Consider the following 288,358-nt stretch of genomic DNA (forward strand, 5'->3'; position numbering starts at 1 on the left):
TGACCATGTGAAGGGGGGTTTTGTTTTCCTAATATTTCACGTATTTCAACGGAAAGCTGACAGAGCATAAATATTTGATAATATGCAATTACTAGTCCTTTACATGTTTGATAAAAGATATTTACCTAAGCATGTAGAGTTGTCTAGTAAATAACTATAGAAAAACTTTAATAACGTCTGTAGTTCCTGTCAATTTCGAATTTTCACGTCTTTTCACTGAAAAATATGAAGTGACAAAATTTTGATAAATTTCGCATAACATGAATATTCATTGACTGTAGTATCCTTGCCATAGAATGGGCAGATATAGATGTATCATGATAAATGTATCACCTGATATCAAGACAAAGAGGACATGTCAGTTCAGAACAGTATACTGTTTGCATCTTGATAGTTACATTCTGTGTGCCTAATAAGTGTTACGTATCTGGGATTAATAGAATCCTACACCCCCAAGGACCTGGCATTGGATTTCTCACACGAGTTGGGGATGCGGCTCTTGTGAGACGAAATATCCCCAACTCGTGTGAGAAATCTGATCCCAGGTCCTTGGTGTGTGAGATTCTTTTTCTCACTTGACCACAAAATGCGTTAAATATCACATTGGACACGTACAATATTATCAAAAATCGTGACAAGTCTGTCGTCTGCCACTGTACTTTGATGCTTACTTTGTAGTATCGGCCCGTGTGTTACTCGTCGTGTCATTGGATGACATTTTGCGCGTGGAACGAAATCGACACATCCAATCAGAGCTCGTGTAATATTTACTGCAGAATGTTGGACGATTTCTGAGAGTGTGGGATCGATATTCCCACAACGTCGATCCCGCACTTCCAGCGGCCAGGAATGTAAGAATCCACACCGACAAAATTCATTGCAGCAGTATTTTTGTAAACCAGTGACAGATCATTCTTCATTTAGAAATATAGACTCATTTCCTGAACGAGAATCAATCTTTCTGAATGCAGAGAGATTTGGATGCTAACCCTGCATGTGAATGTCTTTGCAACTAATAAATGTAATAATACCGGTAATTGATACGTCCTGCCCTCTGTAAGAAGTAATCGTCTGTCCTTTTCAGCTTCGATAAACTCTTACTATATTATGATATTGCACCAGACGTTTGGTGACGTTAACAACAATCTCAATCGGTAACTTACAACTAGATGTAATCTCAACTTTTGAATGGAGAAACGCTGACTTTCACTTTTGGTAGCCAAGGTTGTTGACACATTATTGTCAAGATTCAACGAATTACTGTGATAATTGACCGAATTCCCTTAAACGGAACAAGAGGTATTTTTCAGTGTAAAAGATCACGAAAGTCCGAGACTTTTCAGAATATAACGTATCCCAATGATAAAAACTCGAGCTCAGTCAACTATTCGATTACTGGTCTGATAAAGTGACATGGGTAGCAGGGTTCTGTTGAAGAAAGTTTCAGAAAGGTGCAACCTGCAATTTTCGATAAAGCCGACTGCCTCTTGATTGAGATTATTTCGAAATGAAGAACAAGCCTTTTAATAGACAAACACGATTTCGGTCTCCAACACATTGCAAGCTGTGTATTATCGCCACGTCAAATCAAGTTGTAAGATAATGATGCACTTGGTTCGTTTACGACGGTATCTAGACTCACTTGACTACAATGTTGACCAAAAGAACATGACTTAAACAGAGCATTCTATTCTTGTTGTCGGTATAAACATTCAAGCAAAGTCAAACAAATATGTGACAAAGGATTTAATAACAGTCGGTAATGCAGATTTAAAGTGTTTTATATGACAACTTTGATTTGCGATTGTAAAAGTATCTCTCTTTTGTATTGGGCTGGCACTTGTTTTCAAGTTAATGATGAAAGACCGTGTTCAACAGTGCTATTCGTTGTGAAAAGTGTTTTCACTTCGTTATATATTCTGCGTTTTACTGTTTTGATGTAAAAATGTACACAATAGGATCTTGAGTACATTAAATTGTGAAGACAACAGGAGCCCAGTTTGAAACAGGCGTTTGTCTTGGCCATGACTTGACCCAATTAACGTAATACCCGTAATTAGTCCATGAGACGAAAAAGTGTGTTTAACAATATATTTCTTTCACGAAGCGAAAATACATGCGAATAGATTTCCAATATCTTCAGTCGTAGTCTTCTAACAAAGGGATCTCATCCTCTTTCTTTGACCCCCCAAAAGTTGACATAAACGTCTTCTTTATTGAAGATAAGCTGAATCGTCTTTTTCGACGGGGATGGCCGCTTGTGTTAGAGACGGTGTGTATCTGATTTTCGTCATTTGAAATTGCTTGAATTGCATCGTCTTTGCTCATCGTGTTGGAACATGCTCTATCATCGATGACTTCGGCAGCTTTGCGAAGCGAAGTCGGCTTGTTATCTTCAAAGGCGCTACCGTTGACATCTTGTATACACTGACCGATTGGAGCTGAGGTACCGACAGTTGGTGAATCGAAGAGCCTTTTGGCATTTCCGTCGAGACGTGGCGTTGGTGTTCCGATTCCTGTTGTCACTAAGTTTCCGGTTCCTGCCCTTCTCCGTCGTCTCGATGTTTGCGGAGGCAATTTGATCTTTGCTGCCGCCTCAATGAGGGCCTGAGTATCGTACTGTTCACATGAATTACACAAACCTTCATTTTTCCGCGATTTTACTGAACCATCATAAGTGTCGCCAGCATTGGAGGACAGGCCGAGTAAATCCATTGTTTCATCAAACGAAGGAGCAGACACCTTCCCATCATTTCGATCATGCTGCAAATTTAAAGAAATGTGGTCATGTAAACATAGATAGCTAAATCGGAAACAACTGTGATTATTGCAACTGAGATAAGCAAGTAAACTAATTGTCCTCACTTTTGTGTCATGGTGATCTATATCAACTTTACCTTTAAAGTCAAGGTAGAGTCCGTCTCTGCCATGAAGTCGGTAGCCGGGACAAATGCCGTAGCGCCCTCACTTGATAACGAGGAAGTTGTTAAACAAAGTTGAACGTCATCACAATTCCTCTGAAAAAATTATCAAAGTGATAAAGTTAATGATAAGTTTTACTTTGGGAAAAATTATTCAGGGTATGAATACTATTCATCACATTCACACAATTTAAGATTTTCAAACAATAAAAAAATCCAAGGTTTAGAAATTTTAGGAAAGAAATACAATAGGTTATCTTTTCTAGGACATGTTGCTATAAGTGGTATATAATAGCGAAGGCAATTTTTCCCATCAGGCTTATTTGCTTAGGCAAATTTATGCAAATGATTTTCAGATTAAACGGCAAACAAACAGACAACTACAGCCCCAACTGTATACTCTTATCATCTAAAATATGCAAATATCTGAAATTACTGGTCCTGTTGGAACACTGCTCTTTCAATGCAAACAAATTTTCGATATTAAACAAAAAAAAAAATAAATAACAAATAAATCCTAACACTAAAGTTGTTTTTTCTTACCACAAATGATTGACAAGTAATAGCACTAGGAAAGACAAAGTATAAGAGAGTTCAGCACTGCAAATTATAGATCAGTACCTTAAATAACGTCCTAACGTAAACATTTTATATATCTGAAAAGCACTGATCTCATATGACGTCATTTTTCTCTATATATATATATATATATATATATATATATATATATATATATATATATATATATATATATGCAAAAATAAATACTTGTCCGCATTTTCCGTATTAGCGATAAAAATAACACCTGCCAGTCTTACAATTGACACGTATTTATTGCTCAGACTACACAGCTAAAATTTATAACAACAGCCACGCACGAATCAATAAAATTTGTCGGACTTTCAAGCAGTATAGTATCCAATGTCGCGCGCGTTCGACTATATTTAGTAACAAACCTGAAACCGCAAACAGCGCTATTAGTTGTCAAAATTTCAAGTATTCGTCGTGATCTACCAGGCCCGGTCGCTTTTCGCATAAAAACTATATTCAGTACTGAAGTACTGAATGTATCTTTAAACGGAAGATCCGATACATATCTCGCTTTTATTGTCTTTAGTATGTCCGGCTTTCTATCCCTTACCTTTGTGTCCTGGCGAACCATACCAATTTTGGGTTCCAAAGTTACACCGGACTTTGCTATAACATCGATACCGACGATATGTGACGCAGCGCCATGACTCTCTGTCGTCAACGGTGGCAAGGACGTTGTCAAGCAAGCTTCTACTTCAATCTGTGGCGCAAATACCTGAATACCATCGGCATTGTCTCTCTGAAAACGATAACATCATACCATACCGTTATTGATACGTCTATTATCTGAAAACGTGTGGCGATACGCTCAGGCACCAAAACCAAAACATTTTTTTCCTGTATTACTGCACATATTTGCTTGTCTTCCCCGTTGACACGATAAATCCCACCTTGTGAATTCGTTTTATGCTGTTAAAGATGCACTCTAGTTCTACAAAACGTATTGCAATGCTAAGTAGAATAATGCAAATGATTTTTTACTTATATGCTGGCTTTCTTTCAAGCACCTGTGTTTTTTTTGCGAAACATTTTCAGTTGCAAAGGTACGATAGATCCGTTATTTCTATTTCGTCAGATGTTGGGATAGTTGAAAAAGCACAACCACAGTCTGTCGTTGACGACAATTAAATTTTAGTAAAAATTTGTGCTAGAGAGTTTGCTTTGAAACGGTTGAGTCTATTAAAGATATATGTAAGTAAATAATTTGTACCTGTATATCAACACAATCCTAAAGGGAAATAAAACGATTGGGACTAATTTGGAATAATTGGATCTTAATATTTTTCAAGTTTCTCAAAAATATTAGGTGCCCTATAGCTGAATGTCTCAATATTACAAATTACTCATAAAACAAGTGTGTAATGTACAAAGAAAAGCAGATAAGTTTACATTTTCAGATTTTAAAGACTTTACTTCAGCATCCAGTTATCCCAAATTAGTTCCAATCGTGTTACACCCGTGGCCACTTTAGTGTTGATCAAGCCTGTCTGGTACAAGCAGAAATTCTGTCTGCAGAAGGGTGATAAAACGGTTACTTTACCCTGTATCAGTGGTGATAATGATCCTACTATCGGTACCCCGTGGACACGCCGATTAGCCTGAAATTACGGAGTGATTATAAAATACGCTGTATACAAATGATGTTGACCACAGCATTTGCCCTATCAGTACTCAGTATCTGCTAAAATTCATGTGTTTCAGAGAACATCACACATTTTGTACCAATTTCAATATTGCAGTGAATGAATACCAACGATACTACAGTGTGTATCGCAAGTGTCGTGTGCAGACTCTATTCAGACGCGGGAATTGAGAAAATGCCAATTTGAAAATGTTAGCGATTAAATTACAGACATCGCCCGTCTTGACTGCAAAACTTTCGAAATAAACATTCACTTGCACTAAGCCATGTTTCTTTCCTACAAACCGTGAATAAACGTACTCCAAAGAAAAGTAAGAGTAAAGTACAGTCGGGGTTGCATTTTACATGTACATGTATTCACATTGTGTGTAACCATATGAACGACACTTTTCTCATCCCGGTTGAAGGGAACTTGTCCTGATACATGTACATCTCTTCCAAACTTTTCTGGCTCCCTCCACGCTTATCTTAAAACGCTTGCTTGTTTCTTTGTAAGCTCCTCGTGGTACCTCGCTAGGTGCCGGATTGCCACCACAATCTCTTATATTTTGAACAATCAAGCTTGCTACGTCCTCACCGAAGGATTTGCCCCTATGATATTCGCGACCGTTGTCATTGATGTTCATTGTCGGAGTGCAGACTTACAGCGTGTCTACAGTGCAGTGTTGTGATCGATTTTAATTGGGCAGGCGAGACATTTTAGTAGAACGTTATCTCAATCCTAACAGTGGGGTGCCGATAGTGAACCTCACATTTATTACACCGACCACCACTTTGTTTCGTTTATACAAACAGAATTTCTGCCTGCACCAGACAGGCTTAATCAACACTTAAGTGGCCACGGGTGTAAGTGCTTTAGCTCTCATTTCCATGAACCTATCATGAAAGGATAAAGTGATGCTTTCATGAAATATTATAGTAAACTTTACATTTGGAAGATGTATTCCATTTTAATTATTAACACTTTCCGTAAACCATCATTTAGTTTCTCCGATTCGAATAATAATTCCTGTGTGCTTTACCTTACGATTAATAACATTTTTAAACGATAAGTAAGTTTAAGGTATTTTCTCGTACGTGTTGCTCATTTGATAAAATGTTGTTTTCGAATTGAGAATAAAGGCAAGTGCCTGAATCAGATTCATCTGCTAAAGTAAGTGTATGCTGAGCTCTAGAATTCAGATACACCGGTAAATGAGAGGAGGGTAAACCTCTAGTCTCTAAAGCATACCATATGTAGGATACAAGCTTTGCTTTATAACCAACTTAAATATTGAAATTCTTTTTACCGCCATTCTTCGTGAATCAAATTTGAGGGGAGGGGCGTTCCATAGCAAAATTTAAAGAAATTTAAATGATGTAGCAATTTAATGAAAATCGGCAAAAAACTACAAACGGAACACAATAATCAGTTGACAACAGAGCGGAAGGTGCTTGACAAGTTTTAAGTCAAACTTCGTCTTAGTTATGTCAATATCAGCATCAGCATTCCTCTGGACAAAAGATATGATGTTTTTAGTCCTAAAAATATGACATCAAATCAATTCAAGCAATTCTTATCAATCAAGGCAAGTAAATCAACAGGTCAAGGAAACAATAAAAAACATGACAAAATCAATAGTGTAATCTCGAAACACTGGTTTAGTGGTGGTACCAGGTGTCTGGAGTGGGTAAACGTACCCTGCTAGCATGCTATACTCGCCGTCAAAATTGAACTACAGTGACAAAGTAATTGTACAGTAATTCAGCTAGCAGTGCCTTCATAAAGCTTATCTGCTAAGACAAATTTATGCATGTTGTTACATTCAAAGGAAAACAAAAGTCAGCGACACCTCTGCATTTCCCTTATCGTCTAAAACAAGCCATACCCGGAGCATCAAATATGTGTCCCCAAGGAACGTAAGCTTTGCCACTGACTGTAATCAAGAGAGTTCCTTATCAACCGTAGTGCGATTAAAAGATACTTGAACGAAAAATGGCAGTAATCCTATCAATGATCATGGATAAAATTAATAAGCGAAGACAAACTAATATGAGTACAGGACTGAAATCTGGAGAATTCATGCCAATACGTTCCGTTCTCACGACTTTGTCGTTTACAACAGTTACTACAAAGTTTCGCCGAGCTTGGTGGCTTTTTTAACAGATATTGGGTATGTTTTGTACTCGCCTTTGTATCTTTAAAACCCGTGTCACCTTTGGAAGCCAAGGATGAGTTTGTTTTTGACGGTAGGTCAGTAACTGGGACAGGTGATGCAGGGCCACTACAATCCTCCGTCCCCGTCGACAAGAAGGTTGTCGGACGAGCTTGAACGTGGACCATCGCTGACAGAACTTCATCAGCATTACCCTGAAAAAATATTTTTATGGAAATCATAAATCGTATCTGAATAAGTGTGACTGTGCACACAGGCACTTGAAGCAAACGAGAATATCTCTGTGTTACTGGAAAGCTTCGTGGTTTGCCCGAGGACGTGATAATCCAAACTTTGTTAATTATATCAGCTTATGAAGTTGATATTTCAAAACATATTAAAATTAAAGGTAGATTTTGATTCTGTACTTGCTAAACCAAGTTTTCTGTCTCACACCTTTGTATCTCGGGGATGTATATCACCAGTAGCAGCCAATGTACAGTCCTCCTTTGCCCAAAAGTCAGTAGCCAAGGGCGACGCAGCGCCACCATAATCAGTAGTCAAGGACTTGGCTGCTCGACAGGGTTGTACACCGGGTTTGGCCGCACTCACCTGATTATCGTCGTTACCTTTCCTCTGAACATAAAAACACGATTTATCACAGTGATAAATAGGTATGTCGGAAAAACAATGTAACAATACACGCAGGCACTAGGAACAAAATATAATGTTGCTGTACTACTGCAGATTTTGCTGTTTCCTTCTTTAACATAATTATGACGACCTTTTGTGAATTATCTTAAATGTTATAGCAGATGCGTACTCTTACATTCAAAAACTAGCTATATCATTTGAAATGAAAAATGTGTCCTCCAGAAACAAGAGTTTTATTATGGGACTAAGAAAACAGTATGCAATTGTACAATAAAAAAGATATGAACGAAACTGTCAAAGCAACGAGAATCGATAAAAAGTACGAAACGTTTGCAGACCTATATAGAAGGCAGCATCGAAAACATAGAGTTTAAAACCCTACAGCCATCCTCCAGATAAAAGTAAATTATATATTTACATTTGACACAATGGTTGAATATTCAAATTTGGTCACAATAGACCATGGTGGTGACTTTTAAACAGTTAATGGCGTATCTGTGCTTTCTATATTAGGATTTCTATCTCTCCACCTTCCGACTTGGTGAACCATATTACTTTTGGAAGCCAAGGTACAGTTTGTTTTTGTTGGGAAGTCAGAAACCGAGTCACGTGTCTCAGGGCCATTACATTCCATCACCGACAAGCAAGTTGCTGGACTAAGCTTAACGTCCTTCTTCGCCGGAAAAGCTTCATCATCAAAACCCTGAAAATAACACCATAAATGACAATCACAAACACATGACTCTAAAAAAATGTGGCTCTACACGTTTGCAAATAAGACGCAAACAAGATTTTCTCTGTATTACTGTCGATTTCAAGGTTTTGCACTACGACTTGATATCTATCCAATATGTTTGACTAATCTAAGCTTGTGCTAACTATTTTATGTTTTCCATCTCTCACCTTTCCGAATTGTTGAACCACATCTCCTTTGAAAGCCAAGGTACGGTTTTATTTGCCGGAAAGCCAGTACCCGGGACAGATGACGCAGGGCTACTACAGTCCTCCGTCAACAACAAGCAAGTTGCTGGACGAGGCTTCACGTCGACAAACGCTGAACGAACTTTATCAGCGAACCCCTAAAAATAAAAACAGCTATTTATGACAATCATAAACACGTGTATCTTAAAAAGTGAGTCTGTACACCTAGGCACCAGAAGAAAACCAGATTTTGCACTTGGGTTCAGTAACAATCTGAAGTTTTTGACTAATAAAGGGTTAAGGAAAGTCAATACATGAAAAGGTATTGAAATCAGAGGTAGATTTTGATTCTTTACTGGGTAGATAAAACTTTATGTTCCGCACCTTTGGATCTTGGCGAAATACATCAATAATGTTAGTCCAGGCACAGTCCTTCCTTGCCGTATTGTCAATGGCCAAGACGGGCGATGAGGCGCAACTACAATCACTAGTCACGGGTTGAACATCAGGGTTGGCCGAACGTACCTGAATATTGTCGTTGCCTTCCCTCTGAACATAATATCATTTATCAGAAAGAAAATGGGTAACGCTCAAAATACATCGGACACTTACAACCTTTTCTCTCTCTCTCTCTCTCTCTCTCTGTCTCTGTCTCTGTCTCTGTCTGTCTGTCTGTCTCTCTCTCTCTCTCTCTCTCTCTCTCTCTCTCTCTCTCTCTCTCTCTCTCTATATATATATATAAACAATACGACGCATTAAACATTTGCAAATCTATAAAAAAGTTTCGAAAAATTAAAGCTTCATACTCAACAGCAAAACCTCCCGACAAAAGTTGTAATTTGCAATAGCTGTTCAATTGTTCAACATTCAATTTTTTTAACGATCGACCTTGGTCCGTGGCTTTTCCCACGGGTGTTTGGCATCTGTGCCATCTATATTAGGTTTACCATCTCTAACCTTTAACACTTGGCAATCCTTATCTATTCCGGAAGCCAGGGTAGAGTTAATCTTTGCCGTAAAATCAGTCGCCACAACTGGTGACGCATTGCCAGAATAATCAGTTGTCGACAAAGATGAAGATGCCGGGCAAGGTGGTTCGCCAGGCTTTGCAGAAAGTACGCGATTATCCGTATCGGCATTCCTCTAAAAGTAAGAACATATATTTTTGACCGTGAGAAATTTACATATATCTGCTCAAAAAATTGCGTATAAAAGCAGACCAAAGTGAAACAACATATTGTTTCTGTATTACCGTTACTTTATCGTTTGCACCTTTAACGCGATAACTATCCTAATGTTTCTAATATGCTATCATTGAGCATATATCCCTCATTGAGAGTGTTTTAACCTATAATATCATTTTGTGGTATGGTAATTTGACTGTCAGAAACAGAAGTAAGCTTTCTCGTATTGTGAGGATGGCAGAAAAAATTATTGGCTGTCGTCCAAATTCCCTTGTAAACCTTTACCAGCTGACAGTGAAAAGCAAAGCGCTGAACATTGTCAATGATTCTGATCATCACCCTCTTCATGGTTACTTCCAGAAGCTCCCGTCAAGGAGACGTTTTCGGGTTCCTCGTGCAAAGAAAAACCTCTTCAAAAAGTCATTTCTTCCATCAGCAGTTTCAATTTTAAACTCAAACTCGATGTAGTTGTTTTAAACCTCCAGTTGGTCCTTTGTTGTTTCCGTCTGTGTTTCAATTTTTGAATCTATGTCGCTACCATGTGTGTGTTTTTAAGCATTTCAATGTTTAATAGCGTCCCTTTTTATAGAATGCTCTTGCTAGTTGTACTATTTTAATTTGTATATGATGAACCTGAAGGCAAATTTCTACATTTATTGTGGATAATAAAGTAATTGAATTGAATTGAATTAAATTAAATTACGTTGTTGGAGGTGTACACGACAAAATACTGGATATTGAAAGTTACTTAACGATAATGCCTGTGTTTAAGGCACACTTGCCTTTCTCTTCAGCACCTTTGTTCGTTGACGGAACCATTTCAACTTTTGAAGGTATGATAGAGTCTAATTTGAAAGTTACGGCAGGTGTCGGGAGAGTTGATGAAACTTAAGATATTATACATGTTCTTAGAATACTGAATATTGAGGTTCAGAAGATTTCGGCAAAGCAAAATCTGTAAGTGGCTCATTAGAGAAGGTAATGTCTCAATACATATACAAACTTTTGTCAATTTTTAAGGCAAGTGCCCTCATTAGACTTTGCTACTGAGGCAAATCTATGCACAATGGTTTTAACATTCAAAGGCAACCATAAGTCTGTTAAACCTCTGCAAACTAATACTAAGTATGGGATCCAGCAGCTGCATTAGTAGGAGATTCATGCCGTGTATTCCGTTCCCACAATTGTATTGTTTACAACAGTTACTACAGAAAAATGTATCGGTCGCGTGTGACCAGTGCTGTCGTCTTTTTCAACACGTATGAAGTACTTGTACTGCGTACATTCGCCTTTGTATTACTTACCATTTTGTCTTTGAACACCGTATCACCTTTGCAAGCCAATGTGCGGTCCATCGCCATGACGTCATTATCCAGGACTGCGCCACCACAATCCATCGTCAACGGCAAAGAGGTTACTAGGCGAGGTTGAACGTCGACCTTCACTGTAAGAATATTATCAGCATTCCCCTGAAAATGATAACATACATTTATGGAAATCATAAATGCCCCTATATGAAGAAAGTATATGCTCCATATACCTAAGCACTAAAGGCAAACCATATTGTCCTTGTATCTCTGGACATTTCATAGTTTCAAGGACTTGTGACTAAAGTGAATACTTCAAAACACACTGAAATTATGAAAGGTACATTTTGACTCTGTACTTGGTACCCTATCTTTTCTGTCTCGTACCTTTGTATCTCGGTGAATAATATCGCCAGTGGAGGACCAGGTACAGTTCTTCTTTGCCAAGACCGGCAACACAGCGCCACCACAACCAATCGTCGAGGATGAGGAAGTTGCTTGATGGGACTGTACATCAGGCTTGGTCGAATTTACCTGAATACCATCACTATCATTCCTCTGAACCTAATAACATTTATTAATGACAGTGATAAATGGGTATATGAGAAAAAGATGATCAAAAGATATCGTTGAAGTATTTCAGCAGATTTTTTTGTTTTGCCCGCTGACTTTATGACTAATTATGCAGATATTCTTTACGTTATGACAGATGTATACTAATCTCTTATCTTCAAAATCTAGCAGTATCACAAGGATTAAAAACCTGTCCTCAAGTAACACGAGGCTTGTTATACAACTGACTTGAGTAGTATGTGGTGGGGAGGAAGAGTTGCATTTTGCCTATACAGTAGACTAAGTACAAATTTAATTATAGAGCAGTACAAATCTAGAAGTTTGAGGAAGTGAGATTACCCCATTTTATGAATCGGCTTTTAGATTTCTCGAGGGCGCATTAACAGCTTTAACCTATTTGAGGTGTATACTACAAAATATTGGTATTAAAGGTGGATTAACAATTTTTCTGTACAAAGTACACTCAGTTTTCTGTCTCGATCCTTTGTATGTTTGTTGGCGAACCATTCCAACTTTGGTTAGTAGGGTAGAGTCCGATTTTGAAATTATGACAAATGTCGGGGGAGTTAATGAATCGATATCCGATGATACTCAGCCTCGGAAATCACTGCCAACATTAAGTGAATATATTATGTAGTTATGCAAAAACATGGATAGATATATCGGAAACAATAGTAACTATTTTAATAGAAACGACACATACAGATTCCACTGTATCCATGATACAATCGGCTACTACAATGAACTTCAACCCCAAAAGCAAAATAAAACCCAAACAAAACAAAACAAAACAAAAACAAAACTTGACCCAGCATTTTACGTAAAGATAGCATGATAGGAAAAAGGTGATTCATTAATCAAACTGAATATTCATCTTTACAACAGTACTGGAAATATTATTTACCATATATATTCACACATAAATATCCAATCGATGAACCTTATGTGCGATTTCCCAAACAATCCTTAAATATTAAGGTTGACCAGATTTTGAAGGGAAATCAACGTATATTCTGTATATTGTATTGTAACTGTTTCTAATTAAAGATATTGTCATTCAAATTTTAAAAAAGCAAGATTCCTCTATCCGCTGATAGAAGGACAGTGTATAAAGTCCATTGAAAAAAGTGCCTTAATTAGACTTATCTGCCTGGGCATATTTACGCACACAAATTCTGCATTCAATGGCAAAGCATTGCACTGGATATATTTTCATCTGAAATCTTCCTAATCCGTTGGATTAAAAATTTGTTCTACACGAGTAAAAGCCTTGATATACAAACTGACTATACATGCAATCATGTTTCGGTTCGAAGGCGATGTTTAAATTAATATGAAATAGGTAATAAAAAAATTAAAATGAAATGGCATTCTCATACCAAAGATAATTGATAACTGAGAGTACTAATCAGAGGCGGGAAAGAGCACAGTATGAAATTCTAATGGGAGCATGATTTCCTCTTTTCCATCCTTAAGACACAAAGTAAATAATTCATAAATGTAAAACAGTTGTTGAAAATTGACATGATCCCTATCTACTGAGGTTGCCGGCTTTTTCAACGAGGGTTGACTCTATACTATATTTGCCTTTCTATCACTCACCTTGGAATCTTGTCGAACCAAATCAACCAAAGTAGAGTTGGTCTTCGCCGTGCAGTCATTAGCCAGGTCAGTGATGCAGCGCCACGACAATCAGTCCTCACAGACGAGGAAATTGACGGACAGGATTGTACATCAACCTGCGCTGAAGGCACCTTAGAGTCATTATCAGAATTCTTCTGAAAATAATAAGATGTATAATAACACTTTTAATAACAATAATGATTCTTTACTCAATTTTGGCACACTTTTTTCTACCGTCAACGAAAATGATAAATCTAGTTTAGGATAAAAAATTCGCCGTTCGACAAAAAATGTCTCTACTAGGAGATAATGCTCCGTTCTGACAAAAATTCTCCGTTCCGACAAAAAATTATCTGTTCTCACAAAATTTCCCCCACTGGGAGACAATTCTCCGTTCTGACAAAATATTCCCCATTGTGACAAAAATGTCATATAATAGGGACGAAAGAAAATTTTTCTGGTATATTTATGCACACAAATTCTACATTCAGTAGCAAAAAACACTGAAGATCTTTATTTATCTGAAATATGACCAATCCGTGGGATATATAAAGTTGTTGCTATGCAAACTGATGGATAATCATTTTTCAGTTTTAGGGCGATGTTCAATATGAAATAGTGCACAAGAAGAAAACAGACTGAATGAATGAAATGGCATTCTCATACCAAAGACAATTGATAACTATTAGTACGGAGCAAAGACGGAAAAGATTACATTACGAAACTCTACGAGCATGATTTCCTCTGTTCCATCCTTGGGAGAAAAAGTAAATAATGTTGATAATTGACATTGTCAATAAGGTTGCTTTCTTTTTCAATGAGGGTTGATTCTGTGCAACATTCGCCTTTTCATCGCTCACCTTGGTATCTTGTCGAACCAAATCAATTTTCTGAAACAAGGTAGAATCGATCTTTTCCGTGCAGTCATTAGCTGGGTCAAGTGATGCAGCGCCACAACAATCAGCTCTCACAGATGAGGAAATTGCCGGACAAGGTTGTACATGATCAAACTGCGCTGAACTCACCTTAGATCCGTCATCACAATTCTTCAGAAAATAATAAGATGTACCAATGAAAGTTTTAGTAATAAGAATGGTAATGATTCTTTACTCGGTACATTCTGTTACTATACTTTGCGTTCGTTTGTTTGTTGGCGAACCATTTCTACTTTCGAAGGTACGCTTGAGTCTCATTTGAATTTAGGCCATTCCTTGTGAGAAAATGTAAATAATGTTGAAAATTGACATTGTCACTATCTACTAAGGTTGCTGGCTTATTTAACGAGGGTTGGTTCTGTTATACATCCGTATGTCTATCACTCACCTTGGAATCTTGTCGAACCAAATCAACTTTTGAAACCAAGGTAGAGTCGGTCTTTTCCGTGCAGTCATTAGCCGGGTCAGGTGACGCAGCGCCACAGCAATCAGTTCTCATCGAAGAGGGTCTTGCCGGACAAGGTTGTACATCAACATGAGCTGAATGCACCTGAGATACATCATCAGAATTCTTCTGAAAATAAGAAGATGTATTAATGACACTTATAATCCACTCAGTTTACTGTTCAGTGCGTTTGTTTGTGGGTGAACCATTTCAACTTTCGAAAGTACGCTGATTTGAGTTCCATTATGACAGGACAGTCTGCGCAAGAAAATGTAAATAGTGTTGAAAATTGATATTGTCGCTATCTCCTAAAGTTGCTGACTTATGTAATGAGGGTTGATTCTGTGCTACTTTCAGATTTCTATCACTCACCTTGGTATCTTGGCGAACCAAATCAACCAAGGTAGAGTTAGTCTTTGCCGTGCAGTTATTAACCAGGACAGGTGAAGCAGCACCACAACAATCAGTCGTCACAGACGTTGACGTTGCTGGACAAGGTTGTACAACACCCTGCGCTGAACACACCTGAGAGTCGTCATTAGAATTCTTCTGAAAATAATAAGATGTATCTATGACAGTTATAATGATTCTGTACTTGTTTGCTGTAATGTGCTTTTGTGTACGGGCAATCCGTTTCAGCTTTCGAAGGTACGCTAGAGTCTGATTCCAGAAATCAGGCCAGTCGCCTCAGTGGCAAGTTGATGGCGCACCATCACAATCGGTTTCCTGAAAGTTGAATACAATTTTTGCCGAAGATCACCATTTATAAAACGGTTGTTTTGTGAATTTGAATTACAAATGTACTTAAGCAAAAAAGATGCTTCAATATTTGCGAAACAATAGTGGCTATTGTTAATGAAATAAGCCAGTAAAGAGTTTATCCCTGTATCCGCACAATCAGCTCATAAAATATGATGGAAATAAAAAAGTTTAAGCTTTATTTGATTGAACTCATCAGAGTAGGGTAAATTCTAATGATAAACTTTACTGTTAGAGGATATCATGTATCACAGTATGAATAATTTAATTCTAAGCAAATCTCGTTCATTGTATTTACACATGAATATCCAAACGATGAACATTAAGATATAAGATATTTTAAGGAATCGTAAATTAGGGTTTCAGAGGCTTTAAAAAGGAAACAGTGCAATGGCATTTGTTCGTATCGATTATTGATAAATATCGGTCCTACGGAGAGCTAGCATTATAGATCTAGATTATTGTGCTTAAAAGCAAAGCTTGGTAACCCAACATCTCATCATTTCGGCAATAAATTAATATTTTGTGTATCTGTGAGTTTTGTCAAATCTTTACAAGAATTGGACGCGTTTTCTTCTGATGTTGGTTGTTTTGTCAACATGGATTTGATTATGTACTACATAAATTATCCTTTTCTTCACCTTTGCATCTTGGTGAACAGTATTTTCTTTTGAAGTCGAGGAAGAGTCTGTCGTTTCCATGGAATCAAGAGTCGGGCTAGGTGACGCAGTACCACCACGATCAGTCGTCGACGATGAAGAAGGAGTCGGGCAAGGTTGAACTTCAACCTGGGCCGGTAGAACCTGCACACCATCGCCATTCCTCTGAAAATGATAAAATGTGTGTATGACAATACTAGGTATAGCTGTACAAAAATTTTGCAATACACGCTGGGATCATGAAACAGATCAGATTACCATTTCAGGTATTTGTCTTTCGCAGCCTTGAACTGAAGCGATAAAGTCGTCATTTTACGAATTCAATTATGATAGGTGTACACAATTAAACGTTTTGGCAGAAACCACACGGCCAAAAAAAGTCTAGTATTATTGTACGCTTGCGTCTGTAACCTATGTTACCTATGAGTTTTAACGTACCGTAAGTTTTGTTATTAGACCGAACGCGAAAGAAATGAAACTGTAACAGTAACAGTACATGTACATCCACCATTGCAATAGCAATGTATCAAGCGCTTCAACAACCAAGAAATGAAGTAAAAACTGTTTCAACACAGCGTAAAATAAAGAAATGGATGAGATGCAGGCAAAACGCAAAACAGTAAATGGTCATTGTTTTATGTTGGTGTTAACAAACTAAAGCATTACAGTATGTTGTATGAATTGTACGACAATAATGAAACAGAAACATCATTTAAAGTGTTTCGTTGAAGAAGTGTTGAAAACGTAAAAGTGCAAAACCCACAAATGATGATATAACACTAGTGATGTTTCCACCGTTCAAAAATGACAGTAAAACATTCAGACTATTTCCTTAATCATCTGAATCTCGACTACTTCTAATCTCAGTTCATTAACACAATAAATTTATTTATTTAAAATGACCACATCTCTTTCCTTCCTTCCAAAGCCAGGAACGCCAACATGAAATGTTCGAAACAAGTAATTCACCTTTAACTTCGTTCACCTTACCTGAGATTCATCGACGCCGGCTTGTGAAGGGTTATTCTCTCCTGACTCATGGTGTTGTTCGCTCTCTTCCCGAACTCTCTGTCTAACACTTAAGTAAGAAAGTTAAAATTTGTAATCACTTCTGAATCAATTGATAGCTTAAATCAAATTTTATAAATTTCTCGGGCACTTAAAAGTTTTGAGACGTTCACGTTCATGCAGTCGTCATGTTTTTTGTGATGATACTCACCGACTCTTATTTTCACTTGGAGGCTCTCGAAATGAATGCCGCTTTCTCCTCTTCACGCGTATTCTTCCCCACGTCAAATGGTACAGTATTATTGTCAGAGACAATAACCCTAACATTTTGAACGTGAGATAAAGTACTACATTTGAGGCTTTGAGAAAAACATGGTATGCATACCGTGAGATCTATCCATCACTAAGCATAGAATACTGTGTTCGCAGTAACAATCGATCGTGGCCTCGTACCCTGCAAATTTTCCCTCGCTGAAAAGTTCTATTTTTTCCCTATACATATACGAACGAACGAACGCGCCAAGTGTAGCGTCCACTTTTGTCACCATTGCGAACGAGGTTAAAAAGAATATTTTAGAGAAGATCAGAGATGGCGCGCATCTCGGGGAAAGTTTGTCCGTTCCAACAACCAAACACAGTATACACAAGGTCACTGCTCAACCTCAGCTATGTCAATTTGTGCTGCGAAGATTTATTAAAAATTCCTCCCCTCGACACTTACGAGAAGCAAGTTTTCAAAATACTGTTAATTACAAAATAGAGCGGAGATATAACATCGCACACAATTTATTACATGCTGATATACTGATTACTTTACCTTACATAATAATTTGACATAAAATGAAATCTAATAATCCAAATGATATAAGGTAAAAAAGCACTAGGTTCTATAGCCATGATTTTTACAATGTAGTAAAAGGCCATCTGGACTCAGATTAAATTGAGTCTGAGTACACAGTGTACGGAATGGGTAAGGGCACCCTGCTACTTCCGTCAAGAATAGTCCAAAACTGGCAAAATCAATAGTAATCCTGTGTAACTGCTAAATCGCTGTATAAAGTAAAAGTTAGAAGTGCTGCCACTCATCATCTATGTAACAGATGTGTTATGTTCTGAAACTTGAAGTCTCCTTATCGATCACAGAACTTCTTTTGCAATCGTACAAGACATAGTCTACTTGTCTGAGAACTTCACCTCACTTGTTTTATTGACAATGAAGCTTTAAATTTTGTGTCAAAGGGCTTCACGTTTTGGCCCTCATCGAATATGTAATAGTTTTAAGGGTTCACTGGGCTGCCTTTACTTTGCATTAACATTTTCGTCACCGCCAAAACTAACAACTAAATTAAAATCCGATAGGGTAATGGAAAAATAGAAACTTTGGTAGAAAAATAGTTTGAGTGTAAATCGCGATCCGGAGAAACAGAGTCTAATGCTGGATGCGACAAATTGTATTCTGGACTATACGGTCACTAAAGCGCCGTCAAAGTACTTTGTATACCGTCAGCGCAACTGAGGAACGCTTTTTCAGTGAGATATGAGAAATACAATGTCGTATATGATTTCATTGCTCATCAATCGATCCTTCTATAGCGTTTACGTTATTCACATGATTTTTTTCACGTTTCTTCCTCATGTGAAATGATTGTGAAATTTCCGTTATTTCCTAAAAGGACCACGCAAAGAACTATTTTGTGAGCTTGGCTTTTAATGTGGAATTGCACGGAATTTCTCTAAACATTCTGAAAGTCTTCTCTTCTCATCACAAACTAGGATGAGCAATCAGTAACAGTCGATTCCTCTTCACTGCTGATGATAATGACATTGAATTTGAAAAATCACCTTGGTATTGTCAAATGTTTTATTGCAGGCACCAAACAGTCAGTACTCAGTTAAACACAGGGTAAGATGCTTGATATACGATCAGTGTAATGAAACACCACATTAGTGGTAAACGTAACGTATATACAACGTAACGTACATGGCAATACGTTGATATTTATGATGCAGATTAAACAAGAGTATACGTAAAGCATGTTGTTGGAGACAATTTAAACCTCACATGTGCGTTTTATTTGCATACTAAGGTGTAGCTGACAAATGTACAGAATCAGTAGTATATTGTTGTATATCAAGCATTTTACCTGGTGGAAGTTTTTCAAAGTTTGAATATTGGTTTTGCCAACAAGCTAAAGTCATTTGTGAAGTCTTAGATTAGATGTGACCCCCCTCTCTCTCTCTCTCTCTCTCTCTCTCTCTTGCAAAGAACATCTAAACATATGTTGAAATGAGATTAGCACTTGAGTTACATTGAAATAAAAGGAAAAACTCAATGTTACCGGATTAGTTTTGTGAATGGAGGGAGTTGAAACGCATATAATTTTCACATCGAGAAAACGTAAATGATATCATTTTCCACTGAATTTGACCTTACCTAATCTATATACAGTTCTCTAATGACCATAAACAATATTTTCGTCATGTCCAAAAAATGTCAAACTTTTGCAACGTTTCCATGGAAATGTTACCATGAAAATCTGAATGATCACACATTATATCATTTGCGCTCACAGTTTATATTGAAATTTCCGATTTTGACAACAAATACTTTGTCCAATCATACTTCCAAGCACTTAAATTTCACACATGGTAGCTGAAATGTTGCACTTTATATATATCTTGAATGAAAATTATTTGCGTAGCCACACACCTTTATTTAAATCTCCATCAAACTCGAATAATTTTACTCTAGGAGTCACCTGATCTTCACTTATACGTACTTGTATAACATCGTCTAAGAATTGAAATTGCGCTTTCTGTGAAAACATCGGGATTGTACAACTTGCCCTTTCATCGCCGGTTTTGTTTGTTTGTTTGTTTTTGTAGTTGCTGCTTTTAGTTTTTTTCACAAATAACCCCAGTAGAAACGTATATCAATGACATTCAACGAATTTCTAAACCCAATGCCAGCACAGCCAAGTTACAGTGGACGCGCGCGTTGCGTCGTAGTTCCATTGCGCTCGTGCTCTATGACGTGTGGCTGTGTATAGTGACGCGATCGCCTTCAACAGGTTCCAGCTTGACTTCCTGACTTTAATTTCCTCGCACTTACACGTTTCAGAGCGAAACAGCCATGAATTCATGAAAAACTTTGACAAGACGAGGTCAACCATCGCAAATAAAGGACTAGTAATGCTAAGCTCCGATGATTATTTTCATTTTTTCTGATTTTAAAGTAAATCATAATTTCTTGTTCTACTACCGAAAGCATGTTGATATACAGTATTCGGGTACAGTTTTCAACTCTGTCTGTACATGTATAATTGCGTTGTTATTGTTTCCAATTTAATTCTGACCGGGACTTGCATTCAAATGTGAACATTAACAATGCATTTTACACATATAGACGCATCGGTGAAAGCGAAGTAATGGCTGTTTCAATATTCTTTTAGGATTAGAGTAAGAACTTGTAATTGACATATAAAATGAAAATAATGGAAAAAATCATCAAAAGTTAGCATTACTGGCCCTTTAAATTCATCATTATTATCTTCAAAACTAAGTCAATAATATTTTGTCCGCAGATCAATCTCGTCAACGTCCTTTCCATTACGAAATCACAGAATGTAACACACAATTACTGAAATATGTTTTGTCCCACATAAAATATGAACACTTTCTACAGATCCATGCAAACAAAATGCTGTTGTTGTGATGGTAAACATTCAGAGAGCAGGTATTCTAGAAAATGTGATATACAAGAAGAGATACACGGGGTTTAATCTTTTTCGTTTGCAAACAGCAAGCACTGAAGCAGCGAAAAAATGGACGATGGATTTTGGTTGGGAGGCCGATTACCGAGCTTTAGTGGCGAGCCTGGCCAGTGCGATCCTAACGGTGAATTCACGTTCTTTTCACCCTTTGTGGTTATACCACTGTGACTGTGACGACTGCGCTGACTACAGAACTAACAAAATTTGGCTGATGCCGTGTAAAGATCGATCACTCAATCTCTCCATATAGGAATTCCAAGGGCACTTCAACACCTTTGAATTCCTGATTAGGTACTCAGACGGAACCCTATTCAAGGAAGAATTTTGCAAAATTGGCCAAAAATCAGATCTTGTTATTCATACAATTTATTTGAGGTAACAAGTTAGCTACATTCAATTTGTTGACCAACGGTTGCTCACCTTTTTGTACACTGTGTGTAATTATTTGGAAGTCACTGGAGGTTTAGCAATGGACTTTTCTCAAGTTACGGCTCCAATCGCTGATTGACGGTCACTCCTGTGATCAGACTTACTTAAGGTCAGCGATATTTAATAACCTTTTACTCATTCAGTGTCATTTAAATCTTAGTAGATAGTGAGCCTCCAAGTCACAGTGCGAAACAGATTTTACGGGCGCCAGCGAAGGTGACTGAAGGGCTATGACTCTCAACTCTGAACTGCTTACATGCATGGATGAAAAACGTCAACGGTTTACGGTGCAGGTTGAACAGTGATTACATGCAAGGTCTGGTCACTTGTCGATGAAATATCGGACACGCTTGTTGCCTGTAACTCTCACAAGAGCACCCGGACAGAAATGTTACGATATATGCATCGCAGTGGCAACTGAGCTCGGCGACTATTTTGAATCATCAAATCTACGACTGAAATATACGATTGTAAGGTACAGTACTTTTTTTAATATGCATCAGTCACTGCATTGAAACTGCAAATTTTGGAACTCGTCAAGTCTCGGCTCACCTTAGTCAAGTGCGAAAACGCCGAAATTGTCGATATCGGTGACTGTAAGGTTAAGGGCGCTGTTCAACACTGTATAATTTTCAGCGCGGCGATTGAGCTACTTAGCTCATAAGACTCTCGCAAGTTGCACCCGTTTAGCTTTCGCAGCATGTAATGTAATGTCAATCATTCAATCGCAACGCAAAGAACAAAGATTCGCAAGACTTTGCTTTGTTTTTCACGACCAAGACTCCAGTTTCTACTTCGCAATACCACTTCACACAATCTCTTTGTATTGAAAAAAGAGGCCCAAGACTTGCAACTTTCGCACAACTTGCGCCCAGCCGGAATGACTAATAGACAACACAAGATTTTGTGAAAGCGTAACTGTAGGTTATTACGAAAATATCGCAAAAGGATGCACTCGGACATGGGTACAGAGTACCGCCCTGTGCTTCGCGTCGGGTGGTGCACTGCGTAAATGTCCCCCTGCATTCTTTGCAGTATTTTCTTAAACGGGAAGTTATAGGACCTCAGTCATAAATTACTGTCGCAAATGTGACCCATTGTGTACAGTATACGGTGTTCTGTTGACAAAAATGTTTTAATTCGGACTGCAATTCGGTTGTAATTGGTAACATCAGACATAACACATACACGACGCATGTAAACAAGTTTAGCATAGGCACTTCGACATGAATTTTGAAGAACGGCGGGAAACTTTATTTCGAATCGCAAACGGGACAGAACAGAACACAGTTATTTAATGTGAGATAATTGAGAAGTACCTTTCCTAAGCTGTTTCAATGAATCAAATAATTCTTTATGTAAGTTAAAAATTAAATTTTGATCTCTTCGTCGAATTGTTAGGATGTTTAAAAACAGGAAATAAACATATTGACAGATATCTTTCTACTGAAATGTGGAATACAATTTCAAGTGAGACATTTATAGAATAAGCATAGAGAAATGACTAAGTAGTAAGAGCATCTTTTCACCGCTGTATTTCTGTAAAATTTGATTTGCATGTGTTATGGTTTACTGTTAACCTTGATGGAAACCATCAAAAAAATTTCAAGGTTCGATACTTTCAACTGCTATGAAGACATCGCGCCTGCTGACCCCTTTGGCGGTACATCGTCTGCAGTCTTCCTTCATGGCAGTACTCCTGATTCCAGTATATCATTGCCTAAATGTATGCTTTGAATTGATTGTCACCTTTATGATGATGATTCATGCACTATGTGCAGCGAGTGGAATTTCCAGCAATTCTCTCTTATTTGTATTGACATCATTGTGCAAAAACTTCTTCCGTTCTGTTTGCGTCTTCGCAACTTCACTCTGAAAGTGTCATTATACAAATATTATTTTAGTAAATATTTAACATCGCTAGAAGGCAACAGAGTCAGGGAAAATAGCAAATGAAAATTATGATTTGTGCATGCAAAAAACACTTCAGTGTTGTCATTTGGAAAACCCAGCAATCAGCAACTGGCGTATGTAGTCGAAAAAGTTTCTCTGCTGACATGCAGACTTCTTTTCTTATTTCTGTTAAATATCAAATCCTGTTCCGGCACAATACTGGTGAAATTTGGACCCCTGTTTTTCTGCCAATAGTTCAAATGATTATTCAATAATAAAAGAACATTCTCAAGCAGAAATTGATATTGTTCAAAATACTAAAATTTATAAAGATACGGCTGGAGTCATAACAATACGTTGTCCGACTAAGAAAAACCCACACATGCTCTGCATGGTTTTCAATCAAACCGAATCACGGTAGATTCGCACGAACAGTTCTGTATGACCCTGTGTGTAATCGCCCGTGGCCCTATTATCTCACTGTATGTCAAAACCATATTTGTACCTTGCGCCTTTTTATTAACGAAAGGTTTCCATGCTAAAGCTGCACGACTCACATTACTTCGATGTTTTGATAAAAAGATTAGGAACTTTGTCTTTAAAATTGCCTACACAAATTTCAGGAGCATTTGAGCAAACGGTGAAGTTATTGCTGTAAGCTTACTCACTAAACTTGTTCTGTATGTGACACACTAACAAATTATGACGTAACTATCAGGAATATGAATAAGAAAACATTTATAATAATAATAATAATAATAATAACAAGGCAGTATTGCTGAAGGCAATGAGTACTTGGGCCGTGATAGGGTAATTTTGAGGACAATATATACTACTATTCAAATATGGTCTTGAATTTCCTCCTGTCAATGAGGCATTTGATTAACTGGTTATTAAACGAAGCAATGGCATGACAACGGCAAAATATGTCTAGCAACTTTTGTGGAGTTTGAGGCAGGGGTTCTTTATCGGGAATTGCTTAAACTCCTTAAATATTCAAATTACAGCAAATTTCTTTTGTTCTCGATGGTAGATGTCTAATATTTAGATGGGCATATTTAGATTTCTACCCTATAGTTATCCCTATATACCAAAAATCGGACATCCAGCTCTATTGGCTTGCCCAGAATTAGATATGCGCATAATTAATGAGGTACAATATGTGGTGTCATAAGGTGTCCCATCATACCATTTATGAAGGGTGTAGCACTTGTGGTTACTGAGTTGTGGACAAATATATATATTTGAGGTCAAAGGTCATCGAGGTCACGTGACATTTTGTCAAAATAATTGTATTGCTAAGTTATTCCTATATACCAAAATCAGACCTCTAGCTCTATTGGCGCGCTCAAAATTATATATGCGCATAATTAATGAGGTACAATATGTGGTGTCATAAGGTGTCTTATCATACCAAATATGAAGGATGTAGCACTTGTGGTTACTGAGTTGTGGACAAATATATATATTTGAGGTCAAAGGTCATTGAGGTCACGTCACATTTTGTCATAATAATTGTATTGCTACGTTATTCCTATATACCAAAAATCAGACCTCTAGCTCTATTGGCTCGCTCAAAATAAGATATGCACATAATTAATGAGGTACAATATATGGTGTCATAAGGTGTCCTTTCATACCAAATATGAAGGGTGTAGCACTTGTGGTTACTGAGTTGTGGACAAATATGTATATTTGAGGTCAAAGGTCATTGAGGTCAAGTGAAGTTTTGTCAAACAAATTATATTGTTAACTTATCCCTATATACCAGAAATCAGACCTCTTGCTCTATTGGCTCGCTCATAATTAGATATGCACATAATTAATGGGGTACAATATGTGGCGTCATAAGGTGTCCCATCATACCAAATATGAAAGGTTTAGCACTTGTGGTTACTGAGTTATGGACAATAATGTATATTGAGTCAAAGTTAACCAAGGTCACATGATATTTTGTCAAAATGTCTGAGATATCTGCGTGAACCGATGGACTCACTGATGGACTCACGGACGGATATGAGCCAATCTATAAGCCCCCTGGACTTTATCCGTGGGGACAAAAAAACTGTCACTGCATCCTTTAGGCAATATGAATACGATGAGAAACTAAATTTTTATTTTTCTTGGCATCATACATGCGAGTCTATGGAGAACTGCCTTATACATGGGAGTCTATGGAGGTGTAAACTAAAAAGTCCTCTAACACGGCCAAATTTGATAGCATTGTGAAACAAATCGACGTGCATCTGTATGGGGTTGGGTACTAGGCGTGAACGGACGGACGGACGGACGGACATGACCAAACCTATAAGTCCCCTTGGACTTCGTCCGTGGTGATTAAAAACAACCCAACAGTTATTACAGCTACACCGGCGGTAGGTTCATATCCAGAGCCCCGTACGGTCTGCCGCCGTCGCTTGAAAACAATCTCATGCACCCGCCATATGGGCAGCTGGCCGGATGCATGACTTCCCGGAGAAGGCGAGCTGTCACGTTCAAGCTCAGGATTATTTGTCGATCAAATTTCAGTAAATTTACCTTACCTAGATGAAATTTTGTCTATAGGCTGAAATTTCGCCGAAGTTTGACAAAATTACATCGATTTTTTCAGGTTCATATGCGACATTTTTGAGTTTGAGTGCAGACAGAAATAAGTTTTGAGGCAACATGGCTGCGACCCCATGTTGACCCCTAGCCCTGCGTACGATGCTATGTGCTACAGCTAACACACAGCATCGTACGCAGGGCCAGCGAGAGAGTTGCCGACATCGACGGTTATTTACGAGAAGTGAATAAAGACTGTCATTTTTGGAAGCGATCGAGTAGCTGAGGTAGGCTGGGATACGACTTGGGCCCAAGAACGCTGAATTTCGGCAGTAATTTGGCTTTTTACGTCAAGTCCCAAAATGGATTTGAAGTCACCGACCCAACGTACGGGTCTTTGCAGGGCTGTGGTGAGCGGGGCGGTAGCTGTAGCGGAACACACAGCATCGTACGCAGGGCTAGTTGACCCCCAAGTGAAAATGTGTTCGCGATCAATCTTCCTATATTTTTTTTCAGAATTTTCAACAAAATCATTGCTTCTTACATCTTTTGTAAAATATAAAATACTAAAATAAAACTGCGATGTGCCATGTCTCCAGATTTCTAAAATATCGTTCGTTGACCGTTCGACGCAAACTTGTGACGCAGTTGAAATTCAATACTGACCGCCAAATAATCTAGTAATGAGACGATATCAGTCTAGACATCCTCCAAATTATCCAACCATTCGCATTGGAGTTCAGCTCGCTTAGAGTATCATAACATTTTTCGGCCTTCTTTTAGATCGACCCTAATATCACCCATTTAGGAAATAAATACACAAGCTACCTCGACAAAACTTCGTGCACCATCCAAGACCAAACGCACTACAAATCTGTCTTGACGTCATCATCTCCTTACATGGTAATCGGCATACAGTATTTTTTAGCAAAGGGGACACAGAATACGTCGGAGTATTCAGTTTCAAAACGTATTACATTGTGTGATGTTGTCAAAAAAAGTCATGTTACTGCAGTGGTATAAATTACAAAACACAAAAGTTCAAATCAGTTTATTTTGGACTGGCTTTACCCAACATTTCATATTGTTTCTTATGCCAGATTTGACCACGTGCTTACTGGCGACCCCTTTTCATGCAAATTTTGTGTCAAATGATGTGTTCCCCTGGAAAAACAAACGTACGATTTCTAAATGAAGGAGGCGAAATTTGCCCTCAAGACTCGAAACCACCCCTTTATGGGGCGTACCTAGCTATTTTTAACGAGCTTCTCGAATCTGCAGCTCTATTTCGAAATGATGGTCTGGTTTTCTCAGCTCAAGGATAAGTGTTCTCCATCGCTGTGGGCATTACTATTCTCAACCGGGGGTACAGTTTCCAGTCGTAATGTTTTTCATTGTGTCCGGGATATAAAACCTTTGCTTTTCAAACTTTCTCTTTGATTAACACTAATCCGCATCTTGTCAGTGATTAAACATGTTTCAAGTTTAAATGTTAAATTCTGGTCTCGAGCCCTCCTGTTCGACCAAACCGAAATTACCCCTCCCACTTTGGCTCGTCCAGTGGGTGTAGCAAGGGTCGTGCCATCGCCTAGTAAACGGAGGTGCATTAATTGTTGCATTTCGATGCACATTTTGATTATATTCAGAAGATTTTGTGGCAAAAACTCAGATAGAGAAGCATTATATTCACATCTCACTTATTCAAGACTGGCTGAGAGCAGCACTTCCATTCAGTTAACATCATTACGCCATTTATTATGCCAAGAAAGATGAAGCCAATACGTTTTGCCCTCCCTGGTCTCAGCCAGAAATGGTTATACCTTACAGTTTTTTCCCACGGAATGAAACAAATGTACTTGGGCTGAGGCCCAAGTACAATAATAATAATAATAATAATAATAATAATAATAATAATAATGGTTTATATGCCTCAAAATGGTGACCTTTAGGTCAAATTATGAGGTACAATTCTAAAATTTATAAAAATACAGAGTTATACTCTTGCAAAAAATAAACGCATCATCAACAACAACAAACAACAATTGATAAAACGCATTCAATTACGTAAAAATTAACACTATAAACAACTGGGCTGGAATCTTTATGCTTGGTTTTTGATCGAAAACTTCTAATGCTACAGTTTCTCGTTGGATATCTATGATTATGTTAGGTTGAACAAGGTGATTTAATTTGTGGTCTGGCTTTAGAATACTCTCACCAAATTTCTTACAAATATCTTGTCTTCTTTCTTCTAATGATTTTAGTTGAAGCATATTTTGTGCTTCCCTATATGAAGCAATGGGTAAATAATTTTGAAGGCCCTCTTCTGAAGTTTTTCTAACTGTTGTTTTTGTTTTTCCGTTAACCCTCCCTGCCAGACCACACAAGCATATTCTAATGTTGACCTTACAAGTGAGACATAAATACTTTTCAGATCTTGCACAGATGCACCGAATCTACTTAATACACGTAAGATATGCAACCTTTGTGAGGCCTTGCTAAGCAATTCGCTGACATGTCTATCCCACTTCAACTTATTATTTATAGTCAACCCTAGAATTTAAAATTGTCAACTTCACCCAGCTCAATATTAGAAATTGTTAGGGCTGAGGTTTGGTGAACTGTTTTGCGAAACAAATTATGATTTCTTTTCATTTTTTTTTATTTAATTTCATATTATTTTTGTCTGCCCATGCACTTACATCATCTAAAACTGATTGCATAGAAGAATGAATAGGTGTTCTTGAATGAAAACTCTCAGACAATGTAGTATCATCCATGAAAATATAGTGAGAGCATTGGATACTCTCTTGGATGTCATTAATCATTATTGTAAAAAGTAGGGGTCCTAATTTTGTACCCTGGGGAACACCCGCCCGAATACCTTGCCAGCTAGACAAACAGTCACCAACCTTAACCCGTTGGTTACGATTGTACAAGAAGTGTGCTACCCATTTAACTAAGTTGGTATTTATGCCAAGTTTCAGTAGTTTTGACATCAAGATATTATGATCTATTTTGTCAAATGCTTTACTAAAGTCTAAAAAGCACACTCTAACCAAATTTCCCTGCCCTTCTAATTGTTCTATCCAATTTTGCAACATATCTACAAGCGCAAAGATGATGATGATGATCTTTTTACCGATGCATATTGTTTTTCATCAATTTTACCTTTTATTTCGTATTTTATCCACTTCCAATGATGCATTCAAATACCTTTGCGATACTGTTGTTAGTGAAATTGGCCTAAAGTCATCAAGCGATGTTGGGTTACTGGTCTTTGGAAGGGGGATTATGATTGCTTCCTTCAGTTGTGATGGTACTAAATTGTCCTGCAACGATGCATTGAAAATGTAACCAAGGGTAGGGCTAACTCCTCAGCAAATTCAGACAGAATTCTATTTGATATGAGATCAGCCCCCCCCCGCCTTATTCATTGGTAGCAACTTCAACAATTTTACAACCCCCTCATAAGTTATAGTTGGAAGAGCATCATTTACCGAAGGCCCTGTACAAATTTGTCATATCAAGTGGGATATAATCCTTAGTAATATTTACAAAGTGTGAATTAATTGCATCAGCCAAATCAGTGCCATTTAATTTCTTTCCATTAACTTCAATTTCAGTGTACCACCCAGATTTAGTACGCCCACATATTCTGTTGATCTCTTTCCACCACTGTCTGCTGTCTCCTTTCTTACAGCTTTCTATCTTTCTTGAGTAATACTGTATCTTATTTTGACGTATTGCTTGCTTTACTTTGTTCCTCCAAAACCTGTAGAGAACTAGTTTATTAGTATTGTACGCTTTCTGGCGGTTTATAATCATACGTTTAATTTGTAAGGTAATGAAGGGTTTATCCGTTGCATGAATTTTTGTTGTTTTAAGAGGAAAGTACTGATTTATAGCAGAAGTAACAGATGAGAGAAATGGTGGTCACTTTATCCTGACTTGACACACTTTAGTAGACTGCGTGCCAGTCCTGACTAAATAGCCATCTCGCAAACTCACGTTTGCTAGAATCTTTAAATGGCCTGTAACTGACCTTTTTAGCAGGAAGTTTAAAATTCTCTCCAGAATTCATAATTATCATTGAATGATCAGAGGAACAAAGTGGCCCAATACTGGTTGGAGAATTGTAAAATGAATGCATATTAGTTAATATAAGATCTAATGTAGCATTACCCCTGGTAGGAATATCAACAGCTGGTTTCAATTGACAACTATTTAATATGGGTTGAATGTTCATTCGATTAAAATCGCCAAGTATGATGATACCTGACTCTGGTGACTTCGATCTTATCATGTCAATAATTTCCTGCACATGGCTCGTCACTGGTTTATCGTCATTACCAGGTGGGTGGTATATGCAACCAATCAGAAGCTGTGAAACACTCCGCGGTAACCAATAGGGACGCGCGACACACCAAATGGATTCTATGTTGCCAGTGTCAAAGTTTAACGACCTTGGGTGGAGCAGGTTGCTTACGTACAAACACACACCACCTCCTCGTTGTTCAACACGGTCACGACGAAAAAGAGTGTAGATTGGTATTGAGACAGTTTCATCAGTGATCTCTGAAGTAACACATGTCTCGGTTATTGCAGCGATTTGGATATTTTCATAGTATAAATTATATTACTCCATCATCACATTAAAGTTGTCAAATTTATGAAAACCCCCATAATATTCCAACATTTTCTAGTTATGCAGGCCATCTCCTCTACAATAATGCACCCAAATATTCCACAAATTAAATTTTCAAGTTATTACTTTTAACTCAGACTTCTTTGTGATCTCCACCAGCGTTGTCTTCGGACGGACAGATTGACTTCTACTATTGAAAAGCTCTCATGCGTTTGGCAGGTGGAGGCCAAAAATTCGAGAAGTTGGAGTGAAGAGTTTGTAGGTGCTTGCTAATGCATGGAAGATACTTACTTCCTTTGTAACAACGCCTATCTCAGGTAGAAGAAGTTACAAAAGCAAGGAATTTTATCTCCTGCAAACGTTCATACAGCGCCACCTGTGGCAGGGTTCAAGAGGTCATCGAGTAGGCTTGTAGTATCCACTTTTGCCCTGAGACGGTCCTCCAGGGAAGACTGCAATTTCAGCAGCTGGACCTCATCCGAACTTTAACAACGCCCTCCTCCTCCCCTTTCCACCGCATTTTACCATTTATGGATTTGTGTTTGGGCCCCACAAGATTGGGGCAAGATTAAATGAGTTATCTATGTAGGTGAATACTTTGTTAGACTGTTAATTGGTCACCCATTTTGTGGCCCACTTTATGTATTTCCCAGTTATAAGCATGTTAATCATTGTAAGGAAATTTGTTTGTGTGTGTCAGTTTATTGGTCACCAATTTTGTGGCCTAATTGATGTATCTCACCTTTACAACTTTAATTTTATCACATGTGTAAGTAGGTTAGTTATTGTAAGGTCACACGTTTTGTACTATGTGTGTCATCAATTAGTGGCCTGTTCGATGTATTTTACAGTTACAGTTTCTCATTAAATGGTCACCCATTTGGTGGCCCATTTCACCCACAAAGACTTGAGTTGGGTATTCCTTAATTTTGCCGGTGTTGTAGCTGCCCGGAGCACAGCATCGCTACCAGTGATAGGGGTCTTGTCCAGCATTGCCAGCGTTGCAGGGGATAAATATATTTAACACCGACCAGGCAAACAAAAATAATAGTTTGAGTAAGTTTAGTGCGAAGGTTCTTTGTATTCGAGTTGAATTTCTCACACCAGAGAGTTAAATTCATATCCATAGTTTCACAAGAATTCGTCACATGTCTGACGCACCATAAATGACACTCCTACAGCTATGTAACCGATAATCATGCAGAACGACCTTGCACCACACGATATTGACTTGTTGACGACATATATTCACGAGCTATAGCGAGTGCGTATATGGAGTGAGCTGGTCAAAATCTCGTGGTATACCGTCGCTGGGTGTGCTTTATAATGTCTAAGTATCAATTTTAATATAATAATACTTCGCTCATTTCATCGTATATTCCGGTGACACTTTAATTGCCAAACTGCCTTACACCGCAGTCCCTTCAAATCGAGCATATGACTTTTCAATTTGAGCATATATACACCGTATATGTGTTATTAATTTCATTGCGTAAAAGAGTGACAAACACAAAATGCATGAGTAACTTTGAAGCCGAGTTTAACCTACAAATCTTTGTGAACATAAAACGTACCGTAAACTTTGAGTCTTGTCTTCCCTTCACCGTACAAACCTTCTACGTAGTAATCAATATCACATTTGTAGTCACCCGTGTCTGCAACTTCGAGTCTAGTGATGTTCAAATCGGCTTTTGATCCAGCAATATTCACACGATCTCGATAACGGCCGTATCCCATCCCGTCCTTTAGATCAGTCTCTAAAAATACCAACTCTTCTTTGCCAGTCTGGTCAGATATCATTGTCCACGCTTTGACCACTCTTCTATTGTTCAGTTCTGGAACATCATGGTCACATTTGAGTATTGTAGATGATAGGACATGACCCGAGTGTAGTGGCTGTGTTATAACAGTTAAACCGTCCACATGTATGTGTAGAACTGAAACAAAAGAGCGAGCTAACATAAAATATACAGTAAAAAATACAATTCATTATTTTCACTACGAGACGAGCTTGTGCAAATTTTTCACTGTCGATGGCTGTAGTACCATACTATAATCTTGGCACTGGAACTATTTGTCCGGAAAAAACGTTATAGACGAATTGACATGTGTATATGAACAGCTTTCATCGTGACGTGCTTGATCTTAAGAAACGAATATGATGCATTATAGGAAAAACGTATTTTCTGTGTGATTATCTCAGAAATTTTGCGACCTAACAACAGCAATAGGAATCTCAAAGTTATACACAGGTGTGCGATATGTATGTTATATCATATAATGTATTATCAATTTTTGAAAATGCTTGGACGTTGTTACCCAATATCATCTTTTCGTGAATCGTATCAACATGAGTGCTAATAGAACACATGATATCATATCAAAGCATAGCATATAAGGCAAATGGTGGGCATCAATGAATTACCTTGCAATCAAATCGTTTACTTCTACACCTCAATAACGAAACTTGTAAAATCCGTAAGAAATGTATAAGCAATTAAAGATACAAAAATTGTGTAGTAAGTATGACGTGAGAAGTAGGCGAGCAAAGCAATTAGACAATAAAATTTTTCCGAACCAGGAACACGACCGAGCCTACCATTGTACCACCAATAAGCTTAATGTTCTCATTAAGAATCCATGGTTTGTTGAAGATTAAACTGACCGAATTCGAATCTCTAATATGAAACTGACGACAGGTTTTACTCATACCAGACAACGATTCAAATAATGGTTATTTCTTGACGGTCCCAGCATAAAATTTATCATCGATCCATTACCAAAATAAATTGTCAAAGTGCCGCCAGAAATGCACTGAAGACATGATGCTATACCTTGAATTCGTGTAGTAAGCACTACATAGTTATTGTAGTGAAGTAATTTTTGTTACAGCAATGATAAAAAGCGCATTGTGATTTCTTTTGGATTGAAGTTGTTGAGTCGGAGTTACCTCGCGGCCCCTGCTTATTTGAAATGCCAAACATTTGACACAGTGTTCCTGATACATCTCACCTGATATCAACAGCCCAGTGCACCAAATCCAGTGCAACGCCATATGGTAAATGCCTATTTGGACGTTTGAGTACAACGATCACCTGACTAATCTGTCTTTGGGGAAGCTAGGTGGTCATTGAAAACAACCATTGTTTATAAGGTATTTAGCTATCATAATAACCAACACATTCCATGCCAGGCCGGGCAGTAACTAACCTACCGTATCGGTCGGTACCAGGGTAATGCACAATACTGGTAAAACCACCCACGCCCGGAAGCGTACAACCCACTGGTAATATTTGAGGAAAGCGAACAAAGGTTTCATTTTCGCTTCTTGCTTCAACACATAGTCATCACGCTATGTCAGTGCCTAGCTATAGATCCCTCCACGGCAACGGCATAGACGTATTCCCCAAAATTGCTTGGCATTTTATATATGTACATTTAATGAAGTAAAGTCAACTCCATTCCTGAAGCGAAATATAGCCAACAAGAGAATAATTCTGAGAATTGAATAAATTAAAAGACATACCACAGTTGCTTGTGGTTACTATTCAGGCCATTCTCCGGCAATTCTTCGCATTCAGGATGCCAGATCGCCGATGAGATTATTCAAGTACAAAGGATTATGGGAGTGAAAATACACATCTCAATGGTTGAATGGCAACGTTATGCGAGAATTGTTCGACTGTGAATTTTCGTCTGAATGTGGTATGTATCGGTCAAATGCAGTTACTGGAGTAAAGATTTGAACTTTTGACCGTATTTTCGACCGTCTAATGTTACTCAAGTTTGTGAAGGCAGATGTTTTATTGTTTTGGTTTTGGACTTCTCGCCGATTTAACATATCATACCTTCCATTCTTTACATTAATGGCAAAGTTTGGCCTTCGGTTTCACATGTCGATTCCCGGGCCTTCCATCTACTATCCAAGCAACACTGCACGCACCTGTGCCCGAATTTCCTCCTGCTGTTTTCAAGTGTAGTGTTAATTTAGCTCCGCTACACTTCGCTACACTTGTTCTCATTTGCATACAACTTCCCACCTCCCTTCTTGAATTAGATGTGCTGTTTATGCCTCAGAAGCATTAGATATGGAAGAATTTACTGATATGAACAGGATGTGCATTACCAAAGAGTGGGACAGGGGACAGAACCTATTACCCTCTCAGACGTCCGAAAACGGCAGACTACTTTTTATATTAGCACGATTGGAACTAATTTTGCAGAATATGATCTTTTTTAAATTTATCAAAATTACTAGGTGCTCTATAGCTCAGTTTAGGAAAAAACAACAACAAAACACGAAAAATAGACAAGCTTAAATTTGTTGATTAAACCAATATTACTACAATATCCTGTTCTCCCAAATTAGTTCCAATCATTCACAGGCGATATAATATAGAAATAACGGGCGACGCGCTGACCATTAACGTTTATTTATGGGCAAGGAAGAGAGGAAAACCAAAAATTAACGGGCGAGGCTTACCGAGCACATTAATTTTGACTTTCCTCGAGCCCGCGTCCATAAACATACGTTAATGGTCAGCGCGGAGTCTGTTATTTCCATTATATTATCAACGAACCCCAAAAACCGTCAAAATTTACGAAAATTTCCCACGGTAACGACAACGGGGCCCCAGAACGTGTCAGTGAGTACTCGCACTCAGTGAAAAGTGTGCATATCCGGAGATTTTTTCAAAAAAGGTGTGTAAACCTGGCCCACAAGTGTTCCATTTTATTTTGTGATTGATTATGATCTTTGTGTAATTACAATTTACGTTTTAGCTGAAAAGTTGCCATGTTTGCGAAAGTGATAAATTTGTCATACCCCAACCAGTGCGTGCTTTTTCAAAGTAGATATTTTGTCGATATTTTATTGTTTGTATTATATACAATTAGTCCTATATTGAATCGAAATGTATCTGGAAGTTTCACAGTCTGTACACATATATAAAATTGATTTAAGACTAGAATTAAATTCAACGCTGGACGATTGAAGTTGTCACTACTGATACATATTTTGACTCTTTGTTGACAGTAACATTTTAGCAAAATATAAATTTCCCAACTGCCCTTCTTCCAGATGTACAGTGTACTCTGTTTCAGTCAAGTATGCTTCCAACAATTTCGCTATCTAAGGTAACACGCTCCTTGAAAGTGCAAGTATACCTAAACTCTTGCCTATGCTTTCCCCAATTAAACCAAGTTCAACGATTCTCTTACCAAGTCAAGATTAAATATCAGAACTTATCGTGTACTTTTGCCACCAGAGAAACAAATTCCCTATCATTTACCAATATTAAAATTCAAAATGGCCGCCATTAGTGTGTTCACTCTGTGAGTGTAGTTAAAACTTGCAATTTTCTAACATCTAAGACGTCGACAATAACTTTTTTCTTACTCCAATAGCTTTGATTAACCCCAAGAACTGGTAAATCAGTAAAGAGTTGTAAAATTGAGAGTTAGAATATCTGTCGTTGTGGCATATTCTATCGAAAGACGTGTTCGGTTGCCAATTACATTGATCGTGATAAAATCATTATTGTTACTGTGTATATCACTGGCTCTGATGCGTCAGCATCACAGTGTTTCATACAGTTTCGCAACGATGAGTATGTTAAGGTAGAATGCGCGTTGGCGTCAGAGAGTAAGACTTCCAAACTTTCACAATTCTTTTCTGATATAGCGATTGTGAGGACTCATTTTAAAGATCGTTGTGTAAGAAAAAAATCTACTGTCTAAACCTTGGGTAATTTGTTTCGTAGTACAACAATTTGCATAGTGATCCCCGATTAGGGACTGGTCAGTTTCTTCGGCCTGGGGGGGGGGGGCGGTGGATTATTTTTTGCCGACGTCAAAAAGTGGCTGACCCCCCATTCCAAATTTGAAAACAGGGTGACCCCCCTATTCCAAATTTCTAAAACAGGGTGACCCCCCGGGCGCGACAAGGGTAAACAAAAGATGGACATAATTATATATATATATATATATATATATATATATATATATATATATATATATATATATATATATATATATATATATTATATTTTACATTTTACATATATTTATATTTTAAATGGTCATTCTATGTTTTAATGAAATTGTTGACATGTCAGTTGTAAGATAGGAATTTCAAAGTGTCAATCTTAAAGTTTAAATACAGTACATTTTGAATGAGCTGTATTTTGAATGAGCTGTGAATGTATTTCACACTTTCTATGCTTAACCAGATGTCCTGAACAGTTGTACAGAAATGGATGTCAATCATTAAAATCAAAGAGGAAAAAGCAGTGAATCAAAAACTTCGATGGGTGTTAAGACTTGCCAACCATCCAATTAAATCTACTGAGGAGCCATAGAGAGCTTTTTTAGCCAAATCTGATGTGTACAGTGTCTGAGAGGACCTTTTCTTGTGTAACATTGAAACCATAAAAGCACAGCTAATAATGACGAAAACTGCTTTTTTTTACTGTTATTTTGTTCATAAAAAAGCATCTTTCTACAGAAAACCTATGAAACAAGGAAAATAATTGCATCAATGAGAAGGAAAGATATCTTGTCATTTTTCTATCTCTAAAATAAGTCACTGTATCAAATATATATTCTGAAATATTTGTGCATGTTGCTTTCTCATACTGAATTCTCATAGAGAGAACAGAAAAGTATCAGGAATTTGTCATCCTTTTCATATGAAATGCAGATTTCATAATGGTACACTTTCACTTAGCAACATCAAGATATCTCTGAAAGTATGGCGCCCGAAGGGCGCGCCAAAAATATGAAACATCCTGATATCTCTGATATATATGCCTTGTATATTAAAGTCATGCACCTGAAGGGCATGCTGAAAGATGTATGATATATAAAGTAATGAGCTTGAAGAGCACGCTGAAAAATATTGAACATACAGATATCTCTGATGTATGTATGCTTGATATGTTAAAGTTGGGCATGCTGAAAAATATGACTGATTATTAAAGTTACGCGCCCGAAGGGCGCGCCGAAAAATACAACTGAATGATGAATTTGTGGCTGACACTAGCATTTTAGGCAATGATGAGCCTGTGTCAAAATTCAAAAAACACACTGACCCCCCCTATTGGGCATTTCAAAAACATGGTGACCCCCCCTATCACCAAAGTCAAAAACAGGGTTACTCCCCATGGATCCACCGCTCCCGGCAGAAGAAACTGACCAGTCCCTTATTTTAGCTCACGTGTTCACACACATGAGCTAATGTCATAGCGATGTGTGTCTGTCTGTATATCCGTGTGTGTGTGTGTCTCTCTCTGTCTGCCTGTTGACACGATAACTCAAAAACGTCTTATGAGATTCAAGTCAGATTTGGTAGACAGGTACCATATGCTACTTGCAAGAATTGATTAGATTTTGGTTAGTGTGGCTTGCATATTAATGGAGTTATGCAATATCATTTTGGTATGGAGACAGTAATGACAGTGTCGACATATGTCAAGAAATACTGCACAAAATTTCATGGAACTTTTCACAGATGACAATCTCAGGACATTATGATGATACTGTGAGTGTCATGTCAATTATCTACTCATTTGCATATTTAATGAACTTTGTAATGAGGTGTATAACTCTTAAATTACGGCACCAAATTTGCTAAAACATGCTACAGATATCGATCTGATAAATATCCACTTGTGCTATGAAACATTGAGCATTGTCAACTTAATTAAGGGTTCATTTGCATATAAAATGAAGTTTGTAATTAGCGATATTACTCCAAAATTACAACACTAAATTTGATAAAACGTGCTACATGTTGATCAGATAGATATCTAATTGACCCATGAAGCATTGAGCAGTGTCATGTTAATAATCAGCTCATTTGCATACATCAATAAAATTTTGTAATTAGTGTTTTAATTCTCAGAGCATGTCCCAAAGTTGATGAAGCCTGCTACATATAACGATATAACAGATATCTGATTGCTCTGTGAAGCGTACTACAGTTAATGAACCTGTTGTAAAACACATGAGCACATTCAGTTCACATCTAGTGTGTAGATTTTTTAGGTCCAGTACCATAACTCAGACTATCTCATCTCTGATGACATTTGCTTCATGTTGCTATATCTATTTTGTATCATCAAATTTTTTTGTCGTTCCGTACCTAACATAGAAATATTCCTTATCAAACATGGAAAAAGTCTTGAACATTTGGCAAGTTCTGTAGTATTTATCTCACGTGTTCATACACGTGAGCGATGTCATAGCGATGTCTGTCTGTCTGTCTGTCTGTCCGTGTGTGTAGGTGTGTGTGTGTTTTGTCTGTGTGCCAGTCTGTCAGTCTGTTTAGACAATAACTCAAAAGCGCCTGAACAGATTCAAGTCAGATTTGGTACACAGGTACCATATGCTAATTGCAAGAACTGTTTCAGATTTTGGTTAGTGTGGCTTGCGTATTAATAAAGTTATGACATATCATTTTCTTTCATACAATGGTTTCCCTATGAAGACAGTAATGACAGTGTCGACCTATATCAGAATACTGCACAAAATTTAATGAAACTTTTCACATACGACAATCTCAGAACATCATGATGATACTGTGTGTCATGTCAATTATCTGCTCATTTGCATATTTAATAAACTTTTGTAATTAGAGACATAACTCTGGCATTCCTGCTCAAAATTTGATGATACATGCACCAAATATTGATCTCATGTATATCTAATTGTACTGAGAAGCATTGGGCAGTGTCAATTTAATTAAGGGTTCATTTGCATATTTAATGAACTTTGTAATTAGCAATATTACGCCACAATTACAGCATTAAATTTGATGAAACGTGCTACATATGTTGATCTGATAGATATCTAATTGTCCAATGAAGAATTGGGCAGTGTCAAGTTAATAAACAGCTTACTTGCATATTAAATAAAACATTTTAATTAGTGAATTAGCTCTGACTGTGCAAAAGTTGACGAAACCTGCTACATATAATGATCTGGCAGATATCTGATTGTTCTGTGAAGCATACTACTATTAATAAACCTGTTGTAAAACACGTGAGCACATTCAGTTCATATTTGGTTTAGCTTATATCCCATGCATGGATAATTGTCTATTCCGTTTTCCACCTGTCTGATTTCCCAAGCTTGCATCATATCACCATGATCCCCTATATCCATTCATGTTTCTTGGTCCGTGCATTCTCAGTTTGTCTGACTTCGCCCAAGCTCATATAATGTCACACATCCCCTGGGTTTTAAGTAACGCATATTTCACTGTTTGTTTGGTTTCCTTCGGTCTGACCCCCACGCTCATACCAGGTCACATCCCCGTAGCATGATAAGTATTATTTTTATTATTATTATTATTATTAGGCTACCCATTTGAAGCTGCGAGGCTTGTGCCCCTATATTGATTTCATAGTCAACATTTATGAGTGATCATGTTGAGTTCTAAGCAAAGCTTTAACTTTCCTTGCTCCGCTTGTCAAAATAAATTGACCGTCTACTCTGCTGGTGTGATGAAGATTTTGTAGTGTTAATAAATTCAGCATTGAAAATACCAAATAACAAGCAAAGTGTGCAAAAAATACAAATAAGCTAAAACAAAAATTTAAAAAAAATTATTATTTTCCTGATATCACACCAAATGTGTTTCAGACAAGCTATACAAACTGTCAATTACAATTACCAGTGAATTCATCACATCATTCTCTTTCTCTATGGGTCTCTCTTTTGATAACAATTGGGTTCATTCAAATCAGAAACCGTCATCTGTACAGCATTCTCTCTTTATAGATATAATTGTGTAAATCTGTTGAGTAATGCTTATAATTTACGATGCAATAAACTGTCAAAGTTCTAAATCCTCAATTTGAGATAAAATCAGTCATGAAGTGCCATGTACTAACTGATGAGAAAGATGAAATTCCTGAAATATGTTTCAATAGAATAGTCTTGCAATAAAATGATGCAAAACTACAATAACTATGAAATAAATATGACATTGAAACATACACAAAAGTTATCCACAAAATGCCATTACCAGTGCACAGTATAAATGTTCATATTATACTTGGGTGGAATGTATGACCCTTGACTCAACAAAACCATATTTTGTATTCAACCTACATTTGGTGGTCAAAGTTGACAGCTGTGAGGAAAGAAAACAAAGAAATATAGCGGAAAATTAGACAGGCATTTACACTTTTATTTTCAAAGTCTATGATGATATCTTACAGTTATTTTCAATCATTACATTAGTGTAAGGAACTGCTGTCAGTTACCTTCTTCAAGGGTCTCAGCACCAATGGTGTTTTACTTTAATCTTTAAGTTGCTATAAACTACCATCCATTATTTTTCACAAGCAATCACATAGTTTCTTTCATTTCCTCAAAATTTCACAAGAACAAAGTAATCCTACTTTGAATAGATTTATACAGTACTACAATTTCTCAATAATGTGTATGGAAGGGAAAGATTTTAGCTTTTGGGAGGAAATAAAACACTCAATCAGTGAAACAATAATTGAGTCAAAAATTATTGAAATAATTTCTATGTCAATGAAAACACATGAATTATTGATGTAATGTTTGTGATATGGATAATGCATGATGAGTAAGAATTTTTCACTGAGTAAAAGTTTAATTTATTTCATCTGGCAAAGAAAGAATGTGGTGAAGTGCAAATCACAGAAAGTAGCTACGGCTAATAGACATGTCAACCTCATATATGACGTCTTTTAGTACTTCAAATAAGATTAAGCAATAATGTACCCCCTCCCAGCACACAATGGACAAAAGCAAACTTTGAACAACATAATGTATGGGGCCGAGCTGAGTACATTCTGGAGTGCAATGTTTACTTGAGATCATTTGAGTGTTTTAGAAAACTGTTCACAGACACTTTCGCCTTTAACTTTATTGATTTCTTTAACCCGTTCATGTACTTTTTCTATCATACTGTTGGTATTGTACTTTTTGTATTGTACTGATGGTCACATAAACTTATGTTCAGACTTAAGCGACAGTTTCAGATGCTTAGAGGAAGGTCTCTGTATTATATCATCCACTATACATCCATTGTCAATCCACTTAAAAGTTTGGTAAGACTGGTTGAAACACCTTGTATGCCATCATGTACATCATCTGCAAGAGAAATACTTTATGCATCAGATAAACGACCAGTACATGGAAATTAGAGTGAAAAAGCATTTGCCATTTCCACTAGCAACAAGGGGGTTGAAAGTTTGGTAATTTAGTTCACTAGAACTTTCCATCAAGTCCAGCTGGGCAGCCAAAGTCAGGGATTCCCGAAGCCATAGGGTTAGTTTTCTATCATACTATGTATAATCATTCTGCTTATTGCTATGTGGCAAGAAAGTAGCAAAAGTAGTATCGCTGAATTGCATCATGGGATATCAGCTTGCTTGAGAAAACCCAATATCAAGGAGTTACAAGTTTAGCAGCAGTAATGACTCATGACATGACTGTGAAGGGAGTGTCATCTTGATATTTTCAATGACAGCAGCTGATCAATTAGAGGGAATTGCTGTAAGTTTTGATAAGTTTTTATTTCACTGTTTTTTATTTAATGTCAACCAGAGTTTCATAATCTACTCCCCAGGGCATGTTGATATACACTGTATTCAGTTTTGTCAACTTAGCCTGTACTGTACATATGTAGACTGTATTGTTATTGTTTAATAGTGAATTCTGGTCTGGACAAGAATTCAAACATAAACAATAACAGTGCATTTTATGTTGTGTTGACAAACTCAATGGTACCATTGTTGTTTCAATGTACTTTTAAGAGTTTTACAAGAGCTTGCAATTGATATACATGAATATATATTGATATATATCATGAAACCGAAAATCATCAAAAGTTAGATTTACTGGACATTCAATTGATTAGCATGAAATTACAAGTTCATCCTGTTTAAGCAGGAACTTGAAGCACATATTGAGTTGAAATTTTGAGAAAATCAAAGAATGTTGTTCACTCCAGTATGTTAAGGTTAGTTTTTGCTTTTTTCAATAAAGAAACACACACTGTGATTTGAATTGAAAACTCATATTTTATAAATTGGTCTGTCCATATTACTGTACCGGTAGTTTTATCAAGACTTTTCAATGGATTAATTTGCAAAAAAATTCAATTTACCTGGTTGTTGGCACACCAATTGACTGTATCAATTCATTTAGTTTTTTCTAGATTGGAAAGAGTGATAGCATATACACAATTCAGTAGTCTCAAACATTTCTACACAAATGCCAAAATAATAGTATGATAACACAAAAGAGAATTTCTCACCACCACAGATGCCCTAGCTTGTCTCTGCATTCCTTCAACACCATTCTGAAGAGGCCTTCCTTTGTTAATCCATGCCACACAATCCAGCAACCTTAATTCATCAGGAAACTTGCCACCAAGTTGCTATAAAGTGGTCTACCAATCAAGTACAACTGTGTGAGAAAATGTCCTGATTAGATGTTTGATTTACAACATTAATTCCATTCATGAGTCTGATATTTTGATGGTTAAATTACATAGAGTAATGTTGCATCATTCGGTATAAAATTTCACTGCCATTAAATTTATGGATAAATCTCAGTGCAATGCCACTACCACTACTGATGTTCAAATTTTACACTTTTTACAGAAGAAACTTGTGATTTGGTAGATCGGTTTGATAACACTGGCTGCTACAAATATAAGCAAAACTATTAGAGATCTATCTTTACTGAAGAAAACAAATGAGACATGCCAATATTGGTTATGAGTGTCAGCAGTCTCAAGTGTTTGTAAGTGACAGACTTCCACACATATATAGTTGTACAGTCTGACTGATTCCAATTGTTGTATTCCTATGCTATGTGCAGTGTATATGGGAACTGAGGCAAAACTTGGAATACATGCATAGATAATATTGTTATTATAAATTGACTAAATCTACAACATCTCCACCTCTGACATCAAAACAAATCAAATATCATTGCAATCTGACCATTTTCAAATTCTTAGCATATTTCAAATGTTTTACATCTTGTTATGTTCATTTTTTTTTTAACAATTCAACCAAAATTCAACCAATGAAGCGATTATACAGTTTTTGCAATGGGCAGTTAAACATATCCTGGTACATACAGACATATATGTACTAACATACATACATACATGTACATACATGTAAACATTACTGTTACATATAAATATAATATGGCTAATAATATACATTATACAAGGTCCACGAAGACTCAACAAGCGACCTAGCGGCCGATATAGCTCCGCTGTGTTTATGTAGTAAATAACTATTTTTGACACATGTTGATGAAGAAGGTGGAAATCTTTGATAGCTCAATGCAGTGGCCAGTAAAAGTAGCTAAAATAGCTGCAAGAAAAAACAATCGAAGATTTCATCATACTTTGAATATATCACATGGGATCATCCCTAAGAACATGTCAACCAAAGCTATCTCATGAGTAATTTTTTGGAGAATAAAATTTTCTGACCAAAAATGGCAACAATTGCCCCCAAAAATAAAATTTGCAGATTTCATCATAATTTCAAAAGATCAAATTTAGTTATCTATAGAAACTGTATACCAAATTCCAAAGCTGTTAGAGCAGTTATGTTATGCTATGTTACATCAATTTATTAAAGTGTCATGTGTGGTCTTAAACAGCTTGGTTGCCTCACCCAGCCCCAAGGGCTTACAAGACACGAAAAACAGTATATTTTGAGAAACACATTTTTTGACCAAAAATGGAAAAAATAGTGACAATGTCACTGGTCGCTCCCATATAGTTATCAAAACAAGCTAAAATCAAGCTAAAGGATTTTTTATCACAAATAGAAACAATTCCCCAATAAAATAAAATTATACAAATTTCACCAGAATTTGATCAAATCTTACTGACGTCACCCGTAAAAACCTCTACACTAAGTTTCAACTCAATCGGACGTGTGGTTTCAGAGTTAAAAAAAATTTTTGATCAAAAATGAAAAAAATAGCCAAAAATGCAAATATGCAAATTTCACCACGATTTGCCCAGATTTGGGAAAGGTCACTCCTATGCACTTCCATACCAAGTTTCAAATCAATCAGACTTGTGGTTTCAGAGAAGAAGATTTTTTGACCAAAAATGGGAGAAAATTACAAAAAAATTCATGAAAAATAGCAAGTCCAAGATACTGACCCAAGATGTGCACAATCATTTCAGGTCAGCCCAAAGTACTTTCATGCTAATTTTTCATCTAATCTGCTCAGTGGCTATTGAGATTTTCAATAAAATGTAAACTTGTAAACATATATACATATGGCTATGGGAGCTAACAAACGACCCAATGGTCGACAGAGCTCTGCTGTGTTATGAAGAGAGCAACGTTTTGTGACATATGTATTGATGAAGAAGGTTGAGATCTTTGATAGCTCATTTCAGGATGGCCTGACCTAAAATGGCAAAATTAGCTGCAAAAATACAAAATTGATGATTTCATCATAATTATGTATAAAAATGTATACCAAATATCAAAGCTATCACATGAGTAACTTTTGAGAAACAAATATTTTGACCAAAAACAGCAAAAACTGACCCAAAAGTAGAAAAATTGAAGATTTCATCAAATTTCACTATATCACACTAAGAGAACCCCCAGGAACCTGTATACCAAATATCAAAGGCATCAGACAAGTAGTTTTTGAGAAATACATTTTTTGACCAAAAATGGCAAAAATGCACCAAAAATACAAAATTGCAGATTTCATCATATATTCTGTATATCATATTTAGTTCATCTGTAGGAACCTGTATACCAAATATCACAGCTGTCAGACAAGCGGTTTTGATGAAATAAATTTTTGACCAAAAATGACAAAAAAATTCCTTAAAAATACAGATTTGCTTATTTCATCACAATTTGAACAAATCCAAGTTGGGCTATCCCTAGGGACCTGTATACCAAATATCAAAGCTGTCAGACGAGCGCTTTCGATGAAATAAATTTTTGACCAAAAATGACAAAAAAATTCCTTAAAATACAGATTTGCTTATTTCATTACAATTTGAACAAATCCAAGTTGGGCTATCCCTAGGGACCTGTATACCAAATATCAAAGCTGTCAGACAAGTGGTTTTGAAGAAATAAATTTTTGACCAAAAATGACAAAAAAATTCCTTAAAAATACAGATTTGCATATTCATCACAATTTGAACAAATCCAAATTGGGTTATCCTAGGGACCTGTATACCAAATATCAAAGCTGTCTGACCAGCGCTTATGAAGTAGAAGATTTTTTACCAAAAACGCCTTTTTTGGCACTAATTTGCATATTTTTGGCAATGACAACTTCATTTGAACAAAATCTCATCTACAGCCCATCATCCATGTACACACCAAATATCAAGATGAAATGTACAGCGGTTTTGGAGTTTTTGATGTTGACGGACAGACATACAGACATACAGACATACAGACATACAGACATACATACATACAGACATTTCCCTAGCCTATAAGAATAGCTTCCATTGCCATATATACATATGGCTATGGGAGCTAAAAATTGACCCAAAAATACAAAATTGCAGATTTCATCATAATTTCAATAAATATTATTTATTTCATCTATAGAAACCTGCATACCAAATTTCAAAGCTATCAGATGAGTACTTTTGGAAATACACATTTTTTGACCAAATATGGCAAAAATTGCCCCAAAAATACAAAATTACAGATTTCATCAGAAATTCCATATATATTACTTAGCTCATCTGTAGAAACCTGTATACCAAATTGCAAAGCTATCAGACCAGTACTTTATGAGAAACACATTTTTTGACCAAAAATGGCAAAAATTGCCCCAAAATTACAAAATTGCAGATTTCATCATAATTTCCACAAATATCATTGAGGTGATCTGTAGGAACCTGTATACCAAATTGCAAAGCTATCAGATGACTAGTTTTGGAAATACACATTTTTTGACCAAAAGTGGCAAAAATTGCCCCAAAAATACAAAATTGCAGATTTCATCATAATTTCAATAAATATCATTTAGTTTATCTGTAGGAACCTGTATACCAAGTTTCAAAGCTATCAGATGAGTACTTTTGGAAATACACATTTTTTGACCAAAAATGGCAAAAATTGCCCCAAAAATACAGATTTCATCAGAAATTCCATATATATTACTTAGTTCCTCTATAGAAACCTGTATACCAAATTTCAAAACTATCAGACCAGTACTTTTTGAGAAATACATTTTTTGACCAAAAATGGCAAAAATTGCCTTAAAAATGCAAATTTGCATATTTCTGCACAATTTGAACAAATCTGAAATAGATCATCCCTAGGGACATATGTACCAAATATCAAAGCTATCTGACTGGTAGTTTTGAAGAAGAAGATTTTTAAAGATTTTTTTACCAAAAATGACAAAAATTGCCTTAAAAATACAAATATGCAAATTTCACCACGATTTGAACAAATCTAACTGAGGTTACCCTAAGTAAACTGCATATCAAATTTCAAAGCAATCGGACAAGCGGTTCCAGAGAAGAAGATTTTTTACCAAAAACACCAAAAAATGCCCAAAAATACAAATATGCAAATTTCACCACGATTTGAACAAACTTAAGTGAGGTCACCCCAAGTGAGCTGCATATAAAATTTCAAAGCAATTGGACTTGCGGTTTCAGAGGAGAAGGCAATTGTTGACGGACGACGACGGACGACGGACGATGACGGAAAATCAACCTATTTGATAAGCTCCGCGTCGCTGACAGCAGAGCTAAAAAGTCCAACTGATTGCTAGCTTTCAAAATTGCATGTATAGCAAATGGAGCTAAAAAAGCAAAACATTATTTAATATATATAACTTCTTTCACGTGTTTGAAAGCTTTCATGCTTTTTTCATAATTTGAATGTTCAATTTGGCAAAAATTATAAACAGCATATACCAAAATTTGATAGTTAAAAGGTTATTATATTGTTATTACATATGAAACCAAAAGTATCAGAATGGATTACTTCAATACTACATTAACCACTGTGGTGCAATTGAGTCTAAACTATTTTTGTTCAAATTTTAAAGCCTGATGTTTTATAATAATCTTACAGTACTTTGGTATTGACACCGTCCCTCCGCCAATGTGGGTGGAGACTGCGCTATTAGTATCATTTATTATCAACAGTTACATGTACTTATGCATGGCCCTCACCTCACCAGCCTGCCTCCATTGTAGTCAGAATGACCCCAAACATTCCTACAGTCATATGTGTCAACATTTACATAAGGTGAATTATGTGATCCAGAATTAGGTCACATTGATGTCCTTATGTTAGAGTTAATAGAGAATTTGCAGAGGTTCAGAACTGTATGCATCTATGGGTCATGTGACGCTATGAAGAGTGTTAGCACCATCATTCTAAGGGGTCCCTCTTTATAAACAGGTCTGTACCTGTAAGGTGATTAATTGACACATACATCTATGCAGAATGGCTGCTGCTCCTGCACAAAAAGTTTTGGAAGAAATTGGCGAAGATTTCCTGTGTTGTACAATTTGTCTGGAACAGTTCAAGTCTCCTAAAATTCTATCATGTCTGCATACGTTCTGCGAGGAATGTCTAGCCACATTGGTAGAGAAAGCTGGATCTCTAAACTGTCCAGAATGTAGACAGCAATATCAGCTCCCTGTTGGAGGCGTGCCGGCAATAAAGGGCAACTTCTTTATGAGCAACCTGATAGAGATATTCAAGCATCGACTGGGGTCTATGCAGGAAGCCGAGATCAAGTGTAAAGGTTGCCAACAGAATACAGCCACTCACAGGTGTGTGGAATGCAAACATTATATTTGTGACAACTGTGTTAAGGTACACAGAAACCTACCATTCACACAGACACACCAGCTAATGAGCATTGAAGAATATGAAAAAGCCAAGTCAGACAGTCCAGTGGCCATACAAGCAGTGGAATATTGCAGTGTTCATCCAAAGAATGAAGTTGAATTCTACTGTGACACCTGTCAGGCATCTGTTTGTTCAAACTGCACCATTGTTACACACCACATGCCAGAACATGTACACAGAGACTTGAAAGATGCAGCGGATGAATATCTTACAGAATTGAAAGCCATGGTTGACAAACTAAAAGTGAAAGAACAGGAAGCTGAAAAGAACAAAACCCTGGCCAAAAAGATTCACAGTGATCTTACAGAGCAGTGTAGCAGAGAAGAAAGGAAGGTGAGAAAGAAAGCAGAAGAAATCATCAAGAAAATAAAGATAGAAGAGCAGAGACTAATAAATGAGCTAAAAAACAATTACACCATGAAAATGAAAATAGCAGAAGTTGATATTGATGAGATTGAATTAAAACTTTGTAACATAAAGAGCGCATGCAGCTATGTAGATGCACTGATGCATCATGGGAATGCGGCTCAACTTCTCTCCACAAAGGATGATGTTGACACTCGCATCAAGCAACTGACTACCATGGAAACTGTAGCAAAGGCTGAACATGAAAACATCACATTCACACCACATGATGAATTCTGTGAGCATGACATTCTTGGAACACTGAAATCTGATGTGTGTATTTCACAGTGTACAGTTGAAAACATTCCAAAACAACTCCTGAAATCATCCTGAATATCGGATATATCGCTGGAAAAAAATTTGACTCCTCAGAGCCGAGCTAAACTTCAGCTAAATTAGAAAGTTTAGAACGCTCTCTTAGATAGACTCTAAGGAGTCGAATTTTTTTCCACCGATATATCTGATAAATACGATATTTAGCCCGATCTAAATAGCGTTCTAAACTTTCTAATTTAGCTGGAGTTTAGCTCGGCCATGAAGAGTCCAAAATTTCTTCCAGCGATATATCCGATAATTACGATATTTAGCCCGATCTAAAAAGCGTTCTAAACTTTCTAATTTAGCTGGAGTTTAGCTCTGCTCTGAGGAGTCCAAAATTCATTCCATTGATATATCCGATAATTACGATAATTATCCCGATCTAAATAGCGTTCTAAACTTTCTAATTTAGCTGGAGTTTAGCTCGGCTCTGAGAAGTACAAATTTTTTTCCAGCGATATATCATATAATTACGATACTAGTATTTAGCTCGATCTAAACTTTGTAATTTTGCTGGAGTTTAGGAGTCCAGCGATACATCCGATATTTAATGAAGATAGGAAAATGCATTTTGGTAAAATGAGGGTCTTTGATTTATTCCTCCATTTTGACTGACAGGTGTAATAACCTTCTTTGCCACAATCTTGGCTCACAGAGAAACAAAGTCTGTTGATAAGAACAATTAACACGTTTTAATCTGACGATTGTCAACTTATTAGATCACTTGGCACGGCCATACAAATATGCTCGACCACACTAAACCTGGAATTCCCTGGGATCAAGTTTGTTCTAGTCTGTAAGCGCACAATGGAATGTCATTGCCTTTTGTTTTTCATTGAAATTGTAATCTACTAATTAGATTTCCTTGCAAAACAATCTGACGCCAACCTAGGAGAAATGCATGAATTCAGTACTTGTTGACGTGACAAAGCATTACATCACTGGGTAAACTTTAACATACTGGGTATTTTTATCTCGGTTCAACAAGTTCTTGGTATTGTAGCCGCTGCCCGTCACTTCCTGAACCATAGACGCCAATATGCCTGAACGAACGCCAAAGAGGTGGGAACTGATCAGCGAATATGTCAGCGAGCGTGGTACAGGGGACAATTCATACAGAGAGTTCAAATCGGAAACACAACCAACAACCGCTATTTTTACCGCATAACACATCAACTATCGAGCAGCGTACAAGTTAATTTGGTTGCCCTCCTAGTATTTTATATAATTTTCTGGGTTCCACAACATGTCGTCTTCGTACTTTATCATTCTCTGAAACGCACGTTACCAATACTACATCTAAGAACAAATCGGAACAGAGAATTACCTGTGTTCTGGGGCTGTCTTCAGAAATTGGTCCCATTTTTAAATTTAGGTCTAAGTCAAGAATTTTGTTTGTCCTCCTAGTATTTTATATAATTTTCTTGGTTCTACAATATGTCGTCTTCGAACTAATCCATCTTCAAGTTTGAAACACTAGTTACCAATATTTCACATAACAGAAAAAGTTGGAAAAGAGAATAAGCGGTGTAATTATTCGGATACATTGCTGAAATTACTTTTTGATCCTCAGAGTCGATCTAAACTCCAGCTAAATTAGAAAGTTTAGAACACTTTCTAGATCGGGATAAATATCGTAATTATCGGATATATCGCTGGAAAAAAATTGGACTCTTCAGGGCCGAGCTAAACTCCAGCTAAATTAGAAAGTTTAGAACGCTTTTTAGATCGGGCTAAATATCGTAATTATCGGATATATCGCTGGAAAAAAATTTGGACTCTTCAGGGCCGAGCTAAACTCCAGCTAAATTAGAAAGTTTAGAACGCTTTATAGATCGGGCTAAATATCGTAATTATCGGATATATCGCTGGAAAAAATTGGACTCTTCAGGGTCGAGCTAAGCTCCAGCTAAATTAGAAAGTTTAGAACGCATTTTAGATCGGCCTAAATATCGTACTTATCGGATATATCGCTGGAAAAAAATTGGACTCTTCAGGGCCGTGCTAAACTCCAGCTAAATTGGAAAGTTTAGAACGCTTTGTAGATCGGGCTAAATATCGTACTTATCGGATATATCGCTGGAAAAAAATTAGACTCTCCAGGGCCGAGCTAAACTCCAGCTAAATTAGAAAGTTTAGAACGCTTTTTAGATCGGGCTAAATATCGTAATTATCGGATATATCGCTGGAAAAAAAATTTGGACTCTTCAGGGCCGAGCTAAACTCTAGCTAAATTAGAAAGTTTAGAACGCTTTTTAGATCGGGCTAAATATCGTAATTATCGGATATATCGCTGGAAAAAAATTTGGACTCTTCAGGGCCGAGCTAAACTCCAGCTAAATTAGAAAGTTTAGAACTCTTTTTAGATCGGGCTAAATATCGTAATTATCGGATATATCGCTGGAAAAAAAATTTGGACTCTTCAGGGCCGAGCTAAACTCCAGCTAAATTAGAAAGTTTAGAACGCTTTTTAGATCGGGCTAAATATCGTAATTATCGGATATATCGCTGGAAAAAAATTTGGACTCTTCAGGGCCGAGCTAAACTCCAGCTAAATTAGAAAGTTTAGAACGCTTTTTAGATCGGGCTAAATATCGTAATTATCGGATATATCGCTGGAAAAAATTTGGACTCTTTAGGGCCGAGCTAAACTCCAGCTAAATTAGAAAGTTTAGAACGCTTTATAGATCGGGCTAAATATCGTAATTATCGGATATATCGCTGGAAAAAATTGGACTCTTCAGGGCCGAGCTAAACTCCAGCTAAATTAGAAAGTTTAGAACGCTTTTTAGATCGGGCTAAATATCGTAATTATCGGATATATCGCTGGAAAAAAATTTGGACTCTTCAGGGCCGAGCTAAACTCCAGCTAAATTAGAAAGTTTAGAACGCTTTTTAGATCGGGCTAAATATCGTAATTATCGGATATATCGCTGGAAAAAAAATTTGGACTCTTCAGGGCCGAGCTAAACTCCAGCTAAATTAGAAAGTTTAGAACACTTTCTAGCTCGGGCTAAATATCGTAATTATCGGATATATCGCTGGAAAAAAATTTGGACTCTTTATGGGCCGAGCTAAACTCCAGCTAAATTAGAAAGTTTAGAACGCTTTTTAGATTGGGCTAAATATCGTAATTATCGGATATATCGCTGGAAAAAAATATTGGACTCTTCAGGGCCGAGCTAAACTCCAGCTAAATTAGAAGTTTAGAACGCATTGTAGATTGGGCTAACTATCGTACTTATCGGATATATCGCTGGAAAAAAATTGGACTCTTCAGGGCCGAGCTAAACTCCAGCTAAATTAGAAAGTTTAGAACGCTTTGTAGATCGGGCTAAATATCGTAATTATCGGATATATCGCTGGAAAAAAATTGGACTCTTCAGGGCCGAGCTAAACTCCAGCTAAATTAGAAAGTTTAGAACGCTTTTTAGATCGGGCTAAATATCGTAATTATCGGATATATCGCTGGAAAAAAAATTTGGACTCTTCAGGGCCAAGCTAAACTCCAGCTAAATTAGAAAGTTTAGAACGCTTTTTAGATCGGGCTAAATATCGTAATTATCGGATATATCGCTGGAAAAAAAATTGGACTCTTCAGGGCCGAGCTAAACTCCAGCTAAATTAGAAAGTTTAGAACTCTTTTTAGATCGGGCTAAATATCGTAATTATCGGATATATCGCTGGAAAAAAAATTTGGACTCTTCAGGGCCGAGCTAAACTCCAGCTAAATTAGAAAGTTTAGAACGCTTTTTAGATCGGGCTAAATATCGTAATTATCGGATATATCGCTGGAAAAAAAATTGGGACTCTTCAGGGCCGAGCTAAACTCCAGCTAAATTAGAAAGTTTAGAACGCTTTTTAGATCGGGCTAAATATCGTAATTATCGGATATATCGCTGGAAAAAATTTGGACTCTTCAGGGCTGAGCTAAACTCCAGCTAAATTAGAAAGTTTAGAACGCTTTTTAGATCGGGCTAAATATCGTAATTATCGGATATATCGCTGGAAAAAAATTTGGACTCTTCAGGGCCGAGCTAAACTCCAGCTAAATTAGAAAGTTTAGAACGCTTTTTAGATTGGGCTAAATATCGTAATTATCGGATATATCGCTGGAAAAAAATTGGACTCTTCAGGGCCGAGCTAAACTCCAGCTAAATTAGAAAGTTTAGAACGCTTTCTAGATCGGGCTAAATATCGTAATTTAGCTGTGTTTAGCTGTGTTTTTATCGTGTTTAGCTTATTTAGCTCCCATTGACAATACACAGGGTTTAGAACAGGAACACGGCAAGAGACACAATTCCGCACCTAACTCTGAAAGGTGACTCTGCAGACCTACTGATCACAACCAGAGATTCCACAGGAAAGCAAATCATCCTTAAACAATCGGTGAGAGTTAATGTGAGTAAACCTGATGCATCATGGGAGAAATTGATGCAACCAATCATAGAGATGGCACACAAGGGGTTACAATAACAACACAACTGGATGGAGAATATCAAGTTACCATGACAATAGGGGATCAATTAATACCAGGCTGTCCTATAATAATACCTGTCATCAAAGGATTGGTGGAGCTGTTGGCAGTGTGGGAAACGCTGAAGGACAGTTCAATGAACCCTGGAGTGTGGCTGTAACAAAGACAGAGACTTTGTCACTGCAGATAGGGCCAATAAAAGGTTGCAGATAACCACTTCAAAGGGAAAGTTTAAGAAAATTTGAAATTCGAAGAGTTTGAGAAGCCTTTTCACACCACGTGATATAGCTATATCAAGTGATAATACATACCGTATTAGTTTAGATGACAACAATAAGCAAGTAGTTATGAGCAATGAGAATGGAAATGTCGTCAAGTGCTTTGGACACAATGAGTTGACAGATGCATATGGCATTGCAATTAGTCCGGTAGATGGCAATATCTATGTCACAGACAAGGGTGATCACAAAAGATGGTGATTATCTAAGGTCATTTGGGACATATGGTAAAGGTCACAGGGGATTAAATAGGACCTGGGGTGTTGTCATAGGAAGTACTGGAATGGTATTTGTAGCAGACCACGGTCACCAACGTATCCATGTATTCAATTCACATGACCAGTATTTGTATTCCTTTGATTGTCGCATTGAGAATGGAAAGATGGGATACCCAATGGGATATCAATTGATAGTGATAAATATGTCTATGTTACCACTGATAACCCTAGCAGTCTTCTGAAGTTTGAGAGTAGTGGCAAGTTTGTTTGTCGTATTGATAGTGAAAGTGATGGGCTGCAGTACCCCACTGGTATAGCACTGACAGATGATGTACCTTGCAGGGTGGTTGTAGCCGACTGTCACAACCACAGCATCAAAGTATTTGTACAGTGATAACATCACAATAAATTATGCTACACTGTGTTTTTTTATTGATGTTGGCAAATAAGAAGCTGAAAACCATCGTGAGGAGATGGTATATTTCACCATTGTCTGCCTGTAACACCGTTAAATGTATTATATGTTATGATGGATAGCAAATATTTGTATTTCCATTCATTAGTATTAGATTGGGGTTTGCTGTTTTATTATTATTAGATTTTCCTTATTCAATGATGTCAAAAAGTACCAAGTCAAACATGGCTTTATCATGGTTCAATGAAAACACTTGGTAAATATATTCGGTATGACTTTCCCTTTTTTCTTACAGTTAATTCTTTCATCATTGTTCTTTACTGTCTTTACTATATTAACTTGTTTTTACAGGGAGTGGAGTTTTAGCATAACAAAAGAAGTTACTGATAAAATGATGCAATATTTTCTTTGTTTTTAATATTTTCATTCAGTATCTTTTAAACTAAAAATGAGAACAGTTTCTTTTTTCTTCTTCTGCCTTGAGTATGTTCAGTGTTTTCACACACAAAGTCAATTTCAAATACAAAGTGAAGTTGTGTACTGTATGCATTGTTGTTTTTGACAAATGAATTTTAGTCCAAACTTAAGTTCTGCTGTCGACAATAATCTACTGGTAGATATTTACACACATACCAGTAAAAGCTGTGTTAACATGTAAACACAATAGAGTTTAAGAGTTGAACAAGAAGCAATTTTATGATCAGCAAAAACAGGAAATATATCAACGTTAGAACTCCTGTTGACATTAATAAAAGTATATTTTGAGAAGATTGCAATCAGTGCTGAATATTTTAAATTCAATGATGAATCTTTTTGACTTTTATTCTCTAAACTAATATAAAATTTGCAAAAAAGTATAAAATATGATAGCTACAGACAAGCAATACATGATCAGTAGATCTTAAATGATTTATGATTTGATATTATGATGTAAAATCATAAATGTTAATATCTACATTGCCATAAATTTAGTCTAATGTAAAGAGATGTTGAATACAGATTATTTTATGTAAGATTGTATACTTTGATATAATAATTGGAATTAAACAGAATAATGTGCCTCCATATGATATGCATCATATTATCCATGTCTCTGTGTGTGTCTGTGTGTGTGTTGCTGTTCACATATTCTGGTGTGGGGAATGAACTTTGTCCACAGTGAAGGACTGAAATTCTGCCACAGAAAAGTTGTACAGGATTACAATACCATGGTACTGAAAGAATTCAAACAGAACGAGACAGACATGGTAATCTGTAGTCACTACATGTGTAAAATATAACCAAGTTGGTAGGCATGCATGTATCGGATATATGCATGCACACCATCTTGGTTACTTTTTTACACATTGACTACAGATTACCATGTCTGTACTGTTTTAATCCTTTCACCACCATGGTACTACACAACTTTAATGTTTGCCATGGGGAAGCTAGAGGAACAGTGATCCGGTGTACATGAAAATGGGGATGTAAGGTGTAAATAAAGTGATTCATGTTGAGGGTTATTTCAATTTGCACTTGCATGGCATTGTATTACAGTATGTACTAATATTTGTATCATATACCAGCTGTATGAAAGTTCATGTTTTACAGATGACCAGGTGGAAGATAAAGCACACTCGTTTCTCAAAAACCAAACAATGACTAAAACTTATGTGATGCTATCTGGTTTTTGTGTATTTCAAATAATAGACTTCACACTAATGTCACAAAGTTACCAGTGTCAGTACAGTTTGGTAAATCATTGCTAAATCACCATCAAAAAATCAAATTCAAAGCCAACTAGAACAAACTTTCTGGTGATTTCACTTTACTTGCCAACAACAATTTCAAAAGCAGAATATTGAATAACTATCAATTAAGAAGGCCATCAGAAAAAGTCACAATTTGACAATGGTTTTGATTATCACATGCAAGTCAAGTTAAAGCAGAAATTATTACAGTACCTTCAGTACATTTTTTCATAAGTGTTGGCAATCATAGCAACTATGTAATGTATCAATGTATCAAATTTTTATTTTTGTGTAAAACTTTATACTGCCTGTACGACATTTTAGTGCAGGTATTTTTCCCTCGGATTCTAATGAGACTGTTCGCGAGGCGAGTTTAGCTCTATTGACATCACAGGAGATGAAAACCCAGAGTTAGCTTGGTTTACAGATGAAAATACCAGGATATACAAGGCAAGGCAATATATAGGTTATTGAAATAACGTTGCCAATTTCTTAGTAAATTCATCTCCAATTAATAAACACAAAAAATAAGGCCAAGAGAAAAATAAAAAGTTTGTTTCTCATCCTCGCATGCCTCAATTCAGATCCACCATGTAAGCCTTTTTTTTCTGCTAATGAGGAAATAAAATAATAAAAAAAACGCAAAAAATATATGACGACAGTGCTGTATAAAACAGAACTGTCAACAAAATAACTGACACTAACATTCCATTCAGAACTGTAAACATACAATGTATGTCACTGTTATATTAAGCTGTCAAAACTGTGCATTGCTTCAAAAGTCAAACCACAGAACTGTTGCAATACAAAATTACTAAAGCAACACTGCTCTACATTTGTTTTAGCGCATTCTCATTGGTTGAAGAATAAAAAAAATTGAGAAGACAAAAACCAGTGTCACCGCATCATTTTTGCAATAATTATGTCTGGGATGAGAAACAAACTTTTTATTTTTCTTGGCCTAAGGCATTGGCTATCCAAACATTGATGCATTATTTGTATCAAATGCTAGCATTCACACTAGATTTGCCGTGGTAACAGATTGTAGATTGGCTCATAAAATGATCGTATTAGGGAACTATTTCCAAATTAGGTATTTACAATTCATTCTTCATCAATCCTAACAACATTAACACAGCAGACTTGGCAAAGTACTGTCAACTAGATGTCACAGTGTTTTCAACATTGTAGTTTATTAAAGGGGCAATTAGAATGACTGTACTTGTCTGATCATTAATTTATGGTGAAAATGGCAGAGAGTACATTTTTTTGTTTACCAAGTTGGGTCCATAGTTACAAATTATCACCGATGAAAGATCACAGAGGACATAATCTTTTGACCTATTCAAGGCAATGCATTCATTTTTTGCACCCGAATAGGCAATAATTTTTATCCACTTTGCAAAACAGAAGTGGGGAGTGTATTAATTGAAAAGCTGTTTATGGTCTTTAATTCTTTGAGTGCCAAAGTAGATTTTTGTCCCCTTTTATAAATATGGTGACCCAGTCAGTTTTTTTTCAGATTTCTCGGATTGTTTTTTTTTAGATTTTTGCCAAAATTTTGATAAAAAACTGTAGCCAATGAAATTTGATGTCCATTTGGTCCGAAATTATCAATAAAATTACAGAAAAAATCATAAAATTGGTAAGATGTTGCACTAAAATTTTGGGGGGAAAAATTACAACACTCAAAGGGTTCATTCAAACTTAGAACTATGGCTTTCAATCAATCAATCTTGACACTGAATTCATTGCCTTGGTTCATGTTCAAACTCACAAGTCTTTGATCTATTGTTTTGACAAGTTCTAACTATCAGTATTTATCAGTGTTCAGGGAGGCTTATTGTGTCAGTGTTCATGTAACATGTGTAACTATGACACATAATATTGATCACTACCTTTACCAAATTTGTAAATGGCTCCTGTGAATTTGAACTTGAATCCATGCAATATATTTAGCATCAAGATAGTACAGAAAGTGTCATTATTGTTGTATTGTTAGTTTATGAAATCCACCAATCTAAAACTGGTCTGGGGATGGAAATTTGTGAGTTGAAACCTTACCTTACTGAGATTGCCAGCAAAAGTTTTCTCTCGCAGTATGGAAGTCTTGATGTAGACAGGCTCCCTGTGACAGGTGGGTTAATATATATTTGTATAACTGTCCAATACCAGACTGATTAAGAATCTTGAACATAACACACTACGGTGGCCCCTACACGCCACGGAACTCTACTACTTTTGAATATAAACTCTAATTTTTCTTGACAATATCTTAATATTTGTGAGAGATTTTATTTCTCCACCGCAAACTTTTAATTTTGTACGGGCAACTTTATCTTAACATTATCTTAACTTTAACTTCTCGAAAGTAGCTTTAGTTTTAACAATAGAGAAAATATGTTTCTCAAAAGTATTTTTTATTTTGTAAAACAAACGTAAAATTTTTTCAAGATAACAGACTCCCTTCACGTCATGGAAATTATTACTTTTGAACATAAACTCATATTTCTTGGCAACATATTTAATATTTGTAAGAAATTTTATTTCTCCACAGCAAACTTTTATTTCTGAACGCAGAAACTTTATTTTTGGGGTAAACTGTTTTTAAAAACTTTTAACAAAAACACTTTAACTTTTAAAAAATAACTTAACTTTGAACAAAATATTTGTTTCTCAAAAGCGTTTTTTTTTCGAAAAGAAGTAAAAATTGTTCACAGCAAGAGTTGAAGATATTTTGCTGAGCGCGAACTGAGTTACTTAAATGACATAACCTTATGTCTTAGAGCAGAAAACTTAAATTCTTAAAGAAAAGTTTTATTTTTCAAGAGTAAAATTAATTTCTTTATGGAAAAAAGATTTTCTCAGAGCAGCAAATTGCAATATAGTGAATAAAACTTTTTTCTCAATGGAGAGAAATTATTTTCTGAAGACAACAAAACTAATTCCTTCAAGATATATTTTCCACATATGAGTGTGGTTTAAGAATTTGGTAAAACTGAACTGAGAGAAGAACAAAAAAGGGATGGAAAAGTCAAACTTACTTTTCTTCAGAGCGAAATTTATTTCTGAGAGGAGAAATATTTCATGTGAGGGCGCAATTACCTATAATGCATAGCAAACTCTTTCTAGCGAGAGTAAACATTTTTGGGAAGAGTAAAACAATTTTTCCGACGAGCAAAACTATTTTAACGGCGGCGGAAGTTAAAGTATCCCACCATGCAACACCCACGTTTGATGACCCAGAGTCTCCGAGTTGGTAGCCGGACAGTATCAGACAGTTCGTGTTCATGTCGGCTACATGACGATCTGCTCTCCGAGACAACCATGACTGACTTCATCGGCGATACGGGCACGCCGCCCGGCCCTACCCTGCCTGCGTACGATGCTGTGTGTTGGGGCCGTTATAACGCCGGGAACTCACAACATCGTACACAGGGCTACGGGCACGCGGGTCAGTTGCTGCGGATCCATAGCCCTACCATTCCCTGTGCTGGTTATGTTATGCAGCACAGGGAGTGGTAGGGCTACGGATCCGCAGCAAGCGGGTCAGTTGCCACTTGTCTGAGTCCCCGAAGAACGGTTTTATGTTTGAGTGATTCGTCCTGACGGCAGACAGTGTGCGACGGGACCGCATTGGGGTTCTTCATTAGCTCTGCATGGCATATATCCTGCGAACAGGTGTGTGTGTTCCCGGCGTTATTATACGTTATTATACGCGGGGAACACACAGACCTGTACGCAGGGCTATGCATGGCAGGGCTGTGTGTTACGGCGTTATACAGTCTCCCACCACATAACACCGGTAACACACAGCACACACAGCCAATGTGTGTGATATTCATCTTTCTAAGAGGAGAAGCCAGATTCGTAATTTATAGAAACTGAAACTGAACCGAGCCCGCCAGATTTGACCACAGTCGCGGACTGGTTTTGACTTTCACGTACGTGTGGTTTGCGGGGTCAAAAACGTGAAAGTCACCAGCCCGTAAAAGGCATATCCCGTCCGAAAACACCACAGCTGTGGACCCACAACTACTGTATTGATATACGCTCGACTGTGGTCAAATCTGGCGGGCCAGGTTCAGTTTCAGTCGAAGACTCTATCAAATACGAATCTGGCTTATAGAAAAGATGACTATCACACACCATAACATTTAACAACACAGCAACTGATGAAGGAATAGCTCAGCATGGCAGGGCTGTGTGTTACCGGCATTATGTGGTGGGAGGGCGTATAACGCCGGTAACACACAGCCCATGCAGAGCTAATGAAGGAATCCAATGCGGTCCATCCCGTCGCACAACGTCTTTGGACGAATCACCACAGGGGGCTGTCTACATGTCTGTCCCCAGGGGTGGGTAGGTGTTTCGTTATATCGTTAATAAGATATATTCTACCAACATTATTGGTGTTTCGGTCTTATCTTAGCACTGCCCTTGACAATCTTGCGTATACGTTTTATCAACATGCTGAGTCTATTATCTGATGAGTTTGAGTGCCTAATTAGCCAAAGTAATCAAGGGTAAATTACTATTCTGTAGACGCTCTCACCAGATTATCACCGGATTAAATATGACAAAGTCAATAACGAACGCACCAGCAAGGTATAACTGAAGCAAGATTGTCAAGGGCAGTGCTAAAGATAGACCGAAACACCAATAATGTTGGTAGAATATATCTTTATTAGCCATATAACGAAAACACCTACCCACCCCTGGGGACGGACATGTAGACAGCCCCCTGTGGAATCACTCAAACACAAAACCGTTCTTCAGGGACTCAGACAAGTGGCCAACTGTTGCAACACAGGGTGTTGTCTAAATGTCCGTCCCCAGGGTGCGGTAGGTGTTTCGTTGTATCGCTAATAAAGATATATTCTACCAACCTTTGGTGTTTTGGTCTTAAACTTAGCACTGCCCTTGACAATCTTGCGTTAACGTTTTATCAACATGCTGTATCTATTATCTGATTTGAGTGCCTAATTGGCCAAAGTAAGCAAGGGTGAATTACTAAGCTGTGGACGCTGTCACCAGATTATCACCGGATTAATTTGACAAAGTCAACAACGAACGCGCCAGTAAGTCTTCAGTTATACCTTACTGGCGCGTTCGTTGTTGACTTTGTCAAATTTAATCCGGTGATAATCTGGTGACAGCGTCCACAGCTTAGTAATTCACCCTTGCTTACTTTGGCCATTAGGCACTCAAACTCATCAGATAATAGATACAGCATGTTGATAAAACGTTAACGCAAGATTGTCAAGGGCAGTGCTAAGTTAAGACCAAAACACCAAAGGTTGGTAGAATATATCTTTATTAGCAATACAATGAAAACCTACCCACCCCTGGGGACGGACATTTAGACAACACCCTGTGGTTGAACTGACTCGTTTGCGTGCCCGTGCCCATAGCCCTGCGTACGATGCTGTGTGTCCCGGCGTTATATACGGCCCCAACACACAGCATTGTACGCAGGCAGGGTAGGGCCGGGCTAGCTGCACTACAGTACGGCAAACCGTCCGACCCAAATACCCAGGTAAAACCTCGAGGTACTGTACTGCAGCTAGGGCCGGGCTAGCGTGCCTGTATCGCCGATGAAGTCAGCATGGTTGTCTCGGAGACTCTGGGTCATCAAACTTGGGTGTTGCATGGTGGGATACTTTAACTTCCGCCGCCGTAAAAATAAAGTTTTGCTCGTCGGAAAAATGTTTTACTCTTCCCAAAATATGTTTACTCTCTCTAGAAAGAGTTTGCTATGCATTATAGGTAATTGCGCCCTCACATGAAATATTTCTCCTCTCAGAAATAAATTTCGCTCTGAAGAAAAGTAAGTTTGACTTTTTCATCCTTCCCTTTTCGTTCTTTCTCAGTTCAGTTTTACCAAATTCTTAAACCACACTCATATGTAGAAAATATATCTTGAAAGAATTAGTTTTGTTGTCGTCAGAAAATAATTTCTCGCCATTGAGAAAAAAGTTTTATTCTCTGTATTTCAATTTGCTGCTCTGAGAAAATCTTTTTTCCATAAAGAAATTAATTTTACTCTTGGAAAAATAAAACTTTTCTTTAAGAATTTAAGTTTTCTGCTCTAAAGACATAAGGTTATGTCATTTAAGTAACTCAGTTCGCGCTCAGCAAAAATCTTCAACTCTTGCTGTGAACAATTTTTACTTCTTTTCGAATAAAAAACGCTTTTGAGAAACAAATATTTTGTTCAAAGTTAAAGTTATTTTCTAAAGTTAGAGTGTTTTTGTTAAAAGTTTTTAAAACAGTTTACCCCAAAAATAAAGTTTCCGCGTTCAGAAATAAAAGTTTGCTGTGGAGAAATAAAATTTCTTACAAATATTAAATATATTGTCAAGAAATATGAGTTTATGTTCAAAAGTAATAAATTTCCATGACGTGTAGGGGAGTTTGCATCTTGAAAAACTTTTACTTTTATTTTACAAAATAAAAATACTTTTGAGAAACATATTTTGTTTATGGTTAAAACTAAAACTACTTTCGAGAAGTTAAAGTTAAGATAATGTTAAGATAAAGTTGCCCGTACAAAATTAAAAGTTTGCGGTGGAGAAATAAAATCTCTTACAAATATTAAAGATATTGTCAAGAAAAATTAGAGTTTATATTCAAAAGTAATAGAGTTCCGTGGCGTGTAGGGGCCACCGTAACACACAGATATAAGTTATCATACAAATAGATTGTTGGGAAATGATGATTGTAGAACACAAACTCTTTGGTCTCAAAATGAATTTACAAAATAGCTGCACGGCAACTTCTATACGGAAAATGCATATGTTTACATATGAACACATATACAGCCATATTGATGATGCGAATCTCTAACAATAAGAACTGACTGATTTGAAAACTGACATGCTTCCCTAACTTTGTGTTGTCATTTACATGGCTGAATCTATCCTTGGAGGTCACAAAAGGTCATTTGAGGTCACAAAAGGTCATTCATTGTTCATTTTCATCAGAGAGTGCTATTTGCTTTTACACAGAAGGCTGACAGCCTGTCCTTACTATTCAAGTTTCTTTTGAAATCAAAAACTTAGAAATGGCTTTTTAGATATTATGAAATAGTATTGCCATACCTGCATGCAAAACATTGCCATCTTCTGTTCAATTTCTTGATCTACATTGTAACTGTTGAAAATTGATGCATCAAGTGATCCCTTCATTTTCCAGTTGCACACTGCAAGGTGATGACATAGGCCTCATTTTATTCCAATGTTATTGCTGTAAGGCTGAATGAGAATAACAAAGACTGAAAATTATGAATGAAATAGTAATTTGTGAACTTGAACCTGAAATAAATATTTTTCATAGAGTTCAGCACCTAGGAAACAATGCTTTGGAGATGAAAGCATTGGAGATAGCTAGCAACCTCTTGAGGTTAGATTGATTTCTTTTATGTACAGTATGAACTTCAAAACTCCGGAATCTGGTGCAAATGTGACATGTTGACAAACTGGAAATGGAGATTTCTTTGAAAAATGTGAAACTGAAATTGACAAATCTATACACCTATGACTACTCAACTTAGAAATCGGGATGGCTTAAGCAGACAGGAATGTTATTGAAAATGCGCTGCTGGACTTATTTTTGTATTTTTACAATAATAATGATAAAAAATAACAACTTTAAATAATGGACTAAAGTGTATTTCCACATTCTAGAGAGTAAACTGAGAAAACATTAAAGCAGTTACTTATTTTACATCCAACCATACTTGAAGGTGAAAAATATATACCCTATTTTGTAGCTGTATACCTGTATATTACATTACATGATGTGTGACAGCATTACTAAATGTTATGAAGCTCACTTTTTTCTCAGTCAATGTAAAACTGCTAGGAAGGTTGATGATGTTCAATCAACCAATCAGCTACAATGTTCCGAGACGCTGGGAATCCATCTATTCTTCACAACAGTAAAAAATTGCCTTTTGGACCCAGTTCCTTTGCAGCCACCCCTTAAAAGATATCAATGGTTCATTTCTAAAATGAGTATGGCATAATGGATGTTTACATAATCTCTATGGCTACATCAGTTTCAATATGAATAATAGCTCTGTGAACTCACTGTCCTGTGCAGAGCAGGGCAGAGTATGTACAACCAAAGTCAATGCTATTCAATACGACCAATTAATGTCAAGTACTGGTAGTACTTTGACAGTGAAAACAAAATGTTTAGGAAGACATACCGGTATATCATGCTTGTTGATAGATCATTTACAAGATGATGACAACATTGAGTGGCAGATTGAGTGGTTAATCTAATTTGCTGATGAAAAAGTTCTGTAATTGTTCCTTTTACATAAGGCGCTTTTATTTAAAAATACCGCAATTATACGGTGTCGCTCAAATTTGATATATACCAGTATGGGTACCAAAGATCAACAATAAATGTTGTTTCTATCTGTTCAGTGCAGGAAAATTCTACGTTGATGTTATGACAATGATTTCTGCACAGTACAACCAGAAAAGCAACAAGAAATATTTAAACCAGAAAAGCAAGAATGACAAAAGTAATTACAGTGCGTTTCACCTTGGTACCGCAACTCAGCGTATGAGACAGACACAATCCACGTACAAAACACACGATTAGATTGGGTACCACGGACACATTTCAAAGCCAATGACTCGTCGATTTATTACAGTAAACCAGCATGGGGCAGCCGCTGTCTGGACTGAGAGATAAACAGTTGACTAGACTTGATCTACAATGTAACTGTTTCTTTTACAATTTCAGCTAAGAGTGTCACGAGGTGAAGGATTCTCAAAAGAAAACAAACTAAAAAGCCACACTTGTAGATCAAGTGTATTAGTCCAGTCAATTTAGGGTTTAACCTAGGACTAATTGCAACAGAAATTATTTCTTCACCATGCCGTTTAGAAAGGTCTCACTAATGACATATTAAAAGTATAGGAAATCTAAGGGGTGCAAATTGGTTAAATTTGCATATATTCAAATTAGCTATATATCGCCTTTAAAATGACTGATATACTCACATTATAGGCATGTAAACTGAATTCAAGTGACTTTTTTCATTGTAACACAATTAAGTAACGTTCAACAAGTTATTTTCTAAATGGCTTGAACAATAAAGATTATGCAAATTAAGTAATTTGCATATATTCGCAGTTTTTTCCACTATTTCAGACAAAATGAATGTTTACGCTCATATTTAAACAATTTTTTTCACTATGAAATTGTTAAGGTTTTGCAAGAATTACCTAAAACAAATGAGGTTAACCTAATTTGCATGTATAATTTGCATATTTTAGTAATAATTGACACAAACGGTCTTCTGAATACAATAAGCCTACAATAGCTCCATTGACATTTTCTGGTTATTCAGAAATGCGATGAATAAAGAGAAGAGTTTCAGAGCATTTCTGTTTAAATAAAAGGAATCAGATTCTTTCTCTTCTTACGACGATAAGGTTATTCATAAAAAATCATTGGACGTGCTCAAGTTTTTGACATCAATTGTCATTTTCAGTCATTTTTTCCTACAACATGTTCGATTGCAGTAAAATTTTTGAAGGAATATTTTATGCTTTTGGTCACTATCTTCAATGACGATGGAAATATTCAGTTACTAATAAATGGTTCACCACACTTAACAGTTGTGCCTGTGAATCATCTTTCTCATTATTAAACTATCATTAGTATAAATACGAACATCATTTGTATCACCATGATGGTAGTGGTGAGTGATGACAGTTATTATGATGGTCATTATCATATCAAAATTTCTTCCTCTTCCTCTCTGTTTACATCTTCCTCTAGATGGTTCATTTGTTTACAGCCAGAATCCTTTCGTTGACAACAGAAAGTCTAGATTTTGCTTTCTGCCGGGGTTATTCATGCTGCTGCAGTTCATTGTAGAACCCATAAGTATGGTGAAGGGCAACTCAATGAAAAGATGTGAAGCATAGGATGATATAATTGTACTGCGTATCATATCAGATCGTAGATGTGCAAGTATCACTCATGGGGCTGTTATGTAATGGACTTCCCATTTGCAGATTATTAGACTTTTGTATTATTACCGATACGATCGATCACTCAAGGAATTGACAGTCTGGCCAATCTGAGGTGAGACTTCCATAAGGTTCAAAATACAGGATAACCAATTTTATGATAATTTGCTGTCAAAATTTGATATCCTAATTGATAAACTCGTTACGGCAGCTTCTGTGATGCAAATCCCTTCACATTTTGGTTTTCTTGTTTCACGGTCATGAAAATTTGAAATAGCAGCTAGACCATGTAACATTATGAAAAGTATCTAGATTTGCTTTTACCAGTGATTTAGATTATCATGATTCAGTCGACAGATTTTTTCAGTTTTTCCTCAAATGCTATGGCTGTGTACGGTAAGATTAAAGAGGAAATCTCTCTCTTCAGTCCATTATATGACGTTATATTAATTCAAGAAATTTCAAAATTTTGAGAAATGCAGTGTCCTTTGATTATTGTAATGTCTTTCAGCTGATAAAGGAACAGCTTTCCTTATCCATATTTCATGATAATTGGTGATATAGTATAACAATTGTACCTCATATCATCATGATCATTATTAGGGGCCCAAGCCGACCGGCTGGGACCCTATTGTTATTGGTCAGTTCTACTACTTCCTCTTCTTCCTCTTTTAGGGGCCCAAGCCTACCGGCTGGGCCCCTATTGGTTTTATAGGAGTTCAATATTCTTCTTCTGGTTCTTCCGCTCTTTTTTTGTCGACCTAGAACTCAAACATCGCTTACCGCAAACTTCTGAAACTTGCAGGGCTAATAGGTACCTATGAGATCTCGTGCACCTGGGTATACAAATTTCGATTGGTCACGTGACCTGGCGGCCATATTGGATTTTCCAAAAACCTACAAATGGCTTCTCCAGAATACCCAGGGGTCTAGTCGATTTGAAATTTTTTGTATAGCAAGCATGACCTTAGGTCTTTAGAATTTGCAAATAAAATCGCATGCGGTCACGTGACCTTGGCCGCCATATTGGATTTTCAAAAAATACCATTAATCTTTAAAAATCTTCTTCTCCAGAACCAAAACACCGATTCAACTGAAATTTCACATGTAACATCTTCAGTGTAATCTCTTTCATCTCTTTCAAGTTTGCGAAAGTGTTTGGATCGGTCACATGGTTTTGCCGCCATATTGGATTTTGAGAAAATCGTGATTTAATCTTCAAAAATCTTCTTCTCCAGAACCAACACACCAATTCGACTGAAATTTGACATGTAACATCTTAAGTGTGATCTCTTTCAAGTTTGCGAAAGGCGTTTTGATCGGTCACGTGGTCTGGCCGCCATATTGGATTTTTGCGAAAATCGTAATTTAATCTTTAAAAATCTTCTTCTCCAGAACCAACACACCGATTCGACTGAAATTTGACATGTAACACCTTAAGTGTGATCTCTTTCAAGTTTGCGAAAGGCGTTTTGATCGTCACGTGGTTTGGCCGCCATATTGGATTTTGAGAAAATCGTGATTTAATCTCTGAAAATCTTCTTCTCCAGAACCAACGCACCGATTAGACTGAAAATTGACATGTAACATCTTCAGTGTGATCTCCTCAAGTTTGCGAAAGACATTTTGATCAGTCACGTGGTCTGGCCACCATATTGGATTTTTGCGAAAATCGTAATTTAATCTTTAAAAATCGTCTTCTCCAGAACCAACACACCGATTTGACTGAAATTTGACATGTAACATCTTAAGTGTGATCTCTTTCAAGTTTGCGAAAGGCGTTTTGATCGGTCACGTGGTTTGGCCGCCATATTGGATTTTGCAAAAATCGTGATTTAATCTTTAAAAATCTTCTTCTCCAGAACCAACACACCGATTCGACTGAAATTTGACATGTAACATCTTAAGTGTGATCTCATTCAAGTTTGCGAAAGGCGTTTTGATCGGTCAAGTGGTTTGGCCGCCATATTGGATTTTAGGATTATCATGATTTAATCTTTAAAAATTTTCTTCTCCACAACCAACACACCGATTGAGCTGAAATTTTATGTGTAACATCTTAAGTGTGATCTCTTTCAAGTTTGTGAAAGGTGTTTGGATCGGTCACGTGGTTTGGCTGCCATATTGTATTTTTCGAAAATCGTGATTTAATCTTTGAAAATCTTCTTCTCCAGAACCAACACACCGATTCGACTGAAATTTGACAAGTAAACATCTTAAGTGTGATGTGTTACAAGTTCGCGAAATGGGTTTTGATCGGTCACGTGGTTTGGCCGCCATATTGGATTTTCGTAAAATATTAAATTTCAAGTGAAACGTACAGTAACTATTACATGATGTTCAAAATCCTACTTTTTCAAGCTCGAATTTTGCACATAATATCATTAGTGCAAGATTTTTCAACCATGTTAACCGCTTGGGCCCCGCCAACGCTGCTTGCAGCTTTAATTCTTCTTCTTCTGCCGATTCTTTGTCGACCTAGATCTCTAAAACGGCTGAACGAAAACTTCTAAAATTTGCAGGGTAGTAGGTATCAATTAGTACTCGTGCACCTGACCCTTGAAATTTTGATTGGTCACGTGACCTGGTGGCCATATTGGATTTTCCAAAAACCTAAAAATGGCTTCTCCAGAAGACCTAGGGGTCTAGTCGATTGAAATTTTTTGTATAGTAAGCATGACCTAAGGTCTCTAGAATTTGCAAATAAAATCGCATGCGGTCACGTGACCTTGGCCACCATATTGGATTTTCTAAAATAGTCATTTAATCTTTAAAAATCTTCTTCTCCAGAATCGAAACATCGATTAAGCTAAAATTTTACTCATGTCATCCTTACAGTGATCTCTATTAAGTTTGCAAAAGACATTTCGATCGGTCACGTGGTTTGGCCGCCACATTGGATTTTTTGAAATCACAATTTAATCTTTAAAAATCTTCTTCTCCAGAACAAATTCACCAATTGAACTAAAATTTAATATATGTCATCTACAGTGTGATCTCTTTCAAGTTTGCGAAAAGCGTTTCGATTGGTCATGTGGTTTGGCCGCCATATGGATTGTGCAAAAAATCGTAATTTAATCTTTAAAAATCTACTTCTCCAGAACCAAAACACTGATTAAGCTGGAATTTTACTCATGTCATGCTTACAGTGATCACTTTCAAGTTTGTGAAAGGCGTTTTGATCGGTCACGTGGTTTCGCCGTCATATTGGATTTTGCGAAAATCGTAATTTCATCTTTAAAAATCTTCTTCTCTAGAACCAACACACCGAGTAGACTGCAATTTTACATGTATCATCTATTGTAATATCTCTTTCAGGTTTGTGAAAGGCATTCGGATAGGTCACATGGTTTTGCCGCCATATTTGATTTTGCAAAACTCGTAATTTAATCTTTTAAAATATTTTCCTCCAGAACCAATACACAGATCGAACTAAAATTTTACACTCATAATCCCTAGTGGTAGTTCTTTCTAATTTCCGAAAGGCGTTTGGGTCAGTCAGGAGGTTTGTTCGCTGTAGTGGATATAGCGAAAATCGCAATTTAATCCTTAAAAATTTTCTTCTCAAAAACCAACACACAGATTTAACTGAAATGTTACTTCATATCTTTCTTAGTGCGAGCACTTTCAAGTTTCGAAAGGTATTTGGATCGGTTAAGTCGCCCCAATGTTCATAGGCAGCAGTTTAAAACCTCGTCAGTCAGAAGATCGATCAGTGATGTATGTTATATTGTACACTTGAGAGTCAAAGACGGAACAACAGACTGCAATGCCCGCTGTCAAATTCAACTAGCAGTCGCACGAACCCTATCTCGGCCCATTGTGTATAGTAACTTCAGCGCCCAGGTTTTGTACGCCAGGATGACGTTGTCAAGTATACTACCACGGAAGTACTTAGAAGAGCGTGCCACTAACTTTAGGGGTGGCCGACTGCTGTGATTGACTGAAATAGAGCGGGACAAGGTCCTGCCACAATTACTGGGGTCTACACACAGCTGTTTTGTGAGTGTCAAGGATCATAAATGAAGCTATTCGGGTAATTTTGTATGTAGGTGTCTGAATGCACGCTCACTTGTTCATCACGAATAAAAAGTAAGATATATGACATTGCAAGGTGTGGTGATTTTTTTATGTTTCTCTATCTGACATGCATGGAGTGGCCCTTGTGTGGGTTGTGTAACTGAGAGCATGTAGCTGATTAAAAATGTAAACAAGACCACATCAAAATTGCTGATACACATCGATTAAAACAACACCTTGTGTAATGAAGTTCGTGGTGACGTTGAGATCTAATTGAAACTAAAATGTCAATATTATGAAGTAAGGGTATGATAAACATTATAGGCTGTTTGTCATAACATTTTGAAATCGGAAAGTGAGAAGTAAAATACTTGTAGAAAAATGTATTGCGTCACTGTTGCTGAAATAACAGGCTATCGACGTCAATGCCGGCGAACTGCAAAATCGTCACTCACAGCCTGCAGGTAAAATGGTTAATCAGAGCTGGACGCTCTTGCCATTGTTCTAGGTCTAATTAGGTGCGACCATATCAGTTGTTAGTGTAGCTGTTCAGAATGTTTGTTTGCGCAGCTTATTACAGTGGGAACACTCAGTAAATATGCACTTCCTCAATTCCAAGGTTTGAATATTTAAGCATGTGGACTTGAGTGACACCAACGTTCAGAAACAACAATGCTAGAAACTTTTGCTCCAAGTACCACTACTGTCACTATTCAGTTTCAACGATCAACTCCATGAGTAATTTAGAACGTTCTTGTGTATGTTATCCAAACACTCTACATTAGGTGCCATACAATAAATTCTTTGTTTGCCGTTCGCGTGCTGGTAGGGTGATTTCAATGGACGAAATCTGAAAAACAAACATAAATCGCCTGCTTGAAAATAAGGTGCGTTGTGGCCTTCCTTTGTTCGCAATGACGCAGGCAGTGTTTCCGCTGCCTGCTCGCAAAATCGCAAATGCGAGAAAAAAGTAGCGTTTGCCGAGAAGATTTAGGCAAATATTATCCAAACTTGCGGATCGAAAATTGCAGATGACGTCATCACTTTGTCTGTCCACGCGCTGTCCTGCATTCAACTTGAGAAGTAATACTTTATCTCTGTGCATCCCCGACCTTATGCGTCAGAAGATCGTATTTGTAACACATACAGTAATGAATAAAATTGTTACGAAATAGCTAACAAACCAAAAGTACCCATGTTTACCATGACTATTTGACTAAGATGTTACTAAGTTTTGGGTTGGACAACTTCGCACAATGTACCTACAGATTGCTCCGTGCACTGTGCAGCACAGGCGTGCTGTTTACTTGGTAGTTTGTATAAGTATAGTTTATGCTACGTTCCGACGTTCTCTTCCGTAGAACGTCAGAACATAGCATAAACTACACTTATACAAATACCTAGCTCTGCATGACAGGGCTGTGTGTTACCGGCGTTATACGATGTGGTGGGAGGCCGTATAACGCCGGTAACACACAGCCCTGCCATGCAAACAGCACGCCTGTGAGTGTCATCATCAACACTGAAGGATCGTAGTGACGGTGAAACTAAGCAAAAACGGCAAACTTTCGTTTTTGACTTTAGGCAGCTCCACCAATATTGGGGAGAAACCACCCCTAACACAGGTTGTAAGCGCAAGTAAAGCTATGAAATGGAAAGAAAGATTATGATCAGAGTAGGAAAGTCGACTGGAATTTGCAAAGTTAGGAACGGCATGGTTAAAAGCATACGGCTTTTTTTCAACGTAGAGCGAGTAAGGCACTCCTGAACGGCGAAAATGTTGGTGGTGTATTGCTGCCAACAAGAAAATATCTGTACTGACGTTAGGAACTTGTGTGAATTGGCTTCCTTACAGATGAATTCGCAAGAATTTTCAGTGTATTGTGACGTGATATTGTAAACAGATTTTCAGAGAAGGCGCTCGGTCGTCCGCAGAGTACAGTCGACGTACTTCCGCATTCATATTGTGCAAATGTGCAAGTCTTGTCGCTATATTTGAGCATTTAACTTGATTGTCAGTGAAACAAAATGATGTTTCTCCATATCAAATCATTATGTGTTTTATATTTTCGGGTTCTCTTTACGTATTAGACATGAACATTTGGATATATGATCCGTGATTTTCGCGATCCGTGGCATGATTCAATCAAGCTGGCCCGTGAATAGGCACTGACGTTTTTGATGATGACCCCTGACCCAAGTGTCATCGATGCGCTGTGCGCTGCCAGTGTCCGAGCATCGCTTGTTAAATTCATAGAGCTACCAAAGCTCCATGCTAAATTCAAGCGTAAAGCAAATTTATCGAAAGTCTATAATGCACACATTTCTCAAGTCTAAGAGTATTTTACTTTTGAACTGCTATGAGAATGGATATCTAATTCGTTTGAAAAACTGGTATGCAGAAGCAGGTTTCGTGCCGTTGTCTATAGCGATATGTGCAGTACAGCATTGATAGCGATTACAGGTTTGTAACTATTAAATATAGCTGCATCGCATACGCCTAACTTTTGCCTCAGGACTAGTATTATTTGACACTTAAAAGGAGGATTCGTACTCAAGGCTGTTATGATTTGTTCAGCTACCCACTCTTCTTACTGCAAAACTTGTAATCTTATAAAAGAGACTGTAGTTTGAACTTTTACCACGATGTTTAGCATTTGTTTCCTGAGTAACAACTCCATACTTTGTTATTGCCAGTAACTTTTGCATTTTAATATTTGGAATTTTCAGGTTTTGAAGAACACCCTTTTGTTCTACCCAACATTTTGAAATTCATAGTGTACAGGTCATTAAAACAACTAGTACTACGCCAAGAAAATAAAACGTTTCTTTCTTATTCTAGACATATTTCAAAAATTATGTGGTGACGCGGGTTTCTTTTTTCATTCTTCAATCAACAACGCAGGAAAAAAAATGACAACATCATGATGCATGCAGAGACAAATGTACAGCAGTGTTGCTTTATTATTTTTGTACAGCAACAGTTCAGCGGTTTAAGTGCAGCATTTGCACAGTTTTCACAGAGTAATATAAGAGTGAAATATGTATACAGTTCTGATCTGAATGTTAGTGTCAATTATTTGTACGGTTCTGTTTTATACATGCACTATCGTGATGTATTTTTTGCAGGTTTTTTTCATGTATTTCCTCATTAGCAGAAAATAGGACGCAGAGGAAGAAAAAAACTTTATTTTTCTTGTCATCACATCAGTCTGTATGGCTGACAAGTGACCACACAATTAATGGACTTTTATTGTAATACTATTTCCCATTTGTCTATGACACACACTTTTTAAAGTCATGTAAATGGGAAATGGGGAAAATGATCTTTGACACGAAATTTTCATGTATAACAACTAGTTCAAGGATATATCAACACATAGGACACATATTAAATTTACAGAATGAGCTAGGATGGTATACATCAATTTGGCTTAAAATGCTGGTTCGCCTAGACATAAAATGATGTGGTGAGGCAGGAATTTGTTACTGTAATTTTTTTTTATTCTTCAATCAACAACACGGAGTTAAACATGACAACATCATAGGAATGCACGCAGACTGCACAGCAGTGTTGCTTAATATTTGTGTCTAACAACAGTTCTTTGTTTGACTTAAGCACAGCATTTGCACAGTTTTGACAGCGCAATATAAGAGTTACATATGAGTACAGTTCTGAATGGAATATAAGTGTCAATTATTTTTTTAAGCTTCTGTTTTATACATGTACTATCGCCGAGTTTTTTGTGTTTATTTTGTTTTTAATTATTTCCACATGAGCAGAATAAAGACTGACGCGGCGGATCTGAATTGACGGGCACGAGGATGACAGACAAAATTTTTATTTTTCTTGTCATCACATCAGTCTGTATGGCTGACAAGTGACCACACAATCAGTGGAAATTTATTGTAATGCTATTTCCCGTTTGTCTATGACACACTTTTCAAAATCATGTAAATGGGAAATGGGAAAGAAAAATGATCTTTGACAGGAAATTTTCACTTATAACAACTAGTCAAAGGATTTGTCAACACATAGGACACATGGTAAATTTCCAGAATGAGCTATGATGCTCTACATCAATTGTACTTAAAATGCTTGTTCGCTCTCTCTGTCAAGCATACTTTTCACAATCATTTCACATGGGAATTGAGATGCGTGAGCTTATAAACGTATTTTCACATGTGTTAACAACTAGTCTAAAGATTTCTCTACACATGAAACACATGGAAGCTCAAAATTTGCACATTGTATCATCAATGCAAGTACTTTCAACCATGGCAACCGCTTGGGCCCCGCCAACGCTGCTTGCAGCTTTAATAATTTATTTATTATTATTATCATAAATTTCTGTATGTGGCGTGAACAGGCAAGTTGCACATAGTCAAAAGTATATCTGATTTACCAGTGACCACACAACCTGGCCTTTAATTACATTTTACCAACACTTAATCTATATTAGTAATATGGGTAAGGGTGAAAATAAAAGAAAATAGAGCTGAAACACAATTTTCTTCAGCCTCGCTTAGTACAAAGTGTTGGTTATTTGGCCAAGCATTTTGGTATGCATTAAGAAAATCGAAATCTTCCAGTAAGTTCCCAATGTTATTGACATTATGCAAAATTCTCTAGATAATTGAAATGAACTATATGAATCAATCATTGTTTATTTTACAGGGCTTTTCATTCTGTAGGCCCTATTAGTATATAATCATTACAATAAGGCCAAAAAAAAAAATTGTGCTGTTCCGATTACATGGTTTTCAAAAATAGGGTAGGTAGGTAGGGAAATTTTTTTTTCATTTTTTTTTTATTTCTCAATGTGCATTTTGTACGCGTTCAAACAAACTAACAGTGAACAATTTCCTCATGAAACGCACTCAAATTGAATACCAATTTATTAAAATAAAATATTCATCAGTAGAATTGAAATTTGTGGTTTATTAGACTGCCACGGAAATTGATATGGCTAAATTACAATTCTTTGACAGGAAAGTGAACTGTTTATCCACAGGTAAGTCTGACTTGTAAGAACTGACACAACACAATATTTACGGTCATCAATGCAGTGTTTCATCTAGGATACTATACCAGGGGGGATTGGTCCCCCTCTCCTGGAATTTTTCAGGGGATTTTAAAATTTTGGGGGGATTTAACTGAAACATTTGAGGACATCTTATGTAAGTTTTAATGTTGCAGTGATGTCACTTGTGTTATACATACTACAAGCCATAAATCACTTGCTTACACAATCCAAGCTGCTGGCTCCAAACACCATCCTCTATAAGATTTTTTCAAAGTCAACAAATTTGGGTGTCACTGTTGTGAATGTATAGGGCTTCCAAGAGTGGCGGACGGCTCATTAATATTCATAAGTTTTAATATCCCTAAAAATTGTAGCATATTCCCTCATGCTTAAATATTCTGTATGTTTGTTTGTACATATTCTGTAAGTTTGCTTTCATAGGGCTTAATGTACATTCAAACATCAAAATTAACAACAGCCAGCCATTATTGTACCTTCAAGGGATTTTTTCATTTTTTACTGCACTGTCTGCACTACACAAGCCAAGAAAAAAATCTATTGTAGTTATAAAGAATGTTTTGTAGCTTCTGAAAAAATAGCGTCAATGATGACACTGTGCTCCTCAGTGCATTTAGCGGTAGGGATGCAAGGAGAGAGGTTTGGGGAATGTTGCTGAGAAAGATGCAAAGAAAGGGTTGAAATGTGAAACTGTAATAAAACCTATTGGTTTTTTAGCAGTGAGCGTCCAGCTTGGTAAACATTCCATCTTGTACATGAAGGCAAAAAACATAATTTTCACATGTCCACCAAACTTGGAATTTGCATAGATGTACATAGATCATCCAAATTGATTTATCTGCAAGATTTTGTATGTTCCTTGCTACAAAATTCTGACCCTATTGAATTATAACAGGAAAACATGCACGCATGATTGGACAGTGTGGACTGTGTATTGGATGCACTACATCTGCCGTGATGATGGATTGCCAGACGACCACACTGCATCAAAGAACTGTAGTTTAAAACGAAAATATAATTCTAAACAAGTCATTGACAATGACAAAGTAATAGGAGTATTAGTCTTGATGGGGCAGGGAAATGTGGTCATTAAGAAGTATCACTGGATTGATATGTTGAGATCTATGGGCACATAGGTCTATGTCGTTGTTCCCAATTTGAAACACATGAGGCATGTCTAAGTTATTGTTCTAAATTGGGAAAAAAGATCAGACCTGTAGCTGTATTGGCCAGCCAAGAAATACATATGCGCATAATAAATGAGGTACAAGATGTGACATCTTAAGGTCTAATATCCTATCAAAATTGAAGGGTATAGAACTTACTGAGATATGCACCAACGTAAAGTTGGCGTCATCCTCATCCTCATCCTCAGCCTCAGGGGTCACGCGAAAATGAGGATGATGACGCTACAGCGTCAGCTTCACCGGCGTCAGATCCGATTATTCCCGAATGCGTCTGATGGAATGATAAGTGTAAAAACGACTTTAAAAATGTGCTCCAAGTTTCATATCACTGTAAATGTTAATCAAAACACAGTGGGGTATGTATTTCATAATATTTAGTAACCTCTCCTCTTAATATCCGTTTCTCACGATGTAGTTATAACGCAACATTCTTAGCCCTTAATTTCCTTAAAGTTCAAAGGTTGTATGTTTAATACGTTGACTTTTCAGGCCTCAAGTCATAGTTATACCAGTTAATTGTTTTATACGTCCTCTGAATAATAAGGGCTTTTATATTGCCTCTCATGGTGGCGATTTTTACACATTTCGGACCACGTATACTTTTTTGCACCAATTTTTGGAAAAATCTTAACACAAGAGTTGAGAGGATACCAACAAACTTATCAGCGGATCCATGGACTGAAAATTACGAACATTTCCAAAAAACTAGTCTGTATGAGATATTCTAACGATAAAATATTACCTGCGAACCAGCTTTACGATTCAAAAGAAAGTTGAGTAAGAATGGAGGTGTTATTTTCTTAAGTTTTGGGCGAATTTTATCATTTATCCGTCATCGGGTAGCGCAACTTCGGCAATCTTCGGATACGATGCTGAAGCTGACGCTGAGTAGCGTCATATTCAGCGTCAGCTAGAAAGGTCACCTGAGGCTGAGGATGAGGATGACGCCAACTTTACCTTGGTGAGATATGCATATATATATATATATATATGTATAATCAAGGTCAAAGGTCATTGAGGTCACGTGACATTTTGAAAAAAAAAATGTATTGCTAATAAATCCCTAATATGCCAAAAATCAGACCTCTACCTCTATTCGCTTGCCCAGAATTAGATATGTGCATAATAAATGAGGTAAAGCGTGTGTTGTCGTAAGGTCTCCCATCCTACTAAATATAAAGGACATAGCACTTGTGGGACTTATTTATTGACATAAACGTATATTTTAGGTAAATAATCAAGTTCACATGACATTTTGTCAAAAAAATGTCTATCCTATAGGTTTCCGTATATACGAAAAAATCAGACATCCAGCTCTATTGGCTTGCTCAGAATTAGATATGCACATAATTAATGAGGTACAGTATGTGGCGTCATAAGGTCTCCCATCATACCAGATATGAAGGGTGTGGCACTTGTGGTTACTGAGTTATGGACAAATATGTATATTTGAGGTCAAAGGTCATTGAGGTCACGTGACATGTCAAAAAAATTGTATTGCTAAGTTATCCCTATATACCAAAAATCAGACCTCTAGCTCTTTTGGCTCGCTCAAAATTAGATATGTGCATAATTAATGAGGTATAATATATGGCGTCATCCCATCATACCATATATGAAGGATGTAGCACTTGTGGTTACTGAGTTATGGACAAATATGTATATTTGAGGTCAAAGGTCACCAATGTCACATGACATTTTGTCAAAATGTCTGAGATATCTGTGTGAAAGGATGGACGAACGGAGGGACGAACGGACACAATGACACGGACACCATGACCCAATCTATAAGCCCCCTGGACTTCATCCGTGGGGACTAAAAACTGTGTCACTGCATCCTTTTTGCACTAGAATACGATGAGAAACAAAATTTTATTTTTCTTGGCCTTATACATGGGCGTCTACGGAGAACTGACTTATACATGGGAGTCTATGCAGAACTGCCTTTACATGGGAGTCTTTGGAGGACTGCCTTACCTGGGAGTCTATGGAGAACTGCCTTATACATGGGAGTCTATGGAGGTGTAAACTAAAAAGTCCTCCAAGTCTAACACGGCCAAATTTGATCGCATTGTGAAACAAATCGACGTGCATCTGTATGGGGTAGGGTACTATCCTTGTGCAAAGTTTGAAAGAAACTGACCAGGGCATGTCTCAGTCTGATGTCTGCGTGAACGGACGGACGGACGACGTACGCACGCACGCACGCATGCACAGATGGACATGACCCAATCTATAAGTCCCCCCAGACTTCGTCCGTGGGGACTGACAAACTTTCTTCGTGTCATTGATGGCCTTGATTTTCTTTGGATATTGACTGGACACATTTATTAAAGACATCACTTTAGCTTGTCAATGACAGTGAAATGATTTTTTGCAGAAACTTGATCGGTCCAGCCAAGTACACATGCTTACTCATAACAGCCGGACTGCGATGATCACAACATAAAATAATTTTATTAATATGTTGCATTGACTATAAAGTTGCAAATGTTTCCTTGGGTGTTGAAACATGTTAGCATAGTGAACGTGTTACAAATCAACACACCAAACAGCAATGTTCATGTAAGAAAATTAAACCTGCTTGATTTCCATGGACTTTCTGGTCCGCCCATCACACTGTTATGTCTGTTTCCCCTCTAGCTTCCGAAAATTCTTGGTAAATTTACAAATTCAGTCTCAAAAGTTTTAGCCCAGATATATTTTCATTTGATATTTTGATATCATCAAGAAATGTCTGGTGATGTTCACTTCTAGATCATTAAACTGGTGGAATCTACAATAATATTAAAATCATTCAGAATCACATAATTTCTTGTTTAAGTTATAGCAGTTTGAAAGTAGGCCGAATGGGAGTCAATCAAAAGCTGAATGCCATTTAAATTGGAAGGCAGCAAAATGCCATTTAAATTGGAAGGCAGCAAAATTACCTTTCACCTATTGGACCACCCTAGGTAGTTTCTTGTGAACCATAATTGCGTAATTAGGGGGTCTTCATGCCTGACATCACATGATGAGATGACCTAGACTTGACCTTTCAGATAACCTCAGTTTTTCTCCTTTTCCTTTGTATTATGACTCCATTTGTGAAAGTTTCCTTTGAAATAATGGTTTTTACTATCAAACTGAGTAGTTGCAGGCCAAATTTTGATACAGCAAAGTAGGTAACACTTTTGATAGACTCAAGGACGACCCTGCAGGACTCACAGAGGCAAAGCAGGCCTCAGTGTATTCATGGACGTTACGTTCATGATGTATTGTTATGGAAAGCCATAGCTGTCTTATTATGTATGAGAACTATATGTCACCCCAATTAAACGTTACACGATGCAGATATGACATTATGTGATGTGGTTATAGCATTATGTGATGAGGTTATACAATTATGTTGTGAGGTTATAGCCTTGTGTGATGAGGACATGCCGTTATGTGGTGAGGTTATGCCATTATGTGGTGACGTTATAGCCTTATGTGATGAGGTTATAACCTTATGTGATGAGGACATGCATTATGTGATGAGGTTATGCCATTGTGTGATGAGGACATGCCATTGTGTGATGAGGTTATGCCATTGTGTTGATGAGGACATGTCATTGTGTGATGAGGACATGCAAATATGTGGTGAGGTTATGCAATTATGTGATGAGGTTAGCCAATCATGTGATGCAGACAATTCATTCACTGTGCTGTTATTTCATTATGTATGCCAGACAAGCCATTACGCTGTGGTGTTGTATCTTTACGATGCTGACACTGGCCATTACGTTATGGTGACTCTTCATTATGATGTGATGTTACTTCTTTATGATGTGAGGAGGGCGCTATTTACTTGTCATTGAGGGCGCCCAATTTCTAGTACTAAGTACTAAGTAAAATGGTGGACGACGACGTATCACGTTTTCTCACGGTCCCTCCACAAAACGGAGATGGGCCTATACTAAGAACAGCGAATTTGTCAAGTTTCCTCCGCAGATTTCAGGAGGAAAGAATTGATAGTTCAACGATATTGTCCCTGACCGACGGAGAGTTGAGTCGATTAGGAGTCACCGCCATACTTAGGCGATCGTGTGAGCTTAGAGAATTATGTAGATAGGAAGCATCAAGTGAGTATTCTTCCAACGACACAACGCAACTGGCACTGGTACTAGTGCCAGTGTTACTGCAAGAATAAGCCGCATCCGCAGGGAGCGATCATTTCTGTTTTCGTGTCATCATAGTCCAGCGGAACGCAGGCGAAATCGAGGAATTCGTGCAAAGAAATGTAAAAGGACATGGACTGGACAGTTTGTCCACGTTTGTCTACGTCTGTCTTGCTGACCGTGACGCCAATCAATAGCGTCCTATCTTCCGAGATAAAACATACTAACTCGAGCTGGGTTGGGACACAGATTAGCCCTGCGTACAGGTCTGTGTGTTCCCGGCGTTATACGGCCTCCACCACCGTATAACGCCGGGAACACAGAGACCTGTACGCAGGGCTAGGACACAGGTATGTGGAGTTGCCGTCCGGGGTTGCCGTGTAGTATACCCTTTCTATGTGTACTATACGGCAAGTACTCCACGTACCTGTGGGTTGGGACTGAAACGACTAACTTTAGACAGCGAGTGTAAAAGTAGAGACTTGATGGACACCTTGATGTCTGATGCTGGGTTTCCACAACTACGTTGTTGAATATAAATTTTCATCATTTGTGAGGAGAAAGAAAAACTTGTTTTGACTTGTGCAAAGAAAGTACATATTAGGCCGTAGAGATGTTAAAAATACCCGTATATATATATATATATATATATATATATATATATATATATATATATATATATATATAAACAACATGAAGTGTAGGTTGAACTTGATTGGTTGAAAAAAACAACATGTATAGCAAAGTGAACTGTTGACAGTTCAGAATTTCTTATGTCACAGTGCATTTGTATGTTGTATAGCTTGCTTTAGGTAGGGCTTGGGAGTAGGCAGTTGTGAGATTTTTTAAGGCAACACCAGTTTCTTGCTAATAAGGTCAATCATATTCTTGGTTTAAAATTGAAAACAAATTAAGGACAGACAGAATCAAGCTGAAATATAGAACAACAATTGTGTTTGGTGCCTTGTGATGATGTTTTGAATCATTTTGACCCCTTCGAATATTGAGTTGTCAATGTGAATTTGAATCCCATCCAAATGTCAAGATCTGATATGAATATTACTTGTATATGCCTGTTATCAGTAAATGTGTCTAAATTGTCAGCACCAGTACGGTTAGTGATTTGTACATATGGTTGGGACAGTGGCGAGGAAAGTGTCCAAATTTTTGTGCTTGATTGAGGTTTTCACTCAAAGTTGGAACACAAGCTTGCAAGGTCTTGCTATTGATTTTATCAGATAGATATGCAAAATGTTGTATTTAGTAAAGAACCAAATACTCAAAGCACCCATTTTGATTCAGCCAAACTTGTGTTATTTGCTCTCATATCAGATTTGTGAGACAAGCTTTTACAACCCACGTAGTGTATTTTGAAATAAATTAAATTGTTCAGTCTATAAAAACAAAATTGTTACTTTTAAGGTGTTATACATCAATAGTCAGGTACCTAACCACTCAGCTAAAAGCAATTAGCATTTTTTTACTCATTCTTTGATGATTTCATCACTGAAGGTTTGTTTGTTTCAGGAATATCATCAGTAAAATACCAGTAAGAGTAATGAGAGTAATTCCATTGACAACAGCTGATTAATTCCAAAACTTTCACACTTCAAATGTATTTCCACCATACATACGTTCTTAAAATTTGTGGACATAAGTCTACATATACTTTGCACTTTTGAAATGAAATAACAAGTCTGTCTATAATAGGCTGTCATAGTGGTGATTTCTCTAAGAAAGTGTTTTTGTGGGTCAATTGTCAAGAATAGCTTCAAGTGGTTACATAATCGGCTGGCAAATGTGCTGTTTCCGTAAGTTGCTATATTCAGTGGAGTTCCACCTTTTACTAAGTTTAACAAACGTGTTATATTAACATACTGGTTTTCACTGTGATATGTTTATCGTTGACATTATATAAAGTAAATGTTTGTATTGATGTCTGTGAGTTGAATGCTGCTACGGTAAGGCCACTATTAAACACGGAAGTAACTAATAAAATAAAGTCCAGCCAGGTGACATATTGTGACCATACATTTATACACAGACTTTTTAAAATATGTAGGACAAGACCAAATGACTGTCATACATGCAGTAAAGTTTCTATGAATGACCTAACTTTGCAACAGTGCTAGTAAGTAGGCAACATAGGGCATTGAATCCCACTGGGTGGAAATGTAAAATTTAGGCCACTTCACTTTCTTGCTTCTGATCACAAATATTGAATGGAGTATACATTAAATCTTTTTTCTAGAAACTGAAAACAGATACCTTTGAACGAATGCTGTCAAAAAGTGTACTGATATTCTTATAACAAAACTGAGCGGAGTTGTTATCTTATGATTTTTACATGATTAAGGATATGTGACTTGATCATCAACAGAACCTTTACAGCTTCAATAATCATGATAATTCAGTACTCTAAGTAACACAAATTTGTGCTTAAATTTCAAGCATTACAAATGTACAAACACTGATTTGGTGCTAAATTTCTATTTGATGGATTCACGGCAAAGGGAAATATCAACATGTAGGAGATAGTATACAACAACCGTCACGTAGTCTTAAAGCAGAGGTTCACAAAGGTTGAGTTTTAGCTCACATGGTCACACCACCTGAGCTGTTGTTGTAGCGCTTTCTGTCTGTCTGTCTGTGAATATGATATTTCAAGAAAGGCTGAACAGATTTCAACCAAATTTGGTACAGAGGTTCAAATATCAAATGGAAGGAACTGATTATATTTTGATGGGCGTGGCTTGCATATTAATGAAGTTATCACATTTTTAATTTCTGTTGTATGGTTCTCTATGGGAAGCATGGTGACCGTAGGGTCATAAACCAAGATTTACTGCACCAAATATCATGAAACTTACCATATAAGCTATTTTCTCAATAGTGTGAGATAGTCTGATAAGCACCATATCAATTGAATGCGAATTTGCATTTAATGAACTTTTGTAATCAGTGACATAGTTTTAAACTACCGCATCAAACTTTAAGTAACATTGTACAGATATTAATATGAAAGACACCTGATTGAAGAGTGAGACATTAAGCAGTAACATATCAATTAACAGCTAATTTGCACATTTAACAAATTTAAGGGACAAAGTCACTCTTTTTCGACCTATTTTCGATATCAAAAATCCATTTAATACTTTCCAAAATTCATAGATGATCTAAGTAATGATTATGCATGCCTTGAAGGATACCGAAAAAGATCTTCGTGCTCTTTACACTGTCTTTACACCAATGTTCAATGTCTGTGGAGTCTGCGCGAATAGAATCAACTGCCATGTTTGATTTCCAGCATTTTACGAAGCATGCATGCTTGTGCGTGTGCAGCATGGTTGCATCGTCACGATACTCTGCGTATGCTTTGTGTAAGTGGTCACCAAGATGTTCAGATATTGTCAAACAGTACTTTTTGTACAGATGTGATTTCAAAGTGCGAAACACGAAGTTGACCTTCTTGAAATGCAAGTGGAGTGAACGATTTAGCCGAGCACAGTGTAGCGCCCCATTAGGCAAGAACTCACAGGCATGCGCACAAAAAAATTCTTGATTTTATGGTACAGACCGATTTTTCCTTTGGCGATAGTTTCATTCATTGTGTCTACGACCTTGATAGAAGTTGTGCATGGTCACCCATTCATTCAGCATCTTTCAACATGTCAAACAACATAAATAGTGTCTTGTATCGTACAAATTAATGAACAAAAATGGTAGAAAAAGAGCGACTTTGTTCCTTATAGCACTGTAAATCAAGAAGCCCTGCTCCAAACTTCATTAAACCTACTGGAGATATTGTTGTCCACATATTAAACTATCAAGAGACTTCACAGTTTTAATTGCCAACATTTATTTGCATATTTAATGAACTGTTCTAAAGTGATATAGAACTTACATTATTGTACCAGAGACGATAAAAGTGGCACAGAATTTGATCCTACAGAAAAGCTCATATTGTAAGATATTTAGCAGTTCCATGTTAATTAAAAGCTAATTTGCTATATAACAAATTAGCACATTTAGTGTAATATAATGCCATACCCTTCTCACATAATGCTTTAACCGCATCACATAATGATACGTCCTCATCACATAATGCCATAGCCTCATCACATAATGGCATGTCCTCATCACATGATAGCAAACCCTAATCACATAATCATGTGTCCTCATAATATAATGCTGTAACCTCATAACATAATGGCATGTCCTCATCACATAATGGTAAACATCATCACGTAATTCTACAACCTCATCACATAGTGACATATCCTCATCACATAATGACATGTCCTCATCACATAATGGCATAACATCATCTTATAATGGCTTGTCCTCATCACATAATGGCATAACCTCATTACATGATACTATAACATCATCACATAATGACATGTCCTCATGATATAATGCAATAACGTCATCACATAATGGCATAACATCATCACATAATGGCATGTCCTCATCACATAATGCTGTAACCTCATAACATAATGGCATGTCCTCATCACATAATGCTATAACCTCATCACATAATGGTATAACATCATCACATAATGCTTCAACCTCATCACATAATGACATGTCCTCATCACATAATGACATGTCCTCATCACATAATGCTATAACCTCATCACATAATGGTATAACATCATCACATAATGCTTCAACCTCATCACATAATGACATGTCCTCATCACATAATGACATGTCCTCATCACATAACGGCATAACCTCATCACATAATGGCATTACATCATCTCATAATGGCTTGTCCTCATCACATAATGGCATAATCTCATCACATAATACTATAACCTCATCACATAATGGTATGTCCTCATCACATAATGCTATAACCTCATCACATAATGACATGTCCTCATCACATAATGGCATAGCATCATCTCATAATGGCATGTCAGCATCACATAATGATATCATAAATTATAAGACAGCTATGGCTTTCCATATATTGTAGTATCGAACAGCAACAGTGTTTGTTTTACGTACCAGGGGATTTGTAACTTTGTAGAAAGGAGAGTAAGTGTTTCAATACATTGCAACTTTGTAGGAATAGAAGGAGGGTAAACTGTTTCAACATCTCACAACATTTTATTGTTAGGTGTAGTTCACACACAGCATCGTACGCAGGGCTAGCGAGAGAGTTGCCGACATCGACGGTTATTTACGAGAAGTGAATAAAAGACTGGCATTTTGGAAGCGATCGAGTAGCTGAGGTAGGCTGGGATACGACTTGGGCCCAAGAATGCTGAATTTCGGCAGTAATTTGGCTTTTTACGTCAAGTCCCAAAATGGATTTGAAGTCACCGACCCTACGTACGGGTGGTGAGTGGGGCGATTAGCTGTAGCGGAACACACAGCATCGTACGCAGGGCTACAACATGTGATCATGGAGGTAGTAGGAGACTGAGGTTTCTTGCACGGTCGCGCCAATGAAATGGGAAGCTGAAATTTTCGCTCGTAATTTTGCAAACGAAATCATAGATCCACTCAAAACTTCGTATTTTTTTTACATATTTGAAACCCATGAGGAACGTAATTCATTCTCCCCTGCAAAGTAAAAAGGAGATCGAAACGACATGCATGTCAGACAAAGACCAAACGCACGCAAGATGTCCATCGACATCCACCAATCTCGTAATTTACACCGACAGAACAAAAACAATTTGATCGAGCATGGACGTTCTAACGTAAATGCATCATTGTCTATCGCATTTTCATGTAAGCCAATACACTCACACGTACGCTCTAGGTTCAATATAATGTCAATCCATGGCCAACACAATACTATTTTCGCTGATAGTGAGTGTGCAGCGTGAATGGTATGCTGAGTCGTTAGATAACACTGATCACGTGGTGTGACAAAATAGTTTTACGGAAGTTGTTGATGGAAGTGACGTCAACTTTGCTTCTCCCAACTCTATAAGCTTCCTCAGTTACGTAACTTCGTCGCTAAAAATAATGTGCTTGTTTTGTCACGTTTTTACTGTGCGTATATCATCCCTCACTACTGTATTGCCCTTTGCAAACCAGTGAGCTGTGTTTTTGTAGTGACCTAGCTGGTCATGTAGTTTTGTGCGCAGACTCAGTAGAGCTAAAACAAACAACTTAGAGGGTCAGATCCCTTGTTTTGATTTGAATGCGGAGTTGAGTTTTTCTCGATGTCAGATTTGCTCCAGTTGTTTTTTTCAGTCATTTTAGAATGGGGAAAATAACAAACAGAAAGGTTGGTTGTCACCGACAGTTAATTTTAGGGTTTATTTGTTCTGAAAATGAGTCAGTGTCTGTTCACTGAATTCAAAAACCGGGCCCATGTGCCCATTGACACCACAGCTTGCTTCAATGCTTGTTCAGTCTGCACTGAGCACGTTTCTGTACCAGTAAAGTCCAATATTAAGTCCAATGTTTCGTGTCAATTTTGCTATCAGAATTATTTTCAATGTTATGGACATTCATATAATGCACAAAACCTTCAGTTTGTCTCCTTTTCTCGATCGTGCAGAGATGATGTGACACAGAAACCTTATCGGGCTAGGGCAACGAACTTTTGTGAACGTAACTCTCAACTTGCTGATAGGCTTTCATATGCAAAATCAGCGTACGGAAATTTACGCGTGGTATTGTTTCAACAATATTTTATTGAAGTAGATCAAAAAGTATCAAAATCGAACTAAAATTAGTTTCATGCTAGGCGACTGATGCTGTATGTGTGAAAACTAGCTGTAATTTCATGCGTTTCACGTTTTTTCATATCATTATTTTTACTTCCGGGTTTACGAAGCTCTAAAAGTCTAGGGTCGGGGGATAAAATTAGGGTAGGTCGGGTAATCGGAACAGCACATATTTTTTATTTTGGCCTAAGTTAAAATACACAGAAAATAACTATGTCAATTTCTCTGTACTGAGCAAAATGTTCATTCAAGTTATAAAATGGACATCTTTCGATAGGAAGAATTTAAAGTATTAAATAACTTGAACAATTAGTGTCTCTTGATGTAACTTCTCATTTTACTGATAACATAATTAATTAAAATAAGTTGAAGTCAATTTGAAAAATTAAAGAAAATTATTTTAATGGTCATCATATAGGATTTATGCACATGAGTAATCGCTCAAAATTGGGTAAAATATATTCGCAATGTTAGTAAAAACTTCCAATCTCTCTTTACGATATTGTAAAACATTTCAAATTTCAATTATTACATTTAATACATTGTAGGCATTTCCTATAAATCTTTTTAAAATCAGCCCTTTGCACAATGTAGATTGTATTAGACTTTGAATATACCTTTCTTGGACCTTTTAAGTATTTAAAGCGCAGTGGTCGTCGCGCTGCGCATCCCTCCTGAGGGGGTCCCCCTCTGTTGTAAACAAATCCAAGAACGCCGCACATGTTACGGGTTGATTGTAATGTTTGCGATATTGCCGCTTGTTAAAATGCGGCTGATCTGTCACAAGCATACCAACTAACACGCAATAAAAGGTCAATTAATCTAAGTTAAATATCTGCTAAATATTGAACAATAATTGCACGCTGGATTGAGATAACATTTGCTCATGATTTTCTTGAATCAGTTGAATGGGGCTCGGCTACTGTTATCGCTCGAGCCATAGAGCTAGACGTACGCATGTATACGCCAACAGACTATCAACGACCGGGCTCTAGTTTTCGACATCGCTAGCAAGGACGAGAGCTTTCATTTCAAGAGGCCCGACAGGAGTACAAAGACAACAACCCAAACTACAGAAATCTACAGCTCGCAGAGCAATGCCCGCTGCAGCAAGAAGCATCTCTGCATCTGTTCCGTTCCGTGGTCTGTATGAACGTCCGTGTCAAACCGGGTATATGGCGCGCTACACTCGGCTGTGGAAATCAACTCAACTACAAAGTTTACCCCGTTTGGGGTGCAAACGAGAATTCCGAGTACAGGTATCAAGTCAAGCGAAGGACCTTGTGGGGGTTATCTCTCTTGAAAGAGGATTCAGACCTATCCGGCAATCAGGAGGTACAACAACGAAGTTTGCCCAGCACCGGTAGGCCTGCACACAGCTAGCGGTTGGATCACTGCCATGACCGTGCACAGGACCGGTGCACAGGATCTCTCGATACGTCTATGCACGGTGTAGCCGTGCAATTTTCCTCCCAAATGCCGCGAAAACCCGCTCGTTTTGTCTATTGTTTTCCTGTCATTTTACTATTTCTAACCACGCAATACTAGGAGAAGTAAGACATGGTGATCAACAGTTGGTTGTGGGCCAAGTCGTCGCGGGCCGGTACGTTGTGGGACCGGATTCTCTATATCCGTGTACGTCAACGCGGTGACCGTCTCCCAACAACATCTCAGGTGTCATGCTCTGGCTTGCCGATCATGGTCTTGAGTGTAATTTTTGTGTTAGGCATTGTGCTTGTTGCTGGTCTACATATATAGGCAATGTTGATCATTTTAGTTATGTATTTTCACTGTACTGTACATAGCATTGTGTACAACCAGCGTGATCGCGCGCGATCAAAGCTTTTTGTTCACTGCACTGTGTCTGCGTGCAGTAAACTCAGCTGACATAATGTGCTGAGTGTAGTGTCCCAATGTTCGTAGCTCTACACGAGTTTATAGATAGAAATACACCACTGAAGTTCGTTTCCGATCTAATATTTTACTATTGCATGATGTTGAGTCTTACAATAGCCTTAACAAAGTGGGGGACTGCTCCCATCTCACTCCTATTGAAGTTGAGAAGACTTATGTTTACAAAAATCAGTGTTCGCGGTCATTTTTTTTCAATGCGTTTCACGTACGCAAAGGGTTGGAAAAATGCTTATTGTCGTCATGTGAATGCGTAAACAGCCGCCACTTCCGCATTCACCCAGGGCGAAAATGAGGCAAATTAATTTTGGTTGACACAGGAAAATTTTTTCACGATAATTGAGACGTTTTTAATAAATGTAACATCATGAAATCTTGATCATACAGAGAAACAAGTCTGAATGAAAAATACACAAAACAGTAAACTGTGATAACAACTGTGATAACACATCACAAGTCGTCATACACTGCAGTGAAAGCGCGTATAGTTCTTGTATTGTAACTACCGGTAACACCGTAACTAACAGTCGTAAAACTTGAAAATCATATCAAAGAGAAGTTTCTATTTGCACGTGAAGGGAAAATTCAAACAGGTATCTCTAGAATATAACGGGGTTTCTATTGTCTCGCACAGTGAAAATTTTTATTGCTCGGTCAAACGATTGTGTGACGCATCAGATTATCGGCATTCTCATCGCCCCAGTTGATTAAGTCGTGCGATGAGAACACTCAACACTGTTTTGGAAACTGAATCCCCGTTCGCAGGGCACGTAAGAAACCGGAATCACTAGAGCTATGCAGGATAACAATCGGAACATGAGAAATAGCTCTCCATATTCTTTATCAGAATACGGCAAGATTCGCTGAAATTGGGGCGTCCGTTGGCACGCAACGTCATTTAAATTTGAGTTAGCTGTGGTCCCATAGCTCAGGGATCACTTTGGGGCGCGATAACGCGATATTTACGCTCAAAAATTAGAAAAATCGCATTCAGAAAATCAATTGGGCAAAAAGTCGCGCCGATAATTCAAATGGCGCGTACGTGATACCTTTACGCGATCTAAATTCATCGTAACATTTGGCAGGTTTTCAGTACAGAACCACTCATTGTGTCACCGTAGAGAGCGCTATAATTACGCTAGAAAAAAGCTGTTGCAGAGTTTCGTTTCAACAGCGTTTGTGATTGGTTGCCAACAGGAAGTTTTGCGTTCATTGACAAATCATTGGAGTCGATACAGCAAGTGTTCATTGCTGATGTACAGTGTGTTGTTGTCGCTCAAAATGGCGCTTTCGAAGGAATATTCGTGTCCAGTACGAGTGGTAGTGCGAAGAAAAAACGAAAATGCACTATTCTGGACTACTGTACTTCGTTACTCCCGCACTAGAAAGTATGGATTCGATCGCCTCTGATTACAACTACATTCAGTGTGACAGTTTTCGGACAGGGTAGTGAATTTCGCCCAAAGCCGTTTCATAAATGACGAGCACAACGAAATCTTATTATCATACCTTTCGAAACTTTATTGTGTTTATCCTGAAACACCGACAGAAGTGGCATTTAGGGGGTCAAAGTTGCCAAATTTTTGCCCCCATGTTGAGTGCATGTAATCGGACTGCTATCGCAGTAATCGGACGTCGTATTTTGAATGTGATGTAAAGGGGCTAAATATTGCTATTTTGAAACTTCGAACCCCGATTTTCAATTTCGATGTGTTTAGAAAACTATATGGAAATATTTCGTGATAATTAGTTACGTTTAATCCATGGACGACGCAACTATATTTCAGCGCTTAGATATCGGACACGGGCTGTCCCTGTGTGTTTCGTTCGACACCTCGTATCGTACGGTGTGGCTAACTTCACCAAGTTTGTAGCCCAAAATAGCTTCTACAAAAAAATCCGAAACGGGACGGCAGCGTCACCTGACTTAATATGCTGTAGCATGACTTGTAAAACGCTATCAAAACGGAGCGAAGTGAGTGTAACGAACAGCATGTAAATGTCTGAAAACTGAGGTCGTCCAAAAACTGTCTCACTGAGTTCATTGTTATGCAAATTAACCAATATGCAGAAAATCAGGAAAGTTAGGTCCGGTTCCCACAGACTTGAAATTCTCGCACAGTTTTTTTTCATGTGCGATTTTATCTCATGCCGTTCTTGAGCCAGGGTAATCCCTGATAGCTGTGGTGTTTTCGGACGAGATTCCTGCCTTTTACGGGCTGGTTTTGACTTTTTACGATTTTAACCCCGCCACCACAGCTATGGGAAAATGCGTAGAAAAGCGTCCATGTTACGCCCGACTGCACCCTTGTCACAACTTTGTTCGGCGATATTTCGAACAGTTTTCATCCAAATTACAAATTGCCAACACTCATCGACAACTTGGAGATTAGGGACTCGCCACGACCAGAAATCCGCTTAAAATTCACTGAAATATCGCCGTTTTTTCTAGCTTCAACCGACATGACTACCCGGAGACCGCCATTTCGCTGGCGTAAAACTGTTGTTCGAGTCTCTCTGCAGAACGTCACTACAGTGACGTAGCGGTGACCTCTCAACTTAAAGAAAACAAACTGACAGATTACAGCCTGATCCGCGCCGCATAAACAATCACAGATCCCAGGACTGAACTATTTTTTTCCCAAGTTAAAGTTTGATTTCAGTTATGTGAGACTGGCAATGTCCATAGGACAAACGATGGTCATCGATATCACACGATGAAATACTCAGTTTGTTTTCTATAAGTTGAGAGGTCACCGCTACGTCACTGTAGTGACGTTCTGCAGAGAGCCTCGAACACACTTTTACGCCAGCGAAATAGCGGTCTCCGGGTAGTCATGTCGGTTGAAGCCAGAAAAAACGGCGACATTTCAGTGAATTTAAGCGGATTTCTGGTCGTGGTGAGTCCCTAATAACCAAGTTGTCGATGAGTGTTGGCAATTTGTAATTTGGATGGAAACTTTTCGAAATATCGCCGAACAAAGTTGCGACAAGGGTGCTGTCGGGCGTAACATGGACGCTTTTCTACGCATTTTCCCATAGCTGTGGTGGCGGGGTTAAAATCGTAAAAAGTCAAACCAGCCTGTAAAAGGCAGGAATCTCGTCCGAAAACACCACGCTATGGACCCACAGTTTAATTTGAGTAAACCCTGCTTGCAAATCACGTCCGACCGCGGGTCAACCGGGTACTTGTGGCACTGCGCCATATTCAGAGTTTCAATATACATAAATGATATGAGTTTTAGTTCTGCTTTTTCCAAAAAACTTCTGTATCATTCGGTCTTCTGTATCGTCTGATTTCTCATTCAGCTTGCTCGTATGCGCTACACCTGCTGACGTCACTCCGCGGTCGAGGGGCTTCCGTCGGCCGGCCAGCTTCAACGCGATCAGCACCAACATGGGCGATGAGTGTCGTAAAAGACTCTGTGCTGTAATCAGGGATATCCAAATCGCGATCTGGATATTTGGTGGCGTTGAGAACTTTATCGAGGCACGTTAGTAGATCGGTACATTCCCCAGGGTACACTCCCTAGGAAAACGTGCGTTCGATCAAATGAGTAATGCATTCACGCCTCGTATTTGCATAACGATCAATATGATTGGCAGCTGCGTCCGTTAGGTACGGTGGCCCTACACGCCACGGAACTCTATTACTTTTGAATATAAACTCTAATTTTTCTTGACATATCTTTAATTTTGTAAGAGATTTGTTTCTCCACCGCAAACTTTTAATTTTGTACGGGCAACTTTATCTTAACATTATCTTAACTTTAACTTCTCGAAAGTAGCTTTAGTTTTAACAATTAAGAAAATATGTTTCTCAAAAGTATTTTTTATTTTGTAAAACAAACGTAAATTTTTTCAAGATAACAGACTCCCCTACACGACATGGAAATTTATTACTTTTGAACATAAACTCATATTTCTTGGCAATATATTTAATATTTGTAAGAAATTTTATTTCTCCACAGCAAACTTTTATTTCTGAACGGGGAAACTTTATTTTTTGGGTAAACTGTTTTTAAAAACTTTTAACAAAAACACTTTAACTTTTAAAAAATAACTTTAACTTTGAACAAAATATTTGTTTCTCAAAAACGTTTTTATTTCGAAAAGAAGTAAAAATTGTTCACAGCAAGAGTTTAAGATTTTTGCTGAGCGCGAACTGAGATACTTAAATGACATAACCTTATGTTTTTAGAGCAGAAAACTTAAATTCTTAAAGAAAAGTTTTATTTTTCAAGAGTAAAATTAATTTCTTTATGGAAAAAAGATTTTCTCAGAGCAGCAAATGAAATATAGTGAATAAAACTTTTTTTTTAATGGAGAGAAATTATTTTCTGAAGACAACAAACTAATTCCTTCAAGATATATTTTCTACATATGAGTGTGGTTTAAGAATTTGGTAAAACTGAATTGAGAAAGAACCAAAAAGGGATGAAAAAGTCAAATTTACTTTTCTTCAGAGCGAAATTTATTTCTGAGAGGAGAAATCTTTCATGTGAGGGCGCAATTACCTATAATGCACAGCAAACTCTTTCTAGAGAGAGTAAACATATTTTTGGGAAGAGTAAAACATTTTCCGACGAGCAAAACTATTTTAACGGCGGCGGAAGTTAAAGTATCCCACCATGCAACATCCAAGTTTGATGACCCAGAGTCTCCGAGTTGGTAGCCGGTGTCAGACAGTTCGTGTTCATGTCGGCTACATGGACGATCTGCTCTCCGAGACAATCATGACTGACTTCATCGGCGATACGGGCACGCCAGCCCGGCCCTACCCTGCCTGCGTACGATGCTGTGGGGAACTCACAGCATCGTACACAGGCTACGGGCACGCGGGTCAGTTGCCACTTGTCTGAGTCCCAGAAGAACGGTTTTATGTTTGAGTGATTCGTCCTGACGGCAGACGGTGTGCGACGGGACCGCATTGGGGTTCTTCATTAGCTCTGCATAGCATAGCCCTGCGAACAGGTCTGTGTGTTCCCGGCGTTATTATACGTTATTATACGCCGGGAACACACAGACCTGTACGCAGGGCTATGCATGGCAGGGCTGTGTGTTACCGGCGTTATACAGTCTCCCACCACATAACACCGGTAACACACAGCCAATGTGTGTGATATTCATCTTTTCTAAGAGGAGAAGCCAGATTCGTAATTTATAGAAACTGAAACTGAACCGAGCCCGCCAGATTTGACCACAGTCGCGGACTGGTTTTAACTTTCACGTACGTGTGGTTTGCGGGGTCAAAAACGTGAAAGTCAACCAGCCCGTAAAAGGCATATCCCGTCCGAAAACACCACAGCTGTGGACCCACAACTACTGTATTGATCCACGCTCGACTGTGGTCAAATCTGGCGGGCCAGGTTCGGTTTCAGTCGAAGACTCTATCAAATACGAATCTGGCTTATAGAAAAGATGACTATCACACAACATAACATTTAACAACACAGCAACTGATGAAGGAATAGCTCTGCATGGCAGGGCTGTGTGTTACCGGCGTTATGTGGTGGAAGGCCGTATAACGCCGGTAACACACAGCCCATGCAGAGCTAATGAAGGAATCCAATGCGGTCCATCCCGTCGCACAACGTCTTTGGACGAATCACTCAAACACAAAACCGTTCTTCAGGGACTCAGACAAATGGCAACTGTTGAACTGACTCGTTTGCGTTCCCATGCCCATAGCCCTGCGTACGATGCTGTGTGTTCCCGGCGTTATACGGCCCCAACACACAGCATCGTACGCAGGCAGGGTAGGGCCAGGCTAGCTGCAGTACAGTATGGCAAACCGTCCGACCCAAATACCCAGGTAAAACCTCGAGGTACTGTACTGCAGCTAGGGCCGGGCTAGCGTGCCTGTATCGCCGATGAAGTCAGCATGGTTGTCTCGGAGATTCTGGGTCATCAAACTTGGGTGTTGCATGGTGGGATAGTTTAACTTCCGCCGCCGTTAAAATAAAGTTTTTGCTCGTCGGAAAAATGTTTTACTCTTCCCAAAAATATGTTTACTCTCTCTAGAAAGAGTTTGCTGTGCATTATAGGTAATTGCGCCCTCACATGAAATATTTCTCCTCTCAGAAATAAATTTCGCTCTGAAGAAAAGTAAGTTTGACTTTTTCATCCTTCCTTTTTCGTTCTTTCTCAGTTCAGTTTTACCAAATTCTTAAACCACACTCATATGTAGAAAATATATCTTGAAAGAATTAGTTTTGTTGTCTTCAGAAAATAATTTCTCGCCATTGAGAAAAAAGTTTTATTCTCTGTATTTCAATTTGCTGCTCTGAGAAAATTTTTTTCCATAAAGAAATTAATTTTACTCTTGGAAAAATAAAACTTTTCTTTAAGAATTTAAGTTTTCTGCTCTAAAGACATAAGGTTATATCATTTAAGTAACTCAGTTCGCGCTCAGCAAAAATCTTAAACTCCTGCTGTGAACAATTTTTACTTCTTTTCGAATAAAAAACGCTTTTGAGCAACAAATATTTTGTTCAAAGTTAAAGTTATTTTTTAAAAGTTAAAGTGTTTTTGTTAAAAGTTTTTAAAAACAGTTTACCCAAAAATAAAGTTTCCCCGTTCAGAAATAAAAGTTTGTTGTGGAGAAATAAAATTTCTTACAAATATTAAATATATTGTCAAGAAATATGAGTTTATGTTCAAAAGTAATAAATTTCCATGACGTGTAGGGGAGTTTGTCATCTTGAAAATTTTTTACTTTTGTTTTACAAAATAAAAAATACTTTTGAGAAACATATTTTGTTTATGGTTAAAACTAAAACTACTTCCGAGAAGTTAAAGTTAAGATAATGTTAAGATAAAGTTGATTAAAAATTAAAAGTTTGTGTTGGAGAAACAAAATCTCTTACAAATATTAAAGATATTGTCAAGAAAAATTAGAGTTTATATTCAAAAGTAATAGAGTTCCGTGACGTGTAGGGGCCACCGTAGTAGGGGATCGCCTTTGTAAACTGATTCGCTCAAAACATGCAAAATGTTGCAATTTCTGGTGACACCATGTGGTTGTCGGTGGGTTGCAATCTCGGAAATAACAAAGCAAAGTTGTGGGGAAATAATTTTAGCTCAACGTGTTACAATTTCAAGCCTGAGAATAACTGTTGCAATTTTGGTGGGTGAGTCAATGGACAAGACAACACGTCGTTGACAAATTAGCGCCCACAACGGACTCCAATATTTTGCGTACAGTCAAACGCATTGCCCCCAGAAAAATGCGTGCGAAAAAATTCCAGTGCGTATAATACGCACTTTTTTGCGTAACCGCGAACTCTGAAAAATGTATATTTATCAACAAAAAAATCACGCACGCGCAGCGCGACGACCACTGCGCTTTAAGGTGAAGAAATAATTCACGTTCCAATTAGAAAAAAGGAAGTGACATGGTTGACTTATTGGACAAATGCAAATATGAATTTTTATATCGCTGTAAGATATATTTGAAAACATTCCCTGAACTAAAAACAAAAAAATGATGTTACATAGTCATTACAATGTCAGCTTATCTCTTAAATCACTTTCGTAAATAGATTATCAGCACCAGGTTTGTATAGCATCTATGACCCATTTAGCATTTGGGTAAATTAGCTGTCTTATGCACAACTTCATTAAATACCTTTTCGCGATCCCTGGGATCGTCTTTGTTCTAGTCTGTAAGAGAATGATTGAGGTGTAATAGCCTTTTGTTTTCCATTGAAATTGTAATCTGGTGGGTAAATTTTCTGATGAGAAAATCTGGTGCCAACACAGGCCTTTAAACTTGCGATATGTAACTTCCATGACCCTACTAAAATTTAGTTGTAATGATCTCCGTTGTTTTTTAACATATATAGTCATTTATTCTATAGGTCAAAAAAGGGAAAAGTAAAGTGGTAGGAGGGGCACATTGCAGCTACGTCAAGTGAGGAAACTTAAATGATTTTATGCATTGCCTACAAACACAAAAAGTACATTAAATAATCAAATTACTTGAATTAAATATCAATTTGTTGAATATATTCTTAAGAAATCTATTAACAGCAACGATTTTGTTCCCTTTTCTAAGTTTTATATTTATTCAAATTTTGTTTGTCATTCTATACATTCAATACAGAGTGGAACAAAAACTACTTGTTGTGTAGATTAAATGTAATTTTAAAGTGAAATGCAGTGGCAGCCATACTTGATTAAGGCAAATTAGGAATATTTCTCGGGCGATAAAATGTATTCAAAAATATTGCCTGGACAAAAATTAAGATAAATGCATACATTACTTGAACATAATGTCGCATTTTTCTCAATTCAATATGCATATTTCTTTTATCAGTGAATGTATTGCTACCATTATCCGTTTATATCTATACAAATTAGGTAATGTTATACCTCTTAGATTGTATTGGACTTTTAGTATGTCATTCTAGGACCTCTCTAAAATGCACAAAGAAAAATTAATTCTATTGCTGTATTAATTAGGGACATACAAAGAAAAGCGAAGTGTTGTGGCGGCCATATTGGATTTATGCAAATGAGAATATTTCTATGACGTCAAAATATTTTAATCAACATTGCCTAAACCAAAACAAGCCAAATAAGCCCAAAACCCGCATATATCATGTTTAGCCGAATATTTTTAGTAGCAACATTCTATCAGCACCTAGTTTGTAATCTTTTTACATATATGCAAATTAGGCATTGTTTACATTTCTAGATTGTACGAGGCTTTTAGTATGTCATTGTAGGACTTCTCTGAAATACACAGTGGATAAATAATTCTATTGCTGTCAGAAGTAGCATAAAAATAGTTATTAATTGGGAAAAATACAAAGAAAAGTGAAGGTTGTGGCGGCCATATTGGATTTATGCAAATTAGGAATATTTCTATGACGACTAGATATTTCCATCAACATTACCTAAACCAAAAACAAGGCAAATAAGCCAAAAACCTGCATAACATATCATGTGTAGCCAATTATTTTTAGCAGAAACATTCTATCAGCACTAAGTTTGTACCCATAATCTTTTTACATATATGCAAATTAGGCACTGTTTACAATTCTAGATTGTACTAGGCTTTTAGTATGTTATTCTAGGACTTGTCTAAAATACAATGTGAAAAAACTATTCTATTGCTGTCAGTTGTAGCTTAAAAATAGCTATTAATTCGAGAAAAACTAAGAAAAGTGAAGTGTTGTGGCGGCCATATTGGATTTATGCAAATGAGGAATATTTCTATGACGACAAAATATTTTCAACAACATTGCCTAGACCAAAAAGGAGGCAAATAACCCAAAAACCTGTATCAAAATCATGTTTAGCCACATATTTTAAGTAGAAACCATCTATCAGCGACAATTTTATACCCATGAGCCCCCTTTACATTATGCACATTAGGACTGTTGCACCCCTTAGATTTTATTATACTTTTAGTATGTTATTTTGGGACCTTTCCAAAATGCATGGTGAAGAAATAATTTCTGTTGCAATTAGTCCTAGGTTGACCCCTTTTTTGGCATAGATTGACTGGACTATATCTCTCAGTCTAGACAGAGCGGCTGCCCCATGCTGGTTTACTATAATAAATCGACGAGTCGGTGGCTTTGAAATGTGTCCGTGATACCCAAGCTAATCGTGTGTTTTGTATGTGGATTGTGTCCGTCTCATACGCTGAGTTGCGGTACCTAGGTGAAAGGCACTGTAAGGTCTGAAACTTTAGGTACTGGAGAACTTTCGCAACATGCATAGCATAGCCCCCATTAGTTTGACCATAGACCTTAAAAACGGAAGGACAGGCAACTAGCTATTTTCTTTCATGTAATCCTGGTTATAATCGTGAAAAACTTGAACACTCATTAACATAACAAACGTAACTGTTTATCTCTCGTATCGCAAGCTCACGGAAATTCCCGTGATTTGAGAGACTTGTCAGACGCGAGATTATGTTAATCACTACAACATTGCGATCAGCGCATGCTCAAGCTTTCGCGTCTAATTTCAAAGTGTCGTGTTGTAAACAACAATGGCCGATTGAGTCGGAGACGCGTGAATTTAGTCCTAGTTTTACAAATGTACGTATGACTTCCTCCCAAAAATACTAGTACAAACCACGAAATAAGACACGTAGAAACGTACATTAGCACTGTCATGCATTATTGTTACAACAGAGAAACATGAGACGGCAAGAAAAATTACTCAGAGGAAACGCACAAAATGTTGTGTTGTAAACAACAATGGCCGATTGAGTCGGTGACGCGTGAATTTAGTCCTAGTTTTACAAATGTACGTATGACTTCCTCCTAAAATACTAGTTCAATCCACGAAATAAAACACGTAGAAACGTACATTAGCACTGTCATGCATTATTATTACAACAGAGAAACATGAGACGGTACGAAAAATTACTAAGAGGAAACGCACAAAATGTCGTGTTGTAAACAACAATGGCCGACTGAGTCGGAGACGCGTGAATAGTCCTAGTTTTACAAATGTACGCATGACTTCCTCCTAAAAATACTAGTTCAATCCACGAAATAAGACACGTAGAAACGTACATTAGCACTGTCATGCATTATTAAGAGGGTAAAAAAATTACTTAGTTGAAACGCACAAAAAGATCGTCCATCAACAGCAATCATGATGGCCGATCGAGCTGGAGATGCCTGCACGTGAATTTGGTACAAATTTGGTGAATTTGGTACAAGTTTTTCAATGTAAACATGATTTGCCCCGCATAATACTAGTCAGTTGACGAAATACCTAGCGTTGAAACGTTTACTATCATTGACATGCATTATCATTACAGCAGAGAAATATGACAGTAGGTATGAAATTTTCAGTTGAAACATGAAGTCGCTTCGTAAACAACAATGGCCGATCGGGCTGAAGACGCACGAGTTTTAAAAATACTACAGTGCCGAAGTGCAAGAAGTACATAATGAAGTAAAAGAAAGTTTACAGCATTACACATGAATCAGAAATAAACGGAAGAGTTATCAGGGGTGTACAATGATTAGATTGCAAAATTAACTTTGCCGACTCGATCATGAATTGACGGGAATTACAAAAACAACAACAATAAATATACCTAATAGTGACTCATCTGTCGAAAATGGTAGCAAAATTGTCTGTAAAAATCAATGGGTAATACAATGCTTGAAAACAACGTGAACTAGACCCCGGAACAGAACGCGACTTGACTCGACAGCACAGGTATAGCGTCTTCTGTGTAGCTCCAGTGCTGCCAAGACGTCACTGTGTCATCACGTGACGTGTTTTGCGTTTACATAACTGCGCAGAGGATTATAACCCAGATCGTACGGGTAAACACGCAAGTTTCTTTGTCTTTTCTGGCAGTTGCCTGTCCTTCCGTTTTTAAGGTCTATGGTTTGACCAGAGGTCTTCCTCCCCCTACTGTCTATTGGTTTGAGCAGGTCTGTTAATATGTAACAGTTCCATAAACAATGACAGGAAATGACTCAAGTCATGGGAGTAAGCCTGTTTCAAGCCTGTTTCAGAATTTCGCTTTTTCTTACCTCATTCGCACATTTTTGACACTGATGTGTTCATTTGAACAAATTCACATCTCCACCTCTACATCTACCTGTACACCAAATACTGAGACGGTAGCTTTGGCGGTATGGAGCCTTTGTGTGTGACGGACATACATCCGCACATACCCACAAATATACAGACGCCATTTAGACTAATCATATAGCTCTTTTTGGTATTTAGATATAAAACCAAATATGAGCTAAAAACTTATTTCTATCAGTTGCATGGGGACCAATTATTCCTTGAGATTTGTGATGAGAAAATTGAAATTCGCCTATAATAAGACTGTGTAATTACAGTTAGAAGATGAAAAATGCAATTGTGCAAGCTTTATTGCTTAAATAACTAACGCAATACGTAATTCTGATGCTCTTTAATGAGATTGCACGAGCTCTCAGTGAGTATAGTAAACACAATCCTGCGTTGTACTGTAGAGTGGACCTATTGTAATGTCAAGTCCCATGAGATGGTCAAGCAGTGGAATAGCTGCAAAATTGTAGCTCTGGTTTTTGCGACCTCGCCCACCAGTAGAGCTACAATGCCGAAGGCCCACATTGAGCGTGTTTCTGGGAGCTGCCACTACCGGAAGTTGGTAATGGCGGCTCCAAGAAATGTTTTTGGAACGCGATCGACGTATTTGAACAAATACCAAACCCCATACACGACAAGGTTAGTGTAGTATACCGGTAGTGTTTAATCTTCAGTAGAGATAAATCAGTATGACCAAATGCAGTAAATATATGCGTTTTACATGAAATGCCGTGCCATGTGCAGCGTGCTTATTTTGTATGCTTCAGGCCTTCGGCATTGTAGATCTACTGGTGAGCGAGGTCGCAAAGACCAAAACTCACCGACCGCCTCACCGTAGAGTTTACAATTTTGCAGCTAGCAGTGGAAAAACCTCGTCGAGTCCTCACAGGGCATGGGGGCCTGGCATTGCCAGTGTGGTACTGTGTATACCCATAGACAGTAGAGGGGAAGAGCTCCCCCATCGCTACTTTCTATGGTATATTAGGCCAAAGTAATTAAATTCTTTGTTTTGCGTCCACTCAAAATGGGAAAAGGTACGCGTCTAAGCGGCTGAAAACACACACAAAAAAATTAACACAATGTAATATGATTGCAGCGAATAAAAAATTGTAACAAATTTTAGTTCAGAAAAGCTAAGCGGTCATGTCCTAAAATTCCCTATTCAAATACATTGTGTGTGTTTTTCATGAAAACCCTTACCAAATTCTGGTACAATAAAAACATACCTGAGGTATACTTTTTCAGACCAAGTAGGTACATGTTTGGTATACCAGAGGTATACCTTTGGTTTAAAAAGAGCCTACCTCGGGTAGTCCAGATTTGGACACTTTTGCCAAAAATAGGTATACCTGAGGTATACCTATTTTTGGCAAAAGTGTCCAAATCTGACTACCTGAGGTAGGCTCTTTTTTAAACCACAGGTATACCTCAGGTATACAAATAGGTACAATGTAGGTATACCTGCAATTGTCCAGATTTGGACACTTGCGTCCAAAATAGGTATACCAGAAATATACCTTACCAAAACAAATACGCATAATTTAGGTATTATACCTGCAATGTACCTATTTTGTTTACATAGTTGTTCAGACGATCTGAACTATGTAAACAAAATAGGTAAATTTCAGGTATTTACCTAAATTATACCCATTTGTTTTTGTAAGGTTTACTTCTGGTATTACCTACTTTGGTATGCAAGTGTCCTGAGATGGATCTGATCTGACTCTTTACCAGAAAAACCAGAGATGCTGAAAACCAAAGAAACAACATACTCAGGTGACAGCAAAAATTATGCATTGTACCATAAGTTTCAACATCTTTTCTCTTCTCTTACAATAATAAATTCAGTTCAGATGATAAGCACATAGAAGTTGTAAAAACACTTTTGGCCAATGCCAACGATAAGATGATGACATGATTGAGAATGAGAAGCTGACAAATTTAACAGATTGTTGACAGCACAAGATATGTTTATCCGACTAAGCTTTGAAATACCAGCATCACAAGAAACCTAGCTATTAGCAAATAAAGGTATTATTAAAAAGACAACAGAGAAAAAAAGGTTAAATTCAATTTGTGGTATGATTTATTTTCTAATGCCATGCTCATTTCATGCAACTTAAGTGTCTTCAAAAGACATTCATTTGACATATGAAGTTTCATGTAACACTTATATTACTGTCAAAGGCTGTGATTTGGCTTTCTTGCTCTCTGTATTTCTTGTCCGTTTACAGTACCAGCAATGCATTCTGCAAAATACAAATCATTGAGGATAGACTGAGTGTAACGTAATCTTTCTTGTTTGACCAAAACCTGTGAACATCGTAATTTGATGAAAGTAATCTGTAATTATTTGAAAATGAGACAAAAGCACGTTGGAAAATTTAAGCGGAGAAACCAAATGCATAAATAATTATGATCATTTATAAATAATGATTAAAATGGACAGCCAACAACTCGCAGTATGCTGTTTACAAGGAGCTAGAAACGGAGGAGCACCATGTTTACATACACGATGGCGACAATGTACAGCTGTTGTGAAACAAATGAATTCTGTATGAATCCGTACTCAACAAAACGCATCTGTTGTTTAACAGAGCAATATAAGGGTTACAGAACATAATAGCGACGTGTAAATAGACAGCACATTGACTTACATTCTGATCAGCTGGCAGGATAGACACTGGACGGTTCCCATTTGCAGCGAGGTCTCTCCGAGTCTCCGTTGTGTGTCATACATGAGAAAATATAGTCGGAATTTTTACTGCTTTTCGCGTTCACAAATTTTGAACTCTGTCTGTCCCTGATACTGTATACACGTTTTTGCGACACTATGATATCATTTGGGTGTAATTCATAGAAAGGTCACAAAATTGTCCATCAGATAACTCCCCGATCACAATACACAGCCGACAACACTAAAATCTAAATTCGCGCCGATTGAGCCTCATGACATTCACGGAAGTGCTATCTATAAATCATTACGCGATCGATAAAATAGTTCCATTTTTAAACGCATGGACTTGACTCTACATCTGCACAAATCTGTTATGTTTCATATTAAATATAGCAATCAATTTATTACATGAATAAAAATGGTTGATTTGAATGATAGAAAGACTACGAAGAGAGTAAAATTCTTTCAGCACGAAGAATCAATATCAATGCGCGAACTGAACTTGATGAACCCGTGACCTGAGAGTAAACATGATGGCTGCTCACAGCTGGGCCGGCAAAACAAAACGCGTTGGACATTGGCAATGTAGCATACTGGATTTTCGTTTAGCAGCTCGGGATGTAGTATCCTAAACCTCAAATGTGTGATCGGCAATAGCTCTGATGCTGAAAACATAGATAAAAGCCTTCACCTTAATCCATGTCATCAGATGGCTAGATTTTGTTCGGGACATCGCTGCAGGGAGACAGCAGTACCATGAAGGGCATCCTATTAGGATTTTAAAATAACTGTACCGATCTTTTGCTCAGAGTTGTAATACGACCGCGGTCACATGCTGTGCTTGGAGGTAACGGGTCCTTGCTTTACACATTGAATGCATTGACATTAACTTGTCTGTTTCTTAAATGAAAAGTTCTCGTCTGTCGACATTTGTAAGGTACAAATTTGCGGTATTGATTAAAACTCTACGACCTGTCCTTGCTGCTCATTTACAAAGAGGTGTACGTACAGATAAACGTAATTAAACAACTTTTCGTTTGAAACTGCATTATAATTTTGGTGTGAAAATATTTTGAGAAACTACAGGGCTAGACTTGCAAGACAGACAAGGCCCTGTTTTAATAATTTGTTTTCCGAAAAATTCTGCTGTTGATCAAACCATGATTTACCCAACCAAATTAAATGACATAGTTAATGTCACTACACATGCAATACCCATCCTAAAATAGCAATGTTGCTGAGTTGTATCGATTTTTAAGGAGCAGATTTGTGTTTACAATTTAATTAATAATAGGTTCATTGGGTTTTTAAAAATAAATGAATATAAATGAAAGATAAATTTTGCATTGCTTGAATATGACCGGTCACACACTGTACTGCCTGGTAATGAAATACAGTTACTTCATATTTGCAGCAATAATATGAATCAATCAAACAGGCAGAGACATTTCAGGTATATAATCACAAGAGTTTTCATCGACATGCACTCTACAAGCAGACTGGCATATGGCAAAAAAAAATACTAAGTCATGGATTGGTATATTTCTGGTATACCAGTCTTCAACTTGACCATACATAGTAGAAGAGGTACATAATAGGTACTACCTGTTTCCTACCTAAAATGAACTGGTACATGTTAGGTATACCTGATTTATACCTGAGTACTGAGGTACAGCTTTGGTACACTGTATCAAAAATTGACCTTGAAAATAGGTACTCATCTGGTATACCAGGAGTATACCAGAAGTGATTTGGTATACCTCTGGTATACCAAAGAGATACCTAAGCTATACCTTTTGTGGCGAGAATTTGGTAAGGGAACCTTAAAACCTACGCGGGTGGGGACGCAAAACAAGAATTTAATTACTTTGGCCTTACCACAATGGCCACAGGCATTCGACTCAATTGCAAGCAAACCGTCACTTATGCAGTGATGATGGGAGAAGGGGGGGGGGGCAGTAGCCCTGCTTACAGGTCTGTGTGTCTCCGGCATGGTACGGCGCCTCCACCACAGCCCTGCAACTTGCAAGGGTCCATAGAGATAACTGGCGAGATTCAAAATGGCGATCTCCGTGGGTAAACAACTTGTCGAGTACGTTATGTTTCAGAATAAACGAGCGGTTTTGGACGTTAGGAGAAGTTAATCGCATCTTTTCTGGGGTCGGTTAGGAGTAAGGTAGGCAGGAAAGGATTTTGCCCCGATAGAGCAGAATTTCGGCCAAAAAGACAGTCTTTTCGTTGCGGTCCGGATCTGGACCGCATTGTCGCAAGTCATCCCCATAGACCGTTGCAGGGCTGTGGTGAAGGCCGTATCACGCCGGGAACACACAGACCTGTACGCAGGGCTAGGGGAGCAGTAGCCCTGCGTACGGATCTGTGGCGCCATGGCGTTATCCGTAGGCCGGGTCGTGTACGCCGGGAACACACAGACCTGTACGCAGGGCTAGCGGGGCAGTACCTATGCTTCGATCTCCTTGACCTACCTCCGTGATGAATGGACCGAACGCAGGTGATTTCACGTAACAGGCTCCGATTTGTTCCACATCGATATGGAAATAAGAAAATGAAATGACTGCTTCGAACGCGAGCGAGTTTACATCTCAACCTTTGACCCTGATGGCATTGACCTGATCAGCGCGGTTGGACAGTGAGGGCGCAAGAAAGTTGAGTTTTCGTAAAGGCTGGACATTAAAGCGCCGTTATCGTCGTCTGCGCATGTGCAGATTTCGTGTTTACAAACATTCACGTTCAATCCCACAAATCATTGCAATCCACGATGGCGAGCGAGGATCCCATGAGCGCTAGCTTTGATATGAGCGGAGTGGACGCTGCTCTTGCCGATGTTTTGGAAAATAACTCACAAGAACCAAAATCATGTAATTGTAGAGGAATGTGCTCAAGGAAACGTGGCCGTGGTGCATGCCCGTGCAAGGCCATAGACGAGTATTGCAATAATGGATGCACCTGTGGCAGACGACGTCCTTGTGTGAATATAGAACCGGTAAGTACTGTAACGCTACCATACTACAGCTTGGTCGATCATTATTATTTATCGGTATTTATGGCCCGAAATATTTGCATCTAATACTAGCATGTGGACAGTCCTGTCCTTTGAGTACTACTATCTAAGCCTAGTATGTGCGTTCATTTTTCCAATACATGACTGCATTCAAAAAGTTCGGACGAACGAAGCATGGCCTCGCCACAGCTTATGCCGTTATGTGCACACCCTATTTACAGTATTATAACCATTGTAGAAATGCTGTTTGTCCCAGTTGGGATAACAATTTCCAAGCGTACTTTTTCCACGGAATCGGCCATGTGTAAACCAAAATGCTATATGATCGACCATCCGGCTTTCCGGGCACTCTTTTTCGTAGATAGACCCTGAGCTCAAATATCGTTTGATACTTATTTTACTTGAAGTTCCGGATTTCAATCTCTAGACTAGTCTATGAATTCCTTTTGATACGCTTCATAATGGGCGAGAGCACTTGTAATGAACTTCTGTGACTTCGTCGGTCGCTGATTTGGAAAAAGGTTGCCGTATAGGTTTGGAACCAACATTGAATCGTATTCATTGCATAGTTGCTGCTATGATTGTAATTCATAGACGATGATTTCAGTGAAAAGTCGACTTGAATTATTAAATCTGACAAAGTGAGATACTATCTCAGTATCCCCATACTTCATACTGGTACACAAGTTGCAAAAGGAGCAGCAACTAACATGTAATCCGAGAAAAACATTTCACACAACTATGAACTTCAGCCTACTACTGAAAAAGTGGCTTGTCAGAAAACCCAAGTGGCCGGTAGATTTGGCTAACTTCTGGCTCTTGTCCTCAGCATCATTGCATCATAAATTGTGATGTGTTTTCTCTACAGATGAGTGAAATTTTCAGGGTGTACATCCTGGTGGAGGCAGTAAGCAGTAATTATTTGTCAACAACTGCCATACAATTTCTTATATCATGTCACTAAAAAGTATGTTGTTGTGTAGCTATAGTGTTACCTTGCCAGCATTACCATTATTAGTTATTGCTTTTCCAATATCTTTATTTATATTTTTGAAATCTTAATCATGTGTACCTTTTCTGGTGATTTATTTATTTATTTGTTGGGTGTTTTTTTTTTTTTTTTTTTTTTGGGGGGGGGGGGCTGTGTTTTGTAGGAGTCGTCATCTGAGGAAGATGAGAATACTGTACAACCTGAACAGTCAAACATTAGGAAAAGACGACGTGTTGCTTACCAGTCTGAACAGCTATCACAGGTGCTAGATTGCATGGATGAACAGGACAGGCACAGTGCTCATGAAAGAAATGTACAGGTTTGTAGAAAACTACCTTTGATGTCAGTTATACACATTTGTTTTTTATTTCATTTGATTGACATGTGAACAACAGAAGTGTTAAAGTCAAGTATAAAAATTTGAACAGGCAGTGCTAAGACTGTATGGGTAAAATAATATTCAAAATGATGTTAGACATTTGCTATGATTTTTCAAAATCAAATAAGTAGGATTTTAAGCCTGTTAATCTTTGTTTTCTTTCATTGCTTTCAGCAATATATACAGAATTTAACAAGAGAAAGACTGGAAGAGGTGACCATGGAATTGATCAGAAGGCAACCGGATGCATGGGCAGACTTTGTCTTGGATGGAACCGATCAAGGCTTCAATCAGTTTCATCAGCAGCCATCCCCTGATCCAAAACCTGATGACATAGTATCTCCTCCATGGTGTAGGTGTGGAGAATGTCGACCAATGCCTTCACAGGTTGAAAACAAATGTTGTGCAAAAAGGACTGGCCAAGAATGCATAGCAAGGACATGGTTATTTCAACAACTTGTTATGGACCCTAATGTTTTAGAAATTGCCATGAGAACAGTTGCAGACACTTATGCACAAGATCAACCAAGGAACAATGCATGCTATAGACACTTTGCATATCGCCAGTTTATATATTGGCAACATGGTCGGTTGGGCAGAGGAAACCGTCGTGTTATTCCATCATGTTGTGTTCTAGTTATTAGAAGACGCTATCCAAGTCCTAATAACGTGTATGTTGGCTACATAGAAGGAGAAATTCAGGACTAGCTGGTGAACTGTGAACTGTTTTATTTATCCTAGATGCCGTCAAAGTAGATATTGACAACATAAACCACAATATTTCTGTTCAAACAAATTTTTATTAACATTTGAATATGCATGTGATGTGTCTGGTTCACTTTCTTCAGGTATGTATCAGTCATTGCAAACTGGTAATATACAATAAAATGAACAACACCTTGAGCTGTCCTATAGCATGGTCATTCTTACAAAACTGTATGCATGGACATTCATGATGTCTGTTTTTTCTGGGGTATGTACCACTCCTGAAAAGTCAACTTTTATGAAATTTCAATAATTCACATAAACCCCTTCAAAGCCCAGGAAAAATAAATTTACACTTCCGGATGATTAACTTCAAAAACAAATGTTAACGTTTGCATGAAATTCATAGGGATCCAAGCCAGCTAAAAACTGCAAAATAATTCATTGAAAATGGCAGTTTTACCACACAATCTCGTTTGGAAAACTAAAGCAGTGAATCAGAGAACTAATTTTTCAGTTCTTCTTGGCTTTATGCCACATGTGTATTTATGAAATACTGAAATGTTAGGTGTTGAGTAGATAATTATCTTTTACTACTATTCAGGCCATCAACTATCCTCTCTACAGTGCAAGGTTGGCTGAATACTGAGGCCAGTGTGTGTCACTGATTTTGAAGCTAAAAATTCAATGATGTCATTTGACCTACATGTAGCTTGGGTATGATATCTCTGCTCCAACATAGTGACAGACTCAAGTACACAAAAAGTTTTTATCAATAAAACAATGACCAAACAGTTTATATAAATTGGTTCATGAACCTCTCAAAATATTAATCTGAGTTCAGTAATTTTAGAACAGCAGTTTTCTGTTACTGGATATGACAGATACACGTATCAATAATGCAATATTTATGTCAATGATAAAATCAATGGAGGCAATAGAAGATCACACTTTGACTACTTTCAAAGTTTCTAATGTTCTATTTTCCTTGCTGGATAAAGTTTACTGTGCATTCATTGATTAGAACTACCAGTAAGTTCATGAGACTGTGATGTGGCAAATCTACTCTGATACTGTGCTGTAACTTGACTTAAACTAGGCCTTGTCACCAAATGTCTAGTGCTATGGATTCGCCTGGGATCATTCTCATCCAAGGACACATGCCAGGACATATGGCCATAGTCATTTTGCCGAGACTGGAAGATCTGCCTTTGCAGCTCACCAATGTATTCATACTTCTTGGGCTCTAGTTTGGCAGTAGGATAAAACCTCTTGGACTGCTTAGAGTATTTGACTTCAAACCTGAAAAACAATCATGCAGATAGTTTTAAAGCAACTCTCAAGCAGTATAGATTATCATAAACATGACTGTGTGATTCTAATGTATCCTGATATGTCAAACATAACAAGATTGTGATTATGCAGCCTATTGTAACAAGTCTAGACGGTACAATCTGAAGTTCAAATCCATAACCAGCATCAGGATAGTTTTGTAGGCTATTCACACTTTCAACAATATCATTTACCAATGTGTGTGGAGGCAATGTGTCAGTACTAAAGGGTCTACAATAGTAACATTAGGGTATTTCTTGATTTTCATTGTGAATATAAAATGAAGTTTCTTGTTCTGCCTACAGCAATCCTACAAAGCCGAGTATGTACTGGTAGGAATAATGAATATTTCATCATACTTGCAGTATAACACACCTTGGTTTCCCTTCTTTGTCCAGTGCTTGCTTCCGATTAGTATGTTTATTAAAATCTATGGCAGCCACTGAATTCTTGCTTTATAGGCAACATATCTGAAGTTAAGAAGGTATGAAATGGTCATGTTTTAAATTTGGATTTTCCTCATCCCTAAAGAGTCTACGATGAAAATATGGATAAAACTGTACATGCACATCGTTTACATTATACAGCATGACTTCAATAATTTGCAGACGTAATACTGCCCCCAAATTTTACTTTCCCAAGACATAAACAATCAGTCTAACAGTAATTTCTACGTACAATCAGTACACTGTAAAATTTGTCTATTAAAATGGGACATTGAAGGCAAGGAGAATATTTTTTTGGGTTTGCAGAGGTGTTCGGAGTCTGGTTTATTGAAGTTCTTTGAACACAGTGTTGTATGTAGAAGATGTACTGAGTGCAACCAGATTTGATTTAGACAAGCTGTACGGTGCAACATATGATACTAAAGAACACACAAATATACTTACGTGTACGCATGTCTCTTTGGGGCATACATCAAAAGGTGACTGTGGAAAGACTCCACAAAGCCACTGTGTCTGGGGAAAAATGAAACAAATAGCATCAAATGACACTCTGCTTCCAGCTGGATCATTATAAACACATACTCATGTCACAAATATTATCTCTCTGTATTAAAGCAAGACCTGGGTCTGTCAGGCAGCCTAAACAGAAAAATTCACACAGACCTGTACAGAAACCTGTACAGTTTCCATTACATGTAATGGTACAGACATGAGCACACAGCTGTACCAGCTCTGAAAATCTCCTGGGACTGTACCAGCTATGAGAAATACTTGTCTGATATAGCATTGTCATAGGTCAGCAAAATGGTGTTACCACTAACAGTTGCATTTCATATCCATGAACCATAGATGTGCACACCCTTGTTTCAAGGCCGGTAAAAATAGAGCTTGTAGATGCTGTGCTAGAATGCTGACATAAGTATGCACATCTTAGTACTGTGATGGTAAAGATTTCCTGTGTAGCATACATGTATTTGTTCATTAACATTAACCACTGATAGTTTTCTCATAATGAACATATCTGAACACCCATCGAAACCTAAACCCAAAAATTTCTAAAGATTTGAACAAGGCATTGCAAAAGTTGCAGATTTCAGTGGATTCTGTTATTGTACTTGAACTTTCTGTGTCAAGGATTGTTCCAAATGAGTGTACAGACATGGCTATGGTAGCAAATAACAACATACCTGAAATTTACATAGTAGCTGAATGTTCTCAGAAATCTTTTATCTTCAACAACATCAAACACAGCTTCCTCAATGGACACATGTGGATTGCCTCTGAAATGGGATGGAAAGTCCATTGAACATTGTAGTAAAACATTTTAATTTGTTGAGTAAACATTCATGTAGCAGCACAACCTAACAGGAACATCAAAAACTGAATACTGCTCACCTTCCTGCACTGCAGTTTAACTCGGAGTGAACATCACTTTCTCCATCGCTGGAGTCACTTTCAATAGCTGACAGAGTGTCTTCACTATCTCTTTCTTCACTATCTCAAAAAAGCAAAAAAATAATCATTCGATATTTTTCAAAAGTCCAAAACAAGAAAAATCACTACATTTTGTATTTCAAAAAAGGAGAACAGTAAACATACATGGTCTACTAGTACCAGTATGTCTGTCAGACAAGTATGATCACAAAATTGTAATAATTGAATGTGCATATCAACAACAAGGATAGTGTGTAACTGTACATATGGGTTCGAGTCCCGGTTGAAACCATCGTATTATTAAACTGAATTTCCAGTTATGATTACAGATAATGGAGCATCTGAACACTGATTAAGGATGGAAACTTTTAGTCTGACATCTATACATTATAGATGTGATGTTGTCTTTTAATTCTACACGGGATACAAGTGGTAAGGGAAAACGAAAAATCTGCAAAGTATATTTTTACGTGAATAACATGAAATCTTAAAAAAACACTCGCCCATAAAAATGGCAGGAATACTACCATTCAGTCTGATTTTCTTCTCTATACCTCACAAAATTCAGTATCATTAGAAGTACATACCAAAGAGGTTGTTTACAAATGCCTGGTTTCCTTGGAGTTGATGTTGCAATGGGGCCTTGGCATACATCTGCAAATATAACATACAAGTGAAAATATAAAATGGGTTCAAGAAGTACTAGAAAGCATTCACAAACACCTCTGGAGGAAGGGGGTATGGTAGGGGCAAGAAAATCAGGACAGTTTTGAAGTACATCTAACAAACTCAGAACTTCTCAAGTTTCCTCCTTTCAATTGGCGATACAACAAAACAGGTAAGAAAGTTTAATATTGGTATGGCCAGATTTCAGATTTCTTAAGTTTATGGACGTTTAACAACACTTTCTGTACACAGCAAATACCAGTCACATTATCTTGTTGAAAAGCAAAACTGTGATCCCATATCAAGCCCCCAGGTGTTTGTAAATGGTGCCTTAAATTTTAGGAAAAGTGCCAACAACAAAATACATGCATTTGTCAGCATCTGATTTTTCAAAATTGGAATGGACATGCAGGCATAATCAAAGTTACAACATTTTCATCTACAGTAAGTTTCTCTACATTTTAATTACTCTATTTTGAAATTGATAGAAAAACAGAAAGTGGAACAATTACATAAACACTACTATTTTGACTAAAAAGATTATAGTTAGTGGAAATTCCCATAGAGAATACTACACATGCATTTCTAAAACTAGCAGAAAAAACTTGCTGAATCATCGAAACAATCAGTCAAACAAATAATGAAGTGTGTAGTTAGGGTCGAAATAGTGGTGGTACATGCCCTTTGGGGTAGTCATCATTATGTAATAAAAATGAATATATAAAACATGTTTTAATAAAAAATTTATATAAAAACATGAAACGACCAACAAATAATAAGGTATTATCAAATGTTATGTACATGTACCAACATGATTTTGTGGGGGCTAGAAGACTAGTGAATGTTACAAGGTAATTACCATATCATGCATATAATTTTACTTCATCTTGTCATAGACTTAATCAAAGCAAGTGTCCATTCAACACTTAGGACATTTGTCAGTTTCTCTACATTTCAAATATATGTACAAAAATAAATGCAAAAAGTAAAGATTTCAACATCTTATGTAAAATACTAAAATTTGTAGAAAAGCATTCCGAAAATCATTAAATAGTCAAACCGGATAGTCTATAGTTACCTTTGAGAGTACCTTCAATGGGAGAGATGCTAAGAAAAATATCTTGAGCTGTTATAAATATCATTAATGGCATGACCATGCACTCTTTACAAGAGACCCTTTCCATGCTTCTCCAGTGTCTAAATTCTTTGCAGAACAAATTACAGTATCTGCTCTACTAATGTGAAACTGTTTCACTTCTACTTGTTATGTTATACTTGCATGGAGAGTGCCCTATAGCTGGCTACATGTAATTATCATAAAGACACTACAGTGTATATATGCCTTTGCTGCAACCGTGCGTGGGTAGGCCTATACACTAATCATGGAGACTAACAATATTACGAGGTTGACAGTGTAAAATGAAGATTTTTTACGCAGGAGAGATTTCAGCCTGCGTTTCAGCACTAAAACTTGGAAACTTGAGACAATTTGGCCTTAGATTCAGAAACCAGAGACATTTCGGTACGTTTTTTTCTAGCTTTTCTAGCTCCATGTTTCTCGCTTCATGTTTGATCGCTGTCTGGGCATGGCCATGGAGGTAGAAGGAGAGATCTCTTCTTCTACCTCCATGGTCTGGGTAAGTTTGTACATGCACTTGCACTTGCAGGCTTTGTAGCTGTGGGTCCATAGCTGTGGTGTTTTCGGACGGGGTTTCTGACTTTTACATGCTGGTTTTGACTTTTACGTCAAAACCAGCACGTAAAAGTCGGAAATCCCGTCCAAAAACAGCACACTATGGACCCACAGCTATTACCAGACACCATCCTCCGTATTCGGTGTGCACATGCTGCGTTCCCGAAAATTGCCGGACAGGCTTTACAACTAACATGTAAACTGATACAATGTACAAGCTCACAAGAACGATCCACTCACCTTTTGGATTGGATAGTAGCAGCTGTAAGTTCTCCACTTGTGTTTCCACGTCTTTGACTGTCTCCGTCGGAGTCGCGATTTATACCACACCCACGAACAGAGGGAAAACATTCGTGACAGTTTTCCCGGTGGGAAGCAAGGACATGTTCGGCAAATTTTGCATTTGATGCAGTCATGTAGCGGACTGCCTTCGCCTCCTTCCATGTCTCGTGTGCACTGTACAAATAAATTTTAGTTTTGTCCCTTCTTTTTACCCAATTCGGAGCCTTTTCACTACCTCCAGCACAGACTATGGTCGCCGCCATCTTGCTTGTGAGCCTTGGTAATACACTGCCTTATGGGATACACTGTACATTTATCCTCGTAACCAGAGACTCGGTCTGGCACCTGCGCAGACGACGATAACGGCGCTTTAAGGTAGCTTCCGCCTTTGTTTTGGTATTTTGAGATAAAAACACGATTTTTCTTTTATCCCTGAAAAGTATTCCTATAATATTGATCTTCCTTGTGTGTAGAATATCTTGGTCGTGAAGTTCCTGTTTTTGGGTGAAATTCTGGAATAAAAATGTATGAGAGGCACAGGTTTACATTTTGGCATTTGAGACTACCGTTAAGTCTTGATTGACAAGGGATTACGCTAAGCAAGCAGCGTCACAGTATTCGCATGCACTTAGACAACATCCACTGTGAAAATCCCATTAGCACCTACTGTTCACTGCGTGGGTCAAGACCATAGAGTGTACCTGGCGAAAGGTGGGTCTTACCGTTTTTCTCATAGGGGTGGCCGCTCCCAAAAGATCATAATTTATCGACACAATCGGACAAGGTCAGACTTATGACATTGTTGACGGTACAATTTCAGAGTACAAAAATGGCCCACAAACTAAATGTTTTATCTGGGACATTTTTGTGCTTTGGTAAAGCACCAGGAGTGGTGGATAAGTTTCGTAATGTTAAACATCTTTGAAGAGGCTGTCCCGTATACATAAATGGTACGTTCCACTGGCGGCCTCAGTGACAGCGGGAACACTTGAATACCGCAACAGACACCCTTCACATCTTCAACATTCAAGCAACATTCGGCCTCTTTCGGCCGAAGTTTCGGCTTCTTTTGGCCCCAAGACATTTCGACACCCCCGTTACGATTTATTTTTTTCCCTTCAAACTTATAAGTAACTGACAGACCAGTCATATTCATAAGCGTGACCTTTGCGTTCTGACCAGTATGACTTTTACAGTGCCGTTTAGGCGCCGCTTTTCAAACTTTGACAGTGTCGGCGGCTATTGCTATTGAAAATGATATGAAACTCTTTTCTCACGGTTTTTCACCATGTTCTCACAAACTTTAAAGCATGTGAATGCTGACACTATACTTCTCAGTGTTTTGATTTGTAACATTTGGCACGAGTTCCCCCAACCAGGTAGTGCCGAAACGTCTTTGGTCGCGTTGCCTAAACGTCTTGGCGTCGGAAATTGTGCGGCCGAAACGACTTGCGCCAAAAGGTCTAGAAACCCGACATTGTCCGTTCGATGAGAATACTGAGTGAGTTGAACAATTTATGAATAAAAATGAACTTGAACTACTTGGGATTAGAAAATACAAGGTGGAAACAAATTGCATGGGCTTCAAGACATCGACAGGAAATTTTCCCAAGGCAAAATACGTAGCGATGCAGAAATCACACGCCACAAAACAATAGCTGCTTTGGTTTGCAGACGTTTTGGCACAATGGCAGTGAACTGATAATGTCGAAGTCGTTTCAATCCCGCGGTCCCGTTTTTCCTTGTCCCATTTCGTTACCGACTTGACAAGGTAAAACATACGTCGACTAACAAATGTTCATCGTACACCGGACGAATGTGAATCAAATGATTTTATGGGAATGGACACGACAACATTGTTATCAGTTATCATGGCAGTAGCCAAATGCTGCAGGACCGAAGACAAATTTCAATATGAATTTGACCGTCACAACGTAATAACGTAATCGCCCTGAGTTTTCATCAACATGTCATCATTGGTCGGTAAACCATTTAATGAGACGCTTACGGGCTAACCACTTGAATACAGTGCAAAACACCATCCTAATCCTGAAATTTACATGTAATGAAGACGGTCTGATATCATATTCGCCTGGAATCGATGGTACTCATGTTGGATACGAACGACAGCAGAGAGTTATCTATCTGTGACGTATGACGCTTGACGAGCGGTCTATCGCATGCAACTTGCGCTTGATGAAATGACGTACTTTTCTCTGTGTTCATGTTTTCTCAACTTCTCTCCTTTGACTTTTATGCCGCCGACAGGCGATTGGCTCATTTTAGCATAATGACTCCAGAAACGGTCTTCACCCACAGAAATGCTGTACAGAGTGAGGACGAACTATTGTCTCAGAAATGCTCGTAGTTTGATTAGTGTTAATCGGTTTTCAAGGCGCGTGAAGATCTAAAAAATGGCTGCTCACTAGAATCCTCGGTTACTCTAACCGTAATGAATCACAGCATGGAGCTGTTCTTTTTATCTCCATGATCACAGACACCGCAAATGTACATCCACATACAAACGCAGATATTTTTGTTGTCAGCCAATACTGTTTTCCCTATATCACTCATCGGGCTCGCTTTCATTCCGCAGCCGTGAGTCGTTTCCGAGGTCGAATCGAATGCTGCCATAAACTTACACTGAAGTGTACGCTTGTCAGTTAGTTCCGACAGTTAGGTCGAACAGTTAATACTCTATTTAAACCTTACAACTAATCAGTCAACAGATTATGCATAATCCCTTCCCTGGCACTCCCCAAGTTTATTTACTCATCAGCTACTGTGTAGATTGCGCTCTAAAAAGAGTACAACGCTCCCAAAATTCACCCTTTTTAGCCTCATTTCGACCGTTGACACTGATTTCAATGAGTGAATATACTGTTGAAGTTGAACACACTTTGATTTCACTATCTGGTTTTAGTGTTTTGTCGGTTGAGTACATTGTTTATTGCCATTCAAAAGGAAAAACCCGAACCGATTTACTAAATCGCCTTTTGCTCAGTTCGGCATTTTGTCACATTGCAGCACGTTCAAAAGAGTTTAACTCGAGAACGCGTGAACGGAAGTTCACCAGATTTTCACAGACGTTTGTCAAGTAGATTGTCTCCAAAACCGTGTCTCAGTTTCTTTATGAAGATTTTTAAAGTCGAGTTATTGCTGCTTAATTAGGCGGCATTGTAAGACTAATCGGTGGATAAACTTTGACTCAACGATGTGAAAAAACTAAGGCCTTTTTCAACAATCTGAGACACGGTTTTGTAGCCAGTACTCTGAAGACCAATTGCCCGTTAACACCTAAACAATAGCCCCTCTCCGCTCAGACTTAAACTTTTTTACGTGAGACCACCCATTTTCTTTACACTTTCACTAAGATCTTCAAAAAAATTCATCGCACACTAATTTTCTCGATAAAACAAAAAAATCATAGAAATAGCTTTCAGGTGATATATAATACTTGGGTAAAAGTAAACATCTAGATGGCAAAATTTACGTTTGAAAATAGGTCGTCGCCAAGGCGGAAAGCTACCTTAAAAGTACTCACTTTAAAATATGTAGTGCTTAAAATATGTAGTGCTTCACGTTTATGGTAGACATATCTACTATCAAAGAAAATTTTTGTGAATAAATTTTATTTTCCTTTTTAAAAAAGCCGGATAACGCATATATAAATGCATTACATACGTTCATTAATCTATTCATCCATGTAGGCATGCATTACCGTGAATGATAGCTGTGGAAACGCAGCTATCTGTTGGCGAGGTAGCATGCGTCGCTATGCGGGTCATCAAAGGTCAACACCACCACGGATAGCTGCAGGCCAACTTAATTGTGTTTTCTAATCCATGAACATCTTCCAAATATTGAGCACCTTTGATCATTTTTTGAAATTTTGCAATTTCTCGGTGTTGTAAATAAATATTGTCACGATTCTGTGCTATTGTTCTGATTTTCCGACAAAATTGATGATGGGGTTCATGGAAACTGACTTGTTAAGTTTAGAAGGGCCAATCATCTGTAAGCTTATGATGTCAGAAACTGGGTAAAAAATATATTGATAAATGCAGTACCGACATGTTGAAATATTTCAGTTCTTAGTGCATTGTGTAGTTTCTCCTGGTCTCGCTCTAAAATGTGGCGACCTCTCAACAGGACTTTATTTTCCACTTCTTCTCGCTTGAGTGAAAACGGTTGTGCAAAGCAAATATAGGGCTGTAGCCTACCTGACGCCATGTTTTACGTATTTTCAATTTCAAAGCCCGCTGTGTACGTATACGGTTCATGGGGGCACCATACGGGATAATCCCGCAGTTGCACAAACACTTGTTGACAGGTGTTGTTCTCATCAAAGATAGTTATTGCAAGAAAATATTTCGGATTCAGAAACCTATCAAACAGATGGACATACATTCGAAGAAGGGCACTTATGTAATCTAGGGAAGCAAATTTAAACGATTTCTCAATATTTCTACTGTTCGAATGAGGTCAATCCTCTTAGTGGGGTATGATCTGACCAGTGACCAGTAAATAATTTATTACATTTCACTGTAAATTGAGCTATTTAGATATTTGTGAGGATAGCAGCATTCCAAATTTGATCCGACATGTGAAATTGTTAATTTGTCTTTATCCTTGACTTCGACCACAGTTGGCGCTGTACGAACAACGGTTACAGTCAGATAAAATATTAGGGCTAATATGCAGCAGCAGAAAATTACTTCTTTGTAACTCCTTTAACGATTGTAGGTATGTAAACGTACGTTAAGTTTTCAAGAGGAGCGTTCACGTTGATATATTAAATACGTAACGATGGACTCTGAGCGGCGATATTGTCGCAAGTCCTTTTGGTAAAAGAATTTTACTGTATTACGATTGTCAAATTGGTGAATTTTCAACGTGTATTATAACTACAAGATAAAAACTTGTCTTGAAGCAGATCGAATAAGGCCAAGTTCAACATGTGTGGTTCGGATTACTACTTTTCCAAACTCGACTAGATCGGTCAGGATTTTATAAATTTGCCATATCTTTATTTCTTTCATTCTAAAGTCTTGCCACTGTTAAAACTGTGGCGATGAATTGTTTAAAGAACGTTTTCAAATTTAATAGTGCTGTTACATCATAACAAAATACAGATGTACGTGTATGTATGTCTTTAAATATCATCAAAACTTAACTGACTCATCTTCATTCGTTGACAGAAATTTCAGGTGCAATGTGCCACGGGGAAATATATTCAGACTCTCAAGTTTTTACAGTCCTGTTCTGATCTACAATTTTGTGTGAACTTATTATCAAGCCCTTTGAGGGAATATAATTTTCACCGGCTTATTTCTGTAACACGAAAATGCTATTTTCCCCTAACAAAAATAACGTAGGGATGATGGCCATTTTGCATTTCAAATATCGGTAAATTTAAGATAAATAGTTTCTCTTGTACCAAAATCTGCATAGTGACCTCCCATATTTCTTTTTAGTTTTATAAGGGAATTATGAACAGTTTACTGAGAAAAGTTTGAGCAAAAGTTTAAATTTTTCTCTTTCGATGGGCGTAATACCTTAAAGTAAACTGTTTTAATGACCACACTATGAGTCCATGCTTAACTAGATAAAGATTATATGATTCAGATGTTAGTTTTATCGCATTCATGTAAATTAGAATAAACAAATGACATTTGGTCTCATAGATACTGCATTCGTCCGACATAAATTCCTGATCGTTGGCCTACTTTCAGAGGATTTTTTTTTCAAAATGCTGTAATTCTATATCCTCCGTTCAAACATTTAACCAAAAACTCGACGAGTACAGCTTGATCGATCGGATAATGTAACGGTAAGTTGCGACTTTGACTGACTTTGGATTTGGAAGGTGTTTTCACTTTGCCGTATATTAAGGCAGTGTCACCAGAAAGATGATAGAATCAATTGCAAGTCCAAGGTGAACTCCGATCGTGTGCACGTGTGAAAGCATGCAGAGCAATGATCGGAATATACGGAAAATATTATTTTCTAACAAAGTTAGAGAAAACCGCTCTAAAAGTTAACATGTGCAAAGGACATAATAATTGTCAAAATTATCTCACTCTAAGGAAGCTATCAATACATTTGAAAGCTATGACTGGAGCAGTTCTAAAAATATGACGTTTTCACAAAAAATCCACAATGAGAGCAAATGATTACATATTTAAATTTCTTAATCATTTAGACATATGTTCATCAGGTCATTCTAGAAAGAAATTAAAATGACGTCCCTCTGAAATCCAGCAGACTAAAGAATTACGTATATTCACTGATATCATGGCATAAACGTGACATACATTTTTTACGAATAGGGACGTCCAGCATTTTATTGAACATTTCGTTATTTTACAATGCGCAAGCGTACTTCGGACCGCTCAATCAGACACTCTCTTTGAAACACAATGTTTCTGCGTAAAGGAATTAATGTAATGAGTCTGATCCAAACTTCATCTTAAACATCCATAAACAAATATGTCTGTTGGAGATCTCATTAGTAAATTTAAAATCTAGAGAGAGAAGTATTCAAATTCTCCTTTTACGATTTAAAGGTGACTATTAAAACATTCTCTCTTCAAATGACAAAATTTTTGATAAAGTTACAATGTAACATTTGAGGAAAACTTGATGAAGAGCAGTATTTACACATATATCTTAACAAAATACCTAGTACCTGTAAGCAACGCCTGTGTCATAATCTAAATAACCACAAATACATCCACAGACATGTGTTTTAAAGGCAGAGATCTTGCTGTTTGGGTAATTTGACATTTGCTGTTTAATGTAATGTTAACCTTTTGTTCTCTTTTGAAAGTTGTGTTGGCTAATTTGTTCAAAGGTAAAAATGATAAAAAATATCCCTTTAATACAATACACACCATGTAGCATTTCTAAAAATCTATCAATATTGACCATTGTTATAATATTAATACACATACAATACAATGTATATCAAGTAAACTACAATACAATACAATACAATCAATGCTGCATAACTTTAAAATTGCGACCTCATATACTTATCAGAGTATAATGGCCTAAAATTGCCGTTTTTAGAGGAACGTCGAACTTCGCAAGCGTAATTTATGCTAATACTTCATTTATGACTATTGAGCATCACTTAAACGTTCAGGGGCTTTCAAAAACATACGTACATCACATTAAAATTACAGAAGATGAAAATAAGATGCTGACATTATTGAATTGACAAATCTGACATTGTCATAATTCGATGAAATGACTGAAAGTAATATGATTGCAATGCTATAATGTCATATTTCATAAACACACTGGTACACAATTTACCATTCATATTACTGTGAAGGATGAATATTATATAAAAGAACAAAAACTGTACAAGTTTGTGAAAGTTTCTAAATTACCACCACCTTTCACTGATTGTTTTGTACAGTAGTATTCCATACTAATTGAAAGCTAACAGAACACGCCATAGGTTATGAATATTTTATCAGAACTCACAAAAAGTCAGTATGTAAATATTGTCTTTGATGTTTTCATTCTATAGATATAGACTGCACATATGTTATGTTCCGTCGACATAGCGCTGTAGCATAGAATATTTTACCTTCTCATAACAGTATTTGGAAAACTTCAACGATGTATTTCTTTGTACTCTGCTAATTGTATTCTTATATTGGGAAATTTTGTTTTAAGCACGTCTCTTCAAAAACCAACTTATCATATTTCATGCAAACACTAAATATTCACGTTTTCTATGTTTACTGAGATATTGGCTCCTTTAAGGCAGATATTGTCTGCAGTGGAAACTTTAAAGTGGCTTTCACACAGTTTATCTCTAACTTTCGTAACATTGCCGATGCTCAATGAATCACACAGAGATACTTTAAGTTTGCTCTGTCTGTCCCTTTCTACTTCACGTATTGCACATGTCAGGGTATTGATTTTATCGTTTAGATTACATTGTGGAAAGCGATGTCTGATAGTGACCCAATATTTAGTAGCTCTACCCATAATTCATCGTCGTCTGTCCGTGATGTAAAATCTCCGTTAACGATGTCGAGTTTACGAAGATAGCGTAATCCATGCGCTATATTTACAATTTGCTCAGTGAGTGATTTCTCGGCGGAATCCTTCTCTGAAAATGTTAAACACAAACATTGTGTTTGTGGGTTGTTCTCACACGTGCAGCATAGATCTGAGTATATTTCATCCAACGGGGGATACGAAACCTTTCTTCAGTAAGAGAATCTAAATAATCATCGACGGAATCTCGATAATGGTAATAGTCGTCGACGATGGAGGAAACACCACGATCGTTAAACTGACAAGATAACATCAACTCATCGTGAGCTTGAGTGGTAGGGTTTTGACATTTGCCAATCACACACACATTTCGCGTCTTGAAAGTTTTATTCTTTGAACAAATGATGTATTAGATGCTATTTTGTCACCTATGAGCTCAATTATCTCAAACTGATCCACATACCGACAATACTGTCGTGCATGTATAGTGTATACGTAAAACTCGGCGAATTGACCAAAACCAAAGCTTTTGGTGTATTCGTCCAAAGTCGAATAGAAGTGGTCAATCAATTGTCTGTGTACACCGAAAACTTTATCAATTAACTGACCGTCCATACTCGGCATGCTCATTGACATACGCATCAAGGGGCAATTCCATCCAAATTCTATCTGATGAACTTTATGAAGAGTCTCAATCGCTACTCTCGAAATGGCAAGATCAGATACCGCTTGTGTTAAGTCATCAACGTCAAAACCCCAACTCGTAGTAAAACGAAGGGTGTGTTTCCCAAATTGAAAACTAATCTGCGAGGTGATATAGTCGAAACGTTCATATTTATAATGGGAATCAATGCCACTGAAGGTGACATCTACCGATGGCGACTTGCTGTTTCTCTGAATTGTCTTGCAAACGGTTCCTATCGAATCAAAACCAATTGGGAATAAAGGAGAAGTTAAGCAAACTTGACGAGCTTGAAACTTTGTCAAGCAATCTAGCACGTCCTCAATCATTTCACACGTCATGGTTGGTGAGCCTATGCTGTATAAGCTGAACGCATTTACTGCTATACAAATCAATTCAAACCTGTCAAGAGCAATGTCTTTCATAGATGAGAGTAAGTCTATGAGTTTGGGGAAACTAAATACGAAGTGGTGATACACTTTCATGGAGAGTTTCGATTTCCCGTCCCCTGTTGACTTTTCAGTTGAAGGATGTAATGGTTTCAGTGAAGATGTAATATCAATTAATTGAAGCTCTCTATAATCTCTATTCCGAGAGGTCATGATCAAACTTATTAACATTAGTTTAGCATTAACAGATTGTACGCATTCTACAATATCAAAAATATCACACCGTAAATTAGAAAATTCCTTCAATTTTATGTCCAATTCTATTTCATCGAAAGTGATCGATTTCATTGATTTTAAAGAGGCGGCCATTTGGATGCAACTTTGTTTGTCCATATGCCGATACTTAAGACTGACATGGATTCTATCAGACGAGTCATTTGTTGAATCATTATCTCTTTTTCTTACGAATACTTCGAAGGTATTAGTGTAGTCTTCTTCAGATAGAAGAACAACTACATCGAGTAATTTATGTGTATGCAGTGTGCGTACTTGAGAAACAATGTCACTAAATTCATTGGGTATACCAAAAACTTGCAATTCTCGAATCTGATGCAAGTTTGATGACAGCCAGTCAAACTGACTCTCAAAGCACGTGTATTTTACAAACAATGCTTGCTTTATTTTGAAATCATCAGCTGCAAGCGATCTACTCAAGCCTTCGAACGTTTTACTGGTCTTTGCGTTTATCTCCTTCATCTGAAATATTAATGCTTCACCTGAATCAGGAAAAGTAATACAACGGCGTATCACTTCTTTGACGACTTTCTGACGTCGGTTGTACTTCGAAATATTATCAAGATCTAATTTCAACGTTCTGGGCATCACGGCAGCGCATGCCTCAATTGATTCTTTGCTGTCTGAACAGCTTTCTATTAATAAGTCAAGCATTATATTATAATTCCCGTCAGGATGATATGATTCTGGGTCTTTAACACATGTGTTCCTTTCCAAACCTTCGAGCCTGAACGCTTGACCATGTCTTATCGCTGTAAACAGTTTTGCCACATTGTTTCCGAAATTACCTGCCAAAAACTTCATGAAGGTTGAGGGACCAATGCCAGAAAAGAAGATTTCGCCATCATTTCTATCGATGTCTCGCTATCAGAATTAACACTCAAATGTCGAGCATCGAAATATTCTTCAAATGTCTTATGTACAAATTTATATCTAGGGCTTCCTGATGACAAAGGTCTACTTGTTTTGTTAAAAATCCCACTTTTAAGACATGCTTGTCATCCGAAACGTCTTTTTCCTCAATTTCGTAGGGGTATTCATGAGCAATTTCACAGAGGCTTCTTATGAGATCTGTTTTCACTATTGCTGTTTCTTCATTGAAAGTTTCCTTTAGCTATGTATCGGTTTACAACTATGACGACTATGCATGTATAAAGTTTTGTTACTGTCTCAGGAAGTGTTCTGTTTTCTATTGATATGTCACATAACATCAGTGTCATCAGCGGACTTTTTGACAGATCGCCTAAGATGTGCTCATCGGCCAAATCATCAAGTTCGCCAAAGAAACCTTCGCCATTTAATCACTCGTATGAGTGGCTTTAAAGTGTTTCTTTACAAAATCTTTGAAAGTGACACCATCAAAACCTTTGATACATAGTTGAGTATCATAGTGTTGTTTACTGATTTTGTCTCTTATTTTCCGAGACGTAACAACAACAACACTATTCTTTAGCATTGCAAATTTTTGTTTAACAATTTTCTGAAAATAATCTGGCAGTTCTTTCGTTTGGATCTCGTCAAGACCATCAAATATAAAACAGACCTCTGATTGATTACGTTGAATATAATTCCACAAAATCTCATCCTGATCGCAATAATCAAGAAATAAATCAGAAATAACATCTCTGAGGCATTTCTTATTCGGATGTTCACTGTGATAATTAAAAAGATCTCTTAATTCAAAAAGAAAGAGTAGTTTGAAACGTTTCAAATAGCTCGACTCGTTACTTGCCCAATCTAAGGCCAACTTTTTACAAAACGTTGTTTTTCCATACCCTGGATCGCCCTCTATTAGGATTCGTCTTGGAGTGACACAGTCGTCCCTTGGAGAAAACATGTCAGCTTTAGCAATCTTTGTTTTCTTTCCGTCTTTTGCCTGTAGTGCAAGTTCAGAGTATATGTCTTCAAGTTTCAGCCTGTCTGTTCCATCCCACCAGGGGAACGGTTTAATATGGGACCACTGTTGATACATTTCCTGCAGACTCCTTTGGCAACGATACACAACATCTGAAAGTATGCAGTAAAATGAACATGGGAAATTTGATTTGGCATTTAGTCAATATATCCACATTTCAAAACGACCATTGTCAAAACTGAACTTTCAATCTGATATCTAACTAGTTTTAATCGATGGATAAGCAATAGATCAGATTACCTACCCGGTATTTTATCACGTGTTCCGTTTCTGTCTTGTCTGTCTACAACGCCACTTCCACTGGGTTCTGTGAAATGTAAACGAAGTTGTTTGAACACCATTGTCCTGGACTGTAATAGTATCTGCCGTTCGAAAACGCATAGTTCACAAGAACTGAATAGCTTATGCTTCGTCAAAAGTCAGGTGATTTTCTAACAAAATGACTATAATGTGGTTTACATCGATCATATTATTTTTCAACAAATTGATGCGTAAATGCTATGGGCTCCTTTTCTTCGATTTCAGCGCTTTTAGACTCCTTGAATGTTTGCAGGTGTTCATGTCGTTGTGAAAAAATTACACATACACTACTTTAAATTTACCTCATGATATGCAAGTTACACCACTCGCTACAGAAGCAGTTAACCTAATTGATGCATCATCAATGCGATTTTGTTTGTATGAACAAACACTGAACAATGCCTGCAGTGATTGAACCAACTTTCATGCTTGACATCATCGGGTCAGGTTGAATATGTCCTTGTTTTCTTTTTTGCTGTTAGTCTATGAATAGACATAACTTCAAATTACACAGCTTGGATATGTCTGTGCATTCTGTGTTTCCATCTTATGATGCATAATACCACACACACATACATACATACATACATACATACATACATACATACATACATACATACATACATACATACATACATACATACATACATACGTACATACGTACATACGTACATACGTACATACATACATACATACATACATACATACATACATTTTAGTACATGAGAAAGGATATGAACTATTATGAGGAATAATTTGATGAAAGAAATACTCAAGGTTGTAAAGTGGTTAGTGTAGGGGTAATCAAACCTTTTCAGCAATTATTTACATACGATATCAAATTCAAAATCAGTAAAGACGTTGCGGTGCAAATTAAGCAAAATCTTATAATTATCTTACCATTGGCTCCTAAATTTACCTCTTCTATCATCGATTCTCCTTCTTGATACAATCTGCTATGCTTTCTTTGTGATCTTGTTGACTTTTCGTGTCCCCTCCAAGGTCTGGCGTTGCTGTCGCCATATCTCGGTGCGTGGGTGCGAGGCTAGTCACACTACTTGCTTCACCATAACCTGCGAGGAAAATTGTATGACAAAATGTTTGGTTCAGTTGTTATTCATTCTTCATACAGTGCTAACATTGCTGACGCCTCAAAAGAACACAGCATGCTTACGTCTTCAAGATTTATAAGGTATTCTTTTCTTGTTGTCAATATTGTACGTCATAAATATTCTCAGTCACAGTCATGAGAGTATAAAACTTTGAATAATTCAATAAAGTACGTTGATGTTTTTTGCACATTAAAACGTAGACCCTTTTTACGGGCCTATGATTAAAATAACATGGTACTCGTCTTCAAAACAACATTACTTGCATTGTTCTCATGCGTTTGTACTCAAATTCAAAAGAACGCTTTTCTAAAAATAGTATCGGAGTACTGTAACATTATGTGAAGATATCAAATGCTTTTGATGTGTCCACTTCACCGTATATTTACTGTGCACCTATATACATATAATCACATCATGTAAATGAAACCTTTGACATGTCACCATGCTTTCCTCACTGTCACACTGTCAGATATCTTCGTGGCTCAAAGAAATTGTCACTTAACATTCATGACAGTTAATATTTACTTTGGCAATAAATATTTACACAGCAAACTCTGGCGATGGATTAAATATTAACTAGCATTACACCAATGGATCAAATATTACTCGAGCAAAAGGCTTCACGTGATTTTGTGAACTTCACAATGAAGAAACACCATAATTATTGATTTATCTTTTCACATAGAAGGACATGGAGTGCACAAGTATAGATTTGACATGTCGGTATTTACAGAATATAGTATTTGATATGTGCAAAAGGTACTTGAATCGATGTGTTACAATTTAAAATAGCACGCATGTAAAACCACGCTGACGCTGACGTACCTGCATTATGGCCGCTGCTTAAACGAGGTATTTTGCTTCTAGGCATTCCATGATAGGTCTCCAGACTTTCTTCACATTCTTCCACAAACTTTATCAGCGGTGGACGATCTATCGTTTTTAACACTTCTTTCAAAAAGTCCAGATCATCCCGGCCTATATGACCATGCTCTTCGAGATGTTTGAATATTTCAGCTGGATTCTGTAGTTTTTCCAGATCCCGTTTTGAAATTTGACCTCCCACCAGGATTCGTATTTTGTCCTCATCTTCCTTGCCGAGCTTCGAGTTCAAAGTGTTGTATAGAATAGATAAAGGGTCAATACGTGATACCATGTTTTAGGTGCAGAGGGACCGTGATTCAGTGACGAGAGTTGCGTCGGTGAGGCATACTACTGATACTACCCCAGCGGAGTTACATGTATGTTCTACATGCCCCCTGGTACTAGCATGTACAGTGGAAGCCAGACTGTCTATGGACCGGTTACGGAACAAGACAAACCATTAATACTATGCGCAATGGCGACTGCGCAATAATACACAACTTGAAGATGATTTATCATTGCGGAAAGGTCATACGAGGTCAAATCCTCCCATAGACAGCAACGGTCATCTTTGATAAAATGACCGATAGATGAACAACACTGTCTATTTGAGAAACATCATCTCTACTTCTTTAAAACGAATGGAAGGAAAATATATTAGGGTAATGCCGCGTTCAAAAAAATGGTGAGGGGGCTGGAGGAATTCAGGGGGGTTCGAAAATTTTGGGGGTAGTCGAGGGGGACTTGAAAGTTTTGCTCTGTCTATACGGGGGACCTGAAAATATTTTGGCTCCCAACATTTTGATGTCGTCCAATGGTTCTAATGTTAGTAATAATTAAACAAATCTAGAACCGTTTTGTCGCATTTTATGACTTTAATCTCGAAAAAATCTAAAAATGTATGAATGCCATTAAATTTTCGTAAAAACAACAAGTTGGCCTTGTAATGGGGCAGGAGCTGCAAGTGCTGGTATTTTTTCAATATTTCTACGCAATGTATAAAACACAGTTTCTTGGTGTCTCTCTACAGCATAACGAAAAACACAATATTCAGTTTGTCAACAAAGCCCGTTCGTCTAATTATTGGTGATAATTGAATTAGAGCTCAGATTGAAAGTTTTTTGTCAATGATAAAAATGCACGGTACACGTAGGCTGTGTGGCAAGCTGAATAGAGGACAGGTCAACATGCTGTAAGGAGTAGAACAAGAACGCAGTTGTATAAACTGAACAAAAATATTGCCAAATACAAAGTTAATACAACTACTGCGCAAAATGTGCAATGTGGGTATTGTAAAAAATTACACCATCATAGTTGGTTGATTTATCATGTGAAAACCTTTCAATTATTTTGTTCCTCACTTTACACGTTGTATATCATTTCAAAACAGTGAAATTCTAAACCCTGCCGGCATAAACACGAGGAACTGATCAATCGAGGTCAGCCCTTTGTATACAAAAAACACTAGCCTTGGCGTCATTACTGGTAACGGAGAAACAACCTTCTTTTTTCTAAAATTCATCTGAATGGATGAATATATGCAATGTTAAAGGTATGTGCTCATTATAATGAAAGGTGACAGTTGACAGCCGATGAACAACTTATGTCTCGAAGGGTTATCTGACCTGATGCCCTTACGTGTCATTTGGTGACGTTGTTTATTTCAATTTGCATTCAGCGGTGTCGTCACCACTTGTGCGATCAGCTGAGTGCAATGACATTTCAAATTGATTCCACCTATTATTATTGATAATTTAACGAGCTTGGCAAATGAAACGCATTGACTTTGATCTAGCACTCCCATTCCAAGAGTCTGAAAGTGTACTAAATCCGCCAAGAAATCATGATTTCAACTTCCTCGAACACGGTATATGGTAGAAATATGTAATTTTGAGTCGAAAAAACCCCGGCTACTCAGTATTTGAAATATGTTTATACGTACTGCAATCAGGTCGTGTGCTTGCGTTTGCTACATCAATGAAACAATCTAAAGTTTGCATTTGAAATACAACACGTCTTCGGAACAATCACGATGAATGGCTTGATATAAGCTTTAGCAACTTTGACTTTACTTCACTGTGTTGAAAACAGCTGGACTGGTAATCCGTCACCTGAGGGCGCTCTCTATTATAGTTGCCACAGACCAGCTACGGATTCTCTCTGTTGAGCAGTTGTACAGTCATCAGCATTTTATTTTTAGAACATTTGCATGAAGAAGATACACACTGTTCATAATTCGATTACCTAAATCATGATGTATCTGTTACTCCATTTCAGTTATGGTCGGACATCAAATGATACAAAATCTTTAGCTAAATGTCCTATAGCTGTGAAGAATTCATTCTTATACCAATCAATGTTGTTCTGTTCACGTGATAGCTTACTCAACAAACTCACCAATAATGCACACATGATTTGAGGTAGAATATACTTTAGGGACAGGTTTCAATATTTTTTTTACAATACTTTTTAATGGTCCACTGCCATGACGATATTTGGACCTATTTTGTAGCCTGTGGAGTCAATGATTTTTACTGTCTCATTTTTGTATCAAATCGAAAATTTTATTTTCCAAATAGAATGACCACGGGGTATGTGTTGCCATTTCTAATTTAAAGCCTTAATAGCTGCGAATGTGTAATAAAACGGATCTAAAATTATCCTGAGTTTTCCAAGAGTTTTCTTTGAATAAGACCCATTACACACTAAAAAGTGTACAACACTGTCATAAGTGTCAAAACTGGCATGTGATTTCAAAAGTTTTAACATCATTTTAGATTTCAAGCTATTTTCAAAAACTAATCATGTAACGATAAAATAGAGATTACAACAATGAAATGTTGGCCGTCCTGTGTTGGGCATTCAAATAAATGGCATCGTGCTTGTTTCTTTTATGATCAAGATGTGTAATTGTATATTATAGGAAATACTGCATTTTTTGTACTTTTCGGTGGGCGCCATTTTATAAGTGCGGCACCCGCTTATTTTTCAGTCTATTAAAACGTATAGGCATGGTCCAAATCAGCGAGCAGTGATACTTCCATACACATCCTTCAGTTGGCACATTTACACGAACCAACTTTGGTTTGAAAGAAAAGTCATGAAAATCATGCATAAAAATTCGCAGTCATTGTGGCTTAAATATCGGTAAATTCATGACCCCTAGTCCAAAAACCTGAACTTTGAACCCTGTACTGCGGCATTTTGTAATATGACGCATTTTGTAATAACTTACGCAAAATGTAATAAGGGTATCAGCATTTTGTAATAAAATGGTCTACGCATTTTGTAATAAGGATATCAGCATTTTGTAATAAAATATTGTTTACGCGATTTGTAATGAGGGTATCAGCGTTTTGTAATAAAACGCGTTTTGTAACATTAGTTAACGCATTTTGTAATAATTATAAACATACGCTGATATTGTATGTATTTCAAAATGCTTTGTGGTTTCTGAATACGTAAAAAAATAATAGCATATAATGATATCGAGATTATATCTCACTACCAGTGCTAGGCAATCATATTAACGCCATATAAGGGGGGGGGGGGTGAGATTTATTGTGGGCGATTATAATTGAGAAAACAAACTGAGAAAGTTTTTGTATGTTTTACATACAGTGCTGTACTTTGAAAAGACAATATACTGTAGTCCTTTCTGCATTTTTTTCTCTTCAATGTTACTTTTGGTGGATGGAAAGAGGAAGGCTTGGAGATGACATGACATGCAGAGCTCAGAATATGATAAAAGACAGCGACATCATCAACATTGATTGTGTTGTGTTGTAAGACCTAATTAGCTCACGTGTGTGAACACGTGGCTAATGTCATAGCGATGTCTGTCTGTCTGTCCGTGTGTGTGTGTGTGTGTGTGTGTGTGTGTGTGTGTGTGTGTGTGTGTGTGTGTGTGTGTGTGTGTCTGTCTGTCTGTCTGTCTGTCTGTCTGTTTACACGATAACTCAAAAACGCCTGAACGGATTCAAGTCAGATTTGGTAAACAGGACCATATGCTACTTGCAAGGATTGATTAGATTTTGGTTTGTGCAGCTTGCATATTAATGAAGTTATGCAATATCGTTTTTTTCCGTACAATGGTTTTCCTATGGAGACGGTAATGACAGTGTAGACATATATCAAGAAATACTGCACAAAATTTCATGAAACTTTTCACAGATGACAATCTCAAAGCATTATCATGATACTATGAGTGTCATGTCAATTATCTGCTCATTTGCATATTTAATGAACTTTTGTTATTAGTGACATAACTCTGAAATTCCTGCACCAAACTTGATGATACTAGCAACAAATATTGATCTGATATATATCTAATTATACTTAGAAGCATTGGGCAGTGTCAAGTTAATAAATAGCTCATTTGCATATTTCATGAAGTTTTGTAATTATTTGAAAGTCATTAAGCATTTTTACTTCAGCCAAATACTTATTTGCATATTTAATAAACTTTCATAATAAGATATATATATCTGAATTGACTTGACCAAAGTTGATGAAACTTGCTGTGTACATTGAAGATACTATGATATAACATTATTAAAAATCATTAAGCAATTTCACTTCAGCCAATTCCTTATTTAAATATTTAATGAACTTAAATAATTAGGGATATATATCTGAATTGACTCGACTGAAGTTGATGAATCTTGCAACATATATTGAAGATACTGTAAAACACATATTTAATGAACTCTTCTTATTAGGGATATTTATCCGTCTTGACGAGACCATCTTCCCCCTTGTACTGTCTATGACTAGACCAAAGTTGACGAATTGCTTTTTACATTAAAGATACTATGACAATAGGACATTATTGAAAGTCATTTAACATTTTTACTTCAGCCAATCCCTAATTTGCATATTTAATGAGAACATTTCAGTCAATTCCTGATTTGCATATTTTAAAAAATTTCCTGATTGGGGATATATACTTGGATTTAGAATTAATCTGTGCTTTATATTATTCATTATGTTGATCATAACACTTTCAGTGAAGTTGAAAACATGTGGCAAAGGTTCAAATTTACAGATACAGTGGAATTTGATCGAGTGTCCGGTTTGCCTTGCAGAGCTCGACGAGTCTACATGTTGCTTATCATTAGAAAAGTAAACATTTGCAACAAATTGAGTCTTCGTCTTTGGTTGGTGTTAGATTACAGCGCGCTGCAAACGTTTCCCATACACTGTCTCGTCACGATCACTGCAGTCGTTTCAGCATGTCACTCACAACAAACATAACACTGCACTACATGCACATCACCAGTTTTCTTTTAGGTGTTTACTTTTAAATTGGGAACTTTATGAAGAAACAAGTAAATTCTTTTTAAAAACAAAACTTTTCTTCTCCTCTCGATGTCAGCAATCACGACAACAGTTCCTTCAGCATGCAGTCTGTAGCATTGCCAGTGCAGTCTACTCTATCAACAAGTTTGACACGATACAAGTGACACTGAATATTGTCAACCAGAAAATGCTTAAACACTCCTGCATGAAAATTTAATCCCGCTTTCTCTTTTGTCTTAGCTAAATGAAACTCTCTCACTTCTCTGAGCTACAAAATAGACTTGAAGAAAAGAAAAGTGTTGATTTTGCACATTCAAGTGCAATTCAATGAACACGGTACATTTTGTGCCATCGAATAACACACACAGTGTTTCTGAAATAATTCACTGTATTTTGGCACTGAATTTCCCGGACGGCATCATACACGGCAACGGGTTAGCATGGAAGGGACGGTGATAGCTCTCTGCCTTCAAAATATTCTTCACCTTGCTGAAGAAATACAGTGTTCTACTATAATAACACGCCCAGAGTCAGTCCGGTTGATGTTTGGGACTTTCCTCGAGATATAGATCCGACACTCGAAAATATGCCAGTGAGTTTTGTCCGAGTTGTATTTCCCAAATCAAAGTACACAAATGGCTGAAAGAAAACTTTGATGATGTGCTATAGCTATAGTGCGGTGTCAAGCTTGTTGTGCATGAGTGGCATGCTGAAACGACTGTCATGATTGTAGACTAGACAGTGTATGGGAAACGTTCGCCGCGCGCGCTGTATAATCTAACATCAAAGACTCACTTTGTTGCAAATGTTTACTTTTCTAATGATAAGCAACATGTAGACTTGTCGAGCTCTGCAAGGCAAAACGGACACTCGATCAAATTCCACTGTAACTGCAATATAATGAAACACGTGAGCATTTTCAGTTCATATCTAATTTTATTATACTAATGATGGACATGCCACAAAACCAACCTTATCCAGAAATGGTTCCCTTATGACATTTTGAGGGTTTCGGTCTGATTTTTTAGGCTTTGCTACATTATTTTTACTTTTTTACTAAAGAAAAACAATAAATATTGTTTTTGGTTACAATAAAATTGTGTATTCTTATGTTTTTGCATGTATATTGGATGAAGTTTATAAAACTCGAATAATCAAATTCTGAGTTTTGCAAAATGATTGTAATGTTAGTATACACTGTGATTTGAACAAAGCTTTCATTTGGTTCATAAAAATGACGTAACAACCATTTTCTTGGAATCATCAGTTGTAGACAACAGAATCTAATATACATGTAAACATAATTGAGAAATGGGAAGAGATAAATTCTTTAGAATGTCGCCAGAAAGAAAGCAATATGTGAAAATCATTGTAAATTTAGAATACGGGTGGCCATTTTGAATATTTAATGAGGTCATGTGACCAGTATTTGCATATTTTTCGGGCAATTGTAATACTACAATTCCAAAAATATTTTGTAATTGTGGACAAAGTTTGATAAATTCAATAGTCAGATGTTATAAAATAGGATACCTTGACCTGTCTGACCCCTATTCAAGGGCGCTGTGTGTAATTCTTCACTTATGAGTGAACACAAGAAAATCTGTGTAAGTTTTATCAAATCTGTGTAAAGTGTATCATAATATATAAAGTTTACAATATCGATTATCTTTTACTGGCAAATTGGAAAACATGTAAAATTAATGATACATTTATATTGTTGGCGGCCATTTTGAATACCTAATTAGGTCACATGACCAGTATTAGCATATTTTTGGGACAAGTGTGTCATTGTCGTTCAAAATATACATACTTACTGTGGGAAATATTTCATAATATTAGGTGCTGGATGTTATGTTACATTATACTTTGACCGATCTAACACTTATACAGAGCCTTTATTTACATTACACTTAGCAGGTCAAAATGATACAAAATATGAGAGTTTTTTTTATGAGAGTCACAATTTCATTTCAGTCCATGCTGACGTGATAGAAAACAGGTTTGGGGATAAAGATGATGAGTTAATGAGGAATTCCTATGAAAATAAAGAAATATGTTGAAAAAATACTATTTTATATATTGGCGGCCATTTGAATACTTAATGAGATTACGTGATCATAATTTGTATATTTTTTGGACAAGTATTTTATGGTGTATTTTCGTAAAAATTATTATCATACATCTCCTTTTTTATCAAGAATATATACACCCGTCGTTTCCGATGCATTATTCCATACACTTTAGAGGCATATTATGCATCGCTCTCTTAACCCTTTCACCGCCATGGTTGTCCCAACTCCATTGTTTTCTATGGTAAAGTTGGACCTGCATACAGGGAACTGGGGTGAAAGGGTTAATGTGTGCGGGTTAAGGGTAAGCGCCATCTTTGTTTACATCGCGCGCTCATCCAACATTCGATGTCTTGGTGAACTCTCATAATATTTTTCACCTTCAAACAGTCGTAATATATTTACTTCTGTTTCTTTTATCAGAAGTTATTTTCAAAGTACAGTATGGAGTTTCAGTATGGAGCCATTCAATGACGCAATGTTTATCATCAAATATGAAAGTAAAGGGGTTATTGCATGCCCGTTACGTGCCCGTTTTTACGGAAGCTCGATTCTATTGTTTGCGAAGGCAGATGTATAATAATTTATTTTATGTTATTATATTTTATTTTATCTGAGTATCTACCTGTTGATTGCTGGTTGTCTGCAATACATCAGAAAGAATGTCGTTATCCTCTATTTAATAAATCAACTGACTGTGTATACCAATGATTCTCTCAATAAACTAGTCAAAATCTAGTAGTTACCTGCCTCAGATGATCAGTTGGTAAAAATACTGATTGACAGCTATCTAAAATTAAGTCTTTCTAATTTGAAATGGAAGTCAGGGAGCGATCAATTTTTGTACTTACTTAACGAGTAAACACACACTTTGTAATACCATTCCAAAGTCAATAAAATATCTGTTAATGCTTTAAAACTGGGAAAGGTTTTAAAATTATTACAAATGCGTTAACTGTTATTACAAAGTGCGAATATTACAAAATGCTGATACCCTTGTTACATTTTGCGTAGACAATTTTTTTATTACAAATGCTGATACCCTTGTTACAAAACGCGTAGACTGGTTTATTACAAAATACTGCAGACGTTATTACAAAACACGTCAGTATTACAAAATGCCGCAGCACAAACCCTTAATTGTATTCTCGATACCCAAAAAAGTGATTTAAAGTTCGCTTGAAGAAGTTTTGAACAAAAGTTTAAAACTTCCTGCATTGAGATGCGTATGAGTCATTCCACTTAAACGCTACCTATAAACGTTATTCATGGCAATCGGCGATTCAATCAATGATCGACAAAAACAAGTTCGACACGGTAAAAACGGAAGCCATCGTTTTGAATTTCATGAAAGAAAACTGTTATTTATAGAGAATTTCTGTATTAGTTTAACAGTTGACTCAGACTGCTAGTGTTTTTTTATTACTCTGCATACTGATAAAATGACCCGCTGGTCCGAACTTTGAATTCTAATAAGTTATTTTATCTTGATGGAAATTATACTATGTAGCTGACTCATTTCTTCGCTTACTTTAAAGGGTTTTACCGTAGTGACAAAGATGCTGTATTGAAAGCGGTTAAATATTTCCACATTGATCACAATATTTCTTTCAAATTTTCAGAATTACTCATTCATTGTAATCAAAGTCATTCAAAATCACACCATACCATTGCAAAGCGTGAACAACAAAGTGGGTTGTCCGAAATCCGAATAATAAGCTGAGGAGGAAGCGATGGATGAGTTTGTCACTGCAACGGTATCCTGACGTCGTAATGACTACATCATGTTGAGAGTATTTCTTTTTAATTTTGGAAGATTTCATGTATTCTTGATGGGAAGTTAGCGGAGCATACATATGTGATAAAATATATTCCTTATGTTAATAGTAAATCTGTACATATTTGACAAAAATATATATTTGCACATACTATGGATGATATTTTTTGTCTAATCGGCACAATACTTGTACGCAGTTCCAGTCGAATTTGTATTTTCATGTTCTTTTTCATTGAATAAAATATTATCTTACTATGACAAATTGTTCATAGCATTAACATTCTTTGTAGCATCCTTGTAAATGATCCTTACAAAGCATGGACATATAGATGTCCCATGGTATAAAGCTTAACGTTTCTGGACTGTAGACAGTAAACAGCCGAAAGACGCAGTTGGCATTGTGCCTTTCCTTCCAAGCTCAAACTTTTCGCTGGGTACAAGCAGTCGAGAAGACTGAGGCCGCATAAGTTGGAAATGAACAGTAAATTGTTAAAAAACACAAATAGTATATGTCAACAGTTCAATCTCCTCAAATAGAACAATCGGTATTTCGTCTATGTGAAATATTACGGAAGGCAGAGACTTTTCGGAATCTAACGTATCACAATGATTAAATAACAGTTGACTATTCGATTACTGGTCTGATGATCTCGTATCTCTTAAGAATATGTACTACATGGTTCGTTTGAAGAAACTTTCAGAAGAGGCGCAACCTGACATTTTCGATAAAACCGATAACCTCTCGATTGAGATGATTTTCCAGTGGAGAACTAGGCTTTCAGAAGAAAAACACATATTTCAGTCTCCAACCCATTGCGAGTTCTATATTACCGCAACGTCAAATCCAGTTGTAAGCTAATAATGCAAACACGTTTGCTTCCAACGATATTTGACTCTCTTGACTCCAATTTGACGCAGAGGACATGGGTATTCTATCAGTATAGATAGTCATATCAAAACGATTTAATGTCAGATTATGAAGAGTTGTATGTGATTTATCAACGTGGAGTAACACCAATGATCGGTAATGAAGACTTAAAGCATCGTTCATATGATAATTTTGATTTGTAATCGTAAAAGTTCCCACATTTGTGTATTGCACCGGAACTGGTTAAGGGGAAACAGTCATGAGACATGAGACGAAAAAGTATGTTTAACGATATTTTTATTTCATAAAGTGCACGATCGATGAACCGAAAATACACATGAATATATTTCTAACATCTTCAGTCATAGTCTTCTAACAAAGGGATCTCATCCTCTTTCTTTGACCCCAAAAAAGTTGATATAAACCTCTTCTTCATTGAAGATAAGCTGAGTTTTCTTTTTCGACGGGGGTGGCCGCTTTGTTAGAGACGGTGTGCATCTGATTGTTGTCACTTGAACTTGTTGGAATTGCATTGTCTTTGCTTATCGTGTTGGAACAGGTTGTATCATTGATGACTTCGACAGCTTTGGGAAGCGAAATCGGCTTGTTAATATCTTCAAAGGTCCTACCGTTGACATCTCGTATAGACTGACCGATTGGAGCTGAGGTACCGACAGTTGGTGAATCAAAGAGCCTTTTGGCATTTCCGTCAAGACGTGGTGTTGGTCTTCCAGTTCCTGTTGTTACTAAGTTACCCAGTTCCTGTTGTTTTCCGTCGCCTTGGTGTCTGCGGTGGCAATTTGATTTTTGCTGCCGCCTCAATGAGGGCCTGAGTATCGTACTGTTCACGTGAATTACACAAACCTTCATTTTTCCGCGAATTTACTGAACCATCATAAGTGTCGCCAGCATTGGAGGACAGGCCGAGTAAATCCATTGTTTCATCAAACGAAGGTGCAGACACCTTCCTATCATTTCGATCATGCTGCAAATTCAAAGAAATGCGGTCATGTAAACATAGATAGCTTAATCGGAAACAACTGTGATTATTGCAATTGAAGTAAGAAAGTAAACAAATTGTCCTCACTTTTGTGTCATTGTGATCTATATCAACTTTACCTTTAAAGTCAAGGTAGAGTCCATCTCTGCCACGAAGTCGGAATTCGGGACAAGTGCCGCAGCGCCCTCACTTGATAACGAGGAAGTTGTTAAACAAGGTTTAACGTCATCACAATTCATCTGAAAAAAGTTATCAAAGTGATAAAGTTAATGATAAGTTTTACTTTTGGAAAAATTATTCAGAGTATGAATACTATTCATCACATTCACATAATTCAAGATTTTCAAACAATAAAAAATCCCAGGCTTAGAATGTTTAGAAAAGAACATACAATACAGTATCTTTTCTGGGACATTTTGCTAGAAGTGGTATATAATAGCGAAGGCAATTTTTTCCATCGGGCTTATTTGCTGAGGCAAATTTATGCAAATGATTTTCAGATTAAACGGCAAACAAACAGACAACCACAGCCCCAACTGTACTCTTATCATCTAAAATATGCAATATATCTGAAATTACTGGTTCTGTTGGAACACTGCCCTTTCGATGCCAACAAATTTTCGATATTAAACAAACAAACAAAAAATAAATAAAAAATAAATCCTAACACTAAAGGTGGTTTTTCTTACCACAAATGATTGACAAGTAATAGCACTTGGAAAGACAAAGTATAAGAGAGTTCAGCACTGCAAATTATAGATCGGTACCTTAAATAACGTCCTAACGTAAACATTTATATATCTGAAAAGCACTGATCACATATGACGTCGTGTTTCTCTCATTTATATGCAAAAATAAAAACTTGTCCTCATGTTCCGTATTAGCGATAAAAAATAAAACCTGCCAGTCTTAAAATTGAAACTAATTTATTACTCAGACTACACAGCTGAAATTTATAACAACAGCCAAGCACGCATCAATAAAATTTGTCGAACTTTTAAGCAGTATAGTATCCAATGTCGCGCTCGTTCGACTATATTTAGTAACAAACCTGCAACTGCCATTAACGCTATCAGTTGTCAAAATTTCAAGTATTCGTCATGATCTACCAAGCCCGGTCGCTTTTTTCATCAAACTGCATTCAGTACTGAGTGTATCTTTAGACAGTAGATCCGATACATAGCTCACTTTTATTGTCTTTAGTATACCCGGCTTTCTATCCCTCACCTTTGTGTCCTGGCGAACCATACCAATTTTGGGTTCCAAAGTTACATCGGACTTTGCTATAACATCGGTACCGACGATATGCAATGACGCAGCGCCATGACTCTCTGTCGTCAACGGTGGCAAGGACGTTGTCAAGCAAGCTTCTACTTCAATCTGTGGCGCAAATACCTGAATACCATCGGCCTTGTCACTCTGAAAACGATAACATCATACCATACCGTTATTGATACGTCTATTATCTGAAAACGTGTGGTGATACGCTCAGACACCAAAACCAAAACATTTTTTCCTGTATTACTGCACATATTTGCTTGTCTTCCCCGTTGACACGATAAGTCCCACCTTGTCAATTCGTTTTATGCTATTAAAGATGCACTCTACAGTCTCTAGTACTATACAAAACGTAATACAATGCTAGGTAGAATAATGAAAATGATTTTGTACTTACACGCTGGCTTTCTTTCAAGCACCTGTGTTTTTGGCGAAACATTTTCATTTGCATAGGTACGGTAAATCCGTTATTTCTATTTCGTCAGATTTTGGGATAGTTGAAAAAGCACAATCACAGTCTGTCGTTGACAACAATAAAGCGGAAGGTGCTAGACAAGGTTTTTAACCCTTTCACCCCCAGTTCCCTGTATACAGGTCCAACTTTACCATAGAAAACAATGGATTTGGGACAAACCATGGTGGTGAAAGGGTTAAGTCAAACTTCGTCTTAGTTATGTCAATATCAGCATCAGCATTCGGACCTCTGGACAAAATTTGGTCGTAAAATGACATCAAATCAATTCAAGCAATTGTTATAATTCAAGGCAAGTAAATCAACAGGTCAAGGAAACAATAAAAAACATGACAAAATCAATGGTGTAATCTCGAAACACTGGTTTAGTGGTGGTACCAGGTGTTTGGAATGGGTAAACGTACCCTGCTAGCATGCTATACTCGCCGTCAAATTGAACAACAGTGACAAAGTAATTGTACAGTAATTCAGCTAGCAGTGACTTCATAAAGCTTATCTGCTAAGACAAATTTATGCATGTTGTTACATTCAAAGGAAAACAAAGTCAGCGACACCTCTGCATTTCTCTTATCGTCTAAAACAAGCCATACCCAGAACATCAAATATTTGTCCCCAAGGAACGTAAGCTTTGCCACTGACTGTAATCAAGAGAGTTTCTTATCAACCGTAGTAATCCTATCGATGATCATTGATAAAATTAATAAACGAAGACAAACTAATATGAGTACAGGACTGAAATCTGGAGAATTCATGCCAATACGTTCCGTTCTCACGACTTTGTCATTTACAACAGTTACTACAAAGTTTCGCCGAGCTTGGTGGCTTTTTAACAGATATTGGGTATTGTTTTGCACTCGCCTTTGTATCTTTTAAAACCGTGTCACCTTTGGAAGCCAAGAATGATTTTGTTTTTGACGGGACGTCAGTAACTGGGACAGGTGATGCAGGGCCACTACAATCCTCCGTCAACGTCGACAAGAAGGTTGCCGGACGAGGTTGAACGTTGACCATCGCTGACAGAACTTCATCAGCATTACCCTGATAAGAAAATATATGTATGGAAATCATATATCGTATCTTAATAAGTGCGACTGTGCACATAGGCACTTGAAGCAAACGAGATTATCTCTGTATTACTGGCAAAGTTCGTGGTTTGCCCGAGGACGTGATAATCCAAACTTTGTTAATTATATCAGCTTATGAAAGTTGATATTTCAAAACATATTAAAATTAAAAGTAGATTTTGATTCTGTACTTGGTAAACCAAGCTTTCTGTCTCGCACCTTTGTATCTCGGGGATGTATATCACCAGTAGCAGCCAATGTACAGTCCTCCTTTGCCCAAAGTCAGTAGCCAAGGGCGACGCAGCGCCACCATAATCAGTAGTCAAGGACTTGGCTGTTCGACAGGGTTGTACACCGGGTTTGGCCGCACTCACCTGATTATCGTCGTTACCTTTCCTCTGAACATAAAAACACGATTTATCACAGTGATAAATAGGTATGTCGGAAAAACAATGTAACAATACACGCAGGCACTAGGAACAAAATATAATGTTGCTGTATTACTGCAGATTTTGCTGTTTCCTTCTTTCACATAATTATGACGACCTTTTGTGAATTATCTTAAATGTTATAGCAAATGAGTACTCTTACATTCAAAATCTAGCAATATCATTTGAAATGAAAACTGTGTCCTCCAGAAACAAGAGTTTTATTATGGGACTAAGAAAACAGTATGCAATTGTACAATAAAAAGATATGGACAAGCAACGAGAATAGATAAAAGTATACGAAATGTTTGCAGACCTATATAGAAGGCAGCATCGAAAACATAGAGTTTAAAACCCTACAGCCATCCTCCAGATAAAAGTAAATTATATATTTACATTTGACACAGTGGTTGAATATTCAAATTTGGTCACAATAGACCATGGTGGTGACTTTTAAACAGTTAATGGCGTATCTGTGCTTTCTATATTAGGATTTCTATCTCTCACCTTTCCGACTTGGTGAACCATATTACTTTTGGAAGCCAAGGTACAGTTTGTTTTTGTTGGGAAGTCAGAAACCGAGTCACGTGACGCAGGGCCATTACATTCCATCACCGACAAGCAAGTTGCTGGACTAAGCTTAACGTCCTTCTTCGCCGGAATAACTTCATCAGCAAAACCCTGAAAATAAGACAACACCATAAATGACAATCACAAAAACATGACTCTAAAAAAATGTGGCTCTACACGTTGGCAAATAAGACGCAAACCAGATTTTCTCTGTATTACTGTCGATTTCAAGGTTTTGCACTACGACTTGATATCTATCCAATATGTTTGACTAATCTCAGCTTATGAGAAACCGATACTTAAAAAATATCGGAATAACAGGTATATTTTGTTTCTGTTCTTAGTATATTGAACCTTTTCCGCCCATTTGTATTACAGCGAATCAAATCACCAACGAAAGCCTATGTTCTGTCCTTCTTTGCCATTCAGCAAGCAGCCAAGACGGCGCAACAGCGCCACCACAGTCAGTTATTGAGTATTTGTGCTAACTATTTTATGTTTTCCATCTCTCACCTGTCCGACGTGTTGAACCACATCTCCTTTGAAAGCCAAGGTACGGGTTGTTTTTTGCCGGAAAGCCAGTCCCCGGGACAGATGACGCGGGGCTACTACAGTCCTCCGTCAACAACAAGCAAGTTGCTGGACGAGGCTTCACGTCGACAAACGCTGAACGAACTTTATCAGCGAACCCCTAAAAATTAAAAACAGCTATTTATGACAATCATAAACACGTGTATCTGAAAAAAGTGAGTCTGTACACCTAGGCACCAGAAGAAAACCAGATTACTGAATTACAGGAGATTTCATGATTTTGCACTTGGGTTCAGTAACAATCTGAAGTTTTTGACTAATAAAGGGTTAAGGAAAGTCAATACATGAAAAGGTATTGAAATCGAGGTAGATTTTGATTCTTTACTGGGTAGATAAAACTTATGTTCCGCACCTTTGGATCTTGGCGAAATACATCAATAATGTTAGTCCAGGCACAGTCCTTCCTTGCCGTATTGTCAATGGCCAAGACGGGCGATGAGGCGCAACTACAATCACTAGTCACGGGTTGAACATCAGGGTTGGCCGAACGTACCTGAATATTGTCGTAGCCTTCCTCTGAACATAATATCATTTATCAGAAAGAAAATGGGTAACGCTCAAAATACATCAGACAATTACAACCTTTCCTCTCTCTCTCTCTCTCTCTCTCTCTCTCTCTCTCTCTCTCTCTCTCTCTCTCTCTCTCTTTATATAAACAATACGACGAATTAAACATTTGCAAATCTATAACAAAGTTTCGAAAAATTAAAGCTTCATACTCAACAGCAAAACCTCCCGACAAAAGTTGTAATTTGCAATAGGTGTTCAGTTGTTCAACATTCAATTTTTTTAACGATCGACCTTGGTCCGTGGCTTTTCCCACGGGTGTTTGGCATCTGTGCCATCTATATTAGGTTTACCATCTCTAACCTTTGACACTTGGCAATCCCTATCTATTCCGGAAGCCAGGGTAGAGTTAATCTTTGCCGTAAAATCAGTCGCCACAACTGGTGACGCATTGCCAGAATAATCAGTTGTTGACAAAGATGAAGATGCCGGCAAGGTGGTTCGCCAGGCTTTGCAGAAAGTACGCGATTATCCATATCGGCATTCCTCTGAAAGTAAGAACATATATTTTTGACAGTGAGAAATTTACATATTGTCTCCTCAAAAAAATTGCGTATAAAAGCAGACCAAAGTGAAACAATATATTGTTTCTGTATACCGTTACTTTATCGTCTGCACCTATAACGCGATAACTATCCTAATGTTTCTAATATGGAAATAACAGGCGACGCGCTGACCATTAACGTTTATTTGTGGGCAAGGGCGAGAGGAAAGCCAAAATTAACGGGCGAGGCTTGCCGAGCCCGTTAATATGGCTTTCCTCGAGCCCGCGCCCACAAATAAACGTTAATGGTCAGAGCGGAGTCTGTTATTTCCATTATATTATCAGCGAACCCAAGAAAACCGTCAAAATTTGCGAAAATTTCCGGAGCGAACGACAACTGGGCCCCAGATACTGAGCAATACGCGACGCACTGTCACGCGTGCTGTAAAAAATTGGCAAATCCGGAGATGTTTTCAGAAAAAAGTATCTCAACTTGACCTACAAGTGCTCCATTTTATTTTGTGATTGATTATGATTTACGTTTGAGCTGTAAAGTTACGAAACTTTGAGTTGTTAATCTTATTATTCATATTCACGGGCATGTAAACAAACCATTACTGTGTATTTGTGGTCAGTCACGTGGTTCAGCTCGACCAATCAAAATGCGACGGGCAGGGCATGGTAATATAATATGCTATCATTGAGCATATATCCCTCATTGAGAGTGTTTTAACCTATAATATCATTTTGTGGTATGGTAATTTGACTGTCAGAAACAGAAGTAAGCTTTCTCGTATGTGAGGATGGCAGACAAAAATTATTTGCTGTCGTCCAAATTCCCTTGTAAACCTTTACCAGCTGGCAGTGAAAAGCAAAGCGCAGAATATTGTCAATGATTCTGATCACCCTCTTCATGGTTACTTCCAGAAGCTCCGTCAGGGAGACGTTTTCGGTTCCTCGTGCAAAGAAAAACCTCTTCAAAAAGTCATTTCTTCCATCAGCAGTTTCAATTTTAAACTCAAACTCGATGTAGTTGTTTTAAACCTCCAGTTGGTCCTTTGTTGTTTCCGTCTGTGTTTCAATTTTTGAATCTATGTCGCTACCATGTGTGTGTTTTTAAGCATTTCAATGTGTAATAGCGTCCCTTTTTATAGAATGCTCTTGCTAGTTGTACTATTTTAATTTGTATATGATGAGCCTGAAGGCAAATTTCTACATTTATTGTGGATAATAAAGTAATTGAATTGAATTGAATTAAATTAAATTACGTTGTTGGAGGTGTACACGACAAAATACTGGATATTGAAAAGTTACTTAACGATAATGCCTGTGTTTAAGGCACACTTGCCTTTCTCTTCAGCACCTTTGTTCGTTGACGAACCATTTCAACTTTTGAAGGTATGATAGAGTCTAATTTGAAAGTTACGGCAGGTGTCGGGAGAGTTGATGAAACTTAAGATATTATACATGTTCTTAGAATACTGAATATTGAGGTTCAGAAGATTTCGGCAAAGCAAAATCTGTAAGTGGCTCATTAGAGAAGGTAATGTCTCAATACATATACAAACTTTTGTCAATTTTTAAGGCAAGTGCCCTCATTAGACTTTGCTACTGAGGCAAATCTATGCACAATGGTTTTAACATTCAAAGGCAACCATAAGTCTGTTAAACCTCTGCAAACTAATACTAAGTATGGGATCCAGCAGCTGCATTAGTAGGAGATTCATGCCGTGTATTCCGTTCCCACAATTGTATTGTTTACAACAGTTACTACAGAAAAATGTATCGGTCGCGTTTGACCAGTGCTGTCGTCTTTTTCAACACGTATGAAGTACTTGTACTGCGTACATTCGCCTTTGTATTACTTACCATTTTGTCTTTGAACACCGTATCACCTTTGCAAGCCAATGTGCGGTCCATCGCCATGACGTCATTATCCAGGACAGCGCCACCACAATCCATCGTCAACGGCAAAGAGGTTGCTAGGCGAGGTTGAACGTCGACCTTCACTGTAAGAATATTATCAGCATTCCCCTGAAAATGATAACATACATTTATGGAAATCATAAATGCCCCTATATGAAGAAAGTATATGCTTCATATACCTAAGCGCTAAACGCAAACCATATTGTCCTTGTATCTCTGGACATTTCATAGTTTCAACTTAAAGGACTTGTGACTAAAGTGAATACTTCAAAACACACTGAAATTATAAAAGGTACATTTTGACTCTGTACTTGGTACCCTATATTTTCTGTCTCGTACCTTTGTATCTCGGTGAATATCGCCAGTGGAGGACCAGGTACAGTTCTTCTTTGCCAAGACCGGCAACACAGCGCCACCATAACCAATCGTCGAGGATGAGGAAGTTACTTGATGGGACTGTACATCAGGCTTGGTCGAATTTACCTGAATGCCATCACTATATTTCCTCTGAGCCTAATAACATTTATTAAAGACAGTGATAAATGGGTATATCAGAAAAAGATGATCAAAAGACATCGTTGGAGTATTTCAGCAGATTTTGTCGTTTTGCCCTCTGACTTTATGACTAACTAATTATGCAAATATTCTTTACATTATGACAGGTGTATACTAATATCTTATCTTATATTCAAAATCTAGCAATGTCACTTGGATTAAAGAACTTGTCCTCAAGTAACACAGGTTTGTTATGCAACTGACGTGAGTAACAAGTGGTGTGGAGGAAGCGTTGCATTTTGCCTATACAGTAGTACAAAGTTAACTATATAGTACAAATATAGAAGTTTTGAGGAAGTGGTGACTAACCCATATTATGAATCGGCTTTTAGATTTCTCGAGGGCGAATTAACAGCTTTAACCTATTTGAGGTGTATACTACAAAATGTTGGTATTAAAGGCGGATTAACAATTTTTCTGTACAAAGTACACTCAGTTTTCTGTCTCGATCCTTTATATGTTTGTTGGCGAACCATTCCAACTTTGGTTAGTAGGGTAGAGTCCGATTTTGAAATTATGACAAATGTAGGGGGAGTTAATGAATCGATATCCGATGATACACAGCCTCGGAAATCACTGCCAGCATTAAGTGAATATATTATGTAGCTATGCGAAAACATGGATAGATATATCGGAAACAATAGTAACTATTTTAATAGAAACGACACATACAGATTCCACTGTATCCATGATACAATCGGCTACTACAATGAACTTCAACCCCAAAAGCAAAATAAAACCCAAACAAAACAAAAACAAAACTTGAGCCAGCATTTTACGTAAAGATGGCATAATAGGAAAAAGGTGATTCATTAATCAAACTGAATATTCATCTTTACTACAGTACTGGAAAATATTATTCACCATATATATTCACACATAAATATCTAATCGATGAACCTTATGTTCGATTTTCCAAAACAATCCTCAAATATTAAGGTTGACAAGATTTTGAAGGGAAATCAACGTATATTCTGTATATTATATTGTAACTGTTTCTAATTAAAGATATTGTCATTCAAATTAAAAAAAGCAAGATTCCTCTATCTGCTGATAGAAGGACAGTGTATAAAGTCAATTGAAAAAGTACGTTAATTAGACTTATCTGCCTAGGAATATTTACGCACACAAATTCTACATTCAATGGTAAAGCATTGCACTGGATATATTTTCATCAGATTAAATCTCCCTAATCCGTTGGATTAAAAATTTATTCTGTACGAGTAAAAGCCTTGCTATGCAAACTGATTATACTTGAAATCATGTATCAGTTTGAAGGCGATATGCAGCATGAAATCAGGAATAAAAAGAAATCAGAATGAAATGATACTCTCATACCAAAGATAATTGATAACTGACAGTACTAAGCAAAGGCGGGAAAAAGCACAGTATGAAATTCTAATGGAGCATGATTTCTTCTTTTCCATCCTTAAGACACAAAGTAAATAATTCATAAATGTAAAACAGTTGTTGAAAATTGAAATGATCACTTTCTCTTGAGGTTGCAGGCTTTTTCAACGAGGGTTGACACTATACTACATTGCCTTTCTATCACTCACCTTGGTATCTTGGTGAACCAAATCAACCAAGGTAGAGTTGGTCTTCGCCGTGCAGTCATTAGCGGGTCAGGTGATGCAGCGCCACGACGATCAGTCCTCACAGACGAGGAAATTGCCGGACAAGGTTGTACATCAACCTGCGCTCTTGGCACCTTAGAGTCATTATCAGAATTCTTCTGAAAATAATAAGATGTATTAACGACACTTTTAATAACAATAATGATTCTTTACTTGGCACACTTTTTTTTCTACCGTCAACGAAAATGATAATTCTCGATTCTGATAAAAATTTCGCCGTTCGACAAAAATGTCTCTACTAGGAGATAATCCTCCGTTCTGACAAAACTTCTCCGTTCCGACAAAAAATTATCTGTTCTTACAAAATTTCCCCCACTAGGAGGTAATGCTCCGTTCTGACAATTAATTCCCGTTCTGACAAAAATGTCATAAAATAGGGACGAAAGAAAATTTTCTGTTATATTTATGAACACAAATTCTACATTCAATAGCAAAAAAACCCAAAAACTGAAGACCTTTATTTATCTGAAATATGACCAATCCGTGGGATTCATAAATTTGTTCTTTGCTATGCAAACTGATAGATAATCATATTTCAGTTTTAGGGCGATGTTCAATATGAAATAGTGCATATAAAGAAAACAGACTGACTGAATGACATGATATTCTCATACCAAAGATAATTGATAACTGATAGTACTGAGCAAAGACGGAAAAGATTACATTACGAAACTCTACGAGCATGATTTCATCTGTTCCATCCTTGGGAGAAAAAGTAAATAATGTTGATAATTGACATTGTTAATAAGGTTTGCTAGCTTTTTCAACGAGGGTTGATTCTGTGCAACATTCGCCTTTCTATCACTCACCTTGGTATCTTGTCGAACCAAAGCAATTTTCTGAAACAAGGTAGAATCGGTCTTTGCCGTGCAGTCATTAACCAGGGCAGGTGATGCAGCGCCACAACAATCAGTTCTCACAGACGATGAAATTGCCGGACAAGGTAGCACATGAATATGCGCTGAGCTCACCTTAGATTCATCATCACAATTCTTCTAAAAATAATGAGATGTATCGATGAAAGTTTTAGTAATAATAATTGTAATGATTCTTTACTCGGTACATTCTGTTTACTGCACTTTGCGTTTGTTTGTTGGCGAACCATTTCTACTTTCGAAGGTACGCTTGAGTCCCATTTTAAAATTAGGCCAGTCCTTGTGAGAAAATGTAAATAATGTTCATAATTGACATTTCACTATCTACTAAGGTTGCTTGTTTATTTAACGAGGGTTGATTCTGTTCTACATCCGTATTTCTATCACTCACCTTGGAATCTTGTCGAACCAAATCAACATTCGAAACCAAGATACGGTCGGTCTTTACCGTGCATTCATTAGCCGGGCCAGGTGACAAAGCGCCACAACAATCAGTTCTCACCGAAGAGGGTCTTGCCGGACAAGGTTGTACATCAAGCCTTGAGCTGAATGCACCTGAGATACATCATCAGAATTCTTCTGAAAATAATAAGATGTATTCATGACACTTATAATACATTCAGTTTACTATACTGTGCGTTTGTTTGTGGGTTAACCATTTAAGCTTTCGAAGGTACGCTGACTTGAGTCCCATTTTGACGTAAGGCCAGTCTTTGCGATAAAATGTAAATAATGTTGAAAATTGATATGTCGCTATCTCCTAAAGTTGCTGACTTATGTAATGAGGGTTGATTCTGTGCTACTTTCACCTTTCTATCACTCACCTTGGTATCTTGGCGAACCAAATCAACTTTCAGAACTATAGAATCGTCCTTTGCCGTGCAGTCGTTAACCAGAACAGGTGATACAGCGCCAGAACAATCAGTCACAGACGTTGACGTTGCTGGACAATGTTGTAGGCCTACAACACCCTGCGCTGAACACATCTGAGAGTCGTCATCAGAATTCTTCTGAAAATAATAAGATGCATTAATGACACTTTTAATAATAACAATAATTGTAATAATTCTTTACTCGGTACTCTCTGTTTACAATACTCTGCGTTTGTTTGTGGGTGAACCATTTCAACTTTCGAAGGTACGCTGACTTGAGTCCCATTTTGACGTAAGGCCAGTCTTTGCGAGAAAATGTAAATAATGTTGAAAATTGGTGTGACGCTATCTCCTAAAGTTGCTGACTTATGTAATGAGGGTTGATTGTGTGCTACTTTCAGATTTCTATCACTCACCTTGGTATCTTGGCGAACCAAATCAATCGAGGTAGAGTTGGTCTTTTCCGTGCAGTTATTAACCAGGACAGATGGTGCAGAGCCACAACAATCGTTCGTCACTGACGTTGCTGGACAAGGTTGTACAACACCCTGCGCTGAACATGCCTGAGAGTCATCATTAGAATTCTTCTGAAAATAATAAGATGTATATACGACTGTTATAATGATTCTGTACTTATTAGACTATGTTTGCTATGCTGTGCTTTTGTGTACGGGCATTCATTTCGAAGGAACGCTAGAATCTGATTCAGAAATCAGGCTAGTCGCCTGGTATGTTGTTGGCGCACCATTAGAATCGGTTTCCTGAAAGTTGAAAACAATTTTTGCCGAAGATCACCATTACGGTTATTTGTGAATTTAAATTACAAATGTACTTATGCGAAAAAGATGCTTCAATATTTCCGAAACAATAGTGGTTATTGTTAATGAAATAAGGTAGTAAAGAGTTTGTCCCTGTATCCGCAAAATCAGCTTATAAAATATGATGGAAATAAAAGATTAAGCTTTATTTGATTGAACTCATCAGAGTAGGGTAAATTCTAATGATAAACTTTACTGTTAGAGGATATCATGTAGCACAGTATGAATACTTTAATTCTAAGCAAATTTCGTTAATTGTATGAAGACTGTGAATTTCACACATGAATATCCAAACGATGGACATTAAGATATAAGATATTTTAAAGGAATCGTAAATTAGGGTTTCAGAGGATTTAAAAAGGAAACAGTGCAATGGCATTTGTTCGTATCAATTATTGATAAATATCGGTCCCACGGAGAGCTAGCATTATAGATCTAGATTATTGTGACGAAAAGCAAAGCTTGGTAACCCAATATCTCATCATTTCAACAATAAATTAATATTTCGTGTATCTGTGAGTTTTGTCAAATCTTTACAAGAATTGTACGCGTTTTCTTCTGATGTTGGTTGTTTTGTCAACATGGATTTGATTCTTTACTACGTAAATTCTCTTTTCTTCACCTTTGCATCTTGGTGAACAGTATTTTCTTTTGAAGTCGATGAAGAGTCTGTCGTTTCCATGGAATCTAGAGTCGGGCTAGGTGACGCAGTACCACCACGATCAGTCGTCGACGATGAAGGACTCGGGCAAGGTTGAACTTCAACCTGGGCCGGTAGAACCTGCACACCATCGCCATTCCTCTGAAAATGATAAAATGTGCGTTGACAATACTAAGGTATAGCTGTACAAAAATTTTGCAATACACACTGGGATCATGAAACATATCAGATTACCATATCAGATATTTGTCTTTCGAAGCCTTGAACTGAAGCGATAAAGTCATCATTTTACGAATTCAATTATGATAGGTGTACACAATTAAACGTTTGGCAGAAACCACACGGCCAAAAACAGTCTGGTATTATTGTACGCTTGCGTTTGTAACCTATGTTACCTATGAGTTTTAACGTATTGTAAGTATTGTTATTAGACCGAACGCGAAAGAAATAAAACTGTAACAGGTACATGTACATCCACCATTGCAACAGCAATGTATCAAGCGCTTCAACAACCAAGAAATGAAGTAAAAACTGTTTCAACACAGCGTAAAATAAAGAAATGGATGAGATGCAGGCAAAACGCAAAACAGTAAATGGTCATTGTTTTATGTTGGTGTTAACAAACTAAAGCATTACAGTATGTTGTATGAATTGTACGACAATAATGAAACAGAAACATCATTTAAAGTGTTTCGTTGAAGAAGTGTTGAAAACGTAAAAGTGCAAAACCCACAAATGATGATATAACACTAGTGATGTTTCCACCGTTCAAAAATGACAGTAAAACATTCAGACTATTTCCTTAATCATCTGAATCCCGACTACTTCTAATCTTAGTTCATTAACACAATGAATTAATTTATTTAAAATGACCGCAGTTTTTTCCTTCCTTCCAAAGCCAGGAACGCAAACAAGACATGTTTCGAAACAAGTAATTTACCTTTAATTTCCTTCACCTTACCTGAGATTCATCGACGCCGGCTTGTGAAGGGTTATTCTCTCCTGACTCATGGTGTTGTTCGCTCTCTTCCCGAACTCGCCGTCTAACACTTAAGTAAGAAAGTTAAAATTTGTAATCACTTCTAAATCAATTGATAGCTTAAATCAAATTTCATAAATTTCTCGGGCACTTAAAAGTTTTGAGACGTTCACGTTCATGCAGTCGTCATGTTTTTGTGATGATACTCACCGACTCTTATTTTCACTTGGAGGCTCTCGAAATGAATGCCGCTTTCTCCTCTTCACGCGTATTCTTCCCCACGTCAAATGGTACAGTATTATTGTCAGAGACAATAACCCTAACATTTTGAACGTGAGATAAAGTACTACATTTGAGACTTGGAGACAAACATGGTATGCATACCGTGAGATCTATCCATCACTAAGCATAGAATACTGTGTTCGCAGTAACAATCGATCGTGGCCTCGTACCCTGCAAATTTTCCCTCGCTGAAAAGTTCTATTTTTCCCTATACATATACGAACGAACGAACGCGCCAAGTGTAGCGTCCACTTTTGTCACCATTGCGAACGAGGTTAAAAAGAATATTTTAGAGAAGATCAGAGATGGCGCGCATCTCGGGGAAAGTTTGTCCGTTCCAACAACCAAACACAGTATAGGCCTACACAAGGTCACTGCTCAACCTCAGCTATGTCAATTTGTGCTGCGAAGATTTATTAAAAATTCCTCCCCTCGACACTTACGAGAAGCAAGTTTTCAAAATACTGTTAATTACAAAATAGAGCGGAGATATAACATCGCACACTATTATTACATACTGATATACTGATTACTTTACCTTACATAATAATTTGACATCAAATGAAATCTAATAATCCAAATGATATAAGATAAAAAAGCACTGGGTTATATAGCCAAGAATATTTACAATCTAGTATAAGGCCATCTGGACTCAAATTAAATTGAGTCAGGTTGAGTACACAGTGCACGGAATGGGTAAGGGTACCCTGCTATTTCCGTCAAGAATAGTCTAAAACTGGCAAAATCAATAGTAATCCAGTGAAACTGCTAAATCGCTGTGTAAAGTCAAAGTTAGAAGTGCTGTCACTCATCATCTGTGTAACAGATGTGTTATGTTCTGAAATTTGAAGTCTCCTTATCGATCACAGAACTTCTTTTGCAATCGTACAAGACATAGTCTACTTTTCTGAGAACTTCACTTGTTTTATTGACACTGAAGCTTTAAATTTTGTGCCAAAGGGCTTCACGTTTTGGCCCTCATCGAATATGTGATACTTTTAAGGGTTCACTAGGCTGGCTTTAATTTGCATTAACATTTTCGGTCTATACGGTCACTAAAGCGCCGTCAAATAAGCTTACTTTGTATACCGCCAGCGCAACTGAGGAAAGACTTTTCAGTGAGATATGAGAAATACAATGTCGTATATGATTTCATTGCTCATCAATCGATCCTTCTATAGCGTTTACGTTATTCACATGATTTTTTCACGTTTCTTCCTCATGTGAAATGATTGTGAAATTTCCGTTATTTCCTAAAAGGAATAATAAAAGAATTATTTTGTAGGCCGGCTTTGAATGTGGAATCGCACGGAATAAACATTCTGAAAGTCTTCCAATCGCAGAAACTAGAATGAGCAACTCAGTAACAGTCGATTCCGATTCACAGCTGATGATAATGACATTGAATTTGAAAAATCACATTGGTACTGTCAAATGTTTTATTACAGGCACCAAACAGTTAGTACTCAGTTAAACACAGGGTAAAATGCTTGATATACGGCCAGTGTAATCACGAAACACCACATTAGTGGTAAACGTAACGTATATCTTTGTACATGGAACATGTCAATGCATATTGGACAAGAGTATACATGAAGCATGTTGTTGGAGACAGTGTAAACTGTACCTGTGCATGTTATTTGCATTTACGAATGTGTAGCTGACAAATGTACAGAATCAGTAGTATATTGTTGTATATCAAGCATTTTACCTGGTGAAAGTTTTTCAAAGTTTGAATATTGGTTTTGCCAACAAGCTAAAGTCATTTGTGAAGTCTTAGATTACATGTGATTCCCCCTCTCTCTCTCTCTCTCTCTCTCTCTCTCTCTCTCTCTCTCTCTCTCTCTCTCTCTCTCATGCAAAGAGCATAAACAGATGCTGAAATACATTGAAATAAAAGGAAAAAAACTCCACGTTACGAGATTAGTTTTGTGAAAGGAGGGAGTTGAAAAGCATATAATTTTCACATCGAGAAAACGGAAATGATATAATTTTCCACTTATTTGAACTTACCTAATCTATATACAGCTATCTAATAACCATAAACATTTTTTTCGTCATGTCCAAAAAATGTCAAACTTTTGAAACGTTTCCATGGAAATGTTATCACGAAAATCTGAATGATCACACATTCTATCATTTCGCTCACAGTTTATATTGAAATTTCCGATTTTGACAACAAATACTTTGTCCAATCATACTTCCAAGCACTTAAATTTCACACATGGTAGCTGAAATGTTTGACTTTATATATCTTGAATGAAAATTAGGGGTCAGCATTATATTTGCGTAGCCACACACGTCTATTTAAATCTCCATCAAACTCGAATTATTTTACTCTCGGAGGAGTCACCTCCTCTTCACTTATACGTACTTGAATAAACTTGTCTCAAGAATTGAAATTTCACTTTCTGGGAAAACATCGGGACAAATAGCTCGCAAATAGCTCTAGTAGAAACGTACCTCAATGAAATTCAACGAATTTCTGAGCCCCACTGCCAGCTCTGCATGCATGGATAAAAAACGTCCACGGTTTATGGTGCAGGTTGAACAGTCATTACATGCAAGGCCTGGTCACTTGTCAATGAACTATAGACATCGAACACGCTGTTGCCTGTAACTCTCACAATAGCTCCCGGACAGAAATGTTACGATATATGCATCGCAGTGGACGAAGCTTGGCGACTATTTTGAATTATCAAATCTAGGACTGATAGATATGGTTGTACGGTACAGTACTTTTTTGAATATGCATCAGTCACTACATTGAAACTGCAAATTTTGGAACCCGTCAAGTCTCGACTGACCGTAGTCAAGTGCGAAATTGTCGATATCGGTGACTATAAGGCAGAGGGCGCTGTTCAACATTGTATGTATACAGCGCGATTGAGCCACGTAGCTCATAAGACTCTCGCAAGTTGCGCCTGTTTAGCTGTCGCAGCATGTAATGTAATGTCATTCATTCAATCCTCACGAAAAGACCAAACATTCGCAAGATTTTGCTTTGTTTTTAACGACCAAGACTCCAGTTTCTCTGCGAGTAATTAACACTCATCTACTTCGCAATACCACTTCACACAATTTATTTGTATTGAAAAAAGAGGCGCAAGACTTGCAACTTGCGCAAAACTTGCGCCCAGCAACAATGACTGCTAGACAACACAAGATTTTGTGAAAGCGTAACTGTAGGTTATTACGAAAATATCGCAAAAGGATGCACTCGGACATGGGTACAGAGTACCGCCCTGTGCTTCGCGTCGGTAATGCACTGCGTAAATGTCCCCCTGCATTCTTTGCAGTATTTTCTTAAACGGGAAGTTACAGGACCTCATGATCAGTAAGAAATTACTTCCGCAAATGTGACCCATTGTGTACAGTTAACGGTGTTCTGTTGACAGAACAGTTTTAATCCGGACTGCAATTCGCTTGTCAATGGTAACATCAGACATAACACATACACGAGGCATGTAAAAAATTTAGCATAGGCACTTCGACATGAATTTTGAAGAACGGCGAGAAACTTTATTTCGAATCGCAAACGGAACATAACAGAACACAGTTATTTAATGTCAGATATTGAGAAGTACCTTTCCTAGGCTGTTTCAGTGAATCAGATAATTTCTTTATGCAAGTTTAAAAAGTAATTAATTTTGATCTCTTCGTCGAATTGCTAGGATGTTTAAAAACTGGAAATAGACATATTGACAGATATCTTTCTACCGAAATGTGGAATACAATTTCTAGTGAGACATTTATAGAATAAGCAAAATGACTAAGTAGTAAGAGCATCTTTGCACCACTGTATTTCTGTAAAATTTGATTTGCAAGTGTTATGGTTTACTATTAGCCTTGATGGAAACCATCAAAAAAATTTCAAGGTTCGATACTTTCAACTGCTATGAAGACATCGCGCCTGCTGACCCCTTTGGCGGTACATCGTCTGCAGTCTTCCTTCATGGCAGTACTCTTGATTCCAGTATATCATCGCCTAAATGTATGCTTTGAATTGATTGTCACCTTTATGATAATGATTGATGCACTGTGTTGCAGCGAGTGGAATTTCCAGCAATTCTCTCTGATTTGTATTGACGTCATTGTGCAAAAACTTCTTCCGTTCTGTTTGCGTCTTCGCAATTTCACTCTGAAAGTGTCATTATACAAATATTATTTTAGTAAATATTTAACATCGCTAGAAGGCAACAGAGTCAGGGAAAAAGCAAATGAAAATTATGATTTGTGCATGCAAAAAACACTTCAGTGTTGTCATTTGGAAAACCCAGCAATCAGCAACTGGCGTATGTAGCCGAAAAAGATTCTCTGCTGACATGCAGACTTCTTTTCTTATTTCTGTTAAATATCAAATCCTGTTCCGGCACAATACTGGTGAAATTTGGACCCCTCTTTTTCTTCCAATAGTTCAAATGATTATTCAATAATAAAAGAACATTCTCAAGCAGAAATTGATATTGTTCAAGATACTAAAATTTATAAAGATACGGCTGTAGTCATAACAATACGTTATCCGACTAAGAAAAACCCACACATGGCTCTGCATGGTTTTCAATCAAACCGAATCACGGTAGATTTTAACATGCTATTCTTGTTGTTCGCACGAACAGTTCTGTATACCCTTATGTGTAATCGCCCGTGGCCCTATTATCTCACTGTATGCCAAAACCATATTTGTACCTTGCGCACGACTCACATTACTTCGATGTTTTGATAAAAAGATTAGGAACTTTGTCTTTAAAATTGCCTACACAAATTTCAGGAGCATTTGAGCAAACCGTGAAGTTATTGCTTTAAGCTTACTCACAAAACTTGTTCTCTATGTGACACACTAACCAATTATGACGTAAGTATCAGGAATATGAATAAGAAAACATTTATATCAGCATAAATATTATTACTCCATCATCACATTAAAGTTGTCAAATTTATGAAAACCCCCATAACATTCAAACATTTTCTAGTTATGCAGGGCATCTCCTCTGCAATAATGCACCCAAATATTCGACAAATTAAATTTTCAAGTTATTACTTTAAACTCAGACTTCTTTGTGATCTCTACCAGCGTTGTCTTCGGACGGACAGATTGACTTCTACTATTGAAAAGCTCTCATACGTTTGGCAGGTGGAGGCCAAAAATTCGAGAAGTTGGAGTGAAGAGTTTGTAGGTGCTTGCTAATGCATGGAAGATACATACTTCCTTTGTAACAACGCCTATCTCAGGTAGAAGAAGTTACAAAAGAAAGGAATTTTATCTCCTGCAAACGTTCATACAGCGCCACCTGTGGCGGGGTTCAAGAGGTCATCGAGTAGGCTTGTCCTATCCTCTTTTGCCCTGAGACGGTCCTCCAGTGACTGCCATTTCGGCAGCTGGACCTCATCTGAACTTTAACAACGCCCTACTCCTCCCCTTTCCACCACATTTTACCATGTATGGATTTGTGTTTGGGCCCCACAAGATTGGGGCAAGATTAAATGAGTTACCTATGTAGGTGAATTCTTTGTTAGACTGTTAATTGGTCACCCATTTTGTGGCCCACTTTATGTATTTCACAGTTATGAGCATGTTAATCATTGTAAGGAAATTTGTTTGTGTGTCAGTTTATTGGTCACCAATTTTGTGGCCTAATTGAATTTCAATATACTTTTATGATATAATCGCAATAAATCACACCCAGCGAAGGTATACTAGTCAATTTTGGCAAATTCACTTCATATATGCACTCGCTATCGCTCGTGCATATAAGTCGTGAATTGGTCGAAATCTCGTGGTATACCGTCGCTGGGTGTGCTTTATAATGTCTAAGTATCAATTTTAATATAATAATACTTCGCTCATTTCACCTTATATTCCGGTGACACTTTAATTGCCAAACTGCCTTACACCGCAATTGCCTTCAAATCGAGTATATGACTTTTCAATTTGAGCATATATACATCGTACATGTGTCAATTTTTATTAATTTCATTGCGTAAAAGAGTGACAAACACAAAATGCATGAGTAACTTTGAAGCTGAGTTTAACCTACAAATCTTTGTGAACATAAAACGTACCGTAAACTTTGAGTCTTGTCTTCCCTTCACCGGACAAACCTTCTACGTAGTAATCAATTTCACATTTGTAGTCACCCGTGTCAGCAACTTCGAGTCTAGAGATGTTCAAATCAGCTTTTGATCCAACGATATTCACACGATCTCGATAACGGCCGAATCCCGTCCCGTCCTCTAGATCATTCGCTAAAAATACCAACTCTTCTTTGCCAGTCTGGTCAGATATCATTGTCCACGCTTTGACCACTCTTCTATTGTTCAGTTCTGGAACATCATGGTCACATTTGAGTATTGTAGATGATAGGACATGGCCGAGTGTAGTGGCTCTGTTCTAACAGTTAAACCGTCCACATGTATATGTAGAACTGAAAAAAAGAGCGAGCTAACATCAAATACACAGTAAAAAGTACAGTTCATTACTTTCACTACAAAATTTTCACTGTCGATGGCTGTAGTACCATACTATAATCTTGGCACTGGAAGTATTTGTCCAGAAAAAACGTTATAGACGAATTGACATGTGTATATGAACAGCTTTCATCGTGACGTGCTTGATCTTAAGGTAATATGTACCTCAAAAGTGAAAGACTTAACTTTGCTCTAACTTTCCTCAAGGAATCTTTCAATCATTCTCTTTCAAAATCAAGAATAAAAATAGGGGGTCACCGTGCAAATTTTGGTACCAGAGAAACAAATTACCTAAGATTTACCGATATGGAAATTCAAAATGGCCGCCATCCCTGTGTTAAATCTATGGAGAAAAATAAAAATTTTCGAATTTCGAAAAACTAAGCCGGTGAAAAGTTTTCTTTCACCAAGAGCTTTAAAATGAACCCCCACATGTGGTATATCAGAAGAGAATTGTAAAAGTTTGAGAGTCCGAATGTCTGTCCCCGAGGTGCGTTCTATACCTTAAGAAACGAATGTGATGCATTATAGGAAAACGTATTTTGTGTGTGATTATCTCAGAAATTTTGTGACCAAACAACAGCAATGGGAATCTCGAAGTTATACACAAGTGTGCGATATATATGTGATATCATATAATGTATTATCAATTTTTGAAAATGCTTGGACATTGTTACCAATTATCACCTTTTCGTGAATCGTATCAACATGAGTGCTAATAGAACACGTGATATCATATCATAGCATATTGCATGTAAAGGCAAATGGTGGGCATCAAGGAATTACCTTGGAAATCAAATCGTTTACTTCTACGCCTCAATAACGAAACTTGTAAAATCCGTAATAAATGTATATGCAATTAAAGATACAAAAATTGTGTAGTAAGTATGACGTGAGAAGTAGGCGAGCAAAACCATTAGAATTTACAATAAAAATTTTAGAACCAGGAAACACGACCAAGCCTACCATTGTATCACCAATAAGCTTATATGGTCTCATTAAGAATCCATGGTTTGTTGAAGATTAAACTGACCGAATCTCTAATATGAAACTGACGACAGGTTTTACTCATACCAGACAACGATTCACATAATGATTATTTCTTGACGGTCCCAGCATAAAATTTATAATCGATCCATTACCAAAAATAATTGTCAAGGTGCCGCCAGAAATGCACTGAAGACATGATGCTATATCTTGAATTCGTGTAGTAAGCACTACATAGTTATTGCACTGAAGTAATTTTTGTTACAGCAATGATATAAAAAGCGCATTGTGATTTCTTTTGGATTGAAGTTGTTGAGTCGGAGTTACCTCGCGGCCCCTGCTTATTTGGAATGCCAAACATTTGACACAGTGTTCCTGATACATCTCACCTGATATCAACAGCCCAGTGCACCAAATCCAGTGCAGCGCCATATTGGTAAAATGCCTATTTGGACATTTGAGCACAACGATCACGTGACTAATCTGTCTTTGGGGCAGCTAGGTGGTCGTTGAAAACAACCATTGTTTATACGGTATTTAGCTATCATAAATAACCAACACATTCCATGCCAGGGCCGGGCAGTAACTATCCTACCGTATCGGTCGGTACCAGGGTAATGCACAATACTGGTAAAACCAACCCACGCCCGGAAGCGTACAACCCACTGGTAATATTTGAGGAAAGTGAACAAAGGTTTCATTTTGCTTCTTGCTTCAACACATAGTCATCACGCTATGTCAGTGCCTAGCTATAGATCCCTCCACGGCAAGGCATAGACGTATTCCCCAAGATTGCTTGGCATTTTATATATGTACATTTAATGAAGTAAAGTCAACTCCATTCCTGAAGCGAAATATAGCCAACAAGAGAATAATTCTGAGAATTCAATAAATTAAAAGACATACCACAGTTGCTTGTGGTTACTATTCAGGCCATTTTCCGGCAATTCTTCGCATTCAGGATGCCAGATCGCCGATGAGATAATTCAAGTACAAAGGATTATGGGAGTGAAAATACACATCTCAATGGTTGAATGGCAACGTTATGCGAGCATTGTTTGAAAGTGAATTTTCGTCTGAATGTGGTATGCATCGGTCAAATGCAGTTACTGGAGTAAAGATTTTAACTTTTGATTGAATTTTCGACCGTCTGATGTTACTTTTGTGAGGGCAGATGTTTTATTGTTTGGTTTTTGACTTCTCGCCGATTTAACATGCCATACCTTCTATTCTTTACATTAATGGCAAAGTTTGGCCTTCGGTCTCACACTTCGATTCCCGGGCCTTCCATCTACTATCCAAGCAACACTGCACGCACCTGTGCCCCGAATTTCCTTCTGCTGTTTATGCCTCAGAATCATTAGATACGGAAGAATTTACTGATATGAACAGGATGTGCATTACCAAAGAGTGGGACAGGGGACAGAACCTATTACCATCTCAGACGTCCGAAAACGGCAGACTACTTTTTATATTAGCACGATTGGAACTAATTTTGCAGAATATGATCTTTTTAAATTTATCAAAATTACTAGGTGCTCTATAGCTCAGTTTAGGAAAAACAACAACAAAACACGAAAAATAGACAAGCTTAAATTTGTTGGTTAAACCAATATTACTACAATATCCTGTTCTCCCAAATTAGTTCCAATCATTCACAGGCGATATAATATAGAAATAACGGGCGACGCGCTGACCATTAACGTTTATTTATGGGCAAGGAAGAGAGGCAAAAATAAAGGGCGAGGCTTACCGAGCACGTTAATTTTGACTTTCCTCGAGCCCGCGTCCATAAATATACGTTAATGATCAGCGCGGAGTCTGTTATTTCCATTATATTATCAACGAACCCCCAAAACCGTCAAAATTTACGAAAATTTCCCACGCTAACGACAACGGGGCCCCAGAACTTGTCAGTGAGTAGTGCGCACTCAGTGAAAAGTCTTCATATCCGGAGATTTTTTCAAAAAAGGTGTGTAAACCTGGCCCACAAGTGTTCCATTTTATTTTGTGATTGATTATGATCTTTGTACAATTACAATTTACGTTTTAGCTGAAAAGTTGCCATGTTTGCGAAAGTGATAAATTTGTCATACCCCAACCAGTGCGTGCTTTTTCAAAGTAGATATTTTGTCTATATTTTATTGTTTGTATTATATACAGACAGCCCTATATTGAATCGAACTGTATCTGGAAGTTTAACAGTCTGTACACACATATAAAATCGACTTAAGACTAGAATTAAATTCAACGCTTGACGATTGAAGTTGTCACTACCAATACATGTTTTGACTCTTTGTTGACAGTAACATTTTGCTGCCACCTGCACTTCTTCCAGATCTAGCATGTACAGTGTACTCTGTTTCAGTCAAGTATGCTTCCAACAATTTCTCTATCTAAGGTAACACGCGCCTTGAAAGTGTAAGTATACCTAAACTTTTGCCCATGCTTTCCTCAATTAAACTTCAACGATTCTCTTACCAAGTCAAGATTAAATATCAGAACTTATCGTGTACTTTTACCACCAGAGAAACAAATTGCCTATCATTTACCAATATTGAAATTCAAAATGGCCGCCATTCCTGTGTTTACTCTGTGAGTGTCGTTAAAACTTGCAATTCTGTAAGACGTCGACAATAAAGTTTCTTAGCTTTGATTGACCCCCTCAAGTGGTAAATCAGTAAAGAGTTGTAAAATTGAGAGTTAGAATATCTGTCGTTGTGGCATATTCTATCGAAAGACGTGTTCGGTTGCCAATTACATTGATCGTGATAAAATCATTATTGTTACTGTGTATATCACTGGCTCTGATGCGTCAGCATCACACTGTTTCATACAGTTTCGCAACGATGAGTATGTTAAGGTAGAATGCGCGTGGGCGACAGAGAGTCAGACTTCCAAACTTTCACAATTCTTTTCTGATCTAGCGATTGTGAGGACTCATTTTAAAGCTCGTTGTGTAAGAAAAAAATCTACTGTCTAAGATTTTCGAAAATCCGAAACTTTTATTTTTCTCCATAAAGCTAACATTGGGATGATAGCAGTTTTGAATCATTCGGTAAACCTTGGGTAATTTGTTTCGTAGTACCACAATTTGCATAGTGATCCCCGATTTTTAGCTCACGTGTTCACACACATGAGCTAATGTCATAGCGATGTGTGTCTGTCTGTATATCCGTGTGTGTGTCTCTCTCTCTCTGTCTGCCTGTTTACACGATAACTCAAAAACGTCTTAATAGATTCAAGTCAGATTTGGTAGACAGGTACCATATGCTACTTGCAAGAATTCATTAGATTTTGGTTATTGTGGCTTGCATATTAATTGAGTTATGCAATATCATTTTTTTCATATAATGGTATGGAGACAGTAATGACAGTGTCGACATATGTCAAGAAATACTGCACAAAATTTCATGAAACTTTTCACAGATGACAATCTCAGGACATTATGATGATGCTGTGTGTCATGTCAATTATCTGCTCATTTGCATATTTAATGAACTTTTGTAATTAGTGAAATAACTCTGAAATTCCTGAAATTTGATGATACATGCAACAAATGTTGATATGATTTAGATCTTATTGTACTTAGGAGCAGTGGGCAGTGTCAAGTTAATAAATAGCTCATTTGCATATATTATGAAGTTTTGTAATTAGTCATGTAACTCCAAAATAACTGCACCAATCTGATGAAATCTGTTGCACATACTGATCCGACAGTTATCAAACCGTGGTGTAAAGCATTAAGGTCGTGTGAAGTTGAGGGTTCATTTACATATTTAATGAACTTTGTAATGAGGTATATAAATCTTAAATTACGGCACCAAATTTGCTAAAACCTGCTACAGATATTGATCTGATAAATATCTACTTGTGCTATGAAACATTGAGCACTGTCAACTTAATAAAGGGTTCATTTGCATATAAAATGAACTTTGTAATTAGCGATATTACTCCAAAATTACAACACTAAATTTGATAAAACGTTATACATAGTTGATCAGATAGATATCTAATTGTCTCATGAAGCATTGAGCAGTGTCACGTTATAATCAGCTCATTTGCATACATTAATAAAATTTTGTAATCAGTGTTTTAATTCTCAGAGCATGTCCCAAAGTTGATGAAGCCTGCCACATATAACGATATAACAGATATCTGATTGTTCTGTGAAGCGTACTACAGTTAATGAACCTGTTGTAAAACACATGAGCACATTCAGTTCACATCTAGTGTGTAGATTTTTTAGGTCCAGTACCATAACTCAGACTATCTCATCTCTGATGACATTTGCTTCATGTTGCTATATCTTTTTGTATCATCAAATTTTTTTGTCGTTCCGTACCTAACATAGAAATATTCCTTATCAAACATGGAAAAAGTCTTGAACATTTGGCAAGTTCTGTAGTATTTATCTCACGTGTTCATACACGTGAGCGATGTCATAGCGATGTCTGTCTGTCTGTCTGTCCGTGTGTGTATGTGTGTGTGTGTTTGTCTGTGTGCCAGTCTGTCAGTCTGTTTAGACAATAACTCAAAAGCGCCTGAACAGATTCAAGTCAGATTTGGTACACAGGTACCATATGCTAATTGCAAGAACTGTTTCAGATTTTGGTTAGTGTGGCTTGCGTATTAATAAAGTTATGACATATCATTTTCTTTCATACAATGGTTTCCCTATGGAGACAATAATGACAGTGTCGACCTACATCAGAATACTGCACAAAATGTAATGAAACTTTCACATATGACAATCTCAGAATATTATGATGATATTGTGAGTGTCATGTCAATTATCTGCTCATTTGCATATTTAATGAACTTTTGTAATTAGAGACATTACTCTGGCATTCCTGCTCCAACTTTGATGATACATGCACCAAATATTGACTTACGTATATCTAATTGTGCTGAGAAGCATTTGGCAGTGTCAAGTTAATTAAGGGTTCATTTGCATATTTAATAAACTTGGTAATTAGGGATATTACTCCACAATTACAGCATTAAATTTGATGAAACGTGCTACATATGTTGATCTGATAGATATCTAATTGTCCCATGAAGAACTGGGCAGTGTCAAGTTAATAAACAGCTTATTTGCATATTGAATAAAAATTTTTAATTAGTGAATTAGCTCTGACTGTGCGAAAGTTGATGAAACCTGCTACATATAATGATCTGACAGATATCTGAATGTTCTGTGACGCATACTACTATTAATGAACCTTTTGTAAAACACGTGAGCCCATTCAGTCATATCTGGTTTAGCTTATATCCTATGCATGGATCATTGTCTATTCCGTTCTGATTTCCCAAGCTTGCATCATATCACCATGATCCCCTATATCCATTCATGTTTCTTGGTCCGTGCATTCTCCGTCTGTCCGACTTCCCCCAGGCTCATATAATGTCATACATCCCCTGGGTTTGAGTCACGCATATTTCACTGTTTGTTTGGTTTCCATCGGTCTGACCCCCACGCTCATACCAGGTCACATCCCCGTAGCATGATAAGTATTATTTTTATTATTATGATTATTAGGCTACCCAAGCTGCGAGGCTTGTGCCCCTATATTGATGTCATAGTCAACATTTATGAGTGATCATTTTGAGTTCTAAGCTAAGCTTTAACTTTCCTTACTCTGCTTGTCAAAATAAATTGACCGTCTACTCTGCTGATGTGATGAAGATTTTGTAGTGTTAATAAATTCAGCATTGAAAATACCATATAACAAGCAAAGTGTGCAAAAAATACTAATAAGCTAAAAGAAAAATTAAAAAAAAAATCATTATTTTTCTGATATCACACCAAATGTGTTTCAGACAAGCTATACAAACTGTCAGTTGCAATTACCAGTGAATTCATCACATCATTCTCTTTCTCTATGGGTCTCTCTTTGATAACAATTGGGTTCATTCAAATCAGAAACCGTCATCTGTACAGCATTCTCTCTTTATAGATATAATTGTGTAAATCTGTTGAGTAATGCTTATAATTTACGATGCAATAAACTGTCAAAGTTCTAAATCCTCAATTTGAGATAAAATCAGTCATGAAGTGCCATGTACTAACTGATGAGAAAGATGAAATTCCTGAAATATGTTTCAATAGAATAGTCTTGCAATAAAATGATGCAAAACTACAATAACTATGAAATAAATATGACATTGAAACATACATAAAAGTTATCCACAGAATGCCATTACCAGTGCACAGTATAAATGTTCATATTATACTTGAGTGGAATGTATGACCTTTGACTCAACAAAACCATATTTTGTATTCAACCTACATTTGGTAGTCAAAGTTGATAGCCATGAGGAAAGACAAAGAAATGGTGAAAATTAGATAAGCATTTACACTTTTATTTTCTAAGTCTATAATGGTATCTTACAGTTATTTTCAATCATTACATTAGTGTAAGGAACTGCTGTCAGTTACCTTCTTCAAGGGTCTCAGCACCAATGGTGTTTTACTTTCATCTTAAAATTGATATAAACTATCATCCATTATTTTCACAAGCAATCACAGAGTTTCTTTCATTTGCTCAAACTTTCACAAGAACAAAGTAATCCTACTTGCAATAAATTTATAAAGTACAACGATTTCTCAGTAATGTGTATGAAAGGTAAAGATTTTAGCTTTTAGTAGGAAATAAAACACTCAATCAGTGAAACAATAATTGAGTCAAGAATTATTGAAATAATTTCTATGTCAATGAAAACACACAAATTATTGATGTAATGTTTGTGATATGGATAATGCATGATGGGTAAGAATCTTCCACAGAGTAAAAGTTTAATTTATTTCATCTGGCAAAGAAAGAATGTGGTGAAGTGTAAATCACAGAAAGCCACTAGGGCCAATAGACATGTCAACCTCATATATGACGTCTTTTAGCACTTCAAATAAGATTACGCAATAATGTACCCCCTCCCAGAACATAATGGACAAAAGCAAACTTTGAACAACATAATGTATGGTGTAAAGCTGAGTACATTCTGGAGTGAAATGTTTACTTGAGATCATTTGAGTGTTTAGAAAAGTGTTCACAGACACTTTTGCCTTTAACTTTATTGATTTCTTTAACCCATTCATGTACTTTTTCTATCATACTGTTTGTATTGTACTGATGGTCACATAAACATATATTCAGACTTAAGCAACCGTTTCAGATGTTTAAAGGAAGATCTCTGTATTATATCATCCGCTTTAAATCCATTGTCAATCCACTTAAAAGTTTGGTAAGACTGGTTGAAACTCCTTGTATGCTATCATGTACATCATCTGCAAGAGAAATACTTTAAGCGTCAGATAAATGACCAGTAAATGGAAATTAGAGTGAAAATGCATTTGCCATTTCAACAAGCAACAAGGGGGTTAAAGTTTGGTAATTTAGTTTACTAGAACTTTCCATCAAGTCCAGCTGGGCAGCCAAAGTCAGGGATTCCCGAAGCCATAGGGTTAGTTTTTATGATACTATGTATAATCATTCTGCTTAATTGCTATGCGGCAAGAAAGTAGCAAAAATTAGTATCGCTGAATTGCATCATGGGATACCAGCTTGCTTGAGAAAACCCAATATCAAGGGGCTATAAGTTTAGCAGCAGTGATGACTCACCACATGACTGTGAGTGGAGTGTCATCTTGAAGTTTTCAATGACAGCAGCTGGTCAATTAGAGGGAATGGCTGTAAGTTTTGATCAGTTTTTAAAGTCACTATTTTTTATTTAAATGTCAACCAGGGTTTCATATTCTACTCCCCAGAGCATGTTGATATACACTGTATTCGGTTTATCATCTTGGCCTGTACATTTGTAGACTGTATTGTTATTGTTTACTAGTGAATTCTGGTTTGGACAAGAATTCAAATGTTAACAATAACAGTGCATTTTATGTTGTGTTGACAAACTCAATGGTAACCGTTGTTGTTTCAACGTACTTTTAAGAGTTTAATAAGAGCTTGCAATTGATATACATTCATGAATATATATTGATATATATCATGGAACCGAAAATCATCAAAAGTTAGATTTACTGGACATTCAATTGATTGGCACAAAAGTGCAAGTTCATCCTGTCGGAGCAGGAACTTGAAGCACATATTGAATTGAAATATTTGAGAAAATCAAAGAATGTTGTTCACTTTAGTATGTTAAGGCTGGTTTTTGCTTTTTTCAATAAAGAAACACACACACTGTGATTTGAATTGAAAACTCATATTTTATAAATTGGTCTGTCCATATTACTGTACCGGTAGTTGTTATCAAGACTTTTCAATGGATTAATTTGCAAAAAAAATTTCAATTTACCTGGTTGTTGGCACACCAAATTGTCTGTATCAATTCATTTAGTTTTTTCTAGATTCGAATGAATGATAACATGTACACAATTCAGTAATCTCACATTTATCACAGTAATCTCACATATGCCAAAATAATAGTATGATAACACAAAAGAAAATTTCTCACTCACCACAGATGGGCTAGCTTATCTCTCCATTCCTTCAACTCTATTCTGAAGAGGCCTTCCTTTGTTTAATCCGTGCCACACAGTCCAGCAACCTCACGTCATCAGGAAACTTGCCACCAAGATGCTATAAAGTGGTCTACCAGTCAAGTACAACTGTGTGAGAAAATGTCCTGATTAGATGTTTGATTTACAACATTAATTTCATTCATGAGTCTGATATTTTGATGGTTTAATTACATAGAGTAATGTTGCATCATTCGGTATAAAATTTCACTGCCATTAAATTTATGAAATAATCTCAGTGCAATGCCATTACCACTACTGATGCTCAAATTTTACACTTTTTACAGAATAAACTTGTGATTTGGTAGATTGGTTTGATAACACTGCATGGCTGCTACAAATATAAACACTTTTACAGACTATTAGAGATCTATCTTTACTGAAGAAAACAAATGAGATATGCAAATATTGGTTATGGATGTCAGCAGTCTCAAGTGTTTGTAAGTGATAGACTTCCACACATTACTGATTCCAATTGTTGTATTCCTATGCTATGTGCAGTGTATATGGGAACTGAGGCAAAACTTGGAATACATAGATAATATTGTCATTATAAATTGACTAAATCTACCACATCTCCACCTCTGACATCAAAACAAATCAAATATCATTGCAATCTGACCATTTTCAAATTCTTAGCATATTTCAAATGTTTTACATCTTGTTATGGTCATTTTTAACAATTGAACCAAAATTCAACCAATGAAGCGATTATACAGTTTTTGCAATGGACAGTTAAACATATCCTGGTGCATACAGACATATATGTACTAACATACATACATGTACATAAATGTAAACATTACTGTTACATATGAATATAATGTGGCTATATTACATGTATACAAGGTACACAAAGACTTCAAAAAGTCCAACTGATTGCTAGCTTTCAAAATTGCATGTATAGCAAATGGAGCTAAAAAAAGCAAAACATTATTTTATATATATAACTTCTTTAACGTGTTTGAAAGCTTTCATGCTTTTTTCATAATTTGAATGTTCAATTTGGCAAAAATTGTTAACAGCACATATCAAAATTTGATAGTTAAAAGGTTATTATATTGTTATTACATATGAAACCAAAAGTATCAGAATGGATTACTTCAATATTACATTAACCACTGTGGTGCAATTGAGTCTAAACTATTTTTGTTCAAATTTTAAAGCCTGATGTTTTATAATAATCTTACAGAAATTTGGTATTAACGCCGTCCCTCCGCCAATGTGGGTGGAGACTGAGTTATTAGTATAATTTATTATCAACAGTTACATGTACTTATGCATGGCCCTCACCTCACCAGCCTGCCTCCATTGTAGTCAGAATGACCCCAAACATTCCTACAGTCACATGTGTCAACATTAACATAAGGTGAATTATGTGATCCAGAATTAGGTCACATTGATGTCCTTATGTTAGCGTTAATAGAGAATTTGCAGAGGTTCAGAACTGTATGCATCTATGGGTCATGTGACGCTATGAAGAGTGTTAGCACCATCATTCTAAGGGGTCCCTCTTTATAAACAGGTCTGTACCTGTAAGGTGATTAATTGACACATACATCTATGCAGAATGGCTGCTGCTCCTGCACAAAAAGTTCTGGAAGAAATTGGTGAAGATTTCCTGTGTTGTACCATTTGCCTGGAGCAGTTCAAGTCTCCTAAAATTCTACCATGTCTGCATACGTTCTGCGAGGAATGTCTAGCCACACTGGTAAAGAAGACTGGCTCTCTAAACTGTCCAGAATGTAGACAACAATATCAGCTCCCTGTTGGAGGCGTGCCGGCAATAAAGGGCAACTTCTTTATGAGCAACCTGATAGAGATATTCAAGCATCGACTGGGGTCTATGCAGGAAGCCGAGATCAAGTGTAAAGGTTGCCAACAGAATACAGCCACTCACAGGTGTGTGGAATGCAAACATTATATTTGTGACAACTGTGTTAAGGTACACAGAAACCTACCATTCACACAGACACACCAGCTAATGAGCATTGAAGAATATGAAAAAGCCAAGTCAGACAGTCCAGTGGCCATACAAGCAGTGGAATATTGCAGTGTTCATCCAAAGAATGAAATTGAATTCTACTGTGAGACCTGTCAGGTACCTGTCTGTTCAAACTGCACCATTGTTACACACCACATGCCAGAACATGTACACAGAGACTTGAAAGATGCAGCGGATGAGTATCTTACAGAACTGAAAGCCATGGTTGACAAACTGAAAGTGAAAGAACAGGAAGCTGAAAACAACAAAACTCTGGCCAAGCAGATGCACAGTGATCTTACAGAGCAGTGCAGCAGAGAAGAAAGGAAGGTGAGAAAGAAAGCAGAAGAAATCATCGAGAAAATAAAGAGAGAAGAGCAGAGACTAATAGATGAGCTACAAAACAATTACACCATGAAAATGAAAATAGCAGAAGTTGATATTGATGAGATTGAATTAAAACTTTGTAACATAAAGAGCGCATGCAGCTATGTAGAGGCACTGATGCATCATGGGAATGCGGCTCAACTTCTCTCCACAAAGGATGATGTTGACACTCGCATCAAGCAACTGACTACCATGGAAACTGTAGCAAAGGCTGAACATGAATACATCACATTCACACCACATGATGAATTCTGTGAGCACGACATTCTGGGAACACTGAAATCTGATGTGTGTATTTCACGTTGTACAGTTGAAAACATTCCAAAACAACTCCTGAAAGGTGACTCTGCAGACCTACTGATCACAACCAGAGATTCCACAGGAAAGCAAATCATCCTTAAACAATCGGTGAGAGTTAATGTCAGTAAACCTGATGCATCATGGGAAGAAATTGATGCAACCAATCACAGAGATGGCACACAAGGGGTTACAATAACAGCACAACTGGATGGAGAATATCAAGTTACCATGACAATAGGGGATCAATTAATACCAGGCTGTCCTATAATAATACCTGTCATCAAAGGATTGGTGGAGGCTGTTGGCAGTATGGGAAACGCTGAAGGACAGTTCAATGAACCCTGGAGTGTGGCTGTAAACAAAGACAGAGACATTGTCACTGCAGATAGGGCCAATAATAGGTTGCAGATAACCACTTCAAAGGGAAAGTTTAAGAAAATTTTGAAATTCGAAGAGTTTGAGAAGCCTTTCACACCACGTGATGTAGCTATATCAAGTGATAATACATACTATAGTTTAGATGACAACAATAAGCAAGTAGTTATGAGCAATGAGAATGGAAATGTCGTCGAGTGCTTTGGACACAATGAGTTGACAGATCCATATGGCATCGCAATTAGTCCGGTAGATGGCAATGTCTATGTCACAGACAAGGGTGATCATTGTGTTAGGGTTTATACAAAACATGGCAAATATCTAAGGTCATTTGGGACATATGGTAAAGGTCACAGGGGATTAAATAGGACCTGGGGTGTTGTCATAGGAAGTACTGGAATGGTATTTGTAGCAGACCATGGTCACCAACGTATCCATGTATTCAATTCACACGACCAGTATTTGTATTCCTTTGATTGTCGTCTTGTAAATGGGAAGATGGGATACCCAATGGGAATATCAATTGATAGTGATAAATATGTCTATGTTACTACTGATAACCCAAGCAGTCTTTGAAGTTTGAGAGTAGTGGCAAGTTTGTTTGTCGTATTGATAGTGAAAGTGATGGGCTGCAGTACCCCACTGGTATAGCACTGACAGATGATGTACCTTGCAGGGTGGTTGTAGCCGACTGTCACAACCACAGCATCAAAGTATTTGTACAGTGATAACATCACAATAAATTATGCTACACTGTGTTTTTTGATTGATGTTGGCAAATAAGAAGCTGAGAACCATTTTGAGGAGATGGTATATTTCACCATGTCTGCCAGTAACACCATTAAATGTATTATATTTTATGATGGATAGCAAATACTTGTATTTCCATTCATTAGTATTAGATTGGGGTTTGCTGTTATTAGATTTTCTTTCTACAAAAATCTTCAATAATGTCAAAAAGTACCAGGTCAAACACAGGTGTATCATGATTCAATGAAAACACTTGAAAAATATATAAAATATCACTTTCCCTTTTTCTTACAATTAATTCTTTCATTGCTGTTTTTTAATGTCTTTATTAAATTCACTTGTTTGTACAAGGAGTGGAGTTTTAGCACATAACAAAGAAGTTACTGATAATGTGCTGCAATATTTTCTTTGGATTTATATTTTCATTTAGTAACTTTTAAACAAGAAATGAGAACAATTCCTTTTTTCTTCTTCTGCCTTGAGTACGTTCACCGTTTTGTACACAAAGTCAACTTCAAACACAAAGTGGAAGTTGTGCACTGTATGCATTCATTATGTTTTGAACAAATTTTAGTCCAAACTTAATCTCAGCTGTCGACAATAACCTACTAGTAGATATTTACACACATACCAGGTAAAGCTGTGTTAACATGTAAACATAATAGATTTTAAGAGCTGAACAAGAAGCAATTTTATGATCAGCAAAAACAGGAAATATATCAAAGTTAGAGTGAGTGGAACATTAATAAAAGTTTATTTTGGGAAGACATGAGATTTCCATTGCAATCAGTGCTGAATATTTTAAATTAAATGATGAATCTTTTTGACTTGTATTCTCTAAACTAATTTAAGATTGCAAAAATGTATAAAACATGATAGCTACAGACAAGCAATACATGATCAGTAGATCTGAAATAATTTATGATTTGATAATATGATGTAAAATCATAAATGTTGGTATCAATATTGCCATACATTTAGTTAATGCAGAGAGATGTGGAATACAGATTATTTTATGTAAGATTGTATACTTTGATATAATAATTGGAATTAAACAGAATAATGTGCCTCCATATGATATGCATCATATTATCCATGTCTGTGTGTCTGTGTGTGTCTGTGTGTGTTGCTGTTCACATATTCTGGTGTGGGGAATGAACTTTGTCCACAGTACAGGACTGACATTCTACCATAGAAAAGCTATACAGGATTATAGTACCATGGTACTGAAAGAATTCAAACAGAACAAGACAGACATGGTAATCTGTAGTCACTACATGTGTAAAATAAACCAAGTTGGTGGGCATGCCATGTATCCGATATGCATGCACACCATCTTGGATATTTTTTACACATTGACAACAGATTACCATGTGTGTCCCGTTTTAATCCAATCACCACCATGGTACTACCCAACTTTAATGTTTGCAATGGGGAAAGAGGAACAGTGATCCGGTGTACATGAAAATGGAGATTTTAAGGTGTAAATAAAGTGATTCATGTTGAGAGCTTTTTCAATTTGCACTTGCATGGCATTGTATTTCAGTATGTACTAATAGTTGTCTCATATCATCTGTATAAAAGTCCATGTTTTACAAATGACCAGGTGGAAGATAAAGCACACACGTTTCTCAAACAAACGATGTGTACAACTTATGTGATGCTATCTGGTTCTAGTGTATTTCAAATAATACCGTACACTTCACACTAATGTCACAAAGTTACCAATGTCAGTAAAGTTTTGTAAATAATTGCTGAATCACCACCAGAAAATCAAATTCACGGCCAACTAGAACAAACGTTCTGGTGATTTCACTTACTTGCCAACAAGAATTTCAAAAGCAGAATACTGAACAACTTTCATTGAAGGAGGCCATTGGAAAAAGTCACAATTTTGCAATGGCTTTGATAATCAAATGCAAGGCAAGTTAAAGCAGAAATTATTACAGTACCTTCAGTACATTTTTTCATAAGTGTTGGCAATCATAGCAACCTATGTAATGTATTCAATGTATCAAATTTTATTTTTTGTGTAAAACTTTATACTGCCTGTACGACATTTTAGTGCAGGTATTTTTCCCTCGGATTCTAATGAGACTGTTCGCGAGGCGAGTTTAGCTCTATTGACATCATAGGAGATGGAAAACCAGAGTTAGCTTGGTTTACCGTTGAAAATACCAGGATATACAAGGCAAGGCAATGTGTAGGTTATTGAAATAACATTGCCAGTTTCTTAGTAAATTCATTTCCAATTAATAAACACAAACAATAAGGCCAAGAAAAATAAAAAGTTTGTTTCTCATCCTCGCACGCCTCAATTCAGACCCACCATGTCAACCTTTTTTTCTGCTAATGAGGAAATAAAATAATAAAAAAAACGCAAAAATATATGACGACAGTGCTGTATAAAACAGAACTGTCAACAAAATAACTGACACTAACATTCCATTCAGACCTGTACACATACAATGTATGTCACTGCTATATTAAGCTGTCAAAACTGTGCATTGCTTCAAAAGTCAAACCACGAACTGTGCAATACAAAATTACTAAAGCAACACTGCTCTACATTTGTTTTAGCGCATTCTCATTGGTTGAAAAATAAAAAATATTGAGAAGAAAAAATCTATGTCCGCATCATTTTTGCTATATGTCTAGGATGAGAAACAATCTTTTTATTTTTCTTGGCCTAAGGCATTGGCTATCCAAACATTGATGCATTATTTGTATCAAATGCTAGCATTCACACTAGATTTGCCATGGTAACAGATTGTAGATTGGCTCATAAAATGATCGTATTAGGGAACTATTTCCAGACTTAGGTATTTACAATTCATTCTTCATCAATCCTAACAACATTAACACAGCAGACTTGGCAAAGTACTGTCAACTAGATGTCACAGTGTTTTCAACATTGTATTTTATTAAAGGGGCAATTAGAATGACTGTACTTATCTGATCATTAATTTGTGGTGAAAATGGCAGAGAGTACATTTTTTATTTACCAAGTTGGGTCCATAGTTACAAATTATCACCGATGAAAGGATCACAGAGGACATAATCTTTTGACCTATTCCAGGCAATGCAGTCATTTTTTGCACCCGAACAGGGATATAATTTTTATTCTCTTTGCAAAACAGAAGTTGGAAGTGTATTTATTGGAAAGCTGTTTATGGTCTTTAATTCTTTGAGTGCCAAGGTAGATTTTTGTCCCCTTTTATAAATATGGTGATCCAGTCAGTTTTTTTCAGATTTCTCAGATTGTTTTTTTCAGATTTTTGCCAAAATTTTGATAAAAAACTGTAGCCAATGAAATGTGATGTCCATTTGGTCCAAAATTATCAATAAAATTACAGAAAAATTCATAAAATGGTAAGATGTTGCACTAAAATTTTGGTGGGAAAAATTACAACACTCAAAGGGTTAATTCAAACTTAGAACTATGGCTTTCAATCAATCAATCTTGACACTGAATTCATTGCCTTGGTTCATGTTCAAACTCACAAGTCTTTGATCTGTTGTTTTGACAAGTTCTAACTATCAGTATTTATCAGTGTTCAGGGAAGCTTATTGTGTCAGTGTTCATGTAACATGTGTAACTATGACACATAATATTGATCACTACCTTTACCAAATTTGTAAATGGATTCTGTGAATTTGAACTTGAATCCACGCAATATATTTAGCATCAAGATAGTACAGAAAGTGTCATTATTGTTGAACTGTTAGTTTATGAAATCCACCAATCTAAAACTGGTCTGGGGATGAAAAGTTTGTGAGTTCAAACCTTACCTTACTGAGATTGCCAGCAAAAGTTTTCTCTCGCAGTATGGAAGTCTTGATGTAGACAGGCTCCCTGTGACAGGTGGAATATATACTTGTATAACTGTACATACGCCAGACTGATTAAGAATCTTGAACATAACACACATATATAAGTTATCAAACAAATAGATTGTTGGGAAATGATGATTGTAGAACAAAAACATCTTTGGTCTCAAAATGAATTTACAAAATAGCTGCACGGCAACTTCTATATGGAAAATGTATATGTTTAAATATGAACACATATACAGCCATATTGATGATGCAAATCTCTAACAATAAGAACTGACTGATTTGAAAACTGACATGCTTCCCTAACTTTGTGTTGTCATTTACATGGCTGAATCTATCCTTGGAGGTCACAAAAGGTCATTTGAGGTCACAAAAGGTCATTCATTGTTCATTTTCATCAGAGAGTGCTATTTGCTTTTACACAGAATGCTGACAGAGCCTGTCCTTACTATTCAAGTTTCTTTTGAAATCAAAGACTTAGATATGGCTTTCTAAGATATTATGAAATAGTATTGCCATACCTGCATGCAAAACATTGCAAACGTCTCTTCAATTTTTCGGGTGTACATTGTATTAACTGTTCAAAATTGATGCATCAAGTGATCCCTTCATTTTCCAGTAGCACACTGCAAGGTGATGACATAGGCTTCATTTTATTCCAATGTTATTGCTGTAAGGCTGAATGAGAATAACAAAGACTGAAAATTATGACTGAAATAGTAATTTGCAAACTTGAACCTGGGGCCTGGCAAGTTGCCAGTGTAGTACTAAGTACAGGTGCAGCCAACAGAGCTATTCATCAAAAAAAGCTATTGATCTGGAAGCAATTTTTGAGGGCAGGGGGAATTTTAATTTTGCTAGGGCAGGCGACATATTTTTAGGTGGCAGGGAGCAAATTTAGTTTTTATTGTCCAGCAGGGAGATATTGGTTGATTGTCCTGGGGACAGGGCTTGGGGAAAACGAGGAGAGGGGAAGCTACTTTTAAAACGGGGACAGGGAAATTTCAGCCAAGGTGGTTCCGGGGATGGTGACACAGTGCAAGTGAGTACTTATACATTTTAAAGGTAACCCAGACTACTTAGCCTATCGAGTGACCCCACATCTCACTCTATGTACTGCGAGATGGAAACCAAATACAAGGCCACTGCAGTATGTGTCTGCATGGAAATGTTAATTTTTAGGGGATTTTTTTTTCTCAGGGCAGGGGAAAATCGACAGTTTTTTCATCACAGGGTAGGGTAGCTTCATGTCTGCAGGGGAAATGGAAAGAGTAAAATTTTAGGGGAATTTTTTCGACGGCAGGGAAAATCGGCAAGTTTTTTTTCGCCACAGGGCAGGGGAGCTTTACACATTCACAGTGGGGAGGGGAAACAGGCAAAAATATGTGTGGAGCGATAAAAATGAAGTTTGAGTGCGGCAGGGTAAGTAGAAAAATTTTCAGTTGGAGGGCAAATTACGAACAGCTAATTAATTACCCTAATGACTTAAAATTTGTCAGTTCACATTACTTGTCATGTACATATATCTTATCATAGTAAGGACCCCTTTAAATGTGTATTGTTCGTTGGCTGCACCTTTAAGTACTGCAAATGTGTATACCCATAGACGGTAGAAGGGTGAAGAGCTCCCCCCCCCCCCACACCGCTACTTTCTAGGTTATATAACCACACTGGCCACAGGCATTCGCCTCGATTGCGAGCAAGCCGTCACTGATGCAGTTATGATGGGGAGGTGAGGCAGTAGCCCTGCGTACAGGTCTTTGTGTTCCCGGCGTATAATATAACGGAGGCCGTAGCCGGGAACACACAGACCTGTACGCAGGGCTAGCGGGGCAGTAGCCCTGCGTACGATGCTGTGTGTTCCGCTACAGCTAATAGCCCCGCTCACTGTGGTGAGCGGGGCTATTAGCTGTAGCGGAACACACAGCATCGTACGCAGCAGGGCTAGCGGGGCAGTACCTGTGCTTCGATCTCCTTGACCTACCTCCGTGATGAATGGACCGAACGCAGGTGATTTCACGTAACAGGCTCCGATTTGTTCCACATCGATATGGAAATAAGAAAATGAAATGACTGCTTCGAACGCGAGCGAGTTTACATCTCAACCTTTGACCCTGATTGCATTGACCTGATCAGCGCGGTTGGACAGTGAGGGCGCCAGAAAGTTGAGTTTCGTAAAGGCTGGATATTAAACGTACTTACTTCACAGTTATGTAGTGCTTCACGTTAATGGTAGACATATCTACTATCAAAGAAAATTTTTGTGAATAAATTTTATTTTCCTTTTTAAAAAAGCCGGATAACGCATATATAAATGCATTACATACGTTCATTAATCTATTCATCCATGTAGGCATGCATTATAGTCCGTGGGCTAGAGGGGGTCTACGTGCCCCCCCCCCCCCCCCACAGGATAACAAACCTGTATTTTTCAGAACCCTTGGGATCCCTAGAATACGAAATGGAATTTTAACAGGAAAAATATAGGGACGCAATAGCTGTTATGGTCATGTTTTGAAGGGTACCGCAAAATCACGATTTTTCAAGCCAAATGCATTTTCGTCAAATCTGTCTTCTTGTAAGTCATGTGCTGAGCTCATTTTTTAACATAACCTCACTTGTTTGGTATCATTAGAAAGGGAATTTATTCGTCTATAAGATGACATATTGCACTATGCAATGTCTTCTACAGTTTTTGTCAAATATGACCAAAACGTACCCCTTACCCTAAAATTTAACATTGCAAATTACAGTAAAACTCAAATTCTACCAATTTTTTAGGTAGGCATAATAAAATATGCATTGCTTTGTCTGAAATCTGTTTTATTTGATACAGGGACATGTTAGAAATATGAAATAGACTTTTAACAGAAAAATATTGGGAATCTACAGCTGTAACAGTCATATTTTGAAGGGTACCGCAAAATAACAGTGTTGCAGATTTGCATGCATTTTTGTTTAATTTGTCTTCCTATAAGTTATCTGCTGAGCTTGTTTTTGAATATAACCTGGCTTGTTAGGTATCATTAGAAAGATAATTTACTAATCTTTAGAATGACATATTGTAACATGCAATATCTTCTGTAGTTTTCATGATATCTAACCAAAACTTACCCCATACCCCAAAGTTTACATTGAAAATTTCAGTCATAGCTAAAACCAAATTCTACCATTTTTTTAGCTTGACACAAAAATATGGCCGTTTTTGCTATTAAATCTATTTTATTTGGTACAGGGACATGTCAGAAATATGAAATAGACTTTTAACAGAAAAAATATTGGGAATCTACAGCTGTAACAGTCATATTTGAAGGGTACCGCAAAGTAACAGTGTTGCAGATTTGCATGCATTTTTGTTTAATTTGTCTTCCTATAAGTTATCTGCTGAGCTTGTTTTTGAATATAACCTGGCTTGTTAGGTATCATTAGAAAGATAATTTACTAATCTTTAGAATGACATATTGTAACATGCAATATCTTCTGTAGTTTTCATGATATATAACCAAAACTTACCCCATACCCCAAAGTTTACATTGAAAATTTCAGTCATAGCTAAAACCAAATTCTACCATTTTTTTAGCTTGACACAAAAAATCTGGCCGTTTTTGCTATTAAATCTATTTTATTTGGTACAGGGACATGTCAGAAATATGAAATAGACTTTTAACAGAAAAAATATTGGGAATCTACAGCTGTAACAGTCATATTTTGAAGGGTACCGCAAAGTAACAGTGTTGCAGATTTGCATGCATTTTTGTTTAATTTGTCTTCCTATAAGTTATCTGCTGAGCTTGTTTTTGAATATAACCTGGCTTGTTAGGTATCATTAAAAAGATAATTTACTAATGTTTAGAATGACATATTGTAACATGCAATATCTTGTGTAGTTTTCATGATATCTAACCAAAACTTACCCCATACCCCAAAGTTTACATTGAAAATTTCAGTCATAGCTAAAACCAAATTCTACCATTTTTTTAGCTTGACACAAAAAATATGGCCGTTTTTGCTATTAAATCTATTTATTTGGTACAGGGACATGTCAGAAATATGAAATAGACTTTTAACAGAAAAAATATTGGGAATCTACAGCTGTAACAATCATATTTTGAAGGGTACCGCAAAATAACAGTGTTGCAGATTTGCATGCATTTTTGTTTAATTTGTCTTCCTATAAGTTATCTGCTGATGTGCTGAGCTTGTTTTTGAATATAACCTGGCTTGTTAGGTATCATTAGAAAGATAATTTACTAATCTTTAGAATGACATATTGTAACATGCAATATCTTCTGTAGTTTTCATGATATCTAACCAAAACTTACCCCATACCCCAAAGTTTACATTGAAAATTTCAGTCATAGCTAAAACCAAATTCTACCATTTTTTAGCTTGACACAAAAAATATGGCCGTTTTTGCTATTAAATCTATTTTATTTGGTACAGGGACATGTCAGAAATATGAAATAGACTTTTAACAGAAAAAATATTGGGAATCTACAGCTGTAACAGTCATATTTTGAAGGGTACCGCAAAGTAACAGTGTTGCAGATTTGCATGCATTTTTGTTTAATTTGTCTTCCTATAAGTTATCTGCTGAGCTTGTTTTTGAATATAACCTGGCTTGTTAGGTATCATTAGAAAGATAATTTACTAATGTTTAGAATGACATATTGTAACATGCAATATCTTGTGTAGTTTTCATGATATATAACCAAAACTTACCCCATACCCCAAAGTTTACATTGAAAATTTCAGTCATAGCTAAAACCAAATTCTACCATTTTTTAGCTTGACACAAAAAATCTGGCTGTTTTTGCTATGAAATCTATTTTATTTGGTATAGAGACATGTCAGAAATATGAAATAGACTTTTAACAGAAAAAATATTAGGACTCTACAGCTGTTGCGGTCATATTTTGAAGGGTGCCGCAAAATCACAGTGTTGCAGATTTGCATGCATTTTTGTTAAATTTGTCGTCTTATAAGTTATCTGCTGAGCTAGTTTTTGAATATAACCTGGCTTGTTAGGTATCATTAGAAAGATAATTTACTAATCTTTAGAATGACATATTGTAACATGCAATATCTTGTGTAGTTTCATGATATATAACCAAAACTTACTCCATACCCCAAAGTTTACATTGAAAAATGCAGTCATAGCTAAAACCAAATTCTACCATTTTTTTAGCTTGACACAAAAAATATGGCCGTTTTTGCTATGAAATCTATTTTATTTGGTACAGGAACATATCAGAAATATGAAATAGACTTTTAACAGAAAAAATATTGGAATCTACAGCTGTAACAGTCAGATTTTGAAGGGTACAGGAAAATCTCAGTATTCCTGACTTGTGTGCATTTTTGTTGAATCTATCGTCTTTTAAGTCATCTGCTGAGCTTCTTATAGAATATAATGTAAGTTGTTAGGTATCATTAGTAAGATTATTTACTAGTCTTTAAAATGACATATTGTAACATGCAATATCTTGTACAGATTTTTATGAAATATGACCAAAACTTACCCCATACCCCAAAATTTACATCGAAAACTACTGTCATAGCTACTGTCAAATTCAAGCAATTTTTTACGCAGACATAAAAAATTAGACAATTTTTTGTATGAAATCTGTTTTATTTTATATTTTGCCATATCAGAAATATGAAATGAACTTTTAACAGAAAAATATTAGGATTCTATAGCTGTAACAGCTGTATTTTTAAGGTGATAGCAAAATCTCAGTATTCCTGATTCGTATGCGTTTTTGTTAAATCTGTCATCTTATAAGTCGTCTACTAAGCTTGTATTGATTATAACTGAGTTTGTTTAGTATCATTGACAAGGTAATGAATATTCTTTACAATGACATATTGTAACAGGCAATATCTTGTATATTTTTCATGGAATATGACCAAAACGTACCCCATACCCCAAGGCTTATATTGAAAGTACTGTCCAGTCATAGATAACGTGATCAAATTCCGTGAATTTTTAGCTAGACATGATAAAAATAGCTCTGTTTCGGTATTAAATCTGTTGTATATGGTACTGGGTCATGTCAGAAATGTGAATAGACTTTTAACAGAAAAAATATTTGGACTGTATGGTTGTAACAGCCATATTTTGAAGGGAAATGCAAAATCGCAGTACCGCAAACTGGCACCTTTTTTGTTAAATTCTTCTTCTTGTAAGTCATCTGCTGAACTATTTTGTGACACAACCTGGCTTGTGAGGTATCATTAGTAGGGCAATTTATTCTTCTTTAAGATGACATATTGTAATATACAATGTCATTCATAGTTTTCCTGGAATATGGTCAAACTTTACCCCATACCCAAAAAGTTCAAATCGCAAATTACGGCTTATCTTAAATTCTACCATTTTTGCTGCACATAATACAAAAGGCAATTCTTGTTTAAAATCTGATTTATTTGTTACAAAAGTATGTCACAAGATGATAAAATTTAGTAGCCATTTGGATCATTTTTGGAGGGGGAACCCATATATTGCAAATGTATGTGTTTCGGCAAATTTGCCCTGATACCTGGGTACCCTTCCAAATATGATCCAAAAGGCTACAAAATCATATTATGTTCCTGTTAAAAGTTAGTTTCATATTTGTGACATACTTTTTTAACAAAATCACAGATTTCATAGATTGCATACAAGCATTGCCTTTGGTATATAAAGTTAATAAATTGTAAAAAAAGGTAGAGTTTCAGATTTGCAGTAATTTGCTGTGTAAACCTTGGGGTATGGGGTAAGTTTTGGTCCTATTTCATGAAAACTACACAAGACATTGCATATTACGATATGTCATTTTAAAGACTAGTAAATTACCTTTCTATTGATACCTAACAATCCAGGTTATGTCAAAAATCAAGCTCAGCAGATGACTTATAAGAAGACACATTTAACAAAAAAGCAAGCGAGTTGGCAATACTGTGATTTTGCGAGACCCTTCAAAATATGACTGTTACAGCTGTAGAGTCCCAATGTATTTTCTGTTAAAAGTCTATTTCATATTTCTGACATTCCTCAGTACCAAATAAAAAGATTTCATATAAAGCATTGCCTTATTTGTTATGTCTAGCTAGAAAATTGGTAGAATTTGACGATAGCTACGAAAGTAATTTTCGATATAAACTTTGTGGTATGGGGTAAGTTTTCGTCATATTCCATGAAAACTATATCAGACATGGCATATAACAATATGTCATTTAGAACAGTAGTAAATTAGCTTTTTAATGATACCAAATAAACATGGTTATGTAATAAAATAAGCGCAGCAGATGACCTAAAATGGGACAAAGTTAACAAAAGCACATATTAGTCTGCACTGCTGTGATTTTGCAGTACTCCACAGAATATGCCTGTTACAGCCATAGAATACCAATATTCTTTCTGTTAAAAGTCTATTTCATATTTCTGACATATTTCTGTACCAAATAAAATATATTTAATAGCAAAAATGGCCAGATGTTATATGTCTAGGTAAAAAATGGTAGAATTTGGTTTTAGCTATGACTGAAATTTTCAATGTAAACTTTGGGGTATGGGGTAAGTTTTGGTTATATATCATGAAAACTACACACGATATTGCATGTTACAATATGTCATTCTAAACATTAGTAAATTATCTTTCTAATGATACCTAACAAGCCAGGTTATATTCAAAAACAAGCTCAGCAGATAACTTATAGGAAGACAAATTAAACAAAAATGCATGCAAATCTGCAACACTGTATTTTGCGGTACCCTTCAAAATATGACTGTTACAGCTGTAGATTCCCAATATTTTTTCTGTTAAAAGTCTATTTCATGTTTCTGATATATCTCTGTACCAAATAAAACAGATTTAATAGCAAAAACGGCCATATTTTTTGTGTGTCAAGCTAAAAAAATGGTAGAATTTGGTTTTAGCTATGACTGAAATTTTCAATGTAAACTTTGGGGTATGGGGTAAGTTTTGGTTATATATCATGAAAACTACACACGATATTGCATGTTACAATATGTCATTTCAAAGATTAGTAAATTATCTTTCTAATGATACCTAACAAGCCAGGTTATATTCAAAAACAAGCTCAGCAGATAACTTATAAGACGACAAATTAAGCAAAATGCATGCAAATCTGCAACACTGTTACTTTGCGGTACCCTTCAAAATATGACTGTTACAGCTGTAGATTCCCAATATTTTTTCTGTTAAAAGTCTATTTCATATTTTTGACATGTCTCTGTACCAAAAAAAATAGATTTCATAGCAAAAACGGCCATATTTTGTGTCAAGCTAAAAAAATGGTAGAATTTGGTTTTAGCTATGACTGAAATTTTCAATGTAAACTTTGGGGTATGGGGTAAGTTTTGGTTATATATCATGAAAACTACACAAGATATTGCATGTTACAATATGTCATTCTAAACATTAGTAAATTATCTTTCTAATGATACCTAACAAGCCAGGTTATATTCAAAAACAAGCTCAGCAGATAACTTATAGGAAGACAAATTAAACAAAAATGCATGCAAATCTGCAACACTGTTACTTTGCGGTACCCTTCAAAATATGACTGTTACAGCTGTAGATTCCCAATATTTTTTCTGTTAAAAGTCTATTTCATATTTCTGACATGTCTCTGTACCAAATAATATAGATTTCATAGCATAAACGGCCATATTTTTTGTGTCAAGCTAAAAAAATGGTAGAATTTGGTTTTAGCTATGACTGAAATTTTCAATGTAAACTTTGGGGTATGGGGTAAGTTTTGGTTACATATCATGAAAACTATAGAAGATATTGCATGTTACAATATGTCATTCTAAAGATTAGTAAATTATCTTTCTAATGATACCTAACAAGCCAGGTTATATTCAAAAACAAGCTCAGCAGATAACTTATAAGAAGACAGTTTTAACAAAAATGCATGCAAATCTGCAACACTGTTATTTTGCGGTACCCTTCAAAATATGACTGTTACAGCTGTAGATTCCCAATATTTTTTCTGTTGAAAGTCTATTTCATATTTCTGACATGTCCCTGTATCAAATAAAACAGATTTCAGACAAAGCAATGCATATTTTATTATGCCCAGCTAAAAAATTGGTAGAATTTGAGTTTTACTGTAATTTGCAATGTTAAATTTTGGGGTAAGGGGTAAGTTTTGGTTATATTTGACAAAAACTGTAGAAGATATTGCATAGTGCAATATGTCATCTTAAAGAGGAATAAATTCCCTTTCTAATGATACCAAACAAGTGAGGTTATGTTAAAAAATGAGCTCAGCACATGACTTACAAGAAGACAGATTTGACGAAAATGCATTTGGCTTGGAAAATCGTGATTTTGCGGTACCCTTCAAAACATGACCATAACAGCTATTGCGTCCCTATATTTTTCCTGTTAAAATTCCATTTCGTATTCTAGGGATCCCAAGGGTTCTGAAAAATACAGGTTTGTTATCCTGTGGGGGGGGGGTGCACGTAGACCCCCTCTAGCCCACGGACTATTACCGTGAATGAAAGCTGTGTAATCTGTTTGCGGGTAGCGTGCGTCGCGTCGCTATGCGGGTCATCAAAGGTCAACACCACCACGGATAGCTGCAGGCCAACTTAATTGTGTTTTCTAATCCATGAACATCTTCCAAATATTGAGCACCTTTGATCATTTTTTGAAATTTTGCAATTTCTCGGTGTTGTAAATAAATATTGTCACGATTCTGTGCTATTGTTCTGATTTTCCGACAAAATTGATGATCATGATGGGTTCATGGAAACTGACTTGTTAAGTTTAAAAGGGCCAATCATCTGTATGATGTCAGAAACTGGGTAATGGTCATAATAATTGTCAAAATAATCTCACTCTAAGGAAGCTATCAATACATTTTAAAGCTATTACTACAGCAGTTCTAAAAATATGACGTTCACACAAAAAATAACACAATTAGAGCAAAAGATTACATATTTTAATTTCTTCATCATAGACATATGTTCATCGGGTATAACGCCCCTCTGAAATCCAGCAGACTAAAGAATAGCCTATATACACTGATATCATGGCATAAACGTGTCATACATTTGTTACGAAAAGGGACGTCCAGCATTTTATAAAAACAATTCGTCATTTTACAATGCGCAATCGTAAGTCGGACCGCTCAATCAGACATTCTCTTTTGAAACACAATGTTTCTACGAAAATGGATTAATGTAATGAGTCTGATCCAAAGCTTCATCTTAAACGTCCATAAACAAATATGTCTGTTGGAGATCTCATTAGTAGATTTAAAATCTAGACAGAGAAGTATTCAAATTCTCCATTTTACGATTAAAAGGTGACTATTAAAACATTTTTTCTTAAAATGACAAATGGCTGTGAAAAGTAACATTTTGAGAAAGTTACAATGTAATGTTTTTGAGGAATACAAATCCTTCAATTCGTCACAAGAGAACTTGATGAAGAGCAGTATTTACGCATATACATTAACAAAATACCTGCAATACCTCTGTCATAATCTAAATAACCACAAATACATCCACAGACATGTGTTTTAAAGGCAGAAATCTTGCTGTTTAATTTGATGTTAACCTTTTGTTCTCTTTTGAAAGTTGTGTTGGTTAATTTGTTCAAAGGTAAAAATGATAAAAAACATTCCCTTTAATACAATTCAAACCATGTAGCATTTCTAAAAATCTATCAATATTGACTATTAATATTAATTCATATACAATACAATGTATATCTAGTAAATTACAATATAATACAATACAATACAATCAATGCTGCATAACTTTAAAATTGCGACCTCATATACTTATCAGAGTATAATGGCCTAAAATTGCAGTTTTTAGAGGAAAGTCGAACTTCACAAGCGTAATTTATGCTAATACTTCATTTATGACTATTGAGCATCAGTAAAACGTTTAGGGGCTTCCAAAAACATACATACATCACATTAAAATTACAGAAGATAAAATACGATGCTGACATGATTGAATTTACAAAGTCTGACAATGTCATAATTCGATGAAATGACTGAAAGTAACATTGATTGCAATGCTATAATGTCATATTTCATAAACACACTGTATACAATTTACCATTCATATTACTGCGAAGGATGAATATCATATAGTAGAAAAAACTGTACAAGTTTGTGACTATTAATATGCTAAACTTAGAAAGTTTCTAAATTACCACCACCTTTCACTGATTGTTTTGTACAGTAGTATCCATATAATTGAAAACTAACAGAACACACCAGAGGTAATGAATATTTTATTAGAACTTACAAAAAGTCAGAATGTAAATATTATCTTTGATGCTTTAATTTTATGGATATAGACCGCACAGATGTTATGTTCCGCCAACATAGCGCTGTAGCGTAGAATATTTTACCTTCTCATAACAGTATTGGGAAAACTTCAACGATCTTTGTACTGTGCTAATGGTATTCTTATATTGGGAAATTTTGTTTTAAGCACGTCTCTTCAAAAACCAACTTATCATATTTCATGCAAACACTAAATATTCACGTTTTCTATGTTTACTGAGATATTGGCTCCTTTAAGGCAGATATTGTCTGCAGTGGAAACTTTAAAGTGGCTTTCACACAGTTTATCTCTAACTTTCGTAACATTGCCGATGTCCACTGAATCACACAGAGTCACTTGAAGTTTACCCTGTCTGCCCTTGTCTACCTCACGTATTGCACATGTCAGGGTATTGATTCTATTGTGAAGATTACATTTGTAGAAAGTGATGTCTGATAGTGACCTATTCTTTAGTAGTTCTAACCATAATTCATCGTCGTCTGTCCGTGATGTAAAATCACCGTTCACAATATCTAGTTCACGAAGATAGCGTAATCCATGCGTTATATTTACAATTTGCTCAGTGAGTGATTTCTCGGCGGAATCCTTCTCTGAAAATGTTAAACACAAACATTGTGTTTGTGGGTTGTTCTCACACGCGCGGCATAAATCTGAGTATCTTTTATCCAACGGGGGATACGATATCTTTTCTTCAGTGAAAGAATCTAAATACTCATCGGTTGAATATTTACGATCGTAATTGTCGTCGACGATGGAGGAAACACCACGATCGTTAAACTGACAAGATAACATCAACTCATCGTTAGCTTGAGTGGTAGGGTTTTGACATTTGCCAATCACACACATTTCGCGTCTTGAAAGTTTTATTCTTTGAACAAATGATGTATTAGATGCTATTTTGTCACCTATGAGCTCAATTATCTCAAACTGATCCACATACCGACAATACTGTCGTGCATGTATAGTGTATACATAAAACTCGGCGAATCGACCAAAACCAATGATTTTGGTATATAAGTCCAAAGTCCGATAGAAGTGGCCAATCAATTTTCCTTGTATGTCGGAAACTTTATCAATTAACTGACCGTCCATACTCGGCATGCTCATTGACATACGCATCACGGGGCAATTCAATCCATGTTCTATCTGATGAACTTTATGATGAGTCTCAATCGCTACTCTCGAAATGGCAAGATCAGATACCGCTTGTGTTAAGTCATCAACATCAAAACCCCAACTCGTAGTAAAACGAAGGGTGTGTTTCCCAAATTGAAAACTAATCTGCGAGGCGATATAGTCGAAACATTCATATTTATACTGGAAATCCATGTCACTGAATGTGACATCTATCGATGGCGATTTGCTGTTTCTCTGAATTGTCGTGCAAACGGCTCCTATGGAATCAAAACCGATTGGGAATAAAGGGGAAGTTAAGCAAACTTGACGAGCTTGAAACTTTGTCAAGCAATCTAGCACGTCCTCAATCATTTTACACGTCATGTTTGGTGAGTCTATGCTTATACAAATCAATTCAAACCTGTCAAGAGCAGTGTTTTTCATAGATGAGAGTAAGTCTATGAGTTTGGGGAAACTAAATACGAAGTGGTGATACACTTTCATGGAGAGTTTCAATTTCCGTCCCTTGTTGACTTTTCAGTTGAAGGATGTAACGGTTTCAGTGAAGATGTAATATCAATTAATTGAAGCTCTCTATAATCTCTATTCCAAGAGGTCATGATCCAACTTATTAACATTAGTTTAGCATTAACAGATTGTACGCATTCTACAATATCAAAAGTATCACACCGTAAATTAGAAAATTCCTTCAATTTTAGTCCAATTCTATTTCATCGAAAGTGATCGATTTCATTGATTTTAAAGAGGCGGCCATTTGGATGCAACTTTGTTTGTCCATATGCCGATACTTAAGACTGACATGGATTCCATCAGATGAGTCATTTGTTGAATCATTATCTCTTTTTCTTACAAATACTTCGAAGGTATCAGTGTAGCCTTCTTCAGATCGTAGAACAACTACATCGAGCAATTTATGTGTATGCAGAGTGCGCACTTTAGAAACAATGTCACTAAAGTCATCAGGTATATCAAAACTTGCAATTCTCGAATATGATGCAAGTTCGATGACAGCCAGTCAAACTCACTCTCAAAACACATGTAATCAACATACAATGCTTGCTTTATTTTGGAATCATGAGCCGCCAGCCACGTACTCAGGCTTTTGAACGTTTCTCTGGTCTTTTCGTTTATATCCATCATCTGAAATATTAATGTATCACCTGAATCAGGAAAAGTAATACAACGGCTTATCACTTCTTTGACGACTTTCTTATGTCGGTTGTACTTCGAAATAGTATCGAGATTTAATTTCAATGTTCTGGGCATCATGGCAGCGCATGCCTCAATTGATTCTTTGCTGTCTGAACAGCTTTCTATTATTAAGTCAAGCATTATATCATAAATCACGTCACGGTGATATGATTCTCGGTCTTTAACACATGTGGTCCTTTCAAAACCGTTGAGCCTGAACATTTGACCATATCTTATATCTCTAAACAGTTTGCCACATTGTTTCCTAAACTACCTGCCAAACGCTTCATGAAGGTTAAGGGAACATAGCCAGAAAAGAAGATGTTGTCCATCATTTCCATCCATCCGTAAGTCTCGCTATCAGGATCATTACTCAAATGTCGGGCAACGAAATATTCTTCAAATGTCTTATGTACAAATTTATATCTAGGGCTTCCTGATGACAGAGGTCTACTTGCTTTTGTTAAAAAACCCACTTTTAAGACATGCTTGTCATCCGAAACGTCTTTTTTCCTCAATTCCGTAGGGGCATTCATGAGCAATTTCACAGAGGCTTCTTATGAGATCTGTTTTCACTATTGCTGTTTCTTCTTCACGGAAGTTTCCTTTATCTATATACCGATTCACAACAATGTCTACTATGCAAGTATACAGTTTTGTTACTGTTTCGGGAAGTGTTTCATTCTGTATTGCTATATCACACAACATTAACGCCATCAGCGGACTTTTTGAGAGATCGCCTAAGATGTGTTCGTGGGCCAAATCTTTAAGTTCGCCAAAGAAACCTTCGCCATTTAATTCACTCGTATGAGTGGCTTTAAAGTGTTTCTTTACAAACTCTTTGAAAGTGACAGCATCAAAACCTTTGATACACAGTTGAGTGTCATAGTGTTGTTTACTGATCTTGTCTCTTATTTTCCGGGACGTCACAATGACAACACTATTCTTCAGCATTTTAAATTTTTCTTTAATAACTTCCTTAAAATAATCTGCAAGATCTTCAGCTTGGACCTCGTCAAGACCATCAAATACAATGCAAATCTCTGATTGATTCTGTTGAATATAATTCCACAAATGACTCTTATTATCACAAAAATCAAGAAGTAAATCAGAAATGACATCTATGAGGCATTGCTTATCAGGATTTATCCTGTGATAGTCATAAAGATCTCTTAATTCAAGAAAAAAGAGAAGCTTGAAACGGTTCAAATAACCTGATTCTTTACTTGCCCAATCGAAGGCCAACTTTTTACAGAATGTTGTTTTTCCATACCTGGATCTCCCTCAATTAGTATTCGTCTTGGAGTGCCACAGTCGTCTCTTGGAGAAAACATGTCAGCTTTAGCAATCTGTGTTTTCTTTCCATCTTTGTCTGTAGTTCAAGTTCGGTGTATACATCTTCAAGCTTCAACCTGTCTGTTCCGTCCCACCAGGGAAACGGTTTAATATGGGACCAACATTGATAAGTTTCCTGCAGACTCCTTTGACAACGGTTCACAACATCTGACAGTATGCAGTAAAAGATGAAAAGGAAAATTAGATGTGATATTCAGTCAATATATCCATATTTTAAAACGACCATAGTCAAAACTGAACTTACACTCGGATATCTAACTAGTTTTTATCGATGGATAAGCAATAGATCAGATTACCTACCCGGTATTTTATCACGTGTTCCGTTTCTGTCTTGTCTGTCTACAACGCCACTTCCACTGGGTTCTGTGAAATGTAAACGAAGTTGTTTGAACACCATTGTCCATGGCTGTAATAGTATCTGCCGTTCGAAAACGCATAGTTCACAAGAACTGAATAGCTTATGCTTCGTCAAAAGTCAGGTGATTTTCTAACAAAATGACTATAATGTGGTCTACATCGATCATATTATTTTTTCAACAAATTGATGCGTAAATGCTATGGGCTCCTTTTCTTCGTTTTCAGCGCTTTTAGACTCCTTGAATGTTTGCAGGTGTTCATGTCGTTGTGAAAAAATTACACATAGACTACTTTAAATTTACCTCATGATATCAAGTTACACCACTCGCTAAAGAAGCTATTAACTAATTGATGCATCATCAATGCGATTTTGTTTGTATGAACAAAAAGTGAACAATGCCTGCAGTGATTGAACCAACTTTCATGCTTGACATCATCGGGTCAGGTGAATATGTCCTTGTTTTCTTTTTTGCTGTTACTCTATGATTAGACATAACTTCGAATTACACAGCTTGGATATGTCTGTGCATTCTGTGTTTCCATCTTATGATGCATAACACACACACACACACACACACACACACACACACACACACACATACACACATACACACATACATACATGCATGCATACATACATACGAACATACATACATACATACATACATACATACATACATACATACATACATACATACATACATACATACATACATACATAACATACATACATACATACATGCATGCATGCATGCATGCATGTGATGAAAAGTGACAGTTGACAGCCGATGAACAACTTGTGTCTCGAAGGCTTATCTGACCTGATGCTCTTACGTGTCATTTGGTGACGTTGTTTATTTCAATTTGCATTCAGCGGTGTCGTCACCACTTAGTGCGATCAGCTGAGTGCAATGACATTCAAATTGATTCCACCTATTATTATTGATAATTTAAACGAGCTTGGCAATGAAACGCATGACTTTGATCTAGCACTCCCATTCCAAGAGTCTGAAAGTGTTAAATCCTGCCAAGAAATCATGATTTCAACTTCCTCAAACACGGTATATGGTAGAAATATGTAATTTTATCGCTAAAACCCCGGCTACTCAGTGTTTGAAATATGTTTATGCGTACTGCAATCAGGTCGTGTGCTTGCGTTTGCTACATCAAAGGAACAATCTAAAGTTTGCATTTGAAATACAACACGTCTTCGGAAAATCACGATGAATGGCTTGATATAAGTTTTAGCAACTTTGTAAGTCACTGTGTAGAAAACAGCTGGACTGGTAATCCGTCACCTGAGGGCGCTCTCTATTATAGTTGCCACAGACCAGCTGCGGATTCTCTCTGTTGAGCAGTTGTACAGTCATCAGCATTTTATTTTTAGAACATTTGCATGAAGAAGATACACACTGTTCATAATTCGATTACTAAATCATGATGTATCTGTTACTCCATTTCAATTATGGTCGAACATCAAATGATACAAAATCTGTATTTGAATGTCCTATGGCTGTGAATAACTCCGTCTTGTACCAATCAGTGTTGTTTCTAATGTTCACGTGATAGCTTACTCAACAAACTCACCAAAAATGCACACATCATTTGAGGTAGAAATATACTTTAGGGACAGGAATCAATAATTTTTTTACAATACTTTTTAATGGTCTACTGCCATGACGATATTTGGACCTATTTTGTAGCCTGCGGAGTCAATGGTCTCATTTTTGTAAAAAAATCGAAAATTTTATTTTCCAAATAGAATGACGACGGGGTATGTGTTGCCATTTCTATTTAAAGCCTTAATAGCTACGAATGTGTAATAAAACGAATCTAGAAATATCCTGAGTTTTCCAAGAGTTTTCTTTGAATAAGACCCATCACACACTAAAAGTGTATAACACTGTCATAAGTGTAAAAACTGGTATGTGATTTCAAAAGTTTTGACATCATTATTATTATTATTATTTATTATTATTTATTTATTTAGCCTTCAAAAAGAAGAGAAAAAATACATAATATACCAAAAATAACAAGATACAATACAACAAAACAACGCAGAACAGAGCTAAAACGGCATCAGCAACATGTTAAGAATGTGCCTATTATGTACACCTCTTGTCAATAAAAGATGACGTATACTGTCCGGTTAATCCATCCGGTGTAGGAAAAGTCTTCATACCTTTAATACAGAATTTGAATAATGTTTATCAAAGATGTATCGAATGAAAGAAACATTATGTTTTGCACAAATCTTATTAACACGTGAGAGTAAATCCATGTGACCGTTCAGATTACCACAAAAATTCATGTTCAAAAGATGCAAATGAAAACAACGAGCACGTGAATTGTCAGCGAAGATTGATTTCAGTAGTTCAAGAGAATTTATCTCTAATGATTTTTCAACAGTCATAACATTGGGCGCTTTCAGGAACTGAGTGCTTCTACAGAATTTGTGAATACCAAAACCAGCTTTGAGCAACTTAGCTTGAGTCTTTTTTACCTCACCCAGAGAAGATTTGGAAACATGTACACAGTTAATACCGTACGTCAAAACTGGCCTAATGGCAGCATTCCATACATAGGCAAGCATATCATATTTACTATTACCATTATGGAAGCCGGCACCTTGAAAACCATAAAATGCCTTTCTGCATGCATTAATTCTATTCAAAATATGTACATTGGTATTAAGAGATGACAATGTAACACCTAGATAATTCACACTTTCACATTCAGCAAGTCTTACTATCATTCTAGATTTCCAGCTATTTTCAAAAACTAATCATGTCACGATAAAATAAAGATTACAACAATGGAATGTTGGCCGTCCTGTGTTGGGCATTCATATAAATGGCATCGTGCTTGTTTCTTTTATGATCAAGATGTGTAATTGTATATTATAGGAAATACTGCATTTTTTGTACTTTTCCGTGGGCGCCATTTTATAAGTGCGGCACCCGCTTATTTTTCAGTCTATTACAACGTATAGGCATGGTCCAAATTAGCAAGCAGTGATACTTCCATACACATCCTTTAGTTGGCACATTCACACGAACAACTTTGGTTTGAAAGAAAAGTCATGAAAATCATGCATAAAATTCGCAGTCACTGTGGTTTAAATATCGGTAAATTCATGACCTCTAATCCAAAAACCTGAACTTTGAACCCTTAATTTTATTCTCGATACCCAAAAAAAAGTGATTTAAAGTTTTCTTGTAGATTTTTTGAACAAAAGTTTAAAACTTCCTGTATTGAGATGCGTATGAGTCATTCCACTAAACGCTACTTATAGACGTTATTCATGGCAATCGGCGATTCAATCAATGATCCACAAAAACAAGTTCGACACGGTAAAAACGAAAGCCATCGTTTTGAACTTCATGAAAAGAAACTTTTATTTATAGAGAATTTCTGTATTAGTTTAACAGTTGACTCAGACTGCTAGTATTTTTTTATTACTCTGCATACTGATAAAATGCCCCGCTATGAATTCACGAACTATGAATTCTAATAAGTTATTTTATCTTGATGGAAATTGTACTATGTAGCTGACTCATTTCTTCGCTTACTTTAAAGGGTTTTACCGTAGTGACAAAGATGCTGTATTGAAAAGCGGTTAAATATTTCCACATTGATCACAATATTTCTTTCAAAATTTTCAGAATTACTCGTTCATTGTAATCAAAGTCATTAAATCACACCGCAGCATTGCAAAGCGTCAACAACAAAATGAGTAGTCCGAAATCCGAGTAAGAAGCTGAAGAGGAAGCGATATCGATGGATGAGTTTGTCACTGTAACATTGTATTCTGACGTAACGACTACCTTAGTATGTTGAGGGTAAATGTTTTAATTTTCGAAGATTTCCCATATTCTTGAAGGGAAGTAAGCAAACATACATATTTGATAAAAATATATTCCTTATTGTAATAGTAGTTATTTACATATTCGACAAAAGAAAAATTTACAGATACTATGGAGGATATGTTTTTGTCTAATTGGCACAATACTTGTACGCAGTTCCAGTCGACTTTATATTTTCACGTTCTTTTTCACTGAATAAAATATAATCTTACTCTGATAAATTGTTCATAGCATTAACATTCTTTGTAGCATCCTTGCAAATGATCCTTACAAAGCATGGACATACAGATGTCCCATGGTATAAAGCTTAACGTTTCTGGACTGTGGACAGTAAACAGCCGAAAGACGCATTTGGCATTGTGCCTTTCCTTGCAAGCTCAAACTTTTCGCTGGGTACAAGCAGTCGAGAAGACTGAGGCCGCATAAGTTGGAAATGATCAGTAACATTGTGAAAGAATTGTTAAAAACAGAAATAGTATGTCATTGGTTCAATCTCCTCAAATAGAACAATCGGTATTTCGTCTATGTGAAATGTTATGGATGGAAGAGACTTTACGGAATCTAACGTGTCACAATGATTAAATAACAGTTGACTGTTCGATTACTGGTCTGATGATCTCCTATCTCTTATGAATATGTACTACATGGTTCGTTTGAAGAAACTCTCAGAAGAGGCACAACGTGACATTTTCGATAAAACTGATAACCTCTCTATTGAGATGATTTTCCAGTGGAGAACTAGTTTCAGAAGACCAACACAAATTTTAGTCTCCAACCCATTCTGCGAGTTCTATTTATTACCGCAACGTCAAATCCAGTTTTACGCTAATAATGCAAAGAGGTTTGCTTCCAACGACATTTTACTCTCTTGACTCCAATTTTGATGCTGAGGACATGAGTATTCTATCAGTATAGATAGTCATATCAAAACGATTTAATGTCAGATTATGAAGAGTTGTATGTGATTTATCCACGTGGAGTAACACCAATGATCGGTAATGAAGACTTAAAGCATCGTTCATATGATAATTTTGATTTGTAATCGTAAAAGTTCCACATTTGTGTATTGCACCGGAACTGGTTAAGGGGAAACAGTCATGAGACATGAGACGAAAAAGTGTGTTTAACGATATTTTTATTTCATAAAGTGCACGATCGATGACCGGAAATACATATGAATATATTTCTAACATCTTCAGTCATAGTCTTCTAACAAAGGGATCTCATCCTCTTTCTTCGACCCCGAAAAAGTTGATATAAACCTCTTCTTTATTGAAGATAAGCTGAATCGTCTTTTTCGACGGGGGTGGCCGCTTGTGTTAGAGACGGTGTGTATCTGATTGTTGTCACTTGAAATTGTTTGAATTGCATCGTCTTTGCTCATCGTGTTGGAACAGGTTGTATCATCGATGACTTCGACAGCTTTGTGAAGCGAAGTCGGCTTGTTAATATCTTCAAAGGTTCTACCGTTGACATCTTGTATACACTGACCGATTGGAGCTGAGGTACCGACAGTTGGTGAATCAAAGAGCCTTTTGGCATTTCCGTCAAGACGTGGTGTTGGTCTTCCAGTTCCTATTGTTACTAAGTTACCAGTTCCTGTTGTTTTCCGTCGCCTTGGTGTCTGCGGTGGCAATTTGATTTTTGCTGCCGCCTCAATGAGGGCCTGAGTATCGTACTGTTCACGTGAATTACAAATACCATCATTTTCCCGCGAATTTACTGAACCATCATAAGTGTCGCCAGCATTGGAGGACAGGCTGAGTAAATCAATCGTTTCATCAAACGAAGGAGTAGACACTTGCCCATCATTTCGATCATGCTGCAAATTTAAAGAAATGTGGTCATGTAAACATAGATAGCTTAATCGGAAACAACTGTGATTATTGCAATTGAAGTAAGAAAGTAAACAAATTGTCCTCACTTTTGTGTCATTGTGATCTATATCAACTTTACCTTTAAAGTCAAGGTAGAGTCCGTCTCTGCCATGAAGTCGGTATTCGGGACAAGTGCCGCAGCGCCCTCACTTGATAACGAGGAAGTTGTTAAACAAGGTTTAACGTCATCACAATTCATCTGAAAAAAGTTATCAAAGTGATAAAGTTAATGATAAGTTTTACTTTGGGAAAAATTATTCAGAGTATGAATACTATTCATCACATTCACACAATTTAAGATTTTCAAACAATAAAAAATCCCAGGCTTAGAAATTTTAGAAAAGAAAATACAATACAGTATCTTTTCTAGGACATGTTGCTATAAGTGGTATATAATAGCGAAGGCAATTTTTTCCATCGGGCTTATTTGCTGAGGCAAATTTATGCAAATGATTTTCAGATTAAACGGCAAACAAACAGACAACCACAGCCCCAACTGTACTCTTATCATCTAAAATATGCAATATATCTGAAATTACTGGTCCTGTTGGAACACTGCCCTTTCGATGCCAACAAATTTTCGATATTAAACAAACAAACAAAAAAATAAATGAAAAATAAATCCAACACTAAAGGTGGTTTTCTTACCACAAATGATTGACAAGTAATAGCACTGGGAAAGACAAAGTATAAGAGAGTTCAGCACTGCAAATTATAGATCGGTACCTTAAATAACGTCCTAACGTAAACATTTTATATATCTGAAAAGCACTGATCACATATGACGTCATTTTTCTCTCATTTATATGCAAAAATAAATACTTGTCCGCATTTTCCGTATTAGCGATAAAAATAAAACCTGCCAGTCTTACAATTGACACTAATTTATTGCTCAGACTACACAGCTAAAATTTATAACAACAGCCACGCACGCATCAATAAAATTTGTCGGACTTTCAAGCAGTATAGTATCCAATGTCGCGCGCGTTCGACTATATTTAGTAACAAACCTGAAACTGCCACCAACGCTATTAGTTGTCAAAATTTCAAGTATTCGTCATCCCAAGCCCGGTCGCTTTTTTCATCAAACTGTATTCAGTACTGAGTGTATCTTTAGACAGTAGATCCGATACATCGCTAACTTTTATTGTCTTTAGTATGTCCGGCTTTCTATCCCTCACCTTTGTGTCCTGGCGAACCATACCAATTTTGGGTTCCAAAGTTACATCGGACTTTGCTATAACATCGGTACCGACGATATGCAATGACGCAGCGCCATGACTCTCTGTCGTCAACGGTGGCAAGGACGTTGTCAAGCAAGCTTCTACTTCAATCTGTGGCGCAAATACCTGAATATCATCGGCATTGTCTCTCTGAAAACGATAACATCATACCATACCGTTATTGATACGTCTATTATCTGAAAACATGTGGCGATACGCTCAGGCACCAAAACCAAAACATGTTTTTCGTGTATTACTGCACATTTTTGCTTGTCTTCCCCGTTGACAGGATAAATCCCACCTTGTGAATATGTTTTATGCTGTTAAAGATGCACTCTAGTACTACAAAACGTATTGCAATGCTAGGTAGAATAATGAAAATGATTTTGTACTTATATGCTGGCTTTCTTTCAAGCACCTGTGTTTTTGGCGAAACATTTTCAGTTGCATAGGTACGGTAAATCCGTTATTTCTATTTCGTCAGATGTTGGGATAGTTGAAAAAGCACAATCACAGTCTGTCGTTGACAACAATAAAGCGGAAGGTGCTAGACAAGGTTTTAAGTCAAACTTCGTCTTAGTTATGTCAATATCAGCATCAACATTCCTCTGGACAAAAGATATGTTTTTGGTCGTAAAAATGACATCAAATCAATTCAAGCAATTCTTATAATTCAAGGCAAGTAAATCAACAGGTCAAGGAAACAATAAAAAACATGACAAAATCAATGGTGTAATCTCGAAACACTGGTTTATTGGTGGTACCAGTGTCTGGAACGGGTAAACGTACCCTGCTAGTATGCTATACTCGCCGTCAAATTGAACAACAGTGACAAAGTAATTGTACAGTAATTCAGCTAGCAGTGACTTCATAAAGCTTATCTGCTAAGACAAATTTATGCATGTTGTTACATTCAAAGGAAAACAAAGTCAGCGACACCTCTGCATTTCTCTTATCGTCTAAAACAAGCCATACCCAGAACATCAAATATTTGTCCCCAAGGAACGTAAGCTTTGCCACTGACTGTAATCAAGAGAGTTTCTTATCAACCGTAGTAATCCTATCGATGATCATTGATAAAATTAATAAACGAAAACAAACTAATGTGAGTACAAGACTGAAATCTGGAGAATTCATGCCAATACGTTCCGTTCTCATGACCTTGTCGTTTACAACAGTTTACTACAAGTTTCGCCGAGCTTGGTGGCTTTTTTAACAGATATTGGGTATTGATTTGTACTCGCCTTTGTATCTTTAAAAACCGTGTCACCTTTGGAAGCCAAGGATGATTTTGTTTTTGACGGGAGGTCAGTAACTGGGACAGGTGATGCAGGGCCACTACAATCCTCCGTCAACGTCGACAAGAAGGTTGCCGGACGAGGTTGAACGTGGACCATCGCTGACAGAACTTCATCAGCATTACCCTGATAAGAAAATATATGTATGGAAATCATATATCGTATCTTAATAAGTGCGACTGTGCACATAGGCACTTGAAGCAAACGAGATTATCTCTGTATTACTGGCAAAGTTCGTGGTTTGCCCGAGGACGTGATAATCCAAACTTTGTTAATTATATCAGCTTATGAAAGTTGATATTTCAAAACATATTAAAATTAAAAGTAGATTTTGATTCTGTACTTGGTAAACCAAGCTTTCTGTCTCGCACCTTTGCATCTCGGGGATGTATATCACCAGTAGCAGCCAATGTACAGTCCTCCTTTGCCCAAAAGTCAGTAGCCAAGGGCGACGCAGCGCCACCATAATCAGTAGTCAAGGACTTGGCTGTTCGACAGGGTTGTACACCGGGTTTGGCCGCACTCACCTGATTATCGTCGTTACCTTTCCTCTGAACATAAAAACACGATTTATCACAGTGATAAATAGGTATGTCGGAAAAACAATGTAACAATACACGCAGGCACTAGGAACAAAATATAATGTTGCTGTATTACTGCAGATTTTGCTGTTTCCTCCTTTCACATAATTATGACGACCTTTTGTGAATTATCTTAAATGTTATAGCAAATGCGTACTCTTACATTCAAAAACTAGCTATATCATTTGAAATGAAAACTGTGTCCTCCAGAAACAAGAGTTTTATTATGGGACTAAGAAAACAGTATGCAATTGTACAATAAAAAGATATGGACAAGCAACGAGAATCGATAAAAAGTACGAAACGTTTGCAGACCTATATAGAAGGCAGCATCGAAAACATAGAGTTTAAAACCCTACAGCCATCCTCCAGATAAAAGTAAATTATATATTTACATTTGACACAATAGTTGAATATTCAAATTTGGTCACAATAGACCATGGTGGTGACTTTTAAACAGTTAATGGCGTATCTGTGCTTTCTATATTAGGATTTCTATCTCTCACCTTTCCGACTTGGTGAACCATATTACTTTTGGAAGCCAAGTTACAGTTTGTGTTTGTTTGGAAGGCAGAGACCGCGTCACGTGACGTAGGGCCATTACAAGCCATCACCGACAAGCAAGTTGCTGGACTAAGCTTAACGTCCTTCTTCGCCGGAATAACTTCATCAGCAAAACCCTGAAAATAAGACAACACCATAAATGACAATCACAAAAACATGACTCTAAAAAAATGTGGCTCTACACGTTGGCAAATAAGACGCAAACCAGATTTTCTCTATATTACTGTCGATTTCAAGGTTTTGCACTACGACTTGATATCTATCCAATATGTTTGACTAATCTCAGCTTATGAGAAACCGATACTTCAAAAAATATCGGAATAACAGGTATATTTTGATTCTGTTCTTGGTATATTGAACCTTTTCCGCCCATTTGTATTTCAGCGAATCAAATCACCAACGAAAGCCTATGTTCTGTCCTTCTTTGCCGTTCAGCAAGTAGCCAAGACGGCGCCACAGCGCCACCACAGTCAGTTATTGAGTATTTGTGCTAACTATTTTATGTTTTCCATCTCTCACCTTTCCGACTTGTTGAACCACATCTCCTTTGAAAGCCAAGGTACGGGTTGTTTTTGCCGGAAAGCCAGTACCCGGGACAGATGACGCGGGGCTACTACAGTCCTCCGTCAACAACAAGCAAGTTGCTGGACGAGGCTTCACGTCGACAAACGCTGAACGAACTTTATCAGCGAACCCCTAAAAATAAAAACAGCTATTTATGACAATCATAAACACGTGTATCTGAAAAAAGTGAGTCTGTACACCTAGGCACCAGAAGAAAACCAGATTACTGAATTACAGGAGATTTCATGATTTTGCACTTGGGTTCAGTAACAATCTGAAGTTTTTGACTAATAAAGGGTTAAGGAAAGTCAATACATGAAAAGGTATTGAAATCAGAGGTAGATTTTGATTCTTTACTGGGTAGATAAAACTTTATGTTCCGCACCTTTGGATCTTGGCGAAATACATCAATAATGTTAGTCCAGGCACAGTCCTTCCTTGCCGTATTGTCAATGGCCAAGACGGGCGATGAGGCGCAACCACAATCACTAGTCACGGGTTGAACATCAGGGTTGGCCGAACGTACCTGAATATCGTCGTTGCCTTCCCTCTGAACATAATATCATTTATCAGAAAGAAAATGGGTAACGCTCAAAATACATCGGACACTTACAACCTATTCTCTCTCTCTCTCTCTCTCTCTCTCTCTCTCTCTCTCTCTCTCTCTCTCTCTCTCTATATATATATATATATATATAAACAATACGACGCATTAAACATTTGCAAATCTATAAAAAAGTTTCGAAAAATTAAAGCTTCATACTCAACAGCAAAACCTCCCGACAAAAGTTGTAATTTGCAATAGCTGTTCAATTGTTCAACATTCAATTTTTTTAACGATCGACCTTGGTCCGTGGCTTTTCCCACGGGTGTTTGGCATCTGTGCCATCTATATTAGGTTTACCATCTCTAACCTTTGACACTTGGCAATCCCTATCTATTCCGGAAGCCAGGGTAGAGTTAATCTTTGCCGTAAAATCAGTCGCCACAACTGGTGACGCATTGCCAGAATAATCAGTTGTCGACAAAGATGAAGATGCCGGGCAAGGTGGTTCGCCAGGCTTTGCAGAAAGTACGCGATTATCCATATCGGCATTCCTCTGAAAGTAAGAACATATATTTTTGACAGTGAGAAATTTACATATGTCTCCTCAAAAAAATTGCGTATAAAAGCAGACCAAAGTGAAACAATATATTGTTTCTGTATACCGTTACTTTATCGTCTGCACCTATAACGCGATAACTATCCTAATGTTTCTAATATGGAAATAACAGGCGACGCGCTGACCATTAACGTTTATTTGTGGGCAAGGCGAGAGGAAAGCCAAAAATTAACGGGCGAGGCTTGCCGAGCCCGTTTATATGGCTTTCCTCGAGCCCGCGCCCACAAATAAACGTTAATGGTCAGAGCGGAGTCTGTTATTTCCATTATATTATCAGCGAACCCAAGAAAACCGTCAAAATTTGCGAAAATTTCCGGAGCGAACGACAACTGGGCCCCGGATACTGAGCAATACGCGACGCACTGTCACGCGTGCTATAAAAAATTGGCAAATCCGGAGATGTTTTCAGAAAAAAGTATCTCAACTTGACCTACAAGTGCTCCATTTTATTTGTGATTGATTATGATTTACGTTTGAGCTGTAAAGTTACGATACTTTGAGTTGTTAATCTTATTATTCATATTCACGGGCATGTAAACAAACCATTACTGTGTATTTGTGGTCAGTCCACGTGGTTTAGCTCGACCAATCAAATGCGACGGGCAGGGCATGGTAATATAATATGCTATCATTGAGCATATATCCCTCATTGAGAGTGTTTTAAACCTATAATATCATTTTGTGGTATGGTAATTTGACTGTCAGAAACAGAAGTAAGCTTTCTCGTATTGTGAGGATGGCAGAAAAAATTATTGGCTGTCGTCCAAATTCCCTTGTAAACCTTTACCAGCTGGCAGTGAAAAGCAAAGCGCAGAACATTGTCAATGATTCTGATCACCCTCTTCATGGTTACTTCCAGAAGCTCCCGTCAGGGAGACGTTTTCGGGTTCCTCGTGCAAAGAAAAACCTCTTCAAAAAGTCATTTCTTCCATCAGCAGTTTCAATTTTAAACTCAAACTCGATGTAGTTGTTTTAAACCTCCAGTTGGTCCTTTGTTGTTTCCGTCTGTGTTTCAATTTTTGAATCTATGTCGCTACCATGTGTGTGTTTTTAAGCATTTCAATGTGTAATAGCGTCCCTTTTTATAGAATGCTCTTGCTAGTTGTACTATTTTAATTTGTATATGATGAGCCTGAAGGCAAATTTCTACATTTATTGTGGATAATAAAGTAATTGAATTGAATTGAATTAAATTAAATTACGTTGTTGGAGGTGTACACGACAAAATACTGGATATTGAAAGTTACTTAACGATAATGCCTGTGTTTAAGGCACACTTGCCTTTCTCTTCAGCACCTTTGTTCGTTGACGAACCATTTCAACTTTTGAAGGTATGATAGAGTCTAATTTGAAAGTTACGGCAGGTGTCGGGAGAGTTGATGAAACTTAAGATATTATACATGTTCTTAGAATACTGAATATTGAGGTTCAGAAGATTTCGGCAAAGCAAAATCTGTAAGTGGCTCATTAGAGAAGGTAATGTCTCAATACATATACAAACTTTTGTCAATTTTTAAGGCAAGTGCCCTCATTAGACTTTGCTACTGAGGCAAATCTATGCACAATGGTTTTAACATTCAAAGGCAACCATAAGTCTGTTAAACCTCTGCAAACTAATACTAAGTATGGGATCCAGCAGCTGCATTAGTAGGAGATTCATGCCGTGTATTCCGTTCCCACAATTGTATTGTTTACAACAGTTACTACAGAAAAAATGTATCGGTCGCGTTTGACCAGTGCTGTCGTCTTTTTCAACACGTATGAAGTACTTGTACTGCGTACATTGGCCTTTGTATTACTTACCATTTTATCTTTGAAAACCGTGTCACCTTTGCATGCCAATGTACAGGCCACCGCCATGACGTCATTATCCAGGACAGCGCCACCACAATCCGTCGTCAACGACAAAGAGGTTGCTAGACGAGGTTGAACGTCGACCTTCACTGTAAGAATATTATCAGCATTCCCCTGAAAATGATAACATACATTTATGGAAATCATAAATGCCCCTATATGAAGAAAGTATATGCTCCATATACCTAAGCACTAAACGCAAACCATATTGTCCTTGTATCTCTGGACATTTCATAGTTTCAACTTGAAGGACTTGTGACTAAAGTGAATATTTCAAAACACACTGAAATTATGACAGGTACATTTTTATTCTGTACTTGGTACCCTATCTTTTCTGTCTCATACCTTTGTATCTCGGTGAATAATATCACCAGTGGAGGACCAGGTACAGTTCTTCTTTGCCAAGACCGGCAACACAGCGCCACCACAACCAATCGTCGAGGATGAGGAAGTTGCTTGAAGGGACTGTACATCAGGCTTGGTCGAATTTACCTGAATACCATCACTATCATTCCTCTGAACCTAATAACATTTATTAATGACAGTGATGGGTATATCAGAAAAATATGATCAAAAGATATCGCTGGAGTATTTCAGCAGATTTTGTCGTTTTGCCCTCTGACTTTATGACTAACTAATTATGAATTATTCTTTACATTATGACAGGTGTATACTAATATCTTATCTTATATTCAAAATCTAGCAATGTCACTTGGATTAAAGAACTTGTCCTCAAGTAACACAGGTTTGTTATGCAACTGACGTGAGTAACAAGTGGTGTGGAGGAAGCGTTGCATTTTGCCTATACAGTAGTACAAAGTTAACTATATAGTACAAATATAGAAGTTTTGAGGAAGTGGTAATTTTGTAAATCAGCCCTTAGATTTGCGGAGGGAGAATTAACAGCTTTAACCTATTTGAGGTGTATGCTACAAAATATTGGTATTAAAGGTGGCTTAACAATTTTTTTGTACAAAATACATTCAGTTTTCTGTCTCGTCCTTTTTATGTTTGTTGGCGAACCATTCCAACTTTGGTTAGTAGGGTAGAGTCCGATTTTGAAATTATGACAAATGTAGGGGGAGTTAATGAATCGATATCCGATGATACACAGCCTCGGAAATCACTGCAAACATAAGTAAATATATTATGTAGCTATGCGAAAACATGGATAGATATATCGGAAACAATAGTAACTATTTTAATAGAAACGACACATACAGATTCCACTGTATCCATGATACAATCGGCTACTACAATGAACTTCAACCCCAAAAGCAAAATAAAACCCAAACAAAACAAAAACAAAACTTGAGCCAGCATTTTACGTAAAGACGGCATAATAGGAAAAAGGTGATTCATTAATCAAACTGAATATTCATCTTTACTACAGTACTGGAAATATTATTCACCATATATATTCACACATAAATATCTAATCGATGAACCTTATGTTCGATTTTCCAAAACAATCCTCAAATATTAAGGTTGACAAGATTTTGAAGGAAAATCCAAGTATATTCTGTATATTATATTGTAACTGTTTCTAATTAAAGATATTGTCATTCAAATTAAAAAAAAGCAAGATTCCTCTATCTGCTGATAGAAGGAGAGTGTATAAAGTCAATTGAAAAAGTACCTTAATTAGACTTATCTGCCTAGGAATATTTACGCACACAAATTCTACATTCAATGGCAAAGCATTGCACTGGATATATTTTCATCAGATTAAATCTCCCTAATCCGTTGGATTAAAAATTATTCTGTACGAGTAAAAGCCTTGCTATGCAAACTGATTATACTTGAAATCATGTATCAGTTTGAAGGCGATATGCAGCATGAAATCAGGAATAAAAAGAAATCAGAATGAAATGATACTCTCATACCAAAGATAATTGATAACTGACAGTACTAAGCAAAGGCGGGAAAAAGCACAGTATGAAATTCTAATGGAGCATGATTTCTTCTTTTCCATCCTTAAGACACAAAGTAAATAATTCATAAATGTAAAACAGTTGTTGAAAATTGAAATGATCACTTTCTCTTGAGGTTGCAGGCTTTTTCAACGAGGGTTGACACTATACTACATTGCCTTTCTATCACTCACCTTGGTATCTTGGTGAACCAAATCAACCAAGGTAGAGTTGGTCTTCGCCGTGCAGTCATTAGCCGGGTCAGGTGATGCAGCGGCACGACAATCAGTCCTCACAGACGAGGAAATTGCCGGACAAGGTTGTACATCAACCTGCGCTGATGGCACCTTAGAGTCATTATCAGAATTCTTCTGAAAATAATAAGATGTATTAACGACACTTTTAATAACAATAATGATTCTTTACTTGGCACACTTTTTTTTCTACCGTCAACGAAAATGATAATTCTCGATTCTGATAAAAATTTCGCCGTTCGACAAAAATGTCTCTACTAGGAGATAATCCTCCGTTCTGACAAAACTTCTCCGTTCCGACAAAAATTATCTGTTCTTACAAAATTCCCCACTAGGAGGTAATGCTCCGTTCTGAAAATTGATTCCCGTTCTAACAAAATGTCATAAAATAGGGACGAAAGAAAATTTTCTGTTATATTTATGAACACAAATTCTACATTCAATAGCAAAAAAACCCACAAACTGAAGACCTTTATTTATCTGAAATATGACCAATCCGTGGGATTCATAAATTTGTTCTTTGCTATGCAAACTGATAGATAATCATATTTCAGTTTTAGGGCGATGTTCAATATGAAATAGTGCATATAAAGAAAACAGACTGACTGAATGACATGATATTCTCATACCAAAGATAATTGATAACTGATAGTACTGAGCAAAGACGGAAAAGATTACATTACGGAACTCTACGAGCATGATTTCATCTGTTCCATCCTTGGGAGAAAAAGTAAATAATGTTGATAATTGACATTGTTAATAAGGTTGCTAGCTTTTTCAACGAGGGTTGATTCTGTGCAACATTCGCCTTTCTATCACTCACCTTGGTATCTTGTCTAACCAAAGCAATTTTCTGAAACAAGGTAGAATCGGTCTTTTCCGTGCAGTCATTAACCAGGGCAGGTGATGCAGCGCCACAACAATCAGTTCTCACAGACGAAGAAATTGCCGGACAAGGTAGCACATCAACATGCGCTGAGCTCACCTTAGATTCATCATCACAATTTTTCTAAAAATAATAAGATGTATCGATGAAAGTTTTAGTAATAATAATTGTAATGATTCTTTACTCGGTACATTCTATTTACTGCACTTTGCGTTTGTTTGTTGGCGAACCATTTCTACTTTCGAAGGTACGCTTGAGTCCCATTTTAAAATTAGGCCAGTCCTTGTGAGAAAATGTAAATAATGTTCATAATTGACATTTCACTATCTACTAAGGTTGCTTGTTTATTTAACGAGGGTTGATTCTGTTCTACATCCGTATTTCTATCACTCACCTTGGAATCTTGTCGAACCAAATCAACTTTCGAAACCAAGATATGGTCGGTCTTTACCGTGCATTCATTAGCCGGGCCAGGTGACAAAGCGCCACAACAATCAGTTCTCACCGAAGAGGGTCTTGCCGGACAAGGATGTACAACGCCTTGAGCTGAATGCACCTGAGATACATCATCAGAATTCTTCTGAAAATAATAAGATGTATTCATGACACTTATAATACATTCAGTTTACTATACTGTGCGTTTGTTTGTGGGTTAACCATTTCAGCTTTCGAAGGTACGCTGACTTGAGTCCCATTTTGACGTAAGGCCTGTCTTTGCGATAAAATGTAAATAATGTTGAAAATTGATATTGTCGCTATCTCCTAAAGTTGCTGACTTATGTAATGAGGGTTGATTCTGTGCTACTTTCACCTTTCTATCACTCACCTTGGTATCTTGGCGAACCAAATCAACTTTCAGAACTAAGGTAGAATCGTCCTTTGCCGTGCAGTCATCAACTGGAACAGGTGATACAGCGCCAGAACAATCAGTCACAGAAGTTGACGTTGCTGGACAATGTTGTAGGCCTACAGCACCCTGCGCTGAACACATCTGAGAGTCGTCATCAGAATTCTTCTGAAAATAATAAGATGGATTGATGACACTTTTAATAATAACAATAATTGTAATAATTCTTTACTCGGTACTCTCTGTTTACAATACTCTGCGTTTGTTTGTGGGTGAACCATTTCAACTTTCGAAGGTACGCTGACTTGAGTCCCATTTTGACGTAAGGCCAGTCTTTGCGAGAAAATGTAAATAATGTTGAAAATTGATATGACGCTATCTCCTAAAGTTGCTGACTTATGTAATGAGGGTTGATTCTGTGCTACTTTCAGATTTCTATCACTCACCTTGGTATCTTGGCGAACCAAATCAATCGAGGTAGAGTTGGTCTTTTCCGTGCAGTTATTAACCAGGACAGATGGTGCAGAGCCACAACAATCGTTCGTCACTGACGTTGCTGGACAAGGTTGTACAACACCCTGCGCTGAACATGCCTGAGAGTCATCATTAGAATTCTTCTGAAAATAATAAGATGTATATACGACTGTTATAATGATTCTGTACTTATTAGACTATGTTTGCTATGCTGTGCTTTTGTGTACGGGCATTCATTTCGAAGGAACGCTAGAATCTGATTCAGAAATCAGGCTAGTCGCCTGGTATGTTGTTGGCGCACCATTAGAATCGGTTTCCTGAAAGTTGAAAACAATTTTTGCCGAAGATCACCATTACGGTTATTTGTGAATTTAAATTACAAATGTATTTATGCGAAAAAGATGCTTCAATATTTCCGAAACAATAGTGGTTATTGTTAATGAAATAAGGTAGTAAAGAGTTTGTCCTTGTATCCGCAAAATCAGCTTATAAAATATGATGGAAATATCAACGTTTAAGCTTTATTTGATTGAACTCATCAGAGTAGGGTAAATTCTAATGATAAACTTTACTGTTAGAGGATATCATGTAGCACAGTATGAATACTTTAATTCTAAGCAAATTTCGTTAATTGTATGAAGACTGTGAATTTCACACATGAATATCCAAACGATGGACATTAAGATATAAGATATTTTAAAGGAATCGTAAGTTAGGGTTTCAGAGGATTTAAAAAGGAAACAGTGCAATGGCATTTGTTCGTATCAATTATTGATAAATATCGGTCCCACGGAGAGCTAGCATTATAGATCTAGATTATTGTGACGAAAAGCAAAACTTGGTAACCAATATCTCATCATTTCAACAATAAATTAATATTTTGTGTATCTGTGAGTTTTGTCAAATCTTTACAAGAATTGTACGCGTTTTCTTCTGATGTTGGTTGTTTTGTCAACATGGATTTGATTCTTTACTACGTAAATTCTCTTTTCTTCACCTTTGCATCTTGGTGAACAGTATTTTCTTTTGAAGTCGATGAAGAGTCTGTCGTTTCCATGGAATCTAGAGTCGGGCTAGGTGACGCAGTACCACCACGATCAGTCGTCGACGATGAAGGACTCGGGCAAGGTTGAACTTCAACCTGGGCCGGTAGAACCTGCACACCATCGCCATTCCTCTGAAAATGATAAAATGTGCGTTGACAATACTAAGGTATAGCTGTACAAAATTTTGCAATACACACTGGGATCATGAAACATATCAGATTACCATATCAGATATTTGTCTTTCGAAGCCTTGAACTGAAGCGATAAAGTCATCATTTTACGAATTCAATTATGATAGGTGTACACAATTAAACGTTTGGCAGAAACCACACGGCCAAAAACAGTCTGGTATTATTGTACGCTTGCGTTTGTAACCTATGTTACCTATGAGTTTTAACGTATTGTAAGTATTGTTATTAGACCGAACGCGAAAGAAATAAAACTGTAACAGGTACATGTACATCCACCATTGCAATAGCAATGTATCAAGCGCTTCAACAACCAAGAAATGAAGTAAAAACTGTTTCAACACAGCGTAAAATAAAGAAATGGATGAGATGCAGGCAAAACGCAAAACAGTAAATGGTCATTGTTTTATGTTGGTGTTAACAAACTAAAGCATTACAGTATTTTGTATGAATTGTACCACAATAATGTAACAAAAACATCATTGTCAAGTGTTTCGTTGAAGAAGTGTTGAAAACGTAAGAGTGCAAAACCCACAAATGATGATATAACACTAGTCATGTTGCCACCGTTCAAAAATGACAGTAAAACATTCCGACTATTTCCTTAATCATCTGAATCCCGACTACTTCTAATCTTAGTTCATTAACACAATAAATTAATTTATTTAAAATGACCGCAGCTTTTTCCTTCCTTCCAAAGCCAGGAACGCAAACAAGAAATGTTCGAAACAAGTAATTTACCTTTAATTTCCTTCACCTTACCTGAGATTCATCGACGCCGGCTTGTGAAGGGTTATTCTCTCCTGACTCATGGTGTTGTTCGCTCTCTTCCCGAACTCTCTGTCTAACACTTAAGTAAGAAAGTTCATATTTGTAATCATTTCTGAATAAATTGATAGCTTAAATCAAATTTTATAAATTTCTCGGGCACTTAAAAGTTTTGAGACGTTCACGTTCATGCAGTCGTCATGTTTTTTGTGATGACACTCACCGACTCTTATTTTCACTTGGAGGCTCTCGAAATGAATGCCGCTTTCTCCTCTTCACGCGTATTCTTCCCCACGTCAAATGGTACAGTATTATTGTCAGAGACAATAAACCTAACATTTTGAACGTGAGATAAAGTACTACATTTGAGACTTGGAGACAAACATGGTATGCATACCGTGAGATCTATCCATCGCTAAGCACAGAATACTGTGTTCGCAGTAACAATCGGTCGTGGCCTTGTACCCTGCAAATTTTCCGTCGCTGAAACGTTCTATTTTTCTCTATGCATATACGAACGAACGAACGCGCCAAGTGTCGCTTCCACTTTTGTCACCATTGCGAACGAGGTTAAAAGAATATTTTAGAGAAGATCAGAGATGGCGCGCATCTCGGGGAAAGTTTGGCCGTTCCAACAACCAAACACAGTATAGGCCTACACAAGGTCACTGCTCAACTTCAGCTATGTCAATTTGTGCTGCGAAGATTTATTAAAAATTCCTCCCCTCGACACTTACGAGAAGCAAGTTTTCAAAATACTGTTAATTACAAAATAGAGCGGAGATGTAACATCGCACATAATTTATTACATGCTGATATACTGATTATTTTACCTTACATACGAATTTGATGGTCATAAAATGAAATCTAATAATCCAAATGATATAAGATAAAAAAGCACTAGGTTCTATTCCCAAGAATATTTACAATGTAGTAAAAGGCCATCTGGACTCAAATTAAATTGAGTCAGGTGAGTACACAGTGTACGGAATAGGTAAGGGTACCCTGCTACTTCCGTCAAGAATAGTCTAAAACTGGCAAAATCAATAGTAATCCAGTGAAACTGCTAAATCGCTGTGTAAAGTCAAAGTTAGAAGTGCTGTCACTCATCATCTGTGTAACAGATGTGTTATGTTCTAAAATGAAAGTCTCCTTATCAATCACAGAACTTCTTTTACAATCTCACAAGACTTAGTCTACTTTTCTGAGAACTCTACCTCACTAGTTTTATTGACAATGAAGCTCTAAATTTTGTGTCAAAGGGCTTCACGCTTTGGCCCTCATCGAATATGTGATACTTTTTAAGGGTTCACTAGGCTGGCTTTACTTTGCATTAACATTTTCGGTCTATACGGTCACTAAAGCGCCGTCAAATAAGCTTACTTTGTATACCGCCAGCGCAACTGAGGAACGCTTTTTCAGTGAGATATGAGAAATACAACGTCGTATATGATTTCATTGCTCATCAATCCTATAGCGTTTACGTTATTCACATGATTTTTTCACGTTACTTCCTCATGTGAAATGATTGTGAAATTTCCGTTATTTCCTAAAAGGACTAATAAAAGAATTATTTTGTGAGCTTGGCTTTGAATGTGGAATTGCACGGAATTTCTCTCAACATTTTGAAAGTCTTCTCTTCTCATCACAAACTAGAATGAGCAACTCAGTAACAGTCGATTCCGATTCACAGCTGATGATAATGACATTGAATTTGAAAAATCACGTTGGTACTGTCAAATGTTTTTATTACAGGCACCAAACAGTCAGTACTCAGTTAAACACAGGGTAAAATGCTTGATATACGGTCAGTGTAATCATGAAGCATCACATTAGTGGTAACGTAACGTATATCTTTGTACATGGAACATGTCAATGCGTTGATATCTATGATGGACAAGAGTATACATAAAGCATGTTGTTGGAGACAGTGTAAACTGTACCTGTGCATTTTATTTGCATACTAACGTGTAGCTGACAAATGTACAGAATCAGTAGTATATTGTTGTATATCAAGCATTTTACCTGGTGAAAGTTTTTCAAAGTTTGAATATTAGTTTTGCCAAAAAGCTAAAGTCATTTGTGAAGTCTTAGATTACATGTGATTCCTCCTTTCTCTCTCTCTCTCTCTCTCTTCTCTCTCCTCTCTCTCTCTCTCTCTCTCTCTCTCATGCAAAGAGCATAAACAGATGTTGAAATACATTGAAATAAAAGGAAAAAACTCCACGTTACGAGATTAGTTTTGGGAATGGAGGGAGTTGAAATGCATTCAATTTTTACATCGAGAAAACGATAATTATATAATTTTCCACGTAATTTGACCTTACCTAATCTATGTACAGTTCTCTAATGACCATAAAAATTTTCGTCATGTCCAAAAATGTCAAACTTTTGAAACGTTTCCATGGAAATGTTATCATGAAAATCTGAATGATCACACTTTATATCATTTCGCTCACAGTTTATATTGAAATTTCCGATTTTGACAACAAAATACTTTGTTCAATCATACTTCCAAGCACTTAAATTTCACACATGGTAGCTGCAGTTTTGAAATTTATATATCTTGAATGAAAATTATTGGGTCAGCATTCTATTTTCGTAGCCACACACCTCTATTTAAATCTCCATCAAAACTCGAATAATTTTACTCACTTTTACGTACTTGTATAAAATTGTCTCAAGAATTGAAATTTCACTTTCTGGGAAAACATCGGGACAAATAGCTCGCAAATAGCTCTAGTAGAAACGTACCTCAATGAAATTCAACGAATTTCTGAGCCCCACTGCCAGCTCTGCATGCATGGATAAAAAACGTCCACGGTTTATGGTGCAGGTTGAACAGTCATTACATGCAAGGCCTGGTCACTTGTCAATGAACTATAGACATCGAACACGCTTGTTGCCTGTAACTCTCACAATAGCTCCCGGACAGAAATGTTACGATATATGCATCGCAGTGGACGAAGCTTGGCGACTATTTTGAATTATCAAATCTAGGACTGATAGATATGGTTGTACGGTACAGTACTTTTTTGAATATGCATCAGTCACTACATTGAAACTGCAAATTTTGGAACCCGTCAAGTCTCGACTGACCGTAGTCAAGTGCGAAATTGTCGATATCGGTGACTATAAGGCAGAGGGCGCTGTTCAACATTGTATGTATACAGCGCGATTGAGCCACGTAGCTCATAAGACTCTCGCAAGTTGCGCCTGTTTAGCTGTCGCAGCATGTAATGTAATGTCATTCATTCAATCCTCACGAAAAGACCAAACATTCGCAAGATTTGGGATTTTTTAACGACCAAGACTCCAGTTTCTCTGCGAGTAATTAACACTCATCTACTTCGCAATACCACTTCACACAATTTCTTTGTATTGAAAAAAAGAGGCGCAAGACTTGCAACTTTCGCACAACTTGCGCCCAGCCGCAATGACTAATAGAAAACACAAGATTTTGTGATAGCGTAACTGTAGGTTATTACGAAAATATCGCAAAAGGATGCACTCGGACATGGGTACAGAGAACCGCCCTGTGCTTCGCGTCGGGTAATGCACTGCGTAAATGTCCCCTTGCATTCTTTGCAGTATTTTCTTAAACGGGAAGTTACAGGACCTCGGTAATAAATTACTCCCGCAAAATGTGACCCATTGTGTACAGTATACGGTGTTCTGTTGACAAAAAAGTTTTAATACGGACTGCAATTCGCTTGTCAATGGTAACATCAGACATAACACATACACGAGGCATGTAAACAAATTTAGCAGAGGCACTTCGACATGAATTTTGAAGAACGGCGAGAAACTTTATTTCGAATCGCAAACGGAACATAACAGAACACAGTTATTTAATGTCAGATATTGAGAAGTACCTTTCCTAGGCTTTTTCAATGAATCAGATAATTTCTTTATGCAAGTTAAAAAGTAATTTTTGATCTCTTCGTCGAATTGCTAGGATGTTTAAAAACTGGAAATAAACATATTGACAGATATCTTTCTACTGAAATGTGGAATACAATTTCTAGTGAGACATTTATAGAATAAGCATAGAGAAATGACTAAGTAGTAAGAGCATCTTTTCACCACTGTATTTCTGTAAAATTTGATTTGCCTGTGTTATGGTTTACTGTTAGCCTTGATGGAAACCATCAAAAAAATTTCAAGGTTCGATACTTTCAACTGCTATGAAGACATCGCGCCTGCTGACCTTTTAGCGGGACATCGTCTGCAGTCTTCCTTCATTGGCAGTACTCCTGATTCCAGTATATCATCGCCTAAATGTATACTTTGAATTGATTGTCACCTTTATGATAATGATTGATGCACTGCGTTGCAGCGAGTGGAATTTCCAGCAATTCTCTCTGATTTGTATTGACGTCATTGTGCAAAAACTTCTTCCGTTCTGTTTGCGTCTTCGCAATTAATTTCACTCTGAAAGTGTCATTATACAAATATTATTTTAGTAAATATTTAACATCGCTAGAAGGCAACAGAGTCAGGGAAAATAGCAAATGAAAATTATGATTTGTGCATGCAAAAACACTTCAGTGTTGTCATTTGGAAAACCCAGCAATCAGCAACTGGCGTATGTAGTCGAAAAAGTTTCTCTGCTGACATGCAGACTTCTTTTCTTATTTCTGTTAAATATCAAATCCTGTTCCGGCACAATACTGGTGAAATTTGGACCCCTCTTTTTCTTCCAATAGTTCAAATGATTATTCAATAATGAAAAAAACATTCTCAAGCAGAAATTGATATTGTTCAAGATACTAAAATTTATAAGATACGGCTGTAGTCATAACAATACGTTATCCGACTAAGAAAAACCCACACATGCTCTGCATGGTTTTCAATCAAACCGAATCACGGTAGATTTTAACATGCTATTCTTGTTGTTCGCACGAACAGTTCTGTATACCCTTATGTGTAATCGCCCGTGGCCCTATTATCTCACTGTATGCCAAAACCATATTTGTACCTTGCGCACGACTCACATTACTTCGATGTTTTGATAAAAAGATTAGGAACTTTGTCTTTAAAATTGCCTACACAAATTTCAGGAGCATTTGAGCAAACCGTGAAGTTATTGCTTTAAGCTTACTCACAAAACTTGTTCTCTATGTGACACACTAACCAATTATGACGTAAGTATCAGGAATATGAATAAGAAAACATTTATATCAGCATAAATATTATTACTCCATCATCACATTAAAGTTGTCAAATTTATGAAAACCCCCATAACATTCAAACATTTTCTAGTTATGCAGGGCATCTCCTCTGCAATAATGCACCCAAATATTCGACAAATTAAATTTTCAAGTTATTACTTTAAACTCAGACTTCTTTGTGATCTCTACCAGCGTTGTCTTCGGACGGACAGATTGACTTCTACTATTGAAAAGCTCTCATACGTTTGGCAGGTGGAGGCCAAAAATTCGAGAAGTTGGAGTGAAGAGTTTGTAGGTGCTTGCTAATGCATGGAAGATACATACTTCCTTTGTAACAACGCCTATCTCAGGTAGAAGAAGTTACAAAAGAAAGGAATTTTATCTCCTGCAAACGTTCATACAGCGCCACCTGTGGCGGGTTCAAGAGGTCATCGAGTAGGCTTGTCCTATCCTCTTTTGCCCTGAGACGGTCCTCCAGTGACTGCCATTTCGGCAGCTGGACCTCATCTGAACTTTAACAACGCCCTCCTCCTCCCCTTTCCACCACATTTTACCATGTATGGATTTGTGTTTGGGCCCCACAAGATTGGGGCAAGATTAAATGAGTTACCTATGTAGGTGAATTCTTTGTTAGACTGTTAATTGGTCACCCATTTTGTGGCCCACTTATGTATTTCACAGTTATGAGCATGTTAATCATTGTAAGGAAATTTGTTTGTGTGTCAGTTATTGGTCACCAATTTTGTGGCCTAATTGAATTTCAATATACTTTTATGATATAATCGCAATAAATCACACCCAGCGAAGGTATACTAGTCAATTTTGGCAAATTCACTTCATATATGCACTCGCTATCGCTCGTGCATATAAGTCGTGAACTGGTCAAAATCTCGTGGTATACCGTCGCTGGGTGTGCTTTATAATGTCTAAGTATCAATTTTAATATAATAATACTTCGCTCATTTCACCTTATATTCCGGTGACACTTTAATTGCCAAACTGCCTTACACCGCAATTGCCTTCAAATCGAGTATATGACTTTTCAATTTGAGCATATATACATCGTACATGTGTCAATTTTTATTAATTTCATTGCGTAAAAGAGTGACAAACACAAAATGCATGAGTAACTTTGAAGCTGAGTTTAACCTACAAATCTTTGTGAACATAAAACGTACCGTAAACTTTGAGTCTTGTCTTCCCTTCACCGGACAAACCTTCTACGTAGTAATCAATTTCACATTTGTAGTCACCCGTGTCAGCAACTTCGAGTCTAGAGATGTTCAAATCAGCTTTTGATCCAACGATATTCACACGATCTCGATAACGGCCGAATCCCGTCCCGTCCTCTAGATCATTCGCTAAAAATACCAACTCTTCTTTGCCAGTCTGGTCAGATATCATTGTCCACGCTTTGACCACTCTTCTATTGTTCAGTTCTGGAACATCATGGTTACATTTGAGTATTGTAGATGATAGGACATGGCCCGAGTGTAGTGGCTCTGTTCTAACAGTTAAACCGTCCACATGTATATGTAGAACTGAAAAAAAGAGCGAGCTAACATCAAATACACAGTAAAAAGTACAGTTCATTACTTTCACTACAAAATTTTTCACTGTCGATGGCTGTAGTACCATACTATAATCTTGGCACTGGAAGTATTTGTCCAGAAAAAACGTTATAGACGAATTGACATGTGTATATGAACAGCTTTCATCGTGACGTGCTTGATCTTAAGGTAATATGTACCTCAAAAGTGAAAGACTTAACTTTTGCTCTAACTTTCCTCAAGGAATCTTTCAATCATTCTCTTTCAAAATCAAGAATAAAAATAGGGGGTCACCGTGCAAATTTTGGTACCAGAGAAACAAATTACCTAAGATTTACCGATATTGGAAATTCAAAATGGCCGCCATCCCTGTGTTAACTCTATGGAGAAAAATAAAAATTTTCGAATTTCGAAAAACTAAGCCGGTGAAAAGTTTTCTTTCACCAAGAGCTTTAAAATGAACCCCCACATGTGGTATATCAGAAGAGAATTGTAAAAGTTTGAGAGTCCGAATGTCTGTCCCCGAGGTGCGTTCTATACCTTAAGAAACGAATGTGATGCATTATAGGAAAACGTATTTTGTGTGTGATTATCTCAGAAATTTTGTGACCAAACAACAGCAATGGGAATCTCGAAGTTATACACAAGTGTGCGATATATATGTGATATCATATAATGTATTATCAATTTTTGAAAATGCTTGGACATTGTTACCCATTATCACCTTTTCGTGAATCGTATCAACATGAGTGCTAATAGAACACGTGATATCATATCATAGCATATTGCATGTAAAGGCAAATGGTGGGCATCAAGGAATTACCTTGGAAATCAAATCGTTTACTTCTACACCTCAATAACGAAACTTGTAAAATCCGTAAGAAATGTATAAGCAATTAAAGATACAAAAATTGTGTAGTAAGTATGACGTGAGAAGTAGGCGAGCAAAGCCATTAGAATTTACAATAAAATTTTCCCGAACCAGGAACACGACCGAGCCTACCATTGTATCACCAATAAGCTTATATGTTCTCATTAAGAATCCATGGTTTGTTGAAGATTAAACTGACCGAATTCGAATCTTTAATATGAAACTGACGACAGGTTTTACTCATATCAGACAACGATTCAAATAATGGTTATTTCTTCACGGTCCCAGCATAAAATTTATCATCGATCCATTACAAAAAAAATTGTCCAAGTGCCGCCAGAAATGCACTGAAGACATGATGCTATATCTTGAATTCGTGTAGTAAGCACTACATAGTTATTGCACTGAAGTAATTTTTGTTACAGCAATGATATAAAAAGCGCATTGTGATTTCTTTTGGATTGAAGTTGTTGAGTCGGAGTTACCTCGCGGCCCCTGCTTATTTGGAATGCCAAACATTTGACACAGTGTTCCTGATACATCTCACCTGATATCAACAGCCCAGTGCACCAAATCCAGTGCAACGCCATATTGGTAAAATGCCTATTTGGACATTTGAGTACAACGATCACGTGACTAATCTGTCTTTGGGCAGCTAGGTGGTCGTTGAAAACAACCATTGTTGATACGGTATTTAGCTATCATAAATAACCAACAAATTCCATGCCAGGGCCGGGCAGTAACTAACCTACCGTATCGGTCGGTACCAGGGTAATGCACAATACTGGTAAAACCAACACACGCCTATACATGAATGTAAAGCGTACAACCCACTGGTAATATTTGAGGAAAGCGAACAAAGGTTTCATTTTGCTTCTTGCTTCAACACATAGTCATCACGCTATGTCAGTGTCTAGCTATAGATTCCTCCACGGCAACGGCATAGACATATTCCCCAAAATTGCTTGGCATTTTATATATGTACATTTAATGAAGTAAAGTCAACTCCATTCCTGAAGCGAAATATAGCCAACAAGAGAATAATTCTGAGAATTGAATAAATTAAAAGACATACCACAGTTGCTGTTGATTACTATTCAGGCCGTTTTCCGGCAATTCTTCGCATCCAGGATGCCAGATCACCGATGAGATTATTCAAGTACAAAGGATTATGGGAGTGAAAATACACATCTCAATGGTTGAATGGCAACGTTATGCGAGAATTGTTCGACTGTGATTTTTCGCCTGAATGTGGTATGTATCGGTCAAATGCAGTTACTGGAGTAAAGATTTAACTTTTGATTGTATTTTCGACCGTCTGATGTTACTTTTGTGAGGGCAGTTGTTTATTGTTTGGTTTTGGACTTCTCGCCGATTTAACATGTCATACCTTCTATTCTTTACATAAATGGCAAAGTTTGGCCTTCGGTCTCACACTTCGATTCCCGGGTCTTCCATCTACTATCCAAGCAACACTGCACGCACCTGTGCCCCGAATTTCCTTCTGCTGTTTATGCCTCAGATAATCATTAGATACGGAAGAATTTACTGATATGAACAGGATGTGCATTACCAAAGAATTGGACAGAATACAGAACCTATTACCATCTCAGACGTCCGAAAACGGCAGACTACTTTTATATTAGCACGATTGGAACTAATTTTGCAGAATATGATCTTTTTAAATTTATCAAAATTACTAGGTGCTCTATAGCTCAGTTTAGGAAAAACAACAACAAAACACGAAAAATAGACAAGCTTAAATTTGTTGGTTAAACCAATATTACTACAATATCTTGTTCTCCTAAATTAGTTCCAATCATTCACAGGCGATATAATATAGAAATAACGGGCGACGCGCTGACCATTAACGTTTATTTATGGGCAAGGAAGAGAGGAAAACCAAAAGTTAACGGGCGAGGCTTACCGAGCACGTTAATTTTGACTTTCCTCGAGCCCGCGTTCATAAATAAACGTTAATGGTCAGCGCGGAGTCTGTTATTTCCATTATATTATCAACGAACCCCCGAAACCGTCAAAATTTACAAACATTTCCAACGCTAACGACAACGGGGCCCCAGAACTTGTCAGTGAGTAGTGCGCACTCAGTGAAAGTCTGCATATCAGGAGATTGTTTCAAAAAAGGTGTCTAAACCTGGTCCACAACTTGCACAAGTGTTCCATTTTATTTTGTGATTGATTATGATCTTTGTACAATTACAATTTACGTTTTAGCTGAAAAGTTGCTAAGTTTGCGAAAGTGATAAATTTGTCATACCCCAACCAGTGCGTGCTTTTTCAAAGTAGATATTTTGTCGATAATTTATTGTTTGTATTATATACAGATAGCCCTATATTGAATCGAACTGTATCTGGAAGTTTCACAGTCTGTACACATAATAAAATTGATTTAAGATTAGAATTAAATTCAACGCTGGACGATTGAAGTTGTCACTACCGATATATGTTTTGACTCTTCGTTGACAGTAACATTTTAGCAAAATAGAAATTTCCCAACTGCCCATCTTCCAGACCTAGCATGTACAGTGTACTCTGTTTCAGTCAAGTATGCTTCCAACAATTTCTCTATCTAAGGTAACACGCGCCTTGAAAGTGTAAGTATACCTAAACGTTTGCCCACTAAGCGCACAGAACGAAATTTCAACCCGCGCTGCGCAGTGCGCGTGGTAGAAATTTTGCGTCAGCAGTATAATTTCACTTTGGCTGGTCCCGCCTCAGTGACAAGCACTGAGAGGCAGGTAAGAAACCGCAGGCGGCAGAAGTTGCAACTGAAAAATGACCTGAGGGCAGCGCTGCCCCAAGGGCAGCTCAGAGTGGAGGAAACATGTGCACAACATTCAATGAGGTCAGTGATGAACTGTATATCTGCCCTGAGGGCAGCTCAGATATATTGCTGCCCTCAGGGCAGATTGGCAGATAGGATATATAGGAAATGTATGTCTGCCCTGAGGACAGCTCAGATGAACTGTATATCTGCCCTGAGGGCAGCTCAGATATATTGCTGCCCTCAGGGCAGATTGGCAGATAGGATATATAGGAAATGTATGTCTGCCCTGAGGACAGCTCAGATATGTTGCTGCCCTCAGGGCAGATTGGTAGATGGGATAGGAAATGTATGTCTGCCCTGAGGGCAGCTCTGATATATTGCTGCCCTCAGGGCAGATTAATAGATATACAATTATGCAATGATGTGTGAGCATAGCAAATGTGTGTCTGCCCTGAGGGCAGCTCAGATATATTGCTGCCCTCGGGGCAGATTGTAGATAGTATAGGAAATGTATGTCTGCCCTCAGGGCAGATTGATAGATATACAATTATGCAATGATGTGTGGGCATAGGAAATGTATGTCTGCCCTGAGGGCAGCTCAGATATATTGCTGCCCTCAGAGCAGATTGGTAGATATACCCTATGCAATACTTTCAGGATAGGAAATGTATGTCTGCCCTGAGGGCAGCTCAGACATATTGCTGCCCTCAGGGCAGACATATTTATATATCCTATCCTTAAAGTATTGCATAGTGTAATCTACCAATCTGGATTTAGAGCAGCAATAAGTTTTGCATAGTGTATATCTACCTATCAGCAATATATTAGAGCTGCCCTTAGGGCAGACATACATTTCCTATCCTTAAAGTATTACATAGTGTATATCTACCGATCTGCCCTGAGGGCAGCAATTTATTAGAGCTGCCCTCAGGGCAGACATACATTTCCTATCCTATCTGCCAATCTGCCCTGAGGACAGCAATATATTAGAGCTGCCCTTAGGGCAGACATACATTTCCTATCCTTAAAGTATTACATAGTGTATATCTACCGATCTGCCCTGAGGGCAGCAATATATTAGAGCTGCCCTAAGGGCAGACATATATTTCCTATCCTATCTGCCAATCTGCCCTGAGGGCAGCAATGTCTGAGCTGCCCTCAGGGCAGACATACAGTTCCTCAGTGACGTCATTGGAGGTTGTGCACATGTTTCCTCCACTCTGAACTGCCCTAAGGGCAGTGCTGCCCTGAGGTCATTTTTCAGTTGCAACTTCTGCCGCCTGCCGAAACCGCCATGTATCGAATTACGAAATCTGATTGGTTGAATCATGGGACGCTGTCATTGGCTGTTCAATTTTACTTGGAAGTAAAGCTAAAATTATCACAGTTTCATGATGCCGCCGAACGTGGCTAGAATTTTAACCTAGGATTTAATTACCATTCTTACAAGTTTTGAAATATTGGCAGCCACCAGATTAGACTAAAAAGCATGCCACAAAAAATGATACACTATGTGCGGGCATGCACAATTAACAACTTCCGGGAGACCAAAAACTGTCTCATTTCAAAATGGCGGTTTGCCTGTATCTGCGTCTTAAAAACTATCTACTGTTGATTGACCAATCAGAGTGCTCAATTCAGGGTGTTTTATCTACTCATAAAGCCTTGGTCACCAAATTCCAGAAACGAATGACAGCGCCGTAGTAAAGTACTGTCCAATCAAAAGTGAACATGTCATATTCTGTAGACATCTGGTACGTTTTAATATTCAATTTTGGTAACACAGCGGAAACCAGCTGCAACACAAAATCTGCTGTGCCCCAGGGCATTTATATAATGTGCCCTAGGGCATTTATAGGATGTTCCATTACATTGGAAGGCTATTTCACAAATAAAAGTTTTAATTCATATCCTAAACATGTTACATTGACAAAGGGGACGGTTGACGTAAACACATTGAAAACGAAAATATATCAGTTAGGGGCGATAGTTTTTAAGTCGGATAAAACCCTCGTACTCGGGCTCTTCTTGTATATAAAGTCCAACCCTACGATAAAATGTCTCGGCCTGCGGCCTCGACATTTTATCGTTGGGTTGGACTTTATATACCAGAAGAGCCCTCGTACTCGGGCTTTATCCTATACTTACTACGTGCTGCGTCTAGTCACAGTCCCTGGAAAACTGAGCTATAGAGCACCTAGTAATTTTGATAAATTTAAAAAGATCATATTCTGCAAAATTAGTTCCAATCGTGCTAATATTAAAAGTAGTCTGCCGTTTTCGGACGTCTGAGATGGTAATAGGTTCTGTCCCCTGTCCAATTCTTTGGTAATGCACATCCTGTTCATATCAGTAAATTCTTCCGTATCTAATGGTTCTGAGGCATATGAGGGACTGTGGTCTAGTCAAGTCACGTGAGACGCAGTGATCAGCGAAAATTTCACTCAAATTCACCGGTTTTGGACTGACCATGATTTGCTTTGTGAAGTACTGAATGTTAAGAAGTATATATTGTTGTAAAAATGTGAAATATTCTCTTCTTTTTCCTCGCGTTGACGTAAAGGTGTTTTGAGGTCAAAGGTCAAATAGCGTCCAATAACACCTAAAGTTATTGTACTCCGCGTCAAAGTTATTGGACTCCGCGTCCTCTGATACCGAAACTTACTGTACGACGAAACTCCACGGGTTACAGGCGTAGGTGTTATTTCTTGACGGTCCCAGCATAAAATTTATCATCGATCCATTACAAAAAAAATTGTCCAAGTGCCGCCAGAAATGCACTGAAGACACGATGCTATACCTTGAATCCGTGTAGTGAGCACTACATAGTTATTGTACTGAAGTGATTTTTGTTACAGCAATGATATAAAAAGCGCATTGTGATTTCTTTTGGATTGAAGTTGTTGAGTCGGAGTTACCTCGCGGCCCCTGCTTATTTGGAATGCCAAACATTTGATACAGTGTTCCTGATACATCTCACCTGATATCAACAGCCCAGTGCACCAAATCCAGTGCAACGCCATATTGGTAAAATGCCTATTTGGACATTTGAGTACAGCGATCACGTGACTAATCTGTTTTTGGGGCAGCTAGGTGGTCGTTGGAAACAACCATTGTTGATACGGTATTTAGCTATCATAAATTCAGCTATCATAAATAACCAACACATTCCATGCCGGGCAGTAACTAACCTACGGTATCGGGCGGTACCAGGGTAATGCACAATACTGGTAAAACCAACCCACGCCTATAAATGAATGGAAAGCGTACAACCCAATGGTAACATTTGAGGAAAGCGAACAAAGGTTTCATTCTGCTTCTTGCTTTTAGACATAGTCATCACGCTATGTCAGTGCCTAGCTATAGATTCCTCCACGGCAACGGCATAGACATATTCCCCAAGATTGCTCGGCATTTTATATATGTACATTTAATGAAGTACAGTCAACTCCATTCCTGAAGCGAAATATAGCCAACAAGAGAATAATTCTGAGAATTGAATAAATTAAAAGACATACCACAGTTGCTTGTGGTTACTATTCAGGCCATTCTCCGGCAATTCTTCGCATTCAGGATGCCAGATCGCCGATGAGATTATTCAATTATACAAAGGATTACGGGAGTGAAAATACACATCTCAATGGTTGAATGGCAACGTTATGCGAGAATGTAGTATGTATCGGTCAAATGCAGTTACTTGAGTAAAGATTTAACTTTTGATTGTATTTTCGACCGTCTGATGTTACTTTTGTGAGGGCAGATGTTTTATTGTTTTGGTTTTGGACTTCTCGCCGATTTAACATGCCATACCTTCTATTCTTTACATTAATGGCAAATCTTGGCCTTCGGTCTCACACTTCGATTCCCGGGCCTTCCATCTACTATCCAAGCAACACTGCACGCACCTGTGCCCCGAATTTCCTCTAGCTGTCCATGCCTTAGAAACATTAGATATGGAAGAATTTGTTGATATTGACATCAAACTTGACGATATGCATTACCAAAGAGTGGGGCAGGGGACAGAACCTAGTGCTCTCTCAGACGTCCGAAAACGGCAGACTACTTTTTATATTAGCACGATTGCAACTAATTTTTCAGAATATGATCTTTTAATTGATTACATTTATCAAAATTAGTATGAGCTCTATAGCTCAGTTTTGGAAAAAAGAAAAAAACCCCAAAAAAAACCAACAACAATAAATCACGAAAAATAGACAAGCCTAAATTTGTTGAGTAAACCAATATTACCACAATATCCTGTTCTCCCAAATTCTAATCATTCACAGACGATATAATATAGAAATAACGGGCGACGCACTGACCATTAACGTTTATTTATGGGCAAGGGCGAGAGGAAAACCAAAACTTAACGGCTTACCGAGCCCGTTAATTTTGGCTTTCCTCGAGCCCGCGCCCATAAATAAACGTTAATGGTCGGCGCAGAATCTGTTATTTCCATTATATTAGCAACGAACCCCCAAAACCATCTAAATTTATGAAAATTTCCCACGCTAACTACAACGGGCCCCCAGAACTTGTCAGTGAGTAGTGCGCACCCTGTGAAAAGTTTGCAAATCTGACGTCACCAGTAAATAAAAGCGCCTTATAATAAATATGGTTGAGTTATGGCCGGCAGATCATTTTTGTGCTTTTATCAAACTTAATAAATCCAACACCAAATTAAAACACTTGATGATCTCCTTAGAAAGTGATAAATTTGTCATACCCCAACCAGTGCGTGCTTTTTCAAAGTAGATTTTGTCGATATTGTATTTTTTGTATTATATACAGATAGCCCTATATTGAAATGAACTGTATCTGGAAGTTTCACAGTCTGTATATGTCATATAAAATCGACTTATATCTAAAATTATATTCAACGCTGGACGATTGCAGCTTTCACTACCGATACATGTTTTCACTCTTTGTTGAAAGTAACATTTTAGCAAAATATAAATTTCAACTGCCCTTCTTCCAGATCTAGCATGTACAGTGTACTCTGTTTTAGTCAAGTATGCTTCCAACAATTTCTCTATCTAAGGTGACACGCACCTTGAAATTGAAAGTCTACCTAAACTTTTGCCCAAACTTTCCTCAATTTAACTTTCAAGGATTCTCTATACCAAGTCAAGATTACATATCAGAACTTCTCGTGCACTTTTGACACTAGACAAATTAAACTCACCTATCTTTTACCGACATTGAAATTCAAAATGGCCGCCATTCCTGTGTTTACTCTGTGAGTATAAAACTTGCAATTTTCTAAGACGTCGACAATAACTTTTTTCTTACTCCAATAGCTTTGATTAACCACCACAAGTAGAATATCAGTAAAGAGTTATAAAGATTGAGAGTTAGAATATCTGTAGTTGCGGCATATTCTATCGAAAGACGTGTTCGGTTGCCAATTACATTGATCGTGATAAAATCATTATTGTTACGGTGTATATCACTGGCTCTGATGCGTCAGCATCACACTGTTTCATACAGTTTCGCAACGATGAGTATGTTAAGGTAGAATGCACGTGGGCGACAGAGAGTCAGACTTCCAAACTTTCAAAATCCTTTTCTGATCTAACGATTGTGAGGACTCATTTTAAAGCTCTTTGTGTAAGAAAAATTCTACTGTCTAAGATTTTCGAAAATCCGAAACCTTTATTTTTCTCCATTAAGCTAATATAGGGATGATAACAGTTTTGAATCATTCGGTTCGTTGTACCACAATTTGCATAGTGATCCCCGATTTTTAGCTCACGTGTTCACACACGTGAGCTAATGTCATAGCGATGTCTGTCTGTCTGTCCGTGTGTGTGTTGTCTGTCTGTCTGTCTGTCTGTCTGTCTGTCTGTCAGTCTGTCTATCTGTCTGTCTGACTGTTTACACCATAACTCAAAAACGTCTTAACAGATTGTCAGATTTCGTAGACAGGTACCATATGCTACTTGCAAGAACCGATTAGATTTGGGTTAGTGTGGCTTGCATATTAATGAAGTTATGTTATATCATTCTTTTATATAATGGTTTGGAGACAGTAATGACAGTGTCGACATATGTCAAGAAATACTACACAAAATTTCATAAAACGTTTCACAGATGACAATCTCAGACCATTATGATGATATTGTGAGTGCATATCAATTATCTGCTCATTTGCATATTTAATGAACTTTTGTAATTAGTGAATTCGAAATAACTCTGATAATAGTCAAATAACTCGAAAATAACTGCACTAAATGTGATGAAATCTGCTGCAGATACTGATCCGACAGATATCTGACTGTGTTGTAAAGCATTTAGTAGTGTGAAGTTAGTTAAGGGTTCATTTACATATTAATGAACTTTGTAATTAGGTATCTAACTCTAAAATTACAACACCAAATTTGATGAAATGTGATACAGATATTGATCTGATAAATATGTAATTGTGCTATGAAACATTGAGCAGTGTCAAGTTAATTAAGAGTTCATTTGCATATTTAATGAACTTTGTAATTAGTGATATTACTCCAAAATTACAGCATTAAATTTTATGAAATGTGCTACATATCTTATCTGATAGATATCTTATTGTCCCATGAAGCATTAAGCAGTGTCAGGTTAATAAAGACCTCGTTTGTATATTAAATTAAGTGTTGTAATTTTACGCTGAGAGTACTGTGCGAAAGTTGATGAAACCTGCTACATATAATGAAATAACAGATATTTGATTGTTCTGTGAAGCGTACTACTATTAATGAATCTGTTGTAAAACACGTGAGCACATTCAGTTCACATCTGGTTATCCTTGAATTTGAAATAAACTGGTCAAAGATTCCTTCAGGAAAGTTTGAGCAAAAGTTTAAAGACCCAAGAGCTGCGAATTTTATGCATTATTTTCATGATTTTATTTTCAAACCAAAGTTTGTTCGTGTAAATGTGCTAACTGAAGGATATGTATGGAAGTATCACCCCTCGCTGATTTGGACCATGCCTACACGCTTTATCACGTTAAACGGATGCTGCACTCATAAAATGCACGGAAAAGCATAAAAATGCATTGCCTGCACATACACATCTTGATCATAAGGGAAAGAAACATGATGCCATTTACTTGAATGCACAACACACGATGTCCAACATTTTGTTGTTGTAATCTTTACTTACTCTGTCACATGATTAGTTTTTGAAAAAGGCCGGAAATCTAAAATGATCATGTTAAAAAGTTTGATTTTACATGCCACTCTCCACACATATGACATTGTTATACCCTTTTTTTAGTCTTTAATAGGTCTTATTCAAAAGAAACGCTAGGAAAACTGAGGATATTTTGAGATCGGTTTATTGCACATTCGCAGCTATTGGGGCTTTAAGTCTTTAACTTTCGAGGCGCATACTACCTTAAATGGGACACTAAAATAGAGGATCGTCGTGGCCTTGCGTTACCAGAAACGGCCTCCGGGAATAGCGATGTGTTTCTGGTAACATCCGTGATGTTTAATGAGATCAAGTACCTTATTGGTCTGGCCTGATTTTGCACAGTTATGATTTATTATTCACATGTATTCGACAAAAGGAATTACAATGACTCTGTACCAAATAGTTAACTGATAGCATTGCATGTTATTCGCAGGAATTTAAATTTCTTATTCGCACCGCAGCGGTGCAGATAAGGAATCTAAATTTTTTATTCGAAACGAAGCGGTGCGAATAAGAAATCTTAATTTCTCATTCACACTGCAGCGGCGCGGATAGGGAATTTCGTATAACGAATATTCGCACCGCAGCGGTGCTAATAAGGAATCTAAATTTCTTATTCGCACCGCGGCCTGTGGCTTGTCAATTGCTGTTAATCCTGGTCCGAAAGTTCCATCTTTTCCCGATCCATACTGCGTATTTGAGACGTAAAACTGCTTGTAAGTGTAACAGGACGCACATTTGTACCTCTGTTTGCGTCATGTAGCCGAGATAAAATTTGAATATTCCATTTTATTATGAAAATGTTCTGAAGGCAGGCTCAACCCAGAGTAACCGGGGCCAAAATTCTTTTTGTCAGCGTCGCTGCCAGCATCGCATCACATGTCACAGTAGTACAGTTGACGTCTCTACACGTAGAGACGATATGCTTTTTCTACTACTCTTGTTTTCCCGACTTCCGGACTAAACCCTGAGTGAAAGGTGGGATCTAGGCGATGTAAAGTTTAAAGGCTTTCGAACAGAGATTGAGCAGCTGCAATATTATTTTGTAAGCCCACGGGCCGTGTGCCGGCTTATTGCATTTGCACTTGTAGTTATTCTGTCGTGTTGGCTGAGTGCGAGTAGCGCCGGTCTGTTGGGGTGGGAAATGGGGCTGGGGCCTGAGCGAAGAGGGAAAGAAGGGAAGAGGGCAGGTAAAAAAGAACCAGATATGAACTGAAAATGCTCACGTGTTTCATATATTGCGGTTATGTGTAAATTTGAAACTTTGCCATATGTTTGCAACTTCATTGAAAGTATTATGATGAACACAATGAACATTATTCACCACAGATTAATTCTTAACGGTCATTCAGTATACAAATATGTAATTAGCTGAAATAAAAATACTAAATTTCTGTGACTGCTGTCATTCAATCACCACTTTATATAGCAACTGTAATTGCCTTTGGTCAAGTCCTTCAAGCTATATATGCCGAACTCTGAAAGCTCATTAGATATGCAAATTATAAATTAGTTGACACGAAAATACGAAATGACTTTCAATATTGTTTTAACCAGGTATAATCACAAATGTACATAGCATGTTTTGCCGACTTTGAAGGAAATCCCGGTATATATCCCTAATTAGGAAAGTTCATTAAATAAGCAAATTAGGAATTGCCTGAAGTAAAAAAGTTCAATGACTTTCAATAGTGTTGTATTATAGTATCTTTAATGTACATAGAAAATTTCGTCAACTTTGGTCTAGTCAATTCAGATAAATATCCCTAATTAGAAAAGTTTATTAAATATGCACACAGGATTGGCTGAAGTTAAAATTGTTAATGACTTTAAATAATGTTGTATCATATTATCTTAAATGTACATATCACGTTTCGTCAACTTTGGTCGAGTTAATTCAGATATATATCCCTAATTAGGAAAAAATCATTAAATATGCAAATTAGGAATGAGCTGAAGTGAAAATGCATAATGACTTTCAATAATATTGTATCATAGTATCTTTAATGTACATACCAAGTTTCATCAACTTTGGTCGTCAATTCAAATATATAGCTCTAATTTCAAAAGTTCATTAAATATACAAATAAGGAATTGGCTGAAGTGAAAATGCATAATGACTTTCAATAATATTGTACCATAGTATCTTTAATGTACATAACAAGTTTCATCAACCTTGGTCAAGTCAATTCAGATATATATCCCTAATTAGGAAAATTCATTAAATATGTAAAAAAAAAGAATTGGCTGAAGTAAAAATGCCTTTTGACTTTCAATAATGTTATATCATCGTATCTTTGATGAACATACCAAGTTTCATCAACTTTGGTCGTAAATTCAAATATACAGCTCTAATTTCAAAAGTTCATTAAATATACAAATAAGGAATTGGCTGAAGTGAAAATGCCTAAAGACTTTCAAGAATATTGTATCATAGTATCTTCAATATATGTAGCAAGTTTCGTCAACTTTGCTCAATTCAATTCATATATATCCCTAATTAGGAAAGTTCATTAAATATGAAAATATGGAATTGGCTGAAGTTAAAATGCTTAATGACTTTCAATAATGTTAAATTATAGTATATTTAATATACATGCCAAGTTTTGTCAATTTTGATCAAGTCAAATCAGATATATATCCCTAATTTGGAAAGTTCATTAAATATGCAGATCAGCAACTTTCTTTTATGTCACCGCATAATATCTTTCACGGCTAATATATCTGGATGTGATCAACATTTGTAGCAAAGCTCATCAAATTCTATGCAGTCATTTTCAATGTATATCCGTTTTTTTCTAAAATCATTAATTATGCAAATGAGCAAAAAGTAAGCAAACCGCACCCACCAAAAACTAATCAGTTCTTGCCATTTGCACACTGAATCTATGTACCAGATTTGATTCTGATCTGAGATATCGGGCGCACGGACGGACAGACAGACAGACAGACAGACAGACAGACAGACAGACAGACAGACAGACACACAGACATCGCCGCGACAGTAGCCCGAGTGTGTGAGCACGTGAGCTAAAAAGAGAGAGAGGAACAAACAGAGGGGCAGGGAGAAAAGAAATTATAATTCGCGGAAGCGAACGTGGCACCAAACAAATCGCTACTGCGGCAATTTCTATACATTACAACTGTAACCTCCATAAATGTAATAATCTCCACAAATGTAATATCAACCACAATTGTAATAAAATCAACCACAATGTAATAAAACAGTCAACCATTAATGTAACAACCCGTAACCACAAATGTAATAAACAAATTAACCATAAATGTAATAAAACTCAACCATAAATGTAATAAACTTGAACTTGCATATGTGATCATTTGTTTATCAATGCCCTGAGTAAATAATAACTTAAATAAGACTAGTGTAATGAAATTGTATACTTTCCTGAAACTAGGTTTCCTTGCCGAAACACAGAATAGAATACTTTGAGAACACTATCAGAAAACGGCAAGGTACCGATAAAACCGTTAGATAATGGAAGTGGAACAGCAGTTCTAGACACTGATAATTACATAATAAGGAAGCGTCAAAATAACTCGTCAACCAGTGATACCACACAAAGTTTATGACTGATGACTCAGAACAAATAACAGAGAAATATACAACCTTATAATAGAAACTTACGACACAAAACATGTTAACGAGAACATGTATCCATATTTAAATCTAGTAAAAACAATACGAACACTACCTTGAACACTGTAGAACAAAATTAGACATCCTTACATCCTCAGTGAAGGAACAATAAACATCAAGTGGGACAACATAGGAATACGGAAAATCTATCGATTATTCAACACAATTTTTCCACTGAAGATGAATTTGAGGCGACTGATTACGGCAAATTTCAAAAAAAAAATGGCGTTAAAGGATCGTAGCGTTATACAGTCTCCTTCACTCTGGAGTAGAGACTGCACTGACATTCAGATTACAGCTGTGTCGCGCCATGGCCAATCAGTTTTGTACACAAAATAGGGAAACGTAAAATGCACTTTCAAATATACAAAAATCACTAAACGCAAACAATAAGATATGAATAATGTGTTGAGTTGCTTTCCTTATTACAAAGATAAATATTTAAGAGCTAATTACTCAATTGCACCGACAAATTAAAATTATTACATTTATGGTTGACAAGTATTACATTTATGGGTGATTTTTTTATTACATTTATGGTTACCATTTATTACAATTGTGGTTGATGTTTTTATTACATTTATGGTTGATTTTTGTTACATTTATGGGCGATATTACATTTATGGTTTATTTTTATTACATTTATGGTTGATATTACATTTATGGAGATTATTACATTTGTAGAGGTTACAACAACTTCGCCGATGCTGTTAATCGCTTGCGAAAAGCGCCACCAGAGGGACTGTCACGATGATATTAATTTAATCGATACCGGTTTTGGCCCTGCAAGAGGACATTGGCACTTGACCATTTGTACCTAGACGTGTATATATCATCAGCTGCATATACAAAGTATCGGTGTAAGCATGGAGCCAGATCTGTGTCTCGCTCCGTGGTGTAAGACTTCGACTTTATTTTTGACTGACTGCGCCAGCGATGGTCCGGATCAAACAGCACTACCGTAGAAAATTTACACGACATATTTCCATGGAATTTCCCCATTCTTTTGAACTATACTTGCACCTATCGTGAAGGCACACGTTCCAGCCGTAAAACATTAGTAAAAGCTATGTTTTCATATGAGTGACGTGTGCATGTGCGCAAGTTTACTGTTGCTAAAGAGTGTCGATCGACCCTGTTCTGTTGTGAATGCTAAAACACTTCTCTGACTCTGAGCCATAGACCCTCGAGGGTCCATGTCCGAGCATAGTAACTTGCATTGCAGTGAAGTAACATCCCCGGAAGATTTTATTTGCTGGCATTTTGATGATGCACACCCTCTGCTTTTAAAAACAAGGGGCACTGTTCTTTTCTTTTTGACTTCATCGTCGGTTACGCCATGGCAGATTATTTGCAACTTTCGTGGAGTGTTGACAAGCGATGAAGCGAACGAACGTACTACTGTTCAGCATATTGTTGCCCCGAAATTTCCATGGGAGCACGAGAAAATGGATGCAATCAATATTTCAGATAATTTCCCGGAACTACGAGGCGATAATCACATGACCCAATCATTACCCGTTTTCCGAACGATCTCATGAGAGTGTGTCATGATCAAAGTTTCACTTTATTATAAATAAAGATAGATTATTTTTACCGTGTGTACACGCCAACGACATGCTGATGTTTAGCAGGAGCGGAGACTTAAACTCAGTGGGTCATGAATGCGTTCTGATCTGAATAAAACATTGTGTATCTTCAGAACGGCAGTGTTTCACACAAGCGGAGTCGTCTTTGTCTCCAGACTAGACGTACCGGAAGTTGACCGGGTAATAATTCATTTCGCTTTCCAGTTTCTTCCAGTGATTGTCATTCCGAGTGTTTTTTTCACAAAGGAACGAACTATAAAACTTCTCGACCAGTATTTGCAATTTGCATGATTCGAAATATAGCATTAGATAAACAGACAGGTCTAGACAAAGTAGTAGATGGATAGATCATCTCCGTGGATAGATAGATTCTTTGTGTGACAGCATGGACGTATGGTGACAGCGACTGTGTATGTAGAGATATAGACAGAGAAGATAGAGGGACAAAGAGACGAAGAGAAACAGGGAGAAAGGAAGCGATCATTGTTCGCTGCGTTCGTTCAGTGAAATTTAAAATCGACGGAGGCGACGCTACACCAACAGAACTAAAATACCAACGTTGAAGTGGAAATGAAAATTGGAACTGTATGTTCACTGTTTTGGCCATGAAATGATGTGATTTTAAAGTGACATATATCCTTTAAAAAAATTCAGCGATGGTACGTCAAAAAACTGTTTCAGTTGAGTCATTTTGAAGGCACGTCTGCAATTACATAATATGGGGATTACGATATTGGCGTTGGTTGCCTTTTTAACTACAGCTCGCAGTGAGAGATATCCTTCAGTGACTGTCACTCTCACTGTGTTTTTAACTTAAAAGGACTTATCAAAAATAATGTGTACCATCGGCAAATTGTAGTTTGTAAGCTATGTTCAAAACAGAACGCAGTCCTCGCTTCAAACGTTTATGCTGGCATAAACGTAATCGAATTTGAAGAGAAAAGGCTAACAACGTAAAAGAGAGCTCTGTATAAAGCATGCGAATCACTACCAGAGGAATAATTTCGACACTTTTTCATGATCCATGAATCCATGAATGTCCATCAAATGTTGTTTCAACACATTTTGCGATATTTGATCGCATTAATTAGACAAAACATGATCTAACCTTTCGCCAAAGGAGATAAGCAGCATGGACCACTGATCCACTGCCGTCCGAAAAGGTAGTACATTCCCGCCGACAATCCTTGAAGGCTTTCCGTTCAACTGACAACAGTACCTGTCGTGACCTGGCAAAATGTCATATCTCGCGATCGTCGGAGGAAAATGTTCAACTCGCTATGGACGAGTTACAAAAACACTTACTTCCGGATACAGCGTTTGTACACTTGACACAAAACTGTACACACTTTGCAAACGAAGGTGGATATGCAAATAAACCAGTCACCAAGGAAGAAGAAGATTTTCCTCTAGCGTTTGGTATCCTTATGTATAAATCAGCGCACCAAGTTGAACAGTTACTTCGAACAATTTACAGACCTCATCATATTTATTGCATTCATGTTGATAGCAAATCGTCAGCAGAACTTCACGAAGCTATGCAAGCTATAAGTTCCTGCTTTGATAATGTGTTCATAGCTTCCAAATCAGAGAGAACTTAACTGTGTGGGGAACAATGAGTATAGTACAGGCAGATATGCATTGTCAAGAAGATGCCCTGGAGCGGAATAAAAAATGGAAATATTTCATCAACTTAACTGGCCAAGAATTCCCTTTGAAACCGAATCTGGAAATCGTGCAGATTTTGAAGACATTCAATGGACAGAATGATATCCAAACTGGGGATGAACCACCCTTCGTGAGGGACAAGTTTAAACACAGCGTCTTATTCGATACCATTGTGATGACCCCACTTTTAAAAACAGAACCCATTCCTGGCAACATTAACCTTCGCAAAGGTGAATTGCATTGCGCCCTCACACGAGACTTCATCGAGTATCTGCATTCAGACGAGCTTGCCATAAAATTCTATGATTGGGTACGCGACACAAGAACTCCAGACGAAATGTTTTATCACAGCCTTTCCTATCTCCGCGAAGCACCGGGTGGACCTGGTCCAAGGAAAATCTTCGGACTCGTTTCGAGAGCAAAGACTCGGAACACGCCTGGCCAGATATGCCATGGTAAACATGTGAGAACCGTTTGTGTATTTTCCTGGAAAGATCTACCTTGGCTTGAGAGTCGTCCACACCTCTTTGCCAATAAGTTCCACATCGATTATGATGCACTGATTTTACAATGTTTGGAAGAAGAAATTAACAACAGGACATTGCATCCAGTAAAGCTGAACTTGGAATTCTATGAACATTTCGTTGAGAATCGTCACTGGCCTGATGTAGTGAATCAATGTTTACTGACATTGACATTGACATTGACATTGGTACTCCAATGGGCATTAAAGTTACAGTAAAACGACAAGTTTTGATAACGATATTGTTATGTCAGTTTAATCAACGTTTGATTAACTTTGGAATGAAAGAGTACCTCAAACATATATAATCAAATTCCGGCTCCACATATCTTGACCATGCAACGTTAGTAACTGTGATTTTTAGCAGTCGGCACTTTATGTTGTAAATTATCATAGTAGAGACAAAATATGCTATTTTACACGCTATCAATCCCACGGTTTGGATATCTCACATCTAGCTGTGGGTCCATAGCTGTGGTGTTTTCAGACGGGATTCCTGCCTTTTACGGGCTGGTTTTGACTTTTACGATTTTAACGCCACCACCACATGTAGCTATGGGAAAATGCGTAGAATAGCGTCCACGTTACGCCCGACAGCACCCTTGTCGCAACTTTGTTCGGCGATATTTCGAAAAGTTTCCATCCAAATTACAAATTGCCAACACTCATCGACAACTTGGTTATTAGGGACTCACCACGACCAGAAATCCGCTTAAAATTCACTGAAATATCGCCTTTTTTCTAGCTTCAACCGACATGACTACCCGGAGACCGCCATTTTGCTGGCGTAAAACTGTTGTTCGAGGCTCTCTGCAGAACGTCACTACAGTGACGTAGCGGTGACCTCTCAACTTATAAAAAACAAACTGAGTAATTCATCGTGTGATATCGATGACCATCGTTCGTCCTATGGACATTGCCAGTCTCACATAACTGAAATCAAACTTTAACTTGGGAAAAAAATAGTTCAGTCCTGGGATCTGTGATTGTTGCCGGCCGTAATCTCTCATCGCATTTCTTCAAATAGTTGTTTTTATTCACAAAACTTGGGAAATATATAAACTTATGTAAAATGTATGCATAGAACACAGATAACTTTGTTTAAAACGTCTGTATTGACAGCTCCTGTTTACATTTCAATGATCGGTGTTTTACTAACAATCCTTGTACTTGGAACTTGAATTGCCTTAGCCTAATTTGACAAATTAGCACAAATCATGAACTTTACCTTCTATCTCTTTCATGAGCTTAGATCAACAATCACTTCCTTAAGGTGTTACCATCACTAGTATATAAAATGACTTTCAATAATTATTGTTGAGTTTTGGCTGATAGATTATTTGTGCTTTAATGTAACTTAATATATCCGCCACCAAATTAAATCACTTGATGATCGCCTTAGAAAGTGGTAAATTGTCATTACCCCAACCAATGCGTGCTTTTTATGTAGATTTTGTCGATAAAGTACGAGGAAATCGTTGACAGGGTAGCCTCTTGATTATCATCATTGAAGAGCCATAATGGCCGAATCGATTTCAAACATCGGTCGCCAATTGAACTCTGTTGAGGTCCTTGCTTGACCATTGTCAGTGCATAATCATGCTGTCTAGCGCCACCGCGTTGTGTAGCAAGGAGTAGCAAATATGTGAAAACTGCAGTTTCTAAAGAAAGGCAGATGATTTTGCTGATTTCACGAGCAGAACAATATGTTTACCTTATACAAGGTTTTGAGGATGTACGATCGGAAAAATATTAGCGTACTGCGCAGATTTCCGCGCAGAAATGTATCCATAGTAATCACGCGCGCATAGTGACGTTCCGAACGTTTTTGCGTTGTACAAAATGTCGTCTGCAGGTAAGGGGAAATTTCTATCTCGCGGAGAAAAATCGCGACGAGAAAATGTACAGCGTGCCCTCAAAACATACTGGAAGGTACGAGAATTCAGCCCCAGTGGTGGCAGTCCCCGGGTTGGTAGGTACCCATGCGCGTTAACTTACCAATTCACGGAAAAGGGGGTGTTTTTCTTCAGTCATCTCGGAGATTCTAGGTCCGTGAAATCGAGAAAAAGGGGTACTTTTTCAGAGTAACCTCCGAGATTAGAGGTAGTCCTTTCATAATCTCCCCAGGACACTAAATCTGGTCTAGTCTCACTCACAAAGAAAATGGAAAACAGTACCGTACGTTTGTATGTACATATGACGTATACATGCCCATCACTTAGGGTCCATCCCCCCTGTGATGTATGTACATGTATACAAAGTCAACCTCCAGGGTCAACCCGGGAAGTCAACATACTAACCTCCTAGATTTCGAAAATAAGGGTATGTTTTTTACAGCTAATTTCTCCCAGATTTGCCACAAATAGGGGGTGTTTTTCTCAGAAATATTCTAGGAAAGGGGGTACTTTTCAAACTTGGGTAACAAGCATGGGTACCCACCAACCCGGGGACTGCCACCGCCGGGAATTCAGCGAAGAGATTAAAAAAAATGCAACATGACCATAGCCTGTACAGCGTAAGTCAGAAGTGTGACGTCCGATTCGCTAAACAAGAGGAGTGAAAGACGAATATTATAATCCTAATGATAGTGTCGCTAGAAGATCTACCGGAGAATGGAGAAATGACCATCGCATTGTCGATTTGAGTGTACTAGGCGAAAATCTTGACACTTGTCTCAGTTGTGGGCTTGCCTTACGATTGTCATCGTCACGGCAATAAATATTACGTAATTTTTTGTATGCTGTATTAGTATACAGACTCTAAAAAGTAGAACCTGAAAGTCTTTGCTTTGTTTTTTTCATTTCCTGCTCATTAAAGTTTACAGGTAGGATAGGCCTGAATCATGACCATGCCGGGACAAGGCCACTAGAGGTCAGCAGCATTTGAAGAGCGCCCTCGTGCGCCGAATCCGGGAGAGCATGGTTGATCGCAAGAACCTATGAATCCTAGTTACATTTTGCAAAAATGTGGTTTTGAAAAATTCACAAAAAGAGCTATTATTTAGCAGAGTTTGAGAAAATTTACATTAGTAGAAACTATCAATAATTAATAAATTATCCTCTCCCATCCCTAAAATTTGGAGCATATTTGTTGCAATTTTGGTTAAAAAATAAATATCGTGACTTTTAAACTCAATTTTAATGTAAGTAAAATCTTTAAACTCAATTTTAATATAAGTAAAATCTTCGAAGTAGCTTAAATTTATAATTTGTATGTTCTTTTACAGTGTAAACTTGAAAAATTCAATCATGATATAAATATGAAAATGATGACCTGTTTTATTGATTTTTAGTGATTTTGTGAAAAATCGTGAATTCTTAATGTCATTTTGTAAAAAAACAAGCTAGGTGACCTCATCTTTTTTCCAGTTTTGGACTACTCTCATATGTAAGTATTCAAAAAACCCCATTTGAAAAAATTGACATTACTTTTAACTTTTTCCGATCGTACATCCTTAAACCATCATTGGCTTAAAATTAAAACTTAATTTCACTGAAAGCGTCAGTCGCTGTACGGGGTTACAGGTTCTCAGTCGAAATCTCCATAATACGACCATTCTCGTAGCTAACTAGGTGAGGTGTATTGTTAATTGTGTCCCTATATGTAGTAGATACATGTCTCTCTCTGTTCTTAGGATATATTGATGATGAGCAATGTTCAGATGACGAGTTCACTGAAAATCAGAGTGTCGCTATACGAACACAAGTCTCAGAAGCGTCAATTTTAATTATAACTGAAAGTAGTTTTTTTCAGGAAATTGGTCATGGCTTTATTAAGTAGGATAGTTCATTTGGCTGGCACACCGTGTCAGTAAATAATTAGACCGTCAGTCTCTGGAGAGGAAGTATGTATACCATTGCAGTTGATCTAGAATCTTACAGACAATGACGGTTCATCTGTGTTTTTACACGTGGTCAGCTTATTTTCCCAGCATTTTGTCAGGTAAAACGACAATCATGACACAACTTTAATTCGTATCCATTTTAGTGTTGAATCCACAGACCTAGTTATACGTATGCCATCTCAATACAGATCCTTCGAAACTGATTTTTTTCTGGACGCAAACCGTCTCTACTGTACCACGCACAGTGCTAGGGTTCCGATTTACAGCCATAGGAGCACACTTATTTCAAATTTGGTTAATTATTGGTCAGAATACACATATCTCTGTCAATCTTCTCGATCTGTTACACGAGAACTTACAAAGACTTTGATTTTACGAAGTGCATGGTTGTAGCAACTTAGATCCTGCCACATTCACACATGAAGAATCGTTGAAATGTTTACAAATCATGTTCATTTAATGCCTGATATTATACAAGAAACATTGATTGCTTGTTTGTTTGTCTGTCTGTCAGTCTATCTGCCTGCCTGCCTGTGTGTCTGTCTGTCTGTTGGAATACGGCCCGAAATGTTTTTTGGTTTTTTTCCACAATGAACCTGTCGACTACACTGCTGCGGGATTTTAATATGGCGCGCCCTCATGAGGCGCACTCGTCTTGCATTGCAGATCTAGACTTTGAGGGACGATACCAATTGGACACTGCTGCAATGTCCTTCATACAATGAAATATTACAAGCTCGCTGTCTAGCAAAGTTGCGAAATCTTCAAAGCGCAACAAGCAAGACTCACGGACCCTGTTTTATATTCAGAAAAATCCTTTAATTTTCATATGCATGTATATACCACAGTAAAAATAGGCCGACCAGCGGGAGATACAATACTTGTTAAAAAGCAGAGAATAAAAACTGCAATAGTAAAAACAAATACAGTAAAATACTGACCGACCAGTGGGAATTAAAACACTTGCAAATCGCAGAGACTAAAACACATAGACGTTTCGGGTTCAACCCTTCGTCAGTACTAAAAAACGCACTGGAGGACGTGGAGACACAAGAAATTAAAACAACCAATCAGACGACAGAACGATCGAACGCATTAAAATATGTATTCAATCCGGCTGGCGCCAGAGTGCCAAGTTTACAAATTGTGGCCTGTCGGGTAGAGTCAGTGGTGGAAATAATAGCAGACACTGCCATGTCATTGCATTATACAGTAGAACATCACTGTTCTAATTTGCTATTGACTATCACCGGATAAAATTACCATAATAGTGTTTTAAAATAAGGTAAACGGCACTAGATATTTTACCACAACATATAGTCTCTTTGAAGCTGATAACATACTGGTTGGCTGCATATATTCAAAATATTATAATTCGGAGAGAGAAGAACAATGTCTTGTCGTTGGCATTGAAATTGTATATATCTGAATAAGTTTGCTTTAACAACTGAACAAAGTGAACATCTCTTCGTTGTATCTAGCTACCAAAAATTTTACGTGTAGTGTGCCATCACCTAGAGCAATTCACATAGACTAGCGTTGTTGTCCTGGCTATGACATCTCGAATTTAAATACGTGAACAATATGCTTGCAAAAACCGTAAATTATTAGAAGAGAATAAAACATAACTTGTTGACTCACCAAATTATAAAAAAAACCCAAAAAATTCAATAGTTTATTACTAGTTAAAACTATTTATTTTTTCGATCTTTTCTTGGACAGGTTTCAAATTGATCAAGAAATTACAATATTACGAATTCAATGCTCAAGATTTTCCATCCATTATTTTTCCACTCGATCACTTCATTTTGTCAGTCTCTTTCGAGAATGTCTGAGAATAGTTCTGCTTGGTATATTAATTAAGATACAGCAAAAAAAAAGGACAAATAAGGGTGACGCTACTTTGAAAACGCTGAAAACGTTTCCAAAGAAAAACTTTGCATATAAATTTCGCCAAACGTGTTGGTCTTGAAGACTATTGTGTCTGAGATATATTATACCTCCTCAAGGAAGAGCAATTTGCAAACCAAAAGAATACCTGTAATCAATTCTACTCTGAAGGCGCCTTTCATGATGAAATGTATAGGTGTAATAGATATGTATTCTTAGAATAATGTTTAATTGTTTTGTGGCTTGACATCGACGCATGTTTCTTCATCCAACCTGTTAATTTAAAGGCGAAATGTAAAACCGACTAATGAATTTTCAACTTTGATCCCGGATGACAATTTTTAGAAATTAGTTTCAGTGATATGAGAAAGCGGTAAGTATGTGCTGAAAATTTATGAAAGTAAGTATTGCCTTTGAGTGGTGACAAATGAAAGCTATGGTGTACAAATTATTCATGATTTTGAATTATAGGTTTCAGCCATTTGTTTGACATCTTCTATACCTTTGAATATTTTAATTTGTTAATCTTCCATCTGTATGGAAGAATATTATCAGGTGACTTGCATCGTTGGCTGTAAAACATGCGAAGCACAACGAAATGTATTTCGCAAGTGTTAGATATATGTAGACAGAACGAATGCCTGTAATAGGCTGTTGTCTATTCTAGGTATGTTCGTTTCTGTCATAATATTCTTGGCAAAATGAGCGTTTTATATATAAGATCTGACTTGGACATACATGTAATTTACGCTGGCGACGACAGGCCAATTTTGAAATGAAGAGACTTTCATAACAAATCGATGCTACTCTGTGCAAAATATTGCCACATCAGCAGAATTTTAGACAGGTATATACAGTATTTTTCAAACAAAGTTCGCTCGCTAAAATGCATTCCATTGTGTGTAAGCATTTCATAAAATTAAACCTTGTCTTTCATAGTAGAAAAAGTATTTTCTCACTGGCTGATTGAGAGCATTCAATTTCTCGCAGATGCTGAGCGAGAAAATTAATTTATCTCTGGTTGATTGCGAGAATTCAATTTCTCGCAGATGCAGAGCGAGAAAGCGCAGTTCTTGCCGCTTGGTTGCGAGAAAGTAGGTATTCTCGCTTGTATTCTCGCTTAATTCTCGCAATAAAGCGAGAAAGTGTCCATTTCTCGCACATTTCTGTACTAGTGAGAAGTGTCTGCAGCTTGTTACCTTTATAATGTAGAAAATTTTAATATTAATAAAGTTCACTTGTGGAGTTCCTAATAATGATAATTAAAGAATGGGATACGCCGCCAGATTGATCACAAACTGTCATGGAGTAGCTTAGCATGCTCGCCTACGGCCACTCAAGAAAGCGTTCGACTTCCTTGTGACCATTATCTGAAATTTTAAACAACTCTACGAGAATACTTGGGCCGTAAAATGTTACGGGTCGTTCACCAAAGTTCTTCATGTGGTATCTTTCACCACTACGTATTACTATTTCCTTTGAAGCAGCATTAATTGCAACCATCAGAAATGAAAGGCTGGTACTTGTATTAACTAAAATCTGCATTTTCCGAACCAGGCAGTTTTAAAAGATATTCCGTATGATTCAATGACTATTGTTAATATATTCTTTCAACGTACCAGCAATCTTTAATTGTTTTACATACATAGGAGAATAACCAAGGAATTCTGCTTCAACCGATATTCAAAGGCCGGAATATTATAATTATTCATTTGTATTAAGAGCACAAACGACCAGATGGTCCAATAATTCTTTGAATCGATCATCATACACATCTCAGAATCAGGTGATACTGCCATCAGAAGAAGCGCAGCCAGCTATTAGAGTTTGAAAAGGTCTTAACCATCGGGTTGGATCAGTATTTCCTTTGCTTTATTATTCTCCACTGTATTCAAAGCCATCGTAAAAATTGGAAAATTTTGTTTGCAGTGGCCGGTGGTTCGCCTTAACGCAATTTAGAGAAACAGAGTTGACCTGTTTGAAAGATATGGTATCAGGTACACATGTAAAAACTTATACCAGGCTTATGGTAGCTTTCAAAATTTACAGGGGTATTTTATGTCGAAAACACGAAAATTTGTTTTTTCCCTGAAAAGCATTCCTGTAATATTGATCTTCAAATGTAAAGAATATCTCGGTCTGAAAGTTTCTGTTTCTGGCTGAAATTTTGTGATAAATATTTACAAGAGGAACAGATGCACGTTTTTGCGTTTTGAGAATACCGTTAAGCCTTGATTGGCAAAGGATTTAGCTAAGTGGCAGCGCCACTGTATTGTCACATGCACTTGGACCACATCCACTGTGAAAAATCCCATTGACAACTACCGTAACTGCGTGTGTCCAGACCATCATTTGTATGCGTTGCGATCAGGCGCAGAAAGGTAGATCGTACGTTTTTCTCATAGGGGTTGCCGCTCTCAAAAGATGGAAACTCCTATGTATTAGCAACACAATGAGGACAGTCGTAAATTTTTTGTCAATTTCAGGTAAGTATGGATCACAAATAGCAGCATATATCGAGTGTTACAATCTACAGCATGAGTTATGGCAGGAACTGTAGCCGTTATCACTTTTTGAATGCAGGTCTTTAGAGTCGTATTATCGCTGCTTAATTAGACGGCATTGTAAGACTGTTTGGTTGAGAATATTTAGCGCACACGCCACAGGGTCCAATTTACAACATACGGTAGTCAGTCACTTTGCGGAGAAGCAACAGACAGAACCACTTAACTAAACCCCTACTCTCAAAAAAGGAGTGGTTCAATAACCGAGCTAAGGTGTCAAATTTTTTCTAGCTACGACCACTCCACGCTGCTGTAGAGTTCATGGAGCACTCGCACTTCCATAATTGCTATCACACGTCGCACACAAACAATATCAAAGCGATTTACACATCCCTTAAACTGGGCGAAAGGCAGCCTCGGGGACAATTCTGTCCACCTGCAGATATATCTACCCAGGGTTGAAAACATGGTGTTTTAACATCAAATGGAGATGCGAGTTAAAGTAGCTTTCCACCTTTGCGACGACTTCTTTTCAAACTTGAATTTTACCATCAAGTTGTGTATTTCTTCCGAAGTATTACATATCACCTGAAAGCTAATGGACGATAAATTTTCGTGAAGATTTTAATGAAAGTGCAAAGAAATTGGGTAAACTGACGTAAAAAAGTTAAATTCAGAGCGGAAGGGGGCTATTGTCTAGATGTCAACGAGTAATTGCACTTCAGAATACTGGCTACAAAACCGTGTCTCAGATTTTTGAAAAAAAGGCTTAGTTTTTTTTTCACAGTGCTGAATCAAAGTTTATGATTGTAAGCACGAAGGCCAATTTTGATGCAAGCAGCATTGACATTTATTCTTTGGCAAGTATAGTCGATATCATTTATTTGTGCTCTGTGAAGCAGAACTGCGATAACTCTTGTAATATATACACCAAATGTTTTGAAGAATCCGGCAAATCTTCTGGGATATAAAGCTCAATACTTATTGGAAGCTTATTATTTTTATATAAACCGACACGGAAACAAAAATATTTACAGCCTTACTGATTGTACATGAGTCAACAGCAGTACGTTTACATATTTCGCAGTTTCTTAGTCCGTCCAGACGTTATTAACAAGCGGTTAAGGACAGCTCGTCGATATTTCTTCTATGATTGTTTTGCTTGATAAAGCTATCTTTTCATCTTCGCCTGCGCAAAGCTCTTTAAAGATTTGACGAACATTCCTATTTCAGTAGTGACATGTGCTTTGTTCAATAGTTAAATGCTAACAAATAATAAAGCAAAACAAAACTGGCATATTATTTTGCAAACACACAGAGCGATCTGCAGTCTAAACAAACTATCCATGTGCCTGCGCAGTTGGCAGTAAAACAATTTAACGCATAATAGGGTGATCAATAACAATAGTCATTGGTAAGATAGCATGCAGTTAAACCTTATAAGTTGTTCAACTCATTTCAGATTTCCATATTCATGACACCTATAAATTTTCTTACTTCATTCACATCTTATGTTTAAAAATAGAGGCAGTTTTTTTCTCATGGTACTGTACATTGAATCTAGAATAATGAATCTGAGATCAATGTGTTTGAAAATATTTAGCAAAATAAATATAAAAAGCTGTCTGAGAATGAGTCACTTTGCACAGGTTTTGTGTATGTGGTTGACCATGGTATTATTTGTGCTCATAATATTTGGGCTTCTTCCCCTATCACAGGTAAAAACAGAGTAGTAAGAGGTTGCACGGTCTAGTCGAATTCCGGTGATATTCGAAATACTCTGGTTTTCTCTTCTTGGTGCTAAAACGCTATGCAAAGCAAGCAAAATACAATGTTTTATCACTCTGCATTTGAGTACTATGGTCAACTTCATGTAACGTCAAGAGAAAATAACGGGAGACCCTGCACTTAGGGTTGTGTGCAGTGAGAATAGGACAATCTGTTCCCTATCAACGCTTAAAATGCGTGTCGAATGACAAATTGTCTTCTGAATTCACAGGGCGGTATTCTTCACTGGGGAGATTGTGAGCTTAAATATATCCCAGAACTGGACGACCATCGTAGAGGTAAGTTGATACAGTGTGGTGCTTTTGTAATTAGGCTCATTCTTCGAACTATATCTTTTAAAACATAATAAGAGAAAGCTAAGAAAATAATCCAGGAGGGACCTGTTTAGGGTACCATGTTGTTCGCTGCTTCGTCATTTTCGATTACACGAGCAAAACATCGGCAGAAATGACCGAATTCGAGTAGTGTCTGTATACACATGCATTGCCTATAAGTTGCATTTCTCATATCCGCGAATGCCAATCTATTCTAGCCACAGTAGACTGTATATTTAATGTTCGTTCAAAAACCCCTTAATGCAAGTGAGGAAAATATACTGTCAAAGGAGTTTTTAAAAGTGAACTTATTTTTGTTTTCCTTCTGAGTGCTTGCGCGTAAACGGAAACGCATTTTGGTCTTTTGTTTTCTTGTCTGTAAGCGGATCATGTAACAAGTCAAAAAAAATAATAACCCACGAAAAACACTGTGCGGTCACATTATCGAAAGATATCTGAAACGGTACATGTATAAATTGTTCCGACCTCAAGTAAATTTTAGAGCCTATAGTCATATTAGCTGTTATATGAAAGGCGTGTTTAATTGAATATTAAGAAACATATATAACATGCGAGAAATCGTGATGCAAAAATATTGTGTATATGTCATATTTTAATTATTTTTATCCAAAATAAGCCAAAACAGTCTGTTATTTTTCAAATTTATCGAGTACCAAAATGTTGAAATATTTTCGTTTTGTCATATGTTGATATATCCCTGGGCACCAAGAAATTTTATAGCATTCCATAAAGCGCGTTTCAATGCTCGGTAATTTTATGATAACTTTGTTTCCTTAAAGCCCCAGTATTTGTAACTTTTAACCTTGTTTTATGTTCGAAATTACATATTATTCTCTTACATCCATCGTGAAATGTTGTTCAGTAAAGAAATAAGCCAAATTTGTGCTCCTGTAGTGACATACAAACGCTAAATATTGCCCGATCGAGTTGGATTGCCGCGCGGGTTTGTTGACAAGTTGCAGGCTGTGCACGTGATCGAGAACGCCGATACTGATGACATCATCGAGCCTGCAACATTCCTGGGGCCTTGCCATGCCACGCCACACTGCCTGGGTAATCGCCCATGGTCGCCGACTGAATGACCTGCGAATGGTTTTATTTTGTTCTTCTCCGTTCAAATACGTACTGCTACTGTGTTTCAGAGGATACAGAACTTTGGCAGAGGAGGCTGACATTCTATTCTGGTACAGTGTGCGTTATATACGGATTATTCAAACTGCAGTCGGCAGTGCACCGATGCGCACCCTGCAGTTGGTCACTCAGAACTCCGGGTACCGATGTAAAATCAAGACGACACTATATACACTTGGCTCACTTCTGTAGGCAAATACCTATCAAAATTGAGTAACTTGAAGTAATAAATTTCAGCTGATTGTCGCTTTAGCGGCAAGGTGATTGCGAAATCGAAGCAACATAGTTTGGCAATGTATGGTAAGCAGTCGAATGCGGTGAATGCGATGGCCTTTGGCAGCAAGTAAGGGAACCGTCAGTATTTACGACCTGGGGGGTCATTCAAAAATTGAAAGTTATAAGGGGGTGCTCAAAATGTTTTTTCTTTGTCTTACTCTGTCCTCAATGAAATAATGATTAGTTGATTATATATATTTTACTCTGATACATATTAAATAAAAAGAAAAATACTCTAACATTACAAATAAATATCAACTAGATGAAGGAAGGAAAAAAACTACAAGTAGGTGCTACTACTACCAATACTTATTATGAAAGAGAAGATATAGTGACGATGAGAATGATATCGTTGTTCATGTACGCAATGGCACCAGCGACAGTAAAGATTAGGATCAACACTGGTGATGATGATGTCACACAGTAGTTTTCTGCAGTCGTTACCAGGGTTGGAAGAGAGGCTGGGTCATGGAGAAATGTTCACGACAGATATCACTATAAGTGCACAGGATCTAGGACAAAACTGAACTGTTGTGAATTCATCCTTTATATTATCATAGAAATGTATATTTTATTTGACTTGAGCTCAACATCCATTTGGACATTTAACCATACCATAATGACATGCTACCCATCCAAATTTAGCAATACTATATGGTCGGAGACTGCTTATTAGGTGAGCTTTTACATCTACATATTGTTACATGGGCTCAGGTAAGCCAAACTTTCTGTTAGAGAGGGGTTACTCAAAGTCATCATGGTTGGCTGGGGTGTGACTCAAAATTTCGGAGTTTCTAATGTAATTCCTCCGACCCCCAGATCGTAAATAATGACGGCTCCCTAAACAGCGATCGGGACCGGTATACGCACGGCTGTATCTCAGCGAAAATTTAGAAAAAAACAATGGAGCTACTGCTAAGAAATTTACAGACTCTTGGCTCTTGATGCATCAATTACTGAGCTATTATACTTGTAAAAAGGCATTCTGAATACAGCGGTAAATTTCCTCCCAAACGAGAAAGGATAACACGCGGGCATTCTGCAATGGACGCTGTCAATTTTACCTTGCCGCAGGCCCCACACCAATCTCGGCCCGACCCCGCTGCACTTGTACAGTCTACTACCTCCATGTAGTACAGCCTTACAGGACTAGTAGCCGGCCAAACACACAAAAAACAACGTCGCAGTGTAAATCCGTAGGTCAGAACCGTTGATCATAAATTTTCAGAACCGGTGATGTTTAAAAGTTTTGTATTGATCACTTCATTTAGGTTTATGTGAATGACTTTCTCATCGAGCTGCGTCTATAATTGTCCCGGGCATTGTCCATGCGAATTTGGGGCCTGCCTTAGCTCCCTCCGATCGTCTGTATACTACAGCCAAAATCACAGTCCTAAGCAAATTGTACAGTATTGAAAGTCAGATATATGTATCATGAACTTTATACAAAAATATATAAACAACACAGAATCAAACGAAGAGGTTAGTTTGCTGTCGGGCCGGGTGCGCAGGGGACGACTTTGCAGTGAGGCCGGGATCTCTCTTGTGTTCGAACTTAAAGCTTACAATCATGACAATGGCATGCCTGGAGCTCCATCGCATCGCAGCTAGCCGATAATTGTACTACTGTAGTCCTTGTGGGGATTAGATACCCGTTACGTTCGATATTATTTTGAAATACTTTTAAATTTAATAAGTAAGACTTTTGTACTGCATTCAAGATGTAATTTTCCTTTCTGAGCGTTTTCAATTACGCCGTACGGCAACGATATGCGAAGTTGATAGGCTGTGTTGCCTGCAGCGTAGCCTCGCCGTACACAAAATTCGTTTGAGTAGACGGAGCACAATCAGTCCTGTCATTTATTTTAAACGAAATTTTCATTATACTCCATAATGGAAGAAACGACTAGTTCAATGATTACAATGGTGAAGTGTTGAATTTTTATTCGTATATGTTTTTCTCTCTCAATTCATTCAGCAAACTTGATCTCCGTACCATCGGTCACAACGTGCAGTGCCTTGTATGAAGCTTACAATCGACTGCCTCCGTCTTTAGTTTAGCTGTTCAAGACGTTTGTTTGCACGGCTCATTATAGTCGGAACAATCTGTAAACACTTACATATTTATATCTTTCCGGTATTTCACCCAACTTTCGCGCGTTTTTAGCTGAGTCTCTTTTCGATGGACCAGATCTTTTCGAAGAGCGTACGGTTTCTACGGACGCCACAGTAAAACTTGCGTAGATGTGGTTGAGCATGCGTGGTGGTGTGATTACGTTTCGTTTCGTGTGTCAACAAAGCTGACTTCTGGTCCGGACAAGAAGTCATTTTTCACTCCTTTACTGTTAATCGTGAGGCGGGCTTGGCATGAAAACCATGCGATTCAGTATTAATTATGGTCTACTTTCACATACTGAGGATGTCATTTTAATCAAAAATATGAAAAAAATTGTTTAAAGTTACAAATACTGGGGCTTTAAAAAATTGAGTTCAATGTTGCCTTACCGCGACGCTCGGTAATTTTCTTCTCCAGTTTGTGTATACCATATTGAAGTAAAAAATGACTATTGTATGACGTTCAATGGGAGGGACATTGTAAGCGATTGCGAAGACCCAGATGGCAACACCGTGGAGTGTGTTGCCTGTTACAGTGACGATCCAGATTGTGCTGGCACTGGTACAGCTATACCATTCTGTAAGTATACAATGCACACACATTTTTAAAAGTTGAGAACACTAAAATAGATCGTAAATGCAATCCAAATGGAAACCGGAACATAATGTCATCAACACATTCGCATATTCACATTTTGACACTTTCTCCTTTACAAACGTTTGCATATCATTTTTCTCTGCTGAATAACAAATGTTCACTTGAAACATGATGGGAAACATATGACATTGTGTGTCCAGTTATCAGATTTGATTGCCAATCTTGATCGAAGAGGGCGCAGAGTAGAGAAATACAACATTATCGTAGAAGTCCAATCTTCTGTATAAAGCGTAGGCATTTCTGAGATAATAATGGCTGACAGAATTGATCTGTACAACATGTTAGAACTCTAGTCCACAGCAATTTCATGAGTTGCAATGCTCCATTTACATTTTGAAGTGAAAATGTAGAATCGATTTGCAAAGTTAAGGCAAGGAAAGACCCATTATTATAGTAATTACGGGGCAGGGGTCGGTGGAACTCATCAGCTACAAATGAAACATAAAAACGTCCCGGTCCAAATTAATTTTCTAAAATGCGACCCCTAAATTCATCAATTGTAAAATGTGACCCCTAAATTAATCTGATTTGATTCATTAAGCGTGTGGAGTCTAAGACCCTTGGTGGAAAATGACCCTTCCAAAGTGTTTGCAAGAAAAAAAATGACCCTCCCTAATTTTCATGCCTAAAAGCACCAGTGACCCTCCCCAAGATGGCACAGTCCGTATCAATAATATCTTAATTGATGTATAATTTCTCATTTGACCTTTGAACTTTCAAAGACCCCTTTTTTGAACAGTACAAATAATCACTTGGGTGAAATTCTAATATGGTATTTGTTGTTTACATCTGCTCATTCAAACACACTATTTTCACCTCGCACATTTATATCAGTTTTCAAACATGTATAAAAGCACAGGTTAAGCTTATTTTGAATTGGGAAAAATATTCATACTTCCTCATAGACTACAAAGTATGGTAAATCAAATTTCTTGCACTCAAATGCACTTGTAACCACCCTAGTCTAATTTAGTATATTAATATCAGTTATCAGGTGTTAAAAAATACACAGATTAAGCTTGTTTAATATATGAAAACATTGTTCAGAGTTTCCTCGTAGACTTTGTTGTCTGCAGTGAATCATCAAGTCAGTAAAATTCCAACAAAAATTCTTGTTTAAATATAATTAGGTAATTTCAATGTCCAATCATCTTTGCAAAGACTTCATATAACTACATATTTTCAAATATTTTAGCTATTTTTCGCAGTATTCACAGTGTTGTAAAAGTAATGTCATGAACAATCATGACAGCTTTTCCAAAAACAGATGTAGACGTTGCTAGCTGTCGTTAACGCAGCCTAGAGAGACAACTTGCCAAGTCTATTACTATTTATTTATAAGTATACATTACTTCTCAGCTATCAAACTATGACACCTAAAAAGTCACCGTTTGGCCTTTACGTTAGATCGGTAAACGCCATATCTTTTAACTGACATGTTTTGAATAAATTTGTTGTCTTTTTAGGCTAATTATTTCAAAAAACGGACTTTCCTTTGCCAAGCATATTAAATTGCATCGTGAGTCTTCGTTAAAAGCCACGAGGTATACAGCTTGTCAGCAAAAGTTATGACGATCAAGTTTAGCGATAATGAAATTGAAAGCAATGGTGCAGTGAGAAATACGAACTTCGCTCTTTTTCTTCACCCTTTCACAGGCATTGTTTTTTTTCCCATCCGGCAATGCTACTAAAATATTACGCAAGATACTGCAAGCAACCAGATTTCTTGCGGTTAGCAATGGCTAGTGGTATCACGGCATTTAGACTTTATCAGAGTATGAGAATAAAAAATTATTTCGTGAATACGATGTATGAGAGAAATTCTCAAATTCACTCAGAGTTTCAAACAAAAAATGTCATGACAATGCGTCATAAACTGCTGATGACTCCTTTCGTTCACAAGTTAACCTCACCAAGAGCCTCTACTGCAGAACCCGCTGAGAATGAACTTGCCATGGCGTTTCAAAGGAAACTTGTAGTTGTGTAAATGCATTTTTTGTTTAGAACTTATTTCTAGGCAACAGAATGTCTAACATTAACACCTGACCAGTACATAGGCCTAAGGGTCATTGCAAATGGTGAGAACAGCCATTGTACCCAATCACGTACGCGTTTTGTGAAAGGTGTCAAAACATTCGGCTTACCTAACAGTTGCAGATAAACATGAAGAACAGTAGCATAAGTGGATGTGTTATAATGCGAAACACGCCAGTTCTCTGAAGGCAAAAGTTTGAATGGACATGACACTTATTTCTCTTGGTCAAATTGATTTTTTTGTGTGAAAAAAGTGCTCTTTTCTGCTTGTTATCACCTGTTTAGAAAGAATGAAGCCATGTTCGTATTCTGTTGTATATGTATATTTTGGTCAATGCTGTTGATTTTTTGCCATAACTCCATAAAACACTTCGTACAATTTGACCCCAAAATCATGGATAATTGATAACGGTTTGGTAAAAGTCAACACCGCAGTTTTCTATTGATCCCCCTACCCTTAAAAATGAATGTTCCCTTATTTAATCACATACATAGTACAATATGATATCACAAATGATTCCAGTAAGTACTGTTCTATATTTTGAGTCAATAAGACTACATTCAAGCAGCAGGCCGGTTGAAATTATCGCTTCTGGTTATATTTCGAACGATGCCTCAAGAAATGTTTATCATATTATTCTAGACAATGTCTTGCTGTCATGTGATGGAGTAAAGCGTCCTGTTATTGCTCTGAATGGGGAAGAACCAGGACCTACAATCAGAGTGAGTATTCCGCTACCAAACCAGTTTTAGGTTACAGAACACTATTTATTTTTGTAATTACAAAGCAAGGTTTTGACATTTAAATGTGGATTTTCTATTGTTTGGGGGGATTTTCTTCGTTGATAATTTTTTTTATTGAATGAAAATCAAAGAGATTTATTTTGCTTGCTTAAATTTTAACGCTTTTCTATACATTGAACTGTTATTGCTGTGCAGGTTAAGTATGGTACAATTGTCAATTTGACATTGTATAACAACATGATTGAAGACTATACAACGATGCACTGGCACGGTATCTATCAGATAAGAACTCCCTGGTCAGATGGCGTACCATATATTACAGAATGTCCAATCCCGCCGGGCGGAGTGTATGTATACACATTTGCCGCGATTCCGGCTGGTATGTTGCCCTGTCAAAAATTGTGCTGAGTAAAAATACCATTTGAATATTTCTCTGTAAAAAAGACGTCATTCGCCTACTATTGTTCAATCGATTGAAGGCTCTTTCTTCGACTTCGTTTCGTTTAAACAGATTAGACCATTATACAATCAATATTTTTTTCAAAGGGGATTCGAACACGCAACTCAAGCGAAGCATTAAACGAATACAACAGTTCGGCTACATTCAAACTTTCTCTTAAACTAATTTATGTATGACTAAATAGTTAGAACCTTGTGAGAATCTAAAGAAACAAGGTTTAACCACGACCTTGCTACTGTACTGTGTAGTACTTAGTGGCAAATCCCGCAATAAAGTAAAATCGGTTATCATCACACTCCTTCAACATACGAATCCTGGCCTTTAAACATTACCAATATTATATTATTATGACAAAGGCCATGCCACATACCTTACAGTGGAACTGTCACGGTTTATCATTGTGATGGATTTCAACGATTATTCTTGCCCTTGAGGCACCTTACTCCTAATTGTTTTATGGGGTAGCTGGTAATGGGTACCTCATCCTGTATGTTGGCAATGCCTGTTGGAAGATGGCTAATAACAACAAACAACAACAACAACAACAACAACAACAACAACAACAACAACAATAATAATAATAATAATAATAATAATAATAATAATAATAATAATTCTTCAAAACTAATTTCAATGTTTTTATAATTTCACAGGAACATTTTGGTATCACTCCCACGTTAGTGACCAAATATCAGGTGGTATGGTTGGACCATTAATTGTGTATGAGGAAGACGAGCCAAACCAAAAATACTATGATTTTAATTTGCATGATATACGTAATGAGTATCATGAGCACCCTTTGCCTGAATACGATCAATTCATCATGTTATTAGCCGATTGGAGACATGAAGAAGCTATATTCGAAGATATTTCAGGATTCGAAGGCCCACGCCCGTTGGTCAGCCAAAGTCCCTCTACATCTGGTCTGGTTAATGGCCGTGGCCGATATTACCAAAACGACCCAAAGAAGCGGACTCCATATTTTTGCTATGCTGTGAAACCAGGTCACCGATATCGTTTCCGAGTTATTGGAGCTATGAGCGTTAACTCGTACCGCATATCGATTGACGATCACAAGATGAAGGTAATCACTTCTGATGGTTTTGATCTCAACCCTGAAGATTTTGATTATGTCATCATATCAGCTGGCGAAAGGTACGACTTTATACTTAAGACTCAAGATGATCCTGAATATACAACGTATAAGATTCGTGCCGATGTCGTACGTTTTGATGGTAAGGATGATGGCCCAATGGATGAAACCAATGCCTCTGTGTTGCGCTATGGTGGCATCAGTACCATCTTTCTCAGTGATGATCTCCCACCAGATAGATGGCGTCATTGCAACGAGAGTAATCCTTGCTTTGCACTGAATTGTCCATTTGGTCAATATTCCCCTCCATCTTCACATCTTATGCACATCTATTGCTGATATGACCCGTTCTGCGAGAGAACTTGCCTTGGATCCGACACTGAGCCATGTCACAAAAGAATCCCAAGTTTTTATGAACTTCGTTATTGCAGGCCGAGGTAGTAATGAACCAGGCACAAGCCCGAAGCCTGCCATAAATGGCAAGTCGTTTGTCTACCCTACAGCACCACCTTTTGATCCTTCTTCTGAACTTACTAGTTGTGAACCAGAATGTGATGCTTCTAATCATCACACTGTTTGCTTATGCACACATAATGTCACACTTGTTGACAATAATTACCAGTTTGTCTTCACAAGTATCGGATCAGGGGGCTCTAACAATGGCTCACATCACCCGATCCACATCCATGGACACAGTGTCTTCTTAACGAAGATGGGGTTTCCAGAAAAAGATAAAGATGGTAATTATGTTAGAGCCAACCAGGATCTGTGCTGCCCTTGCCCGAACGATGATACTCAGTGTTGCTCTCTGGACGAGTAAGTTAATATCGAATGTAGATTTCAAACACCTAAATGGTGACATGCTTATATTGCTCACACCCAGGTATTTGATACGGTATCAACTTACGTTTCATAATTTGAAACCTCTATTTCGTTACTTCTAAACTCTCAACATGCACTTAGTAACTTTTACAACCCTGTTCAACAGCTTCAGCTACAATACTCTAAAGTACCAATACTCCCTCATACCCTGCATCAGTTTCTACGCTGTCATTTGCTATATGCCAAATAGCTCAAAAAACCGCTTATTTTGTCAATTACAGCGCCAATTTGATCCCTATGAATTCATCATTTCGTTTTTGAGAAGAAATTTAGCTCCTGTGAGGACTCTTGCTATTAAGATGGCATATGAATCCCGAATCCACCGTCCAGTGCATATATTGTAAATTGGTTTTCACTGCCTTAAATCAGCCATGTTGAATACCAGGCAACTTTTCCATGCCATTTTTTGCCAATCTTCTGATGAAACAGATTTTCACTGTTTTGGGTAAGACACTTGCTCTGTGCATACTAAGAGGCACATAGCTCATTCGCATATCTAGATCTCACAACTGCATATTCTCCGTGTTCAAGGTAAAATACTAGATTATCTTTATGCCTGCATGGCATGTGTACTACCAGTTTAAAATGTCCAATGCAGTGCACTATTCACTCCGATATTAATCGTATTTTTTTCGGCAAAAATTCTTTTGACAAATGCAATGGCAATTTTAGTATTGGGATATAATCATCACCATTTCATACAGTGAAATGCTGGGATTTGCCTTTAACACGCCTTAACTTATCACAGTGTGACAGTGCCTTGTAATATGCCTCGTTGGAAAAATGATACCTGGAATGAGAATCCTGACTCCATTCCAATGAACCTCTACAACCCACCTCGAAAAGATACAATTCTTCTCCCTGCCGGAGGATATGCTATTGTACGGCTAGAGGCTGACAATCCTGGTAAGTTATGTTATGGACTTTTGTCATACAATGCAAGCAAAGACAGATAGAAAAGGTTAACGAACTTGATGATAAGCATTTGAAGCAAAATTTCAGGAGTACATATGGACACTTTTTTGAGTAAGTTCCAGGTGTTCATGAACAATAGCAAGCAAAGTCGTAATTCGCCAAATAGGTATTAGCAGACCTCGTATTAGAAGATTAGACAGCAATGAACTGGTAAGTATTGGTGCACTTTCCACCGTTACATGAGTTTATCCAAATGACTTCTGAAAATAAATATAGATCGCCTCAAATCTAGGTTCCTTCTGTGTATTTTTCACAACTATGAGCAAATCAAAGAAACAAATTGAATTCTTTCAAACGAATTTAAAAACTATGATTAATGACTAATGTAGTCTTCAAACTTTGCCTTTGTAATTTTAGGTTGGTGGTTCTTACATTGTCATATTGAACCTCACTTGGATGGAGGTATGGTCCTTTACTTGAATAGCAAACCTGATGATCAACCTGGACCACCGGAGGGATACCAAGGATGCGATCAATACTTCAGGCATGTTGAAGATTTCTATGACAAAGTCATGGAGCAGGGTGAGAAAATCTGTAACCGCTTAACCGCTCAGTTTCTAAGTTTCTGTAACTTTGTTTTTTTGTTCTCTAAAGTCTGATTCTCTGTGTCTTGTTTGATATTTCATTCACGAACTTAAAATGTTCTCTTAAATGGTTATACAAACTGACGATCAACTTTCAGTCCAATGATCTACGATGTTTTGAGCGATAAATGAGAGTTTACTAAAATCAGTCTAGAACTAACCCATGCAGTAGAAGTATACATGTCTTCATTACGAACAAAATGTCTTTTTAGAACCGGACCTGAAAAATGTTGCCTTGGGTGGAATGGCTTCTCTCAGTTTGGGTAGTGATGCTGAATATGGTAATGATGGTGATACACAAACCTGTGCCTTTTTGGCCGGTGAAGGCAGGACCTGGTGGAAAGTTGACCTTGGTGACACCTATCAAGTACACAGGGTTATTTTGGAGAGCCCAAGTAAGCCAAATTAATGTATTCAGTGTGCGCATTTAAATTTAAAGTTGGTAACTTCCGTTCAAACTTCCGTCGAGTATAGTTTCAACCAAAGACTTTCAAATAAATCAAGATTAAAAATTGGGGATCACAACGACCATGTAGGCGCTGTGGAAACGGATCGCCACAAATTTACTGGTATTTGAAATTCAAAATTGCTGCTATCTTCACGTTAACTTTGTGGGAGAGTATGTTCTTTATTTTCTCAAACTGTGGGAGTAAATAACTCTCACTAAGTCATATCACACCTTTGCTCTCAGCTCCCATTATTCTTTTACAATAGCTTTCAGGCAATTATTGACAAACCTGCCAATTGACTCAAACCACGTACAATTTAAGAATGTTCTGCAAGAAAAATGATCGTTTGTTTCTTCTATGCAGGTGTTGGCCTTGTAAATTCAGTTATAAGAGTCGGTTCAGAAGAGAATATCGAATTTCACCATCAATGTGGTGAGGTCCTAGGAATCAGAAAGCTTGAGAGGGACTCGACAACAATCGACTGCATAACACCTATTGTGGGTCGTTTTGTCAGCATCCAATCTGACCGTCGTAATTTCATTTCTCTCTGTGAAGTTCTTGTCATGGCAAACGGTGAGAAATATCTACATTGCCTATTTTCCTCAACAATTGCATGAACCTACGCATACACAATGACATAGCCATCAGTTTTGACGTCTTATGTCTTCCATTTTCTCCATTTCTTTGCCTACTTTAAGCATATTGAAATTAGAATGACGTAACTACCTTGGCATTTTTTCGTATTTAAATGCCACATGAATGAGATGAAGAATTTTCATTATGGTTTTTTTTAGCTTCGATGAATTGTTCAATTATTACACTTGTATTCTGACACCGGAGGATACCCGTAGAGAGATTAATTCCCTCTCAGTACTACAGATACTTCATTAGTAGGGGGGAGGGTGTTATAGCCCAATAAGAAAATAACACTGCCCTAAGAGACATAAGTAATATCAACATGTGTAGGTCTCTTTGAAGTTTTATGTTGAGAAGGGACTTCTTTTCTTTACAAAATGGAATCTAAAGGAAAAAAACTGAATTACGTACATTCCATGACCTATTTTTCTCATCTACGTAAAGGTTTTTGACTTTCATTGTTAAAACAAACATCAGTAGAGAGAGGCTGTCAGAAGTAATCGTTTGCTTTATATAATAATTTGGACTACGAGTCCTCATTGGTTGATATTGATAAACGAAAAGCACACAAAGGAGATATTTTCAACGTTTGTACCAAACCATTTTAGTGTCTTTAGTTTTATTAATACAAGTGAGGACATGACCAGTACAATGGGATCCAAAGGAAAATATCCGCTGATAACAAAGTCGATAAAAATCTCCAACTTCTTTTTATTAATCATAACATTGATCATTCTTGAAGCCACAGGAAAATGGTGCAACAAACAGTGTGTCCCGCTATCTCTCCGGAAACCATAAACCATTCTGTGTAAACAAAATTATCTTTATATGGTATTGCTGCCGATAATATAAACCATTTCAACAATTTTGTTCTGTGATCTACTTATAACTACTCATGGTTCCTGTGGGAGAAATGTGTTTGATCTTTCATTCAAACAGCTATCAGACATAAAATAATTTATTCTTCGAGCAAATACCATTTTAAACGATATTTTCCTTTCTACAAGTGTCATCGGGAATTGCAACATTTAAAAAGAATTGATTACCTGACAGCAATATTGCATTTCGCTATCACAGAAAATCCTGTTGACCAGCCCACCTTTGATTCCGGCTGTGGTATACCATACGACTTTTATGGCGACAGTGGAACTATCACATCAATGGGCTATGATGGGACAACTTTGTATGAGAATAATGCAAAGTGTGAGTTCCGCATCACTGCTAGCGAGGGAAAAGTGAGCATGGAAAATTTATACTTTGAACATTTAACATTAATTAAATTAATTAAATTTCTAAAAACGCAAATTCTACAATCAGGTATTCAATAGACGCTGTACATAACAGTTAAATGTTATAGCAAATAAAGTAAAAGCAGGGGGACATAAAAATTAAAGTAAAAAGTAAAAACGAACGAAAACAAAAGTCCTTACAACCGATAATATTCCTTAAAACGATATATTTTTGGGCTTTCGTTTGAATTGCTCAAATTACGCACAGATTTCAACTCTCCCGGCATTAAATTCCAAAGTTTAGGACCACAGAGAGCAAATGTGCTGTCGTTCGTCTAATTGAAGATCGTGGTGCTGTAAGATTATGGTTATTGTTTGTTCTTAAATTGAACTGATGTAGTAGGTTTTCTCAATCATGTCTGTGAATCAGATGTAAAACGGAGCTTTGCCTTGAATTGCCTTAAAACCATTAAAATAACTTTAAAACTCTACTCTAGGTTTTACAAACAGCCAGTGCAACTCTTGCCTTGATTGTGACACAATGGCAAATTTCCCCAATCCCTTTACGATACTTTTTGCATGCCAAAATTTTGTAGATGTTCAATAAAATAACAATAAAAAAAGTAAAATAAAATAAAAAAATAGTCTACAATATATACTTTTATCGTCACAAAACTATTTGGTTAACTTTGATTTTGTAGACGGCAAAGTAGCAGTGACATTAAAATTAAAACAACAAATAAAACCATAGACAACATGAAATGCCAAGCATCAGAACGTCATAGTCCGCGATACAACACTAACCACCTTACAATATATTCTTACTGTCTGTGACATTGGTTACCTGCACGACACGACGTGTTAGCCAGATATCCAGTACTGATCGACTTCTTGATGGCATAACATTCACCAGTCAAAGTAAGACACTTTAACAAATGATAACTTTTGAGTTTATGCTATCGATCTGTTTTTACTGTTGTTTAAATCTAGGTTGTAATCACAATGGGTCATTTTCAATGTTTTCTGCAGACAATAGTTCTGAACTTTGTGGCATTTGACTTGGAAGATGGAAGTGACTTTCTCTCTGTAAACGATATTGGAGGAAACCAAATTGCTGAATACACAGGTTCCTACATACCTGAACCACTTGCTACGAGCAGCAATCAGGTTATCGTGAATTTTAACACAAATCAAGGTGGCCAGGCCAGAGGATTTCATGTCGACTGGGAGGCGGTATAAAAGAAGACCTTTACCAGTAAGTTATATTTGTAATTTTAATTGAGTCAGTTTTCCCTCATCACTTGTCTAGTTACATATATTATCATAATTGTGTCAAGACTCAACAGGACAAGATGTACGGACAACAAGTGCCTGTATGTCGAAACTACCGTTTTGCTTAGGCTATTGGTAAGTAAATCGAATTTATTGATCGAATATCGACCCCTAGATTACCAATCGACTATGCAAAACGGCAGTGTTGACATATAGACGCTTGATATCTCTACATCTTGTCCTGTTGATTCTTGACACAATTATGATTTTCTTTTGTATAACTACGATTTAAACTAAACATTTTCATACAGGGAATATTGATGATTGCGAGATAAGAATGTTGACTCATTCTTTGCAAAATAACATATTCTAATATTTGTTTGAACCTTTTCCTCAAGCCTTAACACAGCCAAAGCTTTTCCTTTCAAAAGTTCTAATTGTGCGATTCGTTATTTATTTCAACCAAATTTTGATTTTAAACTACGAGGAAACACTACGACTTGTCTAAAACAAGCACCAAGTACAAAGTTATTAGACTTAAGTTTTGTTGCATCTAGTGGAAACGTTTCCTTGGGATTTCTCTCCCATTCCTACTGAACCATTAAGGCGGGGTTTGTATTCTATAAATAATATTTATTTTGATTGAGGCACTTTGAAACAATTCAGAGCGTTTGTTTAACAAATTAGATTTATCAGCACTGATTATGTGTAGACTGTCTGATAGAGACAGATTAAACCACTTACTTGTATTACTTCAAGTTATATATATAGTTCCATAATCCTTTCGTAGAGTCAATCAATTTGAAAATGAAAGGATACTGCTTTTCCCGAATGAAACGTTCTAAACATCTTTCAAAACTAACAGTCATGAACGAATACTTAGATATGTCGGTTTTCCTTCTTGTTACAGATTATGTTTTCCCCGACAATGGCAGGAACATGGTCAATGACATTATGAACGTTCTTCTGGAACGTTTTCCCGATATTCTGATTCATTCTCTTGATAATTTATTTCATTTCAAAGTATGAGAATATTCTGGTTATGTGGGTTCATGATGGAAATAATATGTTGATCTTGTAAGACCACTGCTTTCGTAGAATAACTGAGATGTATTTCATATAGCAGCCAGAAAAAGATTATTAATGGTCAGGCTTCTGTTAGTCGAAATGGTACATATATAACTTTTGTTTTCTTAGAGTGTTACATTTGTATTCTGATACATGAAATCTTACAATTTTCACCAAATTGAACGTTCGACATTTTCAGAGTGTGTTAAATCAGGCCGAATTTTAAGGGAATTTAGATGTGTTATAATCTCAGAAAATCTCAAAACAGGAGATGAGCTTTGATTGCATATAGAAAAAAAGACGAGCAAATTAGCGGACGTGTATACCATGGCTTAGGGGAATTAAAGAACCCTGATGTTCAATATCGTTTACTAGAATTATGGATTTAGCGCACAAAATATAAGACAAAATTCCTTTCGTAGCTGTTCATGTGAACTGAATTTAAGACAACATTTATTCGTCACTGTCTACAAACTTTTCTTAATGAAGAAATAAATCTTATTGAATGGCATAAATGAATATTTTAGTCAACGTTAATTGTTAATTCTTAATCCATTAAGCCTACGTGTATCATTCTACTGTTTTATATTTTGCATTAAGTCTTTCGGTGTCGTGTCTGCTAAATAATGTGCCTCATGCTGTATCATGTCACGCTAAAGGATTTTTTGCTGTGATTATGACAATATGGTCTAAGTAATACGGTGATGGCGGATGTCAATCAATAACGATAGGATCTCCATTTTGCATACTCAAATTAAACTCGTTATCACATTTTGCATATAATTTCTCTGGTAAGGTTCGCTGCATGTATGATGTTAAGTGACACACAGTGTTGAAAGCCATTGCATTGCAAGCATTAGTGAATCGTCCGGCTCTGGGAAAATATTTCTGTAGTTTCGATCTATAAATTTCTACAGCACTGCGATGAACGAATAGATAACATGCACCCTATCGTTGATCATGAGTCAACATTTCTGTCCACAAAAACCCTTTTTAACAACGTCTTCTAGGTCGGACGCTCATTTCGTAAACAAATAAATAGACCTATTCAACAATATTACATAAAAAACGCACACGAATACTGACGTTTAATAGATCTCTGTCTGTCTGTCTGTCTTTTTCTCTGTCTCTCCCTCCCTCCCCCCTCTCTCCTCTCCCCCCCCTCTCTCTCTCTCTCTCTCTCTCTCTCTCTCTCTCTCTCTCTGAGACAATCGTGATCCGATGGACTGCAGGTCTGTTTTATTTCAAGCATTAAAAGCATAGCTGCCAATTTGATGTACATATCATGAAATATTGGTAGTTTACATTTTTAAAGGTATATCAACACTTTCCCGTTTTGTTATTAACTAATATCAACCTACCTACCCACCTACCTACTTACCCCGGTTTGGTCAATCATTGAAACAATCGGACACCCTTTACACCTATGGCAGATATAGACAAAGCATTTTTGTGTTTGTTAAATTGTATCACTATAATCTGACAAAGTACCATTGGCTAAAGGAAATAAGTATATTCATTTGTTCAACCTTAATTATCGGTCACTATCTGACAGGCTTGGCTTTGTCTTCATATCTTGCTCTTTGGATTAGTAAGGATTAACAATTTGAATGCGTTCAAATTAATGATGTTAACAAGGCAATAAGGAAATCATGAACAATTGACGAACCAAGGGTAAAGAATCTCAATTCTTGTCAGACTGATAATATGAACATCAAAGGACATGATATTGCAGCATCGCATCCTAGCATGCATTCGATTTTTTTGATACCTAGTTAATGGATGGAGCTGTTTTTTAGCCAGCAGATTACCAATATGTTGACTAAAAGAGCAAAATCATGTTATATGCTAAAATTTCTTCTGAAAAAGAAACTTACAAGAATAATATAAGGTATATGCATTTGCATTGAATCCAAAGCCAGGATCTTCATAGAACATGTCCGATGTTAAGACATAGGATACTAGACTTAGGAGTGTAATATCATCGAAATTGTCGGATAACATGAAGCTGATTGGTCATTATGCAGCAGTGACGCCCTTAGTTGGTAGCATAGTGTCACTGACAAAGTCATAGTAACGTGACATAGGAACATTACATTATGCATGTGGCCATTATTATCAACATAAATCAAAGCACATGACATCAACCTGAATTTCATCTCCTGGAAATTAAGAGTCAGATTTCATAACTGATCTAGGTTTGTGTAAATAAATTCTACTTTGACCAGATAACCTCTTATCTTTCTTCTTTTCTTGAGCTCATTCCATCGATATTCGCCACGAACAAAGTCTCAGTGCAGCATACCAAAGAAATGAAATATTTTTGAACTAGACGAATGATTCTGTCTGTTGCTTCAGATCTCTGCTAGGTGACTGGCTTCCGTATGTTGTGAGTTCGAACCGGATTAAAAAACACCGTATTTTCTTCCGTGGGTTGATAGCTCAGGTGGTGTCCCCGAGACCAGTTTAACGGGAAAGTCGCTCTGTTTTGACCTGTTTTGACTTACATTGTTAAAACGAGCAGTTGCAGATGTTGTTCGACTTATTGAAAGATGTCTAAAAAGCGGTATACCACAGACAACTCCCATCGCGTTTGCGTACCCTGTATAGAGAAACATCGGGAGAGGGGTTAAACCAGAGGGCTGGTTTCAACCTCAGAGTTGGCAAGTGTTGACCTGCAATCAGACCATAGTGCTAAGAGCTGTAAGCATCCGCGTGTGAAAAAAAACAAACACACAGTGAAAGATCATACTGTATAATTATATGGCTCTATATGGAGAATACAGTATTGCAGTTTCTGGATTCTCTAATACCGATGCCGTTTGCCACAGTAACATTTTGACGCTTGGCTTTGCATGAAGAGCTTGAGGACCAATCTTGTTCTCCGACATCACGTTCGTAATGGACATTTCAAATGCCTGCAAGATGTATCAGTCGAGGAGCCAACGACAGTGCCTAGCGAAGGGCATAATGCCAATGGCGGAATTGTTTTCGTGTCGTTTGTACCTCCACATAGACTTGCCAAAAGCCTTTAGGCATTGAGAGTAAAATGAAGGAATAAACTACACCGTGCATTGTTCAGTTCGAGTGGCATGTTTCCAAGTTCAACAAGTGGTCATGCCGTGTTTGACATTTGTTATGTGTTTGGGTTCAAACATGGCGGTTGGTCCAAATCGCGAAGACGCCCTTACAAACATAGAACCTTGCCGTAAAGAGCAAGTAGGGGGTTTACGAATCCTTGATTGAAGCCGTGGTCACCATTTGGGTTACCTATTGATTTGACCGGGGATTTAGTCATCGAAAAGGTGAAAAAGTCAAAAGATAACGACTTTGTCCCTTTAAGCGATGTATTTATTGCTTCGATAAAGTTTGTGTTCGATGTGCTATAGCGAGTATGAAAGTGTGAGTGCTCCATGAGCTCTACAGCCGTGTGGTGTAGTCGCAGTCAGAAATATTGTAACAACTTGCTAGAATATAGAATCACTGTCTTTGACTCCAAAGTAAGGATTTGACCGAGTGGTTCGTCAGAGGTTTATCAATCACCCTATGTCAAAACGTTGTTATCTCAGAGAGAGAGAGAGAGAGAGAGAGAGAGAGAGAGAGAGAGACAGAGAGAGAGAGAGAGAGAGAGAGAGAGAGAGAGAGAGAGAGAGAGAGAGAGAGAGAGAGAGACAGAGAGAGAGAGAGAGAGACAGAGAGAGAGACAGACAGACAGACAGACAAGGCAAGATCAGGGTAACGTCGGTATCCATAAGCGTTTTCCTCATGTTTCATATGACATCAATGGCTGACCTCAACTTAGGACATTGTTAAACATTGTTGTCGGACAAAAACGTCATTTGACTCTTTACTCATGATAGGATGCATTCTATGTACATGTATGCGTTCCTAGCGATGCCGTCGAATTATATCAAAAGCAACTACGGAAAATATTCCCTTGATGGGACAGTACACCAACGTCTTGCCTGCGCCATGACGTTCAGTCCCATAGCAACCTGCAGCAGTGTCACAATACATTCCGATCGGGTGATCTCACAATACTTGCAGCAAACTGTATCAGAGGTAAATTAAGCAGTTTCGTGTTTTCTTGTTCTTTTCTTTTTGTTACTTGGGAAATTATAAGCAAATTTTGAAAACGTCACTAGTTTTGAGTTGTTGATATCGACCATCAGTTGACCATTTTTAAAACATCATCACAACAAAACACCTAAAGTGTGACATGATACTGCATAAGTTAGATTAATTAGTTGACAAGACACTGAAAAATTGAATGCACTATAAAACGGCGATACGATACAAGAGTACCCTTATGGCATTTCAAATTATGCAAAGCAATTAATAAACGACGACTGGACTATTAATTCATGCTATTCCATAATATTTATTTCTTCATGCAGAAAGCTTAAGATAGTGACAGTGTTGGATAAATGATTTGATTTTCAATTTATTTAAACATCTACGCGAGGAATTCGGTCGCACTTTATGTAAACTACAGTGATTAAACCACTTCTAACATCGTGATCCTTTGATTCCCTTTTCTATGGTATTAATATGCCTCAGCTCCGTTTACTTTTCAGATTTTCCAAGAGAATGTCACAATTCACAATTTCCTAAAAATACTGTCCTGATTTAACACTGTTTGAAAAAGTCGAACCTGCAGATTATTAAAATTGCGAAAGTCCGTAGATTAGAATACAACTGTAAAACTCTATTAAAGCAAAAGTTATATATTTATCTTTTAAACCAACAAACTCCTAAAGGTTGATATTTTTAAAACTATCTGAATTACATATGAGTTATTCTACTAGAGCAGTAATCTTACAAGATCACTATGTAAATTCTACAGTAAACTCACATAACAAGCATATTCTCATACTTTCCAATGAAAAACTAAACCACAGAATGAAATCAGAGTATCGAGGAAAAAAAACAAACGTTTCAGAAAAACGTTCATATTGTCGTTGACCTTGTCCTTGTCATCTTCGGTGAAAACATAATCTGAAGCAGGAGAAAAAAAACGATATTTGTATTGGTTTGTTATGATAGTTTTTAAAGAGAAGAGCTATTTTGTGCAATTTCCAATAATCACATTTTGAAGATTTTCAGGTGAAAAAAAGAACTTGTGTAATTTAACTTAGCACTCAGTTACTTGTTGATGACTCAGTGCGTTATCTAAGAGATTTTGATCGCATAAAGTGATTTCCTCTTAGATTTATACAAATATCAGATTTATTATGTTGGAAGATATAATCTATTAAAACTTTCAAGAGGCAAACCTGTGACTGTGTGCATTACTTTAAGCAAAAGTCTTCAAGTAATATTTGTACGTGATGTTGTTACATCTGCGAATATAGGCATTCTAATCTCCCAGTTATCGATTTTACCTGTGTTAAAATGATTACTATAAAACATAGTAGACAGAAATAAAGTGTTCATCACAATTGTGTCAAGACGGAATAGGACACGCTGTATGGACCACGAGCATCTGTATGTCGATAGTACCGGTTTGCAGAGTCGATCCGTGATGGGGAGAGGGTAATATTCAAAATAAAACCTGGCTTTAACTCACCTTCTGCGATTGAACTTGTGATGAGGGAAAAAACTAATTGTGTCACATTTACAAAATAAACTTACTGGTTAAGGTCTTCTTTTATACTGCCTCCCAGTCGGCATGAAAACCTGTGGCCTGGCCACTTTCATTTGTGTTAAAATGCACAATAACTTGACTGCTGCTCGTAGCAAGTGGTCCAGGGATGTTGGAACCAGTGTATTCAGCAATACTTTCTCCTCCGATACCATTCACGGAGAGAAAGTCACTTCCTTCTTCCAAGTCAAATGCCACAAAGTTCAGAACTATTTTCTGCAGAAAACAACGAAATGTCAAATTCTTAATTCAAATTTGATTTGGACATTGATATAAAACAAGGAACAATATAAACACAAAAGTGCACATTTAAGCGCATTATTTTGACTGACAAATATTACACTCAAAACATGCTCCATCTCTACACTGGATATTTGGCTACCACGTCGTCCTAATCAAATATTCGGTGTTAAAGAGTTCATAAACTTGAACATGTATAGGTTTTCCGTACTTACTTTTCCCTCGCTGGCGGTGATGCGGAACTCACACTTTGCATTATTCTCATACAAAGTTGTCCCATCATAGCCCATTGATGTGATGGTTCCACTCTCGCCATAAAAGTCGTGTGGTATACCACAGCCGGAATCAAAGGTTGGCTGGTCAACAGGATTTTCTGTGATAGCGAAATGCAATAATACTGCGTTACCTAATCGAATCTGTTTAAGATGTGCAAATGCATCCATAAAAAAGGATATTATTGTTTCAAATGGAAATTGCACAAAAAATAATTAACACCTTGTCAGCTTACTGTCTTGAATGAAGGTGCAAATTACTTACAAATTACTTGAACAGGGACCACGATTTATTATATATAAATCATATCGATAAATTATAGAAATAAACTATATTCCGACGCAATACCTATTACTATAACAGTAATTTTGTCCACATTGAATAGAATGTGGCATCAAGAGAGATAGCGAGATACACACAATTTGATGCATCATCATATTGTGGCTCGCAATTATAATAAATGAATAAATGAGGCTAGCGATTTTTAACAATCAAATTTATAATCTTTTTCATTGGTGCACATTCTTCGTTTGGATTCATTGTACTTGTCATACTATCAACTGTATTATTAAAACCCAAGAATCAAAAATTGTTTGGTACAAACAATGAAAGACACGTCTTCTTATGTGCACCACTTTATCAATAACAATCAATGAGTCCAAAGCATGATCTAAAACAACGATTACTTCTGATTGCCTCCCACTGGTGTTCTTTGTTGTAGTAATGAGAGTTTCAAATCGTTACGTATATTTGAAAAAATAGGTCATGCAATTAACACAATTCGTTCTTTCTTTCAAGTTAGTCTTTTGTAAAGGAACGACAGTCCCTTATTATCATAAGAATTAAAAAATATTCTACACATGCACATCACTCATGCCTCTCACTGCAGTGTTGTATTTTTCACATTGAGCAGTTTCCCGCCCCTACTAGTGAAGTACACGTATTAGTTAAGAGAAAACACTGTCTATGCTATTATTTACAAATATGTAAGAATATTTCCTGGTGCCTTAATGCAAGTGTCACTATTAAGTAATGCATCAAAGCTGAAAAAAGAATGAATATAAATTCTACGATTTATCTTTATGACATATAAAATTGAATACTCAAAATATAACGAGGCTGTGTGCGAATGCTGATTTTGGTGTTCTGAAAAGCGGCCAATTAATAAATGAAATGGACGAGATAAAACGTCAAAGCCGATGTTATGACTATTCGATGCAGCTATTTTTCACTGTTTACCATCACTAAAACGTCACAGAGAGAGACGGTAGTGCGGTTGTCAGATTGAATGCTGACGGAATAACCCGAAAAAGGTGTTATATGCAGTCGACTGTTGTGGAATCGCTCTCAAACTTTTAGATTGCCCAGACCTCGACGCATTGATGCTACAATTAATTTCAGTTTTCGGTTTAGATAGCTTTTTAAAGAAAGGAAATCCCTTCTGATGTATTATATAATACTTAAAGAGACTCTACACATATTGACACATCTTATATCTGAATCTAAGTGTCATAATTGAACATTGCATTGAAGCTAAAAGAATCATATTAATTCTTCATCTCATTAACATGACATGTAAATAAGTACGCATTAAAGTCAAGGCTCTGAGCTAATTCACATTTCAATGTACTTAAAGTCGGCCAATAAATCAATAAAACGGGAGAGATAAGACGTCAAAGCTGATGGTTATGTGAGTGTGTATTCTTAGCTTCATGCAATGTTTGAGGAAAATTGGCAATGTAGATATTTCTCACCGTTTGCCATGACAAGAACTTCACAGAGAGAAAGGAAATTGAGACGGTCAGATTGGATGCTGACAAAACGACCCACAATAGGTGTTATGCAGTCGACTGTTGTGGAGTTGCTCTTGAGCTTTTCGATTACCAAGACCTCACCGCATTGATGCTGAAATTCAATGTTCTCTTCTGAACCGACTCTTACAACCGAATTTACAAAACCAACATCTGTACAGATAGAAAAGGAGTAACTATTTGCTTGCAGAACATTCTTCCGTTTTACATGATTTGAGTCAATATTCAGTTTTATCAATAATCACATGAAAAGTACCATGAAACATTATCCATGTTTACAGAGAAATTGAGTTCAAAAATAGAATTTGCCTCGGAGATAGCTATTTATGTACAAGACTCGTCTGATATACCACTAATGAGGACTCGTTTTTCACCTGTTTATGTAGAAAACATTTACACTGTTACATTTTTGTTAAAATAAGGTTAAAAGGGAGACAGCAGCAAATTTGAATTTCAACTGCCTGTAAAGTTGAGCAATTGTTTTCATAGTGCCAAGATATGGACGGCGACCTCGATATTTCATATTGATTTTGAAAGTGAATGGTTGAAACAATTTCTACAGCTAAGTTTTAAAGAATGTTAGAGACTTTTAATTTAAAGAACCACACTACCTTACGAGGGAATAAACACAGAATAAACTCATTTTGCTTACCTGAATTCTCTAAAATAACCCTGTATACTTTATAGGTGTCACCAAGGTCAACTTTCCACCAAGACTTGCTTTTACCTTCCAAAATGGCACAGGTTTGTGTATCACCATCATTACCATATTCGGCGTCTCTACCGACACTTAGAGAAACTGCTCTATCCAAGGCAACATTTGTGAGGTCCGGTTCTACAAAGATATTTCTAATAAACATATGTTGTATTTCTGTTGCATGGGTCAATTCTGGACCAATCTAAGCAGCGTTTCATTTATCCCTCTAAAATATATCGCAGATCATTCTTCCTTACACTATCAGATAATTGCTAGTTTGCATTAAGTTTCAAGGAACATTTGAAGTTCGTGAACAAAATATCATACAATAAACAGACAAACAAGCATACGGGAACTAAGAACAAAGAAGTACAAACTGAGCGATTAGAGTAATTCTGACCCTGTTCCTTGACTTTTTCGTAAAAATCTTCAACATCCCTGAAGTGTTGATCGCATCCTTGGTATCCCACTGGTGGTTCTGGTTGATCATCAGGCTTGCTGTTCAAGTATAGGACCATACCTCCATCCAAGTGAGGTTCAATATGACAATGTAAGAACCACCAACCTAAAATTACAAAGGCAATGTTTGGAGACTATAGTACTTATTTTTTATCGGTTTTAATTAGATTTTATATTTTCATTTGTTTGTTTGGCTGCTGTTATTACATAATTCATAACGTCTTGTAGCCACACTAAATCTCATGACGGAATATGCAGAAAGAGTCCAACAGTACTAAGGGACGGCGATCTAAATGATCTCATAAGGCGAAATATGCACTTAACTACTGCTTAACCTTCTTGTATATCAGCAAATGCTGTTTGGAGAGTTACGACTTTGCTTTGGAAGGGAGTTACATATATTTGCAATGTAGCCAATCCACTTGTACTTATACACAAATCTAAAAGTGGGCAGCATAGCTTTCTATTCATAGAAACCGAGCCGTAGGGCGCTCTTTTGGACACCTTTTTAATGTGATTACTAGGCCTCTAGTTCAAACCCCTTTTAGCTTTCCCAAAGGTCAGTTTTCAGATTTCATTTCGTATAGATTATTACTGACACAACGTTATTAGCTGTTACTGTCAAGAATGAATTGCCTGAATGGAGCCCCAAGCACAGAACATATATATTGCCATATGTTTGAGGAAGTCAGCCTTGATCACGAGTCAAATATCTTCCTTTCTTTAATTGTTCTTTACCTTTGCCAGTCACCTCTGATATAGACGGACTCTATAGATTATATCGTGGCCATAATAGGTTACACAACAATATGAAAAAAATAATTTTGAAAAATAAAAAAAAAAAATCTCCAATAAATAAAATATACTCTGTGTTGCTATCCTCGTGCAAATACTTATTTTAAAACTGGAGAAAATGGGCAATACAAAAAACGGATAAACGGTAACAGTTATTCTTATCTTGTTTTCCTTGTATTTCACCGCAAATCTTTATAACATAACTTACCAGGATTGTCAGCCTCTAGCCGTACAATAGCATATCCTCCGGCAGGGAGAAGTATGGTATCTTTTCGAGGTGGGTTGTATAGGTTCATTGGAATGGAGTCAGGGTTCTCATTCCAGGTATCGTTTTTCCAACGAGGCAAATTACAAGGCACTGTCACACTGTGTGAAGTTAAGACGTGTTAAAAGCAAATCATATCACATGGTGATAATTATATCCTAATACAAACATTGCAAGTGAGTTTGTCAAAATAAATGATTATTTAGCTGAAATAATGACATCTTTGGGCTTGAATAATACAATGTATTGGATATCATATATTGGTCATATACATTGTATTAAATATTTTGTAAGATATGACTTAGAATTTTGAATTCTGTGAAAGCTAATTTTTTTTCTTTCATCTAAGATCTTGCTCGCAGTACATATTACGACTTGGATAGTTTTATCTCCACCTTAGGCATACGTTACACATCTTCCAATTTTCGGATAAGTTTATTATATTATGATTTTGAATTGGCTATGTCCTACATAACATGAATAGAATAAGCTACTTACCAACATAGTGAACTATCAATTCCACTATATTTACAAGAGAAGCATGGTATGGAAAAATCTTCTGATAGCGAAATGATTGTTTGGCTAGTTTAAGGTAGCCGAAACTTATTAATAACGGTATATATGCACAGGGTGAGTAAGGCATGAATAATATGCAATTTTATCAGCAAGCAGTCTGTACAGGAGCTAAATCTTTCCCCAAAGACGGAAAAAAGGGATTGAAGATAGTTCTAATTGGCGTTGTAAGAGACGAAATAAGTGGTATTTTAACTTTTTAACATGTCATACCAAATGATAGCATATAGTTTGGGGTGTATGGGTGAATTAGTTAAAGCTGCTGAACACGGTAGAGAGAAAGTTACTCATGGCGGCTTGAGAATTTAGAATAAAAAGGAAAAGAAGTATAAAGGTATAAGCCTGAAGCAGATATTGAATGTAGCATATACAATTCCAAAATATGTGTGTCATAAAACGTTGTCAACATTTAGGTTTTTGAAATCTGCACTACTTATCAACTTACTCATCCAGAGAGCAACATTGTGTGTCATCATCCGGGCACGGGCAGCAAAGATCCTGGTTGGCTTGCAAGTAATCGCCTTCTGCATCTTTTTCAGGAAAACCCATCTTTGTCAAGAAGACACTGTGTCCATGAACATGGATTGGGTGATGTGAGCCATTGTTAGAGCCCCCTGATCCGATACTTGTGAAGACAAACTGGTAATTGTTCTCAACAAGAGTGACGTTATATGTGCATAAGCAAACAGTGTGATGATCAGAGGCATCACATTCTGGTTCACAACTAGTGTGTTGAGAGGTAGGATCAAAAGGTGGTGCTGAAGGGTAGACAAACGACTTGCCATTTATGGCAGGCTTTGGGCTTGTACCCGGTTCATTACCACCTCGGCCAGCAATAACGAAGTTCATAAAAACTTGGGCTTCTTTTGTGACATGGTTCAGTGTCGGATCCAAGGCTAGTTCCCTCGTGGAACGGGTCATATCGGCAATAGATGTGCATACGGTGTTAGATGGAGGGGCGTATTGGCCAAATGGACAATTCAGTGCAAAGCAAGGATTGCTCTCGTTGCAATGACGCCATCTATCTGGTGGTAGAGTATCACTGAGAAAGACACCACTGGTGCCACCATAGCGCAACACAGAGGCATTGGTTTCATCCATTTGGCCATCATCCTTACCATCAAAACGTACGACATCGGCACGAATCTTATACGTTGTATATTCAGGATCATCTTGAGTCTTAAGTACAAAGTCGTACCTTTCGCCAGCTGATATGATGACATAATCAAAATCTTCAGGGTTGAGATCAAAACCATCAGAAGTGATTACCTTCATCTTGTGATCGTCAATCGATATGCGATATGAGTTAACCCTCATAGCTCCAATGACACGGAAACGATATCGGTGACCTGGCTTTACGGCAAAGCCATAATATGGAGTCCGCTTTTGTGGGTCGTCTTGGTGATATCGCCCACGGCCATTAACAAGGCCAGATGTAGAGGGAGTTTGACTGACCAATGGGCGTGGACCTTCGAATCTTGAAATAGATTTGACTATAGCTTCTTCATGTCTCCAATCGGCCAATAACATGATGAACTGATCGTATTCAGGCAGAGGGTGATACTCATTACGGATATCCTGCAAATTGAAGTCATAATACTTTTGGTTTGGCTCATCTTCCTCATACACGATTAATGGTCCAACCATACCACCTGATATTTGGTCACTAACGTGGGAGTGATACCAAAATGTTCCTGTTAAAATTTTAAAAAAAATTGGAATAAGTCTTTGTAGATTTTTTGTTGATATACATCAGAATGATAAACCTTGACAGTTCATCAAAAAAGGCGTGTGATATAATCTCTGTCATGATGTTTTGTCGAACACTTTGTAATGTGTCAGGGCCATCAAGGATGCCATTCTTATGTTGTAACGATGACCGGAGGCATCAATCATCAACTTCATTGCCACAAAAGATTACACAGTTCAGTAGATATATTACATATATTGAAATATGAACCCAGTATCTTAACGCCTACAGTCTAAGAAAGATTTAAGCATTTAGTCATCCATTAATTAGTTTGTTTAAATGTAGCCTAATGGTTTTGATCATTTTAATATTGAATGCTCCGATCTGTTCAAAACAAAACGAAGTCAAAGGAAGCGTTTAGAATCGATCAAACAATAAAAGACGAATGACGTATTTGCACATAGAAATGTTCAAACCATGTCTTCACTCAAGACAGATTTGACAAAACGACAACGTACCAGCCGGAATTGCGGCAAATGCGTAGACATACACTCCACCTGGCGGAATTGGACATTCGGTAATATATGGTACTCCATCTGACCAGGGAGTTCTTATCTGATAGATTCCGTGCCAGTGCATCGTTGTATAATCTTCAGCCATGTGGTTATATAGCGTTAAATTGACGATCGTACCATACTTAACCTGCACAGCAATAGCGGTAGTATTAGAATGGATTAAAGTAGACGAAACAACTCTCGTCAATTTTTTATTACATAAGCCAAATAAAAATAAAAATACACGAATCCAGACGGAAATATCAAAACATGGCCATGTAATGACAAAATCAATAATTTTGCTATAACCTGAAAACTGAATTGTTAGCAAAATACTTACTCTGATTTGTGGTCCTGGTTCAAGACCACTGACAGCAATAACAGGACGCTTTACTCCATCACATGACAGGGTGACTTTTTCTAAATATTATGATAAAAATATTTAAGAAGAATCGTTGAAAATATGACGGGAGGTCTAGTTAGTTGTCTAATTAAATTAAAAAAATACGAGTGTATGTAACTGGAATCACTTATATGACCTATATTGCATTCTTTTTGTGGTTAAGTAACATTAATTACTCTTTTCTTGCCTTAGTATTAGCAAACCGATACCACATTATCACCTGAATATGTAAATAGAACATTGAAACCCATGAAATGGCTGTGGAATAGAGAACTAACATTCTGTACAGATAAATTCTACCAGCCTTTATTATTTAAGACATCAAAGCAAATGTTTTATAGAAGATTGCACATCTAAGTTGTTCTTGTATTTCTCTACGCTTCGCCCTCTTTCATCAAAATAAGCAATAAAATCTGACAACTGGGAAAACAATGTCATATGTTTTCCGTCATGTTTCATGTGAACATTAGTAATTCAGTTATTCAGTTATTCAACGCATGCTAACATTTGTAAAATAGATAACCAAAATGTAACGATGTGAAGTTGCTGATGACTTTATGTACCGATTTCCAAGTCCGTTGGATTCCTTTATGCATAAAACACAGCCGGATTGTATACTCACCGAATGATATAGCTGTCTCGGTGCCAGCACAATCTGGATCGTCTTTGTAACAGGCAACACATTCCACGGTGTTGCCATCCTTGTCTTCGCAATCGCTTACAATGTCCTTGCCATTGAATGTCATACAATATTCATCTTTTACTACCATGTGGTACACACAAACTTAAAAAGAAAATAAACTTCGCGGTAAGGCACCTTTACACCAAATTCTTGTTAAGCAAAACAAAGTTATCACAAAAATTACCGAACGATGAAATATTTTTCCTGAAACGATGCGAAACTTCTTGGTGCTATGGGCTACGTCAACTAATGACAAAAAAGCATTTTGCAATATCTTGTAAAGTGACTAATTTGAGAAAGGAAATTGCTTACGCCCATGATGGATATCAAAATAATAAAATCCGGCAGTTACAGAATAGTTTTTGCTTCAAGCTTTCTCCAGTGTTTTATATGTAAGTTACCGTTCAATAAAACACGCGCTTCATATAAAAGCTAACCTTAACATAGACTCTAATGCATTTATTTAAGGTAAATACAATTTAAGTAGTTATATACCATTTAAAATCTCTTTCAATTATATAATTTGACTGAGAGTGGGTTTGTGTGTTATTCTATTTCACTTTGTTATGTATCCTTACATCATCCACTTGCCGCGAATATCAGATCAAAGGGTAATTCTGACACATAGATGGATGGCAACAATGAATTCCGTGTCCAGAATTTTTTGTAGTAAATTTAGCTCACTGGTATTTTGATTTATTTAAGAAGACATGCGAAAGAAATTCCGACGCAGCCAGTACAGATATAAGAAATATCGGATATAAGAAACAAAACTTACAGGAAATGCATGGTTACACAGACGTGACTCGAATTCTGTCATACTGAAGGTTTCTGCTTGTGTCATCGATAGTTAGTAACTTAGGGTATATATTTTCGTGGCCTTCTCCTACTACGCTGTTTATAAATAGTTAAAGAATGATTTTCACAACAAAAACACCATATTTATTTTATCAACTTACCTGTACGATGGTCGTTTAGTTCCGGGATATATTCAAGTTCACAATCTCCCCAATGCAGAAAGGAGCCCTGCGAATTAAGAAAATAATTTGTTATTGAACACGCGCTGTAAGGAAATGAATTGTCATATTCGCACCACACACGACCCTAAGTGCAGAGGTCACCGTTATTTCTTTTGACTTTACGTGGAAGTTGCCCTAGTACTCAAATGCAAAACGATAGAAAACTGTTTGTAGCTTGTTTTGCATAGTCTTTTTCGTCCTGAAGAAAGAACCAGATTATTTCCAATATCACCGGAATTCGTTTGAAACGTGTTACCAATTACTATACTGTTTGTACCTGTGATAGGACAAGATGCCCAAACAGGGAAAGCACAGATAATAACATGGTCAACCATGTACACAAATCTTGTATAGTGACTCGTTCCCAGACAGCTTTTTTATATTCTTTCCTTAATTCAGCAACTTTCATTCTATGTAAAGTACCATGCAAAAAGCACTGTTTCTAAATATTAGGTGTGAATGGAGTAAGACACATCAGAATTTTTTGTTTCAATAATTGAAATCCGAAGAAAAGGAAAGGTTCAATTGAATAGTATTAACAATGATGTTTTATTCATCATCCGCATGGTTTTACTGCTAACTGCGCAGGAACATAGATATTTTCGTATACTGCGAACTGGGCTGCGTGTTTGCGAAATGATAGGCAAGTGTTCCTTGATTTTTGCTGGTATTTAAATATTGAACAAAGCACATGTCCCTACAACAGGATGAGTATTCCTTAAATTTTGTAAAAGCTTTTACCACGGGGAAGAAGATAAGCAGATGGATCAATCAAGCAAAGGAAACATTGAAGAAAACTCTACAAAGTCTTTACCAGTGCTATCAGTCAAATAGTGATTTTTAATAACATCCCACAGACTAAGAGACTACGAAAAATATGTAACCATACTGTTGTTTACTAATGTACAATTAGTAAGGCTGTTAATCTTTTTGTGTCCATGTCGGTTTATATCGAATAAACCAGCCTCTCATTAGTATTAATATTTTTATCCAAGAAGATTGTCCCTATCAACTATACGAGGCACTGAGCAAAGCGCTTAATGTGCCATAATATATTCACAATACTGATTCTGTAATTTTCCAAATATGTTAAGTGTACACATACGTAATAAAATACACAAGTACAGTGTACACTTGGTATGCAAAGATCTGCATTACGCATACTCTTGTTCTGCATAGATATACGCTACGTATATCGACGTATTGAAATGTCCCATATAAAACTTTAGAAGTATACGTTACGTATACCATTAATTTTATGTTAAATATACATCAATATACGTAACTATATTGAACGTATATCAAGCATTTTGACCAGTGAGCTGAGCATTAAACTTGCTGAAGAAATGAATAACAATGCCAAAAATATCAAAATTGGCCTTCCATCTCAACAACAAAATATTTGGCACACATGCACTGGACAAAATGCTTGATATGCATTCAATGTATTTACGTATGTTGACTCACATGGAATACAGTATTAATTGCATACGTAACGTATACCTTTGTATGTTGATATACATAGCGTAATATCTATGCAGATCAAAAGTATCACTGCATAAAAACCGTATAATACTAATGTATTAACATGGATTATTGCCTGTATTTTAGCTGAAGAGTGCATATACAGATGAATACAGTCAAGAATCCATTTTTTGTATTCAGCGAGCCTGTATTCATGTGGATTCATGTGAATTGACGTGTATTATACTATAATACAGGCAACTCATTAATGTGAATTTATCTGAATTATCGGGTTTTCATGCAGATGTATACATAATGCAGATCTTTGCTTACTTTGTTTACACTGTACCTAATACATTTTACATGTATAAGTATACGTACGTGTATATTAAACGTATTTGACAAATGTACAGAATCAGTATATGTGTATTGTCAAGCATTTTGCCCTCTGATGGCTGATAGCATCAAATGAAGATGAGAGTTAAGTCCGGTCTAAGTTTTTACATGTGTACTGGCTTGTACATCTTTGCTATACGTCAACCCTATGTGTTTGATTTTAAAGACTGTGCGATGTGACTGTCATCGGAAAAGTGTCTCCATAAATGTGCCTTAAATTCAGTAACAAGCTAGTTCTCGCGTAAGTACCTATTGACATTGAGATTTTACATTCTGTTAGTCATTCGTTTTCCATTGAATTTTTTATTAAAATTGGTGAATTTACTTTTGGGTAAAACTGATAAACAGTCTGTCCACTTAAAGGAGTAGTTATTTTTCATCAGAATTGAGATAGGCGAGCCACTGTAACCCAAATTCTTCAACTTTTACAATCTCTTTGAGAGCAGGAGAATAACATATCGAAAGAAATATTGCATTAAACCTTTTTCATATCACCTGATTCTTAGAATTGTATGACGATCGTTTCACAGAACGACTGAGCCATATGGTCATTAAGTTATTGATATACATCATTTGATGATCAAGTCTTTGTCGATTCTCCTATGTATGTAAAAAAGTGAAGGATTGCTGGCAGGTTGAAAGAATATGTTAACAATAGTCATTAAATCTCACGACACATCATTTAGACTGCCTCGCTCGGCAATAGCAATTTTCAGCCAATACAAGTACCAGCCTTTAATTTCCGTTGGTAGCGATTAAGGCCGCTTCAGAAAAATAAGCAATCAACAGTGATGAAAGATAGCACGTTAAGGACGCGGATCAACAACGCTTTACATTTTATGGCCCTAGTTTTTTTGTAAAGCTTGTATACAGCTCAAGATAACAAGAAGGTAAGATAACAAGCACTCCAGATGCTTAGTTTATGAAAATTTAAATTTCTCAACTGTACTGATTAACAAGCTGCTGACACTTCATTTGCATGGATGTACCAACAGCAGACAGTTTCTTTGTCTAAAAAAGTACAAACAGCAAGTCATCCGGAAACTTGTTTGCAAAACAGGACTGACAACCGGGATTCTGAATAAATAAGAGACTTGCCTGGTAAATTTTGAACTATCGAAAGTAAATAACATTGCGTCAAAGAATAGGGACGAGACAAAATGTAATACGATAAACTTTGCAATCAAACTCCATCTACTATGATTTTGATATTGAATGAATGAATGTTTACATACTCCAATAAACTAAATAATATAGGATTTCCCTAGGTTAAGATATACTGTCAAAATAAAACAAGAATATGGTACATGGATCTTTACACTTTCTACACTTTTTTCTCAGCCAATAAATTTCCCCTAAAAACAAAGAGGTTTGTTTCTTTAGTGTGTGTATGTGCGATGTATGATAGTGAGCATGCGTGCGTGAGTGCTTTACGAACTCTACAACGTGTTGAGCGGTCTCAGTCAGAAAAATGTAACAACTTAGCTGGCTATTGAACCACTCTTTTTTGGGAGTGGAGATTTAGCCGAGCGGTTCTGTCTGTGGCCTCTCAGCTAGGCGACTGATGCCGTATGTTGTGGGTTCGAATCCAATTGAAAACTAGCCGTATTTTCAATCTGTGCATGACAATTTTTAAATTTTTAGGATGCATGCACGAACGTTACAGGCAAGAGCTTGTAATGTTGACCTCTTTTATTATCTTCTATATATTAACATAAATTTACCCTTCACGCTTCAAGTAAGCATTGCTATACTCAAGCAACAAACATTTAGTCTTCACAGAAACTCGTTTGAAATAAACTAAATTTTGTATTTACCTATACGCTAATAAACTGAATACTAACAATGTAACTACATTTTCGGTGTATAAAACGAAAGAATACATTCGTATCGAGTCAGATGTTATCAAAAGTGAAAGTTACGGAGTACCTTTGACGTTCACATTTATAAAAGATGACTTGACTGATTTTAGTTCTTCCGAATGCCTGCTTGTCCGTCACGTTCTGTCTGAGGGTTTACTTTTGACGTTTACGATTAATGGCTCATCTGGTATAAAACACTTCAAAATTTACACGTGAATATTTCTTCTTCCATGTCGATTTTATTTCGTATGTCTAAAAATCGGTTTTAGGGCAATTCTTTATTTTGAAATATCAACAGTAATTCTGAAATTATAATATAACAGCCTGACACATCTTTGGAGTTTGTTAAATGCCTTGCCTAAGTTAACTGTAACCTATAGATTTTTTTCTGCACGAGCACACCATGTGTTCATACGGTGAAATGATCGCGCGGCTTTGATGCATTACAGGATAAAAAGGAGAAGTAAACGTGAACACAATGCGTTCAGTAATAAAATACTAACTTGCACACCCGCGTCAAAAGTAAATATTCAGGATTGTTTTTTAATCTTAAAACAATGGGTTTTTTTTCAAATTTTCTTTCAGATTCATATGTATTAACTTTTTTATAATCTTCAATAATGAGGGAAAACAAAGAACATATAGTAGGCATTTTCAATCTATCTAGATTGCATGATATCACTGTAAGTGTGCCCTGCGTGCAGGACACAATCTGAAGGATAAAATGTAGCACTGTTAATGAAAAAATTATTGTATAACTTTTTAACCAAGTTTTGCAAATTAATGCTCTTAAATATCAGAGAACTTTATGAAAAAATGCATACATATGTGAGAAAACATGCTGTGCAATTAAATAAATGTATTTTATCAGAAAAGTAAAAGTGAATACATTTCAAGCCTTGCCAAAAAACAGACAAATCTGGTGACATACGTATTTTAAAGAGAAATGAGAATTTTACAGAAATTGCAACTTGAAATGCTGTGAATCTATCACATTTAATTTGCATTGACATTGTCCGTATGCTTTATGTTAGAATTATTTTCACTAAAGCACACATCTTCTGAATGTAAGTAGTAAGGCTTTGCATTAGAAGATTTTACTTTTATGCTAGACTTTAATTAATTTAGATTTTGCTTTATGTTAGAAGTATTTAGACTAAAGCACACATCTTCTGTATGTAAACAGAAAGGTTTTACTAAAACCATTCTTACTTTCGCATTTTAAAATGCTTCATTTCGTCACAGAGTAATATCAGACAGAGTGGCAACACTTGCATGCCTTTTGTTCCATGGTCGTCTCGGTAGACTATTGGCTTTTCATATAAAATGAGCTTCAAAGGTGTAAACTTTTGGAGGCTTGGTTTGTGGTTGATAATTACACGAGATTATGCGAAACATACGACGAGATGGCATCGTACTGCCAGTCGCGTAGCAACCATAGTTACTTTGTGAGCTCTCAGGCCAGAAACACTGCCTCACGCCAATCAAAACATAACACGCCAGCAGTTTCATAAACATGTCCTTTCTTGGCGGCCGTGTAAAAGACGGTGTGACTGACCGTAAACCATTGAGTAAAACCAGACAGTATCGATAAAAGACTTTCAAATTTGGTTCAAACACACTCATTATATATTCATGAAAATATGAGAGGAATTTTTAAAACGGTAAAACCCACTTTCCTGAAGCTCAAAACACTCGCGTTTTCGCCAGCACATCAATTCCGATCAGCACCACACGACAACTACAACACAAGCTTTGTCGAACATACTTTCGCTTAACAATTGGTGAAAATCCGAAAATTACCGAAGGGTGCATGGTCGGCACTCTTCGGAAAAGAGAGCCAAGAGCTTCGTGAGGCGAGGCAAACATGGATTGCTTACGTAACCGCTTCACGCCTTAAACAATAGCTGTTGCCACTCTGTCTGATATTACTCTGTGATTTCGTTAAGGAATACTAGCGATGCCACAAATTGAGTGTATCATCGTAACTTGTAGAATGTCTGAAGGAAACTACGTTGCCAAATTGAACACACACTAGTGGCAGGCTTCTAAAGAGAATAGCATGATGTTCTACTGGCTCCTCTAAAAGCACTTTTTGACCAGTTTTATTACTCTTGCTATCCACCTCGTATAGAATTTTATGATAATACCATGGCCACAATATTTGAAGAGTTTTGCAGCTATACTGTGCCATTCTTCATGTCGCAGTCACATACGATCACGGATTACTATCTAAAAATCTTAATTACTACCATTAGGAATAGTAGGCGGCTAGTCTTATTGGTTAAAATCTTGATTGACCAAACCAGAGCGCTTGATCAGCATTTCCTATGATTCATCACTGTAACTGTGATCGTATTTCGTGTAACCTACCAGCAATCCTTGATTTTTTTGTTTATACGATAAAATACCCAACCTTAGCATCACATTTTTTTCAAAGGCCAATTGTCTTACAGCAATTTGTGTGACGAACTGCACGACCAGATGGCTCCTCCTGCAATGCATAGTAAATATTTCTTTCGAAAATTATTGTTTTTATGATTTTGAAGAGATCGTCTAAATTGAAAGGTTGGGTTTGAATTGGCGAATGACTATAACCGGAGATAAATTCGTTGTGCATTTATGACTTTCAATGTCCCTTAGCTTAGGATTGTAACTGCTATTTTTATTTGCAACAGTATTTCCAACACTTTTTTGAGACAACTGGCAAATAAAAGTAACATCGCATTGTCTTTCAAATTTAATACGTAGATATAACCGATATGTTAACAATTTTGATCAAGTGTAACTCTCTCTTTCACCTAATGATACCAGACATATATTATGACCTCGAGGAGGAGGCCAATCCCCTAATGGATATATTTACATCATTATTGATTTCAACAGAAGGTTTGATTGTATCTTCGTGTTGTTGCATGAGGTCGGAAATATAACTACCAAATTCTCGAAAAATAACACTTAAGTGAAACTGTCCTATAGAAGCCCTTGTCTCGTCCGTCGACTTCGAAACTAAAAGATAATGCAATTTTGTTTATCGGTCACTAAACTCTTTTACCTTGCTTGGATTATTCTTGACTTGAATCTATAAAGAAAGCGTCTTTTCATAGGTTACAGAAGTTGGACTTTATGAAGTCTTCTTCTATGGTTGTTTTTTGTTTGAGCCACCCATGATGCTTGTGTGAATTTTAGAGTTGTGTTCTTTTTCCAGTGGTGCAATTCCCACAAACAAACGAGAAAAAGATAGAACATGTGATTTTGCAAAACGCAAGAAAAAGTTTCTAGAAACAGGCATTCTACTTTACAAACGACCTGGCAAATTTACAGTTGAGGAAATATATTTTTCTGGCTGGTTTTCATGTGACCGCTGACCTGTCATTATGTCGCTGGTAGGTTTATCCAGGAGAAGGAGTACTTCAAGTCTTCATTGGCAAACCAGGTAAACATAAGGTCTTTCCTCCTTATTGTAAAATTTGACTGTCTGAGGTCTCATTGTTTGATAACCTACTAAAAATACACCCCTAGGATTATGCTTAACTTGAATGTACGGAAATGAACTCACTGTTTGTCATAATAGATTACAGTTTACAAAACACAAGTTTACAAAATCGCATCATGAAAGCGATTGATGACAAATTAGGACTGCCTAAATTTCTCATTCATTAAAATAATCATAAACATAATGTCCTTATTACATAGAATCGTACGTTTGGCCTCTCTGTTTATTATTTGCTGTGTTTAATATTTACATACTGGCTAGTATATTTGCTAAAGGTCATTCCAATGTCTTTGATTTTAAAGACTGTGCGATGTGACTTTCATCGGACGAGTGTCTTCCAAACAGCGCCTTAAATTCAGTAATAAACTAAAGGCAAGTTCTGAATCAGTAGTTCTCTCGTGAATACTTGTTGACATTGATTTTTTACAGGGTGTCAGTCATTCGTTTTCCATTGATTTTTTTATTAAAATTGGTCAATTTACCTTTGGGTGAAGCTGATAAAAAATCTTCCCCTTTAAAGAAGTAGTTATTTGTCATCAGACCTGAGATAAGGCAAGCCACTGCAACCCAAATTCTTCAACTTTTACAATCTCTTTGAAAAAAGGAGAATAATATATCGAAAGAAATATTTATTAAACCTGATGAGTAAAGACGTCTAACAAACTCTAATAGCCAGCTGCGCTACTTCTAATGGCAATATCACCTGATTCTTAGAACTATATGATGATCGTTTCACAGGACGATTGAGCCATATGTGCATTCAGTTCTTAATACACATCATTTGATGATCAAGTCTTTGTTGATTCTCCTATGTATGTAAAAGAATGGAGGATTGCTGGTAGGTTGAAAGAATATGCTAACAATATTCATAAATCTTACGACACATCATTTAAACTGCCTGGCTCGGCAATAGCAATTTTCAGTCAATACAAGTACCAGCTTCTTATTTCCGATGGTAGCGATTAAGGCCGCTTCAGAAGAAAAAGCCATCAATAGTGATGAAAGATACCAGATTAAGGACGCGGATCAACAACTCTTTACAATTTATGGCCCTAGCATTTTTGAACTTGTATACACCTCAAGATATCAAGAAGGTAAGATAACAAGAACTTCAGTTGCTGAGTTTATGAAAATTTAAATTTCTCAACTGTACTGATTAACAAGCTGCGGACACTGCGTTTGCAAGGATGCACCATCAGCGGACAGTTTCTTTGTCTTAAAGAGTACAAACAGCAAGTCATCCGGACACTTGTTTGCGAAATAGGACTGACAACTGGGAGTCAGAATAAATAAGAGACTTGCCTAGTAAATTTTGAACTATCGAAAGTAAATAACAATGCGTCAAAGAGTATGGACGAGACAAAAAGTAATATGATAAACTTGGCAATCAAACTCCATCTATGATTTTGATAAATGAATGTTAACATACTCCAACAAATTAAATATATGGGATTTCCCTAGGTTAAGATATACATGGATCTTTACATTTTCTACACTTTTCTCTCAGCCAATAAATTTCCCCTAAAAACAAAGAGGTTTGTTTCTTTTCAATCTGTGCATGACAATTTTTAAATATTAAGGATGTACTCATGAAATGTTACAGGCAAGAGCTTTTAATTTTGACCTCTTTTCTCATCTTCTATGTATCAACATAAATTTACACTTCATGATTCAAGTAAGCATTGCTATACTCAAGCAAAAAACATTAAGTCTTCACAGAAATTCGTTTGAAATAACCAAAATTCTGTATGTACCTATAAGCCAAAAAAACTGAATACTAACAATGTAACCACATTTATGGTCTATAACATGAAAGAATAAATTAATTGACATCGTGTCAGATGTTATCAAAAGTCAAAGTTACACAATATCTTTGACGATCACATACATAAAAGATGACTTGACGGGATTTTGTTTTTCCAAATACCTGCCTGTCCATCAAGGTCTGTCCGGGGCTTTACTTTTGACGTTTATGGTTCATCTGTTATGGAAAAGCTTCAAAACTTACACGTGAATATTTCTTATTTAATTTCGATTTTATTTTGTATGTCTGAAAAAAAAACTTTTTAGGGCAAGACTTCATTTATAAATATCCGTAGTGATTCTGAAATTATAATATAAAACCCTGACACATCTTTGGAGGTTGTTAAATGCCTTGCCTAAGTAAGCTGTGAGCTATAGATTTTTTTTCTGCACGAGCACACCATTTGTCCATACAGTAAAATGATGGCGCAGCTTTGATGCATGACGGGATAAGAAAGACCAGTAAACACGAACACCGTGCGTTCAGGAATGAAATTGTAACTTGCAGTAACTATTCAGGATTGCTTTCTAATCTTAAATCAATTTTGTCACATTTTCTTTCAGACTTATATGTATTAAGATTTCACAATCTTCAATAATGAGGGAAATCAAAGAATATAGTAGGCATTTTCAATCTATGTAGATGGCATGGCATCACGGTTAGTGTGTCCTGCATGCAGGACACAACCGGAAGGATAAGATGTAGCACTGTTAAGGAAATATTGTTGTATCTTTTTTAAACCAGGTATTGCAAGTAAATGCGTATGATCATTATAGCACTGTATTCAAAATGCATACATATGTGAGGAAACATGCTGTGCAATATAAAAATGTATTTTCTCTTGAAAAGTAAAAGTGAAAAGGCTTACATTTCAAGCCTTGCCAAAAAAAATTTGGTGACATACGTATTTTTTTATGAGTAATGAGAACGTTAACGAAATGAAGATGCCACAAATTGAGTATCATCATAACTTGTAGAATGTCTGAAGGAAACTACGTTGCCAAATTGAACAGACACCAGTTGCAGGCTTCTAAAGAGAGTAGCATTATGCTCTATTGGCCTCTAAAGGAAATTTTTTGTCAGTTGTGTTCCTCTTGCTATCCACTCTCATATACAACTTTGCGATAGCACTATGGCCACAATCTTTGAAGAGTTTGTCAGCTATGCGGTGCGATTCTTCATCTCGCAGTCACGCACCATCATGGATTACTATCTACAAATCTTAATTACTACCATAAGGAATGGTAGGCGGGTAGTCTTAGTGATTGAAATCTTCATTGGCCAAACCAGAGCGCTTGATCAGCATTCTATATGATTCATTATTGTAACAGTGGTCGTATTTCGTGTAGCATACCAGCAATACTTGAGTTTTTGTGTATACCACAGAATACCATACCTTAGCACTAAATTTGGTAAGTAGGCAAATTATCTTACAGAAACGAATTGCACGACCAGATGGCTCGTTCTGCAAGGCATAGAAAATATTTCTTTCGAAATCAATTTTTTCTAATTTTGAAGAGATCGTGTAAATTGAAAGGTTGAGTTTGAAGAGGCAAATGACTAACCGGAGATATATTCGTTGTGCATTAATTACTTTCCATGTCCCTTGGCTTAGGATTGTACACTAAACGATCAACTGCTATTTTAATTTGCTACAGCTTT

The 288,358-nt window shown here is 37.0% G+C and overlaps 7 protein-coding genes and 5 long non-coding RNA genes across 14 annotated transcripts; 4 read left to right on the forward strand and 8 right to left on the reverse strand.

Annotated features, from left to right (window-relative positions):
* Window positions 1-22,936: 22,936 nt before the first annotated feature.
* On the reverse strand, window positions 22,937-161,621 carry LOC139132926 (uncharacterized). Of its 3 annotated transcripts, none has more exons than XR_011552489.1 (4): window positions 161,607-161,621; window positions 159,309-159,670; window positions 157,159-157,386; window positions 22,937-23,184 (listed from the first exon to the last, which is right to left on the reverse strand). It is a non-coding gene; the product is annotated as an uncharacterized lncRNA (long non-coding RNA). The 3 variants fall into 3 exon arrangements; XR_011552487.1 differs by lacking the exon at window positions 161,607-161,621 and adding an exon at window positions 161,090-161,162 and having other exon boundaries at window positions 22,938-23,184; XR_011552488.1 differs by lacking the exons at window positions 22,937-23,184; window positions 161,607-161,621 and adding an exon at window positions 161,090-161,162 and having other exon boundaries at window positions 156,742-157,386.
* LOC139132462 (uncharacterized) lies at window positions 103,030-103,874 on the reverse strand. Its single transcript, XR_011552307.1, has 2 exons — window positions 103,624-103,874; window positions 103,030-103,215 (listed from the first exon to the last, which is right to left on the reverse strand). It is a non-coding gene; the product is annotated as an uncharacterized lncRNA (long non-coding RNA).
* On the forward strand, window positions 107,247-108,935 carry LOC139132924 (uncharacterized). Its single transcript, XR_011552486.1, has 2 exons — window positions 107,247-107,972; window positions 108,207-108,935. It is a non-coding gene; the product is annotated as an uncharacterized lncRNA (long non-coding RNA).
* Window positions 126,137-128,579, reverse strand: LOC139132463 (FAS-associated death domain protein-like). Its single transcript, XM_070698798.1, has 3 exons — window positions 128,130-128,579; window positions 127,093-127,265; window positions 126,137-126,199 (listed from the first exon to the last, which is right to left on the reverse strand). The coding sequence occupies exons 1-2, from the start codon at window positions 128,458-128,460 to the stop codon at window positions 127,120-127,122; spliced, it is 477 nt and encodes a 158-aa protein (XP_070554899.1). The 5' UTR covers window positions 128,461-128,579; the 3' UTR covers window positions 126,137-126,199; window positions 127,093-127,119.
* On the reverse strand, window positions 138,502-141,101 carry LOC139132610 (uncharacterized). Its single transcript, XM_070698890.1, has 4 exons — window positions 141,039-141,101; window positions 140,414-140,605; window positions 139,306-139,425; window positions 138,502-139,171 (listed from the first exon to the last, which is right to left on the reverse strand). Exons 1-4 carry the CDS (start codon window positions 141,099-141,101, stop codon window positions 138,938-138,940), a joined length of 609 nt encoding a protein of 202 aa, XP_070554991.1. The 3' UTR covers window positions 138,502-138,937.
* Window positions 161,622-165,731: 4,110 nt separating the features above from the next.
* LOC139132927 (uncharacterized) lies at window positions 165,732-176,925 on the reverse strand. The gene is made up of 3 exons (XR_011552490.1): window positions 176,825-176,925; window positions 169,177-169,326; window positions 165,732-167,988 (listed from the first exon to the last, which is right to left on the reverse strand). It is a non-coding gene; the product is annotated as an uncharacterized lncRNA (long non-coding RNA).
* A 24,673-nt stretch (window positions 176,926-201,598) lies between these two features.
* Window positions 201,599-202,756, reverse strand: LOC139132464 (uncharacterized). The gene is made up of 3 exons (XR_011552309.1): window positions 202,598-202,756; window positions 202,168-202,344; window positions 201,599-201,764 (listed from the first exon to the last, which is right to left on the reverse strand). It is a non-coding gene; the product is annotated as an uncharacterized lncRNA (long non-coding RNA).
* Window positions 202,757-215,389: 12,633 nt separating this feature from the next.
* Window positions 215,390-219,846, reverse strand: LOC139132925 (uncharacterized). The gene is made up of 3 exons (XM_070699278.1): window positions 219,748-219,846; window positions 217,958-218,320; window positions 215,390-216,039 (listed from the first exon to the last, which is right to left on the reverse strand). Exons 1-3 carry the CDS (start codon window positions 219,788-219,790, stop codon window positions 216,035-216,037), a joined length of 411 nt encoding a protein of 136 aa, XP_070555379.1. The 5' UTR covers window positions 219,791-219,846; the 3' UTR covers window positions 215,390-216,034.
* Window positions 219,847-236,026: 16,180 nt separating this feature from the next.
* On the forward strand, window positions 236,027-236,821 carry LOC139132688 (beta-1,3-galactosyl-O-glycosyl-glycoprotein beta-1,6-N-acetylglucosaminyltransferase 3-like). The gene has a single exon (XM_070698955.1). The coding sequence runs from the start codon at window positions 236,027-236,029 to the stop codon at window positions 236,819-236,821; it is 795 nt and encodes a 264-aa protein (XP_070555056.1).
* A 9,650-nt stretch (window positions 236,822-246,471) lies between these two features.
* LOC139132689 (uncharacterized) lies at window positions 246,472-255,813 on the forward strand. Its single transcript, XM_070698956.1, has 6 exons — window positions 246,472-246,558; window positions 246,840-246,906; window positions 250,904-251,065; window positions 253,821-253,900; window positions 254,117-254,300; window positions 255,035-255,813. The coding sequence occupies exons 1-6, from the start codon at window positions 246,472-246,474 to the stop codon at window positions 255,811-255,813; spliced, it is 1,359 nt and encodes a 452-aa protein (XP_070555057.1).
* Window position 255,814: 1 nt separating this feature from the next.
* LOC139132930 (uncharacterized) lies at window positions 255,815-263,086 on the forward strand. Its single transcript, XM_070699279.1, has 8 exons — window positions 255,815-256,290; window positions 257,105-257,262; window positions 257,689-257,853; window positions 258,128-258,310; window positions 258,728-258,937; window positions 260,078-260,235; window positions 261,259-261,484; window positions 262,412-263,086. The coding sequence occupies exons 1-7, from the start codon at window positions 255,815-255,817 to the stop codon at window positions 261,466-261,468; spliced, it is 1,560 nt and encodes a 519-aa protein (XP_070555380.1). The 3' UTR covers window positions 261,469-261,484; window positions 262,412-263,086.
* Window positions 263,087-266,930: 3,844 nt separating this feature from the next.
* Window positions 266,931-278,036, reverse strand: LOC139132931 (uncharacterized). The gene is made up of 13 exons (XM_070699280.1): window positions 277,952-278,036; window positions 277,615-277,681; window positions 276,596-276,757; window positions 275,911-275,990; window positions 275,535-275,718; window positions 273,772-275,020; window positions 272,697-272,854; window positions 271,635-271,799; window positions 271,190-271,372; window positions 270,481-270,690; window positions 268,669-268,826; window positions 268,204-268,429; window positions 266,931-267,567 (listed from the first exon to the last, which is right to left on the reverse strand). The coding sequence occupies exons 1-12, from the start codon at window positions 277,997-277,999 to the stop codon at window positions 268,220-268,222; spliced, it is 2,874 nt and encodes a 957-aa protein (XP_070555381.1). The 5' UTR covers window positions 278,000-278,036; the 3' UTR covers window positions 266,931-267,567; window positions 268,204-268,219.
* Between the last annotated feature and the right edge of the window lie 10,322 nt (window positions 278,037-288,358).

This window comes from Ptychodera flava, chromosome 5 (genome assembly GCF_041260155.1).
Source record: "Ptychodera flava strain L36383 chromosome 5, AS_Pfla_20210202, whole genome shotgun sequence".
NCBI lineage: Eukaryota > Metazoa > Hemichordata > Enteropneusta > Ptychoderidae > Ptychodera > Ptychodera flava.

Bases quoted from the DNA above. Each gene is read 5' to 3' on its own strand.
- LOC139132610 (XM_070698890.1), bottom strand. From the start codon at position 141,101: ATGGTTTGTCCCAAATCCATTGTTTTCTATGGTAAAGTTGGACCTGTA. The intron at 140,606-141,038 runs GTGAAAGGGTTA...TATCGTTTTCAG, and splicing joins CTGTATACAGGGAACTGGGG to AGTGACAAGGCCGATGGTAT. The intron at 139,426-140,413 runs GTGAGGGATAGA...AACTTTTTTCAG, and splicing joins TGGTTCGCCAGGACACAAAG to ATGAATTGTGATGACGTTAA.
- LOC139132925 (XM_070699278.1), bottom strand. From the start codon at position 219,790: ATGGCGTTGCACTGGATTTGGTGCACTGGGCTGTTGATATCAG. The intron at 218,321-219,747 runs GTGAGATGTATC...TCTTTTTTTCAG, and splicing joins CACTGGGCTGTTGATATCAG to TTCTACATATACATGTGGAC.
- LOC139132931 (XM_070699280.1), bottom strand. From the start codon at position 277,999: ATGTTATTATCTGTGCTTTCCCTGTTTGGGCATCTTGTCCTATCACAG. The intron at 271,373-271,634 runs GTCAGAATTACT...ATATCTTTGTAG, and splicing joins CGAAAAAGTCAAGGAACAGG to AACCGGACCTCACAAATGTT. The intron at 268,430-268,668 runs GTAAGTACGGAA...TGTTTTCTGCAG, and splicing joins TCACCGCCAGCGAGGGAAAA to AAAATAGTTCTGAACTTTGT.
- LOC139132463 (XM_070698798.1), bottom strand. From the start codon at position 128,460: ATGGTATCACGTATTGACCCTTTATCTATTCTATACAACACTTTGAAC. The intron at 127,266-128,129 runs GTACGTCAGCGT...TTTTCCTCGCAG, and splicing joins AAGCAGCGGCCATAATGCAG to GTTATGGTGAAGCAAGTAGT.
- LOC139132930 (XM_070699279.1), top strand. From the start codon at position 255,815: ATGACCCGTTCTGCGAGAGAACTTGCCTTGGATCCGACACTGAGCCAT. The intron at 256,291-257,104 runs GTAAGTTAATAT...AACTTATCACAG, and splicing joins CAGTGTTGCTCTCTGGACGA to TGTGACAGTGCCTTGTAATA. The intron at 257,263-257,688 runs GTAAGTTATGTT...TTGTAATTTTAG, and splicing joins GCTAGAGGCTGACAATCCTG to GTTGGTGGTTCTTACATTGT.
- LOC139132688 (XM_070698955.1), top strand. From the start codon at position 236,027: ATGAGTATAGTACAGGCAGATATGCATTGTCAAGAAGATGCCCTGGAG.
- LOC139132689 (XM_070698956.1), top strand. From the start codon at position 246,472: ATGAGTCACTTTGCACAGGTTTTGTGTATGTGGTTGACCATGGTATTA. The intron at 246,559-246,839 runs GTAAAAACAGAG...CTGAATTCACAG, and splicing joins GGCTTCTTCCCCTATCACAG to GGCGGTATTCTTCACTGGGG. The intron at 253,901-254,116 runs GTGAGTATTCCG...ATTGCTGTGCAG, and splicing joins AACCAGGACCTACAATCAGA to GTTAAGTATGGTACAATTGT.